The sequence below is a fragment of the Populus trichocarpa genome, chromosome 4 (genome assembly GCF_000002775.5).
Source record: "Populus trichocarpa isolate Nisqually-1 chromosome 4, P.trichocarpa_v4.1, whole genome shotgun sequence".
NCBI lineage: Eukaryota > Viridiplantae > Streptophyta > Magnoliopsida > Malpighiales > Salicaceae > Populus > Populus trichocarpa.
The window spans coordinates 12,660,340-12,948,697 of NC_037288.2; the positions used below are offsets into that span (position 1 = coordinate 12,660,340).

At 35.3% G+C, this 288,358-nt stretch overlaps 4 protein-coding genes, 1 long non-coding RNA gene and 3 pseudogenes across 29 annotated transcripts; 3 read left to right on the plus strand and 5 right to left on the minus strand.

Moving 5' to 3' along the window:
- Positions 1 to 45,372: 45,372 nt before the first annotated feature.
- On the minus strand, positions 45,373 to 49,534 carry LOC112328883 (uncharacterized). Of its 2 annotated transcripts, none has more exons than XR_008058952.1 (5): positions 49,276 to 49,534; positions 48,724 to 48,943; positions 47,888 to 47,996; positions 46,495 to 46,550; positions 45,373 to 45,638 (listed from the first exon to the last, which is right to left on the minus strand). It is a non-coding gene; the product is annotated as an uncharacterized LOC112328883 (long non-coding RNA). The 2 variants fall into 2 exon arrangements; XR_002984126.2 differs by having other exon boundaries at positions 48,724 to 49,059.
- Positions 49,535 to 49,586: 52 nt separating this feature from the next.
- Positions 49,587 to 59,622, plus strand: LOC18097710 (probable galactinol--sucrose galactosyltransferase 6; annotated as a pseudogene).
- A 2,943-nt stretch (positions 59,623 to 62,565) lies between these two features.
- LOC18097711 (uncharacterized) lies at positions 62,566 to 69,661 on the minus strand (annotated as a pseudogene).
- Positions 69,662 to 69,829: 168 nt separating this feature from the next.
- Positions 69,830 to 168,443, minus strand: LOC18097713 (zinc finger BED domain-containing protein DAYSLEEPER). 21 transcript variants are annotated; one of them, XM_052452402.1, is made up of 6 exons: positions 168,066 to 168,439; positions 167,550 to 167,636; positions 167,132 to 167,218; positions 74,077 to 74,163; positions 73,659 to 73,745; positions 69,830 to 72,106 (listed from the first exon to the last, which is right to left on the minus strand). In XM_052452402.1, the coding sequence occupies exons 1-6, from the start codon at positions 168,276 to 168,278 to the stop codon at positions 69,965 to 69,967; spliced, it is 2,703 nt and encodes a 900-aa protein (XP_052308362.1). In that variant the 5' UTR covers positions 168,279 to 168,439; the 3' UTR covers positions 69,830 to 69,964. The 21 variants fall into 21 exon arrangements, with proteins under 21 accessions (XP_052308362.1, XP_052308364.1, XP_052308365.1 ...); XM_052452404.1 differs by lacking the exon at positions 73,659 to 73,745 and having other exon boundaries at positions 168,066 to 168,441; XM_052452405.1 differs by lacking the exon at positions 167,550 to 167,636 and having other exon boundaries at positions 168,066 to 168,440.
- Positions 157,645 to 161,040, minus strand: LOC18097717 (uncharacterized). 3 transcript variants are annotated; one of them, XM_052452420.1, is made up of 6 exons: positions 160,957 to 161,040; positions 160,716 to 160,842; positions 159,894 to 160,092; positions 159,724 to 159,772; positions 159,443 to 159,518; positions 157,645 to 158,283 (listed from the first exon to the last, which is right to left on the minus strand). In XM_052452420.1, exons 1-5 carry the CDS (start codon positions 161,011 to 161,013, stop codon positions 159,510 to 159,512), a joined length of 441 nt encoding a protein of 146 aa, XP_052308380.1. In that variant the 5' UTR covers positions 161,014 to 161,040; the 3' UTR covers positions 157,645 to 158,283; positions 159,443 to 159,509. The 3 variants fall into 3 exon arrangements, with proteins under 3 accessions (XP_052308380.1, XP_052308379.1, XP_052308378.1); XM_052452419.1 differs by having other exon boundaries at positions 159,443 to 159,555; XM_052452418.1 differs by having other exon boundaries at positions 159,443 to 159,555; positions 159,706 to 159,772; positions 160,957 to 161,028.
- Positions 168,444 to 171,434: 2,991 nt separating the features above from the next.
- Positions 171,435 to 172,120, plus strand: LOC18097719 (probable galactinol--sucrose galactosyltransferase 6; annotated as a pseudogene).
- Positions 172,121 to 198,182: 26,062 nt separating this feature from the next.
- LOC127905272 (uncharacterized) lies at positions 198,183 to 199,292 on the minus strand. Its single transcript, XM_052452598.1, has 2 exons — positions 198,554 to 199,292; positions 198,183 to 198,450 (listed from the first exon to the last, which is right to left on the minus strand). The coding sequence occupies exons 1-2, from the start codon at positions 198,859 to 198,861 to the stop codon at positions 198,240 to 198,242; spliced, it is 519 nt and encodes a 172-aa protein (XP_052308558.1). The 5' UTR covers positions 198,862 to 199,292; the 3' UTR covers positions 198,183 to 198,239.
- A 60,453-nt stretch (positions 199,293 to 259,745) lies between these two features.
- On the plus strand, positions 259,746 to 263,893 carry LOC112328826 (uncharacterized). Of its 2 annotated transcripts, XM_024609758.2 has the most exons (5): positions 259,753 to 260,356; positions 260,437 to 261,713; positions 262,577 to 262,990; positions 263,249 to 263,481; positions 263,572 to 263,893. In XM_024609758.2, exons 1-5 carry the CDS (start codon positions 260,238 to 260,240, stop codon positions 263,824 to 263,826), a joined length of 2,298 nt encoding a protein of 765 aa, XP_024465526.1. In that variant the 5' UTR covers positions 259,753 to 260,237; the 3' UTR covers positions 263,827 to 263,893. The 2 variants fall into 2 exon arrangements, with proteins under 2 accessions (XP_024465527.1, XP_024465526.1); XM_024609759.2 differs by lacking the exon at positions 263,572 to 263,893 and having other exon boundaries at positions 259,746 to 260,356; positions 263,149 to 263,296.
- The last annotated feature ends 24,465 nt before the right edge of the window (positions 263,894 to 288,358 follow it).

Genomic DNA, 288,358 nt, shown 5'->3' on the forward strand with positions numbered 1-288,358 from the left:
TCAGTCTCTTTCAATTGGAACTTCCCACTTGAATGAGAAATGGTGTTTCTAGACTCAACATGAAGTGGGAGAGAAGTCTCCCATTGCTTTGTGTTTTCAGCCAATTGATCAAAGAAATCAAAGGCTTCACTTGGTTCTTTGTCATAAAACTCACCATTACACATGGTTGACACTAGCTTTTTAAAATCTGCGGTAAGAGAGTCGTAGAAGAAACTCACTAACCTCCACATCTCAAAACCATGGTGGGGGCATGCATTTAACAAGTCTTTGAACCTTTCCCAAGCTTGGTGAAATGACTCATTTGGACTACAAGAAAAATTCATCATTTGACGTTGTAAGGCTGCCGTCCTATGAGTGGGGAAGTATTTTTTCAAAAATTCAGCTTGCATTTCTCTCCATGTAACTATAGACCTAGGACGCAAGGAGTTTAACCAAAGCTTGGCTTTATCCTTTAGAGAGAATGGGAACAATTTAAGCCGAATGGTTTCCTCGGTACATGTTCTATCAATAAAAGTATTACATACCTCTTCAAAGTCCTTAATATGTATATATGGATTTTCAGAATCCATACCGTGAAATGTGGGAAGAAGTTGAATCATGCCCGGTTTCAAATTGAAAGCTTGTTGGTTAAGAGGCAAGATAATACACGAAGGTGTACTTTGTCTAGCCGGGTGAAGATACTCCCTAAGAGTTCGAAAATTAGGTTGATCATTGAATTGTGGAGGTCCATTACCTTGAACACTCCCTTCACCCTCTACATCTTCAACATTAGCCATGATAAAAATATATATATATATATATAACAATTATATGAATACAAAAAAAAAAAAAAGAAGATTGCAAATAAAAGTAAATGAAACGTAAAAGATAAAGTAATAACACAAAAATAAAAATACAACAAATTAAGAAATTCACTCTCCAACTAATAAGCAATATTAACAACAATAAACATTAAAAGATAATTATAACAAGCATGAATAAAAAGGTGGTAATACCAGCCAAGCACTTCAAACAATAAATATAAGAAAAATAATCACAACAAAACAACAAAATAAAATAAAATAAACAAGAGGCGGTAGAACCGGCCAAGCACTTCAGACAATAAATATAGGAAAAATAATAACAACAAAATAAAATAAAATAAACAAGAGGCGGTAAAACCAGCCTTATAATATATATTAGAAACTAACTAGAATAGACAATAAAAGAAAAATGGTTGAACCAACCAAAATCCAATAATTAATAGTCAGTCCACAGTCCAATATTCGAAAAGTTGAGGTCAATTTTTTTTTTTAGGCGGTAAAACCAGCCATTTGATTTTTTATTTATATGTATTTTTTTTTGTTTTCCAATAATCAAATATAAATTTGTTACCTTTGCTTGCTAGCTCCCCGGCAACGGCGCCAAAATTGCTTGACCGCTTTTTATGTTCGGCTTGTTTTAACTCGCAAGTGCACGAGTGTGCGATGTAGAAATTAACTCGGTAAGATCGAGGTCATATCCACAGAGAGCTAGATCTGGAAATTAAGCTAGGTAACAAAAAAACACAAGAGAAATTAAATTAACAATAACTTGGTTGAAAATGATTGATGGATTTGTTTTCAAAGATGAAAAAGTGTAAATAGATTTTAAATGACAAGAAAAAGTAAGTCTTGGTCCAAATCAATTTTAATGGTGAAGTATTGGTGATTCCTTCAACATATATTAGATAACTCAACCTAATATCAACGATGGTGATATTAGATCGGAAGATATTACAATGAAGTTTAAAAAGATGAAGATTGATTATTGCTTAAGAATGAACAAGTACTTTCATATTAAGTAAGACATTGAATCAAGCAATCTCTATACCAAAACTAAGGTTTGTGCATAAAAATTCAAGATTATAACATTACCTAAATGATTTCTAAAATTTCTTTGCAATAATAAAACATTCATGAAGAAAATAAGAAGATAAACATTAAGATTCATTCATATCTTAAAGAACTCACCTCAATCACCATCATCCTTGATTTGGATCCAAGAAGGAGATTAACCAACCATGATTATATATAAGAACACTTCAATAAACATGAAATAACTTGAATCACACTGAAATAATAAGTTTTACAAGCTAAAGAACCGAAATCTATAAAGAAGAACACAACATAATTTCAGTAAATATTCGGACACAAATCTGACTCTAACTTTGGACAGCAATTCGACCCTCTTAGAAGCCTCCTTTGAAGATGTCTATTAGAGACATATTTATAGACCATTCTGTTAGCTTTCCAGATCATTAAAGAACAGCTCATTTGGACATCTGATTCAAAAGTTATGGGCAAAACACCGAAAGGTGTTCTGGAAAATCAAATCAGGCCAGCTTGGAGAAAACTTTGGTGCACGTTTTTCTTCCTCCTTTGTGAGCTGTCTCTTTCTTCTTTTTGACCCAAAATAATGTGACAATGTCCCCTCCAGCTTTCCATCCATGTGCTTGCCCTCTTGGATCAATGAATTATCCAAAATAAATCAAATGTTATTTGTTGTGTGGACATGTAAGATCATGGATTGTGCTTGGGCTGATTTGGAGGCTGATTTGGGGGCTGATTTGGGGCTGAATTTAAACATCAAATAAGGATACAAATGTACCTATTATTTGGGCTAAGATTGACATTAAAACCTTAAGTGTTTGATGGTTGAAGTTTGCACACAACATAAGGCAAGTTTGGGCTTGAAATAGATCATATGATATTCTTTTCTAGAATTGGAATAGAATTGATTTTTGGAGCAAATTTGGAGCACTTATTTGAACCAAGATTTTCTTCAATCTTCAACTAAATTTCTCTTCAATTCTTTGTTCCGAATTCCGACGTTGAATTTTCTAAAATAATTCATTTAAGCTCCAAAAACCTATCGAAACATTAAAAGAAACTTCATTACTAAAAAGCACATCAATTATTATAAAAAACCCAAATAAAAACAATAAATACATATGTAAAATAAGAGACTTAATGATACTTTTGATGCACAATCACTCATCAACAAACACTTGGACTGTTACTGTCCAACTCTTACTGTCTCGTTTTTTAACTGTTACTGTGTGACCTCTACTCAAAATTTTAACTATATCTGGAGGTATAGAACTCCGATTCAAGCGCGATCAGTCTCGTTGGAAATCTAAGACGTGAGGCTAAAAGTTCAATGATTCAAGAAGAACCCAGTTTTGCCTCTAAAATAGTCAAAATTGCACACCAACAAACACTTGGACTGTTACTGGCCAACTGTTACTGTCTCGTTTTTGAACTGCATGACCTTTTCTCAGAATTTTAACTATATCTGGAGTTATAGAATTGTGATTCAAGCGCGATTAGTCTCGTTGGAAAGCTAAGACATGAGGCTACAAGTTCAATGCATCAAGAAGAACCCAGTTCTGCCTCCAAGATAGTCAAAATTGCTCATCAACAAACACTTGGACTGTTACTGTCCAACTCTTACTGTCTCGTTTTTTAACTGTTAGTGTCTGACCTCTACTCAAAATTTTTACTATATCTGGAGTTATAGAACTGCGATTCAAGCGCGATTAGTCTCGTTGGAAAGCTAAGACATGAGGCTACAAGTTCTATGATCAAGAAGAACCCAGTTCTGCGTCTAAGATAGTCAAAATTGCTCATCAACAAACACTTGGGCTGTTACTGTCCAACTCTTACTGTCTCGTTTTTTAACTGTTACTGTCTGACCTCTACTCAAAATTTTAACTATATCTGGAGTTATAGAACTGCGATTCAAGCGCGATTAGTCTCGTTGGAAAGCTAAGACATGAGGCTACAAGTTCAATGCATCAAGAAGAACCCAGTTCTGCCTCCATGATAGTCAAAATTGCTCATCAACAAACACTTGGACTGTTACTGTCTCATTTTTGAAATGTTACTGTCTGACCTCTACTCAGAATTTTAACTATATATGGAGTTCTAGAACTGCGATTCAAGCACGATTAGTCTCATTGGAAAGCTAAGACATGAGGCTACAAGTTCTATGATCAAGAAGAACCCAGTTCTGCGTCTAAGATAGTCAAAATTGCTCATCAACATACACTTGGACTGTTACTGTGTTGTTTTTTAACTCTTACTGTCTGACCTCTCCTCATATTTTTAACTATATCTGGAGGTATAGAACTCCGATTCAAGCGCGATCAGTCTCGTTGGAAATCTAAGACGTGAGGCTAAAAGTTCAATGATTCAAGAAGAACCCAGTTTTGCCTCTAAAATAGTCAAAATTGCACACCAACAAACACTTGGACTGTTACCGGCCAACTGTTACTGTCTCGATTTTGAACTGCATGACCTTTTCTCAGAATTTTAACTATATCTGGAGTTATAGAACTGCGATTCAAGCGCGATTAGTCTCGTTGGAAAGCTAAGACATGAGGCTACAAGTTCAATGCATCAAGAAGAACCCAGTTCTGCCTCCAAGATAGTCAAAATTGCTCATCAACAAACACTTGGACTGTTACTGTCCAACTCTTACTGTCTCGTTTTTTAACTGTTAGTGTCTGACCTCTACTCAAAATTTTTACTATATCTGGAGTTATAGAACTGTGATTCAAGGGCGATTAGTCTCGTTGGAAAGCTAAGACATGAGGCTACAAGTTCTATGATCAAGAAGAACCCAGTTCTGCGTCTAAGATAGTCAAAATTGCTCATCAACAAACACTTGGACTGTTACTGTCCAACTCTTACTGTCTCGTTTTTTAACTGTTACTGTCTGACCTCTACTCAGAATTTTAACTATATATGGAGTTCTAGAACTGCGATTCAAGCGCGATTAGTCTCGTTGGAAAGCTAAGACATGAGGCTACAAGTTCAATGCATCAAGAAGAACCCAGTTCTGCCTCCATGATAGTCAAAATTGCTCATCAACAAACACTTGGACTGTTACTGTCCACCTGTTACTGTCTCATTTTTGAACTGTTACTGTCTGACCTCTACTCAGAATTTTAACTATATATGGAGTTATAGAACAGCGATTCAAGCACGATTAGTCTCCTTGAAAAGATAAGACATGAGGCTACAAGTTCTATGATCAAGAAGAACCCAGTTCTGCGTCTAAGATAGTCAAAATTGCTCATCAACATACACTTGGACTGTTACTGTGTTGTTTTTTAACTCTTACTGTCTGACCTCACCTCATATTTTTAACTATATCTGGAGGTATAGAACTCCGATTCAAGCGCGATCAGTCTCGTTGGAAATCTAAGACGTGAGGCTAAAAGTTCAATGATTCAAGAAGAACCCAGTTTTGCCTCTAAAATAGTCAAAATTGCACACCAACAAACACTTGGACTGTTACTGGCCAACTGTTACTGTCTCGATTTTGAACTGCATGACCTTTTCTCAGAATTTTAACTATATCTGGAGTTATAGAACTGCGATTCAAGCGCGATTAGTCTCGTTGGAAAGCTAAGACATGAGGCTACAAGTTCAATGCATCAAGAAGAACCCAGTTCTGCCTCCAAGATAGTCAAAATTGCTCATCAACAAACACTTGGACTGTTACTGTCCAACTCTTACTGTCTCGTTTTTTAACTGTTAGTGTCTGACCTCTACTCAAAATTTTTACTATATCTGGAGTTATAGAACTGCGATTCAAGGGCGATTAGTCTCGTTGGAAAGCTAAGACATGAGGCTACAAGTTCTATGATCAAGAAGAACCCAGTTCTGCGTCTAAGATAGTCAAAATTGCTCATCAACATACACTTGGACTGTTACTGTCCAACTCTTACTGTCTCGTTTTTTAACTGTTACTGTCTGACCTCTACTCAAAATTTTAACTATATCTGGAGTTATAGAACTGCGATTCAAGCGCGATTAGTCTCGTTGGAAAGCTAAGACATGAGGCTACAAGTTCAATGCATCAAGAAGAACCCAGTTCTGCCTCCATGATAGTCAAAATTGCTCATCAACAAACACTTGGACTGTTACTGTCTCATTTTTGAACTGTTACTGTCTGACCTCTACTCAGAATTTTAACTATATATGGAGTTATAGAACTGCGATTCAAGCACGATTAGTCTCATTGGAAAGCTAAGACATGAGGCTACAAGTTCTATGATCAAGAAGAACCCAGTTCTGCGTCTAAGATAGTCAAAATTGATCATCAACATACACTTGGACTGTTACTGTCTTGTTTTTTAACTCTTACTGTCTGACCTCTCCTCATATTTTTAACTATATCTGGAGGTATAGAACTCCGATTCAAGCGCGATCAGTCTCGTTGGAAATCTAAGACGTGAGGCTAAAAGTTCAATGATTCAAGAAGAACCCAGTTTTGCCTCTAAAATAGTCAAAATTGCACACCAACAAACACTTGGACTGTTACCGGCCAACTGTTACTGTCTCGATTTTGAACTGCATGACCTTTTCTCAGAATTTTAACTATATCTGGAGTTATAGAACTGCGATTCAAGCGCGATTAGTCTCGTTGGAAAGCTAAGACATGAGGCTACAAGTTCAATGCATCAAGAAGAACCCAGTTCTGCCTCCAAGATAGTCAAAATTGCTCATCAACAAACACTTGGACTGTTACTGTCCAACTCTTACTGTCTCGTTTTTTAACTGTTAGTGTCTGACCTCTACTCAAAATTTTTACTATATCTGGAGTTATAGAACTGTGATTCAAGGGCGATTAGTCTCGTTGGAAAGCTAAGACATGAGGCTACAAGTTCTATGATCAAGAAGAACCCAGTTCTGCGTCTAAGATAGTCAAAATTGCTCATCAACAAACACTTGGACTGTTACTGTCCAACTCTTACTGTCTCGTTTTTTAACTGTTACTGTCTGACCTCTACTCAGAATTTTAACTATATATGGAGTTCTAGAACTGCGATTCAAGCGCGATTAGTCTCGTTGGAAAGCTAAGACATGAGGCTACAAGTTCAATGCATCAAGAAGAACCCAGTTCTGCCTCCAAGATAGTCAAAATTGCTCATCAACAAACACTTGGACTGTTACTGTCCAACTCTTACTGTCTCGTTTTTTAACTGTTAGTGTCTGACCTCTACTCAAAATTTTTACTATATCTGGAGTTATAGAACTGTGATTCAAGGGCGATTAGTCTCGTTGGAAAGCTAAGACATGAGGCTACAAGTTCTATGATCAAGAAGAACCCAGTTCTGCGTCTAAGATAGTCAAAATTGCTCATCAACAAACACTTGGACTGTTACTGTCCAACTCTTACTGTCTCGTTTTTTAACTGTTACTGTCTGACCTCTACTCAGAATTTTAACTATATATGGAGTTCTAGAACTGCGATTCAAGCGCGATTAGTCTCGTTGGAAAGCTAAGACATGAGGCTACAAGTTCAATGCATCAAGAAGAACCCAGTTCTGCCTCCATGATAGTCAAAATTGCTCATCAACAAACACTTGGACTGTTACTGTCCACCTGTTACTGTCTCATTTTTGAACTGTTACTGTCTGACCTCTACTCAGAATTTTAACTATATATGGAGTTATAGAACAGCGATTCAAGCACGATTAGTCTCCTTGAAAAGATAAGACATGAGGCTACAAGTTCTATGATCAAGAAGAACCCAGTTCTGCGTCTAAGATAGTCAAAATTGCTCATCAACATACACTTGGACTGTTACTGTGTTGTTTTTTAACTCTTACTGTCTGACCTCACCTCATATTTTTAACTATATCTGGAGGTATAGAACTCCGATTCAAGCGCGATCAGTCTCGTTGGAAATCTAAGACGTGAGGCTAAAAGTTCAATGATTCAAGAAGAACCCAGTTTTGCCTCTAAAATAGTCAAAATTGCACACCAACAAACACTTGGACTGTTACTGGCCAACTGTTACTGTCTCGATTTTGAACTGCATGACCTTTTCTCAGAATTTTAACTATATCTGGAGTTATAGAACTGCGATTCAAGCGCGATTAGTCTCGTTGGAAAGCTAAGACATGAGGCTACAAGTTCAATGCATCAAGAAGAACCCAGTTCTGCCTCCAAGATAGTCAAAATTGCTCATCAACAAACACTTGGACTGTTACTGTCCAACTCTTACTGTCTCGTTTTTTAACTGTTAGTGTCTGACCTCTACTCAAAATTTTTACTATATCTGGAGTTATAGAACTGCGATTCAAGGGCGATTAGTCTCGTTGGAAAGCTAAGACATGAGGCTACAAGTTCTATGATCAAGAAGAACCCAGTTCTGCGTCTAAGATAGTCAAAATTGCTCATCAACATACACTTGGACTGTTACTGTCCAACTCTTACTGTCTCGTTTTTTAACTGTTACTGTCTGACCTCTACTCAAAATTTTAACTATATCTGGAGTTATAGAACTGCGATTCAAGCGCGATTAGTCTCGTTGGAAAGCTAAGACATGAGGCTACAAGTTCAATGCATCAAGAAGAACCCAGTTCTGCCTCCATGATAGTCAAAATTGCTCATCAACAAACACTTGGACTGTTACTGTCTCATTTTTGAACTGTTACTGTCTGACCTCTACTCAGAATTTTAACTATATGGAGTTATAGAACTGCGATTCAAGCACGATTAGTCTCATTGGAAAGCTAAGACATGAGGCTACAAGTTCTATGATCAAGAAGAACCCAGTTCTGCGTCTAAGATAGTCAAAATTGATCATCAACATACACTTGGACTGTTACTGTCTTGTTTTTTAACTCTTACTGTCTGACCTCTCCTCATATTTTTAACTATATCTGGAGGTATAGAACTCCGATTCAAGCGCGATCAGTCTCGTTGGAAATCTAAGACGTGAGGCTAAAAGTTCAATGATTCAAGAAGAACCCAGTTTTGCCTCTAAAATAGTCAAAATTGCACACCAACAAACACTTGGACTGTTACCGGCCAACTGTTACTGTCTCGATTTTGAACTGCATGACCTTTTCTCAGAATTTTAACTATATCTGGAGTTATAGAACTGCGATTCAAGCGCGATTAGTCTCGTTGGAAAGCTAAGACATGAGGCTACAAGTTCAATGCATCAAGAAGAACCCAGTTCTGCCTCCAAGATAGTCAAAATTGCTCATCAACAAACACTTGGACTGTTACTGTCCAACTCTTACTGTCTCGTTTTTTAACTGTTAGTGTCTGACCTCTACTCAAAATTTTTACTATATCTGGAGTTATAGAACTGTGATTCAAGGGCGATTAGTCTCGTTGGAAAGCTAAGACATGAGGCTACAAGTTCTATGATCAAGAAGAACCCAGTTCTGCGTCTAAGATAGTCAAAATTGCTCATCAACAAACACTTGGACTGTTACTGTCCAACTCTTACTGTCTCGTTTTTTAACTGTTACTGTCTGACCTCTACTCAGAATTTTAACTATATATGGAGTTCTAGAACTGCGATTCAAGCGCGATTAGTCTCGTTGGAAAGCTAAGACATGAGGCTACAAGTTCAATGCATCAAGAAGAACCCAGTTCTGCCTCCAAGATAGTCAAAATTGCTCATCAACAAACACTTGGACTGTTACTGTCCAACTCTTACTGTCTCGTTTTTTAACTGTTAGTGTCTGACCTCTACTCAAAATTTTTACTATATCTGGAGTTATAGAACTGTGATTCAAGGGCGATTAGTCTCGTTGGAAAGCTAAGACATGAGGCTACAAGTTCTATGATCAAGAAGAACCCAGTTCTGCGTCTAAGATAGTCAAAATTGCTCATCAACAAACACTTGGACTGTTACTGTCCAACTCTTACTGTCTCGTTTTTTAACTGTTACTGTCTGACCTCTACTCAGAATTTTAACTATATATGGAGTTCTAGAACTGCGATTCAAGCGCGATTAGTCTCGTTGGAAAGCTAAGACATGAGGCTACAAGTTCAATGCATCAAGAAGAACCCAGTTCTGCCTCCATGATAGTCAAAATTGCTCATCAACAAACACTTGGACTGTTACTGTCCACCTGTTACTGTCTCATTTTTGAACTGTTACTGTCTGACCTCTACTCAGAATTTTAACTATATATGGAGTTATAGAACAGCGATTCAAGCACGATTAGTCTCCTTGAAAAGATAAGACATGAGGCTACAAGTTCTATGATCAAGAAGAACCCAGTTCTGCGTCTAAGATAGTCAAAATTGCTCATCAACATACACTTGGACTGTTACTGTGTTGTTTTTTAACTCTTACTGTCTGACCTCACCTCATATTTTTAACTATATCTGGAGGTATAGAACTCCGATTCAAGCGCGATCAGTCTCGTTGGAAATCTAAGACGTGAGGCTAAAAGTTCAATGATTCAAGAAGAACCCAGTTTTGCCTCTAAAATAGTCAAAATTGCACACCAACAAACACTTGGACTGTTACTGGCCAACTGTTACTGTCTCGATTTTGAACTGCATGACCTTTTCTCAGAATTTTAACTATATCTGGAGTTATAGAACTGCGATTCAAGCGCGATTAGTCTCGTTGGAAAGCTAAGACATGAGGCTACAAGTTCAATGCATCAAGAAGAACCCAGTTCTGCCTCCAAGATAGTCAAAATTGCTCATCAACAAACACTTGGACTGTTACTGTCCAACTCTTACTGTCTCGTTTTTTAACTGTTAGTGTCTGACCTCTACTCAAAATTTTTACTATATCTGGAGTTATAGAACTGCGATTCAAGGGCGATTAGTCTCGTTGGAAAGCTAAGACATGAGGCTACAAGTTCTATGATCAAGAAGAACCCAGTTCTGCGTCTAAGATAGTCAAAATTGCTCATCAACATACACTTGGACTGTTACTGTCCAACTCTTACTGTCTCGTTTTTTAACTGTTACTGTCTGACCTCTACTCAAAATTTTAACTATATCTGGAGTTATAGAACTGCGATTCAAGCGCGATTAGTCTCGTTGGAAAGCTAAGACATGAGGCTACAAGTTCAATGCATCAAGAAGAACCCAGTTCTGCCTCCATGATAGTCAAAATTGCTCATCAACAAACACTTGGACTGTTACTGTCTCATTTTTGAACTGTTACTGTCTGACCTCTACTCAGAATTTTAACTATATATGGAGTTATAGAACTGCGATTCAAGCACGATTAGTCTCATTGGAAAGCTAAGACATGAGGCTACAAGTTCTATGATCAAGAAGAACCCAGTTCTGCGTCTAAGATAGTCAAAATTGCTCATCAACATACACTTGGACTGTTACTGTCTTGTTTTTTAACTCTTACTGTCTGACCTCTCCTCATATTTTTAACTATATCTGGAGGTATAGAACTCCGATTCAAGCGCGATCAGTCTCGTTGGAAATCTAAGACGTGAGGCTAAAAGTTCAATGATTCAAGAAGAACCCAGTTTTGCCTCTAAAATAGTCAAAATTGCACACCAACAAACACTTGGACTGTTACCGGCCAACTGTTACTGTCTCGATTTTGAACTGCATGACCTTTTCTCAGAATTTTAACTATATCTGGAGTTATAGAACTGCGATTCAAGCGCGATTAGTCTCGTTGGAAAGCTAAGACATGAGGCTACAAGTTCAATGCATCAAGAAGAACCCAGTTCTGCCTCCAAGATAGTCAAAATTGCTCATCAACAAACACTTGGACTGTTACTGTCCAACTCTTACTGTCTCGTTTTTTAACTGTTAGTGTCTGACCTCTACTCAAAATTTTTACTATATCTGGAGTTATAGAACTGTGATTCAAGGGCGATTAGTCTCGTTGGAAAGCTAAGACATGAGGCTACAAGTTCTATGATCAAGAAGAACCCAGTTCTGCGTCTAAGATAGTCAAAATTGCTCATCAACAAACACTTGGACTGTTACTGTCCAACTCTTACTGTCTCGTTTTTTAACTGTTACTGTCTGACCTCTACTCAGAATTTTAACTATATATGGAGTTCTAGAACTGCGATTCAAGCGCGATTAGTCTCGTTGGAAAGCTAAGACATGAGGCTACAAGTTCAATGCATCAAGAAGAACCCAGTTCTGCCTCCATGATAGTCAAAATTGCTCATCAACAAACACTTGGACTGTTACTGTCCACCTGTTACTGTCTCATTTTTGAACTGTTACTGTCTGACCTCTACTCAGAATTTTAACTATATATGGAGTTATAGAACAGCGATTCAAGCACGATTAGTCTCCTTGAAAAGATAAGACATGAGGCTACAAGTTCTATGATCAAGAAGAACCCAGTTCTGCGTCTAAGATAGTCAAAATTGCTCATCAACATACACTTGGACTGTTACTGTGTTGTTTTTTAACTCTTACTGTCTGACCTCACCTCATATTTTTAACTATATCTGGAGGTATAGAACTCCGATTCAAGCGCGATCAGTCTCGTTGGAAATCTAAGACGTGAGGCTAAAAGTTCAATGATTCAAGAAGAACCCAGTTTTGCCTCTAAAATAGTCAAAATTGCACACCAACAAACACTTGGACTGTTACTGGCCAACTGTTACTGTCTCGATTTTGAACTGCATGACCTTTTCTCAGAATTTTAACTATATCTGGAGTTATAGAACTGCGATTCAAGCGCGATTAGTCTCGTTGGAAAGCTAAGACATGAGGCTACAAGTTCAATGCATCAAGAAGAACCCAGTTCTGCCTCCAAGATAGTCAAAATTGCTCATCAACAAACACTTGGACTGTTACTGTCCAACTCTTACTGTCTCGTTTTTTAACTGTTAGTGTCTGACCTCTACTCAAAATTTTTACTATATCTGGAGTTATAGAACTGCGATTCAAGGGCGATTAGTCTCGTTGGAAAGCTAAGACATGAGGCTACAAGTTCTATGATCAAGAAGAACCCAGTTCTGCGTCTAAGATAGTCAAAATTGCTCATCAACATACACTTGGACTGTTACTGTGTTGTTTTTTAACTCTTACTGTCTGACCTCTCCTCATATTTTTAACTATATCTGGAGGTATAGAACTCCGATTCAAGCGCGATCAGTCTCGTTGGAAATCTAAGACGTGAGGCTAAAAGTTCAATGATTCAAGAAGAACCCAGTTTTGCCTCTAAAATAGTCAAAATTGCACACCAACAAACACATGGACTGTTACTGGCCAACTGTTACTGTCTCGATTTTGAACTGCATGACCTTTTCTCAGAATTTTAACTATATCTGGAGTTATAGAACTGCGATTCAAGCGCGATTAGTCTCGTTGGAAAGCTAAGACATGAGGCTACAAGTTCAATGCATCAAGAAGAACCCAGTTCTGCCTCCAAGATAGTCAAAATTGCTCATCAACAAACACTTGGACTGTTACTGTCCAACTCTTACTGTCTCGTTTTTTAACTGTTAGTGTCTGACCTCTACTCAAAAATTTTACTATATCTGGAGTTATAGAACTGCGATTCAAGGGCGATTAGTCTCGTTGGAAAGTTAAGACATGAGGCTACAAGTTCTATGATCAAGAAGAACCCAGTTCTGCGTCTAAGATAGTCAAAATTGCTCATCAACAAACACTTGGACTGTTACTGTTCAACTCTTACTGTCTCGTTTTTTAACTGTTACTGTCTGACCTCTACTCAGAATTTTAACTATATATGGAGTTCTAGAACTGCGATTCAAGCGCGATTAGTCTCGTTGGAAAGCTAAGACATGAGGCTACAAGTTCAATGCATCAAGAAGAACCCAGTTCTGCCTCCAAGATAGTCAAAATTGCTCATCAACAAACACTTGGACTATTATTGTCCACCTGTTACTGTCTCCTTTTTTGAACTGTTACTGTCTGACCTCTACTCAGAATTTTTACTATATCTGGAGTTATAGAACTGCGATTCAAGGGCGATTAGTCTCGTTGGAAAGCTAAGACATGAGGCTACAAGTTCTATGATCAAGAAGAACCGAGATCTACGTCTAAGATAGTCAAAATTGCTCATCATCAAACATTTGGACTGTTACTGTACAACTGTTACTGTTTTGTTTTTTAACTCTTATTGTCTGACCTCTACTCATATTTTTAACTATATCTGGTGGTATAGAACTCCGATTCAAGCGCCATTAGACTCGTTGGAAATCTAAGACGTGAGGCTACAAGTTCAATGATTCAAGAAGAACCCAGTTTTGCCTCTAAAATAGTCAAAATTGCACACCAACAAACACTTGGACTGTTACTGTCCACCTGTTACTGTCTCATTTTTTAACTGTTACTGTCTGACCTCTACTCAGAATTTTATCTATATATGAAGTTATAGAACTGCGATTCAAGGACGATTAGTCTCGTTAGAAAGCTAAGACATGAGGATACAAGTGGCACAAGAAGAACCCAGTTCTGCCTCTAAGATAGTCAAAATTGCTCATCAACAAACACTTGGACTGTTACTGTCCAACTCTTACTGTCTCGTTTTTTAACTGTTACTGTCCAACTCTTACTGTCTCGTTTTTGAACTGTTACTGTCTGACCTCTACTCAGAATTTTAACCATATATGGAGTTATGGAACTGCGATTCAAGCACGATTAGTCTCTTTGGAAATATAAGATATGAGGCTACAAGTTCTATGATCAAGAAGAACCCAGTTCTGCCTCTAAGATAGTCAAAATTGCTCATCAACAAACACTTGGACTGTTACTGTCCAACTCTTACTGTCTCGTTTTTGAAATGTTACTGTCTGACCTCTACTCAAAATTTTTACTATATTTGGAGTTATAGAACTGCGATTCAAGCGCGATTAGTCTCGTTGGAAAGCTAAGACATGAGGCTACAAGTTCAATGCATCAAGAAGAACCCAGTTCTGCCTCTAAGATAGTCAAAATTGCACACCAACAAACACTTGGACTGTTACTGGCCAACTGTTACTGTCTCGTTTCTGAACTGTATGACCTTTACTCAGAATTTTAACTATATCTGGAGTTGTAGAACTGCGATTCAAGCGCGATTAGTCTCGTTGGAAAGCTAAGACATGAGGCTACAAGTTCAATGCATCAAGAAGAACCCAGTTCTGCCTCCAAGATAGTCAAAATTGCTCATCAACAAACACTTGGACTGTTACTGTCCACCTGTTACTGTCTCATTTTTTAACTGTTACTGTCTGACCTCTACTCAGAATTTTATCTATATATGAAGTTATAGAACTGCGATTCAAGGACGATTAGTCTCGTTAGAAAGCTAAGACATGAGGATACAAGTGGCACAAGAAGAACCCAGTTCTGCCTCTAAGATAGTCAAAATTGGTCATCAACAAACACTTGGACTGTTACTGTCCAACTCTTACTGTCTCGTTTTTTAACTGTTACTGTCCAACTCTTACTGTCTCGTTTGTTAACTGTTACTGTCTGACCTCTACTCAAAATTTTAAGTATATCTGGAGTTATAGAACTGCGATTCAAGCGCGATTAGTCTCGTTGGAAAGATAAGACATGAGGCTACAAGTTCAATGCATCAAGAAGAACCTATTTCTGCCTCTAAGATAGTCAAAATTACTCATCATCAAACACTTGTACTATTACTGTACACCTGTTACTGTTTTGTTTTTTTAACTTTTACTGTCTGACCTCTCCTCATATTTCTAACTATATTTGGAGGTATAGAACTCTGATTCAAGCGCGATTAGTCTCGTTGGAAATCTAAGACTCACAAGTTCAATGATTCAAGAAGAATCCAGTTTTGCCTCTAAATTAGTCAAAATTGCACACCAACAAACACTTGGACTGTTATTGCCAACTGTAACTGTCTTGTTTTTGAACTGTCTGACCTTTACTCAGAATTTTAACTATATCTGGAGTTGTAGAACTGCGATTCAAGCGCGATTAGTCTCGTTGGAAAGCTAGGCATGAGGCTACAAGTTCAATGCATCAAGAAGAACCCAGTTCTGCCTCTAATAGAGTCAAAATTGCTCATCATCAAACACTTGGACTGTTACTGTCCAACTCTTACTGTCTCGTTTTTTAACTGTTACTGTGTGACCTCTACTCAAAATTTTAACTATATCTGGAGGTATAGAACTCCGATTCAAGCGCGATCAGTCTCGTTGGAAATCTAAGACGTGAGGCTAAAAGTTCAATGATTCAAGAAGAACCCAGTTTTGCCTCTAAAATAGTCAAAATTGCACACCAACAAACACTTGGACTGTTACTGGCTAACTGTTACAGTCTCGTTTTTGAACTGCATGACTTTTACTCAGAATTTTAACTGTCTCTGGAGTTGTAGAACTGCGTTTCAAGCGCGATTAGTCTCGTTGGGAAGCTAGGCATGAGGCTACAAGTTCAATGCATCAAGAAGAACCCAGTTCTGCCTCGAAGATAGTCAAAATTGATCATCATCAAACATTTGGACTGTTACTGTACAACTGTTATTGTTTTGTTTTTTAACTCTTACTGTCTGACCTCTCCTCATATTTCTAACTATATCTGGAGGTATAGAACTCTGATTCAAGCGCGATTAGTCTCGTTGGAAATCTAAGACTCACAAGTTAAATGATTCAAGAAGAACCCAGTTTTGCCTCTAAATTAGTCAAAATTGCACACCAACAAACACTTGGACTGTTACTGGCCAACTGTTACTGTCTCGTTTTTGAACTGCATGACTTTTACTTAGAATTTAACCTGTATCTAGAGTTGTAGAAATGCGTTTCAAGCGCGATTAGTCTCGTTGGAAAGCTAGGCATAAGGCTACAAGTTCAATGCATCAAGAAGAACCCAGTTCTGCCTCTAATACAGTCAAAATTGCTCATCATCAAACACTTGGACTGTTACTGTACAACTGTTACTGTTTTGTTTTTTAACTCTTACTGTCTGACCTTTCCTCTTATTTTTAACTATATCTAGAGGTATAGAACTCCGATTGAAGCGCAATCAGTGTCGTTGGAAATCTAAGACGTGAGGCTACAAGTTCAATGATTCAAGAAGAACCCACTTTTGCCTCTAAAATAGTCAAAATTGCACACCAACAAACACTTGGACTGTTACTGGCCAACTGTTACTATCTCGTTTTTGAACTGTTATTCTCCGACCTCTACTCAAAATTAACTATATCCAGAGTTATAGAACTACGATTCAAGCGCGATTTGTCTCGTTGGAAAGCTAAGACATGAGGCAACAAGTTCAATGCATCAAGCAGAACCCAGTTCAGCCTCGAAGATAGTCAAAATTGCTCATCAACAAACACTTGGACTGTTACTATCCACCTGTTACTGTCTCGTTTTTGAACTGTTACTATCTAACCTCTACTCAGAATTTTAACTATATATGGAGTTATAGAACTACAATTCAAACGCGATTAGTCTCGTTGGAAAGATAAGACTTGAGGCTACAAGTTCTATGATCAAGAAAAACCAGTTCTCCGTCTAAGATAGCCAAAATTGCTCATCAACAAACACTTGGACTGTTACTGGCCACCTGTTACTGTCTCGTTTTTGAACTGCCTGACCTTTACTCAGAATTTTAACTATATCTGGAGTTGTAGAACTACGATTCAAACGCGATTAGTCTCGTTGGAAAGCTAAGACAGGAGGCTACAAGTTCAATGCATCAAGAAGAACCCAGTTCTACCTCTAAGATAGTCAAAATTGCTCATCAACAAACACTTGGACTGTTACTGTCCACCTGTTACTGTTTTGTTTTTTAACTCTTACTGTCTGACCTCTCCTCATATTTTTAACTATATCTGGAGTTATAGAACTCCGATTTAAGCGTGATTAGTCTCGTTGGAAATCTAAGACGTGAGGCTACAAGTTCAATGCATCAAGAAGAACCCAGTTCTGCCTCTAAGATAGTCAAAATTGCTCATCATCAAACAGTTGGACTGTTACTGTACAACTGTTACTGTTTTGTTTTTTAACTCTTATTGTCTGACATCTACTCATATTTTTAACTATATCTGGTGGTATAGAACTCCGATTCAAGCGCCATTAGACTCGTTGGAAATCTAAGACGTGAGGCTACAAGTTCAATGATTCAAGAAGAACCCAGTTTTGCCTCTAAAATAGTCAAAATTGCACACCAATAAACACTTGGACTGTTACTAGCCAACTGTTACTGTCACGTTTTTGAACTGCATGACTTTTACTCAGAATTTTAACTGTATCTGGAGTTGTAGAACTACGTTTCAAGCGCGATTAGTCTCGATGGAAAGCTAAGATAGGAAGCTACAAGTTCTATGATCAAGAAGAACCCAGTTCTGCCTCCAAGATAGTAAAAATTGCTCATCAACGAACACTTGGACTGTTAGTGTCCAACTGTTACTGTCTCGTTTTTGAACTGTTATTCTCCGACCTCTACTCAAAATTAACTATATCCAGAGTTATAGAACTACGATTCAAGCGCGATTTGTCTCGTTGGAAAGCTAAGACATGAGGCTACAAGTTCAATGCATCAAGCAGAACCCAGTTCAGCCTCGAAGATAGTCAAAATTGATCATCAACAAACACTTGGACTGTTACTGTCCACCTGTTACTGTCTCGTTTTTGAACTGTTACTGTCTAACCTCTACTCAAAATTTTAACTATATATGGAGTTATAGAACTCCGATTCAAGCGCGATTAGTCTCGTTGGAAAGATAAGACTTGAGGCTACAAGTTCTATGATCAAGAAGAACCCAGTTCTCCAACTAAGATAGTCAAAATTGCTCATCAACAAACACTTGGACTGTTACTGTCCAACTCTTACTGTCTCGTTTTTTAACTGTTAGTGTTTGACCTCTACTCAAAATTTTTATTATATCTGGAGTTATAGAACTGCGATTCAAGAGCGATTAGTCTCGTTGGAAAGCTAAGACATGAGGCTACAAGTTCAATGATTCAAGAAGAACCCAATTGGGCCTCTAAAATAGTCAAAATTGCACACCACCAAACACTTGCACTGTTACTGGCCAACTGTTACTGTCTTGTTTTTGAAATGCCTGACCTTTACTCAGAATTTTAACTATATCTGGAGTTATAGAACTGCGATTCAAGCGCGAATAGTCTCGTTGGAAAGCTAAGACATGAGGCTACAAGTTCAATGCATCAAGAAGAACCCAGTTCCGCCTCCAAGATAGTCAAAATTGCTCATCAACAAACACTTGGACTGTTACTGTCCACCTGTTACTGTCTCGTTTTTGAACTGTTACTGTCTGACCTCTACTCAGATTTTTTACTATATCTGGAGTTATATAACTGCGATTCAAGCGCGATTAGTCTCGTTAGAAAGCTAAGACATGAGGATACAAGTGGCACAAGAAGAACCCAGTTCTGCCTCTAAGATAGTCAAAATTGCTCATCATCAAACATTTGGACTGTTACTGTACAACTGTTACTGTTTTGTTTTTTAACTCTTACTGTCTGACCTCTCCTGATATTTTTAACTATATCTGGAGGTATAGAACTCCGATTCAAGCGCGATCAGTATCGTTGGAAATCTAAGACGTGAGGCTACAAGTTCAATGATTCAAGAAGAACCCACTTTTGCCTCTAAAATAGTCAAAATTGCCCACAAACAAACACTTGGACTGTTACTGGCCACCTGTTACTGTCTCGTTTTTGAACTGCCTGACCTTTACTCAGAATTTTAACTATATCTGGAGTTGTAGAACTACGATTCAAGCGCGATTAGTCTCGTTGGAAAGCTAAGACGGGAGGCTACAAGTTCAATGCATCAAGAAGAACCCAGTTCTACCTCTAAGATAGTCAAAATTGCTCATCAACAAACACTTGGACTGTTACTGTCCACCTGTTACTGTTTTGTTTTTTAACTCTTACTGTCTGACCTCTCCTCATATTTTTAACTATATCTGGAGTTATAGAACTCCGATTCAAGCGCGATTAGTCTCGTTGGAAATCTAAGACGTGAGGCTACAAGTTCAATGCATCAAGAAGAACCCAGTTCTGCCTCTAAGATAGTCAAAATTGCTCATCATCAAACAGTTGGACTGTTACTGTACAACTGTTACTGTTTTGTTTTTTAACTCTTATTGTCTGACCTCTACTCATACTTTTAACTATATCTGGTGGTATAGAACTCCGATTCAAGCGCGATCAGTCTCGTTGGAAATCTAAGACGTGAGGCTACAAGTTCAATGATTCAAGAAGAACCCAGTTTTGCCTCTAAAATAGTCAAAATTGCACACCAACAAACACTTGGACTGTTACTGGCCAACTGTTACTGTCTCGTTTTTGAACTGCATGACTTTTACTCAGAATTTTAACTGTATCTGGAGTTGTAGAACTACGTTTCAAGCGCGATTAGTCTCGATGGAAAGCTAAGATAGGAAGCTACAAGTTCTATGATCAAGAAGAACCCAGTTCTGCCTCCAAGATAGTAAAAATTGCTCATCAACAAACACTTGGACTGTTAGTGTCCAACTGTTACTGTCTCGTTTTTGAATTGTTATTCTCCGACCTCTACTCAAAATTAACTATATCCAGAGTTATAGAACTACGATTCAAGCGCGATTTGTCTCGTTGGAAAGCTAAGACATGAGGCTACAAGTTCAATGCATCAAGCAGAACCCAGTTCAGCCTCGAAGATAGTCAAAATTGCTCATCAACAAACACTTGGACTGTTACTGTCCACCTGTTACTGTCTCGTTTTTGAACTGTTACTGTCTTACCTCTACTCAAAATTTTAACTATATATGGAGTTATAGAACTCCGATTCAAGCGCGATTAGTCTCGTTGGAAAGATAAGACTTGAGGCTACAAGTTCTATGATCAAGAAGAACCCAGTTCTCCATCTAAGATAGTCAAAATTGCTCATCAACAAACACTTGGACTGTTACTGTCCAACTCTTACTGTCTCGTTTTTTAACTGTTAGTGTTTGACCTCTACTCAAAATTTTTATTATATCTGGAGTTATAGAACTCCGATTCAAGCGCGATTAGTCTCGTTTGAAAGCTAAGACTGGAGGCTACAAGTTCTATGATCAAGAAGAACCCAGTTCTGCCTCTAAGATAGTAAAAATTGCTCATCAACAAACACATGGACTGTTACTGTCCAACTGTTATTGTCTCGTTTTTGAACTGTTACTATCTGACCTCTACTCAGAATTTTAACTATATCTGGAGTTATAGAACTCCGATTGAAGCGCGATTAGTCTCGTTTGAAAGCTAAGACTGGAGGCTACAAGTTCTATGTTCAAGAAGAACCCAGTTCTGCCTCTAAGATAGTAAAAATTGCTCATGAACGAACACTTGGACTGTTACTGTACAACTATTACTGTCTCGTTTTTGAACTGTTATTCTCCGACCTATACTCAAAATTAACTATATCCGGAGTTATAGAACTACGATTCAAGCGCGATTTGTCTCGTTGGAAAGCTAAGACATGAGGCTACAAGTTCAATGCATCAAGCAGAACCCAGTTCAGCCTCGAAGATAGTCAAAATTGCTCATCAACAACCACTTGGACTGTTACTGTCCAACTCTTACTGTCTCGTTTTTTAACTGCATGACTTTTACTCAGAATTTTAACTATATGTGGAGTTGTAGAACTGCGTTTCAAGCGCGATTAGTCTCGTTGGAAAGCTAAGACAGGAGGCTACAAGTTCTATGATCAAGAAGAACCCAGTTCTGCCTCTAAGATAGTAAAAATTGCTCATCAACGAACACTTGGACTGTTACTGTCCAACTCTTACTGTCTCGTTTTTTAACTGTTACTGTCTGACCTCTCCTCATATTTTTAACTATATCTGGAGGTCTAGAACTACGATTCAAGCGCGATTAGTTTCGTTGGAAATCTAAGACGTGAGGCTACAAGTTCAATGATTCGAGAAGAACCCAGTTCTGCGTCTAAGATAGTCAAAATTGCTCATCAACAAACACTTGGACTGTTACTGTCCAACTCTTACTGTCTCATTTTTTAACTGTTACTGTCTGACCTCTTCTCAAAATTTTTACTATATCTGGAGTTATAGAACTGCGATTCAAGCGCGATTAGTCTCGTTGGAAAGCTAAGACATGAGGCTACAAGTTCAATGCATCAAGCAGAACCCAGTTCAGCCTCGAAGATAGTCAAAATTGCTCATCATCAAACAGTTGGATTGTTACTGTACAACTGTTACTGTTTTGTTTTTTAACTCTTACTGTCTGACCTCTCCTCATAGTTTTAACTATATCTGGAGGTATAGAACTCCGATTCAAGCGCGATCAGTCTCGTTGGAAATCTAAGACGTGAGGCTACAAGTTCAATGATTCAAGAAGAACCCAGTTGTGTCTCTAAAATAGTCAAAATTGCACACCAACAAACACTTGGACTGTTACTGGCCAACTGTTACTGTCTCGTTTTTGAACTGAATGACTTTTACTCAGAATTTTAACTATATCTGGAGTTGTAGAACTGCGTTTCAAGCGCGATTAGTCTCGTTGGAAAGTTAAGACAGGAGGCTACAAGTTCTATGATCAAGAAGAACCCAGTTCTGCCTCTAAGATAGTAAAAATTGCTCATCATCAAACATTTGGACTGTTACTGTACAACTGTTACTGTTTTGTTTTTTAACTCTTACTGTCTGACCTCTCCTCATATTTTTAACTATATCTGGAGGTATAGAACTGCGATTCAAGCGCGATTAGTTTCGTTGGAAATCTAAGACGTGAGGCTACAAGTTCAATGAATCAAGAAGAATCCAGTTTTGCCTCTAAAATAGTCAAAATTGCACACCAACAAACACTTGGACTGTTACTGGCCAACTCTTACTGTCTCGTTTTTGAACTGTCTAACCTTTACTCAGAATTTTAACTATATCTGGAGTTGTAGAACTGCGATTCAAGCGCGATTAGTCTCGTTGGAAAGCTAGGCATGAGGCTACAAGTTCAATGCATCAAGAAGAACCCAATTCTGCCTCTAAGATAGTCAAAATTGCTCATCAACAAACACATGGACTGTTACTGTCCAACTGTTATTGTCTCGTTTTTGAACTGTTACTATCTGACCTGTACTCAGAATTTTAACTATATCTGGAGTTATAGAACTCCGATTCAAGCGCGATTAGTCTCGTTGGAAAGCTAAGACTGGAGGCTACAAGTTCTATGATCAAGAAGAACCCAGTTCTGCCTCGAAGATAGTAAAAATTGCTCATCAACGAACACTTGGACTGTTACTGTACAACTGTTACTGTCTGGTTTTTGAACTGTTATTCTCCGACCTTTACTCAAAATTAACTATATCCGGAGTTATAGAACTACGATTCAAGCGCGATTTGTCTCGTTGGAAAGCTGAGACATGAGGCTACAAGTTCAATGCATCAAGCAGAACCCAGTTCAGCCTCGAAGATAGTCAAAATTATTCATCAACAAACACTTGGACTGTTACTGTCCAACTCTTACTGTCTCGTTTTTTAACTGCATGACTTTTACTGTAACATCCCCCATTTCTGAGATAAAACCACAATCTCATGTCAATAGAAAAACAGAGTAGTTAAATTTTTTTTTTTATATATATACATATTCACGGTCTTCGTGTTAACATCTACCAGAAATTTCAACGGAGTCCCCCCTATACCGGAAGGTCCCAATTTACCGACATGTAACCTGTTTATACTTCTAACAGTTCGCATCTCATAACTTAATTTCCGACCCAATCAGCCTGGGTTTCAATTCCACAATTATACTCACACCTATCAACCATAATATTTATGATATGCATGATATAACAAAAATATCATTATGGATGGATAATTTAAATAAATATAAATTCATAGACATGAAATATAGTTATATAAACTACAACGTTAAATTCATCCAATCAAGTTTAAACATTTATTATACAAATTAAGTTATACAACCATTTTCATGTTTACAAAATACAAGGGTATACTCCCTAGAACCTAGACTTCAAAAAGGGAACATAAGCTAGGATCTACTCCTGTCGTGCATGCGATGATCCTGAAACAAAATACATATTATTGCAAGGTGAATATTTCCATAAATATAACAATATGAAAATCTAATAATTTCAACAGGGCAACATGCATTCATATTTCATTTATTTCTCCCTTTTAGTTTTTTTTTTTAAAATCTCTTCCTTATTCAACTATTAATAATCGTTCCCTCTGCCGTTATCAACCTTCATTCCAGACATCAACGTGATTACTTTTGCTTATCTCATTACCGATACCAATTTCACTGGTATCGTCATCACCACCCCATAGGAGTCGATATAAGACGATCCCTTTACCCGGAATCCTAACATACACTAAATGTATGCTGGCCATTCCATGTTGATCCCCTTACCCGGGATCCTAACATACACTGAATGTATGTTAGCCAATACGTGGAGATCCCCTTACCCGGGATCCTAACATACACTCCCGGGATCCTAACATACACTCAATGTATGCTAGACAATACATGGTGATCCCCTTACCCGGGATCCTAACATACACTAAATGTATGCTGGCCATTCCATGGTGATCCCCTTACCCGGGATCCTAACATACACTGAATGTATGTTAGCCAATACGTGGAGATCCCCTTACCCGGGATCCTAACATACACTAAATGTATGGTAGTCCATTCGTGACGATCCCCTTACCCGGGATCCTAACATACACTAAATGTATGCTAGCCAATACAGGGTGATCCCCTTACCCGGGATCCTAACATACACTTAATGTATGCTAGTTTATGCCTCAAATCACACTTATCATATTTTCCTTTTTCAGTAATAATTTCATCACTTGGCAATTCACATAACAACTTTTCACCTTGAATACACATACATTCAGTAATTCACATTTCACATCAAAATATATTAAATCATGGAATTTAACTAGGAAGCATAGGTGTGAATCACCTACCTGCAATAGAAGCTCTACTCGTGCTCCCCTGCTGCTGCTGTTGCACCACGTCTGTGGTCCCTCCTGCAAATCACAGGTTTATCTCATAATTTTCCTCACTCAAGGATATGTTTTATAATAACCATATCAACAACCAATAAGTCTTTCTTTCAGTCATTTCTTAGTACTTTATGTTTTTCTCATTTCACTCATTATTACTGTCGTTCTTTGTCCAATCCTAGTTATCATTCCTTTCTTTATATTTGGACTTTCACTGTCCAACTGTTACTGCTTCCTCTTTGAACTGTTACTGTCTGACCTCTCCTAAGATTTTTAACTATATCTGGAGTTATAGAACTCCGATTCAAGCGAAATTTGTGGCGTTGGAAATGTAAGACATGAGGCTACAAGTTATATGTTTTGGGAAGAACCCAGTTCTGCCTCTAAGGTAGTCAAAATTGCTCATTAACAAACGCTTGGATTGTTACTGTCCAACTGTTACTGTCCATTTTTGAACTGTTACTGTCTGACCTCTCCTCGGATTTTTGACTATATCTGGAGTTATAGAACTCCGATTCAAGCAAAATTTATGGCGTTGGAAAGGTAAGACATGAGGCTAAAATTTCTATGTTTTGGGAAGAACCCAGTTCTGCCTCTAAGGTAGTCAAAATCACTCATTAACAGACGTTTGGACTGTTACTGTCCAACTGTTACTGTCCATTTTTGAACTGTTACTGTCTGACCTCTCCTCAGATTTTTAACTATATCTGGAGTTATAGAACTCCTATTCTAGCGAAATTTGTGGCGTTGGAAAGGTAAGACATGAGGCTACAAGTTCTATGTTTTGGGAAGAACCCAGTTCTGCCTCTAAGGTAGTCAAAATCGCTCATTAACAGACGTTTAGACTGTTACTGTCCAACTGTTACTGTCCATTTTTGAACTGTTACTGTCTGACCTCTCCTCAGATTTTTAACTATATCTGGAGTTATAGAACTCCTATTTAAGCGAAATTTATGGCATTGGAAAGGTAAGACATGAGGCTACAAGTTCTATGTTTTGGGAAGAACCCAATTCTGCCTCTAAGGTAGTCAAAATCGCTCATTAACATACGCTTGGACTGTTACTGTCCAACTGTTACTGTCTCATTTTTGAACTGTTACTGTCTAGACATTGAACTATTACTGTCTTGAACTGTTACTGTCAAGATATTGAACTGTTACTGTCTCATTTTTGAACTGTTACTGTCTAGACATTGAACTGTTACTGTCCGACCTCTCCTCAGATTTTTAACTATATCTAGAGTTATAGAACTCCGTTGCAAGCAAGATTGGTCTCGTTGGAAAACTAAGACATGAGGCTACAAGTCCCCTGAGGAAGGAGAACCCAGTTCTGCCCCTAAGATAGTCATAATTGCTCATAAAAAAAAATCAGACTTACTGCTCTACAGGGTCTGTCATGACCCAGTCTCGGTTGATAACCCATAACTGGAGTTCTACAGCTCTAAATTGAGCAAGACCAATTTCCTTAGTTAGCTAACATCCAAAACTATAATTTCTATGAGGGACACTGGTTCTCCCTCATCCTCCTATCCGAAATCTTACTGAAAGTCAGGAGACGAGTCTGTCCAGATTCGTCACCCCCCCTTCCCTTCACACATAAATTTCCCAAACTATATTTTCTGGGTAAATTATCATGGTTTCACGTCCCCAATCACATACCACACATGAATTAACTTAATTTTTACAACAAATACTTTTCCCCCAAATTTAAGTCTAAGAATCCTAATCTATAATTCACATCAAGGCATCAATTCCTTTTCGAATTTAAAATGACTTATAAGATCATGTTTAGAACACCTTACCCGGTACAAATTAAGGTTTTGATCTTCAACCAGTTGAAGATTTTCAACTTCCTCCTTTCTTATCTAATGATAGCCAGCCCTCCATCTTCTCTTCTTGCTCAATTTCCTTGTTAATCACTTGCCCACCAGTGTTTATTCCATCTATAAACCCTTAATCTTGGATGGGTTCTTGAAATTTTGGTGTTTCTCTCTTGATTTGTAGAAATAGATACCAAAACTCCCTCTCTTCTTTCTTCACAATAGTTGCATATCTATTTTTGGTAAGAAGAGTAGTATTTATGCTCTATAATTATTCCTATTTGCATTTAGACCCCATTTTCTTTAAATGTATTCGTTTTGCCCCCACTTCTTTTTAGTTTATCTTATTTTCTTTAATTTAATCCAACCCTCAACATTTTCGGGTTGATTTATATTGTCTCGAAATATTTCGTCCATAAACTTATATCCAAAAATTTCTAAATTCCCGTTTTTATTTAACCATATGCATGAATTTCTTCACTTTTATTTCTCATGTAGTTAGTTTGTAATCTAAGCAACCTTTATTTTTCCCCGGGGTTTACATTTACTCAGAATTTTAACTATATTTGGAGTTGTAGAACTGCGTTTCAAGCGCGATTAGTCTCGTTGGAAAGCTAAGACAGGAGGCTACAAGTTCTATGATCAAGAAGAACCCAGTTCTGCCTCTAAGATAGTAAAAATTGCTCATCAACGAACACTTGGACTGTTACTGTCCAACTGTTACTGTCTCGTTTTTGAACTGTTATTCTTCGACCTCTACTCAAAATTAACTATATCCGGAGTTATAGAACTACGATTCAAGCGCGATTTGTCTCGTTGGAAAGCTAAGACATGAGGCTACAAGTTCAATGCATCAAGCAGAACCCAGTTCAGCCTCCAAGATAGTCAAAATTGCTCATCAACAAACACTTGGACTGTTACTGTACAACTGTTACTGTTTTGTTTTTTAACTCATACTGTCTGACCTCTCCTCATATTTTTAACTATATCTGGTGGTATAGAACTCCGATTCAAGCGCGATCAGTTTCGTTGGAAATCTAAGACGTGAGGCTACAAGTTCAATGATTCAAGAAGAACCCAGTTTTGCCTCTAAAATAGTCAAAATTGCACACCAACAAACACTTGGACTGTTACTGGCCAACTGTTACTGTCTCGTTTTTGAACTGCATGACGTTTACTCAGAATTTTAACTATATCTGCAGTTGTAGAACTGCGATTCAAGCGTGATTAGTCTCGTTGGAAAGCTAAGACATGAGGCTACAAGTTCAATGCATCAAGAAGAACCCAGTTCCGCCTCCATGATAGTCAAAATTGCTCATCAACAAACACTTGGACTGTTACTGTCCACCTGTTACTGTCTCGTTTTTGCACTGTTACTGTCTGACCTCTACTCAGAATTTTAACTATATATGGAGTTATAGAACTGCGATTCAAGCGCGATTAGTCTCGTTGGAAAGATAAGACATGAGGCTACAAGTTCAATGCATCAAGAAGAACCCAGTTCTGCCTCTAAGATAGTCAAAATTGCTCATCAACAAACACTTGGATTGTTACTGTCCACCTGTTACTGTCTCGTTTTTGAACTATTACTGTCTAACCTCTACTCAGAATTTTAACTATATATGGAGTTATAGAACTGCGATTCAAGCGCGATTAGTCTCGTTGGAAAGATAAGACATGAGGCTACAAGTTCAATGCATCAAGAAGAACCCAGTTCTGCCTCTAAGATAGTCAAAATTGCTCATCAACAAACACTTGGATTGTTACTGTCCACCTGTTACTGTCTCGTTTTTGAACTATTACTGTCTAACCTCTACTCAGAATTTTAACTATATATGGAGTTATAGAACTACGATTCAAGCGCGATTAGTCTCGTTAGAAAGATAAGACTTGAGGCTACAAGTTCTATGATCAAGAAGAACCGAGTTCTACATCTAAGATAGTCAAAATTGCTCATCATCAAACATTTGGACTGTTACTGTACAACTGTTACTGTTTTGTTTTTTAACTCTTACTGTGTGACCTCTCCTGATATTTTTAACTATATCTGGAGGTATAGAACTCCGATTCAAGCGCGATCAGTCTCGCTGGAAATCTAAGACCTGAGGCTACAAGTTCAATGATTCAAGAAGAACCCACTTTTGCCTGCAAAATAGTCAAAATTGCACACCAACAAACACTTGGACTGTTACTGGCCAACTGTTACTGTCTCGTTTTTGAACTGCCTGACCTTTACTCAGAATTTTAACTATATCTGGAGTTGTAGAAGTGCGATTCAAGCTCGATTAGTCTCGTTGGAAAGCTAAGACATGAGGCTACAAGTTCAATGCATCAAGAAGAACCCAATTCTGCCTCCAAGATAGTCAAAATTGCTCATCAACAAACACTTGGACTGTTACTGTCCACCTGTTACTGTTTTGTTTTTTAACTCATACTGTCTGACCTCTCCTCATATTTTTAACTATATCTGGAGGTATAGAACTCCGATTCAAGTGCGATCAATCTCGTTGGAAATCAAAGACGTGAGGCTACAAGTTCAATGATTCAAGAAGAACCCAGTTTTGCCTCTAAAATAGTCAAAATTGCACACCAAGAAACACTTGGACTGTTAATGTCCACCTGTTACTGTCTCGTTTTTGAACTGTTACTGTCTAACCTCTACTCAGAATTTTAACTATATATGGAGTTATAGAACTACGATTCAAGCGCGATTACTCTCGTTAGAAAGATAAGACTTGAGGCTACAAGTTCTATGATCAAGAAGAACCGAGATCTACGTCTAAGATAGTCAAAATTGCTCATCATCAAACATTTGGACTGTTACTGTACAACTGTTACTGTTTTGTTTTTTAACTCTTACTGTCTGACCTCTCCTGATATTTTTAACTATATCTGGAGGTATAGAACTCCGATTCAAGCGCCATCAGTCTCGTTGGAAATCTAAGACGTGAGGCTACAAGTTCAATGATTCAAGAAGAACCCACTTTTGCCTGCAAAATAGTCAAAATTGCACACCAAGAAACACTTGGACTGTAACATGGCCAACTGTTACTGTCTCGTTTTTGAACTGCATGACCTTTACTCAGAATTTTAACTATATCTGCAGTTGTAGAACTGCGATTTAAGCGTGATTAGTCTCGTTGGAAAGCTAAGACATGAGGCTACAAGTTCAATGCATCAAGAAGAACCCAGTTCCGCCTCCATGATAGTCAAAATTGCTCATCAACAAACACTTGGACTGTTACTGTCCACCTGTTACTGTCTCGTTTTTGCACTGTTACTGTCTGACCTCTACTCAGAATTTTAACTATATATGGAGTTATAGAACTGCGATTCAAGCGCGATTAGTCTCGTTGGAAAGATAAGACATGAGGCTACAAGTTCAATGCATCAAGAAGAACCCAGTTCTGCCTCTAAGATAGTCAAAATTGCTCATCAACAAACACTTGGACTGTTACTGTCCACCTGTTACTGTCTCGTTTTTGAACTGTTACTGTCTAACCTCTACTCAGAATTTTAACTATATATGGAGTTATAGAACTACGATTCAAGCGCGATTAGTCTCGTTAGAAAGATAAGACTTGAGGCTACAAGTTCTATGATCAAGAAGAACCGAGATCTACGTCTAAGATAGTCAAAATTGCTCATCATCAAACATTTGGACTGTTACTGTACAACTGTTACTGTTTTGTTTTTTAACTCTTACTGTCTGACCTCTCCTGATATTTTTAACTATATCTGGAGGTATAGAACTCCGATTCAAGCGCGATCAGTCTCGTTGGAAATCCAAGACCTGAGGCTACAAGTTCAATGATTCAAGAAGAACCCACTTTTGCCTGCAAAATAGTCAAAATTGCACACCAAGAAACACTTGGACTGTTACTGGCCAATTGTTACTGTCTCGTTTTTGAACTGCCTGACCTTTACTCAGAATTTTAACTATATCTGGAGTTGTAGAATTGCGATTCAAGCTTGATTAGTCTCGTTGGAAAGCTAAGACATGAGGCTACAAGTTCAATGCATTAAGAAGAACCCAGTTCTGCCTCCAAGATAGTCAAAATTGCTCATCAACAAACACTTGGACTGTTACTGTCCACCTGTTACTGTCTCGTTTTTGAACTGCTTGACCTTTACTCAGAATTTTAACTATATCTGGAGTTATAGAATTGCGATTCAAGCTCGATTAGTCTCGTTGGAAATCTAAGACGTGAGGCTACAAGTTCAATGATTCAAGAAGAACCCACTTTTGCCTGCAAAATAGTCAAAATTGCACACCAACAAACACTTGGACTGTTACTGGCCAACTGTTACTGTCTCGTTTTTGAACTGCCTGACCTTTACTCAGAATTTTAACTATATCTGGAGTTGTAGAACTCCGATTCAAGCGCGATCAGTCTCGTTGGAAATCTAAGACGTGAGGCTATAAGTTCAATGATTCAAGAAGAACCCAGTTTTTCCTTTAAAATAGTCAAAATTGCACACCAACAAACACTTGGACTGTTACTGGCCAACTGTTATTGTCTCGTTTTTGAACTGCTTGACCTTTACTCAGAATTTTAACCATATCTGCAGTTGTAGAACTGCAATTCAAGCGCGATTAGTCTCGTTGGAAAGCTAAGACATGAGGCTACAAGTTCAATGCATCAAGAAGAACCCAGTTCTGCCTCCAAGATAGTCAAAATTGCTCATCAACAAACACTTGGACTGTTACTGTCCACCTGTTACTGTCTCGTTTTTGAACTGCCTGACCTTTACTCCGAATTTTAACTATATCTGGAGTTGTAGAACTCCGATTCAAGCGCGATCAGTCTCGTTGGAAATCTAAGACGTGAGGCTATAAGTTCAATGATTCAAGAAGAACCCAGTTTTGCCTTTAAAATAGTCAAAATTGCACACCAACAAACACTTGGACTGTTAGTGTCCACCTGTTACTGTCTCGTTTTTGAAATGTTACTGTCTGACCTCTACTCAGAATTTTTACTATATCTTGAGTTATAGAACTGCGATTCAAGCGCGATTAGTCTCGTTGGAAAGCTAAGACATGAGGCTACAAGTTCAATGCACAAGAAGAACCCAGTTCTGCCTCTAAGATAGTCAAAATTGCTCATCAACAAACACTTGGACTGTTACTGTCCACCTGTTACTGTGTCGTTTTTTAACTGTTACTGTCTGACCTCTACTCAAAATTTTAACTATATATGGAGTTATAGAACTGCGATTCAAGCGCGATTAGTCTCGTTGGAAAGATAAGACGTGATGCTACAAGTTCAATGAATCAAGAAGAACCTAGTTGTGCCTCTAAAATAGTCAAAATTGCACACCAACAAACACTTGGACTGTTACTGGCCAACTGTTACTGTCTCGTTTTTGAACTGTCTGACCTTTACTCAGAATTTTAACTATATCTTGAGTTGTAGAACTGCTATTCAAGCGCGATTAGTCTCGTTGGAAAGCTAAGACATGAGGGTACAAGTTCAATGCATCAAGAAGAACCCAGTTCTGCCTCCAAGATAGTCAAAATTGCTCATCAACAAACACTTGGACTGTTAGTGTCCACCTGTTACTGTCTCGATTTTGAACTGTTACTGTCTGACCTCTACTCAGAATTTTTAACTATATATGGAGTTATAGAACTGCGATTCAAGCGCGATTAGTCTCGTTGGAAAGATAAGACGTGATGCTACAAGTTCAATGAATCAAGAAGAACCCAGTTGTGCCTCTAAAATAGTCAAAATTGCACACCAACAAACACTTGGACTGTTACTGGCCAACTGTTACTGTCTCGTTTTTGAACTGTCTCACCTTTACTCAGAATTTTAACTATATCTGGAGTTGGGGAACTGCGATTCAAGCGCGATTAGTCTCGTTGGAAAGCTAGGCATGAGGCTACAAGTTCAATGCATCAAGAAGAACCCAGTTCTGCCTCTAAGATAGTCAAAATTGCTCATCAACAAACACATGGACTGTTACTGTCCAACTGTTATTGTCTCGTTTTTGAACTGTTACTATCTGACCTCTACTCAGAATTTTAACTATATCTGGAGTTATAGAACTCCGATTCAAGCGCGATTAGTCTCATTGGAAAGCTAAGACTAGAGGTTACAAGTTCTATGATCAAGAAGAACCCAGTTCTGCCTCTAAGATAGTAAAAATTGCTCATTAACGAACACTTGGACTGTTACTGTACAACTGTTACTGTCTCGTTTTTGAACTATTATTCTTCGACCTTTACTCAAAATAAACTATATCCGGAGTTATAGAACTACGATTCAAGCGCGATTTGTCTCGTTGGAAAGCTAAGACATGAGGCTACAAGTTCTATGATCAAGAAGAACCCAGTTCTGCGTCTAAGATAGTCAAAATTGCTCATCAACAAACACTTAGACTGTTACTGTCCACCTCTTACTGTCTCGTTTTTTAACTGTTACTGTCTGACCTCTACTCAAAATTTTAACTATATCTGGAGTTATAGAACTGCGATTCAAGCGCGATTAGTCTCGTTGGAAAGCTAAGACAGGAGGCTACAAGTTCTATGATCAAGAAGAACCCAGTTCTGCCTCTAAGATAGTAAAAATTGCTCATCAACGAACACTTGGACTGTTATTGTCCAACTGTTTCTGTCTCGTTTTTGAACTGTTATTCTTCGACCTCTACTCAAAATTAACTATATCCGGAGTTATAGAACTATGATTCAAGCGCGATTTGTCTAGTTGGAAAGCTAAGACATGAGGCTACAAGTTCAATGCATCAAGCAGAACCCAGTTCAGCCTCCAAGATAGTCAAAAGTGCTCATCAACAAACACTTAGACTGTTACTGTACAACTGTTACTGTTTTGTTTTTTAACTCATACTGTCTGACCTCTCCTCATATTTTTAACTATATCTGGTGGTATAGAACTCAAATTCAAGCGCGATCAGTCTCGTTGGAAATCTAAGACATGAGGCTACAAGTTCAATGCATCAAGAAGAACCCAGTTCTGCCTCTAAGATAGTCAAAATTGCTCATCATCAAACACTTGGACGGTTACTGTACAACTGTTACTGTTTTGTTTTTTAACTCTTACTGTCTGACCTCTCCTCATATTTTTAACTATATCTGGAGGTATAGAACTCCGATTCAAGCGCGATTAGTCTCGATGGAAATCTAAGACGTGAGGCTACAAGTTCAATGATTCAAGAAGAACCCAGTTTTGCCTCTAAAATAGTCAAAATTGCACACCAACAAACACTTGGACTGTTACTGGACAACTATTACTGTCTCGATTTTAAACTGCTTGAGCTTTACTTAGAATTTTAACTATATATGGAGTTGTAGAACTGCGATTCAAGCGCGATTAGTCTCGTTGGAAAGCTAAGACATGAGGCTATAAGTTCAATGCATCAAGAAGAACCCAGTTCTGCCTCTAAGATTGTAAGATCCCACATCGGAAGCGAGCGTCCAGAGCCAGGGCCTTATAAGTGCATGCTCACCTTGACTAGTAAGACGCGTTTAAAACCTTGAGGGGGACCTGGGTGGAAGCTCGGGGAATGGGTGGACTGGGAGGCCCAGAGGGGACAGTATCTGAAAGGGTGAGTGTGCTGCGCTACTCTGAAAGACGCGTTTTGGGGCCATGCGTGGCTGCCAAGAACAAACCCGTGAGGGGGACCTGGGTGGAAGCCCTGGACATGGGTGGACTGGGAGGCCCAAAGCGGACAATATCTTGCTAGTGAGGTGGGGTGTTACAAAGATAGTCAAAATTGCTCATCAACAAACACATGGACTGTTACTGTCCAACTGTTACTCTCTCGTTTTTGAACTGTTATTCTCCGACCTCTACTCAAAATTAACTATATCTGGAGTTATAGAACTGCGATTCAAGCGCGATTAGTCTCGTTGGAAAGCTAAGACATGAGGCTACAAGTTCTAATGCATCAAGAAGAACCCAGTTCTGCCTCTAAGATAGTCAAAATTGCTCATCAACAAACACATTGGACTGTTACTGTCCACCTGTTACTGTCTCGTTTTTGAACTGTTACTGTCTGACCTCTACTCAAAATTTTAACTATATCTGGAGTTATAGAACTGCGATTCAAGCGCGATTAGTCTCGTTGGAAAGCTAAGACATGAGGCTACAAGTTCAATGCATCAAGAAGAACCCAGTTCTGCCTCTAAGATAGTCAAAATTGCTCATCAACAAACACTTGGACTGTTACTGTCACTGTTACTGTTCGTTTTTGAACTGTCCTGACCTTCTACTCAAATTTTAACTATATCTGGAGTTATAGAACTGCGATTCAAGCGCGATTAGTCTCGTTGGAAAGCTAAGACATGAGGCTACAAGTTCAATGCATCAAGAAGAACCCAGTTCTGCCTCTAAGATAGTCAAAATTGCTCATCAACAAACACATGGACTGTTACTGTCCAACTTGTTACTGTCTCGTTTTTGAACTGTTACTGTCTCGACCTCTACTCAAATTTAACTATATCTTGAGTTATAGAACTGCGATTCAAGCGCGATTAGTCTCGTTAGAAAGCTAAGACATGAGGCTACAAGTTCTATGCATCAAGCAGAACCCTAGTTCTGCCTCTAAGATAGTCTAAATTACTCATCAACAAACACTTGGACTGTTTACTGTCCAAGTGTTACTGTCTTCGTTTTTGAACTGTTACTGTCTGACCTCTACTCAAAATTTTAACTATATCTGGAGTTATAGAACTGCGATTCAAGCGCGATTAGTCTCGTTGGAAAGCTAAGACATGAGGCTACAAGTTCAATGCATCAAGAAGAACCCAGTTCTGCCTCTAAGATAGTCAAAATTGCTCATCATCAAAGACTTGGACGGTTACTGTACAACTGTTACTGTTTTGTTTTTTAACTGCCTGACCTTTACTCAGAATTTTAACTATATCTGGAGTTGTAGAACTGCGATTCAAGCGCGATTAGTCTCGTTGGAAAGCTAAGACATGAGGCTACAAGTTCAATACATCAAGAAGAACCCAGTTCTGCCTCTGAGATAGTCAAAATTGCTCATCAACAAACACATGGACTGTTACTGTCCACTTGTTACTGTCTCGTTTTTGAACTGTTATTCTCCGACCTCTACTCAGAATTAACTATATCCGGAGTTATAGAACTACGATTCAAGCGCGATTTGTCTCCTTTGAAAGCTAAGACATGAGGGTACAAGTTCAATGCATCAAGCAGAACCTAGTTCAGCCTCTAAGATAGTCAAAATTGCTCATCAACAAACACATGGACTGTTACTGTCCAACTGTTACTGTCTCGTTTTTGAACTGTTACTGTCTGACCTCTACTCAAAATTTTAACTATATCTGGAGTTATAGAACTGCGATTCAAGCGAGATTAGTCTCGTTGGAAAGCTAAGACATGAGGCTACAAGTTCAATGCATCAAGCAGAACCCAGTTCAGCCTCTAAGATAATCAAAATTGCTCATCAACAAACACTTGGACTGTTACTGTCCTCCTATTACTGTCTCGTTTTTGAACTGTTACTGTCTGACCTCTACTTGAAATTTTAACTATATCTGGAGTTATAGAACTGCGATTCAAGCGAGATTAGTCTCGTTGGAAAGCTAAGACATGAGGCTACAAGTTCAATACATCAAGAAGAACCCAGTTCTGCCACTAAGATAGTCAAAATTGCTCATCAACGAACACTTGGACTGTTACTGTCTCGTTTTGAACTTTTATTCTCCGACCTCTACTCAGAATTAAGTATATCCGAAGTTATAGAACTACGATTCAAGCGCGATTTATCTCGTTGGAAAGCTAAGACATGAGGCTACAAGTTCAATGCATCAAGTAGAACCCAGTTCTGCCTCTAAGATAGTCAAAATTGCTCATCAACAAACACATGGACTGTTACTATCCAACTGTTACTGTCTCGTTTTTGAACTATTACTATCTGACCTCTACTCAGAATTTTAACTATATCTGGAGTTATAGAACTCCGATTCAAGCGCGATTAGTCTCGTTGGAAATCTAAGACAGGAGGCTACAAGTTCAATGAATCAAGCAGAACCCAGTTCTGCCTCTAAGATAGTCAAAATCGCTGATCAACAAACACTTGGACTGTTACTGTCCGTTTTTTGAACTGTTACTATCTGACCTCTCCTTAGATTTTTAACTATATCTGGAGTTATAGAACTCCGATTCAAGCGAACTTTGTGTCGTTGGAAAGCGAAGACATGAGGCTACAAGTTCTATGATTTGAGGAGAACCCATTTCTACCTCTAAGATAGTCAAAATCGCTCATCAACAAACATTTGGATTGTTACTATCCGTTTTTTTTGAACTGTTACTGTCTGACCTCTCCTCAGATTTTTAACTATATCTGGAGTTATAGAACTCAAATCTATAATTTAACATCCAAGCATCAATTCATAATCGACTTTAAAACAACTCATAAGACCATGTTTAGAATATCTTACCCGATACGAATCAAGATCTCGATCCCTCCTTTTCTTTCTAATGACAGCCTCCCCTCCCCTCCCCTCCCCTCTTCTTGTTCTATTTTTTCTTGTTAATCCCTTGCCAACCAGTGTTTATTTTTACCTATAACCCTAAATCTTGGATGGGTTCTTGAAATTTGGTGTTTCTTTCTTGATCTATAAAAATAATTTTTACCAAAACTCCCTCTCTTCTTTCTTCACGATAGTTGCAGATCTGTTTTTGGTAAGAAGAGTAGTATTTATGCTCTGTAATTATTCTTATTTGCATTTAGACACCATTTTCTTTAAATGTATTCGTTTTACCCCCACTTCTTTTTAGTTTAGTTTATTTTCTTTAATTTAATCCGGCCTTGATTATCTCAGGATTTACAAGTTATCTTATTCGAGTAATGCTAATACTTGTAAATGTTGTCAGGTATTCATGATTATAACTTATGTTAATAACAAATCAAGTTCCTTTCATAGCATAGGTGTCGGTTATACCATACAGTTTGGGCTATGAAAGTGCCAACTATTTGTTGTACCAAGGTTATACAACATAAATCTAGATTAATCATTTAACAAGCAAAGTATTAAGAGTGAATAAGATAACAAATACAAAAGATGTTAGTATCAAACATTAAAGTCCATGTTGAGTTTATACTATACTTATTCTTACACCATTAGTGTAACCTTTTCACCTTGACATAATAAACTTAGCTAAACATAATGAAAGAGAGCAACATAAATAAACTAGATAAGAACATAAATAAGATATAAGTTAACTAAGTAAAGGAAAGGAAATGAAAAGCATAAACAAGAGATTAATATAAACAAAACTTAAGCATTACAAAAATATAAAGAGAGAGCAAGAACATGATCTTGATCTGAAAACCAAGATGCCTAAATGCATGGCAAATACCTCCTTTTATAAGCCAAAATTTTGAACTATTGATTTGATGACTAATTGTTGAGTGGGTGGCCACATCTTGACTTGGTGGCAATCCTTATCTTCTTGTCTGCACAAAACATCATTGCTAACGTCAGAATTTGAACAGATTGTCCTCATGAAAGTTCTAGGAAATTGTCTCAGCTTTCAAAAAAAAATTAATCGGTGCATTTAGACTTCTAGAACTCGAGATATGGGTTGAACACTGAACAGTGTTTGGGCTGCAGCATAAATTCTGACTTCTCCGTTGTTGTTAAGATTTGGACTTCTAAACAGCAGAATTGAGTCTTAGACTCCACATGAATGTTTTAGGCCTATGTTGTAGCTTTCTAGCCATCTAAACCAAATTGAAATCCAAAATCTACAACTTTAGATATGACCCAATGACTGAACAGTGTTCCAGTTTGGACTGAACCAGCATCTCTTTTCTAAGCATAACCCTCTCTTTGTCTTCTTAATTTTAGTAGTTAAATTCATCAATCAATCCCTTGATTTATGTGATAGGCCTGCATTTAAGATGAACATTTACCATAAATTAAAGGTATCTTATATTATTAGACATGTTATTATAAAACAGACTCTAGTTAAGGAGTTATTGATACTTCAAGTGCAAAATGATGATATAAAACCTTGATAAAAATGCACTTTTAAGTACTAATCACACCCCCCAACCAGCTTATAACTAGTCCCTAGTAATTAAAGCGCTAAAATAGAAAAACAATTTGCAAGTTCCACAAAGCAAGGCATTCATCATTCAACTTCCATTAATCTATTTAGATAAACAAACTCTCATTTGATTTATATGTCTGCTCAATACCTCTTTACCAAGTTATTAATAAACCTTTCTTTTATGCTCAATATATCAACACATAGTTATGGGGCTTTACTTGGAAGAAAACAAAATTTTGTTCTAATGTTTAAGGTTAACTTCCTTGGGTTGGGGTGATTATCTTTTTTTTTAAGTAATAATTTATAACACAATGTATTTTGAACCCATGTAGCGAGCTTTAGGCTATGAGCTGGCAAAAATCCTTTCTCCTGAAAACTGAGAGCTGATGTGAATTTTGCAAGAGTATCTTCAAAATCTCCCCGGCAACGACACCAAAAACTTGACACGACCAAAGAGTTGATATATTATCCCAAGTGTAGGAGTGTCGAAGTAATAAATAACCTGGTAAGATCAGGGTCGAACCATAGAGAGGTTAACTGTATAAACTACAAATAAAGAAATAGATAATAACAGAACTGTTGGAGGGTCTACAGAGCAGAAGGGACCAGTATATCCATTCTATCAGAGGTGTGAGCAGCGACACCTTGGAGATTTCTCTGTGATGCCGGGGAGATGTTATATTTGTAGTGGAGAGGGGCAATGATGGAGAGAGTGCCCACATGTAGGTAGAGGTTGTTACTATTGTAGGGACACGGGCACAGGAAAAAGGATTGTTCTCGTAGAACTACCGAGGGAGCCCATGGTCAGAGGATTGAGGTTTAGAGCCAGCAACAATCAATGACAGTCGATCATCCTATCAGGCCTACCCAGTTAGGGATGAGTGCTACTCGTGGGAGGCCTAGAAATCAGGAGGGGAGGACTCAAGGTCGGGTATATCACATGACCTATGAGGATGTGGGAGTTGTACTTGATGTGGTGGCAGGTACTTTACAGTTAGATACAATGCAAGTTTATGCTTTAATTGATCCTGGAGCTAGTCATTCCTTTGTATCTTATAGAATTGTGAATAACTTGCATGTGTTATCTAGTAACTTAGGTGTAGGAGTGACAGTTAGTACACCCCTGGGAGAGAATATACATATTGATGATATTTATAGAGGGGTAAAACTATATATTGGAGGGTTAGAGTTGAGGGTAGATCTTACGCTATTAGAGCTATATGATTTTAACTTGATTCTGGGTATGGATTGGCTAAGTAAACATAAGGCACAAGTGGATTGTTTCACCAAGACGGTGACAATCCAAGGAATAGGTGATAAAAAAGTAGTGTTTAAAGGGGAAAGAAAAGTAATTCCAAGTTGTGTAATCTCAGTCTTGGTGCCTAGAAAATTACTGAGGAAGGGTTGTTCTGCTTGGTTAGTCCATGTAAGAGAGCTGGAAAAGGGTAGCATAGATTTGGCTAGTATTCCTGTTGTGAGGGAGTTTCGAGATGTATTCCTAAAAGAGTTGCCTGGATTACCTCTAGTTAGAGAAATTGAAGTTTCTATAGAAACTATTCCAGGAGTTTCTCTTAAAGCCCAATCTCCTTATAGGATGGCACCTATGGAATTGGCGGAACTGAAGGTCCAGATTTAGGAATTGTTAGATAAAGGCTTCATCCGGCCTAGTAACTAGCCCTGAGAAGCTCCGGTATTGTTTGTAAAGAAGAAGGATGGCACCCTTCGTTTGTGCATTGATTATCGTCAATTGAATAAAGTGACGGTGAAGAATAGGTACCCACTTCCATGAATAGATGACTTGTTTGATCAGTTGAAGGGTGCTAGGGTGTTCTCTAAGATAGATTTGAGATATGGATACCACCAGTTGAGAATCAAGGAACAAGACATACAAAACACTACATTCCGAACCCGTTATGGGCATTACGAGTTTTTTGTGATGCCTTTTGAATTAACCAATGCTCCGGCCATGTTTATGGACTTGATGAATCGGGTGTTTCAGCCTTACTAGGACCAATATATGGTTGTATTTATTGACGATATCTTGGTGTATTCAAACTCTCACTTGGAGCATGAACAACATCTAAGGGTTGTGCTACAGACTTTAAGGGAGAATCAATTATATGCAAAGCTGGATAAGTATGAGTTTTGGCTCAAGGAAGTAGTATTTTTGGGCCATGTAATATCCGTAGAAGGAATATTTGTGGATCCAAGAAAGGTTGAGGCTGTGTTAAAATGGGAAAGGTCTACCAATGTGACAGAAATCCGGAGTTTCTTTGGTCTTGCTGGATATTACCGGAGGTTTATTGAGGGGTTCTCCACCATAAGATCACCTTTAACTAAGCTGGCCTGCAAGGAAGACAGGTTTGTTTGGTCGAAAGAGTGTGAAGCGAGCTTTCGAGAACTAAGGAGAGGCTCACTTCTGCTCCTGTGTTGGCCCTTCCATCGGGGATAGAAGGGTTTATGGTATACAGTTATGCCTCAAAAAGGGGTCTGGGATGTGTATTGATGCAACACGGGCGTGTGATTGCTTATGCATCAAGACAGCTAAAGTCACATGAGGTGAATTACCCGGTTCATGACCTAGAACTTGCAGTGGTGGTGTTTGCCTTAAGAGAATGGAGACATTATTTGTATAGGACACAAGTTCAAATCTTTACAGACCATAAAAGTTTGAAGTATTTGATGTCACAGAAGGAGTTGAACATGCAACAGAGAAGATGGGTAGAGTTAATAAAAGTTTACGATTGTGTTATTGACTACCATCCTGGTAAGGCTAATGTAGTAGTCGATGCCTTGAGTAGGAAGGGAAAAACAGTGATGAATGATATGGAGATTCAAGAACAGGAAAATATAGTGGAATTGAAGAAAATGGGCTTGCGGCTAAGTGTAGGGCCCGAGGGATCACTGTTAGCTCAGTTAAAGATCCGATCTGTGCTTCGAGACAAGGTCTTGGTGGCTCAACAGGCAGATGGGAAAGTAAAAGAGATCAATGAGAGGGTAAACAAGGGTATAGAAAAATCATTTCAAATGTTATTCGATGGACATTGGGTAGATGAATTTATTTGCAAGAGGATAAGACTTTGAAAGATGAAGTATTAAGAGAAGCTCATGAATTTCGATTTGCTACTTATACTAGGAGTACAAAGATGTATAGGGATTTAAAGGAATACTATTGGTGGCCAAATATGAAGAGGGAAATAGCAGAATTTGTGTTGAACTGTGGGATCTGTCAACAAGTAAAGATAGAACACCAAAAACCTGGATGGGAATTACAGTCATTATCAATTCCGAAATGGAAATGGGAGGATATTCTTATGGATTTTGTGACGGGATTACCCAGGGGAAAGAAGGGGAATGATGTCATATGGTGGTCGTGGATTGACTAACAAAATCTGCTTTGTTTTTGCCTATGAAGATGACTGATTCGGTGGATAAGTTGGTAAAATTGTATGTAGATGAAGTAATCATACTTCACGGAGTGCCAGTTTCAATTATATCGGATCGTGATCCAAGGTTCACATCGAGATTGTGGCCTAGCTTGCAACGGACATCTAAGCATAACATTTCATCCTCGAATGGATGGTCAATTTGAAAGGACCATTCAAACTCTTGAGGATCTCCTGAGGTCCTGTGTGCTAGAGTTTGGAGGGAATTGGGTTGATCTCCTGTCATTGGTGGAGTTTACTTATAATAATAGCCATCAAACTATTATTGGTATGTCTCCATATGAAGCATTGTATGAGGAAATATCGTACCCTAATTTGTTGGGAGGAAGTAGGAGAAAGGAAGCTTTTGGGACCTGAAATGGTGCAATTGACAACTCACAAGGTGAGGGTGATCAGAAAGAGGATGAAGGAAGCCTAGGATAAACAAAAAAGTTACGCAGATAGCCGAAGAAGGCCTTTGGAATTCCAAGTGGGGGATAAGGTATTTTTGAAGGTGGCGCCTTGGAAAGGCATCATTTGATTTAGAGTAAAAGGGAAATTAGCCTCGAGATATATTGGCCCTTTTGAGATTAAGGAAAGAATTGGGCCAATTGCTTATCGATTAGAATTGCTTGTATATTTTGATAAAATTCACAATGTGTTTCATGTGTCATTGTTGTGAAAGGCCAAGATAGACCCCTCACGGGTATTGCCACAAGTTCCTATGAAGATTAAAGGGGATCTAACCATGAAAGCTAAACCCGTCAAGATCTTAGATCGAGATGAGAAGTTGTTGAGGAATAAGAGAGTTCCCTTGGTGAGAGTATTGTGAAGAAGCTCTCGAATAGAAGAAGAAACATGGGAAAGAGAATCGAAGATGAAGGAGAAGTTTCTGCACTTATTCTCCAACATAGGTACGTAACTTGAATTTCGAGGACGAAATTTTTACTAAGAGGGGAGAATGTAAATCCCGGGAAAAATCAAGGCTGGATTAAATTAAAAAAAAATAAACTAAACTAAAAAGATGTAAGGAAAAAAAGAATACACTTAAAGAAAATGGGGCCTCAATGCAAATAATAGTTCAATGTCTAGACAATAACAGTTGGACAGTAACAGTTCAATGTCCAGACAGTAACAATTGGACACTAATAGTCCAAGTGATTGTTGAAGAGCAATTTTAACTGTCTTGGAGGGAGAACTGGGTTCTCTTTCCTTCAAAGAACTTGTAGCCTCATGTTTTAGCTTCTGAACGAGACCAATCTCGTTTGAAATGGAGTTCTGTAACTCTAGATATAGTTAAAAATATGAGGAGAGGTCGGACAGTAACGGTTTAAAAACAAGACTGTAATAGTTGGTTAGTAACAGTCCAAATGTTTGTTGATGACCAATTTTGACTGTCTTGGAGGCTGAAATGGGTTCTCCTTCCTTCAGAGAACTTGTAGCCTCATGTCTTAGCTTTCCAACGAGACCAATCTCACTTGAAACGAAGTTCTGTAACTCTAGATATAGTTAAAAATCTGAGGAGAGGTCGGATAGTAACAATTCAATATCTAGACAGTAACAGTTCGAGATTTAAATAGAAACAGTTCAAATATAAAGAAAGGAATGATAACTATGGTTGGACAAAGAACAACAATATTAATGGGTGTAATTAGAAAAACATAAAATATTAAGAAATGACTAAAAGAAAGACTTATTGGCTGTTGATATGGTTATTATAAAACATATCCTTGAGTAAGGAAAATTTATGAGATAAACCTGTGATTTGCAGGAGGGACCACAAGCGTGGTGCAATAGCAGCAGGAGGGGAGCACAAGTAGAGCTTCTATTGCAGGTAGGTGAATCGCACCTATACTTTCTAGTTAAAATCCATGATTTAATATATTACCGATGTGAAATGTGAATTACTGAATATATGTGTATTCAAGGTGAAAGGTTGTTGTGTGAATTGCCAAGTGATGAAATTATCGCTGACAAAGAAAATATGAGAAGTGTGATTTACGGCGTGAACTAGCTAACATTTAGTGTATGTTACGATCCCGGGTAAGGGGATCGCCACGTTTGGACTAACATACATTTAGTGTATGTTAGGATACCGGGTAAGGGGATCAAGCATGTATTGGCTAGCATACATTTAGTGTATGTTAGGATCCCGAGTAAGGGGATCATCTTGCATCGACTCCTACGGGGTGATGATGATGATACCAGTGAAAGTGGTATCGGTAATGCGTTAAGCAAAAATAATCATGATTGATCTTATAAAATCTGAAATGGAGGCTGATAATGAGAGAGGGAATGGTTATTAATAGTTGAACAAGGAAGAGATTCTAATGAAAACCAGAAGGGAGAAGTGAACAAAATATGAATGCATGTTACCCTTTTTAAATTGTTAGATATTCGTGTTGTTATATTTATTATGAAATTCATGTTTCAATAATATGTATTTTCTTTCAGGACCATCATATGCACGACAGGAGTAGATCCTAGCTTATGTTCTCTTCTTGTAATCTAGGTTCTAGGGAGTATACCCTTGTATTTTGTAAACATGAAAATGTTGTATAACTTAATTTGTATAATTAATGTTTAAACTTGATTAAATGAACTTAACTTTGTAGTTCATATAACCATATTTCATGTATATGTATTTATATTTTTATCCATCCATAATGATATTCTGTTAAATAATGTATATCATAAATATTATGTTTGATAGGTGTGATAATATTTGTGGGTTTGAAACCCAGGATGATTGGGTTGGGATTAAGTCAGGAGATGCGAATTATTAGAAGTGTAAACAGGTTACATATCGATAACTTGGGACCTTCCGGTATAGGGGAGACTCCGTCGAAATTTCGGTAAATTTTAATACAAAGACCATGAATATATATATAGAAAAAAAATATTTACTCTGTTTTTCGGACATGAGATTATTGTTTTTATCCCGGAATAGGGGATGTTACAATATCAATGAGAGGACCTATCACTTTGGCATGGCATAGATTTCATTTAAATCCCGACGATTAATTGGGTTTTGAAGTTTGCATGTAATAACTTCATGAAAATCTATACTCTCTATCCTTTTTTATTGTATTCTAGTTTATAATGCATATATTCTTGGACATTGATGGGAGATTAAGAGATTGGTCATGTAACAGCCTGTAATTTAGTACATTCATAAAAGAACTTTGAGCCTTAACTTTTAAAAAAAATGGGTATTTTTTTTTCATCCACCGAACTTATCCGAGACTTGCCGAAATTTCCACTGAAATTTCGACAGAGTTTCCTATATACCTGGAGGTCCCAAGTTATCGACAATCATCCTGTATAGTTATACTCATTTCTCAATCATATCATAATCATGTAGAACCTTAACAACACATCATTCATGGTACATGCCTCACATTTCGCATGCTCATTTCTTTCCCATTAACACACATAATTCATAACAATTGCAAGTAAACAAACTAAGATTACACAAACAGAATAATACATTTTTATGTCCGACACTTTATGTAAAAGGAGTACTATTACATATTAAGTCATTTAGTTCCTTGAAGACAAAATACATTAATGTTCATCTTCTTATTCAATCATACAAAAGGAGACTAGAGGACCTAAAACGCTACTCCTGGCGTGAATCTGAAGGACCTGCAATTTCATAATGTATATAATAAATATAGCATAAAAGGAAAATCACACAATACATGCACAAGTAATTAAACATATATTCAACGATATGCAATCATAGTTCCTTGAAATTCTCATTTATCCTTCCATTATTACGTCTCTATTCATCCTTCCTAGAATCATTCAACATTTTCATTTTGTGTCTTGTTTCACCTCACGACCGCATTTAATTCATTATAATATCTACCATGTGATTTATCTCCCTCTTACTCTATCTCTTTATATCAATTTCAATCCCAACATCTATTATACCCATTATGGCTTTTCCATATAAGTTGTCAAACTCGTCATGATTTCGGTCCAATTTTAGTTTATAAATATATTCAACTTACAAATTTCTTGTGCCCATTTCGACACATTCCAATGTTTCTTTAGATTTTCAGTAAAATCTCTCATTATCATGGAACCTGCCATCATTTTCACAATATTCACATCCGATCCATCTTCAAATAATGTGAATACCATACATACATCATTCTATTTAATTCATCAACCTAATCTCATTTGACCACTATAATTAAGGCCAAATTTAATTATCTATCACTATTATTGGCATTTTATTACACTATTATAATTATCACCAAATTCTTATCATGCCAGCAACAACACGAAACCTTAATACAATATATTTACATTATTAGTCATAATTTCTTTGACATCCTCCATGTGCGCAGGACATGATTCTCAAATTATATCAATTACAATTCATTAATTAATTCAAAATACATCATATATATATATATATATATATATATATATATATATATATATATATATATATATATAGCATTGCATTCCTTAAGTGTATAACACCTACCATGGTTAATGAACTTCTATTCTCACGTCCCAAGCGATACGATATTTGCCTTCATCCTTCACAAGAATTAGATCTTCATCAGTTTCTCTTTTTTTTTTCTTCAATAATCCATAACATAAACACAAATTACCATTTTTGTTTAACAATTAGGTATCGTCCAACATTCCATTTATAATCTGACAAGTCAGTCATCCTGACAATATTAACACCACACAAGTAAGTTTAACTCAAGTTGTATATTCCGGTCATTAGAAAACAAAACTAATGCCACTAGCCCATCACCGGGTAACTAGTTCCTCCGCCCATCTTATTCCATAATTTCCAATCAATATCCGCCTCTTCAAGGCTGAATGAATAATCCTATCAAGATGTCAATCCCCATTTCATTAATATTTTTAATTATTCCCTATCAGAAATATCATTATAATACCTCTCCCCTAAAACTTGGAAGGGTATGTTGACACTAATAAATTTTCATTAGTGTTATTAGTCTCTCATATCAGGATCGGCTAATCAAGTTCATTGTAAACATCAAAATTAATACCACTGATTCATGTTATCGACTATTTCTAACATGAAATAGCCAATCAGATTTTTCTTTCCATAATATCTTGGAATATTTCCGGAAATGTTGATGTTAAGATTCTTGACATCATTAGCTTTCACTTCAGGAATAGCTAGTCAAGTTTCATGTGATTGCCGATATCGACAACACCGGTCGATATCATTAACTATTCTCACCCGAATAGTTAATCAAATTCAGTATCCCTCATTTTCAGGGATGATTATGCCGATGGATGATTATGCCGATGTTAGCAAACCTTATTAACATCATTAGCCTCCGCATTCGGGACCGGCTAATCAAGTTTCGTGTGATTGCCAATATTGACAGCACCGGTCAATATCATTAACTATTCTCACCCGAATAGTTAATCAAGTTCAGCATCCCTCAATTTCAGGGATGATTATGCCGATGTTAGTAAACCTTACTAATATCATTAGCCTCCGCATTCGGGACCGGCTAATCAAGTTTCGTGTGATTGCCGATATTGACAGCTCCGGTCAATATCATTAACTATTCTCACTCGAATAGTTAATCAAGTTCAATATCCCTCGTTTTCAGGGATGATTATGCCGATGTTAGTAAACCTTACTAACATCATTAGCCTCCGCATTCGGGACCGGCTAATCAAGTTCGAGGAATGATCATCAACGAAGTCTATTAGTGTAATTCATATTCTTAACCCAGTCAAGTACTCAAATCCATTTTTAATTTCTCGTTTATTTCACTTTATCCTCTCTCTTTGTGGTTTCACCCATAGACGCAAAGACCAAGAATTTAATAAGTTAGTAAATTAACGCTACGTAAAAAGTGTAGGTATAGAACACCTACCAGCTGCAGAAGCTCAACTCGCTCTTCCTTGTTGTTGTTGTGCCCCTCTTGCAGTCCCTCCTTAAGCTCCTACTATACGAGCTCCTGAGAAGTCGAGTGAATGCTTCTCCTACATTTTTAATATAACATTCTGAATCATTATTGAATCTTCCCGATTTATTCATAATATTCATAAATTCACAAAATCGAATACTTCCGTAAACAATTTCCATGAATGTATTTTATTTTCTTACTTGTCATTTAAATTCATTTACATTAGAATTTATTTACACTAACATTAAACGCCTATTTAATTCAATTTTTCATCAATGATCTTCAATGTCCAAAGGGCATGACTTTTCGTCACCGATTTTCTTTTGTCCCAAGACATTTAATCTATCACCAAACAATGTAATTTAACTTAAATTTCATCAATGACTACACATGCCAAATTTTTCCAAAAGCACACTCAAAATGATTCCTTATATCATAATTCAACTTACAACATGATTTCCCATTCTAACACAACCAAAGTATTAGTCAATCACTATTCTTTATAGAATTTAACTATATCATCACTTATCAACACATCAAACATGACTCAAACATAACACAAACACAACCATCATCATTAAACCCATTGCCATTATCCTTAGTCCCAAAACATACTTTTTATGCTAAACCTCATATTCTGATTCAATATTTCTCAAACCAAACTTAAAACATCATTCTGTAAATTTAGAATTCAATAAATCCAAATGGTGGAATTATACATCATCATCATTAGAATAACATATCCAAAATTAACATACATCCAACGGTTAAACCTCCCGATATCAGAACAATACTGGACTGACCTGAAATTTGGAGACCTGCTGTTCGGGAAGTACAATTTCTGGTAGGAGTGTTCTTTTCCAATCCAAACCGTTCAAAATTTATATAACATCTGGATGAACAACATATCCAAAATCCAGACCAATCCAACGGTGAAACGATGATATAACGGCCGACGAACAAAGCTGTCTTGAAGGGTGATTTTCCAGAAATGTTCCTCCGGTTACAGCCCTCAAATGAAGTCTGATATTTGCAATCCCTCCGGTCAGAATGTAGGTGACATTGAGTATAATAACATATCCAAAACTCAATCTAATCCAACGGTGCAAAGTCAAAATATGGCTGCCGAAGTTCCTGCCCTGTTGCAATCCCAAAACCCATAGTTTCAAATCAATTTATTCCTTCTATTTTTCAGCAAATCAAGCCATTATCATGCAATTAATCTTGAAATTCACATGAACAATTACTCCCCCAAAATATTTACATGAACCCTAGAATTTTAAACTTGGAGGTTTTCTTCTCCTCATGCAAGAACAAGAGAGAAAAACAAAATTACTAAAGGGTATGTTGCTTACCTTTGCTACTTTAACTTATTTCAATGAATTCTTGCAAACATTTACAAAAATCATGTCCTCCTCTTCCAATTTCCAGCTTCTTCTCTTTGTTTCTCTCAAGCTCTATAACTCTCTAAGTTGTCATTTAATTTGTTTTCTTGGATATAATCCTCCTAAGCACACTCCCTTTCGATTTAGCTTGAAGAAATGAAGAGAAAATGAAGAAAATGGGACAAAACAAATGGTCTCCCTCCTGTTTTTCCATTTGCAGAGGACGTGCTCTGTTTTTAAAGAGAGGAGAGGAGAGTATTTGTTTTGATAAAATTACAAAAATGCCCTTATTAATGCCCCTTGTGTCATCTTCTTCAATTTACCCGATTTTCAGTGCTCTTGTAAATCCTTCCCAAACTCCGATTGACACGAAATTCGAACCTAATATAAAATAATATGTCTGGAGATTCCTTATAAAATTTCAGCCCGATCCAACGGTCGGATTGAGATATATCATCGATACCGTAAAACTAGACAATCAATGTCTTTTACGCTAAAATCTGAATTTCATGCATTAATTTATTTACTTAGATCCTCGTGACATTTCCCCTTAATTTATACTCAATAAATTCAATATTACCACATTTATCATTAATTTGTCAAAATACGTGTTTTGACCGGGGTTTACATATCTTCTGGTTTTTTTTTTCTTATTCTTTTATCCATTGAAACTCGTCACTGGTTTCGCTAACGTTACAAGTTTTAAACTAAAAATCATGACTCTCTTTTCGACTTCAACAATACCTTTAAATTTGTTTATGGAGATCATTCTCTCTCTCACATGACACATTTATTGTCATTCCTACTATTTATTTATTTCTTTCATACCGAATATCCATTACTCATCGAAACGTCATTACTTCGATCTTATGTGTTGTTTTTTTTTTCTTTTTATTATTATTATTATTATTTATTTTTATTTACGGGGGTTTACAAGTCATAATTATTTTCAATTTGATTTTATCTATCCTTTCTCGATGACGAGCAAGAGCTAAGTGTGGGGGTATTTAATGCAACCATGTTATTTAATAGTTGCACCCACATTTAACTAGTGTTTTGCCTATGTTTTATATGTAAAATGCCTTGATATTCTTTGTTTTATAATTTGAAAGCACTTTTGGAAGAAAGATGCAAAAAGGAGTAAATTGGATGTAATTAGCAGATTTGAGTTCTAAAGGTTGAATTGAAGTGATTCTAGTGGCATTAAAAATCTTACATCCATACCTTTGTGGACATTTAAGGCAAGAAAATAAAATAAGAAAGAGCATGGAAATCGCAGCCTTCAAAGTCAAATCTTGCAATCTATTAGTGTTGACCTTTGGCCCAACTTGAGTAGCTAGAGCTACAGAAGTTCAATTGACATAAAGTCAATTGTTTTGGATTCCTGACTCAAAGACCTATCCACGCTCCAAATGTCAACAAAAAAAGATCTCATATGAGGGAGATATGATTTTTCAAAGATAACAACTGAATTCTGTCAACAAACAGGTTTCGTGAAGAAACGAGTCCAAATTGCGTTTTGAAGCATCTAAATCGACATCTAAGTTTTTATTTCAGCAATTTAGCTCCTCTAAGTCAAAGCTTGAAGATTTCATGCAAGGCTATTTCTCCTTTTTTAGGACAATAGTTAATGAAGTACTTAAATGTAAACTGTCTACTTAAGGGAGGACTATTTTGTAAAATAGAGACTAGGGTTTCCTAGGGATATATAAAGAAAGAGAGAAGGGATAGAGCATAGAGAAGAGGAGAACGGTCAGCCAAGGGAAAAATTCATGAGAAAGGATTGCCTGGAATTATTGATCATTTTGGTTGGTGTACCTGGGATGCCTTTTATCAAGAAGTGACTCAAGAAGGGTTAGAAGCTGGGCTATAAAGTCTTGCTTCTGGTGGTACCCCGCCAAAATTTGTGATCATTGATGATGGATGGCAATCAGATAGTGGTGACCCAGAAGAGGAAACCAATGGTCAAGATGTGAAGAAACAAGATCAACAAGCTTAGGTTGACTGGGTGATTAGTACTTAAAAGTGTATTTTTATCAAGGTTTTATATCATTATTTTGCACTTGAAGTATCAATATCTCCTTAACTAGAGCATGTTTTATAATAACATATCTAATAATATAAGATATGATTAGTACTTAAAAGTGCATTTTTATCAAGGTTTTATATCATCATTTTGCACTTGAAGTATCAATAACTCCTTAACTAGAGCATGTTTTATAATATCATATCTAATAATATAAAATACCTTTAATTTATGGTAAATATTCATCTTAAATGCAGGCCTATCACATAAATCAAGGGATTGATTGATGAATTTAACTACTGAAATTAAGAAGACAAAGAGAGGGTTAAGATTAGAAAAGAGATGTTGGTTCAGTCCAAACTGGAACACTGTTCAGTCATTGGGTCATATCTGGAGCTGTAGATCTTGGATTTCAATTTTGTTTATATGGCTAGAAATCTAAGACATAGGCATAAAACATTTATGATGAGTCCAAGACTCAATTCTGCTGTTTGGTAGTCCAAATCTTAGCAACAACGAAGAAGTCGAAATCTGTCCTGCAGCCCAGACACTATTCAGTGTTCAGCACATATCTCGAATTCTAGAAGTCCAAATGCATTGATTATTTTTTGTTGGAAAGCTGAGACAATTTCCTAGAACTTTCATGAGGACAATCTGTTCAAATTCTGATGTTAGCAATGACGTTTCGTTCAGATAAGAAGATAAGGATTGTCAGCAAGTCAAGATGTGGCCACCCACTCAACAATTAGTCATCAAATCAATAGTTTCAAATTTTGGCCTATAAAAGGAGGCATTTGCCATGCATTTAGGCATCTTAGTTTTCAAATCAATATCATGTTCTTGCTCTCTCTCTTTATATTTTTGTAATGCTTAAGTTTTGTTTATATTAATATCTTATTTATGCTTTCATTTCCTTTCCTTTACTTAGTTAACTTATATCTTATTTATGTTCTTATCTTGTTTACTTATGTTTCTCTCTTTCATTATGTTTAGCTAAGTTTATTATGTCAAGGTGAAAAGGTTACACTAATGGTGTAAGAATAAGTATAGTATAAACTCAACATGGACTTTAATGTTTGATACTAACATATTTTATATTTTATATTTGTTATCTTGTTCACTTTTAATACTTTGCTTGTTAAATGGTTAATCTAGATTTATGTTGTATAACCCTTGTTACAACAAATACTTGGCACTTTCATAGCCCAACCGTATGGTATAACCGACATTTGTGCTATGAAAGGAACTTGGTTTGTTGTTAACATAAGTTATAATCATGAATACCTGACAACATTTACAAGTATTAGCATTATTCGAATAAGATAACTATTGTAATCATGTTAACAATATATAATCCGATTGGAACCTTCTTTGTGTGTGGTTTCCAGTTGACTAATAAAAAGAGTTTATACTATACTTGTTTGAAATACCATTAGTGGATCCTCTAACCTTGGCAATTATTTTATCCTTGTTTAATCCTTATATCAATATCACATCTCAAAGCTCTCTTCAACTCCTTTTTCGTTATTATCTTTTTTTTTTGTAGTTTATACAGTTACCCTCCCTGTGGTTCGAACCCGGTCTTGCCGGGTTATTTATTACTTCAACACTCCTACACTTGGGAGAAGACATCAACTCTTTGGTCGTGTCAAGATACTTTAATTTATGGTAAATGTTCATCTTAAATGCATGTCTATCACATAAATCAAAGGATTGATTGATGAGTTTAACTACTGAAATTGAGAAGAGAAAGAGAGGGCTAAGCTTAGAAAAGAGATGCTGGTTCAGTCCAAACTAGAACACCATTCGGTTATTAGATAGAACTTGGATTTAGGTATGGTTTATATATGGAAAGCTAAGACATAGGCCTAAACCTTTCATGAAGAGTCCAAGATTCAAAAGAACCATTTTCAAGTTCAAATTGTAGCAACAACAGAGAAGTGAGAATCTGTCTTGCAGCCTAGACACTATTTAGTGTTCAGCCCATATCTCGAGTTCTAGAAGTCCAAATGCATCGATTCTTGTTTTATTGGTAAGCGGAGACAATTTCCCAGAACTTTCATCAGGACTATTTGCTCAAATTCTGATGTTAGTAATGACGTTTTCTGCAGACAATAAGATAATGATTGTTACCAAGTCAAGAGGTGGCCACCCACTCAACAATTAGTCATCAAATCAATTGTTCTGAATTTTATCCTATAAAAGGAGGCATTTTCCATGCATTTAGGCATCTTGGTTTTCAGATCAAGATCATTTCTTTACTTGCTTTCTTTCTTTGTATTTGGTAATGTTTAAGTTTTATTTCATGTTTTATTTTCCTTAATCTCTTGTTTATGCTTTTCATTTCCTTTACTATACTTATCTTCTTATGTTGTTTATTTATGTTTCTCTTTTTCATTATGTTTAGTTAAGTTTATTATGTCAAGGTCAAAAGGTTACACTAATGGTGTAAGAATAAGTATAGTGTAAACTCAATAGGGACTTTAATGTTTGTTACTAACATGTTTTGTATTTGTTATCTTCTTCACTCTTAATACTTTGCTTGTTAAATGGTTAATCTAGATTTATGTTGTATAACCTTTGGTACAACAAATACTTGGCACTTTCATAGCCCAACCGTATGGTATAACCAACATCTGTGCTATGAAAGGAACTTGATTTGTTGTTAACATAAGTTATAATCATGAATACCTGACAATATTTACAAGTATTAGCATTATTCGAATAAGATAACTAATGTAATCATGTTAACAATTTATAATCCGATTGTCTTGGATATACAACCTGTTGAAGCATGTAATTCAATTCCACTTATTTTAGGATGTTTGTTTCTTGCAACTTCTAATGCATTGATTAATTGTAGGAATGGACTAATGAAGCTATCATTTGGAAACATGACATTGGAGATGAATATTTTCAACATTTGCAAGCAACCTGGAGATGATAGTGATTTACAGGAAGTAGATCTTATTGAAGAATTAGTTTATGATCAATTTGAATCTACCTTGAGTAAAACTGAGTTTGATGAATCTGAAGAATTGCAAATGATTTATTCTCAGGAAGAAATCAAGGACAAGAAAGGCACCGACAATGTTGTTGCAAATCATTTGTCAACATTGACAATAGATTCGACATCTGACATCCCACCAATCGATGATTACTTTCCTGACGAATCCATACTTTCTCTTAGTCCAATGCCTTGGTCTGATAATTTTGTCAATTTTCTTGCTTTAGGATATTTTCCAGCTCATTGGAGTACCCAAGATAAAAGAAAGTTTTTGAACGAAGTGAAGAACTTTTATTGGGATGACCCTTACTTATTCAAATATTGTCCTGATCAAATATTTCAAAGATGCATTCCCGACAATGAGGTAAGTAGTGTCATTAAATTTTGTCACTCTGAGGCATGTGGGGGTCATTTCTCATCAAAGAAGACAACTGCGAAAATCTTACAAAATGGATTTTATTAGCCCACCATGTTCAAAGACACGCATGCATACTGCAAAACTTGTGAAAATTGTCAAAAAATTGATACTGGTCAAAAAGTTTTGCTTTATAATTCTTGACTCCATTTATTTCCTAAAAAGCTAAGATCAAGATGGAGCGGTCCATTTATTGTGAAACATGTGTATCCATATAGGGCCTGTGATATCGAGAATCCAAAGAATGACAATGTTTTCAAGTCTCTCTCACCCCGGTCAAATAGCGGATAACGGTACTCCATGACTCTTAAGTCGGTTCTTTCAGTTTCCCATGATAATTGATACATGTGTATATATTTGTGCAATTCTTTGCTCTTTCTCCTTTCTTTGCATCTCTTTTCCACTTCTCATCTAAAAAAATTAACACCACTCTTGAAAAATTAAAAAAGTATTTTCCCGCTTTGCCTCCAAATGTAATTGCAAAAATTTACCGTGCTAGGAGTGAAAGATTAAGGTTGTTAATGAACCATGAAATTCCTGAAGATATTCGCTAGCTAATTGAAGCAAAGGTCTGATTATCAGGTGATTCTTCCAATTCTTTCATTTCATACATGTCTGGAACAGGTAAAAGTTGCGAAGAAACGTCGTGCAAAACGACTGAAAGTTTGTCACCAATGTGCCAGATGGACTTCTAAAGCACAATGTCATTCTTTAGGAATGGTATCTATAAACCGTGAAGATAAAATACAATTCATTAAGTATAGCCTGAGTAAGGGATCTTTAGATAATCTTCTATTGACTCTTGAGACGCACCCTAATGGAGATGTGCATTGTGGAATTCATGATTTATGGCCCCATTTTCGTAAAGAACATGATCGACTTAATCTTGGGAATCTGACTAAAAAAGACCCTGTTTGTCAGTTTTTAAGAAAAATGGATGGGAAGCTTATCCCCGACCCATAGAGAGCGTTTAAGTTGTTCTTGGACATAAAACCAAGGGAAGATGTGAGCCACAATCACAACTACTTGTACATACACATGTTCTAAAACAAATAGAGAAAGAAAGATCTTGTGTCTTTTGGTTTTATTAATAGCATATTATTTTGTTTTGTTATTTCTTATATTTGTTTAAGTGTGTTTCAGGTTTGTCAGTAGTTGCTATTTCAGGTGATGTCTTCTATACTCTATCTTTCTACCTTAGAACATTGAGGACAATGTTTCGTTTTGGTTGAGGGGAGAGGGTAATAGTTGATATTAAAAAAAAATTAACTAACCGTGTTTTGTATTATTAAAACCATTTGCAAAACTGTTGTTACTAGGATGGCAAAGTAAAGAAGGAACTTTAGTGACTCTTGAGACGCATCTTAGTAAACATTCTTAACAAGGTCTATCAGAATACTTCTTGAAATATTCAGGTTTACAAACTCGCATTGTTATCACTTGATTCTGCTCATATACTCATTTAACAAGTATTCTTAAACCTTCATTTTCACACACACACTTTAACATATGATTGTGGGTTACACATTGAATTATTACATTATTTATGTTCTTTTGTTAAAGGTAACAACTAAGGGAAAGGGATATTAAATAATTTGAAAAAAAAAACAAATTGATAATATTGATGATAATAAAAATATAGATAAGTTTGGTTTCGTAGCCTCCCTAACCTAAGCAATTAAGCCCGAAGGGGTGTTTTAACACCTAATACCCTAAAGTCAACTGACTTAGGAGCTATTGGCCCAGTGCTTGTTACATGGGTTAAGGAGAAAAGCTTAAGGGAATCAAACATTGCACTATCTACGTATCAGTATCTGCAACCCGAGTTACTAAGCTCGTAAGGGTGTCTCAACACCTGATGCCTTAAGACCAACTGGTTTGGGAGTCATTAGCCGAAAGATTATTACATGGGTTAAAGATGCATTGTGTTTTAAGTTATATATATATATATATATATATATATATATATATATAATCTCAACCCAGGAAAGTTAACCTTTGAAAAACATTAGAGCAGAATATTGTTTTCTTCCAATAAAAGCCTCATCATCTATGTTTTTATACATTTAGCACATAAAAAGAAGGTTTATTAATATATTGTTTCAACAATATGAAACACATATATAAATTTAATGAGAGTTTGTTTATTTGGATAGATTAATGGAAGTTGAATGATGAATGCCTTGCTTTTTAGAACTTGCAAATTGGTTTTTCTATTTTAACACTTTGATTACTAGTGACTAGTAATAAGCTGGTTGGGGGGTGTGATTAGTACTTAAAAGTGCATTTTTATCAAGGTTTTATATCATTATTTTGCACTTGAAGTATCAATAACTCCTTAACTAAAGCATGTTTTATAATAACAAGTCTGATACCATAAGATACATTTAATTTATGGTAAATGTTCATCTTAAATGCAGGCCTATCACATAAATCAAAGGATTGATTGATGAGTTTAACTACTGAAATTGAGAAGAGACAGAGAGGGCTAAGCTTAGAAAAGAGATGTTGGTTCAGTCCAAACTAGAACACCATTCGGTTATTGGATCATAATTGGAGCTGTAGAACTTGGATTTAGGTATAGTTTATATGTATGGAAAGCTAAGACATAGGCCTAAACCTTTCATGAAGAGTCTAAGATTAAAAAGGACCGTTTTCAAGTTCAAATTGTAGCAACAACAGAGAAGTTGAAATTTGTCCTGCAGCCCAGACACTATTCAGTGTTCAGCCCATAGCTCGAGTTCTAGAAGTCCAAATGCATCGATTCTTGTTTTATTGGAAAGCGAAGACAATTTCCCAGAACTTTCATGAAGACTATCTGTTCAAATTCTAATGTTAGCAATGATGTTTTCTGCAAACAAGAAGATAAGAATTGTTACCAAGTCAAGAGGTGGTCACCCACTCAACAATTAGTCATCAAATCAATAGTTCTGAATTTTGCCCTATAAAAGGAGGCATTTTCCATGCATTTAGGCATCTTGGTTTTCAGATCAAGATCATTTCCTTACTTGCTTTCTTTCTTTGTATTTTGTAATGTTTAAGTTTTATTTCATGTTATATTTTTCTTAATCTCTTGTTTATGCTTTTCATTTCCTTTACTATACTTATCTTCTTATGTTGTTTATTTATGTTTCTCTCTTTCATTATGTTTAGCTAAGTTTATTATGTCAAGGTGAAAAGGTTACACTAATGATGTAAGAATAAGTATAGTATAAACTCAACATGGACTTTAATGTTTGATACTAACATGTTTTGTATTTGTTATCTTGTTCACTTTTAATACTTTACTTGTTAAATGGTTAATCTAGATTTATGTTGTATAACTCTTGGTACAACAAATACTTGGCACTTTCATAGCCCAACCGTATGGTATAACCAACATCTGTGCTATGAAAGGAACTTGATTTGTTGTTAACATAAGTTATAATCATGAATACCTGACAACATTTACAAGTATTAGCATTATTCGAATAAGATAACTAATGTAATCATGTTAATAATTTATAATCCGATTGGAACTTTCTTTGTGTGTGGTTTCTAGTTGAGTAATAAAAAGAGTTTATATTATACTTATTTGAAATACCATTAGTGGATCCTCTAACCTTGACAATTGTTTTATCCTTGTTTAATCTTTTCATCATTATCACATCTCAAAGTTCTCTTCAACATCAATATCATTTTATTATTTGTAATTTATATAGTTCACCTCCTTGTGGTTCGACCCCGGTCTTGCCGAGTTATTTATTACTTTGACAATCCTACACTTAAAAGAAGATATCAATCTTTTGATCGTGTCATTGGGATTAAAGAGAACGCAAAGTTCCAGAAGAAAGATGATCCAGCAGCGGCGATCAAGAGCATAGTAAATATATCTAAAGAAAAACACGAGTTAAAATATATGTATGTGTGGCATGCTATTACTGGTTTATTGGGATGGGGTCCGTACAGGAGTCAAGGAGATGGAGGAATATGGGTCAATGATGAAGTATCCAATGGTGTCAAAGGGGGTGGTGGAGAATGAGCCCACATGGAAAAACGATGCATTGGCATTGCAGGGATTAGGGTTAGTAAATCCAAAAAATGTGTACAAGTTTTATAATGAGTTGCATAGTTATTTGGCAGCAGCTGCTATCGATGGGGTTAAGGTGGATATTCAATGTTTTTTGGAGACACTTGGTGCTGGATTAGGAGGAAGGGTTGAATTGACTAGGCAATATCATCATCAGGCCCTCGATGCTTCTGTTGCTAGGAACTTCCTTGATAATGGCTGCATTGCTTGCATGAGCCACAATACTGATGCCTTGTACTGGTAAGTTTCCTTTTCTTCTTTACCTTGTTTATTTTTTGGTAAGCTTGGGGCTTTTTCTTGATGTGATATGGTGGTCATTGAAATGTTATGGCGCAGCTCCAAACAAACAGCAATAGTGAGAGCATCAGATTATTTCTACCCGCGTGATCCAGTATCACACACCATTCATATAGTAGCAGTGGCATATAACAGTGTTTCTTGGGAGAGTTCATGCTGCCTGATTGGGACATTCCATTCTCTACATGCAGCTGCAGAGTATCATGCTTCTGCTAGGGCTATCAGTGGTGGACCCATCTATGTCAGGTAATAAATCCTAGTCCTTCATCATCAATCAAAATTTCAATGTTAAATTAAGATATCATCAAATATTTTTGTGCTATGTCATTTGCTAAATGTTTGTGGTAACATTTTTGATGAGCAGTGATGCACCTGGGAAGCACAACTTTGAACTACTAAAGAAGGTGGTACTTCCAGATGGGTCTATTCTTCGAGCTTGTTTGCTTGGAAGGCCCACCTCTGACAGCTTGTTCTCTTACCTTGCCTGTGATGGAGTGAGGTAAGTCTTTTTCTTCTTGATAGTTTTGTCATCTAAGCTAACTAGCATGATGAAAATATTTTCATCTGAATTTTAGCTAATTTCTTATCCCAGCAATGTTGCATTATGGAGAATTTTCTTAAACAGTTTTCCTTTTATTGCAGCTTATTGAAAATATTGAGCATGAACACAGGGGTCCTAGGTGTCTACAATTGCCAAGGAGTAGCTTGGAGCAACACTGAAAGAAAGAACGCTTTGCACCAAACCACAACTGAGGCCCTAACAGACACTATTAGGGGTCGTGATGTTCACCTCACCACTGAAGCTGCCACGGATCCCAATTGGGATGGAAATTATGTTTTCTATTGTCACCGGACAGGAGAACTAATCACCCTCCCTTACAATGCAGCCTTGCCAGTGTCATTAAAAGTCCTTGAGCATGACATATTCACTATAACACATATCAAGGTTTTAGCAACCGGTTCAACTTTGCACCCCAGGGGCTAACCAACATGTTTAATGCAGGTGGAGCCATCGAGGGCTAAAGTATAAAATGAAAGGTGGTGCTGAATTATCATAGCTTGATGATGGATACAGGGGTGAAAATAGTAGTGTGACTGAAGAGAGGGTGGGGAACTATAACAATGAATTGGTAGCGAAAGTTTGCATAGAGGTTTAAGGATGTGGCAAGTTTGGTGCTTATTCATCTGCTAAGCCAAGAAAGTTGACACGATCAAAAGATTGATGTCTTATCACAAGTGCAGAAGTGTCGAAGTAATAAATAACTCGGCAAAACCAGGATCGAATCACAGGGAGGTGAACTATATAAAATTATAAACAACAAATGAAAATGAGTTGAAGAGAACTTTTGAGATGTGATATTGATGTGAGTATTAATTAAAGATAAAAACAATTGTCAAGGTTAGAGGATCCACTAATAGTATTAGAAATAAGTATAGTATGAACTCTTTTTATTAATTAACTGGAAACCACACACAAAGGAGGTTCCAATAAGATGATTTATCCTTAATAGTTCATTATAAATTTTTAACATGATCATATTAATTATCTTATTTTAATAACACCATACTTTTAAATATTATCAGGAATTCATGATGTTAACTTATGTTAACAACAAATCAAGTTCCTTTCATAGCACAGATGTCGGTTATACCATACAGTGGCATGCCAAGTATTTGTTGTACCAAGGGTTGTACAACACAAATCTAGATTAATCATTTAACAAGCAAGGTATTAAGAATTAGTAAGATAAAAAGATAAGACATGTTAATAACAAACTTTATTGGATATAAACATTGAAGTCCATCTTGAGTTTATATTATACTCATTCTAACACTATTAGTGAAACCTTTTCACCTTGACATAATAAACTTAGCTAAACATTGTGAGTAAGAGAAACATAAATAAATTAGATAAGAACATAGTTATGATGAAAAGCATAAACAAGAAATTAATGAAAGTAAAACTTAAACATTACAAAAATACAAAGAAAAAAAACAAGAATAATATGATCTTGATCTGAAAACCAAGATGCCTAAATGCATGGCAAATGCCTTCTTTTATAGGCCAAGATTCAGAACAATTGATTTTATGACTAATTGTTGAGTGGGTGGCCACCTCTTGACTTGGTAACAATCTTTATCTTCTTATCTACAGAAAATGTCATTGCTAACATCATAATTTGAAGAGATAGTCTTCATGAAAGTTTTGGGTCATTGTCTCAACTTTCCAACAAAACAAGAATGAGATCATTTGGACTTCTAGAACTCGAGATATGGGCTGAACACAGAACAATGTCTGGGCTGCAAAACATATTCCGACTTCTCTGTTGTTACTACAATTTGGACTTGAAAACGGTACTTTTGAATCTTGGACTCTTCATGAAAGTTTTAGGCCTATGTCTTAACTTTCTATCCATATAAACCAGACCTAAATCCAAGTTCTTCAACTCCAGTTATGATCCAATAACCGAATGGTATTCCAATTTGAATTCAACCAGCATCTCTTTTCTAAGCTTAGCCCTCTCTTTGTCTTCTCAATTTCAATAGTTAAACTCATCAATTAATCATTTGATATATGTGATAGGCCTGCATTTAAAATGAACATTTACCATAAATTAAATGTATCTTATATTATCAGACTTGTTATTATAAAACATACTCTAGTTAAGGAGATATTGATACTTCAAGTGCAAAATGATAATATAAAACCTTGATAAAAATACACTTTTAAGTACTAATCAGAAGTGCATTGTGGACTTAAATGTGGTTGATTTTGTGTATGATTCAAATTCTGGGTTTGTTGGTTTTAGCTTGGATAGCTTGCCTAAGAAGGGCAAACTTCATGTTGAGATTGAGTAATAGAAAAATTCTATTAGAATAGAGTTAAGGGCTACATGGAAGGTTTGGGTATTAGGGTATTTATTGTACTTGCATGTTGTTTACTAGTTTATGTAATCATGTGAGGAATTGAGGGGGAATGGTCACTTAAGAATTCTGCTACCTACCTGTTTAATTAATACTTTGTTCTGGACTAAGCTCAAACAAACTTAAAAGATTCTTACAAAAATCCATCTCCATGCTGTTTGATTAATCTAAATCATTGAAAATGGCAATCAACCCACAACTAAAGTTTCCTCCTCCTTTCATTAATCAAACATAAACGAGAACAGCTGGAAACCATAAAAGAAAAGGGAATGCACTTCAATTGCTTTCTTCAGTAAAGCATGATTCATAGGATATTGATAATGAAACGTATTGAATAATCATGAGATGATTGTTACACTAATATGAATCCAGTGACCAAAATAAACGACAGAAAACCAATCTGAACTTTATCTGCACTTAAAATCAATAATTATTCAATCATCAAAACTAGACATGCATGGCATGAACAGGAAAAAAAAAAATCTTCTTGGTACTGGGAGGGTGGGACAAGGGGCCTAATGGAACTGGAAAAGCTAGGTTTATAGACTTCATGAGGATGCAGACCAATGGCAAAGAAAAAAAATTAAAAATGACTCTAATTGTTTCAAGATGCTATTCTCAACATATACTGACAAACGTTTTCTACGGAGAGATCCTTTTTGTGTTTTGATAATAAATACAGTAACTTGAAAAACCTATCCAGAAAACCCATCAGTTTTCTCTTCCATAAATTGAAAAAGTCCTGGGGATGGTCTTGAAGGGAGGTTCGAATAGCAGCAGTCTAATCACAAAATTCCGCAGATTGGAATGATCACCTTCCTAGGTAATTATGTCCTAAACCATGGGATTCTTATTTGTCCTGGTTTTTGTAGCATAATTCCTCACCATTTTGTTGCTACATTATTAGGGTTGTTTTACAGAAAGTTACAGCTCCAATTCATGATCCTCTTGTTTTTGTTGTAGCTGTTCTTCTTCAATTAGTTGCAGTTCCAGTTGATGACTAAATTCATCACCAAAATCATCATCGTGTTGTACATGTTTTTTGTGTTTGCTGAGCATGACGTTGATTCAGTCCTGTTTGCTGATAAAACACTTGCCTTTGGACGTTCCAGTTCTCTGTGATCCTCTCAACTTCATCTCCAATAAATTCCCTATCATCTGATATATGCTGTATGTTTTGGACATCTACTGCCTTGCTTGCTTCTGAAAAAAAAAAATTGGTAAATTAAATACGTCATTAGATACTGAAACAATTTTGAAAGGGAAATATAAATTGGAGACTCCATGATATCTGGACCAAGCATATCTAACATGTTTAGATAGTATTAATTGATATGTGCTTCAAAGTTTATACAGCACCATAAATGGTGTGGATAAGAATCACAGAGAAATTTTTGGGTTGAGTAACAAATCGACAATAAGAATAAACACAAACTCTTATGGAAATAACTAAGCAATCAAATATATTTAGAAAAACTCTACCACCCCCGCCATTTATCCTAGTAAAAATTGGATAGTATAACAAAAAATTCAACAATTAGATAAATTCAAAAAATCACGGCCAAGTAAATGTAGCTTCTTAGTGTTAAAAAAAAGTGAATTGATAAACTAGTTTCGCATCTGGTAACGGCTAGAATCACTAGCTCTGCTAGGCAGTACAGATACAGGTATATTAAGGAAGAATACACATGTTACTTTCACGATTTGATGCTTATTTAGTCTATAACTTTTAAATAAGGACATGAGATGGATAAAAGAACATACCTCTGATGGCATGTTTCTTCGCCTCTGCATATTCTGTTGACATTTTCTTGAGCATCTCTAAATGAAATTACATACCCTGCAGATGCAATTCAATCCACAAGCTTATTCAGAAAAAAAAAACAGAAAAAAAGGAGGAAAACCATGGCACCAACTATGAGCATCGTACAATCATTATACCTGCAGGTATCTATTTTCAAAACAGGAAAAGAAGGCGGGGCCTATTTGCAACTATTGATCTAATGGAACCTAAGTAAAACCTTTACATGAGTTATGCAACATACCACCATGTCCATATGGAGGAATTGCTCAATCCGAATATCATCAAATAACCTGTTAAAAAGAAAGCAGTGGAGCAATAAGAGGATCCATAGAATGTTTTGAAACCTGAAACCTGACTAATCATGCTATTATATTAGATTGGAATAAATTATATCATTCTTAGAAAACATACTTCTTATATGCAACTTGCACACGGGCATCTTGCAATTCTGTGAGTTGGTTCACTGTCTCACTGACAGAACCTTCATGTAAATCCACAAACCCAAAAAGAAACATGTTCTTTTCTAGCATCCTTTTGACCAAAGCAGGTACTCCTTTTATTCCATGTTCTTTTGCATTTATAACAAGGGTCTTGAGTTTCTTCAACTCTCCTGTCAGATAACATGAAGAAATAAGATGGTGAAAAGGAGAAGGAAAAACAAAACTTCAGTTAATCATAACTTCATTATTACTATCATCACTAAATGCACCTCAACATGATCAAGAGCAATAAAATGCTTCCAAATGAGAGAGAGTTCACACAAAGAAAAACCCTTAAGCATGTTCACTTTAAACCTAAAAGTCCAACCAATGAAAGAAATTAATCACAACGACACTGACAATACAATGCAAAAACCCAGTTTGTTCATGGCTGAATACAAGAGTGGCCCCAGAAAGAAAAGAATGGAAAAGATGAGTCATGACACCAATAATGATAAATTAGAATAAGACCTAGCAGAAGTAGTTTGTCCGAGGTAACTTCCAATTTTAATAAAATATTATTGTGCAAAAATCATTCAAAACAACCAAAAGTCACACAGTAATATGTAATCAATTAGTTCTAGTAAGAAGGATAAAAGAATTAATTTGAAAGCCAATTTGCACATCACCTGCCATTCAGATAAGCAAAGAGAATTAGAGCAAAAGCTTCATAATATGGCATAGCACATAGCACAACCTCATCAAAATAAACTAAACCTCAAAATTAAGTACATTAAAGATAAAGTTCATGCAGAAAGTGCAGATATACCAAGAGAGAAGTACATTTTGAAAGGAGGCTTGAATGGTTGAGTCTCATAAAGACAGTAAAGGCAGTACATGCCTCCTAGCCTTTGTGATAAAGAATAAGTGCTAATCATGTGACCTGCAATTGATTGCATGTTGGTTAGCAAAATTTGCATTAGAAATTGAATTAAAAAAAAATCCTTGATTTACTTTCAAGGAGACAATCATCTAAATTCACTATGAGCATGGTAAGATTAAACAAGCTCTCGCTTACATATGCCTCAAGAAATATGATGAGATGGCAACATGATCCAAAAACTATCCAGCCCCAGATGGGACTTGTCCATTACCAGAAACGGGCTTTATAAAATATAACCAGGGCAACAATTTTTAAACTGAAGAAAAACTCACAACGACAACTGGATTCTAGCACAGACATTATTTGCTTCAATGACAATACAAAAATCAAGTCGGTGAGAGCTTACCAATTGTATGAGCATACAACGACTGCATAAAGAAGGCCAATTTGGTAGGAGACCTAGCTTCAAGATGTAGGTAAACTTCCTGGAAAGCCATACTCTTTTCATATCAGCCAAAGTTGTAAACTCACCCTAACAGTTCCCGAACACCACAACTGTTAAAACAGTCAAAACATAATAACCTTCATGAAAAACAATAGCTAAACAAAGCATAAACAGCCCAACATAACAAATCCAAGTAAACACCTCAACAAACTCATTTATAAGCTCATCAATGTCCAACTTGAATGGAGACAGATCCATAGCGCCAGAGACTCTTCAAATCTTAAAACACAAAGACAGTATTAATTCCAGTAACCCTTTGGAATTACAAAACAATATCAACAAGAAAAACAAGAACCCATGTAACTATTGAGTTCAATTTCATGATTTTAAACGGAGAAAGAAAGCAAGAAAGGGACTAAATTCATATCTCTAATTGAACAAGAATAAACCCATTTTAAGAATTGAATAAGCAATATCCTTGAATGAGTAAGCACTGACATACACCGTAGAAAGGATCAAAAAAGAGGATTTTTTTGCCGTAAAGGTCCTATCTTTATTTGAATAATCTTTCTTTTTATGTTAACCTAAAAAAACAAAATTAAAACAGAGAGAAACCTTAAAAAAGACAGAGAAGAAGAGAAGGTTTTTGTGGTGCTTTGGTTTTAGATTGTTTCAAACGACGGTGCTAATTTTCTCATGTGGAGTGTTTTTAACCTTACAGGTTATGGTCCCTCATTGAATGTTTTTCAATCTCCATCCTCTAAAGTGGTTGGATCCAAGCAGAGTTGAGGCACATCTTAAGCCACAACATAAAACCACGGCTTGCAAGGACAAGAGAAAATAGTCCAGCAAGTAAGTTTGTTTTATTGATTTTAACTTCTTTTTTTTTTGTCTTAGAATATTATTTATCACGTTTAACGTAATACTGGTTCGATTGCCCGCGCGCTGCTGCGGGCAATCCTGCTGCAGCTTTCTTGCCAATTATAAATTCATGAAACCTAAATCACATTGCAAGAGGGAAAATGAAGAACTTTCCTAGCATGCAAGTAGGATCTAGATTCATTAAAAGGCAATGAATGCAGTGGTTAAGCAATAATATCTTTAATTAAAAATATTTGTCATCCAATGATTCTAGAACAAAGAAGCGCTTAATAAATTAAAAAGAGTTGCATATAGCAGTGCTAGCAAGAGTCAAGTTGAATGCTGTTAAAGGAAGAGAGTTTTAGCAAAAGCTGCAAAACAATATCCAGTGCATGCATGGCATGACCGTCCATGGCTACATGTCCTGTAAATGAAAAATGAATCATCAAGCAACTAAAATAAAAAAGTTTGAGCAAAAAAATTAGAAGCTTCGTATTTCTTTGAAAAGATCTCAAGGATAAAAGATTTCAATGTATGTCATCACAAAACAAATATAATTAATTCTATGGCATACAAAAAGAACCGGAAATGAAATTAAATCATCAATGACACCAAAAATATCAAGAGCATGTTGATCCTCTGATTCGTTAAAGCTTAAAAACAATTGTTCGACAGATCAAAACAAAGATTCCACCATGCATTCTATTAATTTCTCATTGCATAATAGAGCAATGAAACCACAAAACACAATTCAAATACAAATCATTTGATATTCAACCAATATCCAAAAACCTAATGCCACCAAACTAAAAGCAGAGACATAAAAAAACATGGTTGACTTAATAGATAAATTATTATTAAATAATACTAATCCAAAGCAGCATAGAGCCTGCAAAAACATACAGAATTGCCAATAAAGCAAGTCTATAGAATGTTTTCTTGTAATATCAGAAATGAGAATACAACATGGAAACAAATATAATTGCAATCATGGTTATCAAGTAAGATAAATGGAAATTTCTTAGAAAGGCTTAAATAACTTATTAGGACTTGAAAGATTTTGAGCAAGAGAAACTGACAGCACAGTCCTAAACCAGCAGAAGCAATGGATAAATTATGCCAGAAAAACAGATATGGTAAAGCATAAACTTGAGAAGCCATAATCCATCAAAGTAATTGATCTAGCTAAAGTGATATGGATTAAAGAAAAAGAATGCTAGGCAAGTTAGTTGTCAAGCCAATAGTTAAGCCTAACCAATTAAAGCTAGGTACAGCATGTTGTAAAAAGTTAGAAGCCTACGCAAAACTTGGTAGTGAGATAGCATATGAAATATGGTTATCTCAACAGCCAAAGACCAGAAAAAAGAGAGCAAGGTGCTGTAGTTGATTTAGTAGTAAATTATTGTGGACCGAAGGTATAAGAAAAATGAAAAGGTAAACAAAAATGAATCAAATATGCAATGGCAGTCAATAGAGTTGAGATCTAGATTATTACCTGTACAGTTGCATTTAACAAAACAGGCTACAGTCAAATCTTAGTTGCCCCGTTTCAATAAAGAAATTTTAATCCTTTAGAAATAATACCAGAAAGGCAACTAAGATAATTTACGTTTCTCACTCTTTTCTTCTTAATTCCAAATTCAAAGGTGTAAAAAGACGAAACTGAAAAACAAACCATTGAAATAACCAACACAAAAAAAAAACTTCAAATGTATGAAAAGAAATAGTCAAGGCCTACATCTTTTATTAATTTCATTAAAACCCCCCCTCCCCCCAATTTTTCTTTTATCAAGTATATATATCTTGTGCATATGGATCTAAAAGTGATGTCATTTTCAAAGGCTAAATTCAAAAGTATAAATTCTGTTGAATTCTCAAAACAGGAGAAAGCAAAACAACATTGCAACATGTGAAAAAAAAAAAAAAAAAAGCGTATCAAACTTATGGAGTATAGGTCCCTATAAGGAGTTGATTAAAACCATGCACAAATAACAGCACACCTAGCACCTCCAGCTATTAGAACAAAAAAACCAAATTGTGAAAAGGCAAGATGAGGACATAAAAAAAAATTTTCATGTAATATATGAAACTTATTCACTCGAATGAAAATACCTAAAGCACTGCACTCTTATAATATAGAGACAGTAGAACACTGAGTCAAATATTTCAACAATATGAACACTCCCACCTGAATACCATCCACTTATGGAAGAAAAAAAACTTTAAAAAAATGGTTGATTAAGAGCCACTGGATAATGCAATAATTTAATCCTGGATGGTTCATTGTAAAATAATTATGGGCACAATAACCAAAAGACATATCAGAGACAAAAAGGGAAAAAACCAATAAATATACCAGTAGTAATTAGAATCAAAGAATATTAAACTAAGGTTATAATTGACAATGACACTAAAAGTTTTGATTCACATTGCCTTCATTATTATCTCAAAAATAATCCATGAAAACTGAAAAAAAATTAAAATTGTGAACGATAAAAAAATCACTCCCCGGAAAGATTCAAAATCATATTTCAAAGTCTATTTAAACTGTAGTCATAGATGTGCTCAAACCCTGGCTTATCTGTCGAATTGAACTTCAATCTAAAATAATTTGTGAATCATTTCTACTTTCAAATGTCTAACTTGAACATTTAGATCCAAATCGGAAATAAGCATATAATGAAAAAGAATCCAATAAAATTGTTAGGAAAGCTTAACAAAATCACATACCTGGCCTCAACAAAGCATCACTAATTTCTCAAGCTTCTTTATAGCATATATATTCGACTTTTCTCTACAGACTCTAACCTGCAATTTATAAAGGAGAAGTTTAAGAAAAATTACTAAATAAATTATGAATTGGTTAAAAAAGCATCACCACTACAAACACTCAAATGTAAATTTCAAGAAATAGATCCTCGCTAACATTCATTTCACTCCAAAAAACAAAAACCCAAGAAACAATATATCTGATATTAATAGATTCAAAGATTCCATTTTCTATTAATTCAAAGAGACCCGGAAGATGAAAAATCAAAATCAGTAGTTTTTCTCACCCGACTTGGCCTTCCTTGCTTCTCTCTCTTCTGTCTTCAATTCCTAAAAAAAGATGCAATGACAAATCAACCATAATTTCAATGAATGTATGATCTAAAAGAAAAAGGATTTGCCTGTAACCTAAAATAGAACAGGAAATTTCCAATTTGTGGTCAAATGAAAAAGAGAGCACCCTCATAGCCTTTGTTTCTCCTGTTACAGGTTTGATTCTCAATTATGTGGTTAGCTGGACATCAATAATTAGTCCCAGCACCTGTTAATATTTAGCCTTGACAATAGATAATTGCTAAGCCACAGCAAACAAAGTACAAGGAACTCATAGAATCAGAAAAGCTACTGTAAAAACTGAAGTTCTCGTGTTCAAGCAATCTAGATCAAAATCTAGCCTAATGTAGAAGTAGAAGATTATAATCGAGACTAACAAGGAACCTATAGTCAGAGACACTGAGCACTAAGATCTAAGATCCTCTACTTTCACAAGAGCATTAGAAACTTCTGTAGCAGATCTGTACTGAAGCCAGTCCTTTGCACATACAAGGGCTTCCACGGTTTCAGGTCTCAAAGAACTCCGATACTCATCCAGCTCTTTGATCTCGGTATCAAATACAGAGTCAGGATCAGCAGTAGACACCTGCATGGTCAATATATCACGAGCCATTGTTGAAAGAACTGGATACTGGAGCTTGTTCTCTTCCCACCATTTCAGTACATCCATCTCTTGGAAGCGAGGCAACAAAGACTCTTCTAAATACTGCTCCAGCTCCGACTTCTTATTTTGGCTAGTAGTCTCCACATACGCATCAAAATCTGTGAGCTCATTGTATGAAATTTCTTCAGTCTTCATGTTCTCAAAATTTCCATCTTCAGCGTGAGCTGGCGTAAGAGGGAAAGGAAGCGCCGCATATTCGAGAAAAAGCTCATGGAGCGCATCATCAACAATCTTAATGTATTTGCTAGCTTCTTTACCATAGAATTTCACAAAACTGAACTCGATCAACTTCATCCTAAACCGAGGATCCAAGACTACAGCAATTGCCAAAGATAGGATGCACTCCTTCAAATATTTGTCTATCTTTTCTTGCATTATTTCAGCAAGACTGATGACAAAGGGATCCCCATGACTTGTAATAGAATGATACAGCTCATGCATCTTCCAGACTTCGTGGAAGAATGTCTTCTGGTTTGGGTTAGTTCTAGAGGCAAGGAAGTTGGCTGCATCAAAAAGAGGTTTCAAGTACGTGCATAGAATGTCAACCCGCTTCCAGTCTTCCATGGATGGAGCCTCTTTGTAATCAGGATCGGAAGTATCTAGGCAAGAAAATACTTCCTTCAACTCTGAAGCAGCAACCAGCATCTGATACGTTGTGTTCCATTGAGCTTGGTTGTCAAGAGATAGGTCTTTTTCACTGGGGACTTGAAGCTGTTCCTTGAGCTCAAGGAACTTTTGCTCATGAAATTCTGAGGTCTTCACATACTTTACACTGTAACGGACTTTCTTAATGATCTCTCGCCCTGCCCATAGCACTTCTTTTGCAAAGTTGCTTAAAGTACGAGCACTGCAGTTCCCAAGGATTAACTGACCATTGATGATAAGGGGATTTTTTACAGAGAGTAGAGATCTGAGGTTTTGAAGCCCAGGTTCACCCACTGGATGATTGAAAGTGATAGAAAATAGCTTGCCTTCCAAACTCCAATCAGATAGGCAAGTAGCAACAGCATGGCTAAGAGCTGCATCTGAGTTAGGGTTCGGTTCCATCACAACATTGAGAATCCGCCTCTGTGGCTTCCAATAACCATCAATGAAGTGTCCTGTTATAAACACATAACCTAAGCTTTGGCTAGATGTCCATACATCCAGTGTAAGGCAAACACGTCCGGGCAAACCCTCAATGAACTTCATAACATTTTGCTTTTCCCTCAAGTAACTTGAGACACAATCTCCTTGGACAATATTAAAGCTCACCATGTCAAATCTGGGTTCAAGAGTCTTGAGAAAAGTTACAAATCCAGAATGTTCGACCATGTGAAGAGGGTAATCATGGATTATCATCATTCTGGCAATTTCAGGGCGGCAACGGTCTGAATCAAATGAAATGTAGGCTGAGCTATGGGATCTGTAGTGACGTCTTGGTGGATCAGACATACTGCCATTTCCATTCATCCCTGGTGTACCAGGTGTTTGTTGATTCCCCTGATTGCGTAGTAGTGCTAGACAAGTTCCCTTGGCAATGTGACGTTTAAGATGGCTGGTACCAGCTACTTTTGAACCTGTGCTGTATGCAAAGCTTTGCTTGCACTGCTTACAGAAAGCCCTTCTACTATCAGCACTTACAGTTTCTATGGTGAAGTGTTCCCAAACCATGGACTTCCTTTTCCTCCTCTTGTTAGGCTGTGTTTCAGGAGCAGGCATAGAATGATTGTTTTCTTCAAATGTTTCCATCTGGTATTCTGGAGTAGTAATCAGCTGGTTATTCTCTTCAAGGGTTGCCAGCTGGTATTCTGGAGTAGTAATCAAGTGATTATTGTCTTCAAGGGTTGCCATCTGGTTTTCTGGAGGTGTCATCAGCTGATTATTCTCTTCAAGTGTTGCAATCTGGTTAAAAAAAAAAGAATTCCTACTTTATACAGCAAAATGAAACGTGACTGCACATTTATTATAAGATTTGAACACGGCATAAAATACTAATTTCAATGTGGTGATATCACAAATGGATTTCATGCAGGAAGCATGGACAATTTAAATTGCAAGGAGATATACTCATACAGAATATTTTCAACATGCTATGCAGACAACCACTGATACGAATGAATGGAGGCAAACAAACTAGAGAGAGATCGATTTTGGGCTTGGAAGCAAACCCAAAACCCTAATTGGACCTAAAAGGCAAACACTTTGTTTAAGGATTCGAAACTTTTAAGGAGATAGGCAAGCACGATAGTTTTTTTTTTTTTTCTTATGAGTATATATATATGGACTTTAGCCTTTAGGATCCATGGTTGATGTTAAATACTATACTAGAATTAAAATTATTGTGACTCGGCCCACCGTCCCTTCAATTGGTACGTGTGACTTTAGGACTTTTTCTTCTTTCGGAAACAGGCATTTAGCCCACATTTGGACTCCCCCCCCCCCTTTTATTATCATTGTGATTCTTTTCACAATATGGCAAACCCTAAAAATAACAAAGCAAAATTCTAAATAAATAAAATATTGAGGGGTGAAATTGAATAAAAAAAGTATCCAAAACAAAAGAAATAACAATTAAAAGAATGTAGATTGAATTTGATAGAAAAAAAATTGAAATTGAATATTAAGGGACGAAGAAGAGGGAGGTATCAAAAAATGAAATGGGTTGGAATGGATTTCTTTTAGTATCATACCAGCTCACAGAAAATTCCAAACACAGCATAGTAGGGAAAACATCCAGGTGGTACATTGTTAATAGATTGAAGCAGATACCTAAATGGGTATTATGAGATGGTAATTCATTCCCAAAATAATCTATTTATACATTGATGCAAACATGATTAGGATTCAAGTAAGCAATTCCAGGATCATTTTCAATGGCATAAAAATACAATCTAGTAAATACATTACTGAGTTAACAGCTTTCCAACTTACATATGGCAGGATAGAAGACCATATCTAGCTCAAGAAATCAACAGAAACAAACAATGACAGTATGATACTAATACAAGACTGAAATGACAGACCAAATTACTCCATTGAATTTCAATACAATAAAATATGCACACGTAAATTATCAAAGAAATAACTATCATATAAAACTATCCAATGCCCACAACTCCAAGTGTGTCTCAGAGATGACCTCTGCAATGCTGAACACTTGTTATACACGTAAATTATACCCGTGATTGCTACTGTGAAAGCAGGAGCAGATTCTTATGACTGTACATAGCATCCTTCCACAATGAACTAAATGTATAGACTGCAGCACCACTAGAAATCTCTTGCTCTCAAAATCTAACATGTAAAATTCAATTCAGCAACATAATTTTTCCCTTCGAAATCACTATCCTCTGATAATTAAAGAACAAACCCATCTTCACACAGAGCCAAAACCAAACTAATAGCACTGCCTCCCTCCAGCCAATATTACAAAAACATAACAAAAATAACATACCTCAATGTTATTAAGCACTTCAAGCAACTTCTTTGGATCTGGATAACCATCTCTACTATACTCCGCAATAGCAATATTATGAAGCACCTAATAAAGCATAACCCAGAGATTACAAACTTAAAAGGAACGAGAAAAAACGAAAAGAAGAGAAAATTCTCATATCAATTACATATTCCAAATACCCTAATACATTGCATAACTTCAGCATTCGTGTGCCCGCCTAGATACTGTCCTTACATATTCCAAATACCCTAATGCATTGCATGTAAAATTCAATTCAGCAACATAATTTTTCCCTTTGAAATCTCTATCCTCTGATAATTAAAGAACAAACCCATCTTCACACAGAGCCAAAACCAAACTAATAGCACTGCCTCCCTCCAGCCAATATTACAAAAACATAACAAAAATAACATACCTCAATGTTATTAAGCACTTCAAGCAACTTCTTTGGATCTGGATAACCATCTCTACTATACTCCGCAATAGCAATATTACGAAGTACCTAATAAAGCATAACCCAGAGATTACAAACTTAAAAGGAACGAGAAAAAACGAAAAGAAGAGAAAATTCTCACATCAATTACATATTCCAAATACCCTAATACATTGCATAACTTCAGCATTCGCGTGCCCGCCTAGATACTGTCCTTAAATTTGAACTAACTAAATAAAGTGCAAAATTAAGCTTTTCAAGTTAATTAACTAACTTAATCTAAAAAAATACTAAGAAATAAAAAGTAGCAACTAAATTAAGTGAGTGAATAATTAACTAACTTAATCAAAATTCATTAAAATTAAAAGGCAGCAACTCAATTAAGTGAGTTAAATCACAAAATTAACAGTCCATTACAACATTTTACTCGAAGTAAACTTAATTTCTAATCAGATAAAATCCGACAAAAAAAAAGTGACTTTATATTATTTGTGTAATTATCACCTTTGGATCGTCTTCCTTTTTCTGCTTTAGCTGATACAAAACCTCGAGGCACTCATTGAACCGGCGAGAGTTAAAGTGTAACCAAGCGTCTTTGGCAAGCGTGGCAGTGACGGAAAGGATAGGATCCTCTTCTCCTCCTCCGACGCCGGTGGTGGTGCCGCTGCCGCCGCTCGACGAGACGTCTCGGTTCGATGTCGAATCTCGTGCGTCCATGATCAGATCCAAAAAAAACCTAACGGTCACGATTTGCGTCTTTCTTTCGGTTTATTTGAACTCTCGCTATCTAATCCTAATCTATCAATGTGTAATTGTGACTGAACCGTATGGAAATGTAAAAACCCCTAACTTATGGAAATTGAGATTTAAAAAAAAAAAAAATGAGGAAGTTTTTTTTAGTTTTTGGGAGTGTTGAAAATACAGAAAGGGCCCTAGGGTTTTTGGGATTTTGCAGAGAAGGACAGTTAGCGAAGAGGGAGAGAACTTAAATGTGAGATAAGGATAGAAAGAGGAAAGTACTTAATTTTTATTTTTATTTTTTCTAGATTGAGGTTAGAAAATGAGCTTTTGAGTAAAGGAGTTTTAATTGGGTATTTTAGTGGAGTAAGTGTGGAAGCATGATTGATTTTATTTTTGATTTTGTCTTTTTTATTTTACTTACAAGCTTTGAATTTTTCAATAATAATAACAACAAATTTGTTAACAAACAATGAGTTAACATGAAAATATAAAGTTTTATGAATTGAAGAATATATTTTCTTGAAAAACATGGTAAATTAAGAGAATATTTAAATTATAGGAGACTTAGTGAAATTAACCTTATTTTTTAAATATATTTTTTTGTTTGTCTTAATTTCTCTTTTTCCTATTTCTTTCGCTTCTCTTGTAAAAGCTCAAGTGGGAAAATCCAAAAAAATGGTCTTTCGCTTCTCTTACTAATTTAACAACCATGATTATAATGAAATTTTTTTAGAATTATGAGATTGATATGAAAGGGCTTTAAACTATATTCATTAAAGTTGAACATTTTAGAATCTATAAGGATTAAAATAAAGTTTACCATTTTTTTTTTGTAAATAACTGTTAAATAAGAAATGAGGTATGTGCAAGATTGGCTTCATGGTATGGGCTATTTTAGGGTTGGATTAGACTAGTTTTTTGAGGTATGGTTCAAACTTCAAAGGCATATAAACTTTTAATAGGCAAGGGAGAGAGTAATTGATGATTTTGACAGGTATGTTCTCTCAACTTTAGACTAGTACTGTTATTTTGAGACTGTTTTCAAAAGAAGTAAAAGTCTTAATAATTTGTTGAGGGAAATTTGTAATGTGTGCTAATCTTTTATATTATATGCTATTGTAGTTTTCTTGGCAGATGAGAAACGAGGGGAAGCAATTTTGCATATCCAAAAACAAACTATGTTTTTGTGCGTATTTAGTATTTTAGTGCGAATTGTTTTTTACTTGAAAGCACTAAAAAAATACAAATTTAATTTTTTTTCAAGTTAAATATTTTAAACGTAATTCCAAATTCAAAAATAAAGGTGTCGAAGTAGCAAAATCCAAGATTTGATGTGGTTTTGAAAACGACAGAATTTGCAATGAAAAAGATGGAGCTGCTTAATTTGGAGATTTCATGCTCGCATTTAGGGTAGGAAAAAAAATATTAAACATCAAGAAAAAAAAATTTACATGAAACTTTAGACTAATACTGTTATTTTGAGACTGTTTTCAAAAGAAGTAAAAGTCTTAATAATTTGTTTAGGGGAATTTGTCATGTGTGCTAATCTTTTATATCATATGCTATTGTAGTTTTCTTGACAGATGAGAAACGAGGGGAAGCAATTTTGCATATCCAAAAACAAACTATGTTTTTGTGCGTATTTAGTATTTTAGTGCGAAGTGTTTTTTACTTGAAAGCACTAAAAAAATACAAATTTAATGTTTTTTCAAGTTAAATATTTTAAACGTAATTCCAAATTCAAAAATAAAGGTGTCGAAGTAGCAAAATTCAAGATTTGATGTGGTTTTGAAAACGACAGAATTTGCAATGAAAAAGATGGAGCTGCTTAATTTGGAGATTCCATGCTCGCATTTAGGGTAGGAAAAAAAATATTAAACATCAAGAAAAAAAATTTACATGAAACTTTAGACTAGTACTGTTATTTTGAGACTGTTTTCAAAAGAAGTAAAAGTCTTAATAATTTGTTGAGGGGAATTTGTCATGTGTGCTAATCTTTTATATCATATGCTATTGTAGTTTTCTTGGCTGATGAGAAACGAGGGGAAGCAATTTTGCATATCCAAAAACAAACTATGTTTTTGTGCGTATTTAGTATTTAGTATTTTAGTGCGAAGTGTTTTTTACTTGAAAACACTAAAAAAATACAAATTTAATGTTTTTTCAAGTTAAATATTTTAAACGTAATTCCAAATTCAAAAATAAAGGTGTTGAAATAGCAAAATTCAAGATTTGATGTGGTTTTGAAAACGACTGAATTTGCAATGAAAAAGATGGAGCTGCTTAATTTGGAGATTCCATGCTCGCATTTAGGGTAGGAAAAAAAATATTAAACATCAAGAAAAATTTTTTTACATGAATTGTTAAGTCCGAAGTTGTCAAAAATGTTTTTTTTGACATGACACGGAATATACAATATAAACTTGAATAGTAAAATCGTAGGTAAAATATTTTAACTAATTATATATTGATAATTTCAGTCAAATAATAAATAATAATATAGCATAATTAAAATAAAAAGTTAAATAAACAATATAGAAGTCCTAACACCTTAAAATACATAATTCAAATAAAAATTCATACATAGTTTAAATAACTTAAAAATACAATACAATTGTGTCCATAAAATTTCATTAACTAAAAATTAACAAACTTAAAACATGTAAAAACAACTAATCTAAGGAATATCTCTCTTTTAGATGAGATTTTAAATACCAATGCAACTACATCACAATCACAATCCAAGTAAAAAAACTCACCTCAACTCCCCTACTCTTTTAAATATACTATGACACAATGACAATTCCATTGGGTGTTGCTTGTGCTTTAGCAAGGATGGCTTCAACTTTATCTGAGCTATAATAGTTAGTATGACTGTATGAGTGGAAAAAAAAATAACATTGTTACTCTCTATTTGGCTACCCATTCTAACACTATGAACAGTACTCGCTATATGAAGCGAGTATTGTAGCACTCTTCGGTTGGTAGCGAGAAAGAAGGTGATCACGGGAAAGGAAAGAGTGGAGGATGGGGTTGTGCTTCTAGTTTTTGTTTATGTTGTTGCTTAGTCTATGGTGGTGGTTGAAATGTTATGGTGTTGTGTGGGATGAGTTGGAGCTATTTTTTAAAATGATTTTTTTCAAAATAATCTTTGTCGATTTTATTTTTTTAATATTGAGTTGGTTGAGAATTTAGCTTTGTAGTTTTTTTCCTTTAAAACATTGTGGATTGCTACAGTGTTTCCCTACATGGTTTTTTTTTTTTTTTTTTGCTTTGTTTTTTTCATGATTTTTTTTGTTTTTTTTTATGATTTTTTCCAAAATTATCTTTGTTGATTTTATTTTTTTAATATTGAGTTGGTTGAAAATTTAACATTGTAGTTTTTTTTCTTTAAAACATTATGAATTGCTGACACAATCAAAAGATTGATGTCTTCTTCCAAGTGTAGAAGTGTCGAAGTAATAAATAACCCGGCAAGACCGAGGTTGAACCATAGGGAGATTAACTATATAAATTATAAATGATGATGATGATGATGGTGGTGGTGGTGGTGATGATGAGTTAAAGAGGACTTTGAGATGTAAGATTAATGTGAAGATTAAACAATGATAAAAACAGTTGTCAAGGTTAGAGGATCCACTAATGTTATTTCAAATAAGTATAATATAAACTCTTTTTATTACTCAACTAGAAACCACACACAAAGGAGGTTCCAATCAGATGATTTGTCATTAATAGCTCATTATAAATTATTAACATGATCATATTAATTATCTTATTTAAGTAACACCAAACTTTTAAATATTGTCAGGAATTCATGATGCTAACTTATGTTAATAACAAATCAAGTTCCTTTCATAGCATAGGTGTAGGTTATACCATACGGTTGGCTATGAAAGTGCCAAGTATTTGTTGTGCCAAGTGTCATACAACACAAATTTAGATTAACTATTTAACAAGCAAGGTATTAAGAATTAATAAGATAAAAATAATAAGACATGTTAATAGTAGGTTGTTTAGGATATAATCATTGAAGTCCATATTGAGTTTATATTATACTTATCCTAACACCATTAATGAAACATTTTCACCTTGACATAATAAACTTAACTAAACATATTGAAGAAGAGAAACATAAATAAACAAGAGGAGAACATGATTATATAAGTATAGTAAAGGAAATGAAAGGCATAAACAAGATATTAATGAAACTATAACATGAAATAAAACTAGAACATTAAAACTACAAAGAAAAAATGCAAGTAAGGAAATGATCTTGATATGAAAACCAAGATGCCTAAATGCATGACAAATGCCTCCTTTTATAGGCCAGAATTTGGAACTATTGATTTGATGACTAATTGTTGAGTGGGTGGCCACATCTTGACTTGGTGACAATCATTATCTTCTTGTCTGAACAAAACGTCATTGCTAACGTAAGAATTTGAACAGACTGTCTTCATGAAAGTTCTAGGAAATTATCTCAGCTTTCCAACAGAAAAAGAAACAGTGCATTTGAACTTCTAGAACTTGAGATATGGGCTGAACACTGAACAATATTTGGGCTGCAGGACAGATTCAGACTTCTCTTTTGATGCTAAGATTTGAACTTCCAAATAGCATAATTGAGTCTTGGACTGTTCCTAAATCTTTTAGGCCTATGTCTTAGCTTTCTAGCCATATAAACCAAACTGAAATCCAAGATCTACATCTCCGGATATGACCTAATGACTGAACATTGTTTTAGTTTGGAATGAACCAGCATCTCTTTTCTACGTTTAGCCCTCTCCTTGTCTTCTCAATTTCAGTAGTTAAACTCATCAATCAATCCCTTCATTTATGTGATAGGCCTGTATTTAAGATGAACATTTACCATAAATTAAAGGTATCTTATAGTATTAGACATGATATTATAAAACATGCTCTAGTTAATGAGTTATTGATACTTCAAGTGCAAAATAATGATATAAAACCTTGATAAAAATGCACTTTTAAGTACTAATCGCACCCCCCAACTAGCTTATTACTAGTCCCTAGTAATTAAAGTGTTAAAATAGAAAAACAATTTGCAAGTTCCACAAAGCAAGGCATTCATCATTCAACTTCCATTAATCTATTCAAATAAACAAACTCTCATTAAATTTATATATCTGCTCAATACCTCTTAAACAAAATATTAATAAACCTTCCTTTTTATGTGCCCAATGTATGAAAACATAGATGATGAGGCTTTTATTGGAAGAAAACAATATTATGTTCTAATGTTTAAGGTTAACTTCCTTGGGTTAAGATTATTATCTTTTTTTTTTCTCTCTTTTTTTAAATATATATATATATAACTTAAAACATAATGCATCTTTAACCCATATAACGAGCTTTCGGCTAATGACTCCCAGACCAGTTAGTCTTAGGGCATTAGGTGTTGAGACACCCCTACGAGCTTAGTAACTCGGGTTGTAGATACTGATACGTAGATAGTGCAATGTTTCATTCCCTTAAGCTTTTCTCCTTAACCCATGTAACAAACTTTGGGCCAATAGCTCCCAAATCAGTTGACTTTAGGGTATTAGGTGTTAAAACACCCATTCGGGCTTAATTGTTTTAAGTTAGGGAGGCTACGAAACCAAACTTATCTACGTTTTTATTATCATCAATATTATCAATTTGTTTGTGTTTTTTTTTTTTGCAAATTATATACTATCCCTTTCCCTTAGTTGTTACCTTTAACAAAAGAACATAAATAATATAATAATCCAATGTGCAACCCACAATCATATGTTAAAGTGTGTGTGTGAAAATGAAGGTTTAAGAATACTTGTTAAATGAGTATATGAGCATAATCAAGTGATAACAATACGAGAGTTTGTAAACCTGAATATTTTAATAAGTATTCTGATAGACCTTGATAAGAATATTTATTAAGATGCATTTCAAGAGTTAATAAAATTCCTCCTTACTCTGCCATCCTAATAACAGTTCTGTCAAATGGTTTTAATAATAGTAAAAATAGTTAGTAAGTTAGTTTTTTTTTATGTCAACTACTACCCTCTCCCCCCAACCAAAACGTGACATTGTCTTCAATGTCATAAGGTAGAAAGATAGAGTATAGAAGACATCACCTGAAACATCGAACACTAACAAACCTGAAACACACTTAAACAAATATAAGAAATAACAAAACAAAATAATATGCTATTAATAAAACCAAAGGACACAAGGTTTCACAAACGAAAGCTCAAATCCAATCTAAGCTTTTTACGGCTTTCCTTAATTGACCAATTTATACGACTCATGTAGGGATCAATTACAGGGATGAAAAAATTGTAGTTGGTCAATCAATTGTTCAGTAGTAACAATAGAGATTATGATTTATCGTGCCGAAGATGTTAGAAATTGTTGTTCCACAGCTTGATAAAGAAAAGACAACAAATTATCATAAAAACCATTAACATTTAACAAACCTATAAGTTTATGGTGAATGTGTAGTTGGGCCCAAGAGGAAATATGAAAGATCTCTTCTAATGTTCCCAGACCACCTGGTAAAGCAATGAAGGCATCAGCATGGTTAAACATCGCATTCATTCGATCAGACATTGTGGAGACCTGCAGTTCCTCTCCAATTGTTTTTCCAATTATGTCCCCTTTTGCTAAAGCTTTGGGGACAACCCCCAAAACTTGATTGTCTCCTAAAAATGCAGCTATTGACACCCCCCATTAACCTAAGGCTGCCTCCCCCATACACTAAATGAATCTTTCTTTGAGCTAGTACCTAATCAAGATGATTTATTGATTCTAAAAACTCTTTTTCTTTCCCAAGGCTGGATCTACCGAAAACATAAATATTTCTTATGTGATGACTTGAAGAACCTGCCATTTCTACACACTTCTATATCTATTGATGTATTGGTTGAGTAGAAATGAAGGGAAGGAAGAGAAGATTTTATAGATGAGAAATTGAAAATGCAATCATACCACCTATATGTAGGCTAGCTGGAGTCTCACTCTCTCTCTCTCTCTCTCTCTCTTATTATTATTATTATTATTTGAAAAAAAAGCATGTGTATGTACAGGTAGTTGTGATTGTGGCTCACATCTTCCTTTGGTTTTACGTCCAAGAACGACTTAAATGCCCTCTATGGGTTAGGGATAGGCTTCCCATCCAGTTTTCTTAAAAACTGGCAAACATGGTCTTTTTTAGTCAGATTCCCAAGACTATGTCGAGCATGTTCTTTATGGAATTGTGGCCATAAATCATGAATTGCACGATGCACATCTCCACTAGGATGCGTCTCAAGAGTCAATAGAAGATTATCTAAAGACCCCTTACTTAGGTCATCCTTAATGAATTGTATTTTATCTTAACGGTTTACAAATACCATTTCTAAAGAACGACATGTTGCATTACAAGTCCATCTGACACATTTGTGACAGACTTTCAGTCGTTTTGCATAACGTTTCTTTGCAAAAGCACTTTTACCTGTTCCAGGTATGTATGAAATGAAAGAATTGGAGGACTCACCTGATAATCAGACCTTTGCTTCAATTAGCCAGTGAATATCTTCAAGAATTCCATGATTCATTAACAACCTTAATCTTGCACACCTAGCACGGTAAATTTTTGCAATCGCATTTGGAGGCAAAACGAGAAAATACTTTTTCAATTTTCAAGAGTGGTGTCCATTTTCAAATGAGAATTGGAGAAGAGATGCAAATAAAGGAGAAAGAGCAAAGAATTGCACAAATATATACACAAATATAAGTTATTATGGGAAACTGAAAGAACCGACTTAAGAGTCACGGAGTGCCGTTATCCGCCATTTGACCAGGGTGAGAGAGACTAGCAAAACAAAATTCACACCAAAAAGAAACATAAAAACAATGTGAGAAAAAGAATCAATCTTTATATACAGGATCACTCAATTGAATAGAGTCATTTTCAACTGAAAAATTGTCAAAGTAAACTTTCAAACAATGCCCATTTACCTTGAAAACATTGTCATTCTTTGGATTCTCGATATTACAGGCCCCATATGGATACACATGTTTCACAATAAAAGGACCGCTCCATCTTGACCTTAGTTTTCCAAGAAATAAATGGAGTCGAGAATTATAAAGCAAGACTTTTTGACCAATATTGAATGTTTTTCTCAGTAATTTCTTGTCACGAAACTCTTTGATTCTTGCTTTATGAATTCTTGAATTTTCATATGCATCATTTCTTATTTCCTCAAGCTCATTTATTTGTAATTTTCACAGCTGACTAGCATCATCAAGGTTTGAATTAAAAGCTTTAATAGCCCAATAAGCTTTATATTGAAGTTCCACAGGCAAGTGACAAGGTTTTCCATAGACTAATCTATAAGGTGACATATCTAATGATGTTTTATAAGCAGTTCGATAAACCCAAAGTGTATAATTAAAAAGACCAGTCTTTCCTATTAGGGTTCACTGTTTTCTCCAAGATCTGTTTGATCTCCTTATTAGCAAGTTCTACTTGTCCACTTGTCTGAGGATGATAAGGGGTGGCAACTTTGTGTGTGATTCCATATTTCTTCATTAAAGACTCAAATGACTTGTTGCAGAAATGTGTTCCACCATCACTTATCATGGCTCGAGGGATTCCAAATCGACTCAAAATATTTTCTTTCAAAAACTTTATCACTGTTTTGTGATCATTGTTTCGACTTGGAATTGCCTCTATCCATTTTGAAACATAATCTACTACGACTAATATGTACAAGAAACCAAATGATGGAGGAAATGGACCCATGAAATCTATACCCCAACAATCAAAGATCTCAATGACAAGAATAGGATTTAAAGGCATTATGTGACCTTTTGAAATAGATCTCAGCTTTTGACAATTTTCACAAGTCTTGCATAATGCATGTGAGTCCTTGAACATGGTGGGCCCGTAAAATCCACTTTGTAAGATTTTTGGAGTTGTCTTTCTTGATGAGAAATGACCCTCACATGCTCAGAATGATAAAATTTAATGACACTACTTACCTCATTGTCAGGAATGCATCTTCGAAATATTTGATCAGGACAATATTTGAATAAATAAAGGTCATCCCAATAAAAGTTCTTCACTTTGTTCAAGAACTTTCTTTTGTCTTGGGTACTCCAATGAGCTGGCAAATGTCTTGAAACAAGAAAATTAACAATATTAGCAAACAAGGCATTGTAGAGACGGAAAGTAAAGATTCATCAGGAAAGTAGTCATCGATTGGTGTGATGTCAGATCTCGAATCTGTTATCAATCTTGACAAATGACCTGCGACAATATTTTCGGTGCCTTTCTTGTCTTTGATTGTGATATCAAATTCTTGAAGTAACAAAATCCACCGCACCAATCTAGTCTTAGAATCTTTCTTAGAAAGAAGATATTTCAATGCTGCATGATCACTAAAAACAACAACAGGTGAGTCGACAAGATAAGACCTGAATTTTTCACATGCAAATACTACTACAAGTAATTCTTTTTCAGTGGTGGTGTAATTCATTTGAGCACTATTTAAAGTTTTTACTTGCATAGTAAATCACATAAGATTTCTTATCTTTTCTATGTCCCAAGACAGCACCCACGACATAATCACTAGCGTCACACATTATTTCAAAAGGTAATGGCCAATAAGGAGGTTGAATGACATGAGCATGAGTAAGCAAGTTTTTAAGTTTAACAAATGCTTCTTCACAATGTTTAGTCCATTCAAAAATATTATCCTTTGTTAGGAAGGTTACTCAAGGGCTTAGATATTACACTAAAATCTTTGATGAACCTTCTATAAAAACCAGCATGTCCTAAGAACGATCTAACATCTTTAATATATTTTGGTGTTAGCAAGTTAGCAATTAACTCGATTTTAGATTTGTCAACCTCAATTCCTTTCGATGAAACAATGTGAACAAGTACAATGCCGTTTGTTACCATAAAGTGATATTTTTTCCCATTCAGTACAAGATTCTTCTCTTCACACCTGCTCAAAACCTTTTCTAAGTTAGTCAAACAATCATCAAATGAATCGCCAAAAACAGAAAAATCATCCATAAAAATTTCAAGAAAACGTTCAACCATATCACTAAATATACTGAGCATGCATCTTTGAAATGTGGCTGGTGTATTACATAATCCAAAAGGCATTCTTCGATATGCAAAAGTACCAAATGGACATGTGAAAGTAGTCTTCTCTTGATCTTTCAATGCAATTTCAATTTGGTTGTAGCCTGAATAACCATCTAGGAAACAATAAAATTCATGACCTGCAACTCTTCCTGGGATTTGATCCATGAAAGGTAAAGGAAAATGAACTTTTCTAGTCATTGAATTAAGTTTCCTATAGTCAATGCGCATGCGCCAACTAGTAATAGTCCTAGTTGGAATTAACTCATTTTTCTCATTTGTTATCACAATGACTCCAGACTTCTTGGGTACAACTTGGGTAAGACTTACCCATTTGCTGTCAGAAATAGGATAAATGATTCCATTATCTAGAAGCTTAATGACTTCATTTTTCACTACTTCTTTCATATTAGAATTAAGCCTTCGTTGCATTTCTCTAGAGGATTTAGCATTTTCCTCCAAATAAATCCTGTGTGTGCAAATCAAAGGACTAATTCCTTTTATGTTAGTTATGGTGCATCCTAATGCATTTTTGTGCATTTTCAGAGTTTGTAATAACTTACCTTCGTGATGTGCATTAAGTTTGGAAGAGATTATTACCGGAAAAGTTTCATTTTCTCCCAAAAATGAGTATTTGAGATTGAATGGTAACGACTTCAAATCAGGTTTTGGTGGTTGAACACTTGAAGGTATGGACTCAATTGATCGTGGTGGCAATTCCTTAATTTTTGGTCTCCAACTATTTGCCTTTAATTCTTCCTAAAAATAAACCATTTGCAAATCGTCAGATTCATCAATCTCAGTTTCACTGGAAGTGGTTTGAAATTGATCATAAACTAATTTTTCAATAAAGTCCACTTCCTGTAAATCATTATCATCTCCAGGTTGCTTGCAAATGTTGAAAATATTCATCTCCAATGTCAATTTTCCAAATGATAGTTTCATCAGTCCATTCCTATAATTAATCAATGCATTAGAAGTTGCAAGAAATGGACGTCCTAAAATAATAGGAAATGAATTACATGCTTCAACAAGTTGTGTATCGAAGACAATGAAATCCACAGGATAAATGAATTTATCAACTTGTACTAACACATCTTCAACTATTCCTCTAGGCACTTTTACAGATCTATTAGCAAGTAAGAGAGTTACATAAGTTGGTTTTAATTCACCTAGATTGAGACTTTGAAAAACTGAATATGGAAGTAAATTCACACAAGCGAAATTTAATGGTATTCGCGACCCCAAGATCAATCTAACACAAGTTTGTTGAGATTTGAATGAGCTTATCATAATGGAAGACTTACTCCAAGGCAACAAGACTATAAACCAACTCGATCACAACGCCTACACTTGAAGACGAGTAAAGGAAGTATAAATTCACAACAAAGAATTGTCAATTCTTTGAAGAGTTGAAAGTTCAATCAAGAACCAAGATTGAGCAACCAAAAGTCGGCTACAAGGCTGAAAATATCATCAAAAGTCTAACCTAAAATTATTCCTAAAGAGTATTTAAACTCCAAGCCAAAACCCTAGTTTCCCTAATGGGTCTCACATAAACCCAATTTAAATAATAATCAACCCAAGCTAAAACTAACCCAAAATAATTAAAATAAAAAAGTCTAAAACCCAAACAAATTGTCTCCTCTCAAAATAATTAAAGTTTGATAGCCCAACTAATTAAATAAGACAAGTTCGTTGTTTCCGCATTCTGTCTGGCAGCAGCAAAACCCAACTTAAAATGGATGGTTCTCTCTCGTCTTAATGAATTAGAAAGCATGCCATATATCGTTGGAAAGGTATGGAAGTCTAACTGTGGATAAAAGAGTAACGAAAGGTCAAACTGTCTAAATCTAGTCTTCTTCTCCCAATCCTTGTGTAATGGTCTTGGTTCCACCAACAAGCCCCTCTTGAACATGAATCGGATTAATCAAGGCTTGCTCTTTATTATTACAAATCCTCTTGAAGTCCACCTTAGCCCATGTATCTTGAAAAAGTCCATTGAAAGCTTATTTGAACTTCTTAGCCCTAAGCCTAGTAACTAGACCAATTGGAACCTCCAATAGATCCTTTGATGGTTGGATCGCATCAAGGGGGCAGCCAGCAAAGAAGATAAAAACGCCCCTTCCTCTAAGAAACCCAAAATCATGCATTCCTTCTTTTTGATAGGTGTTCAACAAACATGCAAGGCTAAACTCTTTTTCTTGGTTGCAAGGACATATAAACCTTCGGATTTCAAGAACTGTGAGATTTATTTTACCTTTTCTTTTCAGTTTATATGATGAATATGTTTGTTCTCCTATGCTTATTTTTCCTATGATTGTTTATTTTAATTGTTAGAGCGGACTCTAAGTTATTATTGTAGACAATCTATTGCTAAGTTTGATATCAAAACCGGAGTTGTGGTATATGAACTTGTGAAGCAACTAAGTTTAATAATTGTGGCAGATCTACGTTATTAATCTTAGGGAGAACATTCAATCAAATCAAACATAAACTGTGGACTTTTCTTGATTAATCAACTTATCTAGTTTTTAAGGCTGCCATTGAATTAAATTACTAGTGTGGACACTGTGGTTGTTTGATGGTTATGGTTAGTTATACGGCGGATCCGTTAACTAACCAATGTTAAGAAGAGATAAATATTTAGAAGGATTTGTGGTACACCACTAGCCCCACCCTATCGAGGTCAAATTCCTTTGTTTTCTAGGGTTTTTAGGCAGTTTTAGTTTTCTAGCATAGGATTTTCGTACAATTTGCATTGTTTTCGATTTCTTGCGTGGTTGGTTTCTTTTGAGTTTTCTTGACGATTTATGATTGTAACCCGTTCTACTAACCAGATTCAAGTGCAGGTGGATCTCGAAATAGAAAACACTTTACGCAGGTTACGAAAGGAACCTCGCGTCAACACCATGGCACCATGGCTGTTGAACGACAACAAACACTCAAGGAGCTTGCTACTCCTAACGTGGAAAATCAACCATTGTGCATCAACATCGACAATAATGTAAACTTTGAGCTCAAATTTGGTTTTATACATTTGCTACCAACATTCAATGGTCTTGCAGGTGACGATCCTCATACTCATCTCAAGGAGTTCCATATGGTTTGCGTTGGCATGAAACCAAATGGAGTTGATGAAGAATAGGTTAAGTTGAAAGCTTTCCCTTTCTCTTTAAAAGGGGCAGCAAATGCATGGTTTTTCTCTATTCTCCCGGGTTCCATTGGAACTTGGCATGCCATGAAGAAGATTTTCCTTGAAAAGTATTTCCTAGCATCTCGAGTTGCCAACATAAGGAAAGAAATATGTGGGATTCGAAAATCTCATGGAGAGACATTTTCCGAGTATTGGGAAAGATTTGAGCAACTGTGCATTCAATGCCCTCATCATCAAATACCCGATCAGCTGCTCATTCAATATTTCTATGAAGGATTCATGCCTCTGACCATACTATCATTGATGCTGCAAGTGGAGGGGCATTGATAGATAAGACACCCGAGGCTGCACGCCAATTGATCTCAAACATGGCAGCTAGCCAACTCGAAACAATTTGGCACGCGTGGAGACTTCGCAAACAAACGAGTAAATGAGGTAAGTATTTCTAACCTTGAAAATAAAGTTAATGATCTTACTTCTCTTGTGCGTTCTTTGGCTTGTGGAAATGTACAGCAGGTGAAAGTTTGTAGCATATGTTCCTTATAAGGATATACCTCAGATATGTGCCCAACAATGCAAGAAGATTACATTGAACAGGTTCATGTAGTTGATAGAGGATTTAACGGACAGCCCCAACGTAAACATGATCCCTTTTCCAACACGTACAATCCCGGATGGAGAGATCATCCAAACTTATGCTATGGGAACCCACCTCAACAAGGCAATCAAGGCCGATAATTCCATCCCCATGGATTTCATTCCCAACAAAATTATCAAGCGAGACAGCCCCTTCCATTCACAAACTCCAATGTTATGGGGTCGTCATCCAGTGATGATCTTCATGAGATGATAAAAACTTTGGCTTCTAACACTGTGACCTTGCAACAAAATGTCATGTCTTTTCAACAGGAAACAAGGTCAAGTATTCACAACTTGGAGAAGCAAATGGGGCAAGTAGCTTCAAGTGTGGGGAAATTGGAAGCACAAATGAATGGAAAATTGTCCTTCCAAGCATTGAATCCAAAAGAGAATGTTAGTGCGATCATGCTGCGAAGTGAGAATGAACTTGAAGCAAAAACGTCGAAACAAATTAAGATGGAGAAAGAAGAAGAGATAGAAACTGAATTGAGTACAAAGAAAGAACATCCTCCCCCTCCACAAACTGAAACATCGACCAACACTCCAAAGGTAACTCCTCACTCAATGAATTCCAGTTTTAAAACAATTCCACCCTTTCCTGTGAGTTCTTCTAGGTCAAAGAAAGAGGACAAAGAAAAAGAGATTTTAGAGGTTTTCAAGAAAGTAGAACTCAACATTCCTTTGCTTGATGCTATCAAGCAAATTCCTAAGTATGCCAAATTCTTGAAGGAGTTGTGTACTACCAAGAGAGCTTTCAAACTAAAAGGTCATGAAATGGTAAGTATGGGTGAAGTTGTATCTGCTGTTGTTCAAAAGAATATGTCTTTGAAGCAAAAAGACCCAGGTGTGTTTACTATCCCATGTGTTATTGGTAATACTAGTTTCAAAAGGGCCTTGTGCGATTTAGGTGCATCCATTAGTGTTATGCCTAAACATGTTTATGATTCTCTTAGTCTAGAGCCTTTGAATAAAACTAGCATTGTAATACAACTTGCGGATCGTAGTTTTGTTTACCCACTTGGTGTGATAGAAGATGTCCTAGTCAAGATTGATAGTTTGGTCATTCCATGTGACTTTTATATTCTTGATATGAAACATGATTCTTGTGATTCATCAAACAACACTCCTATATTGTTTGGGAGACCATTCTTGAAAACTGCAAATATAAAAATTGATTGTGGTAAAGTGATGCAATTATTCGATAGTTTCACCCACATTTAACTAGTGTTTTGCCTATGTTTTATATATAAAATGCCTTCATATTCTTTATTTTATGTTTTGAAGGCACTTTTGGATGAAAGATGCAAAAATGAGTAAATTAGAGGTAATTGACAAATTTGACCTTCAGTCGATCTTTTGTGCAGAGCATGAGCTCTAGAGGTCGAAATGAAATGATTCTAGTGGGATTAAAAGACTAACATCCATAACTTTCTGGACATCTAAGGAAAGAAAATAAAATAAGGAAGAGCATGGAAATCATAGCCTTCAAAGTCAAATCTCGCAATCTGCCAGTGTTGACCTTTGGCCATTCCGAGTTGAATATCTAAAGTTAAAGAAGTCCAATTGATTCAAACTCAATTATATTGGATTCTTGACTCAAATGCCTATCAATGCTCCAAAGTTCAGCAAAAAAAGATGTCATATGAGGGAGATATGATTTTTCAAAGATGACAACTGAATTCTGCCAGCAAACAGGTTTCGTGAAGAAACGAGTCCAAATTGCGTTCTGAAGCATCTAAACCAATATCCAAGTTTTTATTTCAGCAATTTAGCTCCTCTAAGTCAAAGCTTGAAGATTTCATGCAAGGTTATTCCTCCTTTTTTAGGAAAATAGTTATTGAAGTACTTAAATGTAAACTGTCTACTTAAGGGAGGACTATTTTGTAAAATAGAGACTAGGGTTTCCTAGGATATAAAAACAATGAGAGAAACGAAGGGGGGGCAGCCAGCACAGAAGAGAAAAACGCCCCCTTCCTCTAAGAAACCCAAAATCATGCATTCCTCCTTTTTTATTAGCTGTTCAACAAACATGCAAGGCTAAACTCTTTTTTCTTGGTTGCAAGGACACAGAAAACTTTGGATTTCAAGAACTATGAGATTTATTTTACCTTTTCTTTTCAGTTTATATGATGAATATGTTTGTTCTTCTATGCTTATTTTTCCTATGATTGTTTATTTTAATTGCTAGAGCGGACTCTAAGTTATTATTGTAGACAATCTATTGCTAAGTTTGATATCAAAACCAGAGTTGTGGTATATGAACTTGTGAAGCAATTGAGTTTAATAATTGTGGCGGATCTACGTTATTAATCTTAGGGAGAACATTCAATCAAATCAAACTTAAACTATAGACTTTTCTTGATTAATCAACTTATCTAGTTCTTAAGGCTGTCATTGAATTAAATTACTAGTGCGCACACTGTGGTTGTTTGATGGTTAGGGTTAGTTATACGGTGGATCCGTTAACTAACCAATGTTAAAAAGAGATAAATATTCAGAATATAAATTGAAGTTTCGTTTCCATGATCAGTTCTGATTTCTATAAGTGGATGTGTGCTTGCGACCAAGGTTTGTTCTCTTGATAATTTTCTCATTTTATTTAATTTCACTTGATAGTTTTCTATTTTTTTTTGCTTTAGCCTAGATAACGTCCAACCCCCCCTAAATTGCATATCATCTAGCATAAAAATCTGACTTGAACCTTCCTCGTGGGATCGACCCCTTGCTTGCTCTATATTATCTTGTGTGTTGTGTTTGAAGCTAGGGTAAGGAATTTGTGCGACTGCGACATCGCAACATTGACCACTCTTTTTCAATTCTAGTGCCTCGACTTTTCTAGCTAAAGATGCAAACATGGCTTGGAGGTCATGATCTTCCCTAAGGTTGTACATTCCTCCACTAGATGTATGAGGTTGAGTTTTATTTGGTGCCTCATAAGTGCCTGTAGTGTCTTAATTTTGAGCATTTTTAGCTAGCAAGTCTAGGTACTCCATTGCTTCATTAGGGTCTTAATCTTCAAAAGTTCCATTGCACATTAATTCCACCATTTGTCTATCTTTAGGTGTTAACCCTTCATAAAAATATGAAACTAATCTCCATGTTTCAAAACCATGATTAGGGCTGACACGACCAAAAGCTTGATGTCTTCTCCCAAGTGTAGGAGCGTCAAAGTAATAAATAACCCGGCAAGACAGGGGTTGAACCACAAGAAGGTTAACTATAAAAATTATAAATAACAACAATACAACAACAACAATAACGACAACGACAACAACAACAACAACAACAACAACAACAATAATAATAACAAGAAGAAGAAGAGAGCTTTGAGATGTGATATTGTTATAAGTATTAAACAATGATAAAAACAATTGTCAAGGTTAGAGGATCCACTAATGGTATTTCAAACAAGTATAGTATAAACTGTTATTATTCAACTGGAAACCACACACAAAGAAGGTTCCAATCAGATTATAAATTGTTAACATGATTACATTAGTTATCTCATTCGAATAATGCTAATACTTGTAAATGTTATCAGGCATTCATGATTATAACTTATGTTAACAACACATCAAGTTCCTTTCATAGCACAGGTGTCGGTTATACCATACGGTTTGGGCTATGAAAGTGCCAAGTATTTGTTGTACCAAGGATTATACAACATAAATGTAGATTAATCATTTAACAAGCAAAATATTAAAAGTGAACAAGATAACAAATACAAAACATGTTAGTATCAAACATTAAAGTCTGCCATCCTAATAACAGTTTTGTCAAATGGTTTTAATAATAGCAAAAACTGTTAGAAGTTAGTTTTTTTTATGTCAACTACTACCCTCTCCCCCCCAACTAGAACGAGACATTGTCCTCAATGTCCTAAGGTAGAAAGATAGAGTATAGAAGACATCACCTGAAACAACGAACACTAGCAAACCTGAAACACACTTAAACAAATATAAGAAATAACAAAACAAAATAAAATGCTATTAATAAAACCAAAGGACACAAGGTTTCACAAACGAAGGCTCAAATCCAATCTAAGCTTTTTACGGTTTTCCTTAGTTGACCAATTTATACGACTCATGGAGAGATCAATTACAGGGATGAAAGATTGTAGTTAGTCAATCAATTGTTTAGTAGTAACAGCAGAGATTATGATTTGTCGTGCTGAAGATGTTAGAAATTGTTATTCCACAGCTTGATAAAGAAAAGACAACAAATTATCATAAAAACCATTAACATTTAACAGATCTATGGGTTTATGGTGAATGTGTAGTTGGGCCCAAAAGGAAATATGAAAGATCTCTTCCAATATGCCCAGCCCACCTGGTAAAGCAATGAAGGCATCAGCATAAGCTTTGTGTTGAAGTTCCACAGGCAAGTGACAAGGTTTTCCATAGACTAATCTATAAGGTGACATACCTAATGATGTTTTATAAGCAGTTCAATAAGTCCAAAGTGCATCATTAAGTCTTAAAGACTAGTCTTTCCTATTAGGGTTTACTGTTTTCTCCAAGATCTGTTTGATCTCCCTTTTAGCAAGCTCTACTTGTCCACTTGTCTGAGGGTGATAAGGGGTGACAACTTTGTGTGTGATTCCATATTTCTTCATTAAAGACTCAAATGACTTGTTGCAGAAATGTGTTCCACCATCACTTATCATGGCTCGAGAGATTCCAAATGGACTCAAAATATTTTTTTTCAAAAACTTTATCACTGTTTTGTGGTTATTGTTTCGACTTGGAATTGCCTGTATCCATTTTGAAACATAATCTACTGCGACTAATATGTACAAGAAACCAAATGATGGAGGAAATGGACCCATGAAATCTATACCCCAACAGTCAAAGATCTCAATGACAAGAATTGGATTTAAAGGCATCATGTGACGTTTTGAAATAGATCCCAACTTTTGACAATTTTCACAAGTCTTGCAGAATGCATGTGAGTCCTTGAACATGGTGGGCCCGTAAAATTCACTTTGTAAGATTTTTGGAGTTGTCTTTCTTGATGAGAAATGGCCCCCATATGCCTCAGAATGACAAAATTTAATGACACTACTTACCTCATTGTCAGGAATGGATCTTTGAAATATTTGATCAGGACAATATTTGAATAAATAAAGGTCATCCCAATAAAAGTTATTCACTTCGTTCAAGAACTTTCTTTTATCTTGGGTTCTCCAATGAGCTGGCAATTGTCCTGAAACAAGAAAATTGACAATATTAGAAAACCAAGGCATTGTAGAGACAGATAGTAAAGATTCATCAGGAAAGTAGTCATTGATTGGTGTGATGTCAAATTTCAAATCTGTTGTCAATCTTGACAAATGATCTGCGACAACATTTTTGGTGCCTTTCTTGTCTTTAATTGTGATAATCAAATTCTTGAAGTAACAAAATCCACCGCACCAATCTAGCCTTAGAATCTTTCTTAGAAAAAAGATATTTCAGTGCAGCATGATCACTAAAAACAACAACAGGTAAGCCAACAAGATAAGACCTGAATTTTTCACAAACAAATACTATTGCAAGTAATTCTTTTTCAATGGTGGTGTAATTCATTTAAGCACTATTTAAAGTTTTACTTGCATAGTAAATCATATAAGGTTTCTTATCTTTTCTTTGTCCCAAGACAGCACCCACGACATAATCACAAGCATCACACGTTATTTCAAAAGGTAGTGACCAATAAAGAGGTTGAATGACAAGAGCAGAAGTACGTAAGTTTTTAAGTTTTGTCGCACCCTCACGAGCAGAGTGCGGCGATCCTCAATTGATTTCGGGGTGTTATGTTTTTTGAATAATGGAGTCGCCACCTAGTATTATGGTCACTAGGAAACCTAACTAGTCTTTTAGAGATTCTAAGGCAAGGGACTAGTTGCATAGAGGGAAGGTATTAGCACCCCTAGTACGCCCTATTTAAGGTAAGCTGCTTGGTGTTTGGTTTGCTTTATAATTGCTATGGTGTTGGTGTTTCCTAGGATACATTTTGCTATGACGAACAAACTTGGATTGAAAGTTTTAAAAAAGAAATAACCCTTGGTCAATCTGGATCACACCCTTAGATATGTCTACAAAGTACCAAGGAGAACCGATGCAGATCTCTTGAAATCTATGTTTGATTCAGACTAAATTTATTAAGATAGAAATCCAAGGAGATTCCATGTGTTTTAAAAGCTTATTTTTCCCTTAGTATTTCAAGAGTTTTGCGACTCGTAAATCGCAATGAGGAGAGACAAAAATTTAGAAATTTAAGGAAATTCAGAGCGCTTTAAAAGCCTCTTTTTGCCTTGTTTCATATTTTTATGGCTTGTAAACCATGGAGTCAAAAATTAAAATGTCCTAAATTATAATCGAGGCTTCTTTCAACGATGTGCGATGACTTATTATTCCTAGAAAAATATTTTGGATATTAACCACTTGGGGTTTTTTTATCCAAACATTAACAGCGAATAATAACAAGTTATTCCCAATAATATTTTGGATATTCGTCCTTTAAGGATTTTTTTATCCAAACATTAGCGGTGAATAATAGATGAATTTCCTCCAAAATAAGATTTTTATATTTTTTGGAATATTGACCAATACCCTTTGGAGTTTTACAAACATGTTGTAAAATCTAGAAATGCAAGAAAATAATTTTTGTTGTGTTTAAGAAATCCATGCGAAAACGCATTTTTGAAACTTCCAATATTTTTTTTATATATAAAAAAAACATTCAAAACATTTAGAGTATTGGTCGTATGCATGAAAACATTTTATATATATATATATATATATATATATATATATATATATATATACATATATATATTTGTCACATTGCGTTGAAAACCAGGTATTTTAAATACAAGATTTATGTTTTTACAATATAAAAATATAAAAAAACCACAAATTAAATAAAAAAATGATATTACTCGTTTTTTTAGGGGCTGGGTCCAGCTCGGCCCATGTGGCTGGGCTGAACCCAGCAGGCATAGCCGGGTCACTGACCCAAACCAGTGACCCGACTGGGCACAAAGGCATGCGTGAGTTTCCTCACGCATGCCTTGGCTGGTTACTGTTCAAGTGAATTAAATTTCACTTGAACAGTAACAATGCAACCAAGAATGCATGCAAAGCTGGTAAGAAAAGAGAGACAGCTTACCTGGTCTGCTGGCGAACCCGGTTTCTCCAGTCCTCACTGTCTGCGCTCGCTTGCTTTTCTCTTGCGTCTCTGTTCTTTCCGGTTTGTTTTGCTTTCGTTTCTCTTCTCTCCCTCTCCTCCGTTCTGTTTTCCTTTCTCACAGTAACGAAAGGATGAAGGAAAGAAACTCCCTCTGTTCTCGGCTGTGGAGGAGGCTACAACTGGGCGAGTGGCTCAGCTCGTTCCTGGTTGCTGTTGGTGCTGGCCATGGTTCAGCAGAGGTGGTGCTGCTAGCTGCTGGGATTTTTCAAGGGAGGCCAGTCTGAGGTTCTGGTGTTGCTTCTCTGTTACTGTCGGGGGAAGGGCTGGCTGTGGCTTCTGGTTTTGAATGTTTATCAGGCGGGGCTGAGCTGAGGGAGAGATGGGATGAATGGAGAGTCTTTTCCTGGGGTTGTGTTGACAGAGAGTGAAGGCCTGTAAGTGGTGTTCATAGTTGTTGCAAGCTAGGGAAGTGAGGTCTGGCGAAGGGAGAAGAGAAGCTTGTGTGCAGAGGGAAAGTCTTGATTGAGAAAGGGGGAGGAGCAGTGACGGCTGTTGTGGAGAGGGAGAGCGGCGCCGGCTGCCTCTTGGTTGGGAGAGAAGACCGTGAGTTTGTCTTTAGCTGAAAAGGGAAGGTCGTGCATGTGGGAGCTGAGGGAGGAGAAGAAGATAGCTGGGGGGGGGGAGACTGCAAACCAAAAAAACAACAGGGGAGAGGGGGCGATGGCTTGGTTTCGGCCAGGAGAAAAAAATTAGGTTTAGGTTTTTTTATGGTTGCCCTAAATTTCTCTCTTTAAAAAAAATTTGTCCTCTGTAAATTTTTTCCCCTCCTCTGTATATGGCTGGATGTTCATTTATATAGAAAATCTCTATACGTGCTATTTAAAGAAATATTATAATAATTATTACAAAGATTGTCTTCTATAACCAGCACCAACAAATCCTATATATATTGTATTTTTCTATTGCAGTGATTATTTTCTCTAAACAGCACGAATCAAATCATATATCTATGGTATTTTATATTGCAGTAATTATATATTATTCACTAATTATTTCCTTGACATATTGCTTCCTTAACCCTGATGCTCTATGTTATCGCCACATGTAAATTCTTATTTTTTATTTATTAAAATTTTTTTATCAAAACATGAGTCAAAAATTAGGTAGCAACAGATACCCCCTCTTTACAATGCTTACGAAGCAAAACTCCTTAATGTTTTGCATAGTAAGCTTGTAAAGAAAAAAAAAGTCTTCCTTGCTTTTTGAATGATCTACTCATCCAAGGACTTCACTTTTTAAAAGAAAATGGTCTAGTTATCATGGGTGACCTGTCTTTTTTAAAAAAGAAAATTGGTCTATTTTCACGAGCGACCTTGCCCACACACACTCAAACCTGGTCTATTTTCAGGGGCGACCTACCCACATACTCATGCTGGTCTATTTTCACGGTCGACCTACCCTTTTGATTGGGTTAACCTGAGATCCCATCTGACAATCTCCTTTAATCTGAAGTAAAGTCGGTGTGTAGCTCGGTTAACCTGAAATCCATCTGGCGATTCCCTTTAACCAAAGCTAAACTATGTGTGTGGTTGGGTTAATATGAGATCCCATCTGGCGATCTCCTTTAATCCGAAGCAATGTCGGTGTGTAGCTCGGTTAACCTGAAATCCCATCTGGCGATTCCCTTTAACCAAAGCTAAACTCTGTGTGGTTGGGTTAACCTGAGATCCCATCTGGCGATCTCCTTTAATCCGAAGCAAAGTCGGTGTGTAGCTCGGTCAACCTGAAATCCCATCTGGCGATTCCCTTTAACCAAAGGTAAACTCTGTGTGTGGTTGGGTTAACCTGAGATCCCATCTGGTGATCTCCTTTAACCACAACCAATACAAAAATGTGTGTGTGGTCTCATTATGACGGGTGACCTACCCAAAATGAAAGATGGTCACATTATGACGGGTGACCTACCCAAATTAAAATTCTTAGAAAACTCCACGCTTTCCTAAGAAATGGTCTCAATATCGCGTGACAGGCCCGTCTTAAAATTCTTAGAAAACTCAACGCTTTTCTAAGGGATGGTTTCAATATCGGGTGACCTGCCCACCTCAAAATATTTTTTTAGAAAACTCCATGCTTTTCTAAAAAATTGTCTCAATATCGGGTGACCGGCCCATCTTAAAAATTCTTAAAAAACTCCACGCTTTTCTAAGAAACGGTTTCAATATTAGGTAACCGACCCCTCTTAAAATTCTTAGAAAACTCCATGCTTTTCTAAGGAATGGTCTCAATATCGGGTGACCTGCCCATCTTAAAATTCTTAGAAAACTCCACGCTTTTCTAAGGAATGGTCTCAATATCAAGTGACCGGTCCATCTTAAAATTCTTAGAAAACTCCACGCTTTTCTAAGAAATGGTTTCAATATCAGGTGGCCGGCTCCTCTTAAAATTATTAGAAAAGTCCACGTTTTCCTAAGAAATGGTCTCAATATCGGGTGACAGGCCCCTCCTAAAATTCTTAGCAAACTCCACGCTTTTCTAAGGAACGGTCTCAATATCGGGTGACCTGCCCACCTTAAACTTTTTTTTAAAGAAAACTCCACGCTTATTTAAAAAAAAACGGTCTCAAAATCAGGTGACCGGGCCCCTCTTAAAATTCTTAGAAAACCCCATGCTTTTCTAAGAAACGGTTTCAACATCAGGTGACCGGCCCCTCTTAAAATTCTTAGAAAACTCCACGCTTTTCTAAGAAATGGTCTCAATATCGGGTGACAGGCCCCTCCTAAAATTCTTAGAAAACTCCACGCTTTTCTAAGGAATGGTCTCAATATCGGGTGACCTGCCCACCTTAAACTTTTTTTTTAAGAAAACTCCACGCTTTTCTAAAAAAACAGTCTCAAAATCAGGTGACCGACCTCTCTTAAAATTCTTAGAAAACTCCATGCTTTTCTAAGAAACGGTTTCAATATTAGGTGACCGACCCCTCTTAAAATTCTTAGAAAACTCCACGCTTTTCTAAGAAACAGTCTTAATATCGGGTGACAGGCCCCTCCAAAAATTCTTAGAAAACTCCACGTTTTTCTAAGAAACGGTCTCAATATCAGGTAACCTGCCCATCTTAAAATTCTTAGAAAACTCCACGCTTTTCTAAGAAACGGTCTCAATATCAGGTGACCGGCCCATCTTAAAAATTCTTAGAAAACTCCACGCTTTTCTAAGAAACGGTTTCAATATTAGGTAACCGGCCCCTCTTAAAATTCTTAGAAAACTCCATGCTTTTCTAAGGAATGGTCTCAATATCGGGTGACCTGCCCATCTTAAAATTCTTAGAAAACTCTACGCTTTTCTAAGAAACAGTCTCAATATCACGTGACCGGTCCATCTTAAAATTCTTAGAAAACTCCACGCTTTTCTAAGAAACGGTTTCAATATCAGGTAACCGGCCCCTCTTAAAATTCTTAGAAAACTCAATGTTTTTCTAAGAAATGGTCTCAATATCGGGCGACCTGCCCATCTTAAAATTCTTAAAAAACTCCACGCTTTTCTAAGAAACAGTCTCAATATCAGGTGACCGGCCCATCTTAAAATTCTTAGAAAACTCCACGTTTTTCTAAGAAATGGTCTCAATATTGGGTGACCTGCCCATCTCAAACTTTAAAAGAAAACATCTTACCTCGAGGAAATGAAGTAGTGCTGGTTCACAATTCCTATCCTTTTCCGTAGTTCCGTTGACATGAGATTTTGTACCTCAACGGTTTTCCCAAAAACTTGGAACTATTTTGGCTTTCGTCACACCTTCTCCTGCCAGGTTAGTGTTATGACAATATAGCATGCATGCTTTTTTTTTTGTTACCTATTTTGGAAACATAGGTCCCTCTTTCTGTTGTAGACTTATTGAGCTCCTGTTTTCATTTGTTTGTCCGACTCGTCCTCTTGAAATGGAATATACTCCACGTGCTATACTTCCTATCCTCTTGGTGAAGAGATCTTTGGTTCCTTATGGGGCCCTTTCTTGCTCCATTGAGTATTGTCTTTTATTATTATTTTAAAAGGAAAACTCAAAAGATTTGGTTTTGTTCATGAAAACTGAAACTTTCAATACAATTAGCAATTCTCATAAAAGATGTTTTTTAGAAGTTTTTATGATGATACCCCTTTGGGCTTTGGTTCACTATGGACCCCTATGTGTACTTCGTGCACTTCTTGCCCCCAGTGTGGTGTGCAAAAATATGTCAAGTTTAGATTTGATTTGGTTCTCTCCAATTGATGGAGTCATCTCCTTAGTCATGCGTTAAAAAAAAACAGTTCTTTTAAGTAAAAGATTTCAAATGCTATGAGATCATACGTTTTATGAAAAAAAGGGTTCTTTACAAAGAGCATGGCCAGACTTTCTTTTATTGACTGGGAAGCATAGTATTTCTTTATAGAGTCAGCATTCATAGGTTTAACTAGATCTTCTCTATCCATTCTAGATAACAATAAAGCTCCTCCTGAGAATGCTTTCTTTACCACGAAAAGGCCCTCATTGTTTGACGCCCATTTACTCTGATCTTCTCCTGGTAAAAGGCAATATTTTCTTCAGTTTAAGATCTCCTTAGTGGAATCCTCGAGGTCGAACCTTCTTGTCGTATAATTTGGCCATCCTTCTTTGATGACAGATTGTGGCTATCCTCTTTCCACTGATCAGATTCAACTATTCATCTCTAACTTTTACTCACTCTACCTCTTCTAGCTCGGAGTCTATCAATACTCTTAATGAGGGGATTTCAACTTCTAAAGGCATCACTGCCTCCATTCCATACACCAATATATACGGGGTGGCTCCTATTGAGGTTCGGATTGCAGTGCAGTACGCGTGAAGGGCGAATGGCAACATCGCATGCCAATCCTTGTAGGTGACTATCATCTTCTAAACAATCTTCTTGACATTTTCGTTAGCAGCTTCTACAACACCATTCATCTTTGGCCTATATAGCAAGGAATTGGAATGCTTGATTTTCCATTTAGCATAGAGTTCTATTATCATCTTGTTATTGAAGTTCTGGGCATTATTAATCTTTTCTAGTGGACCATATTGACAGATCAAATCTCTTTCCATAAATTTCTTCACCACTTTTTACCTCCATGTCATCCAAACATCTCTACAAAGTTCCGTCAAATGATTTCTTATTCAAAGTTTCCCCATCAAGATAGAAATCCATTGCCAACCTCCTCAAAGTCCTTTTGTTGATTTTGGATGCCCCAATGTGATATGTCTGGTTTTGGATGAGATTCTTGATATCATAGTACCAAGGGTTTCCAGCTTTTTCTCTTTCAACTAAGCAACAATGAGCTGGGTTATTTCTGATATTAATGTGTACCGACTGTACCTTATGCCCAAAGTCTATTCTAGCCATATAAGTTAATGTGACCAAAGCGTCAGCAAAATGGTTTCCTTCCCTTCCTAGATGGGTGAACTTTATTTCCTCAAATTCTCTAGCCAATTTAGACAGGTATTCTTGGTAAGGTCTCAACTTCTCGTCCTTGGTTTGTCATTTTCCTTTCTCTTGGAAAATAATCAAAATTGAGTCTCCATACATATCTATCTTTCTAATATTCTGCTCCAATGTCACCTCTAAAACGAAAATGCAAGCTTCATACTCTTATGTTGTTATTGCACCCAAACTGCAACTTAACTAAAACCGAATATTGCTTTTTATTAGGAGAGATTATCATTGCATCAGCTCTGTTACCACATACATTTACATCACCATCAAAGTACATAGTCCACCAATCTAATTTCCCTTCCTCAACTGAAAGCACATCTTCATCAGGAAAGTCAAATTTTAATGACTCAATATCTTCCCTAGCATGGTCGGTAAGGTGATCGACAATAACACTCCCTTTCATGGCTTTCCATGTCATATATACTATGTCGTACTCAGCCAGTAGAACTTGCCATTTTGCAATTCGGCTTGATAGATAGGGGTGGATTCAATACGTATTACTTGATTTTCTTGAAAGCTTCTTCACACTCTTATTCCAAATTCCGAGATTCTTCTTCCTTAACAATCGAAGATTGAGTCACAAGTTGTGGTTAATTGGGATATAAACCGAGCAATGTAATTCAACCTTCCCAAGAACCTTCTTACATCCTTCTCAGTCTTGGGAGTTGGCATAGATTGAATAGCCTTTACTTAACCGGGGTCCATTTCTATCCTTTTGTCACTCATCATAAATCCCAACAACTTTCATAGATTTCACCTCGAATGAACACCTTGCATGGTTAAGCCTCAACTTGTACTTTCTTAATCTTTCAAATAATTCCTTCAATATTTGGACATGGTTCTCTCCCTCTCTAGATTTAGCAATCATGTCATCCACGTATACTTCAATCTCTTTGTGCATCATGTCGTGAAATAGAGTCAACATGGCCCTTTGGTAGGTGCCCCCAACGTTCTTTAACCCAAATGGCATGACTTTGTAGCAAAAGGTTCCCCATAGTGTTACAAAGGTTTCTTCTCATTATCCTCTTGCGCCATTTTTATCTTATTGTAGCCCGAAAACCCGTCCATAAAGGAATATATGGGGCTACGAGCTGCATTGTCAACTAACATATCTATGTGTGATAGAAAAAAATTGTCTTTAGGGCTAGTCCGGTTTAAGTCCTTAAAGTCCACACAAACTCTGATTTTCTCTTCCTCTTCGGGTACTACCACTATGTTAGACACACATTGCGGATACTTGACTATTTCTAGAAAACCAGCATTCCACTACTTTTCAATTTATGTCTTTACCTTGATCAAGACATTCAAATTGGTCCTTCTCAACCTTTGCTTAACCGATTTGCATCCTTCTACTAGTGGTACCTTATACAAACCAGGCATATCCTTGTAGGACCAGGAAAAAAAAAATCTACATAATCTTGGAGTAGTATAATCAACTCTTCTCTTTCTTTAGGGGTGATCAAAGTCCCTATCTTCAACTCTCTCTTGATTTTTTCATTGCCCACATCTATGGTTTCAAATTCCTCTTTAGCGGGTTTCCAAGCTTGTTCATGTTGTTCTTATTAATTTTTGTGAATCCCCTAATGTTAATTTCCTCTCATTCTTCTTCTTCTACAACTAATATGTATTCTTTAAAGTCCAGCCATTCAATCTCAGTGTAAAGTGTAGATGTTATTATGGAAGATCCAGTTTGAAAACGGAAAGTGATGTGTAAAAACACCAAGATGAACTTTTGGAAATGCATGATCTCATTAAAAGGAAAAAGTTGTCTCAAAACATTTGCATGAGAAAACCGATTAGGTGCGCAACATCATTCCAAACTCCTTCAATCTCTTTTTGGTACTGAGCTTTTTGGTGTGACCTTTCTTTATTTTCCATCCTTTTTCTTAGTTAAGTGTTGTGGATTCTAGAAGGGGGACCTATATTTCTAGGTCTGCATATGCGTGCATAGATGTATAAGAAAATGCATGATATAATGCATGATTGTGATAAGAATGCATTTGTACATTGGGTATGGATGCAGCCTTCTTGTGAACGAATAATAGCCACCACATTATAAACATAGGTTCTCTTGTCACATTGCTTTGATAGGAGTACTGCCTTTCAGGTCGTTTGCTTGAATCATATTCACCAAGAGACAGATTTTGCATAAGAAGATGGGTCAACGCCCTTTTCATTAATGTTTGATAAGTTTATTACATTTAGAAATAAAAAGGAAATACAACATGTTAATCCCTTTCCTCCACAAACTCTCTAGCCAAAGGTAATAAGGCAAAGTCGTGGTTCTCAATCTTCCCTAGAAAGGCATCGGTTTCAGCTAGACTTCGGCGATAGCGAATGATGTCCCCTCCCACATTCCGCGTATTGATTCTAATAATTCGAGCATGTGCAGCAGCTTCGTCCATTTGCTCATCTGTCTTGGTCATCTTTTCTATGAGCAACATATTGGTTCTGTTCAAAGCAGTGTTATTGGCGTCGATTTGATCCTTGTGTTTTTCCATTGCTGCTAGCTTCTCGTTCAAATACTTCACCTTTTCACGTTCCTTGTCAAGTTTTATCCTCATAACTTTTATCTCATTCTTCTTAACCGCTAATTCTATTTCAACCACCTCAAAACCTTTCCTTTTACTTTCTTTTTTTGCAATCCCCATCGAACGGCTTTCTAACTCCATATATTTCTTGTTCAAATCCTCATACTTCCCAATCCTATCCATCAGTTCGAACTGGACTTGTGCAAATTTTTCTTGGTAATATTATGCACTTGCTTAGCAATCGTTAAAGTCAATCTCTATTGCTTCAAGTTTAGAGCAACTTTGCATCCAATCCAAACTCATCCTTCTTAGCTTCTTCTCACTTCTTTCCCTAGCAATCTTCTCCTCACCCAGCTTTAACTCAAGCTTTGTTATTCGCGCATCTCTAGATTGTATTTGCTCATCTAGAAATGCTCTCCTTTTATCTTCTTTTAGCATCATTTCTTCCAACATTGCCTTGTCTTCTCTGCTTTTGCTCAACTCTATCCGAAGTTTTTCCACTTGTCTTCTCAACTCCTCTTCATTATTGACCCTTTTCCTCTTAATAGGCTCTTCTACAGTTTGGGGAGATTTGACTCCTACACAAGGCATGGCTGAAGCTGCTAAGTCTCTCCATCTTGCATATCCTTCACTTGCACTTGGATCCTTTAAACCTTCTATCTCAACCAAAACCAGATGCTTTCAATCTTGTTTAATGATCTCCAAAACTTCTTGTGCAACAGGATCTTTGAACAAACCAAAGAACTGAGCAATTCCCATAGTCCTTGGAACAAACTGCATGCCCCCAAGTTGCCTTACCACTAGGGCAGGAGCATAACTCACATAACCTGTAATCCCTACCAATGGCACCCAACGTCTTTGTCCACAACTCATTAGGACTTTCACTGTCGTTACCCATAGGGCTTTCCACTTAAAATCACTATTAGGCAAACCTTCTAATTTTTCAACCCAACCTTGGTTGTCTAGATCTCCCCATTCTTCTTCTTCTACTACCTTCAGGGGTCTTTGGGTGAACCACCAAAAATTATTGAAGACAGACTTTTTTATTTCGATATGGCTAACCATCCAGATATACAACAATTACGTGCAGCATCTCATTGCTCCTTTTCCGGTCCTCCTACAATGGTTAAGTGTCAAGATGGTTTCGGCTAAAATAGCAGCCATTGGATTGATTTGTGTATTCTCATACTCTACATAAGCAGCAGCGGCCTTCAAACTCACTACACCCATCTGGCTTGGGAACAACACAAGGCCAAATACGCCCAAGGCAATCAATCTCTCTTTTTCTAATCCTGACTTCTTTTCAAGTTCAATTTCTAGCATCCTCCATTTCAAACCGATAGCATTCTTTTCCAAAAACTTTTCTAAGTTGGAGATTCTGAGCAGTTTTGACAGTTCGGGGATGATCTTGTCAGATCTCAAAGGCAAATAAATCTGATACAGATTGTTTGGAAACTCAGTCAATATCCCATATGCCTCAATAGTGTGACATAGGTCTATGTTTCCAAAAGAAAAACACCGGTAGTCTGGATCCCAAAAATGAACTAAAGCTCGCACAGCTGGGCTTAAAACTTCTACCTTTGCAATTTCCACCAAACGTCCGTATTTCCTAAAAAATGCATCTTTATCAACATTCTGAAAATGAGTCGTTAACTTGTTCACCTCATTCATAATGCAATTCAGGTTCTTGATTGGTGACATCTTCTTAGCATCGCTTCTAAGGCAGTCTCCTTCAGTCAATTGTGACAGTTCAGAATTTTTCCCATACTCTATGATGGAAGATTTAGTGATGGTGGCCATTTCGTTCACAAGTCCTGGAATTCAAGATGCCTTGGGGTTAGACTAGTTTTGATGCAAAAGATATTATGGAGCATACAACCTAAGGATAGGTTCTAGTTCTTTTACGTGAGACATATGGTAGGTTTACTACGTGGTCTCTAAAAAAGGGTCTCTTGCTGTCCCAGTGATCGCCCTCGTAAAGGTAATATGGGGGTTTAGCAGATAGTGGGATGACACATGTATCAATCAATATCAATCTAAACACTCAGCAAAGAGTTGGGGTTTACACAAACTTAAACCTTGACTCAAGTCATAAGGCAAGTTGCTAGTTCCCCACTTAACTTAAAGTTAAATGTGTGTGCCCTAAAAAAGATAATAATAATAAAGTGATGCATGACTATACCATGTATGACAGAATGTAAAGATGCATGCTAAAGCTTTTAAACAAAGTATCATTCATATAAGAAAATAAACAACACATAGCATAATAAAAAAAACAATTACCAAGCTTAGTCCTAGGGTCCCGAGTGGAGTCGCCATCCTGTCGCACCCTCGCGAGCGGAGCGCGGTGTCGCGGCGATCCTCGATTGATTTCGGGGTCTTTTGTTTTGTGAATAATAGAGTCGCCACCTAGTATTATGGTCACTAGGAAACCTAACTGGTCTTTCAGAGATTTTAAGGCAAGGGACTGGTTGCGTAAAGGAAATGTATTAGCACCCCTAGCACGCCCTACCTAAGGTAAGCTGCTTGGTGTTTGGTTTGCTTTATAATTGTTATGGTGTTGGTGTTTTCCTAGGATACATTTTGCTATGACGAACAAACTTGGACTGAAAGTTTTAAAAAAGAAATAACCCTTGGTCAATGTGGATCACACCCTTAGATATGTCTACAAAGTACCAAGGAGAACCGATGCAGATCTCTTGAAATCTGTGTTTGATTCAGACTAAATTTATTAAGATAGAAATCCAAAGAGATTCCATGTGCTTTAAAAGCTCATTTTTCCCTTAGTATTTCAAGAGTTTTGCGACTCGTAAATCGCAAGGAGGAGAGACAAAAATTTAGAAATCTAAGGAAATTCAGAGCGCTTTAAAAGCCTCTTTTTGCGTAAAGGGAAGGTCATGCGTGTGGGAGCTGAGGGAGGAGAAGAAGATAGCTGGGGGGGAGACTGCAAACCAAAAAAACAACAGGGGAGAGGGGGCGATGGCTTGTTTTCGGCCGAGAGAAAAAAATTAGGTTTAGGTTTTTTTATGGTTGCCCTAAATTTCTCTCTTTAAAAAAAATTTGTCCTCTGTAAATTTTCTTCCCCCCCTCTGTATATGGCTGGATGTTCATTTATATAGAAAATCTCTATACGTGTTATTTAAAGAAATATTATAATAATTATTACAGAGATTGTCTTCTATAACCAGCACCAACAAATCCTATATATATGGTATTTTTCTATTGCAGTGATTATTTTCCCTAAACAGCACGAATCAAATCATATATCTATGGTATTTTATATTGCAGTAGTTATATATGATTCAGTAATTATCTCCTTGACATATTGTTTCCTTAACCCTGATGCTCTATGTTATCGCCACATGTAAATCCTTTTATTTTTATTTTTTATTTTTTAAAAAATTTTATCAAAACATGGGTAAAAAATTAGGTAGCAACAAGTTTAACAAAAGCTTCTTCACAATGTTCAGTCCATTAAAAAATATTATCCTTTGTTAGAAGGTTACTCAAGGGCTTAGATATTACACTAAAATCTTTGATGAACTGATTAGTACTTAAAAGTGCATTTTTATTAAGGCTTTATATCATCATATTGCACTAAAGTATCATTAAATTCCCTAACTAAAGCATGTTTTATAATAACAAATCTGATAATATAATATATCTTTAATTTATGGTAAATGCTTATTTTGAATGCAGGTATATCTCACAATTCAAAGGATTGATTGATGTGATTAACTATTGAAAGTGAAGAGACAAAAGAAGGACTAGGCTAAGAGAAGAGATGCTGGTTCAATTCCAAACTGGAACACTATTCGGTTATTGGATCATAACTGGAGTTGTAGAACTCTGATTTAGGTCTACTTTATATGGATGGAAAGTTAAGACATAGACCTAAAACTTTCATGAAGAGTCCAAGACTCAATTCTACCGTTTTCAAGTTCAAATCTTAGCAACAATGGAGAAGTCCGAACCTGTCCTGCAGCTCAAACACTGTTCGATTTTCAGCTCATATCTTGAGTTCTAGAAGTCCAAATGAGCTCTGGTTTTTTTTGTTGGAAAGCTAAGACAATTGCCCACAGATTTCATGGAACAAATGGCTCAATTTATGATGTTAGAAATGACGTTTTGGCCAGCCAACAATATCAATAACCAGCCAACAATGTCAATAACCAGCAGCCAATAATGTCAAAAACCAGCCACCAAATCAGTGGTTGGCCACCATCCAAATAGTTTGTCAACCAATCAATAGTTCCACATCTTAGCCTATAAAAGGAGGCATTTGCCATGTATTTAGTCATCTTGGTTTTTAGATCAAGATCATGTTCTTACTTTCTTTTTTTATATTTTGTAATGCTTAAGTTTTGCTTTCATTAATTTCTTGTTTATGCTTTTCATCATAACTATGTTCTTATCTAGTTTATTTATGTTCTTCTTCTTCATTATGTTTAGCTAAGTTTATTATGTCAAGGTAAAAAGGTTTCTCTAATGGTGTTAGAATATGTATAATATAAACTCAACATGGACTTCAATGTTTATATCCAAGAAAGTTTGCTATTAACATGTCTTATCTTTTTATCTTACTAATTCTTAATACCTTGCTTGTTAAATGGTTAATCTAGATTTGTGTTATATAACACTTGGTATATCAAATGCTTGATTCTTCATAGTTTTCGACCGACATCGTTGTTATGAGAGGAACTTGATTTGTTGTTAACATAAGCTAGCAACATGAATGCCTGATGATATTTATAAGTATGGTGTTACTTAGACAAGATGATTAATATGATCATGTTAATAATTTATAATGAGCTAATAACAATAAATCATCTGATTGGAACCTCCTTTGTGTGTGGTTTCCAGTTGAGTAATAAAAAGAGTTTATATTATATTTATTTGAAATACCATTAGTGAATCATCTAACCTTGACATCTGTTTTATCATTGTTTAATCCTTACATCAATATCACATCCCAAAACTCTCTTCAACTCCTTTTCTGTTATTATTCTCTTCAAATCTTTATCTTTATTTGTAATTTATATAGTTGACCTCCCTGTGGTTCGACCCCAGTCTTGCCTGGTTATTTATTACTTTGACACTCCTGCACTTGGGATAAGACATCAACTCTTTGATCGTGTCATGAACCTTCTATAAAAACCAGCATGTTCTAAGAATGATCTAACATCTTTAATTTTGGTGTTGGCAAGTTAACAATTAACTCGATTTTAGATTTGTCAACCTCAATTCATTTCGATGAAACAATGTGACCAAGCACAATTCCGTTTGTTACCATAAAGTGATATTTTTCCCAATTCAATACAAGATTCTTCTCTTCACACCTGCTCAAAACCTTTTCTAAGTTAGTCAAATAATCATCAAATGAATCGCCAAAAACAGAAAAATCATCCATAAAAATTTCAAGAAAACGTTCAACCATATCACTAAATATACTGAGCATGCATCTTTGAAATGTGGCTGGTGCATTACATAATCCAAAAGGCATCTTTCGATATGCAAAAGTACCAAATGGACATGTAAAAGTAGTCTTCTCTTGATCTTCCAATGCAATTTCAATTTGGTTGTAACCTGAATAGCCATTTAGGAAACAATAAAATTCATGACCTGCAACTCTTTCTAGGATTTGATCCATGAAAGGTAAAGGAAAATGATCTTTTCTAGTCATTTAATTAAGTTTCCTACAGTCAATGCACATGCGCCAATCAGTCATAGGCCTAGTTGGAATTAACTCATTTTCTTATTTGTTATCACAGTGACTCCAGACTTCTTGGGTACAACTTGGGTAGGACTTACCCATTTGCTGTCAGAAATAGGATAAATGATTCCATTATCTAGAAGCTTAATGAATTTTTTTTTCACTACTTCTTTCATATTAGGATTAAGCCTTCGTTGCATTTCTCTAGAGGGTTTAGCATTTTCCTCCAAATAAATCTTGTGTGTGTGCAAATCAAAGGACTAATTCCTTTTATGTCAGCTATGGTCCATCCTAATGCATTTTTGTGCATTTTCAGAGTTTGTAATAACTTACCTTCTTGATGTGCATTAAGTTTGGAAGAGATTATTTCAGGAAAAGTTTCATTTTCTCCCAATAATGAGTATTTGAGATTGAATGGTAGCGGCTTCAAATCAGGTTTTGGTGGTTGAACACTTGAAGGTATGGACTCAATTGATCGTGGTGGCAATTCCTCAATTTTTGGTCTCCAACTATTTACCTTTGATTCTTCCTGAAAATAAACCATTTGCAAATCATCAGATTCATCAATCTCACTTTCACTAGAAATGGTTTGAAATTGATGATGAACTAATTTTTCAGTAAAGTCCACTTCCTGTAAATCATTATCATCTCCAGGTTGCTTGTAAATTTTGAAAATATTCATCTCCAATGTCATGTTTCCAAAAGATAGCTTCATCAGTCCATTCCTACAATTGATCAATCCATTAGAAGTTGCAAGAAACAGACGTCCTAAAATAACAGGAAATGAATTACATGCTTCAACAGGTTGTGTGTCCAAGATAATAAAATCCACAGGATAAATGAATTTATTGACTTGTACTAACACATCTTTAATTATTCCTCCAGGCACTTTTACAGATCTATCGGCAAGTAAAAGAGTTACAGAAGTTGGTTTTAACTCACCTAGATTGAGACTTTGATAAACTAAATATGGAAGTAAATTCACACTAGCTCCAAGATCAAGTAAAGCTCTTTCAATTTTATGTTCTCCAATAAAGCAAGAAATTGTAGGACAACCAGGGTCTTTATATTTCAAATCATTATTGTTCTGAAGAATGACACTTACTTGTTCGGCTAAAAAGGCTTTCTTTTTCACATTCAGTTTTCTCTTCATAGTGCACAAATCTTTCAAAAATTTAGCATAAGAAGGTACCTGTTTAATAGTATCCAGCAAAGGTATATTGATCCTTACCTGTTTGAAAGTTTTAAAGATTTCAGAGTTGTGATTGACTTTCCTTTGTTTGGTCATGGCATGAGGAAATGAAAGTGCTGGCGAAGAATCAGTCTTTTCTTTGCAATGTTCAGATTTAACCTCTTCCTTACCCTCAAAGATTAACTCATCATCTTTCTCACAAGGTTCAAGAATGGGTTTTTCAATAACCTTACCACTACGAAGAGTGATGACTAATTTGGCTTGATCCATGTGTTGGCTTCCCGAACTACTTGCATTTGCATTGTATTGCCCCTTTGGATTTTTCTGTGTTGAGATGGAAACTTACCTTTCTCTTGAAAACTGATAGCAGATGTCAATTTTGCAAGAGTATCTTTAAAATCTGTCATGCTTTGAGCAAGTTGAGTGTTGATTGTCTCCTGCTTTTCAATGAATGGATGCAATGTTTCCTCAAGATTTCTTCTAGGAGGTGGAGCATAAAGAGGTGCATATCCATGAGAATTTTAGAAATTATGATGTGTTTGAAATGGTGGCTGTGAAGTTTGTGCATTATTGTTATCACTCTTCCAACTGAAATTTTGGTGATTTCTCCAACCAGGGTTGTATGTTTGCAAGTATGAGTTATGATTGGGCCTTTGGAAACTGTTTAAAGCATGGGCTTGTTCATGGAGGCATTCCTTGAAAGAAGGCAAAGTTGGACAGTTATTGGTTGAGTGTTCATTGGTTTCACATATTTGACACACAATGTCTTGAACAGATTTTAATTGACCACTCTTTTTCAATTCTAGTGCCTCGACTTTTCTAGCTAAAGATGCAAACTTGGCTTGGAGGTCATGATCTTCCATAAGGTTGTACATACCTCCACTAGATGTATGTGGTTGGGTTTTACTTGGTGCCTCATAAGTGCCTGTAATGTCCCAATTTTGAGCATTTTCAGCTAGCAAGTCTAGGTACTCCATTGCTTCATTAGGGTCTTTATCTTTAAAAGTTTCATTGTACATCAATTCCACCATTTGTCTATCTCTAGGAGTTAACCCTTCATAAAAACGTGAAACCAATCTCCAAGTTTCAAAACCATGATGAGGGCAAGTATTAAGCAAGTCTCGATACCTATCCCAATATTGGTAAAATGTTTCTCCTGGTTTTTGAGTGAAAGTGATGATTTGTCTTTTGAAAGAGTTTGTTCTGTGGGACGGAAAAAACTTCTTTAAAAATTGTTGTTGCATTTCATCCCAAGCACGAATGGATCCTGACCTAAGATTTTGTTGCCATGTTTTGGCTTTATCTTTTAATGAAAAAGGAAAAAGCTTTAATCTGATGGTTTTCATGCTACAATTTGAGTCATTATAGGTGTTACAGACTTCTTCAAATTCCCTTAAATGCAAGTATGGATTTTCTAGATCTAAGCCATGAAAAGAAGGTAAAAGTTGAATAATGTCTGGCTTAAAATTAAAATGAGATGTATCAGGGAGGAAAACTATACATGAGGGTGCACTTGTTCTTGTGAGATTCATGTGGTCTCTAAGTGTTCTAACACAGTTATTCTCATTATTCTCATTATGAAGCGACTGGTTATCTTCTTTAGCCATATTTTCTGAAAATGATGAGGATACCCTACAAAGTCTACCACTTAAACTCTCATGCACGTGTAGGAAGAGAATAAAATGGAAGAAGAAAACAAAACAAAAAGAAACAAAACAAAAAGAAACAAAGTTAGATACAAGAAAAGTGAAAAGAGAAAATAAAATAAATATTATAATTTATACAGGAATTTACCTCCCTGGCAACGGTGCCAAAAACTTGACACGACCAAAAGATTAATGTCTTCTCCCAAGTGTAGGAGTGTCGAAGTAATAAATAACCCGGTAAGACCGGGATCGAACAACAAAGAGGTTAACTTTATAAATAATAATAATAATAATGATGATGATGATGATGATGATGATGATGATGATGATGATGATGAGTTAAAGAAGACTTTGAGATGTAAGATTAATGTGAAGATTAAACAATGATAAAAACAGTTGTCAAGGTTAGAGGATCCACTAATGGTATTTCAAATAAGTATAATATAAACTCTTTTTATTACTCAACTAGAAACCACACACAAAGGAGGTTCCAATCGGATGATTTGTCATTAATAGCTCATTATAAATTATTAACATGATCATATTAATTATCTTATTTAAGTAACACCAAACTTTTAAATATTGTCAGGAATTCATGATGCTAACTTATGTTAACAACAAATCAAGTTCCTTTCATAGCATAGGTGTAGGTTATACCATACGGTTGGCTATGAAAGTGCCAAGCATTTGTTGTACTAAGTGTCATACAACACAAATTTAGATCAACCATTTAACAAGCAAGGTATTAAGAATTAATAAGATAAAAATGATAAGACATGTTAATACTAGGTTGTTTAGGATATAATCATTAAAGTCCATATTGAGTTTATATTATACTTATCCTAACACCATTAGTGAAACCTTTTTACCTTGACATAATAAACTTAGCTAACCATATTGAAGAAGAGAAACATAAATAAAATAGAGGAGAACATGATTATATAAGTATAGTAAAGGAAATGAAAGGCATAAACAAGATATTAATGAAACTATAACATGAAATAAAACTAGAACATTAAAACTACAAAGAAAGAAAGCAAGTAAGGAAATGATCTTGATCTAAAAACCAAGATACCTAAATGCATGAAAAATGCCTTTTTTTATAGGCTAAAATTTGGAACTATTGATTTGATGACTACTTGTTGAGTGGGTGGTCACATCTTGACTTGGTGACAATCCTTATCTTCTTGTCTGAACAAAACATCATTGCTAACATCAGAATTTGAATAGATTGTCTCATGAAAGTTCTAGGATATTGTCTCCGCTTTCCAACAGAAAAAGAATCAGTGCATTTGGACTTCTAGAACTTGAGATATGGGCTGAACACTAAACAGTGTCTGGGCTGCTGGACAGATTCAGACTTCTCTTTTGATGCTAAGATTTGGACTTCCAAATAGCATAATTGAGTCTGGGATTGTTCCTGAATGTTTTAGGCCTATGTCTTAGCTTTCTAGCCATATAAACCAAACTGAAATCCAAGATCTACAGCTCCAGATATGACCCAATGACTGAATAGTGTTCCAGTTTGGATTTAACCAGCATCTCTTTTCTATGCTTAGCCCTCTCTTTGTCTTCTCAATTTCAGTAGTTAAACTCATCAATCAATCCCTTCATTTATGTGATAGGCCTGCATTTAAGATGAACATTTACCATAAATTAAAGGTTTCTTATAGTATTAGACAAGATATTATAAAACATGCTCTAGTTAAGGAGTTATTGATACTTTAAGTGCAAAATGATGATATAAAACCTTGATAAAAATGCACTTTTAAGTACTAATTAATTGCTACAGTGTTTCCTAGGGGTGAGCAAAAAAACTGAAATACCGATTAAACCGAGAAAACCGAAAAACAATAACCGAAAAAACCGAACCATGAAAAAAAACCGATTAGAATTTTCAAAAAACTAACCAGTTTGGTTTCGGTTTTATAAGCTTGAAACCGAAAAAACCAAAAAAATGAACCGAACAGAAACCAAGCCAAACCGAACCAAACCAATTTGAACCGGTTTTTTCTCTAAAATAACCGAACCGAACCGAAAACGGTTAGTTTGAACCAGTTTTGGTTTTTAAAAAAAAAACAAATTTGGCTACTGTAAAAAAAAAACCGAACCGAACCGAAAATGATCACCCCTAGTGTTTCCCTACATGTTTTTTTTTTATGATTTTTTCTAAAATTGTCTTTGTCGATTTTATTTTCTTGATATTGAGTTGGGTTAGAATTACAACTGTAGCTTTCTTCACAAAACACTATGGATTGCTACAATGTTTCCCTACATGATTTTTTTATGATTTTTTCCAAAATTGTCTTTATCAATTTTATTTTTTTTAATATTGAGTTGATTGAGAATTTAGCTTTGTATTTTTTTCTATTTTATTAACAGAAAAGCTAAATCATGTAGCAAAAAACTAAATCATGTGGGGAAAGCACTGTAGTTTTCCTCATAAAACACTGTGATTGCTACAACTCATTCTATTTGGTCTCTAAGTTTTTTTATCACTAATGTCACACCCGGACATCGTGGTGACCTATTAAAAAATTAATCTCTCGATTGGAAAAAGAACCGATATTTGGCATCGTGTTTTTTTAGGGGAAAAGTTCTTGTTCAAGGAGTCGCCACCTAATATTATGGTCACTAGGAACCCTAACTGGTCAACAGAGATTCTATGGTACGAGACTGGTTACGCGAAAGGAAATATATTATCACCCCTTAAGCGTCCTACCTTAGACAAGCTATATTGCTGGTTTTGTCTTAAATTGCTAAAGGTTTGTTTGTGTTCCGTTCTTATGGTCATCCTATAATATTTCTGACTCTAGCGTTAGTGAATATTCACCTATGAATATTTCCAACTCTGACGTTGGTAAATATTGTGCAACCCACAATGTACGGTATTCCTGACTCTGACGCCAGTGAATAAATCCGCAAAATATATATTACAAGAAATAGAAACTATTTTTGTTTATATATATATATATATATATTGTTGTTTTTATTTTTATTTTTGTGGTCCAGTAAAAAAAAAAAAGCATTGTTGCATGCATGCTTGAGTAATTCACGCATGCATGTAACAATAACAAACTAATTAATCTAGGAAAATAGAAAAAAGAAGAAGTTACCTGGTTGTTGTAAGCCGAGGGCGATGGTGATCCAGGCGTAAGGCTGCTGGCCGGAAAGGAACTCTCTCCTCTATTTCTTCTCATCTTGTGCCACCCCTACTCTCATTTGCATTTCTGTGTATTCGTCCTCTCTCTACTAAGAAAAGAAGGTTGTTGCTGCTATGGTTAGTACATGCTCAAGGTGCACGATGTTGGTTGCTAGATGTTGATGGAGCTGCAATGCTGTTTGCTGGAAGAGGCGCGCAATGTTGTTTGCTGGATGTTGATGGAGCTGGAATGTTGTTTGCTGGAAAAGGCGCGCAATGTTGTTTGCTGGATGTTGTTGGACTACTGCTGGAGCTGGTAATGGTGCCATGACAGTAAGGGAGCTGCTGTTTTCATCCGGGATGATAAAGACTCCACCGTTCCCGTGATTGTAAGTAACCAAGCCTTACTGCTGCTACTAAGAGGGGCTGCTGTTGTTGCCGGTTTGGTTGGTCTTGAGGGAGAGGAAAAGAAAAGCAATGGAGGGCTTGCTTTGTTTGTTCTTAGTGACTGGGGAAGAAGAGGAAGAAAGAAAATCGATGAAGGGGGGGTGGCGGTAGAGAGTAGAGAGTGGAATGCCAGCCCCCCCTCCCTTTCGAGTTGTTTCTTTTTTTTCTTTTAGGCTTTTCTTGTAATGACCTCCTCTTGGGGTTTTTTGTGTTTATCCCCCCTCTAGGGTTTCCTTTGTTTTTTCTATATCCTCCTCCTTTTTGTACATACACTGAGATCTGTATTTATAGTGTTAGAGTTCCTTTGCGTGTGAGAAACAAAGTTTCAATCAAACTTATTCTCTTCTTTGAAGTTTGAATTTGATTAAGAATCAAATTTGAAAGCGGATAACTATCATTATCTTGAAGACAAAGATTATCTTGAAGATAAGGTTAAAATGACAAAAGCATATTGTAGTCCCTAGTTTTCACGCAAGTTGACAAATCACACTTTTCATTGAAATAAATCTCCGATCTTTTAATTTTACATTTTAAACCCTGTAAAATTAAGTTAAAAAGCCAATGGGCCAAAATTGGGTTACAACAACCAACATAATTTTTTTCTCTCATAGAATATTGGCTCCATCACACATTCAGTTTCTATTACTTATCTATAAATTTTACATTAAAAAATATTAATCATTAAGAAAAAATAAATTTTACGTGAATTATTGGATCAAAATCTTATAATGTGTCTCATAGATCAGTTATCATGCTCCCTGTCTTGGATGAGCAAGAAAACATATTTATTAGAAGAGAAAAATAAACAAACTGAAGTAAAAGTTTTTTTATTTTTCCTGTAAGAGTTTTTGTTGTTAGAAGCAACCTGATTTGTTTCACAACCATGGTTTTGTTTCTTGATGCGATCCAATCTCTCTTAGACATGGACCAACTTGGATCTGAGTAATGATTTGGTTATGGTATCAATGTCTGAACAATAAAGCCCTGCTATGATTGGGCTACAGTGTTTCAGCCCGCATATGCTTCAGCTTTCCAGTCCTGAATTTGAAGGATAGATTTTTTACAAAAATGGGGTTCATTGTTCCTTTCAAGAAAGAGACGCCAAAAAGCGAGTACATGTACACATATCAGCACTAATAATGGTTTTGGTGCACTAAAAGAAACAAAAATCAACCCACACACGATACATTGTATTCTCCATGCACCCAAACCCTAACCACCACCTGTACATGCTCAAAACATTACACGTCAAGCTAAGAGCCATAAATTCATAGAAAAAACATGAACCTTGCTGTGAAGGAATGATAGTCAATGTTCTTATAACCGAGTAAAAGGACTAGTATTTTGTGGATTCGACGTGGCATATAAATTTACCGTTAGAATCTTAATAAGGTCTTATCTATACCGTTGGTAATAATTAAAGCTGTTTTTTGGCATTAAGAAATCCAAGAAAGAAGGATCCTAATCTCATAGAGACAATAAACCACAACAAAGAATTTTAGCTAATTTCTTATCCTAGAAATGTTGCATTATGAGGAATTTCTTAACCAGTTTTTCTTTGATTGCAACCAATGGAAAATATATAGCATGAACAAGTTCACAGGGGTCCTAGGTGTCTACAATTACCAAGGAGCAGCACTGAAAGAAAGAACGCTTTCCACCAAACCACATTTGAGGCCCTAACAGGCACTATTAGGGGTCGTGATGTTCACCTCATCACTGAAGTTGCCACGGACCCTAACTGGGATGATAATTGTGCTTTCTATTATCACCAGACAGGAGAACTAATCACCCTCCCTTACAATGCAGCATTGTCAGTGTCACTCAAAGTCCTTGAGCATGATATTTTCACTGTAACACCCAATCAAGGTTTTAGCACCTGGGTTCAGCTTTGTACCCCTGGGGCTAATTAACATGTTCAATGTAGGTGGAGCCATTGAGGGGCTAAAGTTTGAAGTGAAAGGTGGTGCTGAATTATTAGAGCTTGATGATGGATACAGGGGTGAAAGTAGTGGTGTGACTGAAGAGAGGGTGGGGAACTATAGCGATGAATTGGTTGCGAAAGTTTGCATAGAGGTTAAAAGGTGTGGCAAGTTTGATGTTTATTTATTTGCTAAGCCAAGGAAGTGCATTGTGGACTCAAATGTGGTTGATTTTGTGTATAATTTGAATTCTGGGTTGGTTGGTTTTAGCTTGGATAGCTTGTCTGAGGAGGGCAAACTTCATGTTGTTGAGATTGAGTCATAGGAAAATTCTGTTTGAATAGAGTTAAGGGCTATATGGAAGGTTTGGGTATTGGGGTATTTATTGTACTTGCATGTTTCCCCTCAAATTTTCTTCCCTCTGTAGTTTACTAGTTCATGTAATCATGTGAGGAATTGAGGGGGAATGGTCAAATAATAATTTTGCTATCTACCTGTTTAATCAATACTCTGTTCTAGGCTAAGCTCAAATAACTTACTCTTGCAAAAATCCATCTCCATGCCATTTCATATAATTTGAATCATTGAAAATGGTGATGATCAAGAAGAAACTAATGTTTCCTCCTTTCATTAATTAAACATAAATGAGAACAGCTGGAAACCATAAAAGAAAAAGAAATACACTTCAATTGCTTCCTTCAGTGAAACATGATTCACGAGGTATTGATAATGAAACACATTGAATAATCCAAAGATGATTGTGACACAGTAACTTGAATCCAGTGGACTAAAATAAATGAGAGAAAACCAATCTGAACTTTTATTAGCAGGAAAACAATCTTCTTGGTGCTAAGAGGGTGGGACAAAGGGCCTAATGGAACTGGAAAAGCTAGGTTTATAGACTTCATGAGGATGCAGACCAATGACAAAGAAGAACAGTAAAAATTATCCAACTGTTTCAAGATGCCATTCTGAACATATATTGACAAATGTTTTACAGAGATATCTTTTTTGTGTTTTGATAATAAATTCAGTAACTTGAAAAACCTATCCAGAAAACCCAACAGCTTTCTCTTTCATAAACTGAAAAGGTTCTGGGATGGTCTTAAATGGAGGTTAGAATTGCAGCAGTCTAATCACAAAATTCCGCAGCATCCTCGATTGGAATGATCACCTTGCTAGATAATTATGTCCTAAACCATAGGATTCCTACTTGTCCTAGTTTTTGTAACATAATTCCTCACCATTTTGTTGCTACATTATTAGGGTTGTTTTATAGAAAGTTACAGCTCCAATTCATGATCCTCTTGTTTTTGTTGTAGCTGTTCTTCTTCAATTAGTTGCAGTTCCAGTTGATGACTAAATTCATCACCAAAATCATCATCTTGTTGTTCATGTTTTTTGTGTTGTGGTTGATGTTGTTGTTCATCGTTTTGAGCATGGGTTTGATTTAGTCCTATTTGCTGGTAAAACACTTGCCTTTAGACATTTCAATTCTCTGTGATCATCTCAACTTCATCTCCAATAAATTCCCTATCATCTGATATATGCTGTATGTTTTGGACATCTACTACCTTGATTGCTTTTGTTGAAAAAACACAAAAACAAGTAAAAGTGTGGTAAATAAATTACGTTATTAGATACTGAATGAATTTTGAAAGGGAAATTTAAACTATAAATGATATGTGCTTCAAAATTTATACAACTCCATAAATGATATAGATAAGAAATCACAGAGAAATTTTTAGGTTGAGTAACAAATCAATAGTAAGAATAAACACAAACTGTTAAGGAAATAACTAGGCAATCAAATATATTTAGAAAAACTCTACCACCCCGGCCATTTATCTTAGAAAAAATTGGAGAGTATAACAAAAAAATCAATAATTAGATAAATTCAAAAAATCACTGACAAGTAAATGTAGCTTCTTAGTGTTAAAAAAAAGTGAATTGATAAACTAGTTTTGCATTTGGTAACAACTAAAATCACTAGCTCTGCTAGGCAATACAGATACAAGTTATTGAGGAAGAATACACATGTTACTTTCACGATTTGATGCTTATTCAATCTCTAACCTATAAATAAGGATATGAGACAGATAAAAGAACATATCTCTTGACACGATCAAAAGATTGATGTCTTATCCCAAGTGCAGGAGTATCGAAGTAATAAATAACTCGACAAAACTGGGGTTGAACATAGGGAGGTGAATTATATAAAATTATAAACAACAAATGAAAAGGAGTTGAAGAGAACTTTTGAGATGTGATATTGATGTAAGGATTAAACAAGGATAAAATAATTGTCAAGGTTAGAGGATCCACTAATGGTATTTCAAATAAGTATAGTATAAACTCTTTTTATTACTCAACTGAAAACCACACACAAAGGAGGTTCCAATCGGATTATAAATTATTAACATGATTATATTAATTATCTTATTTGAGTAATACCAATACTTGTAAATGTGGTCAGGTATTCATGGTGATAACTTATGTTAACAACAAATCAAGTTCCTTTCATAGCACAAGTGTCGGTTATACCATATATAGGCTATGAAAGTGCCAAGTATTTGTTGTACCAAGGGTTGTACAACATAAATCTAGATTAACCATTTAACAAGCAAGGTATTAAGAGTGAGTAAGATAACAAATACAAAACATGTTAGTATCAAACATTAAAGTTCATGTTGAGTTTATATTATACTTATTCTTACACTATTAGTGTACCCTTCTCACATTGACAAAATTAACTTAGCTAAACATAATGAAGAAGAAAAACATAAATAAACAATATAAGAACATAAACATGATATAAGTTAACTAAGTATAGTAAAGGAATGAAAAACATAAACAAGAGATTAATATAACTTAAAATAAAACTTGAACATTACAAAATACAAAGAGAGAGAGAGTGATCTTGATCTGAACACCAAGATGTCTAAATATATGGCAAAATCCTCCTTTTATAGGCTAAAATTTGGAACTATTGATTTGATGACTAATTATTGAGTGGGTGACCACTTCTTGACTTGGTAACAACCATTATCTTATTGTCTGAACAAAACATCATTGCTAACATCATAATTTGAACAGATAATCTCATGAAAGTTCTGGGCATTTGTCTCAGCTTTCCAACAAAACAAGAATGAGCTCATTTGAACTTTTAGAACTCGAGATATGGGCTGAACACTGAAGAGTGTCTGGGCTGCAGGACAGATTCTGAATTCTCTTTTGTTGCTACTATTTGAACTTGAAAACGACCGTTTTGAATCTTGGACTCTTCATGAAAGTTTTAGGCCTATGTCTTAGCTTTCCATCCATATAAACCAAACCTAAATCCATATTCTACAACTCCAGTTATGATCCAATAACCAAATGATGTTCCAGTTTGAATTGAACCAACATCTCTTCTTTAAGCTTAGCCTTCTCTTTGTCTTTTCACTTTCAATAATTAAACACATCAATCAATCCTTTAAATTGTGAGATATGTCTGCATTCAAAATGAATATTTACCATAAATTAAAGATATCTTATGTATCTGACTTGTTATTATAAAACATGCTCAAGTTAGGGAATTTAATGATACCTTAAGTGCAATATGATTATATAAAACCTTAATGAAAATGCACTTTTAAGTACTAATCACCTATGATGCCATGTTTCTTCGCCTCTACATATTCTGTTGACATTTTCTTGAGCATGTCTAAATCAAATTCCATACCCTGCACATGCAGTTCAATCCACAAGCTTATTCAGAAGAAAAAAGAAGAAGAGAGAAAGACTATGGCACCAACTGTGAGCATCGTAAAATCATTATACCTATAAGAAACTATTTTCAAAACATGAAAAGAAGGCAGGTCCTATTTGCAACTACTAAAGTAATAGAACCCGAGTAAAACCTTCACATGAGGAGTTATGCAACATACCATGTCCATATGGAAGAACTGCTCAATCCGAGTATCATCAAATAACCTGTTATAAAGAAAGCAGTGGAGCAATAAGAGGATCCATAAAATATTTTGAAACCTGAAACCTGACTAATCATGCTATTAGGTTGGAATAAATTATATCATTTTTAGGAAACATACTTCTTATATGCAACTTGCACATGGGCATCTTGCAATTCTGTGAGTTGTTTCACTGTCTCACTGACAGAACCTTTATACAAGTCCACAAACCCAAAGAGAAACAAGTGTCTTGAGTTTTATTCCATGTGCAACTTGCACATGGGCATCTTGCAATTCTTTTCTAGCATCCTTTTGACCAATGCAGGTACTACTTTTATTCCATGTTTTTTTGCATTTATAACAAGTGTCTTGAGTTTCTTTAACTCTCCTGTCAGATAACAAGAAGAAATAAGATGGTAAAAAAGAAAAGGAAAAACAAAACTTCAGTTAATCATAACTTCATTATTACTATCATCACTAAATTCACCTCAACATGATCAAGCATGAATAAGAGCAATAAAATGCTTTTAAATATGAGAGAGTTAACACAAAGAAAAACCCTTAACCATGTTCACTTTAAACCAAAAAGTCCAACCAATAAAAGAAATTAATCACCAGGACACTGACAATATAGTGTAAAAACCATGTTTGTTCATGGTTGAATACAAGAGTGCCCCATAAAGAAAGGAATGGAAAAGATGATTCATGACACCAATAATGATGAGTAAGAATAAGACCTTGTAGAAGTAGTTTGTCTGGGGTAACTTTCAATTTTAATTAAATATTATTCTACCAGAATCATTCAAAACAACCAAATATCACACAATAATATATAATCAATTAGTTATAGTAAGAAGAATAAAAGAATTATTTTGAAAGGTAATTTTCACATCACCTGCCATTCAGATAAGCAACAAGGAAAATTAGAGAAAAAAGTTCATAATATGGCATGACACATAGTACAACCTCATCAAAATGAACTAAACCTCAAAATTAAGTACATTAAAGATAAAGTTCATGCAGAAAATGCAAATATACTAAGAGAGAAGTAGATTTTGAAAGGAGGCTTGAATGGTTGAGTCTCATAAAGACAGTAAAGGCATTACAGGCCTCCTAGCCTTTGTGATAAAGAAGAAGTGCTAATCATGTGACCTATAATTGATTGCATGGTTGTTAGCAAAATTTGCATTAGAAATTGAATTAAAAAAATCCTTGATTTACTTTTAAGGAGACAATCATCTAAATTCACTATGAGCATGGTAAGATTAAACAAGCTCTTGCTTACATATGTCTTAAGAAATCTGCTGAGAAAGCAACATGATCCAAAAACTATCCAGCCCAGATGGGACTTGTCCATTATCATAAACGGGCTTTATAAAATATAACCAGGGCAACAATTTTTAAACTGAAGAAAAACTCACAGCGACAACTGGATTCTAGCAAGGACATTATTTGCTTCAATGAAAATAAAAAAATCAAGTCGGTGAGTGATTAGTACTTAAAAGTGCATTCTCATTAAGGATTTATATCATCATATTGCACTTAAAGTATCATTAAATTCCCTAACTTAAGCATGTTTTATAATAACAAGTCTGATAAGATAAGATAGCTTTAATTTATGGTAAATGCTCATTTTAAATGCAGGTATATCTCACAATTCAAAGGATTGTTTGATGTGATTAACTATTGAAAGTGAAAGGACAAAGAAGGGCTAAGCTTAGAAAAGAGATGCTAGTTCAATTCAAACTAGAACACCATTTAATCATTGGGTCATATCTGGAGATGTAGATCTTGGATTTCAGTTTGGTTTATATGGATAGAAAGCTAAGACATAGACCTAAAACATTCATGAAGAGTCTAAGACTCAATTTTTCTGTTTTGGAGTCCAAATCGTAGCATCCAAAGAGAAGTCCGAATCTGCCATGCAGCCCAGACACTATTTAGTTCATATCTCAGGTTCTAGAAGTCCAAATGAGATCATTCTTCTTGGTGGAAAGCTAATACAGATACCTACAACTTGTATGAAACCACTTTGCCAAATTTGGATTGTGGAAATGTCATTTCGTCCAGAAAACAAATCCATACCTAAACCACCAAGTCCACTAAGTCATTAGTTGGCCACTAATTCAATAGTTAATTACCAAATGAATAATTTTTTTTGGCCTATAAAAAGAGGTATTTGTCATACATTTAGGCATCTTGGTGTTCATATCAAGATCATTTTCTTTCTTTCTCTCTTTGTAATGTTGAAGTTTTCTTTCATGTTATATTAATCTCTTGTCTATGCTTTTCATTTCCTTTCCTATACTTAGTTAACTTGTATCATAACTATGTTCTTAACTTGTTTATTTATGTTTCTCTTCTTCATAATGTTTAGCTAAGTTTAATTTGTCAAGGTGAAAATGTTTTACTAATGATGTTAGAATATGTATAATATAAACTCAACATGAACTTCAATGTTTATATCCAAGAAAGTTTGTTATTAATATGTATTATCTTTTTATCTTACTAATTCTTAATACCTTACTTGTTAAATAATTAATCTAGATTTGTCTTGTATAACACTTGGTACAATAAATGCTTGATCCTTCATAGTCTTCGGCCGACATTGTTGTTATGAGAGGAACTTGATTTGTTGTTAACATAAGTTAACATCAAGAATTCCTGATAATATTTAAAAGTATGGTGTTACTAAAATAAGATAATTAATATGATCATGTTAAAAATTTATAATGAACTATTAAGGATAAATCATCCGATTGGAACCTTCTTTGTGTATGGTTTTCAGTTGAGTAATAAAAAGAGTTTATATTATATTTATTTCTAATACCATTAGTGGATCCTTTAACCTTGACAATTGTTTTTATCATTGTTTAATCCTCACATTAATCTCACATCTCAAAGATCTCTTTAACTCTTTGTTAAATTATATATATTATTTATAATTTATACAGTTGATATCCCTGTGGATCGAGCCCGGTCTTGCCGGGTTATTTATTACATTGATACTCCTGCACTTGGGATAAGACATCAACTCTTTGATCGTGTTAAGTTTTTGGCGCCGTTGCCGGGGAGGTAAATTATTGTATAAATTTTATTTTATTTGATTTTCTTTTCACTTTTCTCTTATCTAACTTCTGTTTCTTTTTCTTTTTTATTTATCTTATCTAACCCTTTGGAACAACAAAACAACATCAACAAGAAAAATAAGAACCTAAGTAACTATTGAGTTCAATTTCAAGATTTTAAATGGAGAAAGAGAGCGAGGGACTAAATTCATATCTCTAATTGAACAAGAACAAACCCATGTTAAGAATTGAATAAGCAATATCTTTGAATGAGCAAGAATTGAAATACACTTTTAGAAAGGATCCAAAAGAGGATCGCCTTTAAATTTGAGATACCTATGAAAGGAATGTTTTATGTAATTGGTGTAAAGGATTAAAATATGTAATGTATAATGCAATTTAGAAGCGAAGAAAGCAGGAAACCCACAAACTTAGTAGGAATGGTGAGACAACGACTTGCGATTCTGTCTGCTGGCTTGTTTAATTTAAGAAGAGGATCGTTAATGTTACCTCAATTTTCAAGAAAGGTGCTTCCTGCTATCGGTGTTTTGATTTTGTCTGCTAGGAGGGCTAAGAATCACTAATTCAAGAGCATGCAGCTAAAAAAGAGAAAAACCTAAACTCAGACATAGAGCTAAGTCCGTTGGATAGTTTTGATCACCCCGAATTCGATTTCTCATGCGAGATGGAGGTAGACGATATAAAGGTCAATCGTAGGTTAACTACTTTTTTGGGGCCGAGATAGAAATACGGCAAGCCATCTCCATAAGGTGTTGTTAATCTTCTTTTCTTTGTCGACTACTTCACTTAATTTCCTCTGCAGTATTGGGCTTTGGCGGTATAGGCCCAATGGTAGAGATTAACTAGGCTACAGAGCGAGACTCCTCATACGTCCTATACACTCATCCTTTGAAGAAAGCGTAATAGCTCAGTGGTCCAGCTCCATGGCACCGAAAATGTACCAGGGCTCAAGTGATTCACTGAAGCAATGAGACCTTAAAAGCTAAGCTGCTTTTTCAAGTATCAGTAGCTGGATGTTCTGTCAATCGGGGAAGGTTAACGGAATCAGCCAATGCCAAGACATTTTTCATTTAACGCGGATTCGATTTTACACCTTTTGTGATTTCGATAGGCATCGCACCCTCACCTCAGGATCAGAGGGCTTGTTTGAGCGCTGCGCTAGGGGCACTACAGAACGGAGAGTGTATGAGCGCCCCTTTGCTTTGTTTGAGCTTTTTTTTCTTTGTTCGCCATATAGGCTACACATACGTCACGGAACTCTTTTTTAAGGAGTAAAAAAAGTAGCGATAGCGGCATTCTGACCTAAAGGTAAAGGGCGGACCTTACTTCAGTAAATTAGTTTTTAGGGGATAGGCAGGGCGAGACTTGCTCTTAAAAAAAAAAGTAGGCCCGATTTCGCGCCCCTCAGTCCAAGACGGATGTTAACGCCGTGACGAGGGTGCGATGGGTTGCCAAAGGTCTATGACCGATATAGGTGAGTTTATGCCACTTTGAATCCACTTAATGGGATCTTTGCTTCTGTCATTATCTCATTAGATGGGCCCTTTTCCATTAATATGAAATAGGTGTTGGCAAGAATGTCCGAGCATATCTTTTAAAGATCAGGATGCTAACCATCTAGGTGGTAGCCTAGTGGTAAGAGTTTGGGACCAAGAGGTTTGCTCCCTCTGTGGTCTCAGGTTCAAGCCCTGTGGTTGCTCATATGATGGCCACTGGAGGCTTACATGGTCGTTAACTTCAGGGCCAGTGGGATTAGTCGAGGTGCGCGCAAGCTGGCCCGGACACCCACGTTAAACTAAAAAAAAAAAAAAGATCAGGATGCTTCGGTCAATTTTTAAATTAAAAATAAAAATAAAATTTATCAATATTTTATTATAGATTGTGCATAATATAATAATGATAAGTTATATATAGTGACAAAAAAAAAAAACACATGCTGAGATCTAAAATTGTATTTTGAACACTATATAATTATTCTCATGCCCTTGAAAAAAAAAACATAGTTAATGTTTAAGGGATATTTTTAGATTTTCACTTTTTTATACAGTATAATTACCATATAACCCTAGGGGTTAATTGTTTTGTCTAAGGTCAAGGGATATTTTAGGTTTTTAACCTTAGTTTCTTGAAATCATCCTGATATCAAGGGTGTTATGATTTTTCTATGATTAAACTAGAGAGAGATCGATTTTGGGCTTGGAAGCAAACCCAACACCCTAATTAGACCTAAAAGGGAAACATTTTGTTTAAGGATTTGAAATTTTTAAGGAGATAGGAAAGCACGATAGCTTCTTTCTTCTTTTTTCTTCTTCTTATGAGTGTGTGTGTATATATATGGACTTTAGCCTTTAGGATCCATGTTGCTGTTAAATACTATTTTTTTTGGATATTTTCTCTTTTTTATTATTATTATCATTGTGATTCTTTTCAATCCAATTACGGTTGGATCTAATTTATTATAACTTAGTATTTCTAATTTATATAAATTAATTAATTAATTCTTATAATGTAAGATAATATTTTTTTTATTGGTGTTTATTATGTTTAATTAAGTAATATTTTTTTTAAAAAACTAATTTTCTTTTCAAGAAATCTCTTCAAAAAAAAAAACAAAAAACAAAGAGAGAGTTGACCTGGTCAATAACTTGTATTTGTTAATGTCACTTAAAACTTTGACCTATGCTTTCTCGTTATATCTTCGTGGAGAAACTTATGAGTTCATCTAGCAGAAAGAACTCAATCTTGATATGTTACAACGTAACTTAATAACATATTTGTGAATATTTTGACTTAAAATCATGATTTATAATTTTGCTAAAAATAAGTCAAATTTTTTTAAAAAAATTAATTTAATGTACAAAAATTATTATAAGATAATTGTTTTTTTAAAAAATTATTTTTACTAAGTATGAAGAATGAAAAGAACCTCTGATTATTACGATATTTTAATATAATGACACTATAATTACACTTTTTTTAGAAAACAAAGTTATTGTTATTATCTGTACCACTATAATTACGCTACTCTATTGTATTATCTATTAATACTCATCATTTGTTTTCATATTGGAGTTGCTTTAGGATAATTTAAAAGTGAGCTAATAAAAAAAATTTCATTATCAGTATACTATATAATGCAAGAAACAATACAATCTGGTATTACTAATTATTGTTTTGATGAGTATATTAGTTTTCTAATTAATATTTTTAAAAAAATTACTTAAGAAAAAAATTAATAAATTAAGAAATCCTTAATTAATGCATAATGTTTTTTTTAAAAAACAACTCAACTAAAAATATATATTAGAGAATTACATATTATATAAGGGACATAATAGATACAATTAAAAACATATGGACATATCTCCAATGATCACGAGTTCAAGTCCTCTCAAGACCACTAGAGATTTATATGGTCGTTAACTTCAGGGCTTGAGGGATTAGTTGAGGTGCGTGCAACCTGGCCTAGACACCTACGTTAATAAAAAAAAACTATTTTTGAAAATCATAATAGTATTTTAATAAATGTAATTATTATCACTATTACTTTGTGCATTGGAATGTTTGTTAAGACTTAAATTATATAATTTCATGTCTCACAATATGAATTTCAATCCTCTCGTATTCTTAAAATATAATCAGTCATATTTCAAGTGTGCCATTTTTTTAATTCATTGATGAATTAAATGAGATAAATAAAATATTTAAAAGGTAAATTATTATTATTATTATTATTATTATTATCATAAACTAGATCATGATCATTCAATTTAAACTTAATGATTCCAATTAAATAAATAAAAAAACTAATTGGGGTAGTGAATTCACTACGCACCTAGACTTAATGCATTGTGTACAAGAATAGTGTAATTACTTTATTAACCTTAAAATAATTTCATTAGGACCAATCAATCATTATTATATTGATTGAGATTAAAGAATTACTTTTTACTCTTTTTTATACAATGTAATGACTAGAATATCCTTGAAATCAAAATAAATCTAACTTAGATTTAGGGGCAAATTCATCTTTTTGCTTAAAAATGCAAGATGAATTTAATTAGTTACCATTGGAATTAGAGTTTTTTAAACTGGATCTAAGGGCTTATTTATCTTTTCATTGTGGTTTTTTTGTGATTATCAAGTCAAGTCAAGTGCAATTTTGTATTTTCAAAAGACTAAATAATATTTTAAAAGAAAAGTTGTTGGTGATGCACGCGCAGACATGTGATGCCACTTTGCACACTTTAAGTGATGTGTGCTGATTTGACCATCTTATTCGATAGTTTCACCTATATTTAACTAGTGTTTTTCCTATGTTTTATATATAAAATATCTTGATATTATTTGTTTTATGTTTTGAAGGTACTTTTGGATGAAAGATGCAAAAAGGAGTAAATTGAAGGTAATTGACAGATTTGACCTTCAGTTGATGTTTTGTACAGAGCGTGAGCTCTAGAGGTTGAAATAAAGTGATTCCAGTGGCATTAAAAAGCTAACATCCATACCTTTCTGGACATCTAAGGCAAGAAAATAAAATAATGAAGAGCATGGAAATCACAGCCTTCAAAGTCAAATCTCGCAATCTGTCAATATTGACCTTTGGCCATTCCAACTTGAGTAGGTGTAGCTACAAAAGTTCAATTGATGCAAACTTAATTGTTTTGGATTCCTGATGCAAATAGCTATCCACGCTCCAAATTTCAGCCAAAAATAATATCATATGAGGGAGATATGAATTTTCAAAGATGAAAACTGAATTCTGCTAACAAATAGGTTTCGTGAATAAACGATTCCAAATTGCGTTCCGAAGCATCTAAACCGACATCCAAGTTTTTATTTCAGCAATTTAGCTCCTCTAAGTCAAAGCTTGAACATTTCATGTGAGGTAATTTCTTCTATTTTAGGAAAATAGTTAGTGAAGTACTTAAAAGTAAACTGTCTACTTAAGGGAGGACTATTTTGTAAAATAGAGACTAGGGTTTCCTAGGATATAAAAAGAAAGAGAGAAGGGAGAAGAGGAGATGGCCAGAAGAGAGAAAAACACCCCCTTCCTCTAACAAATCCGAATTCATGTTTTCTTTCTTCTTTTTGATTAATTGTTTAATAGACATACAAGACTAAACTCTTTTCTTGGTTGCAAGGACACAGAAACCTTTAGATTTCAAGAACTGTGAGATCTATTTTACCTTTTCTTTTCAGTGTCTATGATGAATGAATATGTTTGTTTCTCCTATGCTTATTTCCTATGATTGTTTATTTTAATTGCTAGAGTGGGGTCTAAGTTATTATTGTGAATAATCTATTGCTAAGTTTGCTATCAAAACTGGAGTTGTCGTATAAATACTTGTGAAGCAACTGAGATTAATAATTGTGGCGGATCCAAATTAGTAATCTTAGGGAGAACATTCGATTTTATTTAATTTTCGCTTGATAGATTTTTGTTTTCTTTTGCTTTAGCCTAGATAACTTTCAACCCCCGCCCCCCCCCAAATTGCATATCATATAGCATAAAACTCTGACTTGAACCTTCCTCATGGGATCGACCCCTTGCTTGCTCTATACTATCTTGTGTGTTGTGTTTTAAGCTAGTGTAATTAATTTGTGCAACTGCAACATCGCAACAAATTTTGGTGCTGTTGTCGGGGAAGTAATTTTAGTTGATTCTTGTGCTATTATTTTTATTTGTTGTGATTGTTATTTATTTTTTAGAGAAAAAAAAAAGAGAAACAGAATTTTTGCTTGCTGCGGTATTGTTCATTTACGGCAGCGGTACTATTCAAAACAATTTTTTTAGTGGAATTAGGACCTAGCCTTTTGTTTCCTAAAGAAAAACAACATTTTGAACAGGACTAGTGGCTGTTAGCCACTAGCTCCACCCTATCGAGGCCAAATTCTGTTGTTTTCTAGGCTTTTTAGGTAGTTTTAGTTTTCTAGCATAGGATTTTTGTTCAAATTACATTGTTTCAATCTCTTGTGTGGCCGCTTTCTTTTGAGTTTTCTTTACGATTTATGCTTGTAACCTGTTCTACTAACCAAAGACAAGTGCAGGTAAATCTTGAAATTCAAAACACTTTACGCAGGTTACAAAAAGAAGCTCGTGTCAACACCATGGTTGTTGCACAACAGGAAACACTCAAGGAGCTTGCTGCTCCTAAAGTGGAAAATCAACCATTGTGCATAAACATCGACAATAATGTCAACTTCGAGCACAAATCTGGTTTTATACATTTGCCACCAATATTCAATGGTCTTGTAGGAGAAGATCCTCATACTCATCTCAAGGAGTTCTATATAGTTTACATTGGCATGAAACCGAATGGAGTTGACGAAGAACATGTTAAGTTGAAAGCTTTCCCTTTCTCTTTAAAAGAGGCAGCAAAGGCATGACTTGTCTCTATTCTCCCAGATTCTATTGGAACTTGGAATGGCATGAAGAAGATATTCCTTGAAAAATATATCCCAGCATCTCGAGTTGCCAACATAAGAAAAGAAATATGTGGGATTCGGCAATCTCATTGAGAGACACTCTCCAAATATTGAGAAAGATTTGAGCAACTCTGCATTCAATGTCCTCATCATCAAATACCCGATTAGCTACTCATTCAATATTTCTATGAAGGATTGATGCTTACTGACTGTAGTATCATTGATGCTGCAAGTGGAGGGGCATAGGTAGATAAGACACCCGAGGCTGCACGCCAATTGATCTCAAACATGGTAGCCAACTCGAAACAATTTGGCACCCGTGGAGACTTCTCAAACAAACGAGTAAATGAGGTAAGTATTTCTAACGTTGAAAATAAAGTCAATGGTCTTACTTTTCTTATGCATTCTTTGGCTTGTGGAAATGTACAGCAGGTGAAAGTTTGTAGCATATGTTCCTTACAAGGACATACCTCAGATATGTGCTCAACAATGCAATAAGATTATATTGAATAGGCTCGTGCAGTTGATGGAGCATTTAACGGACAACCCCAATGTAAATATGATCCCTTTTCCAACATGTACAAACCTAGATGGAGAGATCATCCCAACTTACACTATGGGAACCCGCCTCAACAAGGCAGTCAAGGTCGACAGTTCCATCCCCATGGATTTCAATCCCAACAGAATTATCAAGCAAGACAACCCCAACAGAATTATCAAGCAAGACAACCCCCTCCATTCACAAACTCCAATGTTATGGGGTCGTCATCCAATGATGATCTTCGTGAGATGATGAAAACTTTGGCTTCTAACACAGTGACCTTACAACAAAATATCATGTCTTTTCAACAGGAAATAAGGTCAAGTATTCACAAATTAGAGAAGCAAATGGGGCAAATAGCTTCAAGTGTAGGGAAATTGAAAGCACAAATAATGGAAAATTGTCCTCCCAAACATTGAATCCAAAGGAGAATGTTAGTGTGATCATGTTGCGAAGTGGGAAAGAACTTGAAAGGCAAAGGTCGAAACAAATTGAGATGGAGGAAGAAGAAGAGATAGAAACCGAGTTGAGTACAAAGAAGAAACATCCTCCTCCTCCACAAATTGAAACAATGACCAACACTGCAAAGGTAAGCCCTCATTGAATTCCAGTTTTAAAACAATTCCTCCCTTTCCTACGAGTTCTTCTAGGTCTAAGAAAGAGGATAAAGAAAAATAGATTTTAGAGGTTTTGAAGAAAGTGGAACTCAACATTCCTTTGATTGATGTTATCAAGCAAATTCCCAAGCATGTCAGATTCTTGAAGGAGTTGTGTACTACCAAGAGAGCCTTCAAGCTAAAAGGCCATGAAATGGTAAGTACGGGTGAAGTTGTATTTGTTGTTATTCAAAAGAATATGCCTTTGAAGCAAAAAGACTCAGGTGCATTTACTATCCCATGTGTTATTGGTAATGCTAGTTTTAAAAGGGCCTTATGCGATTTAGGTGCATCCATCAGTGTTATACCTAAACATGTTTGTGATTCTCTTAGTCTTGAACCTTTGAATAAAACTAGTATTGTAATACAACTTTCGGATCGTAGTTTTGTTTATCCACTTGGTGTGATAGAAGATGTCCTACTCAAGATTGATAGTTTGGTTATTCCATGTGATTTTTATATTCTTGATATGGAACGTGATTCTTGTGATTCATCAAACAACACTCCTATATTGTTTGGGAGACCATTCTTGAAAACAACCAATACCAAAATTGATTATGTAAGGATACTTTGTCCATGGAGGTAGGAGATGAAAATATTAAATTTAATTTTTATGATGCAATGAAATATCCTTATAGCAATGTTTATTTTATCACATGCTATGACCAAGTTGATAAGTGTGTGCAACAAGTTTTTGATTTCGATTGTGAGGATGGATTAAGCGTGGCTTTGAGCTATGACTATGATTTAACCGAGATAAAAAAGATGGAGAGGAATATATGTGTTCCCCAAAACATGCAGGAATCAGCATTGGCTTTGCAAGTTTTGCAAACTATCCTCTATGATGCAGGAGTCATTTATCCCATCACGGATAGTAAATGGGTGGCGCCTATCCTTTTGGTGCCCAAAAAGACTGGAATCATATTGGAAGAGATATGGAATGATGCTTACAAGAATGCAAGGATTTACATAGGAAAGATCAAAAGTCTTCATGACCGAATGATTACTTTATCATTCGCGTTTGAAAATGCTTCCCAGAAAGTTACGCTCTCGATGGATTGGATCTTTTATTGTTTCTAATGTTTTTCCTTATGGTGCAGTTGAAATTATGAGTTTATGAAGGTTGGACGACAGAAATCACCGCTTCAATGGAGTTAACTGAACCAATCTATGAAGCATGAGCATGCGATGTGTCGAGCCAATGACATAAAGCAAAAACGCTTATTGGGAGTTAACCCAGCACACAAAAACAAAAAAAATCAGATTTCCTTTCTTTTTCCTTTATCTTTTATTTTTCACATTTTACTTTATTTTTGTCATTCTCTTCTATTCCTTTTCTTCTATTTCAACATTAAGGACAATGTTGCGTTTAAAGTGTGGGGGTATTGAGAGAATTTTGGTTTTCTTTGTTGCGTAAAAAAAAAAAAAAATTCTATGTTTGATCTTTTTGAACTCCCATTGGTTTATAAGAATATGAGAATTAATTGAGATAGATGAAGATATAAATCGAATGAATGAGTGTGCATGCAAGTTTTAACGTTTAATTGGTTTAGGGATTGACTTTGAAAATATGTCATGTTGACTTTATAGTGTTATCCAATGCAAGATTTTGAGCCTTCAACATTATATTCTTTGATTGTGCATTCTTTCAATGATGTGTATCTTTAGAACTTGCTTCATATCTTGTTGAGATTACATTTGCATTACATATATACATGAAGATGATAAAGGCATTAAGAATTTTAACCACTTGAGCTAAAAAGTCAACCTAAAGCATATTATCCTTAGTGAGCCCCTTTTGAGCTTATTTATCTTTTCTTTGCTTTATCCATGTATAAGCCTTAACTTTTTATATGTTTTCCTTTTCCCCTAGCCAAGGATTAGTAGAGCATATACTTGTGATATCTCATGGAATTATGGTTGGAAATTATATGAAAAGAAAGAAGAAGTGATGCTTGATGAAAAGATGGGCAAAGTTGCCGAAGGTGAAAAAGAAAAAAAAGTGTTCCTTTATGTTCTTAAGATTTTATATTGAAAGAGCTTGAAATCAAAAGAAGTTAAGCATTGGTGATTAAAGATGGAAAATTTATGTGCATTGATGGAATATCTTGTTTGAAATATCATTTTTCAGAATGCTCTACTTTTTTTGGTTTGAACGTTTTCTTTTACTCTCTTTTACCTCACCTTAACCTTAACCCCATTACAACCGGAAAATAAAACATTTTGATTCATGCATTGCTTGTAATATGTTGGCAATGAAGATGAGATTGAAGAGCAAGCTTATGGTAGAACATATTCATTGATTGAATTTGAGAGATTTAACACATAAGCCCTCAACACGTGAGTGTTGGAGTGTATATCAATGAGAGGACCTATCACTTTGGCATGACATATATTTCATTTAAATCCTGACGATTAATTGAGTTTTGAAATTTGCATGTAAATAAATTCATGAAAATCTATACTCTCTATCCTTCTTGATTGTATTCTAGTTTATATGCATATATTCTTGGAGATTGATGAGAGATTAAGAGATTGGTCATAGTTATTTTCAATTTGATTTTATCTATCCTTTCTCGAGGACAAACAAGAGCTAAATGTGGGGGTATTTGATGCAACTATATTATTCGATAGTTTCACCTACATTTAACTAGTGTTTTGCTTATGTTTTATATATAAAATATCTTGATATTCTTTGTTTTATGTTTTGAAGGCACTTTTGGATGAAAAATGCAAAAAAGAGTAAATTTGAGGTAATTGGCAGATTTAACCTTCAGTCGATGTTTTGTGCAGAGCGTGAGCTCTAGAGGTCGAAATGAAGTGATTCTAATACAGTGAAGTAAATAAAATAAGGAAGAGCATGGAAATCACAGCCTTCAAAGTAAAATCTCGCAATCTGTCAGTGTTGACCTTTAGTCATTCGAACTTGAGTAGCTGGAGCTACAGAAGTCCAATTGATGCACACTCAATTGTTTTAGATTCCTGACTCAAAGAGCTATCCATGCTCCAAATTTTAGCCAAAACAGATGTCATATGAGGGAGATATGAATTTTCAAAGATGAAAACTGAATTCTGCCAACAAATAGGTTTCGTGAAGAAACGAGTCCAAATTGCGTTCCGAAGTATCTAAACCGACATCCAAGTTTTTATTTCAGCAATTTAGCTCCTCTAAGTCAAAGCTTGAAGATTTCATGCAAGGCTATTTCTCCTTCTTTACGAAAATAGTTAGTGAAGTACTTAAATGAAAACTGTTTACTTAAGGGAGGATTATTTTGTAAAATAGAGATTAGGATTTCCTAGGATATAATTAAAAAAAAAAAAAGAGAAGGTAGAGAGCATAGAGAAGAGGAGAACGGCTAGTCAAGGGAAAAAAACGCATGAGAAAGGATTGCCTGGAATTATTGATCATTTTGGTTGGTGTACCTGGGATGCCTTTTATCAAGAAGTGACTCAAGAAGGGGTAGAAGCTGGGCTACAAAGTCTAGCTTCTGGTGGTACCCCGCCGAAATTTGTGATCATTGATGATGGATGGCAATCAGTTGGTGGTGACCCAGAAGAGGAAACCAATGGTCAAGATGTGAAGAAATAAGATCAGCAACTGTTGCTTAGGTTGACTGGGATTAAAGAGAACGCAAAGTTCCAGAAGAAAGATGATCCAGCAGCGGGGATCAAGAGCATAGTGAATACAGCTAAAGAAAAACACGGGTTGAAATATGTGTATGTGTGGCATGCTATTACTGGTTATTGGGGTGGGGTCCGTCCAGGAGTCAAGGTCATGGAGGAATATGGGTCAATGATGAAGTATCCAAAGGTGTCAAAGGGGGTGGTGGAGAATGAGCCCACATGGAAAAACAATGCATTGGCGTTGTAGGGATTAGGGTTAGTAAATCCAAAAAATATGTACAAGTTTTATAATGAGTTGCATAGTTATTTCGCAGCAGCTGGTATCGATGGGGTTAAGGTGGATGTTCAATGTATTTTGGAGACACTTGGTGCTGGATTAGGATGAAGGGTTGAATTGACTAGGCAATATCATCAGGCCCTCGATGCTTCTGTTGCTAATAACTTCCTTGATAATGGTTGCATTGCTTGCATGAACCACAATATTGATGCCTTGTACTGGTAAGTTTCCTTTTTCTTCTTTACCTTGTTTATTTTTTTGGTAAGTGCTTGACCGCTTTTTATGTTCGGCTTGTTTTAACTCGCAAGTGCACGAGTGTGCGATGTAGCAATTAACTCGGTAAGATCGAGGTCATATCCACAGAGAGCTAGATCTGGAAATTAAGCTAGGTAACAAAAAAACTCAAGAGAAATTAAATTAACAATAACTTGGTTGAAAATGATTGATGGATTTGTTTTCAAAGATGAAAAAGTGTAAATAGATTTTAAATGACAAGAAAAAGTAAGTCTTGGTCCAAATCAATTCTAATGGTGATGTATTGGTGATTCCTTCAACATATATAAGATAACTCAACCTAATATCAACGATGGTGATATTAGATCGGAAGATATTACAATGAAGTTTAAAAAGATGAAGATTGATTATTGCTTAAGAATGAACAAGTACTTTCATATTAAGTAAGACATTGAATCAAGCAATCTCTATACCAAAACTAAGGTTTGTGCATAAAAATTCAAGATTATAACATTACCTAAATGATTTCTAAAATTTCTTTGCAATAATAAAACATTCATGAAGAAAATAAGAAGATAAACATTAAGATTCATTCATATCTTAAAGAACTCACCTCAATCACCATCATCCTTGATTTGGATCCAAGAAGGAGATTAGCCAACCATGATTATATATAAGAACACTTCAATAAACATGAAATAACTTGAATCACACTGAAATAATAAGTTTTACAAGCTAAAGAACTGAAATCTATAAAGAAGAATACAACACAATTTCAGTAAATATTCGGACACAAATCTGACTCTAACTTTGGACAGCAATTCGACCCTCTTAGAAGCCTCTTTTGAAGATGGCTATTAGAGACATATTTATAGGCCATTCTGTTAGCTTTCCAGATAATTAAAGAACAGCTCATTTAAACATCTGAGTCAAAAGTTATGGGCAAAACACCGAAAGGTGTTCTGGAAAATCAAATCAGGCCAGCTTGGAGAAAACTTTGGTGCACGTTTTTCTTCCTCCTTTGTGAGCTGTCTCTTTCTTCTTTTTGACCCAAAATAATGTGACAATGTCCCCTCCAGCTTTCCATCCATGTGCTTGCCCTCTTGGATCAATGAATTATCCAAAATAAATCAAATGTTATTTGTTGTGTGGACATGTAAGATCATGGATTGTGCTTGGGCTGATTTGGGGGCTGATTTGGGGCTGAATTTAAGCATCAAATAAGGATACAAATGTACCTATTATTTGGGCTAAGATTGACATTAAAACCTTAAGTGTTTGATGGTTGAAGTTTGCACACAACATAAGGCAAGTTTGGGCTTGAAATAGATCATATGATATTCTTTTCTAGAATTGGAATAGAATTGGTTTTTGGAGCAAATTTGGAGCACTTATTTGAACCAAGATTTTCTTCAATCTTCAACTAAATTTCTCTTCAATTCTTTGTTCCGAATTCCGACGTTGAATTTTCTGAAATAATTCATTTAAGCTCCAAAAACCTATCGAAACATTAAAAGAAACTTCATTACTAAAAAGCACATCAATTATTATAAAAAAACCCAAATAAAAACAATAAATACATATGTAAAATAAGAGACTTAATGATACTTTTGATGCACAATCACACCCCCCAACTTAGATTTTGCTAGTCCTCAAGCAAAACAAAACATAAAACCTTTGAAATAAAAAGAATAATAATAACATAATTAGGCTCGACTCATCACACTTAAAGGACCTATCATGCAAACATTGGTATCTTTAACTTAGTGTACACAATAGCAAATAAAGAAAAATAAGCATACTCACATTCTCTAAATCAAACATCCATACAAAATTCCAAATTCAATCGTATTTATCATGCAACCAACATAATTGATTCACGCGAAAACTCAACTTGTAATCTTCCCTTCTCACTACTACAAACAAGGTAGCAAACTAGAGAAGTATCTATATATTTCTTTTTCTTTTCTTTTTTTTTTCTTTTTTTTTTGATATTATTTATTCTTTTTATTTAAGTGGTCACTTCCCTTTTGACGCGAATACAAACATTTGTGATGAATGCACCCGGTTACTCACAAAGTCACAAACTTAAAGTGCTTTGCATACTCATATTTCAAGCTGCCGTTTGACGTAAAGATAAACATTTGTGATGAATACCCCTAGTTACTGAGCAACTCAAAACATTGGAGTAGATAGAACTTTGTACACATTTGTGTAATAATGATTACTCTATTTACTTAAACCTTGTTTAGGACTAGATCAAAAGGGATGATCACAAGTAAAGCATCACACTCATCTTTCATGCAAAATCACACAACTCACACAACTTTTACAAGGAAAGATGTACTTCAATAATCTTAAGAAAAAAGTATGCTATATCTTGCTTTATAAGATATTATCTATCCCAAATTAAAGCATGCAATGTTCAACACAATAATGAATCCAAAAATGTAATGCTGATCCTAAACAAGTCTCATTCACATACGAATGCAAGTTTTTTTTTTTTTAACAAGCATGGTTATCTCAAGCATTCAACATAATCAAATATCTAAAATTAAGTTTTTCATTATCCTCAATGTAAAAAAAAAAAGAGAAGAAAAGTATAAAGATTAGAAAACTGTTACTCCCCTTTTGTTCTCAAGGATGAATGTCTGATTGAATTGGACATGAGCTGATTTCTTGCTTGATTTTTTTTTTTTACCTGCATATCACAACTAAAAGAAAACATTGATGTTTTTTTTTTTTTTTTGAAAATAAAGAACCTCACACCCCCCAACTTAAAATAATGCATTGTCCCTAATGCATGAATAAGAAAATATAAGAGATGGAAGAACGAAAAATAAATAAATTAATAAAAATGAAATAAAAATAAAAATAAAAATAAAAACTCATTACTTCTGATACTACAATGGTATTGGATCTTCAAGATCCAATGTCTCAACTTCAGCCACAACGTTTTCAAGATAAGGTTTCAATCGATGACCATTTACTTTGAAAACATTTTCATTCTTAGGATTTTCTACCTCAAATGCACCATGCTCAGAGATGGATTTAATCACAAATGGACCAATCCATTTTGTCCTCAACTTCCCAGGAAAGAGATATAATCGTGAATTATACAAGAGAACCTTTTGACCAACATGAAAGGATTTTCTAAAAATATGTTTATCATGCAAAGCTTTCATCTTATGTTTTGAAATTTTTGCATTTTCAAATGCATCATTTCTCAGCTCCTCTAATTCATCCAATTGAAGCTTTCTATTTTTGCCAACCTCATTTTCATTGTCATTGAATTGTCGGATGGCCCAATATGCACGGTGCTCAATCTCAACAGGGAGATGACAAGGCTTTCCATAAACTAGCCTATAAGGAGACATTCCTAAAGAGGTCTTATAAGCAGTGCGATATGCCCACAAAGCATTAACTAGTCGTAGGGACCAATCTTTACGGTTTGGATTGACTGTTTTCTCTAAAATGTTCTTGATCTCCCTATTTGCCAACTCAGCTTGGCCACTAGTCTGTGGGTGATAGGGGGTACTGACCTTGTGAATTACACCATATTTTCTCATCAAAATCCCAACGGGCTTGTTACAAAAATGTTTTCCCCCATCACTAATCATAGCCCGGGGCATGCCAAAACGAGAGAAAATGTTTTCTTTCAAGAATTTGACCACAACTCGATGGTCATTAGTTCGAGATGCAATGGCCTCCACCCATTTAGACACATAATCAACAGCTACAAGGATGAATTGGTAACCAAATGAACTTGGAAAAGGTCCCATGAAATCAATCCCCCAACAATCAAATATTTCCAAAACAAAAATGGGGTTCAGGGGCATCATGTTACGCCTAGTGAGGTTACCTAGTCGTTGGCATCGGTCATATGCAACACAGAAGGCATGGACATCTTTGAACATGGTGGGCCAATAAAAACCACACTGCAAGATCTTGGCAGTGGTTTTCTTGGAAGAGAAATGCCCACCACAGGCTAATGCATGACAAAAATTAATTACACTTGGAATTTCATGATCAGGGATGCACCGCCTAACAATTTGGTCAGGGCAGTATTTAAATAGGTAGGGGTCATCCCAAAAAAAGGTACGCACATTGCGCAAGAATTTTTGTTTGTCAAGTTTAGACCAATGAGAAGGAATCTGACTTGTGGCTAGGTAATTTGCTATGTCAGCATACCATGGAGAGCCAATGTAGAAAACAGTACCTGCACAAAATAAATTTTCATCAGCAAAGAATTCATTTATTGGAGATTCATCAATTGTGGTCTCATAGCTTGAAAGACGGGACAAATGATCAGCCACTATATTCTCTACTCCCTTTTTATCTCGAATTTCAAGGTTAAACTCTTGGAGTAGGAGGATCCATCGAATCAAACGTGGCTTGGCATCTTGTTTTGTGAGCAAGTATTTCAACGCTGCATGATCAGTGAAAACAATAACAAGAGATCCAACCAAATAAGACCGAAACTTGTCCAATGCAAAGACCACAACTAAAAGTTCTTTTTCAGTTGTAGTGTAATTCAATTGAGCATCATTCAAAGTCTTGCTAGCATAATAAATGACATGAGGCTTCTTATCTTTTCTTTGCCCTAAAACAGCCCCTACCGCAAAATCACTAGCATCACACATCAGTTCAAATGGTAAAGACCAATCAGGAGCTTGCATGATTGGTGCAGTGGTCAACAACCCTTTAAGCTTTTCAAAAGCTTCTTGACATTTTGATGTCCAATCAAATTGAACATCTTGTGACAACAAGTTACACAATGGTTTGGCAATGGTACTAAAAGAATGAATGAATCTTCGGTAAAAACCAGCGTGTCCTAAAAAGGATCTCACATCTTTCACAGTCCGAGGGGTAGGTAATTTTTGAATGACTTCAACCTTTGACTTATCTACCTCTATCCCTTTTGAAGAGACAATGTGACCTAAAACAATGCCATGTGTCACCATAAAATGACACTTCTCCCAATTGAGTACAAGATTGCTCTTCTCACACCTTTCAAGAACTTTTTCCAAATGCATTAGACACAACTCATAAGAATCCCCATAAACTGAAAAATCATCCATGAAAACTTCCAAAAAAATTTCCACCATGTCACTAAAGATACTCATCATACACCTTTGAAAAGTGGCTGGTGCATTACACAAGCCAAAAGGCATTCTTCTATAAGCATAGGTACCAAAAGGACAAGTGAAAGTGGTTTTTTCTTGGTCTTCTAAAGAAATTTCAATTTGGTTGTAACCTGAGTATCCATCAAGAAAACAATAGAAAGCTCTTCCGGCTACTCTTTCAAGCACTTGGTCTAAAAATGGAAGTGGAAAATGGTCCTTCCTAGTCACCATGTTCAACTTACGATAATCAATGCACATACGCCATCCAGTTTGGATTCTAGTTGGTACTAGCTCATTATTTTCATTCTTCACTACCGTGACTCCAGATTTCTTAGGGACAACTTGGGTTGGACTAACCCATTTTGAGTTTGCAATGGGGTAAATGATACCTGCATCAAGTAGCTTAAGCACTTCACCTCTCACTACTTCCTTCATGTTTGGGTTCAATCGTCTTTGCATTTGCCTCACAGATTTAGCCTCTTCTTCAAGATAGATTCTATGTGTACATAAAAGAGGGCTAATTCCTTTCAAGTCAGTAATAGTCCACCCAATTGCTTTCTTGTGTTTTCTCACCACTCTCAAAAGTTCTTGTTCCTGCTCTATGCTAAGTTTTGATGAAATCACAATAGGATATGATTCATCTTCCCCTAGAAAAGCATATTTAAGATCACTTGGTAAAGGCTTCCTTTCTGGTTTATAAGGTTGGACAAGAGATGCCTCAACTTTCACTTGGGGTGAAATCAAAGGCTCAAACGATGGGGTCCATTGACCTATTGACATAATAGGCATTGGATCTAGATAAGTCTCGAGTTCTCTTACTTCCTCATCAACACATTCCAAAGAACAAAATCTTTCATCATGAATTAAAGTTCTCTCCAATGGATCCTTGATCCACTCTCTCTCAAAGTGTTCTTGACAAACTGTTTGGATCAAATCTACCTCTCTAATGTCCTCATGTTCACCAATTTGTTTGGAGACATTAAATATGTTCATCTCCACAGTCATATTCCCAAAAGACAATTTCATCACCCCATTCCTACAGTTGATTAAAGCATTGGATGTAGCTAGGAAAGGTCTACCTAAGATGACTGGGATGGGAGCATTAGAACCTTGAATAGGTGCGGTGTCCAACACTACAAAATCAACAGGAAAGTAGAATTTATCTACTTGGACCAACACATCCTCAACAATACCCCTGGGAATCTTGATTGACCTATCAGCTAATTGAAGGGTGATTCGAGTAGGCTTGATTTCTCCTAAACCTAACTGTTCGTAAACAGTGTAGGGTATCAAATTCACACTTGCTCCTAAATCCAACAAAGCTTGGTCTATCTTATGACTTCCAATAATGCATGAAACAGTAGGACAACCAGGATCTTTGTATTTGGGAGGGGTCTTAAACTGGATGATGACACTAGCATGTTCAGTTAGAAAGGCTCTTTCTTTCACATTCAATCTCCTTTTAACTGTGCATAAGTCCTCGAGGAACTTTGCATAAGATGGGACTTGTTTAATTGTATCAAGGAGTGGAATGTTGACTTTCACTTGTTTGAACAATTCATAGATTTCCGAGTTCATAAGATCATGTTTAGGTTTCCCTAACCTTTGTGGAAATGGTGCTCTAGGAACAAATTCTAAATCACTCACTTTGGCTCCAATTTTTCTTGAATCATCTCCTTTCTCACTCATCTCTTTCTCATTTATCTCACCTTCTTTGTCACTCAAGCTCTCATTTGTCACTTGTGTTTTGATTTCCTCTTCACTTTCCTTAGATTTCTCCTCCACAATACCTCTAGGAATCTCAAAACCTATAGCTTTGTCAACAATCTTTCCACTTCTAAGGGTAGTGATGGCTTGGACTTGTTCATGGTTTGAAGGTTCACTAGATGAGGATTCACTCATGTGTACCTGACCTCTAGGATTTGGCATTGGTTGAGCTGGAATCTTTCCCTTCTCTTGAATGCTTAGTGATTGAGTCAACTTGGTTAGTTGACTTCGAATGTCATCTAAAGTCCTATTGGTCTGGTCTTGAAATTTGTAAGCTTGGTTGTTGATTCCTCCTTGTGTTTGCATGAATTGTTGAAGAGTATCCTCTAGGGATCTCTTATGAGGTGGTTGGTATGTGTTATATGTGGGAGCATGAAATGGTTGGGGTGGAGGTTGAAATGTTTGAGGTACTGAAGAGCCCTCATTTCTCCATCCAAAATTTGGGTGGTTCCTCCATCCAGGATTATAGGTCTCAGAGTAGGGATTGCCTACTTGGTTTGAAAATGGCTTTCTAACATTACTTGAATCAGAAGTTTGGCCATATAGCACTTCCTTGAAGGCTGGAATGGTAGGACACTCAGTTGTCCTATGCCCTTTACTCTCACAAACAACACAACTTTCCTCTTGTTGTTCACTCATGACATGCACTTTTTTAATCTCAAGAGACTCTACTTTCCTAGCCAATGAGGCTAATCTAGCATTGAGGTCATCAGTCTCTTTCAATTGAAACTTCCCACTTGAATGAGAAATGGTGTTTCTAGACTCAACATGAAGTGGGAGAGAAGTCTCCCATTGCTTTGTGTTTTCAGCCAATTGATCAAAGAAATCAAAGGCTTCACTTGGTTCTTTGTCATAAAACTCACCATTACACATGGTTGACACTAGCTTTTTAAAATCTGCGGTAAGAGAGTCGTAGAAGAAACTCACTAACCTCCACATCTCAAAACCATGGTGGGGACATGCATTTAACAAGTCTTTGAACCTTTCCCAAACTTGGTGAAATGACTCATTTGGACTACAAGAAAAATTCATCATTTGACGTTGTAAGGCTGCCGTCCTATGAGTGGGGAAGTATTTTTTCAAAAATTCAGCTTGCATTTCTCTCCATGTACCTATAGACCTAGGACGCAAGGAGTTTAGCCAAAGCTTGGCTTTATCCTTTAGAGAGAATGGGAACAATTTAAGCCGAATGGTTTCCTCGGTGCATGTTCTATCAATAAAAGTATTACATACCTCTTCAAAGTCCTTAATATGTATGTATGGATTTTCAGAATCCATACTGTGAAATGTGGGAAGAAGTTGAATCATGCCCGGTTTCAAATTGAAAGCTTGTTGGTTAAGAGGCAAGATAATACATGAAGGTGTACTTTGTCTAGCCGGGTGAAGATACTCCCTAAGAGTTCGAAAATTAGGTTGATCATTGAATTGTGGAGGTCCATTACCTTGAACACTCCCTTCACCCTCTACATCTTCAACATTAGCCATGATGAAAAATAATATAACAATTATATGAATATGAAAGGAAAGGAAAGAAAAAAAAATTTGCAAATAAAAGTAAATGAAACGTAAAAGATAAAGTAATAGCTCAAAAATAAAAATACAGCAAATTAAGAAATTCACTCTCCAACTAATAAGCAATATTAACAACAATAAACATTAAAAGATAATTATAACAAGCATGAATAAAAAGGCGGTAATAGCAGCCAAGCACTTCAAACAATAACTATAAGAAAAATAATCACAACAAAATAAAATAAAATAAACAAGAGGCGGTAAAACCGGCCAAGCACTTCAGACAATAAATATAGGAAAAATAATAACAACAAAATAAAATAAAATAAACAAGAGGCGGTAAAACCAGCCTTATAATATAAAAAATAAATATTAGAAACTAACTAGAATAGACAATAAAAGAAAAATGGTTGAACCAACCAAAATCCAATAATTAATAGTCCAGTCCACAGTCCAATATCCGAAAAAATGAGGTCAATTTTTTTTTTTTAGGCGGTAAAACCAGCCATTTGATTTTTTATTTATATGAATTTTTTTTTGGTTTTCCAATAATCAAATATAAATTTGTTACCTTTGCTTGCTAGCTCCCCGGCAACGGCGCCAAAATTGCTTGACCGCTTTTTATGTTCGGCTTGTTTTAACTCGCAAGTGCACGAGTGTGCGATGTAGCAATTAACTCGGTAAGATCGAGGTCATATCCACAGAGAGCTAGATCTGGAAATTAAGCTAGGTAACAAAAAAACTCAAGAGAAATTAAATTAACAATAACTTGGTTGAAAATGATTGATGGATTTGTTTTCAAAGATGAAAAAGTGTAAATAGATTTTAAATGACAAGAAAAAGTAAGTCTTGGTCCAAATCAATTCTAATGGTGATGTATTGGTGATTCCTTCAACATATATAAGATAACTCAACCTAATATCAACGATGGTGATATTAGATCGGAAGATATTACAATGAAGTTTAAAAAGATGAAGATTGATTATTGCTTAAGAATGAACAAGTACTTTCATATTAAGTAAGACATTGAATCAAGCAATCTCTATACCAAAACTAAGGTTTGTGCATAAAAATTCAAGATTATAACATTACCTAAATGATTTCTAAAATTTCTTTGCAATAATAAAACATTCATGAAGAAAATAAGAAGATAAACATTAAGATTCATTCATATCTTAAAGAACTCACCTCAATCACCATCATCCTTGATTTGGATCCAAGAAGGAGATTAGCCAACCATGATTATATATAAGAACACTTCAATAAACATGAAATAACTTGAATCACACTGAAATAATAAGTTTTACAAGCTAAAGAACTGAAATCTATAAAGAAGAATACAACACAATTTCAGTAAATATTCGGACACAAATCTGACTCTAACTTTGGACAGCAATTCGACCCTCTTAGAAGCCTCTTTTGAAGATGGCTATTAGAGACATATTTATAGGCCATTCTGTTAGCTTTCCAGATAATTAAAGAACAGCTCATTTAAACATCTGAGTCAAAAGTTATGGGCAAAACACCGAAAGGTGTTCTGGAAAATCAAATCAGGCCAGCTTGGAGAAAACTTTGGTGCACGTTTTTCTTCCTCCTTTGTGAGCTGTCTCTTTCTTCTTTTTGACCCAAAATAATGTGACAATGTCCCCTCCAGCTTTCCATCCATGTGCTTGCCCTCTTGGATCAATGAATTATCCAAAATAAATCAAATGTTATTTGTTGTGTGGACATGTAAGATCATGGATTGTGCTTGGGCTGATTTGGGGGCTGATTTGGGGCTGAATTTAAGCATCAAATAAGGATACAAATGTACCTATTATTTGGGCTAAGATTGACATTAAAACCTTAAGTGTTTGATGGTTGAAGTTTGCACACAACATAAGGCAAGTTTGGGCTTGAAATAGATCATATGATATTCTTTTCTAGAATTGGAATAGAATTGGTTTTTGGAGCAAATTTGGAGCACTTATTTGAACCAAGATTTTCTTCAATCTTCAACTAAATTTCTCTTCAATTCTTTGTTCCGAATTCCGACGTTGAATTTTCTGAAATAATTCATTTAAGCTCCAAAAACCTATCGAAACATTAAAAGAAACTTCATTACTAAAAAGCACATCAATTATTATAAAAAACCCAAATAAAAACAATAAATACATATGTAAAATAAGAGACTTAATGATACTTTTGATGCACAATCAGTAAGCTTGGGGCTTTTTCCTTATGTGATATGGTGCGCATTGAAATGTTATGTGTTGCGATGTCGCGGTCGCACAAATTAATTACCTAGCTTAAAACACACAAGATAGTATAGAGCAAGCAAGGGGTCGATCCCATGAGGAAGTTTCAAGTCAGATTTTTATGTTGTACGTTATGTAATTGGGGGGGATTTGGTTTGTGATTATCTAAACTATGGCAGCAATTAAACTAGCAAACAAAATCAATTAAAACCGAAACTTATCAAGAAAACAAATCTTGGTCGCAAGCACACATCCACCAACGGAAATTAGAACCGATCCTTGAAACGAAAATTGCAGTTATGTTCTGAAATTTTATCTTTTCTTAACGTTGATTAATTAACGGATCCGCCGTATAACTAATCCTAACCAACAAACAATCAAAGTGTCCGCACTAATGATTCAATTTAATGGTAGCTTTAAGAACTAGATAATTTCATCAAGATTAACATACAAGCTGTCCGCAGCTTGTGTCACTTTGTTCAAATGTTCTCCCTAAATTCAATAACGTAGTTCCGCCACAATTATCAAGCTTAGTTGCTTCACAAGTTCATATATCACAACTCCGGTTTTGATATTAAACTTAGCAATAGATTGTTCACAACAATAACTTAGAGTCCGCTCTAGCAATCATCAATAACAATCATAGGAAATATGCATAGGAAAACAATCATACTCATTCATAACATAAACTGAAAATAAAAGGAAGAATAAATCTCACGGTTCTTGAAATCCGAAGGTTTGTTGTGTCCTTGCAACCAAGAAAAGAGCTTAGTCTTGCATAACTATTGAACAACTACTTCTAAAGAATGAAAAAAGCATGATTTTTGGGTTTGTAGAGGAGAGAATTTGTGTTTATTCTCTGCTGGCTGCTGTCTCCTTCTGCTCTCCCTCTTTTCTGCTTATATCTTAGGAAACCCTAGGTCTCTATTTTACAAAATAGTCCTCCATTAAGTAGACTGTTTACATTTAAGTACTTCAATAACTATTTTCCTAAAAAAGAAGAAATAGCCTTGCATGAAATCTTCAAGCTTTGACTTAGAGGAGCTAAATTGCTGAAATAAAAACTTGGATATCGGTTTATAAAGGAAATCCCCACAGATTCAGCAAATAATCCCTTGCCCCCTGCACAGGATTGTGCAACCATCACTCAAGCCTAATATCAAGCTTGTAACGGCAAATAAATCTTCACTGTAAATGCATTGTAAATGCTAAGACGCAACCTTAGCTTTGTTTCTAAATTCAAACCTGCAATCCTGTGTATATATATGTTAACAGTTGTATTATTCAAAATAACGAAATACATACTATTCTGAAGTTTATCAATTAGCTCAATTCTCTAAAAACTTCCTATCTTCATCATGGTATCAGAGCAAGAAATCTCCAACGAGAATTTGATCCCTCACAATCATAATCCAATCTCAACTCCACCCTCTCCAACTGAAACACCCCTGATTGCCCTCAACATCACATCCCAGATAAATGATAAACTTACCCCCTCTACATTTCTTCAATGGCGCGCTCAATTTGAAGCCTTACTCATCGGGTATGATCTTCTTGACTATGTCACTGGAGAAAAAATCTGTCCCATACCCACCAGCACATCAATTTGTGCTGTCCAACGAACTCAATGGATAAGGCAAGATAAGCTTATCCTCAGTGCCATTTTGACATCTACATCTACCGTCATCACTCCTCTCATTTCAATGGCCAAGACATCAAAGGATGCATGGCATAAATTACATACTCTGTATGCAAGCAAGTCCAGAACCAGAGCAATGCAACTTAAAGAAGAACTCACAATGATAAAGAAGGGCAACCAGTCAATTCAAACATACCTTCACTCTGTAAAATCGTTGGCAGATGAAATCTCCCTCATAGATCACCCAATCTTTGAAGATGATCTAACGCTCTATATCCTAAATGGCCTGGGAACTGATTTTCGTGAAATTGCAGGTCCTATTCGCGCCCGAGAACGACCACTCACTTTTGAGGAACTTCATGATCTCCTTGTCAGTCATGATGCATATCTTCGTCGCCTTGAAGTCTCCTCCCATCCACTAATTGCTTCTGCAAACTACATGCACCGACGGGCTTCTTATGGTCAAGACAATCAGTCTTTTAAATCTGCCCCAAAGCCCCACTTCGTTGACAGGTCATATGGCCAAAGAAACAAACCTCCAGCTCACTATCGCCAGCCTAGCAACCCGAGAGACAGCAACAAAAATTATGGACCACGTCGTTTTTCTCCCAAGTGCCAACTGTGTGACCGCATGGGTCATACTGCAAAACACTACAGTCGTTTTCAGTACAACACACCAACAACAAACTGTACTTCCACCTCACCAGCACAGGATACAAAATGGCTTATAGACTCAGCCGCGTCTCATAATATTACTGGTGATCTTGCTAATCTATCTATTCATTCAGAATACGATGGCACTGACGAAGTTATTATTGGTGATGGTTCAGGTTTGCCTGTTTCTCACATTGGCTCCTTACTTTTTCAATCTCCCAACCGTACCTTTCATTTAAATGATACCCTTTGTGTTCCTAATATACAAAAAAATCTCATATCTGCTCATCAATTTACTCGTCAAAATCATGTTTTTATTGAGCTTCACCCCTCTTTCTTTCTTGTTAAGGACCAAATTACGGGAGCGGTTCTGTTCCGAGGAGCGTGTGACAATGGTGTATACACCCTTCCGAAGTCAATGGTGCAGTCTTCTCCTACCATTGTTGCTAACGTGCATGAAAGAATCTCTATTGACGGATGGCACAAACGTCTTGGGCATCCATCTCCTAAATTGGTTACTCACCTTATCAACTCTTTTTCCCTTCCAACAATCAACAAAAAAAATATTTCTCTTTGTTCATCATGTTCTATTAATAAAGCTCACCGTCAACCATTTCGTCAAAATAGTCTCTTGAGTCATGCTCCTCTTGACTTACTTTATATTGATGTGTGGGGTCCCTCAAGTACAATTGGCATCACTGGGGCTCGTTACTATCTAATTTTTGTTGATCATTTCACGAAATACATTTGGTTTTATCCTATGGAAACAAAATCAAGTGTTCGCATCATCTTTCCCCAGTTCAAAAATCTTGTTGAAAACCGGTTTCAATTAAAAATTAAATCTGTCTACTCTGATAATGGTGGTGAATTTGTTGCCTTAAAACACTATTTTACAACAAATGGAATCAGTCATTACACCACAGCTCCTCATACACCGCAACAAAACGGTGTTTCTGAGCGACATCATCGTCACTTGGTTGAAACCGGTCTCACATTACTACATGATGCGTCCCTTCCACTACAGTATTGGCCCTATGCCTTTTCCACCGCTGCATACCTTATTAACCATCAGCCCACACCTCTCCTCCAACATAAATCACCGTTTGAAATTTTATTTACACAATCTCCAAATTATAAAAAGCTAAAAAAATTTGGTTGTCTTTGTTTTCCTCTTATCCGGCCATATAACACAAACAAGTTACAACCAAAATCCATTCCTTGTATTTTCGTAGGATACTCCTTAACACAAAATGCATACAGTTGTCTTGATCCCCTGACAAACCGCCTATATCAATCACGCCATGTCATCTTTCATGAAAATGAAAATGGTATCCCCTCCAGCCAATTTTTCACACCTAGCCCGACAAGTGCCTCCCCTGTTCATGGAAATTCTTCATCTCCTCCTACGCCTCCACCAGTGACTTCGGCAAGGGTACCCATTCTCACTGCTCACTCAGGTAATGAATCCCCCACTCTGTCTTTTACTTAACATGAACTCACATCTTCATCTTCTCCTTCAGCATGTTCTGCCCCCAGTATTTTTCAACCTGCCTCATCTCCCCTGCCAGATCTCTGTAACCCATCCTCATCAGTTCTTTGTGCAGTTTCGCCCACCTCACCTCCTCATCCCTCACATCCTGCACCCAACCGGGCTTACTTAATGGTCACCCGTTCCATGAATAACATTTACAAACCCAAACAAGTTAACACCACCACAAAACACCCCCTCCCAAGTACTGCAGAGCCAACTTGTGTGGGACAGGCTCTCCGTGAGCCACACTGGAGATTAGCAATGTCTGAGGAACTCACAACCCTCATGAGGCATGGTACATGGGAGTTGGTACCGCCTCCTCCTGACTGCCAACCAGTTGGGTGCAAATGGGTTTTTTGGGTCAAACAACATCCTAATGGTTCCATAGCTCCGTTTAAAGCCCGCTTGATTGCAAAAGGATATCATCAACGGTCTGGCCTGGACTACAGTGAAACGTTCAGCCCTGTTGTGAAACCTGCCACCATAAGAACAGTTCTCACCATGGCTGTCATGCACGGCTGGTCATTGCGGCAACTAGATGTAAACAACACCTTTCTGCATGGGAACCTGCATGAAACAGTTTATATGTCACAGCCACCAGGGTTCCAAGATACCACCACTCCACATCATGTCTGTCGGTTAAACAAGGCAATTTATGGCCTCAAACAGGCCCCTCGTGCCTGGTATTCTGCTCTACAACAGGCCATTCTGAAACTGGGATTCCACAACTCCAAAGCCGATCCTTCTCTATTCATCTATCACAGTGCAGCTGTTCTGTGTTATCTGCTGGTCTACGTGGATGATCTAGTCATCACTGGTAACACTCCATCCTTCCTGACTCATGTGATTCATCAACTTTGCATCCAATTCTCATTAAAAGATTTGGGCACACTTCATTATTTTTTGGGGCTGGATGTTATACCCACCAAAAACGGGTTGTTCTTATCGCAACATCAATACATATGGGACCTTCTCTTCAAAACCAACATGCAGGGTGCTAAGGATGTCTCTTCTCCTATGTCCACGTCAGTCCAGCTCAAGCTTCTTGACAGCACAGCACCCTGCAACAGCACTGAATTTCGAAGTATCATCGGTGGTTTACAATATTTGTCCCTTACTTGTCCTGACATTTGCTTCGCCGTTAATAAGTTGTCACAATTCATGCATCAACCCACAGTCACTCACTGGTCTGCTGCCAAATGTTTGCTCCGCTATCTGAAGAAAACCATTTTCCTTGGCATTCACATAAATCGTCAGTCTTCATTTGATGTTACCACCTTTGCTAATGCTGACTGGGCTGGAAATTATGATGATCGCACCTCTACTTCAGCTTACATTACATTTCTGGGGATCAATCCCATCTCGTGGAGCTCTAAGAAACAACGGGCTGTCGTCAGGTCCTCAACTGAAGCTGAGTATCGTTCACTAGCCACTACTACGTCTGAAACAGTTTGGTTGATGTCCCTGTTCAAAGAACTCTGTCTCCCAATTCCCTCTCCACCAAGACTGCTGTGTGACAACCTGGGCGCTACACACCTCAGCTTCAATCCAGTTCAGCATTCCCGGATGAAACACATTCAGATAGACCTCCACTTTGTCCGTGATATGGTTCAGAGGAAGATTCTCAATGTTCAGCATGTCAACACTCATGACCAACTGGCAGATTTTCTAACAAAGCCTCTGTCTTCCCAACATCTGCATTCTTTACTGCTCAAGATTGGCTTAGCTGATGGCTCATCCATCTTGCGGGAGCGTATAAAGGAAATCCCCACAGATTCAGCAAATAATCCCTTGCCCCCTGCACAGGATTGTGCAACCATCACTCAAGCCTAATATCAAGCTTGTAACGACAAATAAATCTTCACTGTAAATGCAGTGTAAATGCTAAGACGCAACCTTAGCTTTGTTTCTAAATTCAAACCTGCAATCCTGTGTATATATATGTTAACAGTTGTATTATTCAAAATAACGAAATACATACTATTCTGAAGTTTATCAATTAGCTCAATTCTCTAAAAACTTCCTATCTTCATCACGGTTTAGATGCTTCGGAACGTAATTTGGACTCGTTTTGTTCACGAAACCTGTTTGCTGGCAGAATTCAGATGTCATCTTTGAAAAATCATATCTCCCTCATATGACATCGGTTTTGGCTGAAATTTGGAGCGTTTATATACATTTGAGTCATGAATCCAAAAAAATTGAGTTTGCATCAATTGGACTTCTGTAGCTCCAGATATTCAAGTTGGAATGGCCGAAGGTCAACACTGGCAGATTGCGAGATTTGACTTTGAAGGCTGCGATTTTCATGCTCTTCCTTATTTTATTTTCTTGACTTAGATTTCCAGAAAGGTATGGATGTTATCCTTTTTAATTCCACTAGAATCACTTCATTTCAACCTCTAGAGCTTACGCTCTGCACAAAACATCGACTGAAGGTCAAATCTGCCAATTATCTCCAATTTACTCCTTTTTGCATCTTTCATCCAAAAGTGCCTTCAAAACATAAAACAAAGAATATCAAGGCATTTTATATATAAAACATAGGCAAAACACTAGTTAAATGTGGGTGAAACTATTGAATAATATGGTTGCATCATTATGGCGCATCTCCAAACAAACAGCAGTGGTGAGAGCATCAGATTATTTCTACCCGCGTGATCCAGTATCACACACCATTCATATAGTAGCAGTGACATATAACAGTGTTTTCTTAGGAGAGTTCATGCTGCCTGATTGGGACATGTTCCATTCTTTACATACAGCTGCAGAGTATCATGCTTCTGCTAGGGCTATTAGTGGTGGACCCATCTATGTCAGGTAGTAAATCCTAGTCCTTCATCATCAATCAAAATTTCAATGTTAAATTAAGATATCATCAAATATTTTTGTGCTATGTCATTTGCTAAATGTTTGTGGTAACATTTTTTATGAGCAGTGATGCACCTGGGAAGCACAACTTTGAGCTACTAAAGAAGGTGGTACTTCCCGATGGGTCTATTCTTCGAGCTTGTTTGCTTGGAAGGCCCACCTCTGACTACTTGTTCTCTGACCCTTCTCGTGATGGAGTGCGATAAATCTTTTTTTTCTTGATAGTTTCGTCATCTAAGCTAGCTAGCATGATGAAAATATTTTCATCTGAATTTTAGCTAATTTCTTATCCTAGAAATGTTGCATTATGGAGAATTTTCTTAAACAGTTTTTCTTTGATTGCAGCTTATTGAAAATATTGAGCATGAACAAGTTCACAGGGGTCTTAGGTGTCTACAATTGCCAAGGAGCAGCTTGGAGCAGCACGGAAATAAAGAACGCTTTCCACCAAACCACAACTGATACCCTAACAGGCACTATTAGGGGTCGTGATGTTCACCTCATCATTGAAGCTGCCACGGACTCCAATTGGTGTTGCACGTCGCCCGCGTGGCGTCCGTTTGGTGATTTTTGATTCATTTGCTTGTTGGTTCTTGGGAGTCGCCACCTAGTATTTACTTGAGGGTTACTAGGAAACCCGGATATACTGGTCTTTATTAGAGATTCACGGGTAAGGAACTGGTTGTGGTTAGAGAAGGTATTAACACCCTTAACGCACCCTACCTGAGGTAAGCTGCTTCGCGATTTGATGTAATTTAAAAGGTTTTGAAAGTTGTCTTGCCAATGATTTCTTAAAAAGAGAAGAAAAGTTCTCCTCGGTAAGGAGATCCTTATCTTATCGGATAAAAAAACCTAATTGCTCTAGCATCAATAAAAACAAAACAAACTTTTCTATTTAATATAAAAAATGCATCTTACATATAAGATTATAATCTAGTTACCAAAAGAAAAAATATTTTTTGATATTTTTTGAAATATGAACCAAATTCAATGCAAATTAAAATTTCTTTTTAGTTTTAACATAAACAAGACATACATAAAAAATAATAACAAAACACCCACTCCAACACTTTCCTTTTACTATGTTTAAGCACACACCCATTACATGATTACAAATCAATCAAAAATTCAAAATAAACAAAACAACACATTAAACAATTTTAAATTTATGAAATGAACCCTAAAAAATTCAGGAACAGTGCTGGGAAGCCCTCTGAAACTGCAGAAACAGTAGCGGCGTGTTGCTCCACGCGCCACCACCACTGGTGGCGCATGGGTTCACACGCCACCGCCGATAAAGGCAATAAAACCGTGGATCGGGAACGTCTTCTTCTTCTTTGTCTTCCTACGCTGTCTGTGAAGGTCACCGCCACTTGCAACAAGGAGAAAAACGCACAAACAGTTGATTTTAGGTTTTTATTTCTTTGTTTTTCAGATTTGTCTCTCTCCTTTCAGATCCATTTCACCACAGATCCTTCTTTGGTTTCCGTCTTCCTCCCTTTCGCTTCGGGTGGTAGGCGGCTCCCAGGCTGAACGGCCGAGAGGGGGGTGTTGCAGTTGGGTTGGCTTCGGGCTGTTGTTTTGGTCGTTTACTGTTGAGAAGACCGAAGAAGAAGATGCTGCCAAGGAGGGAGCTTCTGTGTTGTTGGGTCTGTGGGCGCTGGAGGAACGGCTGGAGGAGGGGAGCTTGTCCGATGTGGGAGATGGAGGTGTAGCGGCGGCTGACTTCTATGGGTGAAGAAGAAGAGCAAGCCGGGGGAGAGGAGAGGATAAAGGGAATGCTGGCTGTTGTGGAGGAAAATGGGGTTGTTGTGCTATAGGTTGAAGATGAGAGGAAATGGGGGGAAGGAAATGGAGAGCGGCCTGTGGGGCTGCTTTCCTTTGGCTGGTTTTGGGAGAGAAACCAAAGGAAGGGGGCAGAGGCCTGCACTGTGAAGGTTTAGGTTTAGGGTTTTTTTTTTTGTTTTTTCAAAATTGCCCCCTTCCCTTTTGTATGTGTTGGAAACTCCTATTTATAGGCAAAAATGTTGCTAGGTCACCAAACTTAGTCCCTCAACTTTTTTTTTTGTAAATTTGATTTTTTTTATTTTTTTAGATTTTTCTTATCAACATCGACTCGAAATGAGGAAAATTATTGATTTTTTAAAAATAACGCGTTAAAAGTTGAACGCGCTTTAAAGACCTTTGAAAAATTAAATTCTTTTAAGACGATGCTGAAAATGCTAAAAATGATGCAAATATATTAAAAAACGTATTTTTTTTATTTTCATTGTTTTTCGCTATTTTTGAATTTTTCTGAAAAATTTATCAAAACATGGATCAAAAATTGGGTAGCAACAACTGGGATGACAATTGTGTTTTCTATTGTCACCGGACGGGATAACTAATCACCCTCCTTTACAATGCAGCCTTGCCAGTGTCACTCAAAGTCCTTGAGCATGGCATATTCACTGTAACACACATCAAGGTTTTAGCAACTGGGTTCAGCTTTGCACCCCTGGGGCTAACCAACATGTTCAATGCAGGTGGAGCCATTAAGGGGCTAAAGTTTGAAGTGAAAGGTGGTGTTGAATTATCAGAGCTTGATGATGGATACAGGGGTGAAAGTAGTGGTGTGACTGAAGAGGGTAGGGAACTATAGCGATGAATTAGTTGTGAAAGTTTGCATAGAGGTTAAAGGATGTGGCAAGTTTGGTGCTTATTCATCTGCTAAGCCAAGGAAGTGCATTGTGGACTCAAATGTGGTTGATTTTGTGTATAATTTGAATTCTAGGTTGGTTGGTTTTAGCTTGGATAGCTTGCGTGAGAAGGGCAAATTTCATGTTGTTGAGATTGAGTCATAGGAAAATTCATTTAGAAAAGAGTTAAGGGCTACTTGGAAGGTTTGGGTATTGGGATATTTATTATACTTACATGTTTCCCCTCTAATTTTATTGCTTTTGTAGTTTACTAGTTCATGTAATCATGTGAGGAATTGAGGGGGAATGGTCAATTAAGAATTCTGCTACCTAACAGTTTAATTAATACTCTGCTCTGAACTAAGCTCAAACAACTTAAAAGACTCTTGCAAAAATCCATCTCCATGCCGTTTGATATAATCTGAATCATTGAAAATGGTGATAGTCAACACACAACTAATGTTTCCTCTTTTTATTAATCAACATAAAAGAGAACAGCTGGAAACCATAAAAGAAAAGGGAATACACTTCAATTGCTTCCTTCAGTAAAGCATGATTCATGAGGTATTGTAATGAAACGTATTGAATAATCCTGAGATGATTGTGACACTAACAAGAATCCAGTGGACCAAAATAAACGACAGAAACCCAATCTGAACTTTATCTGCACTTAAAATCAACAATAGACATGTATGGCATGAACAGGAAAACAAAATTCTTGGTACTGGAAGGGTGGGACAAGGGGCCTAACAGAACTGGAAAAGCTAGGTTTATAGACTTCATGGGGATGCAGACCAATGGCAAAGAATAACATTAAAAATGACTCTAGTTGTTTCAAGATGCCATTCTCAACATATACTGACAAACGTTTTATACAGAGAGATCCTTTTTGTGTTTTGATAATAAATACAGTAGCTTGAGAAACCTATCCAGAAAACCAATCAGTTTTCTCTTTCATAAACTGAAAAAGTCCTGGGGATAGTCTTGAAGGGAGGTTCAAATTGCAGCAGTCTAATCACAAAATTCCGCAGATTGGAATGATCACCTTGCTAGATAATTATGTCCTAAACCATGGGATTCCTATTTGTCCTGGTTTTTGTAGCATAATTCCTCACCATTTTGTTGCTACATTATTAGAGTTGTTTTACAGAAAGTTACAGCTCCAATTCATGATTACATTCATCATCCTCTTGTTTTTGTTGTAGCTGTTCTTCTTCAGTTAGTTGCAGTTCCAGTTGATGACAAAATTCATCACCAAAATCATCATCGTGTTGTTCATGTTTTTTGTGCTGTGGTTGATGTTGTTGCTCATCTTTCTGAGCATGACGTTGATTCAGTCCTGTTTGCTGATAAAACACTTGCCTTTGGACGTTCCAGTTCTCTGTGATCCTCTCAACTTCATCTCAAATAAATTCCCTATCATATGATATATGCTGTATGTTTTGGACATCTACTGCCTTGCTTGCTTCTGAAAAAAAAAAGTGGTAAATTAAATACGTCATTAGATACTGAAAGAATTTTAAAAGGGAAATATAAATTGGAGACTCCATGATATCTGGACCAAGCATATTTAACATGTTTAGATAGTATTAATTGATATGTGCTTCAAAGTTTATACAGCACCATAAATGATGTGGATAAGAATCAGAGAGAAATTTTTGGGTTGAGTAACAAATCGACAATAAGAATAAACACAAACTCTTATGGATTCGAGGCCATTTGGTAATGAGGTTGCGTCTGCGTTTTGTTTAAAACGCAGATGCAACCTGTTTGGTTAAGGAAAAAACCCAGTTTACTGTTTATGGGTCCCACAGTGTTTTGCGTCCGAAACGCAGGGGAAAGAAAAGCAAGCAATTGCTGCTTCTTGCGCACTGTTCATGCTAATTAATTAGCATAAACAGTGTAGCCAGCTCCACTGTTCCGGTTGGACCGGTTCCGGTTCAAAGCTCAAAATGCATTGAACCAGGTCCGACCCAGTAAAAAATAATAAAATTATTTTTTATTTTTTAATTGTGTTATATTCGAAACACTAGTGTTTAACATTATTCAATGACACTACATAAATTAGACAGAGATCACTTGATGACGTAGCATTTGCAGAATTTGATCGCAATCCCAATTTTGTTCCTGATTATATTTTACCTGATGTTGCGCGCTTAAGATACCAAAAAAACTGTAATCCTTGTCGGATGTATTTCATACGTGATGGAATTGTAGATAGTTTAATGAAACAATAAAAAATATTTTATATAAAGTATTATTTATTTCATGATGTAATAACAATAGTTAAATCTACAATATTTAAATTAAAAATCATCAATATTAATATATATTTTTTAAAATTATTTTATAACCTCAATTTCAAAAGCATTATTAACCAAATACATTAAACTATTTTTTATTCAACCTCATTTTCAACCACAGTTTTAACCAAACATTCATAAATACCAAATCAACCTCAATCAAAATTACTTTTTATAAAACAACTTTTTCAAACCACAACCACAACAGCTACCACAATATCAAACAGCTATATTAAGGAAAAATACACATGTTACTTTCACTATTTGATGCTTATTCAGTCTATAACTTTTAAATAAGGACATGAGATGGATAAAAGAACATACCTCTGTTGACATGTTTCTTCGCCTCTGCATATTCTGTTAACATTTTCTTGAGCATCTCTAAATCAAATTACATACCCTGCAGATGCAGATGCAATTCAATCCACAAGCTTATTCTGAAGAAAGAAAAAAAAAAAGAGGAAAACCATGGCACCAACTGTGAGCATCGTACAATCATTATACCTACAGGTATCTATTTTCAAAATAGGAAAAGGCGGGGCCTATTTGCAACTATTGATCTAGTGGAACCTGAGTAAAACCTTTACATGAGTTATGCAACATACCACCATGTCCATATGGAGGAATTGCTCAATCCGAATATCATCAAACAACCTGTTATAAAGAAAGCAGTGGAGCAATAAGAGGATCCATAGAATGTTTTGAAACCTGAAACCTGCCTAATCATGCTATTATATTAGATTGGAATAAATTATATCATTCTTAGAAAACATACTTCTTATATGCAACTTGCACACGGGCATCTTGCAATTCTGTGAGTTGGTTCCCTGTCTCACTGACAGAACCTTCATGTAAATCCACGAACCCAAAAAGAAACATGTTCTTTTCTAGCATCCTTTTGACCAAAGCAGGTACTCCTTTTATTCCATGTTCTTTTGCATTTATAACAAGGGTCTTGAGTTTCTTCAACTCTCCTGTCAGATAACATGAAGAAATAAGATGGTGAAAAGGAGAAGGAAAAACAAAACTTCAGTTAATCATAACTTCATTATTACTATCATCACTAAATTCACCTCAACATGATCAAGCATGATCAAGCATGATCAAAAGCAATAAAATGCTTCCAAATGAGAGAGAGTTCACACAAAGAAAAACCCTTAAGCATGTTCACTTTAAACCTAAAAGTCAAACCAATGAAAGAAATTAATCACAACGACACTGACAATACAATGCAAAAACCCAGTTTGTTCATGGCTGAATACAAGAGTGACCCCATAAAGAAGGGACTTGTCCATTACCAGAAAAAAATCCTTGATTTACTTTCAAGGAGACAATCATCTAAATTCACTATGAGCATGGTAAGATTAAACAAGCTCTCGCTTACATATGTCTCAAGAAATATGATGAGATGGCAACATGATCCAAAAACTATCCAGCCCCAGATGGGACTTGTCCATTACCAGAAACGGGCTTTATAAAATATAACCAGGGCAACAATTTTTTAACTGAAGACAAACTCACGACGACAAACTGGATTCTAGCACAGAACATTATTTGATTCAATGACAATACAAAAATCATGTCGGTGAGAGCTCACCAATTGTATGAGCATACAGCGACTGCATTATGAAGGCCAATTTGGTAGGAGAACTAGCCTCAAAGATGTAGGTAAACTTCCTGGAAAGCCATACTCTTTTCATATCAGCCAAAGTTGTAAACTCACCCTAACAGTTCCCGAACACCACAACTGTTAAAACAATCAAAACAAAATAACCTTCCTGAAAAACAATAGCTAAACAAAGCAAAAACAGCCCAAGATAACAAATCCAAGTAAACACCTCAACAAACTCATTTATAAGCTCATCAATGTCCAACTTGAATGGAGACAGATCCATAATGCCAGAGACTCTTCAAATCTTAAAACACAGACAGTATTAATTCCAGTAACCCTTTGGAATTACAAAACAATATCAACAAGAAGAATAAGAGCCCAAGTAACTATTGAGTTCAATTTCAAGATTTTAAACGGAGAAAGAAAGAAAGAAAGGGACTAAATTCATATCTCTAATTGAACAAGAATCAACCCATTTTAAGAATTGAATACACAATATCCTCGAATGAGTAAGCACTGACATACACCATAGAAAGGATCAAAAAAGAGGATTTTTTGGCCATCAAGGTCCTATCTTTATTTGAATAATCTTTCTTTTTATGTTAACCTAAAAAAACAAAATTAAAACTGAGAGAAACCTTAAAAAAGACAGAAAAGAAGAGAAGGTTTTTGTGTTGCTTTGGTTTTAGATTGTTTCAAACGATGGTGCTAATTTTCTCATGTGGAGTGTTTTTTACCTTACAGGTTATGGTCCCTCATTGAATGTTTTTCAATCTCCATCCTCTAAAGTGGTTGGATCCAAGCAGAGTTGAGGCGCATCTTAAGCCACAATATAAAGTCGTGGCTTGCAAGGACAAGAGAAAATAGTCCAGCAAGTTTATTTTATTGATTTTAACTATTTTTTTTTGTCTTAGAATATAATTATCTTATGTATTGAAAGAAATAGTCAAGGCATACGTCTTTTATTTATTTCATTAACACCCCCCCCCCCCCCCCATTTTTCTTTTATCAGGTATACATAAGTTGTGGGATGCAAAGTGCGTATGGATCTAAAAGTGATGTCATTTTCAAAGGCTAAATTCAAAAGTATAAATTCTGTTGAATTCTCAAAACAGGAGAAAGCAAAACAACCTTGCAACATGTGAAAAAAAAAGGCGTATCAAACTTATGGAGTATGGTCCCTATAAGGAGTTGATTAAAACCATGCACAAATAACTGCACACCTAGCACCTCCAACTATTAGAACAAAAAAACCAAATTGTGAAAAGGCAAGATGAGGACATAAAAAATATTTTTCATGTAATTTATGAAACTTGTTCATTCGAATGAAAATACCTAAAGCACTGCACTCTTATAATATAGAGACAGTAGCACACTGAGTCAAATATTTCAACAATATGAACACCCCACCTGAATACCATCCACTTATGGAAGAAAAAAAAACTTTAAAAAAATGGTTGATTAAGAGCCACTAGATAATGCAATAATTTAATCCTGGATGGTTCATTGTAAAATAATTATGGGCACAATAACCAAATAACCAAAAGACATGTCAGAGACAAAAAGGAAAAAAACCAATAAATATATCAGTAGTAATTAGAATCATAGAAGATTAAACTAAGGTTATAATTGACAATGACACTAAAAATTTTGATTCACCTTGCCTTCATTATTATCTCAAAAACAATCCACGAAAACTTAAAAGAAATTAAAATTGTGAACGATAAAAAAATCACTCCACGGAAAGATTCAAAATCATATTTCAAAGTCTATTTAAATTGTAGTCATAGATGTGCTCAAAACCCTGGCTTATCCGTCGAATTGAGAACTTCAATCTAAAATAATTTGTGAATCATTTCTACTTTCAAATGTTTAACTTGAACATTTAGATCCAAATCGGAAATAAGCATATAATGAAAAAGAAATCCAATAAAATTGTTAGGAAAGCTTAACAAAATCACATACCTGGCCTCAACAAGGCATCTATAATTTCTCAAGCTTCTTTATAGCATATATATGATCTGTCGACTTTTCTCTACAGACTCTAACCTGCAATTTATAAAGGAGAAGTTTAAAAAAAATTACTAAATAAATTATGAATTGGTTAAAAAAGCATCACCACTACAAACACCCAAATGTAAATGAAAAAAAAATAGATCCTGGTTAATGTTCACTTCACTCCAAAAAACAAAAACCCAAGAAACAATATATCTGATATTAATAGATTCAAAGATTCCATTTTCTATTAATTCAAAGATACCCGACTTGGCCTTCCTTGCTTCTCTCTCTTCTGTCTTTAACTCCTAAAAAAAGATGCAAAGACAAATCAACCATAATTTCAATGAATGTATGATCTAAAAGAAAAAGGATTTGCCTGTAACCTAAAATAAAACAGGAAATTTCCAATTTGTGGTCAAATGAAAAAGAGAGCACCCTCAGAGCCTTTGTTTCTCCTGTTACAGGTTTGATTCTCAATTATGTGGTTGGTTGGACATCAATAATTAGTCCCAGCACCTTGACAATAGATAATTGCAAAGCCACAGCAAACAAAGTAGAAGGAACTCGTAGAATCAGAAAAGCTACTGTAAAAACTGAAGTTCTCGTGTTCAAACAATCTAGATCAAAATCTAGCCTAATGTAGAAGTAGAAGATTATAATCGAGACTAACAAGGAACCTATAGTCAGACACTAAGCACTAAGATCTAAGATCCTCTACTTTCACAAGAGCATTAGAAACTTGTGTAGAAGATCTGTACTGAAGCCAGTCCTTCGCACACACAAGGGCTTCCACGGCTTCAGGTCTCAAAGAACTCCGATACTCATCCAGCTCTTTGATCTCGGTATCAAATATAGAGTCAGGATCAGCAGTAGACACCTGCATGGTCAATATATCACGAGCCATTTTTGAAAGAACTGGATATTGGAGCTTGTTCTCTTCCCACCATTTCAGTACATCCATCTCTTGGAAGCGAGGCAACAAAGACTCTTCTAAATACTGCTCCAGCTCCGACTTCATATTTTGGCTAGTAGTCTCCACATACGCATCAAAATCTGTGAGCTCATTGTATGAAATTTCTTCAGTCTTCATGTTCTCAAAATTTCCATCTTCAGCATGAGCTGGCGTAAGAGGGAGAGGAAGCGCCGCATATTCGAGAAAAAGCTCATGGAGCGCATCATCAACAATCTTAATGTATTTGCCAGCTTCTTTACCATAGAATTTCACAAAACTGAACTCGATCAACTTCATCCTAAACCGAGGATCCAAGACTACAGCAATTGCCAAAGCTAGGATGCAATCCTTCAAATATTTGTCTATCTTTTCTTGCATTATTTCAGCAAGACTGATGACAAAGGGATCCCCATGACTTGTAATAGAATGATACAGCTCATGCATCTTCCAGACTTCGTGGAAGAATGTCTTCTGGTTTGGGTTAGTTCTAGAGGCAAGGAAGTTGGCTGCATCAAAAAGAGGTTTCAAGTACGTGCATATAATGTCAACCCGCTTCCAGTCTTCCATGGATGGAGCCTCTTTGTAATCAGGATCGGAAGTATCTAGGCAAGAAAATACTTCCTTCAACTCTGAAGCAGCAACCAGCATCTGATACGTTGTGTTCCATTGAGCTTGGTTGTCAAGAGATAGGTCTTTTTCACTGGGGACTTGAAGCTGTTCCTTGAGCTCAAGGAACTTTTGCTCATGAAATTCTGAGGTCTTCACATACTTTACACTGTAACGGACTTTCTTAATGATCTCTCGCCCTGCCCATAGCACTTCTTTTGCAAAGTTGCTTAAAGTACGAGCACTGCAGTTCCCAAGGATTAACTGACCATTGATGATAAGGGGATTTTTTACAGAGAGTAGAGATCTGAGGTTTTGAAGCCCAGGTTCACCCACTGGATGATTGAAAGTGATAGAAAATAGCTTGCCTTCCAAACTCCAATCAGATAGGCAAGTAGCAACAGCATGGCTAAGAGCTGCATCTGAGTTAGGGTTCGGTTCCATCACAACATTGAGAATCCGCCTCTGTGGCTTCCAATAACCATCAATGAAGTGTCCTGTTATAAACACATAACCTAAGCTTTGGCTAGATGTCCATACATCCAGTGTAAGGCAAACACGTCCGGGCAAACCCTCAATGAACTTCATAACATTTTGCTTTTCCCTCAAGTAACTTGAGACACAATCTCCTTGGACAATATTAAAGCTCACCATGTCAAATCTGGGTTCAAGAGTCTTGAGAAAAGTTACAAATCCAGAATGTTCGACCATGTGAAGAGGGTAATCATGGATTATCATCATTCTGGCAATTTCAGGGCGGCAACGGTCTGAATCAAATGAAATGTAGGCTGAGCTATGGGATCTGTAGTGACGTCTTGGTGGATCAGACATACTGCCATTTCCATTCATCCCTGGTGTACCAGGTGTTTGTTGATTCCCCTGATTGCGTAGTAGTGCTAGACAAGTTCCCTTGGCAATGTGACGTTTAAGATGGCTGGTACCAGCTACTTTTGAACCTGTGCTGTATGCAAAGCCTTGCTTGCACTGCTTACAGAATGCCCTTCTACTTTCAGCGCTTACAGTTTCTATGGTGAAGTGTTCCCAAACCATGGACTTCCTTTTCCTCCTCTTGTTAGGCTGTGTTTCAGGAGCAGGCATGGAATGATTGTTTTCTTCAAATCTTTCCATCTGGTATTCTGGAGTAGTAATCAGCTGATTATTCTCTTCAAGGGTTGCCAGCTGGTATTCTGGAGTAGTAATCAAGTGATTATTGTCTTCAAGGGTTGCCATCTGGTTTTCTGGAGGTGTCATCAGCTGATTATTCTCTTCAAGTGTTGCAATCTGGTTAAAGAAAAAAGAATTCTTACTTTATGCAGCAAAATGAAACATGACTGCACATTTATTATAAGATTTGACCACGGCATAAAATACTGATTTCAATGTGGTGATATCACAAATGGATTTCATGCAGGAAGCATCGACAATTTAAATTGCAAGGAGATATACTCATGCAGAATATTTTCAACATGCTATGCAGACAACCACTGATACGAATGAACGGAGGCAAACAAACTAGAGAGAGATCGATTTTGGGCTTGGAAGCAAACCCAAAACCCTAATTGGACCTAAAAGGGAAACACTTTGTTTAAGGATTCGAAACTTTTAAGGAGAAAGGCAAGCACGATAGTTTTTTTTTTTTTTTCTTATGAGTATATATATATATGGCCTTTAGCCTTTAGGATCCATGGTTGATGTTAAATACTATACTAGAATTAAAATTATTGTGACTCGGCCCACCGTCCCTTCAATTGGTACGTGTGACTTTAGGACTTTTTCTTCTTTCGGAAACAGGCATTTAGCCCACATTTGGACTCCCCCACCCCCCCTTTTTATTACCCCTTTTTATTATCATTGTGATTCTTTTCACAATATGGCAAACCCTGAAAATAACAAAGCAAAATTCTAAATAAATAAAATATTGAGGGGTGAAATTGAATAAAAAAAGTATCCAAAACAAAAGAAATAACAATTAAAAGAATGTAGATTAAATTTGATAGAAAAAAAAATTGAAATTGAATATTAAGGGACTAAGAAGAGGGAGGTATCAAAAAATGAAATGGGTCGGAATGGATTTCTTTTAGTATCATACCAGCTCACAGAAAATTCCAAACACAGCATAGTAGGGAAAACATCCAGGTGGTACATTGTTAATAGATTGAAACAGATACCTAAATGGGTATTATGAGATGGTAATTCATTCCCAAAATAATCTATTTATACATTGATGCAAACATGATTAGGATTCAAGTAAGCAATTCCAGGATCATTTTCAATGGCATAAAAATACAATCTAGTAAATACATTACTGAGTTAACAGCTTTCCAACTTACATATGGCAGGATAGAAGACCAAATCTAGCTCAAGAAATCAACAGCAACAAACAAAGACAGTATGATACTAATACAAGACTGAAATGACAGACCAAATTACTCCATTGAATTTCAATACAATAAAATATGCACACGTAAATTATCAAAGAAATAACTATCATATAAAACTATCCAATGCCCACAACTCCAAGTGTGTCTCAGAGATGACCTCTGCAATGCTGAACACTTGTGGTATTATACCCGTGATTGCTACTGTGAAAGCAGGAGCAGATTCTTATGACTGTACATAGCATCCTTTCACAATGAACTAAATGTATAGACTGCAGCACCACTAGAAATCTCTAGCTCTCAAAATCTAACATGTAAAATTCAATTCAGCAACATAATTTTTCCCTTCGAAATCACTATCCTCTGATAATTAAAGAACAAACCCATCTTCACACAGAGCCAAAACCAAACTAATAGCACTGCCTCCCTCCAGCCAATATTACAAAAACATAACAAAAATAACATACCTCAATGTTATTAAGCACTTCAAGCAACTTCTTTGGATCTGGATAACCATCTCTACTATACTCCGCAATAGCAATATTATGAAGCACCTAATAAAGCATAACCCAGAGATTACAAACTTAAAAGGAACGAGAAAAAACAAAAAGAAGAGAAAATTCTCACATCAATTACATATTCCAAATACCCTAATACATTGCATAACTTCAGCATTCGCGTGCCCGCCTAGATACTGTCCTTACATATTCCAAATACCCTAATGCATTGCATGTAAAATTCAATTCAGCAACATAATTTTTCCCTTCGAAATCACTATCCTCTGATAATTAAAGAACAAACCCATCTTCACACAGAGCCAAAACCAAACTAATAGCACTGCCTCCCTCCAGCCAATATTACAAAAACATAACAAAAATAACATACCTCAATGTTATTAAGCACTTCAAGCAACTTCTTTGGATCTGGATAACCATCTCTACTATACTCCGCAATAGCAATATTATGAAGCACCTAATAAAGCATAACCCAGCGATTACAAACTTAAAAGGAACGAGAAAAAACGAAAAGAAGAGAAAATTCTCACATCAATTACATATTCCAAATACCCTAATACATTGCATAACTTCAGCATTCGCGTGCCCGCCTAGATACTGTCCTTAAATTTGAACTAACTAAATAAAGTGCAAAATTAAGGTTTTCAAGTTAATTAACTAACTTAATCTAAAAAAATACTACGAAATTAGAAGTAGCAACTAAATTTAATTAACTAACTTAATCAAAAATTCATTAAAATTAAAAGGCAGCAACTCAATTAAGTGAGTTAAATCACAAAATTAACAGTCCATTACAACATTTTACTCGAAGTTAACCTAATTTCTAATATATAAAAATCCGACAAAAAAAAAATAAGTGACTTTATATTATTTGTGTAATTATCACCTTTGGATCGTCTTCCTTTTTCTGCTTTAGCTGATACAAAACCTCGAGGCACTCATTGAACCGGCGAGAGTTAAAGTGTAACCAAGCGTCTTTGGCAAGCGTGGCAGTGACGGAAAGGATAGGATCCTCTTCTCCTCCTCCAACGCCGGTGGTGGTACCGCTGCCGCCGCTCGACGAGACGTCTCGGTTCGATGTCGAATCTCGTGCGTCCATGATCAGATCCAAAAAAAACCTAACGTTCACGATTTGCGTCTTTCTTTTGGTTTATTTGAACTCTCGCTATCTAATCCTAATCTATCAATGTGTAATTGTGACTGAACCGTATGGAAATGTAAAAACCCCTAACTTATGGAAAATTGAGATTTAAAAAAAAAAAAAGAGGAAGTTTTTTTTAGTTTTTGGGAGTGTTGGAAATACAGAAAGGGCCCTAGGGTTTTTGGGATTTTGCAGAGAAGGACAGTTAGCGAAGAGAGAGAGAACTCAAATGTGAGATAAGGATAGAAAGAGGAAAGTACTTCATTTTTATTTTTATTTTTTCTAGATTGATTTTGTTTTTGATTTTGTGTTTTTGTTGTTTTGAATGATTTTTTTTGTTAAGTTATGTTTTAGTCCCTCTTGATTCAACAATGCTTCATTTTAGCTCTTACAAGCTTTGAATTTTTCAATAATAATAACTACAAATTTGTTAATAAACAGCAAGTTAATATAAAAATATAAAATATTATGAATTGAAGAATATCTTTCCTTAAAAACATGGTAAACTAAGAGAATATTTAAGTTGTAGGAGACTTAGTGAAATTAACCTTATTTTTTAAATATTATATTTGTTTGTCTTAATTTCTCTTTTTCCTATTTCTCTCGTAAAAACTTAAGTGGGAAAATCCAAAAAAATGATCTTGCCAGCTGCTTGCTAATTTAACAACCATGATTATAATGCTACTTTTTGAGAATTATGAGATTGATATGAAAGGCTTTAAACTATATTAATTAAAGTTGAACATTTTAGAATCTATAAGGATTAAAATAAAGTTTACTATTTTTTATAATGACATATGGGCCAGATTGACTTTCAGCCCGTATGGAAACGCGGATCAACCCGCGTTTCTTAAAAATTCAATTATTTTTGCTTAAAATTATTTTTTTTTTATGTTTTGGATCGTTTTGATACGTTGATTTCAAAAATAATTTTTAAAAATAAAAAAACATCATTTTGATGCATTTCGGCACGAAAAACACTTTGAAAAGCAACCGCAACCACACTTCCAAACAGGTTCAAATGGTATGGGCTATTTTAAGGTTGGATTTGACTAGTTTTTAGAGGGATGGTTCAAACTTCAAAGGCATATAAACTTTTAATGGGCAAGGGAGAGAGTAATGGATGATTTTGGCAGGGCATGTTCTTCCAACTTTAGACTAGTACTGTTATTTTGAGGCTGTTTTCAAAAGAAGTAAAAGTCTTAACAATTTGTTGAGGGAAATTTGTCATGTGTGCTAATCTTTTATATCATATGTTATTGTAGTTTCCTTGGTTGATGAGAAAGGGGGGGAAGCAATTTTGCATATCCAAACACAAACTATTTTTTTGTGTGTATTTAGTATTCTAGTGCGAAGTGTTTTTTACTTGAAAATATATCAAAGTGATTTTTTTAACTTTTAATATCAGCATATTAAAATTATTGAAAGCACTAAAAAAATACAAATTTAATGTTTTTTCAAGTTAAACATTTTAAACGTAATTCCAAATCCAAAAATAAAGGTGTCGAAATAGCAAAATTCAAGATTTGATGTGATTTTGAAAACGACAAAATTTGCAATGAAAAAAGTGGAGCTGCTTAATTTGGAGATTCCTTGCTCGCATTTAGGGTGGGAAAAAAATATTAAACATCAAGAAAAAAAATAAAATTTTACATGAATTGTTGGATCCAAAGATGTCAAAAATATTTTTTTGACATGACACGGAATATATAATATAAAATCGAATCGTAAACTCAAATTGTAAAATCACAAAATCATAGGTAAAATAATTTAACTAATTATATATTAATAATTTATGTCAAGTAATAAATAATAATATAGCATAATTAAAATAAAAAGTGAAATAAACAATACAGAAGTCCTAACACCTTAAAATACATTGTTTAAATAACTTTAAAATACAATACAATTGTATCCATAAAATTTCATTAACTAAAAATTAACAAACTTAAAACATGTAAAAATAACTAATCTAAGGAATATCTCTCTTTTAGATGAGATTTTAAACACCAATGCAATTACATCAAAATCTAAGTAAAGAAACTCACCTCAACTCCCCCACTATTTTTAATGTACTATGACACAATGACAATTCCATTTGTTGTTGCTTATGCTTTAGCAAGGATGGCTTCAACTTCACGTGAGCTATAATAGCTATTATGACTGTATGAGTGAAAAAAAGAATAACATTGTTAGATTTGGCTACCCATTCTAACACTATGAACAGTACTCACTAAATGAAGCAAGTATTGTAGCACTCCTCAAATGGTAGCGAGAAAGAAGGTGATCACGAGAAAGGAAAGAATGGAGGATGGGGTTGTGCTTCTAGTTTCTGTTTCAGTTGCTGCTCAGTCTATGGTGTTGGTTGAAATGTTATGGTGTTGTATGGGATGAGTTGGAGCTATTTGTTTTTTTTTATGATTTTTTTTTGTTTTTTTAATGATTTTTTTCAAAATTATCTTTGTCGATTTTATTTTTTAAATATTGAGCTAGTTGAGAATTTAGCTTTTTAGTTTTTTTCCTTTAAAACATTATGGATTGCTACAGTGTTTTCCTTCATAGTTTATTTTATTTTGTTTTTTTTTTTTGCTTTGTTTTTTTGCATGATTTTTTTCAAAATTGTCTTTGTTGATTTTATTTTTTTAATATTGAGTTGATTTCTTTAAAACATTGTGGGTTGCTATAATGTTTCTTAAGGGCAAGCAAAAAAATTGAAAAACCGATTAAACCGAGAAAACCGGAAAAAAAAATAACCGAAAAACCGAATCGTGAAAAAAAACCGGTTAAACCAATTAGAATTTTCTAAAACCCGACCGGTTCGGTTTCGGTTTTATAAGCTTGAAATAAAAAAAACCGAACCGAATCGAAACCAAGCCAAACCGAACCAAACTGGTTTGAACTGGTTTTTGCTCTAAAATAACCGAACCAAACCGAAAATGAGCTGGTTGATTTTTTCCCCACATGTTTTTTTTATGATTTTTTTCAAAATTATCTTTGTCGATTTTATTTTCTTGATATTAAGCTGGTTGAGAATTACAATTGTAGCTTTCCTCACAAAACACCATGTATTGCTATAGTGTTTCCCTACATTGTTTTTTTTGCTTTGATTGCAACCTATTGAAAATCTGGAGCATGAATAAGTTCACAAGGGGTCCTAGGTGTCTACAATTGCCAAGGAGCAGCACTGAAAGAAAGAACGCTTTCCACCAAACCACAACTGAGGCCCTAACAGGCACTATTAGGGGTCGTGATGTTCACCTCATCATTGAAGGTGCTACAGACCCTAATTGGGATGACAATTGTGCTTTCTATTATCACCGGACAGGAGAACTAATCACCCTCCCTTGTGTCACTCTCAAAGTCCTTGAGCATGACATTTTCACTGTAACACCCGTCAAGGTTTTAACACCTGGGTTCAGCTTTGCACCCCTGGGGCTAACCAACATGCAGGTGGAGCCATTGAAAAGCTAAAGTTTGAAGTGAAAGGTGGTGCTGAATTATCAGAGCTTGATGATGGATACAGGGGTGAAAGTAGTGGTGTGATTGAAGAGAGGGTGGGGAACTATAGCGATGAATTGGTTGCGAAATTTTGCATAGAGGTTAAAGGGTGTGGCAAGTTTGCTGCTTATTTATCTGCTAAGCCAAGGAAGTGCATTGTGGACTCAAACATGGTTGATTTTGTGTATGATTTGAATTCTGGGTTGGTTGGTTTTAGCTTGGATAGCTTGCCTGAGGAGGGCAAACTTCATGTTGTTGAGATTGAGTCATAGGAAAATTCTGTTTGAATAGAGTAAAGGGTTACATGGAAAGTTTGGGTATTGGGGTATTTATTGTACTTGCATGTTTCCCCTTAAATTTTCTTCCCTCTGTAGTTTACTAGTTTATGTAATCATGTAAAGGAATTGAGAGGGAATGGTCAAATAAGAATTCTGCTATCTACTTGTTTAATCAATACTCTGTTCTGGGCTAAGCTCAAATAACTTACTCTTGCAAAAATCCATCTCCATGCCATTTCATATAATCTGAATCATAAAAAATGGTGATGATCAACAAAAAACTAATGTTTCCTCCTTTCATTAATCAAACATAAACGAGAAGAGCTGGAAACCAGAAAAGAAAAAGGAATACACTTCAATTGCTTCCTTCAATGAAACATGATTCATGGGGTATTGATAATGAAATGCATTGAATAATCCAAAGATGATTGTGACAATAACTTGAATCCAATGGATTAAAATAAACGAGAGAAAACCAATTTGAACCTTTATCTGCACTTAAAATCAATAATTATTCAATCATCAAAACTAGACATAGATGGCATGAACAGAAACAAAAAATCTTCTTGGTACTGGGAGGGTGGGACAAAGGGCCTAATGGAACTGGAAAAGCTAGGTTTATAGACTGATTTCTTGCATCAGCTGTAAATTCATTTTCACTGATGAATTTTGAGTCGACAATCACTCTGTTTCCGTTGATGATTTCTGAACCAGTAATGAATTGTGTTTGCTGACGATCTCTAATTCGAAAGCAATTGAGTTTTTCTTGATGATTTTTGAACCAGCAGTGAATTGTGTTCAATGACGATTCCAGGCATCACTCGTGAATTGATTTTCACTGACAGATTTTGAGTCGACAACAACTCAATTTTCATTGATGATTTCTAAATCAGTAGTCAATTGTGTCTGTTGACGATTCCTTGCATCAACCGTCTATTCATTTTTGCTAACGAGTTTGGATTGGATAGTGACTCAGTTTTCAATGATGATTTCTGATTCAATAGTGAATTGTGTTTGCTGATGATTCCATATTTCAGCCGTTAATTCGTTTTCGCTGATGATTTTTGATTCAACAGTGACTGATGATTTTTGACCAAACAGAGAATTGTGTTAGCTGACAATTCCATCCGTCAACCATGATTCGTTTTCTCTGATGAATTTTGAGTATGCAACGACTTAGTTTCCGTCGACGATTTCTAAACCAGTAGTGAATTGTGTTTGCTGACGATTCCATGTGTTAACCGTGAATTCATTATCGCTGATGATTTCTGATTTGGCTGCGACGTAGTTTCCGGTTATGATTTTTGAACTTGTAGTGGATTCGCTCGGTGACGATTCCTTGCGTCAGCGATGAATTCGTTATTGATGATGAATTTTGAGTTGACAACGACTCAGTTTGCGTGACGATTTCTAAACCAGCAATGAATTTTGTTTGCTGACGATTCCATGTGCCAGCCGTAAATTTGTTGTCGGTGATAATTTATGACTCGACAACAACTTAGTTTTCATTGATGATGTTTGAACTAGCAGTGAATTGTGTTCGCTGATGATTCCATGTATTGCCTTAAATTCATTTTCACTGACACATTTTGAGTCCATAGTGACTCAGTTTCTGTCGACGATTTCTAAACCAGTAGTGAATTGTGTTTGCTGATGATTCCACGCGTCAGCCGTGAATTCCTTGTCGCTGCCTATTTCTAAGTCGGCTGCAACTCAATTTCTGTTTATGATTTCTGAACCTTGAGTGGATTGTTCTCGCTGACGATTCCTTGTGTTAGTGGTGAATTTTGTTTCTGATGATTAATTTTGAGTCGACAACGACTCAGTTACCGTCGAGGATTTCTGAACCAGTAGTGAATTGTGTTTACTACGATTCCATGCATCCGTCGTGAATTCATTGTTGTTGATGATTTCTTAGTCGGTTGCGACTCAGTTTCCATTGACGATTATGAAACCTGTAGTGGATTATGTTCGGTGATGATTTCATGCGTCAGCCGTGAATTCGTTTTCGCTGATGATTTCAGATTCGATTGTGATGATTTGTGAACCAATAGGGAATTTTGTTAGCTGACAATTCCATCTGTTAGCTATGCATTCGTTTTCACTGATGAATTTTGAGTAGGTAGTGACTTAGTTTTTGTCGATAATTTCTTAACCAGTAGTGAATTGTGTCTGCTGATTGATTAGTACTTAAAAGTGCATTTTTATCAAGGTTTTATATCATCATTTTGCACTTGAAGTATCAATAACTCTTTAACTAAAACATGTTTTATTAATAACAAGTCTAATACTATAAAATACCTTTAATTTATGGTAAATGTTCATCTTAAATGCAGGCCTATCACATAAATCAAAGGATTGATTGATGAGTTTAACTACTGAAATTGAGAAGACAAAGAGAGGGCTAAGCTTAGAAAAGAGATGTTGGTTCAGTCCAAACTGGAACACCATTCGGTTATTAGATCATAACTGGAGTTGTAGAACTTGGATTTAGGTCTGGTTTATATTTATGGAAAGCTAAGACATAGGCCTAAAACTTTCATGAAAAGTCCAAGATTTAAAAGTGTCATTTTTGAGTTCAAATGGTAGCAACAATGGAGAAGTCGAAGTCTGTCCTGCAGCCCAGACATTGTTCAGTGTTCAGCCCATATCTCGAGTTCTAGAAGTCCAAATGCGCCGATTCTTGTTTTGTTGGAAAGCTGAGACAATTTCCCAGAACTTACATGTGGACTATCTGTTCAAATTCTGATATTAACAATGATGTTTTATTCAGACAAGTTGTCACCAAGTCAAGATGTGGCCAGCCACTCAAAAATTAGTCATCAAATCAATAGTTTCGAATTTTGGCCTATAAAAGGAGGCATTTGCCATGCATTTAGACATCTTGGTTTTCATATCAAGATCATGTTCTTGCGCTCTTTCTTTATATTTTTGTAATGCTTAAGTTTTGCTCTCATTAATCTCTTGTTTATGCCTTTCATTTCCTTTACTATACTTATATAATCATGTTCTCCTCTTGTTTATTTATGTTTCTCTTCTTCATTATGTTTAACTAAGTTTATCATGTCGATGTGAAAAAGGTACACTAATGGTGTAAGAATAAGTAAAATATAAAATCAACATGGACTTTAATGTTTGATACTAACATGTTTTGTATTTGTTATCTTATTCACTTTTAATACTTTGCTTGTTAAATGGTTAATCTAGATTTATGTTGTATAACCCTTGGTACAACAAATACTTGACACTTTCATAGCCCAACTGTATGGTATAACCGACACCTGTGCTATGAAAGGAACTTGATTTGTTGTTAACATAAATTAACATCATGAATATTTGACAACATTTACAAGTATTAGCATTATTCGAATAAGATAACTAATGTAATCATGTTAACAATTTATAAACCGATTGGAACCTCCTTTGTGTGTGGTTTCCAATTGAGTAATAAAAAGAGTTTATACTATACTTATTTGAAATACCATTAGTGGATCCTCTAACATTGACAATTATTTTATCTTTGTTTAATCTTTACATCAATATCACATCTCAAAAGTTCTCTTTAACTCCTTTTCATTTATTCTTTATAATTTTATATAGTTCACCTCTCTGTGGTTCGACCCCGATTTTGCTGAGTTATTTATTACTTCGACACTCCTACACTTGGGATAAGACATCAACTCTTTGATCGTGTCAAGTTTTTGGCGCCGTTGCCGGGGAGGTAAATTCTTGTATAAATTATAATATTTATTTTGTTTTCTCTTTTCACTTTTCATTTTATCTAACTTTTGTTTGTTTTGTTTCGTTTTTCTTCTCTTTTCTTCCTTTTATTCTCTTTCTACACATGCATGAGAGTTTGGACACGCACATTAAGTGGTAGAATTTCTAGGAAATCCTCATCATTTTCAAAAAATATGGCCGAAGAAGATAACCAGTCGCTTCATAATGAGAATAATCGAGTTAGAATACTTAGAGACCACATGAATCCTACAAGAACAAGTGCACCCTCATGCATAGTTTCCCCCCCTGATGCATCTCATTTTAATTTTAAGCCAGACATTATTCAACTTTTACCTTCTTTTCATGGCTTAGATCTAGAAAATTCATACTTGCATTTAAGAGAATTTAAAGAAATTTGTAACACCTATAATGACTTAAATTGTAGCATGAACACCATCAGATTAAAGCTTTTTCCTTTTTCTTTAAAAGATAAAGCTAAAACATGGCTATAAAATCTTAGGTCAGGATCCATTCGTGCTCGGGATGAAATGCAACAACAATTTTTGAAGAAGTTTTTTCCATCTCAAAGAACAAACTTTTTTAAAAGACAAATCACCACATTCAATCAAAAGCCAGGAGAAATATTTTTACCAGTGTTGGGATAGGTATCGAGGCTTGTTTAATACTTGCCCTCGTCATGGTTTTGAAATATGGAGATTGGTTTCACATTTTTATGAAGGGTTAACACATAAAGATAGATAAATGGTGGAATTGATGTGCAATGAAACTTTTGAAGATAAAGACCTTAATGAAGCAATGGAGTACCTAGACTTGCTAGCTGAAAATGCTCAAAATTACGACACTACAAGCACTTATGAGGCACCAAGTAAAACTCAACCTCATACATCTAGTGGAGGAATGTACAACTTTAGGGAAGATCATGACCTCCAAGCCAAATTTGCATCTTTAGCTAGAAAAGTCGAGGCAATAGAATTGAAAAAGAGTGGTTAATTAAAATCTGTTCAAGAAATTGTATGTTAAATCTATGAAACCAATGAACACTCAACAAATGATTGTTCAACTTTGCCTTCTTTTAGGGAATGCCTCCATGAACAAGCTCATGCTTTAAACAGTTTCCAAAGGCCCAATCATAACCCATACTCACAAACGCATAACCCTGGTTGGAGAAATCACCCAAATTTCAGTTGGAAGAGTGATGCACAAACTTCACAGCCACCGTTTCAAGCACACCATAATTTCAAAATTCTCATGGATATGCACTTCCTTATGCTCCACCTCCAAGAAGAAATCTTGAGGAAATATTGTATGCATTCCTTGAAAAGCAAGAGACAATCAACACTCAACTTGCTCAAAGTATGACATATTTTAAAGATACTCTTGCAAAATTCACATCTGCTCTCACTTTTTAAGAGAAAGGTAAGTTTCCATCTCAACCACAACAAAATCCAAAAGGGCAATACAATGCAAATGCAAGTAGATCCAAAAGCCAACACATAGATCAAGTCAAATCGGTCATCACTCTTCGCAGTGGTAATGTTATTGAAAAACCCACTCTTGAACCTTATGAGAAAGATGATGAGTCAATCTCTGAGGGTAAGGAAGGGGTTGAATCTGAACATTGCAAACAAAAGACTGATTCCCCGCCAGCACTTCCATTTCCTCATGCCATGACCAAACAAAGGAAAGTCAATCACAACTCTGAAATCTTTGAAACTTTCAAGTAGGGAAGGATCAATTTAGTATTAAGAGTATTAAGAAGAACATACCTTCGTGATAAGGCATCGACGACCACATTTTCATGACCTTGCTTGTATTTAATCACATATGGAAAAGTTTTAATAAACTCAACCCATTTAGCATGTCTCCTACTTAACTTACCTTGATCCTTCAAATGTTTCAATGATTGGTGATCAGTATGTATGACAAACTTTCGGGGCCACAAATAATGTTGCCAAGTCTCCAAAACCCGCACTACTGCATACAACTCTTTATCATAAGTGGGATAGTTAAGAGTTGCACCATTGAGTTTCTCACTAAAATAAGTGATGGGCCGTTTTTCTTGCATTAAAACAGCTCCAATACCTATTCCTGAAGCATCACATTCAATCTCAAAAGCTTTATTAAAATCAGGTAAAGATAGTAAAGGTGCCGAAATCAACTTTGATTTTAACAAGTGAAAATCATTTTCTTGTTCTTCTCCCCCCTTGAAACCCATGGCTTTCTTAACAATTTCAGTTAATGGAGAGGCTATCATACTTTAGTCTTTAACAAATCTCCTATAAAAACTAGCCAAATCATGAAAACTCCTAACGTCTGTTATGGATTTTGGTGTAGGTCATTCTTGTGTAGGTCATTCTTGAATAGCCTTAACCTTAGTCTCATCCATTTCTATACCTTTTGCACTAACCACATATCCAAGAAAAACAATCATATCCATGCAAAAGTCACACTTTTTCAAATTAACATATAAGAACCCTAGTGGAATTTAATGGTATTCGCGACCCCAAGATCAATCTAACCCAAGTTTGTTGAGATTTGAATGAGTTTATCACAATGGAAGACTTGCTCCAAGGCAACAAGACTATAAACCAACTCGATCACAACGCCTATACCTCGAGACGAGCGAAGGAAGTATAAATTCACAACAAATAATGGTTAATTCTTTGAAGAGTTGAAAGTTCAATCAAGAACCAAGATTGAGCAACCAAAAGCCGGCTACCATGCTAAAAATATCATCAAAAGTCTGACATAAAATTATTCCTAAAGATTATTTAAACTCCAAGCCAAAACCCTAGTTTCCCTAATGAGTTTTACATAAACCCAATTTAAATAATAATCAAACCAAGCTAAAACTAGCCTAAACTAATTAAAATAAACAAAATAAACAAGTCTAAAACCCAAACAAATTGTCTCCTCTCAAAATAATTAAAGTTTGATAGCTCAACAAATTAAATAAGACAAGTTCGTTGTTTCCGCATTCTGTCTGGCAGCAGTAAGGTCCAACTTAAAACGGATGGTTCTCTCTCGTCTTAATGAATTAGAAGGCGTGCCATATACCGTTGGAAAGGTATGGAAGTATAGTTCTAGAAAACTAATCTGAATCCATTCAAACTAAAGGTAACTCATGTTATGACCAAAAGAGTAACTAAAGGTCAAACTATCTGAATCCAGTCTTCTTCTCCCAATCCTTGTGTAATGGTCTTGGTTCCACCAACAAGCCCCTCTTGAACATGAATCAGATTAATCAAGACTTGCTCTTTATTATTACAAATTCTCTTGAAGTCCACCTTAGACCATGTATCTTGAAGAAGTCCATTGAAAGCTTCTTTGAACTTCTTAGCCCTAAGCCTAGTAACTGGACCAACTAGAACCTCCAATGGATCCTTTGATGGTTGGATCACATCACTATTCCATAATTGTCAAAGCAAGTTAAAAATAATAATATATATCAAAATAATGTGTTTATAATAAATGTGATAAAATCTTGTCACGAATCTATTTAAAAATTTTAAAAGTAAAAAATTGATTTTAAATAAACATTCATGAACAATTTATTATTACTATTTTTTCTTTTCATGTTAGGTACATAATAATAATAAAATAATTGTTTATATTCTAATAAAAACCTATAATATTATTTAAGAATCATGTCAAAAATAGAAAAGTAGGTGAATTATCATGCTAAATAATTTAATTTAGAAGAAAAAAACAAAGAAAGAAAGGGTCAAGCCTAGCGCCTGGTCCAAGCAGAAAAAGTTCATATGTATTTGGGTCTGTAGGTCAGCCCTACATGTCTAGCCTTAGTTATTTTATTTATTTTTAAAAGGTTTTTTTCCTTTAAATAAGTGCAAAAGATGTGTTGTCTACTAGCATAAATTTTGGTCACTCGGGGGTGACTAGAAAATCAGGCTGGGTGTTTTTTGATTCATTAACAATTTGATTTTTAACATGTTTTAACCCAAAAACACCTAAGAAACTCTCAAGAAACCTCAATAAACTAATCTCTCAACTAAAAAATGCTTAAATTTATTTGCAAACATAAAATCAAACAAAAACAAATTCTCCCTTGAGCCCGATCTAGTTTTTTCAAGCAAGAATACGGCAAAAACCATCATCATCGAACTCTTCTCGTCGAATGAAACCCTTTAACACCAAACTTGACCATTTTGGTTGTCGAAATCATAGCAACCAACATCTTTCTCTTTTTTTTTTAATGTTTTTTAATGACTTTCTCTCTCCTCTCTCAACTTAGGGATTGAAAATAAACAAAATAGATTTTTGGACCAAAATAATTTTTTTCAATTTGGAATTAACCAAGTATTTTCTCTGTGTTTTATAATTCAATTATTTTTCTTTTAATTTGGTATTTTTATCATAATTACAGATCTAATTTCATTTAATTAGGTTATAAAAGGATTTAATTGAAATAGAAAAAAAGTTTGAAAAAATATATAAAAAAGTTTAAGTGATTTAATGGTCTTGTAAGATTTCCTCTTTATATATTATATAATTTTCCACCAAATTTGTACATTAATTCAAATTTAGAAAACTTATCATATTTAACTACGATATCTTTTCCAAAAAACCGATTATAACACTTCGACCCCAGATCCTTATTCTTACCACCTAACCAATCTCGGGAGCAACAAATTGAAGCTAGCTGCCGTGTATCATAATTTTACAACCACCCTTGCTGGTAGTATAAGCCAAGGGTGATTCCGCGGGTGGACGAGCATCCCCGAATCTAATTTTTAATCCCATACAGAATTACTTCCTTTTGCCAAGTGAAGTTAAACAATTTCTAGCATGTGAGCTTCCTTCCAAGATCAGATGTAAATATACATTACGCATGCAGCTATTATTTATGCATAAAGTGGTAGACTTTGTTCTACAAAATGAAAAAATCGTAAAGTATTTTGGCATGATAATAAATTGCAATCATGTCCATCTGCCGTACTAATAAATTGCAAAAAATTAAATAAACAAAAACAAAATATGTAACAATCTCCTACCTCAACTATAAGACCAGTAAAGGTGCGGTTCATAAATAAGATACGTTTGCTAGAAAAAATCATAAATAAGATACGATATGGCGCAATTGATTTGAGCTTTTGAAGCTTTGATATATTTTTTTTCTTCTCTATGGCAATTTTTTCAATGCTGATTTGCATGCCTTGTACGTGTAAATTTGGTATGGAAAGGAGCAAGTTGAGGACTGCTCGTATTTATGGAAGATGCAGCAGCCATTGAAGTTGGAAAAGAACTCAAATTAAGGTTTGTGTGTTACAGAACTCGAGACTTTGTAATTTTAGATTAAGATAAAGAAATATATATCTGACATCTTGTTATTAGAGAGGAAAAAGTCTGGTTTTAAGGAATTGTCACTTAGTATTATGATTACTAGGAATCCTATCACTTCAATCCTTGAGAGAAATTAGATCCTTATCTTCCTGGAATCGTGATCTTATATGAAGATAAAATTTGCTCCATGTTTGGTGGGATTAGTGTTGCGATGTCGCAGTCGCACAAATTAATTACCCTAACTTCAAACACAACACACAAGATAGTATAGAGCAAGCAAGGGTCGATCCCACGAGGAAGATTCAAATCAGATTTTTATGCTAGATGATATGCAATTTGGAGGGGGGGTTGGACGTTATCTAGGCTAAAGCAAAAGAAAACAGAAAACTATCAAACAAAATTTAATAAAATCAGAAAATTATCAAGAGAACAAACCTTGGTTGTAAGCACACATCCACCTACAAAAATCAGAACTGATTATGGAAAAGAAACATCAATTTATATTCTGAATATTTATCTCTTCTTAACATTGGTTAATTAACGGATCCGCCGTATAACACTATAACTAACCCTAACCATCAAACAACCACAGTGTCCGCACTAGCAATTTAATTCAATGAAAGCCTTAAGAACTAGATAAGTTGATTAATGAAGAAAACATAACTGTCTGTAGTCTATGTTTGATTTGATTGAATGTTCTCCCTAAGATTAATAACGTAGATCCGCCACAATTATTAAACTCAGTTGCTTCACAAGTTTACATACCACAACTCCGGTTTTGATATCAAACTTAGCAATAGATTGTCTACAATAATAACTTAGAGTCCCCTCTAGCAATTAAAATAAACAATCATAGGAAAAATAAGCATAGGAGAACAAACATATTCATCATATAAACTGAAAAGAAAAGGTAAAATAAATGTCACAGTTCTTGAAATCCGAAGGTTTCCGTGTCCTTGCAATCAAGAAAAAGAGTTTAGCCTTGCATGTTTGGTGAACAACTAATCAAAAAGAAGGAAGAATGCATAATTTCGAGTTTCTTAGATGAGGGGGGTGTTTTTCTCCTCTTGGCTGGCTCCCCCCCTTCTCTTCTCTCATTCTTTTTATATCCTAGGAAACCCTAGTCTCTATTTTACAAAATAGTCCTCCCTTAAGTAGACTGTTTACATTTAAGTACTTCAATAACTATTTTCCTAAAAAAGGAGAAATAGCCTTGCATGAAATCTTCAAGCTTTGACTTAGAGGAGCTAAATTGCTGAAATAAAAACTTGGATATCGGTTTAGACGCTTCGGAACGTAATTTGGACTCGTTTCTTCACGAAACCTGTTTGCTGACAGAATTCAGTTGTCATCTTTGAAAAATCATATCTCCCTTATATGACATTATGTTTTGCTGAAATTTGGAGCGTTTATAGAAATTTGAGTTAGGAATCCAATAAAATTGAGTTTGCATCAATTGGACTTCTGTAGCTCCAGATATTCAAGTCGGAATGGCCGAAAGTCAACACTGGCAGATTGCAAAATTTGACTTTGAAGGCTGCGATTTCTATGCTCTTCCTTATTTTATTTTATTTTCTTTCCTTAGATTTCCAGAAAGGTATGGATGTTATCTTTTTAATGCCATTAGAAACACTTCATTTCAATCTCTAGAGCTCACGCTCTGCACAAAACATCAATTGAAGGTCAAATCTGCCAATTATCTCCAATTTACTCCTTTTTGCATCTTTCATCCAAAAGTGCCTTCAAAACATAAAACAAAGAATATCAAGGCATTTTATATATAAAACATAGGCAAAACACTATTTAAATATGGGTGAAACTATCGAATAATATGGTTGCATTAATTAGAATACCAACAGTTCTGTCATCGTTGGACTTTTGGTGATGGGTTTCCTTGATGTTATTGGCGCATCCACGAAGGAGGGGGGGGCCAAATTGGGATTTGTAGCAGACCATTTGATCTACATTCTGGCTTGGATTTGGTGTGAATTTGGTGGGTGGGGTCTAGGCGATACCATTTTTTGAAATTTTCTCGCGCAAATTTTTCTTTATTTTAGAGGAAGGGGAGAATGAACAATTGATTAAACAACATCGTTTTAGGCTAAGATGACCATTCTTCAATTTAGCCCCTGAAGTTCTGACATCATACAATCAAGACTTTATTTTTAATTTCACCCCTGAATCAAATGCTATTGGACCCCTGGATTTCTCTGTCATTTACAAAATATTCCTTAGTTTTAAAATTAATCAATTCAGTCCTTAATTGACTACTCACACTATTAATTCTTTCAAAATTACCCAGGTAATATCAATTAATAATATCAGCACCAATTCACTTCGGTCACTGGAATTTAATTTCTTGCAATTTTGACCCAAATTGACCTTGGACTTTGATATTTCTCCAATTAAGCCCCTGATTATGTATAAGAAAGATATTATTTTAGTGCATTCTATTTAAGGTAAGCTATGTTATTTATTGATTGTTTTTTTCAAGTCATATTTCTATTTGTTGGTCTGTCTAAGGTTCACTCAAAAAGATTTTGTACTTGTTGTCATTTTATATAGCGATTAGCTCGAAGTGATTCTAAAAAAACAGTAATTTTATAGAGTGACAATCTCGAAGTAATTTTAAACTTTTAATTATTTTATAGAATAATCTTATTTCTATTTGTTGGTCTGTCTAAGGTTCACTCAAAGTGATATTTTACTTATCGTCATTTTATATACTGATTAGCTCGAAGTGATTTTAAAAAACAGTCATTTTAAAGAGTGACAACCTCGAAGTGATTTTAAACTAGTAATTATTTTATAGAACAACACAATTTCTATTTATTGGTCTATCTAAGGTTCACTCAAAGTGATTTTTTACTTGTTGTCATTTTATATGGCAATTAGCTCGAAGTGATTTTAAAAAAAAGTCATTATATAGAGTGACAACCTCGAAGTGATTTTAAACTTGTAATTATTTTATATAACAAAGAGCACTAAGTGATTTTGAAAAATATTTTTTTTTATAGAGTAACAAACTCAAAGTGATTTTCAACAACTTAGAAGAATTTTTTTTGTTACAATAACAAATTCTAATTTTATTTCTAAATGATGAAAACTCTTAGAGCCAAGAGGAAGAGCAAATTGCATATTTTGAATGTTCTATCCGTATCATCTGCATTTTTGAAAATCTTTGTCTTTGGATGCATCACAAATTGTCATTAGCTTGCCTAAAATATTCAAGTAAAATAAGTGCTTTTTAGGCTCGCTATGATTTTGTTTTCCCATGATTTTTAATGTGATCATTAGATGGGTATAGTTCATCCATCCTTCTAGCCGATGCCATTTATTTATTTTATTTTCTCTTTTCACTTTTCATTTTATCTAACTTTTGTTTCATTTGTTTTGTTTCTTTTCTTTTATTCTTTCCTACACGTGCATGAGAGTTTGGTCACGTACATTAAGTGGTAGACTTTGTAGGGTATCCTCATTATTTTCAGAAAATATGGATGAAGAAGATAATCAATCGCTTCATAATGAGAATAACCGAGTTAGAACACTTAGAGACCACATGAATCCTACAAGAACAAGTGCACCCTCATGCATAGTTTTCCCCCCTGATGCATCTCATTTTAATTTTAAGCCAGACATTATTCAACTTTTACTTTCTTTTCATGGCTTAGATCTAGAAAATCCATACTTATATTTGAGAGAATTTGAGGAGGTCTATAACACCTATAATGACTTAAATTGTAGCATGAACACCATCAGATTAAAGCTTTTTCCTTTTTCTTTAAAAGATAAAGCTAAAACATGGCTACAAAATTTGAGACCGGGATCCATTCATGCTTGGGATGAAATGCAACAACAATTTTTAAAGAAGTTTTTTACATCTCACAGAACAAACTCTTTCAAAAGACAAATCACCATTTTCACTAAAAAACCAGGAGAAACATTTTACCAATGTTGGGATAGGTATCGAGACTTGCTTAATACTTGCCCTCATCATGGTTTTGAAATATGAAAATTGGTTTCACATTTTTATGAATGGTTAACACCTAGAGATAATAGACAAATGGTTGAATTGATGTGCAATGAAACTTTTAAAGATAAAGACCCTAATGAAGCAATGGAGTACCTAGACTTGCTAGTTGAAAATGCTCAAAATTTGGACACTACAGGCACTTATGAGACACCAAGTAAAAGTTAACCTTATATATCTAATGGAGGAATGTACAACCTTAGGGAAGATCAAGACCTCCAAGCCAAATTTGCATCTTTAGCTAGAAAAGTCGAGGCACTAGAATTAAAAAAGAGTGGTCAATTAAAATCTGTTCAAGACATTGTGTGTCAAATCTGTGAAACCAATGAACACTCAACCAATGACTGTCCAACTTTGTCTTCTTTTAAAGAATGCCTCCATGAACAATCCCATGCTTTAAACAGTTTTAAAGGCCCAATCATAACCCATACTCGCAAACATACAACCCTGGTTGGAAAAAGCACTCAAATTTCAGCTGGAAGAGTGATAACAATAACGCACAAACTTTACAGCCATTGTTTCAAGCACATCATAATTTCCAAAATTCTCATGGATATGCTCCTCTTTATGCTCCACCTCCTAGAAGAAATCTTGAGGAAACATTGCATGCATTCATTGAAAAGCATGAGACAATCAACACTCAACTTGCTCAAAACATGACAGATTTTAAAGATACTCTTGCAAAATTGACATCTGCTCTCAGTTTTCAAGAGAAAGGTAAGTTTCCATCTCAACCACAGCAAAATCCAAAGGGCAATACAATGCAAATACAAGTAGTTTTGGAAGCCAACACATGGATCAAGTCAAATCAGTCATCACTCTTCGCAGTGGTAAGGTTATTGAAAAACCCATTCTTGAACCTTGTGAGAAAGATGATGAGTCAATCTCTGAGGGCAAGGAAGAGGTTGAATCTGAATATTGCAAAGAAAAGACTGATTTCCCGCCAGCACTTCCATTTCCTCATGCCATGACCAAACAAAGAAAAGTCAATCACAACTCTGAAATCTTTGAAACTTTCAAGCAGGTAAGGATAAATATACCTTTGTTGGATGCTATTAAATATGTACCTTCTTATGCTAAATTTTTGAAAGATCTGTGCACCGTGAAGAAAAAACTGAATGTGAAAAAGAAAGCCTTTTTAGCTGAACAAGTAAGTGCTATTCTTCAAAACAATAATGCTTTGAAATATAAAGACCCTGGTTGTCCTACAATTTCATGCTTTATTGGAGAACATAAAATTGAAAAAGCTTTACTTGATCTTGGAGCTAGTGTGAATTTACTTCCATATTCGGTTTTTCAAAGTCTCAATCTAGGTGAGTTAAAACCAACTACTGTAACTCTTTTACTTGTTGATAGATTTGTAAAAGTGCCTAAAGGAATAGTTGAAGATGTGTTAGTACAAGTTGATAAATTCATTTATCCTGTGGATTTTATTGTCTTGGATACATAACCTGCGAAGCATGTAATTCATTTCTTGTTATTTTAGGACGTCCGTTTCTTGCAACTTCTAATGCATTGATTAATTATAGGAATGGACTGATGAAGCTATCATTTGGAAACATGACATTGGAGGTGAATATTTTCAACATTTGATAGCAACCTGAAGATGATAATGATTCACAAGAAGTAGATGTTATTGAAGAATTAGTTTATGATCAATTTGAATCTACCGTGAGTAAAACAGAATTTGATGAATATGCAGATTTGCAAATGATTTATTCTCAGGAAGAAATCGAGGACAAGAAAGGCACCAAAAATGTTGATACGGATCTTTTGTCAAGATTGACAATATATTCGACATCCGACATCACTCCAATCGATAATTACTTTCCTGACGAATCCTTACTTCCTCTTAGTCCAATGTCTTAGTTTGCTAATGATATCAATTTTCTTGCTTCAGGATTTTTGCTAGCTCATTTTGATACCCAAGACAAAAGAAAGTTTTTGAGCGACGTGCAAAACTTTTATTGGGATGACCCTTACTTATATTGTCCTGATCAAATATTTCAAAGATGCATTCCCGACAATGAGGTAAGTAGTGTCATTAAATTTTATCATTCTAAGGCATGTGGGGATCATTTCTCGTCAAAAAAGACGACTGCAAAAATCTTACAAAGTGGATTTTACTGGCCCACCATGTTCAAAGACTCACATGCATTCTGCAAAACCTATGAAAATTGTCAAAAGGTGGGATTTATTTCAAAACATAGAGAGTCTTTAGATAATCTTCTATTGACTCCTAAGTCTCATCATAGTGGAGATGTGCATTGTGCAATTCATGATTTGTAACCCAATTTTCATAAAGAACATGCTTGTCATAGTCTTGGGAATCTAACTAAAAAAGACCATGTTTGCCAGTTTTTAAGTAAACTGGGTGGGAAGCCTATCCCCAACCCATAGAGGGCATTTAAGCCGTTCTTGGACGTAAAACCAAGGGAAGATGTGAGCCATAATTACAACTACGATTTGAGTCTTAGTTTGTAAAAAATTGTGTCTTTTGGTTTTATTAATAGCATAATATTTGTGTTTTGTTGTTTCTTATATTTGTTTAATTGTGCTTCAGGTGATGTCTTCTATACTCTATCTTTCTACCTTAAGACATTGAGAACAATGTCTCGTTTTGGTTGGGGGGAGAGGGTAGTAGTTGACATTAAAAAAAAAAAACTAACCAACCAACTGTTTTTGTTTTTAATAAAACCATTTGGCAAAACTGTTATTACTAGGATAATAGAGTAAGGGGGAATTTTATTGACTCTTGAGACGCATCTTAGTAAATATTTTCTAATGGTTATTTGCAATATTCATAACAAGGTCTATCAGAATACTTTTTGAAATATTCAGGTTTACAAACTCTCGCATTCTTATCAATTGATTATGCTCATATACTCATTTAACAAGTATTCTTACCTTTATTTTCACACACATACTTTAACATATGATTGTGGGTTGCACATTGGATTATTATATTATTTATGTTCTTTTGTTAAAGGTAACAGCTAAGGGAAAGGGATAGTATATAATTTGCAAAACAAAAAAAAACAAAAAAAATGATTATAATAAAAACGTAGATAAGTTTGATTTCGTAGCCTCCCTAACCTAAGCAATTAAGCCCGAAGGGGTGTTTTAACACCTAATACCCTAAGGTCAACTGACTTGGGAGTTATTGGCCCAAAGCTTGTTACATGGGTTAAGGAGAAAAGCTTAAGGGAATCAAACATTGCACTATCTACGTATCAGTATCTGCAACTCGAGTTACTAAGCTCGTAGGGGTGTCTCAACACCTAATGCCCTAAGACCAAGATGAGTTCAACTATTGAAATTGAGACGACAAAGAGAGGGTTAAGTTTAGAAAAGAGATGCTGGTTCAGTCCAAACTGGAACACTGTTCAGTCATTGGGTCATATCTGGAGATGTAGATCTTGGATTTCAATTTGGTTTATATGGATATAAAGCTAAGACATAGGCCTAAAACATTTATAGGGAGTCTAAGACTCAATTATACTGTTTGGAAGTCCAAATCTTAGCAACAACGGAGAAGTCAAAATATGTCCTATAGCCCAGACACTGTTCGGTGTTCAGCCCATATCTCGAGTTCTAGAAGTCCAAATACACCAATTTTTTTTTGTTGGAAAGATGAGACAATTTCCTAAAACTTGGTTGAGTGTTCATTAGTTTCACAGATTTGACACACAATGTCTTAAATAGATTTTAATTGACCATTTTTTTTCAATTCTAGTGCCTCGACTTTTCTAGCTAAAGATGCAAAGTTGGCTTGGAGGTCATGATCTTCCCTAAGGTTGTACATACCTCCACTAGATGTATGTGGTTGGGTTTTACTTGGTGCTTCATAAGTGCCTGTAGTGTCCCAATTTTGAGCATTTTCAGCTAGCAAGTCTAGGTACTCCATTGCTTTATTAGGGTCTTTATCTTCAAAAGTTCCATTGCACATCAATTCAACCATTTGCCTATCTCTAGGTGTTAACCCTTCATAAAAATGTGAAACCAATTTCCATGTTTCAAAACCATGATGAGGGCAAGTATTAAGCAAGTCTCGATACCTATCCCAACATTGGTAAAATGTTTCTCCTGGTTTTTGAGTGAATGTGGTGATTTGTCTTTTGAAAGAGTTTGTTCTGTGAGATGGAAAAAACTTTTTTAAAAATTGTTGTTGCATTTCATCCCAGGCACGAATAAATCCTGGTCTCAAATTTTGTAGCCATGTTTTAGCTTTATCTTTTAATGAAAAAGAAAAAAGCTTTAATATGATGCTGTTCATGCTACAATTTGAGTCATTATAGGTTAACTATATAAATTATAAATAACAACAATACAACTACAACAACAATAACAACAACAACAACAACAATAATAGTAATAATAATAATAATAGTAATAATAACAAGAAGAAGAAGAAGTTGATGAGAACTTTGAGATGGAAGATTAATGTGAGGATTAAACAATGATAAAAGCAATTGTCAAGGTTAGAGGATCTACTAATGATATTTCAAACAAGTATAGTATAAACTCTTATTATTCAACTGGAAACCACACACAAATGAGGTTCCAATCGGATTATAAATTGTTAACATGATTACATTAGTTATCTTATTTGAATAATGCTAATACTTGTAAATGTTGCTAGGCATTCATGATTATAACTTATGTTAACAACAAATCAAGTTCCTTTCATAGCTCAGGTGTCGGTTATACCATATGGTTTGGGCTATGAAAGTGCCAAGTATTTGTTGTACCAAGGGTTATATAACATAAATCTAGATTAACCATTTAACAAGCAAAGTATTAAAAGTGAACAAGATAACAAATATAAAACATGTTAGTATCAAACATTAAGGTTCATGTTGAGTTTATACTATACTTATTCTTACACCATTAGTGTAACCTTTTCACATTGACATAACTAACATAGCTAAACATAATGAAGAAGAGAAACATAAATAAAAAAGATAAGAACATAAATAAGATATAAGTTAACTAAGTAAAGGAAAGGAAATGAAAAGCATAAACAAGAGATTAATATAAACAAAACTTAAGCATTACAACAATATAAAGAGAGAGCAAGAACATGATCTTGATTTGAAAACCAAGATGCCTAAATGCATGGCAAATGCCTCCATTTATAGGCCAAAATTTGGAACTATTGATTTGATGACTAATTATTGAGTGGGTGGCCACATCTTGACTGGATGACAATCCTTATCTTCTTGTCTGAACAAAACGTCATTGATAACGTCAGAATTTGAACCGATTGTCCTCATGAAAGTTCTAGGAAATTATCTCAGCTTTCTAGGAAAAAACAATTGAGGTCATTTGGACTCCTCATGAAAGTTTCAGGCCTATGTCTTAGCTTTCCATCCATATAAAGTAGACCTAAATCCAAGATCTACAGCTTCAAATATGACCCGATGACCGAAAGTGTTCTAGTTCGGACTGAACCGGCATCTATTTTCTAAGTTTGGCCCTCTCTTTGTCCTTTCAATTTCAGTACTTAAACTCATCAATCAATCCTTTGATTTATGTGATAGGTCTGCATTTAAGATGAACATTTACCATAAATTAAAGGTATCTTATGGTATCAGACTTGTTATTATAAAACATGCTTTAGTTAAGGAGTTATTGATACTTCAAGTGCAAAATAATGATATAAAACCTTGATAAAAATGCACTTTTAAGTACTAATCAGTATTTCAAATAAGTATAATATAAACTCTTTTATTATTCAACTGGAAACCACACACAAAGGAGGTTCCAATCGGATTATAATTTATTAACATGATTGTATTAATTATCTTATTTGAGTAATGCTAATACTTGTAAATCTTGTCAGGTATTCATAGTGATAACTTATATTAACAACAATCAAGTTCCTTTCATAGCACAGGTGTCGGTTATACCATACAGTTGGGCTATGAAAGTGCCAAGTATTTGTTGTACCAAGGGTTGTTCAACACAAATCTAGATTAACCATTTAACAAGCAAGGTATTAAGAGTAAGTAAGATAATAAATACAAAATAAGTTAGTATCAAACATTAAAGTTCATGTTGAGTTTATACTATACTTATTCTTACACCATTAGTTTAACCTTTTCACATTGACATAATAAACTTAGCTGAACATTATGAATAAGAGAAACATAGATAAACAAGATAAGAACATAATTATATAAGTATAGTAAAGGAAATGAAAAGCATAAACAAGAGTGGAATAAAACTTGAACATTATAAAATACAAAGAAAGAGAGCAAGAGCAAGATCTTGATATGAAAACCAAGATGCCTAAATGCATGACATGCATGACAAATGCCTCCTTTTATAGGTCAAAATTCAGAACTATTGATTTGATGACTAATTGTTGAGTGGGTGGCCACCTCTTGACTTGGTGACAATCCTTATCTTCTTGTCTGCAGAAAACGTCATTGCTAACATCAGAATTTGAACAGATAGTCTTCATGAAAGTTCTGGGAAATTATCTCAGCTTTCCAACAAAACAAGAATGAGGTCATTTGGACTTTTAGAACTTGCGATATGGGTTGAACACTAAACAATGTCTGGGCTGTAGGACAGATTCTGACTTCTCTGTTGTTGCTACAATTTGAACTTGAAAACGGTCCTTTTGAATCTTGGACTCTTCATGAAAGTTTTAAGCCTATGTCTTAACTTTCTATCCATATAAACCAGACCTAAATCCAAGTTCTACAGCTCTAGTTATGATCCAATAACCATATGGTGTTCCAATTTGAATTCAACCAGCATCTCTTTTCTAAGCTTAGCCCTCTCTTTGTCTTCTCAATTTCAGTAGTTAAACTCATCAATCAATCCTTTGATTTATGTGATAGGCCTGCATTTAAAATGAACATTTATCATTAATTAAAGGTATCTTATATTATCAGACTTGTTATTATAAAACATGCTCTAGCTAAGGAGTTATCGATACTTCAAGTGCAAAATGATGATATAAAACCTTCATAAAAATACACTTTTAAGTACTAATCAATCCCCTTACCCAGGATCCTAGTATACACTAAATGTATGCTAGTTCATGCCCTATATCACACTTCTTATATTTTCTATGTCAGCGATACTTTCATCACTTGGAAAATCACATGCAAGACTATTCACCTTGAACACATATACATTCGGGATACTATCCGAAATAACAATATCATTACACAAACTTTCATATAATATCTAACATTCATCAATTCATGTTTTGCATCAACAACATATTAAATCATGGAATTTAACTAGAAAGGATAGGTGCATATCATCTACCTGCAGTAGAAGCTCTACTCATGCTTCCCTGCTGCTGCACCACACCTATGGTCCCTCCTGTAATCACAAATATATCTCATAAATTATCCTCATTCAAGGATAGATTTCATAATAACCATATTAACAACCAATATAGGTCTTTCTTTCAATTGTTTCTTTCTTTATATTTTATTTTTTTTCTCATTTCACCCATTAATATCATCATTATTTGTTCGACCATAGTTATCATTACACATTTCCATTTAGAACATGGCTCATTTCTTTTGGAAGTTAAAAAGTAATATCATATGTTTCGCTGAACAAAAAAGACCCAATTTTCACCCTTAAAGCGTCTAGATAGTACCTTTAGCGACTTTTCAAATCTGCCAGCAGAGGTCGCATTCCGATCTCTCTTGTTTGACTATATCTAAAGTCCTAGGACTCCGTTTTAAGTGAGGTTGGTCTCGTTGAAAAGCTAAGACATGAGGATACAAATCCTTTAAAGGTATGAGAACCCAGTTCTACCTCTAAGACACTTGAAATTACTCGTCAACGAATCAGACAACTGGCCTATAAGGTTTCACTACAAGATTTCATAGTTTTACCGACGGAAATATTCCGTCGGTGTGTGATTAGAATTTCATCGGTGATTTATTGACCGACGTCTTCACCGACGGATTCAGTCCGTCGGCTTTCCCTTAGTCGGTGATTCCCCATTCCGTTGCTATATCGGTCGGAAAAACAAAAAAACTATTTGCCGATGGTTTTCCAGACGGCATTTGCTCGCCAAAAAAAAAGTTCCCCGCTTGAAATATACTGACGGATTTTTATTCCATCGATGATATCGTGATGTACCGACGGCTAAATATCGTCGGTAAATCTGTCAGTGAGTGTTTGAAATACCGACCGAAATATCCATCGGTAATTGCGTCGGTGAATGCTACTGTCAGATACCGACATATTCATTCCGTCGGTACAACCCTTGGTAATAGTTTTTTCTAAATTTGTTTTTTAAAAATTATTTAGAATATATAATATAAAACTATATAAATTAATGGTAATAAAAACCAATTATGCAAATAAAATTTATATTAAACATCAAAAACAAAAAATCAAAGTTAAATAATATTCATTACAAACTGAATATGTTTCAAAAAAAAATATTAAATGAAGTTTTAAAGGTAAATAATGTTTATTACAAATTAATATAAAGGTGGAGCTGGAGGAGGAGGAGGAGATCCTGGAGGAGGCTAGTGGTTATACGGCCAAAAAGGATTAGGCGCACATGTTCCACTATGTGTTGCCATGTTCATGACCATTTCGCGAAACTATTCATAAGCCGCTTTTTGTTGTTCAGACTCCGCTTTTTGTTGTGCTTGAGACGCTTTGATTTGTTCAGACTCCGCTCTTTGTTGTGCTTGAGACGCTTTGAGTTGTGCGTACTCCGCTGATAGGTGGTTGTATTTGTCGGTGAGCTGAGCCGTGTATTGCTGCAAGGCCATGAACTCCTTAGATTGGGAGCTCGATATTGATTGGGAGCTCCTAACGGTTGAAACACTACGGGTCGACCGCAAGTTGTCGGCCGTAGTGTTGGAGAGCTCGTAAACCTGATTTTTATCGGGTCCACCTGACGATCCAACCTCCATCCATAAATCCGGATCGAATTCCGGATGGGTCAAAATATCATCCCCGCATCTCTCCCTCAACCGATTATTACAGGTCTCCTGAAAATAAAAAAAGTAATCATCATATTCAATTCAATAAACATAATAACTTACAAAATAAAATGGTTGAACAAACATACCACGAAATGTTGAGCACGGTTATCAACAAACTGTTGCGCCTCCTTTTGGCGGTCTTGACTCCGCACGTGCGTCTCCACAAACAGCTCCATCGGGCTCGGCTCACGTCCAAGAGACGTAGCCTATAATGAAAAAAGATTTATTAACAACAACTTAATTTAACGATATATTTCATTTAAATTAATCTTACCATCTGTTTCGCATGTGCAGCAAACGCAACGGAGCTGCCAGTGTGCGTTGTCACCGAGCCATGAATTGGCCGATTCTGGTTGCCAACACCGGACTGTGAGCGTCGTGTGAACCGCTCAGACGTCACGTGCTCAAGATAGTGCGGCCATATATCTTCCGGGATGTATATCGGTTTGAAATCCCTCCAAACCGCATCGTTCCAGCCTTGGAAACCCCTATCTCTCGTGGTTTTTTTTGCCTTTTTTTGTGCTTCATACCAAAAATCACGCAACCTACTTCACGCAACCAAAAATTACATTTCGAAACATAAATTTTTGTCTAAAAAAAATCTTGTATTGTTTTTGATGTTAACTAGTTGCCGCGTGATTTTCCCACACCCTCCTCACAACAGTGTTATGCTCATTGTCCCAGCAGAATTTGTTCTATGTATAAATAATTAATTTTAAATAAAAATAATAATTTATTTATAATTATATTAATAATTTATTAGAAATAAGCTGAAAATTATAAATTAACACCAACCTCAAACCTGTTAAACCATGCATTGATTTGAGGCATCCATTCAGGATGCTTGGATATCTAACTCCATTGAAACAATGGAATCTCCATCGACGATTTAAACACCGATGATATTACTCGGGCGGCTTCAATGTTTGTGAACCTGAAAATAAATGAAATAAATTCAATAGTGATTACTTCATAAATTATGTTGTAATGTTTTTTTTTTAAAAAAACTAAAACCTTAACAAACTTACATTGAAAGGTCATCCTTCCACTGTGCCTCGTACTTGCGGGTAAATTGATTCTGTTGTGAAGACACGCCACCTCTGCACTGTGAAGTAGTGCTGGAAGAGGCAACATCAGTTGACGGTGCAGGTGGTGTAGGTGCCTCTTCTTGAGAGGCACCTAAGGAAATATCATCCTCGCTGCTAGACGAACTAACTGCGACCATACGTGAGCGATCAGCTCTGGTTTTCGTTCTACGCATCCACACAATTTTATACAAATAACTATATAATTAAATTTAAATGTTAAAAAAAAATTCGACAGCACCTCCCCTATACTGGATACTACCTAAATCCACAAACCTGCACATATTAACAATAACCACAACCAATTGACCCAATCTATACTAATTATTCCAACATATTCAATTACTAATCCTAAGGTAAATTCAACATTAAGAATTACAATTCAACAAATTATTCAATAATTATGCCAATACAACAATAAAATATATTCAATAAAAAAAAACTCTAGACTAACAATTAAAATTAATGGAAAAAATTAAACATAAATCATGCAATAATAGAGTAAAATTAACAATTTTTCCAAAATATTCAATTACTAATACTAAGGTAAATTCAACATTAACAATTACAATTCAAAAAATTATTCAATAATTATGCCAATACAACAAAACAATAAATTCAAAAAAAACTCTAGAATAACAATCAAAATAAATGGAAAAAATTAAACACAAATCATGCAATAATAGAGTAAAATTAATAATTATTCCAACATATTCAATTACTAATTCTATGGTAAATTCAACATTAACAATAAATATTCAACAAATTAACTAATAATAATTATGCCAATACAACAATAAAAAATATTCAATAAATTCAAAAAAAAAACTATAGGCTTTAGTAATGAATTATGCTTACTTTAATAATGTGTTGAATTCAATACTTTATTACAAAAAATACACCAAAACAAAAAACATAACAAAAAAAAAATAGCAAAAAAAAAACCCTTAAAGTAAAATGAAATAGAAGAAACACATACCTTTTAAACTGATGAAGATTCACAAGAAAACTTGCTAGAGATTGCAGGTGAAAGCTTTGAAGAATGGAGAGGAAAAGAATCGGTGAAACACTGAGGAGAAGAAAAAATGAACTGAAGAGGCGGTCGCTGGAACTTATATGGCAGTTTTCCCGACGAATTCACCGACGGATATAAAATTAATTATTATTTTAATTTATTCCGTCGGTGAATTGTCAAAAATCCGTCTATAATTTTTGAATTTCGCACCAAAATTTTTAATGACCCTCCATATTTTTCGTGGTCCGTCGGTAAGATGACGCGGTCAGAGATGCATTTAATGCACAACCCTTTGGAATTCGCGCAGTCCGTTGGTAATTGTGTCGGTAAAATTGACCCGCTGACTCGGTATTGACGTCGGTGATCGTGGCATTTCAAGTAATTATTTTTGAACTCTCTGTAAAATGCCGACGGACTTAATCCGTCGGTATTAGGGTCGGTGATTGTGACATTTCAAGTAATTATTTTCGAACTCTCTGTGAAATGCCGACGGACGTAATCCGTCGGTGTGAGGGTCAGTGATTGTGGCATTTCAAGTAATTATTTTCGAACACTTTGTGGAATGCCGACGGACTTATTCCGTCGGTATGGACGTCGGTGATTGTGGCATTTCAAGTAATTATTTCGTGTTACAAAATATATCATCCATGATCTATAATTATTTCAAGTAATTATTTCGTGATTCTGGCATTTCAAGTAATTATTTCAAGTAATAAATATTTCGTGTTACAAAATATATCATCCATAATCTAAATTACATGAAAGAAAGGGTTTTACATAGGGCTTCATTTTGATTGTTAGTCAGAATTTTATTCTTCTTCGTCATCAATTGAATTGTCATCACCTTCATCGCAATCTTCAATATGGATATCATCTTCTTCATCGATATTTGCTTATCCGCTAGAGCTCAAAACAACATTCAACTCCTCTACGTCAACATCAACATCAACAAGACTATCATTGAAAACCCGAAAATTTGAATTTTCTTCCAATTCAATCGAAGGAGCAACTCGATATGGTTCAACTAACTCACTAACTTGAAAGACTTCATCTCGCACACTTGTGTCTTCGTTCTCATCATGAACAACCTCGACACGACCCCGGGGTTTCGTTTTTAAAATGGACAACCAATCAACTCTTGATCGATCCTTTCTAAATGAAGGGGTGTATGTGTAATAAACTTGTTGACATTGCTTTGCGAAAACAAAGACATCGTTTATGTTGCGGAGTCTAGCTTTTGAGTTGATTTCGACCAGACCATATTGCGGATCAACTCTGATTCCTCTGTCAGTCGTGTCATACCAATAACATTTGAATGAAAGCATTATATTCTGCTCGTTATGATATTACAGTTCGACAACCTCTTCTAATCTACCGTAGTAGTTAACTTCTAACTCACTACTAGTGGATCCCTTAACACAAACACCGTTGTTGTATGTCTTTCTTCCTTGCCCGTATTCTTCAGTATAGAAAACATTTCTATTGACAAAATACCCGTTGTAGCACTTACATTTTCTTTCAGGCCCCAGGCTTAGTGAAGACAATGACTTAGGTGCACTCCTTCCCATTTGATAAACCTTGTATGTAATGTACATCAATAAATAGTAAATGAACAAGAATCTCGTAATGACATGTATACGTACAGTAATTTTGCAAGTTAGAATGAGTTTGTGATAGTGCTTACATGTGTTCTGAACCACGTGGCAAATTGTTCATCTTGTAATTGAAAGATCTGGGATTCGGTCAGCTGTGAGTTATTGGAGAGCAAATATTGTCGATGTTGCCTGCAAGTGATAATGAGTGTATGATATTACAATATATAATTAACAGTATATTGCTCACAAAGTTTAATTAGTATTACACATGTATTAACTTACTGAATAAAAGGTCTCAGCTCATCACAGTTAAATAGAACATAGTTGTGTGATTGTTTGAACTCTATTTCCGACAAATATCTTCCTTTTACGACATTTTTTGGTGTGGGTCATCCAGTATTGGAGAATATTGACAAGTTCCCACTGGAAGGCACTTCACCGCCATCATCATGCCGTGGAACGCGATTGATTCTCGTTCTCAGATGAGGTTCGAAATAGTACGAGATAAATGTTGAGATCTCCTCAACAATATAGGCCTCACATATCGAAGCCTCAACATGCGCCTTGTTCTTAACCTTTTTTTTGAGATTAAACAAGTACCTAGATTGAATTAATCAAGTATTTTCAATTAATAAAAACATAGAAAATACTTTTATATACGAATAAAAGTATTTTTAATTACATTGCAACTGTAATATCTAACCGTTCGAATGAGTACATCCATCTATATTGGACCGGTCCTCCAGCTTTTGCCTCGAACGGTAGATGTATAGGGAGATGCTCCATTGAGTCAAAAAATGATGGAGGGAATATCATCTCAAGTTTGCATAGTGTCTCGACGATATTCGTTTGAAGTCTCTCAATGTGATCAACATTCAACTTGCTGGAGCATATATCTCTGAAGAAATGACTGATCTCCGTGAGTGCATCCCATATTCCCTTTGGCAACAAATCACGAAAAGCTAATGGGATGAGTGTTTGTATAAACACGTGGCAGTCATGACTCTTCATTCCATACAATCTGCAGTCCTCTATATTAACCAGCCTTGATATGTTCAATGCATGTCCATCCGGAAAACGCAGACTCTTAAGCTATTTGTAGACTAGCAGTTGTGCGTTTTTCTCTAACACGAAGCTTGCTCTTGGTTTTGCGACCCATGACTCATCATAAACCAACTCCATATTTTTACGGTTACAGTATAAAGCTATATCCAATCTAGCCTTGATGTTGTCCTTTGTCTTCCCCTTCACATCCATGACAGTGTTGAAAATGTTCTCAAACATGTTCTTTTCGATGTGCATGACGTCAAGGTTATGGCGGAGCAAATTGGTCTTCCAATAAGGAAGCTCCTAAAAGATACTTCGCTTTACCCAATTATGGGTCAAACCAAAACCATGAAACTTTTGCTTACCTGATTGAAGGCTAAACACAATGTCACCGTACTCTGATACAACATCATGCAATTCTTCACCAGAAAGACGCGGGGATGCAAAATCTTTTTCAACTCTGCCAATAAAGAAATATTTTCTGTTCTTTCTGTACCTGTGATTAAGTGGCAAGAAGCGACGGTGACAGTAAAAAAAAGAAGCTTTACCTACGTTTGCTAGCGTGAATGCCTTGTTGTTTTCCATGCAGTATGGACATGTGAGTTTCCCATGTGTGCTCCAACCAGAAAGCATTCCATAAGCTGGAAAATCATTGATAGTCCACATCAAAGCTGCCCTAATAAGGAAATTTTGTTTCCTCGATATATCATAAGTCAGAGCTCCGGAGGACCACAACTGCGTCAACTCATCAATCAACGGTCAAAGACAAATATCTATATTCCACCCCGGGCTGCTTGGACCGGGTATGACAGTAGATAAAAACATGAACTCCGGCCTCATACACATTCCCGGTGGCAAGTTATAAACTGTGAGTATGACTGGCCAACAAGAATAAGGAGCAACAAATGACCTAAATGGGTTGAATCCGTTTGTACACCACCCAAGACGCACATTCCTTGATTCAGCTGAAAAGTGAGGATGCACACTGTTAAAGAGTTTCCACGCTTCACCATCAGAAGGATGAACCATCACTCCATCAACCGCATCATGTGCTTGGTGCCATGTCATGTGCTCAACAGTCCTTGGTGACATGAATAACCTCTGCAGTCTAGGTGTGATCGGGAAGTATCTAAGTTTTTTATATGCCACTAGAGTCTTTCCCCTGCCAGTTCTAGGTTTGTAACGGGAATGCCCGTATGTCATGCACTCGGTCATCTCAGCATTTTCAAGGTAGTATAACATGCAGAAGTTAGGGCACATGTCAATTTTCTGGTATCCTAAACCGAGGGGTTTCATCATGGACTTCGCAGCATAGAAGTTCTCTTTCAGCCTGTTCCCTTCAGGTAAAATGCTTCTCGCCCATTCAATAATCTTGTCATACCGGCCTCACTCAACCCGTGATCTGACTTGATGGTGAACACCTATGCTACGGCCGATAATTTATTGTGGTTCGTGCAGCCGTCCCATAATGGTTCGTTAGAATCTTTCAACAAATCAAAAAACCTAGCTGCATCTGCATTAGGTTCTTCTTCTATGATTGGACATTGACTGACATTACTTTAATTCATTCTCATTGCATCCATAACCATATTTCTGTAAGGATTAGTGTTGTCATTTGCCGCTTCATGCACGTTGCTAGCACTAGAAGTAGACCCAACCACCGTTTCTCCCATTCTCCTCTTACTAACAAATACTTATCCATGTGCATACCAACACTGGTAATTCTCCATAAACCCTTTGTGTAGAAGATTCATTACAACATCTGGATGCAAATATTTTTTATTTTGACACTTCCTGCATGGACACTTAATACCGCCTCCAGTAAAATTTCTGGGAATAGATGTTGCGAAATTAATAAAACCTTGAACCCCGTTACAATAATCAATCATCCACAATCCTTGGGGTGAATCTCGATACATCCATGAACGATCATCCATGACTTATATCGAACCTCTATAAAATTATGATGACATCATGTATTAATTAACTAAGTTAGGTAAATAAACTTGCAAAAATATTACTTTACCACTCCAACAAACCAATCACAACTTCTCATAAATATTAAATATTCATTATCATTTATCAACGTCCACACTAATTAATATATATAAATTTACGGAAATTACCACTCCGCAATACCATTAATAAAACTTTAAACGGACCCATTAAGCAAACTATTAATTATTTCAAAACAGCACATGTAATTTGGTAGTTCCATAAAGTTTTAACAATTTACAAACAAATACAATCTTACAAAATCTAAAACAAACCATAACAGGTATAGAATTATACATTCATATACTACAAGTTTGTTTGAGAAATAACAATAAAACATATACATCTACTAACAAAATACTTATACTAAAAAAACAATAAAATTGACATTTAATTAAATGTTAAAATTTAAAAAGATAGAATTACTTACAAAAATTGATAAAATCCGTCGGTAAATCAGAACACGGATGTTGTGACCACAAAACTTCAAGAAATATAACTTGTTGTGCTGAGATGAGGGAGATTTTTGTTTGGGGGGGCGGGGGGGGCTGGTTGTTTGCAGATGGGGAGAGTTGGGATTATGAAGAAGAAGGAGAGTTGTCGACAAAGAGGACATATATTAACTTTTTCCGACGGTTTCACCGATGGAAACTTCGTCGGTGATTCTGACGGAAAAATCGACACGTCACCGTACGGATCTGGCATTTCGAATCCCTCGGTGATTCCGTTGGCATTTTAAACGGCAAACCAGTCACGTCACTCTGCGAGCTGTCTTTTTGAATCCGTCGGTAAAAATAACCCCGCCAAAACCTCCACGTCAGCGACCCGCCTTTTTTTAAATTCGAAAACTGTTCCGTCGGTAACTACCGATGGAAAATGTCCGTCGGTAGTTGCCGACTGAATTACGGACGGAATAGTTTTTGTCGGTAAGTTCGACCTCAAATTATCGACAGAAATACTTCGTCGGTAAATCCGTTGCTATTTAGCGAATTTTTGGTAGTGTTTGTCATGACCCAGTCTCGTTTGGTGACCCATAATTGGAGTTATATAACTCCAAATTGAGTAAGACCAATTTTCTTAGTTAGTAAACATCCAAAGCTACAATTCCTATGAAAGAATCTGATCTTAATTCCCTCATCCTCCTACTCGAATTCTCTCTAAAAGTCAGGAGACGAACCTGTCCAGATTTGTCAACCTTTCCATTTACACACAACATCCACAATTCAACTTTTCCTCTTTTATCTCAACCCCTAGCCATATCACATACCATATAAGGATGTCAAAAATATCTTTTAAGAGTCAATTTACTCTATTTATTTCAATATTTCCTCTTAATGTCAAAATATGATATTTTATTGGTTTTATTAACTTTTCGAACAATATTCTTCTAAACACAATCCTTGCTATTTCAACCTGTATTTTTCTTCATTTCAACACAATTAAACACATGTCATCAAGCTAAATATGTCAAATTAAACATCCTCCCCCTTTTATGCATAATTGGCTGAAAGCATGGCCTTAAGGACCAAGAGTTCCCTCATTCCTTTCATGCTAATTTCATTCAATTCACACATATTCACATACAAAACAACATATAATAATAAACTCAATAAGAAAAACCACAATTTTCCCCTTTCCCTATTTGCTCTACATATGGTCGGCCACCCCTAACTCAATTACCCATGCATTTTCTTTTATGAATCATCATGATTTCATGCCCCCAATCACATATAACACATGAATTAACTTATTTTTAACAATTTATATATTTTTCCCAATTCAAATCTAAGAACCCTAATCAAAATTCAACACTAAGGCATCAATTCGTAATCAAATTCGAAACAACTTATAGAACCATGTTTAGAACTCCTTACCTGGTAAAAATCAAGGTTTCGATCCTCAACCAGTCGAAAATTTTTGGCTCCCCCTTTTCTATTGACAGCTGACCCTCCCTTCTCTCTTGACCTTCAAAATTTCTTGTTAATCCCTTGCCACAAGTGTTTATTCTACCTATAAACTCGTAATCTTGGATGGGTTCTTGGGATTTTTGGTTTTTCTCTCTTGATTTGGCAAGGATAAAATAAAAAACTCCCTCCCTCTCTTTTAAATTGCTACTACTGGTTTTGGATGGGTATGGGAGAAGGGTATTTATACCCTATAATTTCTCTTATCTGCACTTAGGCTCCATTTTCTTTAAATGTATTATTTTTGCCCCCGCATCATTTCTTTTTATAATGAAGCTATACCTCTTTACATTTCTTATAATTTCACCCCTCAACTCTTTACTTTAGTTCATTTTCTTTAATTTAGTCCAACCCTCAATATTTCCGAGTTAAATTTATAATATCTCAAAATATTTTGTCTAGAAATTCATATCCGAAAATTTCCAAATTCCTGTTTTATTTAAATCTGCACATGAATTTCTTCACTTTTATTTTCTATTTATTTAGTTTGCAATTTACGCAAACATTTATTTCTCAGGGTTTACATATAAGGTTCAGGAGTATCCACCTAGTGTTATGGTCACTAGAAAACCTAATAGTCTGTGAGAGTCCAGGTAAGGGACTAGTAGTACAAGAGAAAGACGCATCACCCCAAGTGCATCTTACCTAAGGTAAGTTGCATTGTTGTTTGATTGTTTTTCCAGGTCGTGTTTTTATCTGTTGGTCTTTTTCTAATGTCTAAGGCAGATCTCTCTTTGTGAGGAAGTCTCTACCTTACCAAGTTTAATCATAACTGTTCTAAAGTCTAAATTTTAGCATTGCATTTATTTTACACTTTGTTTCTTTAATACATGAGGGTATACTTTATAGTGTAATTTTATACCTCCAACTATTAAAGTCTACAGCTAAATTCTAACACTCCAAATATTAATGAAACAAAATAATTGTTGAAGGATTTTTTATATTTTGGTCAAACCCTAACAAATAATCATAAACTTGTTACGATATCCATTTTGCATCTTTTTTTAAATATGATAAAAATGATTTGCATGTATGCATGAAAAACTATTAGGATTTGGTTGTATGCACGAAAACCAAACATTTTTTCTTGAAATGAAAGTTTGTTTATAAATTTTCATATTTTTTTTAAGTTTCGGAGAAAATCGGGTATTTTTTATCTTATAGTGTAAGTCTATAGCTCGATATTATGCAAAATTGTTGGAAAAACATGCAAGGAACCCATAAATATTTTTAAAATGACTTTCAAAAAATTTGAAAATTTGAATATTATTATTAAATATATGATGTTGGACTCGACCTGACCATCTAGGCTGGACCTGGCTTGGCCATTTGGGTTGGGCTAAAAGGGGTCCAACTTGACTCAGTTGGGTTGGGTCGACTAGCTACCCAAAACCTTCTCCCTATTTTCTTTTAATGTTAGGCTGGGCCTGGAGCCCAATCTCTATTCGATTAGGTTGGGCCAGCAAAAGGCCCAACCTCTTTTTTTTTAATGTTGCTGGCATAACCTCTCTTTTTTTTATGTTAGGTTAGACCTGACCCAATCATCTAGGTTGGGCTGAAACGGATCCAGCCCAAGCCCACATGGTCACTAGCCCAACCCAGCAATCATGTTAATTATTTTAGCCACTACATGCAGAATGAATTCTATATGCAACGGTCACATAGGGAAGAAGAAGATAAGGATACATGGGTTGGGGGTGTTGCTGGTTGTACACGGTGGTGGAGATGGTTGGTGGTCGTTCAGGGAGGTTCGACATTGTCGCACCCGACATCATAATGACTTTAATGTTTTAAAGGAAAATGAACATATATCTGACATCTTGTTATTAGAGGGGAAAATGTCTGGCGCCACCTAGTATTATGGTCACTAGGAACTCAATCACTTCGATCTTTGTCTTTGTAGGATCATGATTTTATATAAAGATAACATTTGCTCCGTGTTTGGTGGGATTAGAATACCAACAATCCTGCCATTGTTGGACTGTTGGTGACGGGTTATCCGAGAGGGAGGGGGAGAGGGAGGGTGGACTATTGGTGACGGGTTATCCGAGAGGGAGGGGGAGAGGGAGGGGGGGTGCAAAGTGAGCTGAACCAATTTGGGATTTGTGGTAGATCATTTGGTCTACATTTTGGCTTGGATTTAATGGGGAATTGGGGTCTGGCCGATGCCATTTTTGGCAATTTTTCTCATGCAAATGTTTCTCTATTTCAAAGGAAGGGGAAAATGAGTAGTTGATTGAACAATGTCGTTTTAGGTTGAGATGATCATTTTTCAATTTGGCCCCTGAAGTTCTGACATCTTATAATCAAGTCTTTATTTTTGATTTTTTTTTAATCTCACCCCTGGATCAAATGCAATTGGACATCTAGATTTCTATGTCAATTACAAAATAGTCCTTGGTTTCAAATTTAATGAATTCAGTCTTTAATTGACTCCTTAAACTTTTAATTCTTTTAAAATTACCCTTGGTAATATCAATTAATAATATCATCTCTTACTCACTCTAGTCCCTGAAATTTAATTTCTTGCAATTTTGACCCAAATTGACCCTGGACTTTGATATTTCTCCAATTAAGCCCCTGATTGCATTTATTAACCTAATTCAAGGTTAATTAAGTCCCTAAACTTATCAATTCTTCCTATTTTTGACCAAATTAACTTCTAACTTTATAATTTCATCTTTATTATTTTTTATATTATTATTTTGTTGGAAATTTAAAATTGGGTTATGACAATTGCCCCTTCTTTATAATATTTATGACGCAAAGACATTGGAAAATTTCATTTTCTTTTGGCCTATATAGGTCTTTTCCAAAATATTTACAATTTTACCTAGCTTAGCTTTTTTGGTGCCCATCACGATCCATTTACTTGCTGGAAATTCTCTGTCTTGTTGATCATTTTGAGAGGATCATTCATTACTCTTTTTTTTTTACTAACAACCTTTAGTGTTACTAGTTATCTTGAAATGATCAAACTACCTTTTGTAAACAAAAATGCCCCCTTATCTCGTTGTAGGAAATGTTCCTTCCTTTTTTTATCGTTACCCTAAAGAGATCAAATCTCCTTCTAAGCATAATATTGCCCTCTTATACTGGCCATTACCCCTAAGTGTGCTCTGTCAGCGACTCAGATAAATAATGGTTTTGAGTAACCCTTCTCTCATTTCTCGTTTTTTTAGTTTCAGTGAAGGAATCTTTATCCGGAATGACTTTTGAAATCTTGACCTTGCATTTTGAAAATAAAAATTGTTTTAATGTAAGTTTAAAACATTTTGCTTTTGAAATCTTGCAACTTCCTGGTACTTTTTTAGAAAGGGGATGATCTGTTCTTGTGTCGGCGATATTGCAATTGGTGAAGGTATATGATTAGGTTACCTTCTGCTTTTTATGGGTTTCAAAACGAAAGGCTCAAGTAAAAGCTCGAGATTTTGTTTAAGAAACATTTGTCCCTTTTTGAACACATATTTTATTAGCATGAATAATAATAAGTAGCTTGTTCCCGATATCATGCCTCTTATGAAAATGTATTTTTGTATTTTGAGAGCATTGTTTATTGTTCTAGGTTGCTTGCTTATTTAATTAGAAAGGACTGTTAAAGGCATGTAATGTAGGCTGTGGTTCTTGGTTATGAAAGAAAAGGATTCATAAAACTCAAAAAGTGTTTCAAGGTTTCAAAGACTTAGGATTACTATCATAAGTTTGACTTTTTCGGTTTTTAAATTTTTCTTTTGTTGTTTTTCTATGATTTGCCTTTTTTTTTCATTATTTTAGTTGGGCATCTTCATTCTGTTTTGGCTATCACCTTTTTTTTTTATTTGAGTATGCCCCCTAACATTTGAATCTCTTGGGCTTTCTTACCTTTTGGCTTTCTCACAGCTTTTTCATCAATTATTGATCATTGAGATGTCACTTGCCCCTAGTGTAGGGTGTGATCCTGGTCAGGGTTTTTTTGTGAAAAAAAGTTTATTCATGCTAAAAAAGGGACACCACAAGGGATAAGTGCATTTTAGAATGTGAAAGGGATAACAAAGATGACCTTTCCTCATTTCAAGCGCAAGTAATTAAAATCAATAAACTTTAACCTCATTAAGTGTTATGGTTTGGATTTTGCAAAAAGATGCACTTCATGAGTCTATAAATAACAAATCCACTACGTACCATTATACATACATTTAAAACACCTGGCTTAAGAATCATGGTGTGATGGTGACAATTCATTTTTTCTATTCATATTTTCTAGTTTAGAATTTAGTCACGTTGATGAAGAAGTTGCTTGATTCATTTGTCATTCTATAAATAGAAAGTCAAAATGTTGTTTTTAAATAAACATCAAACTATTTCTGAAATAAAAAAGCAAGTTCAATTTTTCAAAATTCCACTAGAGGAAAAGATAATGGTAAAAGAAGTGAATTGAATTTATGAGATCATGCGAGGCTTCAAAGATGTATTTGTGGGTTCTTTGGTATCAACAAACATTCATGAGAGAAATGGAATATATGCAAAGAGAATTTCTTGGCCAAAACTTCATTTTATTGATTTGATTTGATGAGAAATGAAAGATCATCATGGATAGTATTTCTTTATAGAATCAGAGTTCATAGGCCTAATCAAATCTTCTCCATCCATTCCTGTCAGTGTCAATGCTCATCTTAAGAATGCCATCTTCACTAGATAGGGATCTTCATAATTGGGCACCCATTTACTACAGTCTTTGCCAGTTAGTGGTATATTTTTTCTTAACATGAGATCTCCTTCCTTAAACTCTCTCAGTTGAACTTTTTTGTCATACATTTTAGCCATCCTTCTTTGGTATATCTGGTGATGACAAATTACAGCTAATCTATTCTCACTAATCATGTTTAGTTGCTCATATTGTATTTTAGCCCATTTGGCCTCCTCAAGCTTAGATTCCATAAGGACCTTTAGAGAGGGAATCTCCACTTCCAACGACATCACTACCTCCATCCTGTAAACTAGTGAGTAAGGTGTAGCTCCAATTAATGTCCTTACTGTTATTTGATATGCATAAAGAGCACAAGAAAGCCATTCATGCCAATCTTTGTAGGTAACCAACATTTTCTAGACAATCTTTTTTATGTTTTTATTAACAGCTTAAATGGCGTCGTTCATCTTTGGTCTGTAGGGGGATGAATTAGAATGCTTGATTTTCCACTTAACACATAATTCTACGATCATCTTCCCATTAAAGTTCTGGGCATTATTGGTTACCAGGTAAACGATTTGCGTGGGATAAGGTGGACCCTATAAGAGAAATGCACGGCTTTTCAGGTAAATCATACCTAGAAATTAGGTCTCTCTCAATAAATCGTTTGACCACCTTCTGAGTCATATGGGCATATGAGGTGCATTGATTTTGTCACTATACACATGACATTTATGATATTTTCGGACAAATTGTATGCAATCTTTCTCTATAGTCATCAAAAAATACCCATTTGTTTGCATTTGCCTAGTCATCATGTGCCCATTTGTATATGTGGTGCAGATCCCTCCATTTATCTTATCGAAATCTTCCGCCAGTTTGGAGAGATATTCTTGGTATGGTCTCAGTTTCTCATCTTTGATTTTCCATTCACCTTTTACCTGGTAGATTATCAATATTGAGTCCCCAAATACTTCTAACTTCCTTATCTTCATCTCCAATGCATCTTCCAATTCGTGAATACAAGCCTCATACTCATTCATATTGTTTGTGCAATTAAATTGTAGCTTGATTGAAATAAGATATTGCTTTCCCTTGGGGGATGTAATATCCCAATTTTTTCAAAGCCAAAATTGATGGTAATTTTATTTTTTTTATAAGCTATTACATTCTCGATGCTTCTCATAATAGCATTCTGGAAATTAGTAGATAGGCTCCATTCATTAGTATAGTACAATACACATATGATTGTGTAAATCAACATCTCCATAAAAGTACTCAATACACATACCCACAACATTATTTACATATCCATAAGTTTACATTATATCATAATATTTACATATTGCAATCATTACAAGTTTATACAAAAGTGTCGAACGACAATTACATAATAAATACATTCGTTCATACAAAATACATAATAACTTAAACATGTGAATACATATTTCTTTTCAAAATATATGGACCCGTGGAATGGGATTCCTTATGCACCTTGTTAGTGTGACGTCCCTGCTACAATACAAAATAAATACAAGAATTAAAAATAATTAAAAACGTGACAATAGATAACTAAAAGAACATTATCGTTACTTTTCGTTTATAGCCTAAATGAATATGATCCTTTCATTACTCCTTCCATATATAATACAACCATTATTATTTCATCAACTATCGAAACTAATTATAATATTCAAACTTGGTCATCTATCTCGGATGCCATTAACCAAAGCTAATCATCGAACTCAACCCGGCTATCACTTTAAGATGTCATTAGCCGAAGCTAATCATAATGCTAATCTCGGCCATCCTTCTAGGATGAAATTAGCCGAAACTAATCATAATACTCATTCAAATATTCCATGAACAGTTTAGTATTCATTACAACACAATAATAAATCTTTCGTAATGAATTCACTTAGGAGAATTAACATTATGCTAGAAAGGGGTGGAAACCACCTACTTGTTCCTTCGTGTCCTCATCCGGTCGAAGGTTCAATCCCGATCATACCCCCTGACACATCAAATGATCATTAATCAGCATATTCGCATCTAGAAATCACATAAGCCATCATCATACATATTCCAAGAATACACATGTTCACATTCAAGTGTTCCACACATCATACAATCATATAATGAAAGTCATCATATCAAGACGCTTCTCTTTATTTTAAACGTGGGTCACCCACATATGTCCTAGTGTTTAGTTCTTGAGTTTTGTAGTGAATTAGGTCAGGCTGATGATGAAATCGTCACAAGAATTAAATCATTTCTGATATAGAATTCATCAACGAAACTAAGCCGCTGCTATTGCAAAAAGTCGTCAATGAAAACTAGATTGCTGGCAACACATAAATCATCAGCAAAAATTGGGTCGCTGTGACACACAGAGATCGTCAACGAAATAAGTTTACGGTTGACGCGTGGAACTCAGAATTTGTCAGTGACAACTAGGACACTGGTGAAATAGAAATTATCAACGAAACAAGTTTACGGCTGATGCGTGGAACTCAAAATTTGTCAGTGACAACTAGGACTCTGGTGAAATAGAAATTGTCAGCGAAACAAGTTTACGGCTGACGCGTGGAATTCATAATTCATCTGCGACAACTAGGTCACTGGTGACACATAAATCGTCATCGAAATAGGTTCACGACTAACGCGTGGAACTCAGAATTCGTCAGCAACAATTGGGTCACTAGTGACACAAAAATCATAAGCAAAACTGGTTCATAGATGACGCACGAAAGTAAGAATTCATCAGCGACAACTTGGTCACTGGTGATATAGAATCATTAGCAAAATAGGTTTACAACTAATGTATGGAACTCGAAATTCATCAACGACAACTGGGTCGCTGGTGGCACATAAATCATCAGCGAAACTAGTTCACGGCTGATGCATGGAACTCAGAATTCATCAGCGAATAATTTACAGTTGACTCAGAAATCATTGATGAAATCTGAATCATTGCCGACCTAGAAATCATCAACACAATCAAGTTCTACAGCTGACACATGGAATCATCAGCGCATACAATCTACTATTGACTCAGAAATTGTTGATGAAAACTGAGTCACTGCTGACCCAGAAATCATCAATAAAATCTATATCGCTGCCGATTCAGAAATTGTCAGCGATGATTGAGTTATTTTTGGTTTTATTCTTTCCCTCGACAAAGTGTAAGGTTTACGCTAGGCTTTCCCCCTTTATAACACACCCCAAACGAATTTGAACATATACTGTAACCAATCACATTCAAATTTATCATAAGGCTATCAAACAATACCATCATTTCAAGGTCGAAACCTAATGTTGCCATAATCTTGCATTCTATGTTTTTAATTTTATCATGCCAAATCATCAACATAATTTAATATTCAATTCACATCATACAAGAGTTACATTTCTAACCTATATCTTGTTTCTCTAAGGGTGCTCATCTTACAAGGCTCCCTCCATGTTCACCTTCTTGGCCGAACATGGTAGCCCATTCCTTTCAAGTTTTCACATGTATTTTATCACTTCTAATATAATTATATTCCCAATAACAAGTCATACTTATACATTCAATCATGTGATATAATTATACAATTTGATCCATCACATAAATAAAAATCAAGGCATTAACATGGTATGATTTCCGTTTCAGCTCTAGCATGCCTCTAAGGGCTTAACAACATCACAATTATGAACATACAATCATTTCATCTCATTTTCACATAATTTCTTCAATCATATATGTAAAAATCAGACATTAACATACATATGAATTCTGTTTTGGTTCAAACATGTTCTATTTCATCACCTCAATTTGCATTTTGTCCAATCCCCTTCAATCTGGCTGACCCTTCCTCTAGGTTTGTGTATTCAAAATTATTCATTTCTTTTGTTAAAGATTCTGGAGTTATGTCCCCCATTCAGCCTTATTCTCATTAATCTTTCTATCTAGTCCTCTTTAGTAATTGGTGTAAGAACCCTAAGTCATTCAAATGAGGTTTCCTTCTCCCTTTCGTCCTAAAGTCTCAATGAAACAAATAAGAAGGTGATGTTTTTCTTAGCTTACAATTTTAAGTAGTCTTAGGAAAAGTTTTAGAAGTTTCTTCTTCCTCTTTACTTTCGGTTTCTTCTTGCTTTTTTCTGTCTATTCCAGCCGGCCTTCTAGGCTCCTTCTTCTTCCATGTTTTTGGTTTTCTCTCTTTTTTCTAACTCACCTCTTACTCAACACTCAAGGAAGTTGGCAAGCAAGCTAGTTGGGTTCAGTTTTCTCCTTGGAAAGAAGTGTGTGCTACAGTAATGGCTGTTGCTGATTCAGGGGGAGAGGAAGAGTCATCTTTCCCCCCTTTATATTTATATCAATCATAAATGTAATGGAGTGTTTGGGGGGCTGGTTTACCTTGTTCTTATTCCTCTTTTGGTTAATCTAGAATCGGTTTCCCCCTTCCCAAATCCTCCCTAGAATAGGCCGGTTTGTTCCTTTTAATTCTTGTTTAGCATAGGCCGGCCTTTTACCTAAAATTTTATCAGGTTTTACAAGGGAAATTATTACAGCACGAGCTCCATCACCAGACACATTTACTATACCGTCAAAGCATATGGTCCATTATTCACTTTCTTGTTCTTTTTTCTACCATTAATACATCTTCATTAGAGAAGTCAAAGTTTAATGGCTCATAATCCTTAATGGTGTTATCGGTTAAATGATTCGCAATTGCACTTTTTTTCACATATTTTCTTGTCATGTAGATGATATCATATTCACCTAACAAGATTTTCCATCTGGCTATTCTACTTGACGTGTAAGGCTTTTCAAAGATATATTTCAGAGGATTCATCTTTGAAATTAACCAAGTGGTGTAGTACAAAATGTATTGTCGAAGCCTCTTTGCACTAAATACCAAACTATAACACAACTTATCTATCATGTTGTAGCGAGATTCACACTCAGTGAATTTCTTACTAAGGTAATAGATTGCTTTCTCCTTTCTTCCAGACTTATCATGTTGTCCAAGCACACAACCCATGGCTTATTTATTCACTATTAAATACAAAATGAGAGGTTTTCCAGATACAGGTAGTACCAATAGAGGTGGCTTGTGCAAATATTGTTTAATCTTATCAAAAGTTTCTTGACAATCTTCATCCCATACCTCATGATTCTTCTTTCAAAGTATTCAGAAGATTGGTTCATAAGTGTCTGTAAGTTGTGAAATGAATTGAGCAATATAGTTTAAGCATCCCGAAAAGCTTCAAACTTTTTTTTCAATCTTAAGAGCTGGAATAACTTGTATGACGTCCCCAAGGGGCGTAACGTGATGGCAAAGGGCTTGAGATCTACACAGCAGGTCTTGAGTTCGAGTCAGGGCGTGCACCTCTTGTAAGAGCCTGGGACAGCCGAGGTTTTACTCACTCACCTGGGCCCACAAAGTGCGCTTTCCGGGGGGTGGGGTTTCCTCGAATCTAAAAAAAAAACTTGTATGGCCTTCACTTTATCAGGGTCTACTTCTATGCCATTATTACTTACCACAAACCCTAATAATTTCCCAGATTTCACTCCAAATGTGCACTTTCAGGGTTCAACTTCAACTAATATGTCCTCAACCTTTCAAAAACTTTCTTCAGAGCCAGGATATGACTCTTTTCTTTTTTGGATTTAGCGATCATATCATCTATATACACCTCAATTTCTTTATGCATCATGTCATGGAAAAGTTTCACCATCGCTCTTTGATAAGTTGCTCCAGCATTCTTTAACTCGAATGACATCACTTTATAACAGAAAGTTCCCTAGGGAGTGATAAACGTAGTCTTCTCCTTATCCTACTCTTCCATTTTAATCTTATTATACCTAGAGAAACCATCCATGAAAGAGTAGGTAGAACTCTTAGTAGCATTATCCACAAGTACATCTATATAGGATAAATGAAAGTCATCTTTCGGTCTTGCCTTATTCAAATCTCTAAAGTCCACACATACCCTAATCTTATAGTCTTTTTTAGGTACTGCTACAATGTTAGACACCTATTGAGGGTAGTTAACTACTTCAAGGAATTGTTTCCTTACTTCTTCTTTAACCTGGATCAATATATCAAGGCTTGTCCTCCTTAACTTTTGTTTGATCGGAATACAACCTTCCATCAAGGGTAACTTATGTACCATAATTTCAGTATGCAAACTAGATATGTTAGCATATGACCAGGCAAAAACATTAGCATATTCCTGTAAAATTAGCATCTTGATTTTCAATTCTCTTTTATCCTGCTTAGTACTTACATTTATCAATTCTACTCTTCTTTTGCAGGCTCCCATGTGTACTCAAATTATTCCACCAATTTTGTAAACTATTTGATGTATTCATTATCACATCATTTCGTATCCATTGCAATTATGGTTTTCTAAAAGTTAGGTCAATTATTCTCAATGCAGTGGGTTTGTGAGTTTATCGACGATCTGCTTTCAGATTTCCTGAAAGTAGAAAGTGTTTTGGTTATGAGTGTATAATTCGAGGAAAATAAATAGGCAAAGATAAAAAGGCACAATTGAAAGAAACATGCATGATCTTATTAAAATTTGAAAGGATAAAAGGGCTCAACAACAAAACCTTATTGCCAATATATTGAGCCATTATTATTAGCAAGGTACAATTATTCAAAAAATAAAAACACATGGATAAAGTATATCATTACTTTTTGAAATCAATGGGACTTCCTAAATCTCCTAACTGTTCAACTCTTCCCCATCAACCAACTTTCTCACAAATTCAGATAAGCCATCTTCTAAAGTGCTAATGGTTAGTTGAGGTAATAGTTCATGAAGGTTCTCTCCACCTTCTAAGCCTACTTTATGGTCTTCTTCACTAAAGCTTTCAAGATAGTTGATAGTAGCATCATTGAATTCCTTTCTTAGCCTTTTCATTTCACCCTTAGCGCTTATCATATGTGCAAGTCATGTAACTATTACGTGAATAGGTGAGATCTTCATCTAGTCTTCATTGGGCTCCCTCCCTTCAATCCAGGCTACTTTCTTTTCTTTTCTAGCCTTAGCTACTCTTTTGAATCTGCCTTTCCTGGCTTAAAACCTAAGTCAAACCTCTGATCAGCAAACTTCATTTTTATCACATTAATCCTCTCGTGCATTCCAGTGGTTGGATCATATTAGAATAGCAATCCATGTTTCACAAAGTATTTAGCAACCATTTTTACTGCCTCATAAATCTTCAATTTCCTTCATACTGTATTTTCAAGTACCCATTTGGCATTTACAACCTTAAATGCATGCAGATTTCCGTCCTTACTTTCCTCAACTTCTATATAAAGGATTGACACATTTCTCACCATAGACAATGCCTCCTCAACTTTTATTGTTATCAAATTCCCGTTGATGATAAACTTGACCCACTAATGCAAAGAAGATGTGACAGCTTGAGCTATATATATTCAAGGCCTTCTTAACAACATGTTATATGAGGGATGAATATCCATCACCTACAATGTCACTTGGAATGGTTGAGGGCCAATAATCAGTTCAACATCAATATTCCTAATAATTGGCCTTGGTGACCCATCATATGCTCCGACAGTCATATGAGAAGAACCATTATCTATGAGCACCTTAACAATCACGCAATCCTTGCATTTTACTATGATATACAATGGTTTGTTATTTTCGATCCCTTCAGAATGAAGCTCATCATCAGTAAAGTATAGGTAGTTGGTGGCTTAAATCCTTCTTACCAAATATTCTATGGAATTTTGTGTGATGTCTTAAGTAACATACACCTCATTAAAAACCTTCTGCAGAGCGTTCCTATGCAATTCTAAACTTAGAACTAATGACAATAAAGAAATCCCAGTGGGTCTCTTTTTCAATTAATCCACCACGTTATATTCACTATGCTTTATTAACTTCAAAAACTCATTAGCCTCTTCATCGCTTATTGGCTTTTTAACCTCATCCATCTTTGCCAACTCCATCACATTCTTTTCTTTGGCTTTTCTATGATCCTCCAGCTCTTCAGGAGTAAAGCATCTCCCACTCCAAGTTAGCCCTCCTGTTTCAGCATGAAAAATAGGGGTAGGACTTGTGCTGTGAAAGGAATACTTATAATTATGAAGTAGGGCATTATAGCTTCGCTAGCTGTATTTGCAAGCTTGGTCAGAATCATTTTTAGAGGTCTCCCCTCAGTTTATTGATACCTATAAACTTTAACCTTCTTATTAAAACCACTCACCATCCTTACTAAGTCATTTACCTTTAGACCAACTAATCTCAAAACTCCTAATGGTATTATGCCTTCCACCTTAAAATGAAACTCTTCACAAGAGTTAATATCATGTCCATAATACTAGTGATATTTATAGCATTCATTTAGCTTTGCATTTTGCATGGTACTTTGAGATATCCAACTTATTTCAACATCACATATAACCTTTCCATTGTTACCCTTAAAATTATTTCATCTTCCCTTCCTATCTCCAAGGCATTAACCCCTCCACTTCCAAAATCATGGCTTGGTAGTGGGTTTGAATTCATATTCAGGAATTCATCAAAGGTAATCCACTTAGCCTTGGTGAGTTGGAGAATTTTTCTCTTGAATGCAACACAACCATCAATGTTATGACCGATGATACTAGCATGATATTCATATTTTTTATCAGGTTTGTACCAATGAGGGAATGATAGTTGTAAAGGTGTTAAAGGAACAGGCGCAACCTAGCCAATACTGAGCAACCTTTGGTACATTTCACTAAGAGGTATGGGTAGTGGTGGAAGTTGTTCTTAGTTTCCTGGGAAATTGTTTCATGGGTGAGAGGTATTCTTTGTCTAGTTATTTGTTAGGTTTATTTGAGTGTTTGTTTGGCTTTCAGGAAAAGACAGTGTAAAATTTATATTGAATATGGCAGGAGTAGTGCAAATGTTTTGAAGCCATAGTTATCTTGGTAAGTTTTCTTCTTCCCTTTACCTTCTATTTTGACATTATGAATTTCAGTTTCTTTTCTTTGTCCAAAAAAACTCGTTTTCTCATTGGGGTCTGCAATCTTACCCATCTGAATGGCTTGTTTGATTTTTTTAACTATAACAACTAGGTCAGAAAAATATTATGCAGAGCTTCCAACCAAGTATTCAAAGTACAGGGCCTTAAAAGTGTTGGAAAATATACCAATTATCTCTTTTTCCAACAATGGAGGGTAACATGTGCAACTGATTCACATCACCTTTGGGCGTATTCCCTTATGGACTTTTTGTTGCTCTTCTCCATTGCTTGTAAGCTTGATTTATCTGGGGCCACGTCCAATTTGAACTTATATTAGCTAATACAGGCATCAACCATGTCCTTCCATCATTTTACCTTGGTATTGTCCAATCGTATATGCCAAGTGAGAGTAGCATCACTCGAATTGTCTTGAAAAAAGTGAATCGATAACTTCTCATCATGAACCACCTTAGCCATTTTATTGCAATGTGCTCTAAGATAGGTTATTAGGCATTGAGTTCTAATATATTTGACAAACTCTGGCACTCTAAACTTTTTACAAATAACCACGTTGGGCACTAAATCTGAACAGCCTTTATAGGATCATACAAATTATTTCCTTCAATTGCCCTTATTCTTTCCTCTAGGGTAGCCAATTTTTCAAGATCATCTTCTTCCACTACCTTATCTTTTAGATATTCCTTTATTGTCAAGTCAACAGTAGGGGGCATCCTTATCGAATATGTTGGTTGAGGAGATGAGAAATATACAGCATGTTGAGATTTAGGTGACATCCTATTTGCCCCCGTATTTGGTGAATTGAAGGAAGCTGTAGGCATCAGTGGAGGCTGAGTTGTATGTAAACACAAAAAAAAAAGTAAAGCCAGAAACGACTCAACCGTCAATGTCAATTTCTAAATCGGCAACGACTTAATCTAAGTAAAAGTTTAGGGAAACAAACCAGACTGCCTTAGGGAGTTAAGAGAAGGGGGAAAATCGATCTTGGGATAACCAAAAGAAGGAGAAAGAATAAATTTAAACCAACACCCAAACACTCCACTCTTTAAGAGGGGGTATAAATACAAGGGGGAGAGAGAAGACGACCCTACTTGTAAATCCCGAGATAATCAAGGCTGGATTAAATTAAAGAAAATAAACTAAACTAAAAAGAAGTGGGGGCAAAACGAATACATTTAAAGAAAATAGGGTCTAAATGCAAATAAGAATAATTATAGAGCATAAATACTACTCTTCTTACCAAAAACAGATCTGCAACTATCGTGAAGAAAGAAAAGAGGGAGTTTTGGTATCTATTTTTACAGATCAAGAGAGAAACACCAAATTTCAAGAACCCATCCAAGATTTAGGGTTATAGGTAAAAATAAACACTGGTAGGCAAGGGATTAACAAGAAAAAAATTGAACAAGAAGAGAAGAGGGGAGGGTCGGCTATCATTAGAAAGAAAAGGAGGGATCGAGACCTTGATTCGTATCGGGTAAGATATTCTAAACATGGTCTTATGAGTTGTTTTAAAGTCGATTATGAATTGATGCTTGGATGTTAAATTATAAATTTGAGTTCTATAACTCCAGATATAGTTAAAAATCTGAGGAGAGGTCAGACAGTAACAGTTCAAAAATGAACAGTAACAGTTGGACAGTAACAGTTCAAGTGTTTGTTGATGAGCGATTTTGACAATCTTAGAGGTAGAACTGGGTTCTCCTCAAACCATAGAATTGTAGCCTCATGTCTTATCTTTTCAACGATACAAATTTTGCTTGAATCGGAGTTCTATAACTCTAGATATAGTTAAAAATCTGAGGAGAGGTCAGACAGTAACAGTTCAAAAAAAACGGACAGTAACAATCCAAGTGTTTGTAAATGAGCAATTTTGACTATTTTAGAGGCAGAACTGGGTTCTCCTCAAATCATGGAACTTATAGCCTCATGTCTTATCTTTCCAACGACACAAATTGTGATTGAATCGGAGTTCTATAACTCCAGATATAGTTAAAACTCTGAGGAGAGGTCAGACAGTAACAGTTCAAAAACGGACAGTAACAGTTGGACAGTAGCAGTCCAAGTGTTTGTTGATGAGCGATTTTGACTATCTTAGAGGCAGAACTGGGTTCTCCTCAAATCATGGAACTTGTAGCATCATGTCTTATCTTTCCAACGACATACATTTCGCTTCAATCGGAGTTCTATAACTCCAGATATAGTTAAAAATATAAGGAGAGGTCAGATAGTAACAGTTCAAAAAAAACAGACAGTAACAGTCCACGTGTTTGTTGATGAGCGATTTTGACTATCTTAAAGGTAGAACTAGGTTCTTCTCAAATCATAAAACTTGTAGCCTCATGTATTATCTTTCCAACTACATAAATTTCGCTTGAATCAGAGTTCTATAACTCCAAATATAGTTAAAAATGTAAGGAGAGGTCAGACAGTAACAGTTCAAAAACGGACAGTAACAGTTGGACAGTAACAGTCCAATTGTTTGTTGATGAGCAATTTTGACTATCTTAGAGGCAGAACTGGGTTCTCCTCAAATCATAGAACTTGTAGCCTAATGTCTTATCTTTCCAAGGACACAAATGTTGCTTGAATCAAAGTTCTATAACTCCAGATATAGTTAAAAATCTGAGGAGAGGTCAGACAGTAACAGTTCAAAAAAAAGGACAGTAACAGTCCAAGTGTTTGTTGATGAGCGATTTTGACTATCTTAGAGCAAAACTAGGTTCTCCTCAAATCATGGAACTTGTAGCCTCATGTCTTATCTTTTCAACGACATAAATTTCATTTGAATCGGATTTCTATAACTCTAGATATAGTTAAAAATCTGAGGAGAGGTCAGATAGTAACAGTTAAAAAAAACGGATAGTAACAGTCCAAGTGTTTGTTGATGAGCGATTTTGACTATCTTAGAGTCAGAACTGGGTTCTCCTCAAACATCGAACTTTTAACCTCATGTCTTATCTTTCCAACGACATAAATTTTGCTTGAATCGGAGTTCTATAACTCCAGATATAGTTAAAAATCTGAGGAGAGGTCAGACAGTAACAGTTCAAAAACGGACAGTAACAGTTGGACAGTAACAGTCCAAGTGTTTGTTGATGAGCAATTTTGACTATTTTAGAGGCAGAACTGGGTTCTCCTCAAATCATGGAACTTGTAGCCTCATGTCTTATCTTTCCAACGACACAAATTGTGCTTGAATCGGAGTTCTATAACTCCAGATATAGTTAAAACTCTGAGGAGAGGTCAGACAGTAACAGTTCAAAAACGGACAGTAACAGTTGGACAGTAGCAGTCCAAGTGTTTGTTGATGAGCGATTTTGACTATCTTAGAGGCAGAACTGGGTTCTCCTCAAATCATGGAACTTGTAGCATCATGTCTTATCTTTCCAACGACATACATTTCGCTTCAATCGGAGTTCTATAACTCCAGATATAGTTAAAAATATAAGGAGAGGTCAGATAGTAACAGTTCAAAAAAAAACAGACAGTAACAGTCTAAGTGTTTGTTGATGAGCGATTTTGACTATCTTAAAGGTAGAACTAGGTTCTTCTCAAATCATAAAACTTGTAGCCTCATGTATTATCTTTCCAACTACATAAATTTCGCTTGAATCAGAGTTCTATAACTCCAAATATAGTTAAAAATGTAAGGAGAGGTCAGACAGTAACAGTTCAAAAACGGACAGTAACAGTTGGACAGTAACAGTCCAATTGTTTGTTGATGAGCAATTTTGACTATCTTAGAGGCAGAACTGGGTTCTCCTCAAATCATAGAACTTGTAGCCTAATGTCTTATCTTTCCAAGGACACAAATGTTGCTTGAATCAAAGTTCTATAACTCCAGATATAGTTAAAAATCTGAGGAGAGGTCAGACAGTAACAGTTCAAAAAAAAGGACAGTAACAGTCCAAGTGTTTGTTGATGAGCGATTTTGACTATCTTAGAGCAAAACTAGGTTCTCCTCAAATCATGGAACTTGTAGCCTCATGTCTTATCTTTTCAACGACATAAATTTCATTTGAATCGGATTTCTATAACTCTAGATATAGTTAAAAATCTGAGGAGAGGTCAGATAGTAACAGTTAAAAAAAACGGATAGTAACAGTCCAAGTGTTTGTTGATGAGCGATTTTGACTATCTTAGAGTCAGAACTGGGTTCTCCTCAAACATCGAACTTTTAACCTCATGTCTTATCTTTCCAACGACATAAATTTTGCTTGAATCGGAGTTCTATAACTCCAGATATAGTTAAAAATCTGAGGAGAGGTCAGACAGTAACAGTTCAAAAACGGACAGTAACAGTTGGACAGTAACAGTCCAAGTGTTTGTTGATGAGCAATTTTGACTATTTTATAGGCAGAACTGGGTTCTCCTCAAATCATGGAACTTGTAGCCTCATGTCTTATCTTTCCAACGACACAAATTGTGCTTGAATCGGAGTTCTATAACTCCAGATATAGTTAAAACTCTGAGGAGAGGTCAGACAGTAACAGTTCAAAAACGGACAGTAACAGTTGGACAGTAGCAGTCCAAGTGTTTGTTGATGAGCGATTTTGACTATCTTAGAGGCAGAACTGGGTTCTCCTCAAATCATGGAACTTGTAGCATCATGTCTTATCTTTCCAACGACATACATTTCGCTTCAATCGGAGTTCTATAACTCCAGATATAGTTAAAAATATAAGGAGAGGTCAGATAGTAACAGTTCAAAAAAAACAGACAGTAACAGTCCAAGTGTTTGTTGATGAGCGATTTTGACTATCTTAAAGGTAGAACTAGGTTCTTCTCAAATCATAAAACTTGTAGCCTCATGTATTATCTTTCCAACTACATAAATTTCGCTTGAATCAGAGTTCTATAACTCCAAATATAGTTAAAAATCTAAGGAGAGGTCAGACAGTAACAGTTCAAAAACGGACAGTAACAGTTGGACAGTAACAGTCCAATTGTTTGTTGATGAGCAATTTTGACTATCTTAGAGTCAGAACTGGGTTCTCCTCAAACATCGAACTTTTAACCTCATGTCTTATCTTTCCAACGACATAAATTGTGCTTGAATCGGAGTTCTATAACTCCAGATATAGTTAAAACTCTGAGGAGAGGTCAGACAGTAACAGTTCAAAAACGGACAGTAACAGTTGGACAGTAGCAGTCCAAGTGTTTGTTGATGAGCGATTTTGACTATCTTAGAGGCAGAACTGGGTTCTCCTCAAATCATGGAACTTGTAGCATCATGTCTTATCTTTCCAACGACATACATTTCGCTTCAATCGGAGTTCTATAACTCCAGATATAGTTAAAAATATAAGGAGAGGTCAGATAGTAACAGTTCAAAAAAAACAGACAGTAACAGTCCAAGTGTTTGTTGATGAGCGATTTTGACTATCTTAAAGGTAGAACTAGGTTCTTCTCAAATCATAAAACTTGTAGCCTCATGTATTATCTTTCCAACTACATAAATTTCGCTTGAATCAGAGTTCTATAACTCCAAATATAGTTAAAAATGTAAGGAGAGGTCAGACAGTAACAGTTCAAAAACGGACAGTAACAGTTGGACAGTAACAGTCCAATTGTTTGTTGATGAGCAATTTTGACTATCTTAGAGGCAGAACTGGGTTCTCCTCAAATCATAGAACTTGTAGCCTAATGTCTTATCTTTCCAAGGACACAAATGTTGCTTGAATCAAAGTTCTATAACTCCAGATATAGTTAAAAATCTGAGGAGAGGTCAGACAGTAACAGTTCAAAAAAAAGGACAGTAACAGTCCAAGTGTTTGTTGATGAGCGATTTTGACTATCTTAGAGCAAAACTAGGTTCTCCTCAAATCATGGAACTTGTAGCCTCATGTCTTATCTTTTCAACGACATAAATTTCATTTGAATCGGATTTCTATAACTCTAGATATAGTTAAAAATCTGAGGAGAGGTCAGATAGTAACAGTTAAAAAAAACGGATAGTAACAGTCCAAGTGTTTGTTGATGAGCGATTTTGACTATCTTAGAGTCAGAACTGGGTTCTCCTCAAACATCGAACTTTTAACCTCATGTCTTATCTTTCCAACGACATAAATTTTGCTTGAATCGGAGTTCTATAACTCCAGATATAGTTAAAAATCTGAGGAGAGGTCAGACAGTAACAGTTCAAAAACGGACAGTAACAGTTGGACAGTAACAGTCCAAGTGTTTGTTGATGAGCAATTTTGACTATTTTAGAGGCAGAACTGGGTTCTCCTCAAATCATGGAACTTGTAGCCTCATGTCTTATCTTTCCAACGACACAAATTGTGCTTGAATCGGAGTTCTATAACTCCAGATATAGTTAAAACTCTGAGGAGAGGTCAGACAGTAACAGTTCAAAAACGGACAGTAACAGTTGGACAGTAGCAGTCCAAGTGTTTGTTGATGAGCGATTTTGACTATCTTAGAGGCAGAACTGGGTTCTCCTCAAATCATGGAACTTGTAGCATCATGTCTTATCTTTCCAACGACATACATTTCGCTTCAATCGGAGTTCTATAACTCCAGATATAGTTAAAAATATAAGGAGAGGTCAGATAGTAACAGTTCAAAAAAAACAGACAGTAACAGTCCAAGTGTTTGTTGATGAGCGATTTTGACTATCTTAAACGTAGAACTAGGTTCTTCTCAAATCATAAAACTTGTAGCCTCATGTATTATCTTTCCAACTACATAAATTTCGCTTGAATCAGAGTTCTATAACTCCAAATATAGTTAAAAATCTAAGGAGAGGTCAGACAGTAACAGTTCAAAAACGGACAGTAACAGTTGGACAGTAACAGTCCAATTGTTTGTTGATGAGCAATTTTGACTATCTTAGAGTCAGAACTGGGTTCTCCTCAAACATCGAACTTTTAACCTCATGTCTTATCTTTCCAACGACATAAATTTTGCTTGAATCGGAGTTCTATAACTCCAGATATAGTTAAAAATCTGAGGAGAGGTCAGACAGTAACAGTTCAAAAAAAAGGACAGTAACAGTCCAAGTGTTTGTTGATGAGCGATTTTGACTATCTTAGAGCAAAACTAGGTTCTCCTCAAATCATGGAACTTGTAGCCTCATGTCTTATCTTTTCAACGACATAAATTTCATTTGAATCGGATTTCTATAACTCTAGATATAGTTAAAAATCTGAGGAGAGGTCAGATAGTAACAGTTAAAAAAAACGGATAGTAACAGTCCAAGTGTTTGTTGATGAGCGATTTTGACTATCTTAGAGTCAGAACTGGGTTCTCCTCAAACATCGAACTTTTAACCTCATGTCTTATCTTTCCAACGACATAAATTTTGCTTGAATCGGAGTTCTATAACTCCAGATATAGTTAAAAATCTGAGGAGAGGTCAGACAGTAACAGTTCAAAAACGGACAGTAACAGTTGGACAGTAACAGTCCAAGTGTTTGTTGATGAGCAATTTTGACTATTTTAGAGGCAGAACTGGGTTCTCCTCAAATCATGGAACTTGTAGCCTCATGTCTTATCTTTCCAACGACACAAATTGTGCTTGAATCGGAGTTCTATAACTCCAGATATAGTTAAAACTCTGAGGAGAGGTCAGACAGTAACAGTTCAAAAACGGACAGTAACAGTTGGACAGTAGCAGTCCAAGTGTTTGTTGATGAGCGATTTTGACTATCTTAGAGGCAGAACTGGGTTCTCCTCAAATCATGGAACTTGTAGCATCATGTCTTATCTTTCCAACGACATACATTTCGCTTCAATCGGAGTTCTATAACTCCAGATATAGTTAAAAATATAAGGAGAGGTCAGATAGTAACAGTTCAAAAAAAACAGACAGTAACAGTCCAAGTGTTTGTTGATGAGCGATTTTGACTATCTTAAACGTAGAACTAGGTTCTTCTCAAATCATAAAACTTGTAGCCTCATGTATTATCTTTCCAACTACATAAATTTCGCTTGAATCAGAGTTCTATAACTCCAAATATAGTTAAAAATGTAAGGAGAGGTCAGACAGTAACAGTTCAAAAACGGACAGTAACAGTTGGACAGTAACAGTCCAATTGTTTGTTGATGAGCAATTTTGACTATCTTAGAGTCAGAACTGGGTTCTCCTCAAACATCGAACTTTTAACCTCATGTCTTATCTTTCCAACGACATAAATTTTGCTTGAATCGGAGTTCTATAACTCCAGATATAGTTAAAAATCTGAGGAGAGGTCAGACAGTAACAGTTCAAAAACGGACAGTAACAGTTGGACAGTAACAGTCCAAGTGTTTGTTGATGAGCAATTTTGACTATTTTAGAGGCAGAACTGGGTTCTCCTCAAATCATGGAACTTGTAGCCTCATGTATTATCTTTCCAACGACACAAATTGTGCTTGAATCGGAGTTCTATAACTCCAGATATAGTTAAAATTCTGAGGAGAGGTCAGACAGTAACAGTTCAAAAACGGACAGTAACAGTTGGACAGTAACAGTCCAAATGTTTGTTGATGAGCGATTTTGACTATCCTAGAGGAAAAACTGGGTTCTCCTCAAATCATGGAACTTGTAGCCTCATGTCTTATCTTTCCAACGACATAAATTTCGCTTGAATCGGAGTTCTATAACTCCAGATATAGTTAAAACTCTGAGGAGAGGTCAGACAGTAACAATTCAAAAATGAGGCAGTAACAGTTGGACAGTAACAATCCAAATATAAAGAAAGGAATGATAACTAGGATTGGACAAAGAATGATAATAATAATGAGTGAAATGAGAAAAACATAAAGTACTAAGAAATGACTGAAAGAAAGACTTATTGGTTGTTGATATGGTTATTATAAAACATATCCTTTAGTGAGGAAAATTTATGAGATAAACCTGTGATTTGCAGGAGGAACCATAGGCATGGTGCAACAGCAACAGCAGGGGAGCACGAGTAGAGCTTCTATTGCAGGTAGGTGAATCACACTTTTACCTTCTACGCAAATTCCATGTTTTAATATATATTACTGATGTGAAATGTGAATTACCGAATGTATGTGTACTCAAGGGGAAAGGTTGTTGTGTGAATTGCTAAGTGATGAAATTATCACTAACAAATGAAATATGAGAAGTGTGATTTGAGGCGTAAACTAGTATACATTTAGTGTATGTTAGGATCCCGGATAAGGGGATCGCCATGTTTGGACTAGCATACATTCAGTGTATGTTAGGATCCCGGGTAAGGGGATCGCCATGTTTCGGCTAGCATACATTCAGTGTATGTTAATAACCGTTCCCTGCATCGACTCCTATGGGATGATGATGATGATACCAGTGAAAGGGGTATCGGAAATGGGTTAAACGAAGATAATCATGTTTGATCTTATAAAGTCTGGAATGGAGGTTAATAGTGAAAGGAACGGTTATTAATAGTTTGAATAAGGAAGAGATTCTAATGAAAACCAGAAAGGAGAAGGGAACAAAATATGAATGCATGTTACCTTTTTAAAATTGCTTGATTTCGTGTTGTTATTTTTTTTATGTGATAGTCACCTTTCAATAATATGTATTTTGTTTCAGGAACATCACATGCACGACAGGAGTAGATCCTAGCTTATGTTTCCCTTCTTGTAATTTAGGTTATAAGGGGTATACCCTTATATTTTGTAAACTTGAAAATGTTTGTATAACTTAATTTGTATAATTAATGTTTAAACTTGATTGAATGAACTTAATCTCTATAGTTCATGTAACCATCTTTCATGTCTAAGTACTTACTTTTATTTTCATCCATAATGATATTTTGTTATATAATGTATATCATGAATATCGTGGGTAATAGGTGTGAGAATATTGTGGAAATTGAAACAAAAGATGATTGGGTCGGGATTAAGTTATGAAATACGAGTTATTAGAAGTGTAAACAGGCTACATATCAATAACTTGGGACCTTCCGGTATAGGGGGGCTCCGTCGAAATTTTGGTAAATTTAATATGAAAACCATGAATATATATATATATATATGTAAAAAAAATTTTCTCTATTTTCGGTTAACATAAGAGTGTTGTTTTTTATCTCCAAGTAGGGGATGTTACACTTCCTCTTCCCGAAGATCTGTCTGCAGCAGCTGCATGTCCAGCTTCTTCCTCTTTCCCAATATAAATTAAACCCAAGTCCCAACTGTAGTTGTCTCCTTAGGCGTGAGAAAGAGAAGTGACAAAACTTGGAAGAGGAAAGTGCCTAGACCTCCTCTCAGGACCGGCTGCAGCCATTGTTGCAGCATAACCACTCCTTCTCGAGGAGAAAAACTGAACACGACCACCCTGCATGCAGTCTTTCTTGAGTGTTGAGTGAGACATGAGCTAAGTGAAGAAAAGAAAAACCAAAAACAATGGAGAAGGGAGAACCTAGAGGGCCGATTGGACAGCAGGTGAGAGAAGGAAGAAACTGGACTAAGAGAGAAGAACAGACCACCAAACCTTTCCTAAAACTGTTGTGAACCGTGAGGTATGAACCACAACCCTTCTCCATCATTCTTGTAATTTTGAGACCAAAAAGGAATATGAAAACCCTAACTAAATGACCTAGGAATTTCCAGCAGTTGCTAAGAAAAATTGACTAGGCAGAAGGATCAAATTGGGGCTGGGTATGGGTCCTAATTCCAAAACAATTAACAAAGTAATTGGACAATTTTGGATACACAAACTGAAGGGGAGGGCCGGCTATAGGAAGGGTTAAATTGAATGCAAAATAAAGTGATGAAAAAACATGGATTGTGACTATATGGAACCTTAGACCCTGCTGGAATCAAAACTGGAAGTATGTTGGTGTTAATGATGTGAAATTTTGCTTGTGTTTGATGAAATGGCATGATAATATGTTAGGATGATGTTATGTGTAGAATTAACTTGTCTTTGAACCTTGAAGAGCATGCTAGAACAAAAATAAAATAAAAGTAGAAACCATGTTATATTGATCCCCAATTCCATTATGTGATTGATGAAATTGCATATCTATGTGCCATGTGAATCAAATTGTAACCACACCAGAAACGGGACTCCCTCTAGTAATGTTTCAATTCATTGATGTGTTGAATGGGTGTGTGTGATTGTGAATCAAGAAAGTGAGCATGTAATTATAAATTATATTGGTATACAACCACAATGCAATTGAGAATGCATGAATATATGTAGTAGCTATGCTAGATGTCAATGTTGGAGTGAATGAATGAATTGAGAAAACCTTGCTAAATGAACTTGTGTTGATGTTGCATTGTTTAATGATAATTGATGAGTGAAGTGTGATTTGTGATTTGTGGAGTCTTATGTCCACCTCGGGCGAGAAGCATGAGAAAAGGGAAGGCTAGCGTAAGCCTTATGTTGGGAAGCCAAAAAGAGCGCCTAGCGCGAGCTTTATTGAAAGAGGCCTCATCACTATAGATGGGGCGCCCCTTATTTTCTTGAAAACTTGGCCGAAAGAAAGTAATGAAACCAGAAAAGATTCCATCGCCGCAATCGATTTCTAAATCGGCAGCGATAGGGGTCGCGTTGATGATTTCTGAGTTAGCAGCGACCTAGTTTTCATCAATAATTTTTGCTGTTGAAATTGTGTTGCATGCAGTGAATCAACGTACGCTGTTGAAATTGTGTTGTCTAAATGAACTAGCTTTTGCTGTTGAATTGTGTTGTCTGCAGCGAATCAGCGTTTGCTGCTGAAACTATGTTGCCTGCAGTGAATCAGTGTTCGCTGTCGCAACTATGTTGCCTACAACAAATCAGTGTTCGCTTTTGAAATTGTGTTGTCTACAACAAATCAGCATTCGTTGCTGAAATTGTGTTGTCTGCAGCGAGACATTAGCTTTCACTGTCGAATTGTGTAGGCTGCAGTGAATTAGTTTCGCTGTTGAATTCTGTATGTCACCAGTGAATCAGTTTTCGCTGACAAATTCTATATGTAACCAGTGAATCGGTTTTCACTGACAAATTGTATGTCACCAGCGACCCAGTTTTCGCTGACGACTTTCTATGGTAGCAACAACTTAGCCATTGATGAATTTCACGTCATAAATGACTTAATGCTTGTAATGATTTCATTGTATAATTGTATAATGTGTGGAACACTAGAATGTGAACATGTGCATTTTGAAATAAGTATGGCGATGAGTTATGTGTTTGTCAAATGCAAATGTGTTAATTTATGATCATTTGATGTATCAGGTGGTGCGACTGGAATCGAACCTTTGACCAGACAAGTACACTGCGGGAGGAAGAGGTAGGTGATTTCCACCCCCTACTAGCATAATGTTAGTTTCTGAAGTGAATTTATTATGAAGGATCTACTGTTGTGTTATACTGAATGTTAAACTATCATGAATGGTTGTATGAGTATTATGAAGGATTTGGTGTTGCATGATATTGAATGTTAATTGTTACGAATGGTTGTATGAGCATTATGAAGAATCTACCATTGTATTATACTGAATGTTAATTGTCACGAATGGTTGTATGACTATTACGAAGGATCTACTATTGCATTATACTGAATGTTAATTGTTGTAAATGGTTGTATGAGTATTACGAAGGATCTATCATTGTATTATGTTAAAGGTTATTTATCACGAATGTTTATACGAGTATTATGAAGAATCTATTATTCTGCTATATATAGTGCTAAATTGTTATAAATGTTTGTATGAGTATTACGAGGGATCTATTGTTGTATTGTATTGAACATTAACTTTCATGAATGGTTGGATGACTAATACGAAGGGTCTACTGTTGTGTTATACTGAATGCTAAACTGTTATGGAATGTTTGTTTATGCATTACAAAGGATCTATTATCGTGTTTATTAAACGTTAAACTATTATGGAACTTTTATATGAGTATTATCTAGGGTCTACTATTATGTTATAGTGAATGTCAAATTATTATGAATTGTTTGAATGAGCATTTTGATTAGTACTTAAAAGTGCATTTTTATCAAGGTTTTATATCATTATATTGCACTTAAAGTATCATTAAATTCCCTAACTTAAGCATGTTTTATAATAACAAGTTTGATAATGTAAGATATCTTTAATTTATGGTAAATGCTCATTTCGAATGCAAACATATCTCACAATTTAAAGGATTGATTGATGTGTTGAACTATTGAAAGTGAAAAGACAAAGAGAGAGCTAAGCTTAAAGAAGAGATGCTGGTTCAATTCAAACTGGAACACCATTCGTATATTGGATCATAACTAGAGCTATAGAACTTGGATTTAGGTTTGGTTTATGTAGATGGAAAGCTAAGACATAGGCCTAAAACTTTCATGAGAGTCCAAGATTCAAAACGATCGTTTTCAAGTTCAAATTGTGGCAACAAAAGAGAAGTCAGAATCTGTCCTGTAGCCCAGACACTATTCAGTGTTCAACCCATATCTCGAGTTATAGAAGTCCAATCAAGCTCATTCTTGTTTTGTTGGAAAGTGGAGACAAATGCCCAGAACTTTCAAGCAGACTATCTGTTCAAATTCTGATGTTAGCAATGACGTTTTGTTCAGATAAGAAGATAATGGTTGTCACCTGTAATGATTTAGATTCAAGCCCATACTTAACAGTTGTGATCTCACAATTAGCGGCCATTATGTCACCCACAAGTCCTATAATCAAGATGCTACACGTTAAGTTTGCCTAAGTGAAATTTTTATATGGCACAACCTAACAGGTAGGTTCTAGCCATTAAGTGCATGGGGTAAGTCACTATGTAGTCTCAAAGGGTCTTTCGCATGCTTAGTGATCGTCGTCAAAAGGTCGATATAAGGCTTACAAGAAGTGTGAAGATAAAAGAACCTGACTAATATTAGATTGGTGTATCAACCATTATCGAGTAAACAATCAAGCGAGAGTTTGATAGTTTCACGAGTCTTACCCAAGCTAAAGTCATTGGGGTCCCATTACTTCTCCACTTAACCTAAATCTAATATCATGTATATTCAAAGTGAAATGAGTAGTGTGTGAAGGCACAAATTCATATCCAATATATGCATGATGACATGAATAAATATGCATGCTAAAGCTGTAAAATAAATTGATTACCAAATGTACACAACATAACAAACATTTTACCAATTAGCAAACAAAAGGCAAAGCTTCGTCCAAGAAAAGTCTCTAGTGGAGTCGTCATTCTATCGCACCCGACATTGCTGCAACCTTAATGTTTTAAAGTTATCTGGCATATTGTTCTTAGAGGGGAATAGGTCTAGTTTTAAGGAGTTGTCACCTAGTATTATGGTCATTAGGAACCCTAACTAATCAACAAAGATTCTATGGTACATGACTGATTAAGCAAAATGAAAGATATTATCACTCCTTAAGCGTCCTACCTGATGTAGGTTGTATTACTGATTTTGTCTTAAATTCTAAGGATTCGTTGTATTATGCTTTTGATGGTTTTCTTATAATATTCCTAACTTTAGCGCCAATAAATATTCAACTACAAATACTTCCAACTCTAGCATTGATAAATATTACATCAAAAAAGGTATGATATTCCTGACTTTGGCGTTGGTAAATACTGGGGTTCAAAATAATTTTTAACTCTAGTGTCTAATATTTCTAACTCTTTTTTTTTTTATCAGAATGTAAGTATAAAGATCAAAACTAACCATGTTAGTAAACTAGCAAGTCAAAATACATGAATATACAACCAGATTAGAAAAGACCAAAGTGTCTAATATTTCTAACTCTGATGTTAATGAATATGAAGAGTATTTCCAATTATGGCATTAGTGAATACGAATATTCCTGACTCTGGCGCCAATGAACAAAAAAGTAAAATTTGAATTAAAAGCAAAACATAATTTTTTGTATTTTTTGTAATAAGGGAGGCTTTTTTATTTTTTTAAAAAGGACAAGTATATATTTTATACCAGATTCACATTTTTATAGTATAAGTTTACAACCCAATACTAAGTAAAGTCATCGAAAACAATATGCAAGGGACCCACAAATAAATTCAAAAGGGTCCCAGAATTTTTTCAAATTTTTTTGATATCTTTAAAGGCTTGTTTGGCTAGATATTAAAATAAAAAAGAGTTAAAAAAAACAAAGGTAAAAGTCATAAATTGTGTGTTTGCCAAACATACGCTTAGCACAAAGATTGGGTTGGCTAGGCCTGAAGCCCAGACCTAACCCGGTATCAACAGTTCTTTTTTTTTTTTTATGGGCTGTTTCTAGGTTAGCCATATGAGCTGGGCTTGATCCAGCCTTCCCGACTTGGTCATTGGTTAACCTAGTGACCAACCTGACAATAGTCAGCATGCGTGAATTATTCATGCATGCTTGCTACAGGAAGAAAGTAATTAAAATGCAAAGATGTGGGTAAGAGAAGCTTACTTGGTGCGGGACGTCAATTGCTGGAATTCTGAAGGAAGGTAAAAGTCCTCTATTTTGATTATGGTGCCCCTCTTCTCTACTCTTTGGTTTTCCTTTTCTTTGTCTTTTTTATGCTTTGCTTTCTTTTGGCTCTCTAGTTTTCCTCTATTTTCTCATCCTTTTGGGTTTTTTTTGTTTCTAGGTTCCTCTGCTTTTATAGGCCACTATGAGAGAAATTTGATCCTTATCTTCTTGGGATCTTTGCTCCGTGTTTGGTGGGATTAGAATACCAACAGTCCTACCATTGTTGGACTGTTGGTGGGGGGGAGCTGAGCCAATTTAGGATTTGTGGTAGACCATTTGGTTTACAATCTGGTTTGGATTTGGTGGGGAATTGGGGTCTGGTCGTTGCCATTTTTGGCAATTTTCTCGCGTAGATTTTCCTCTATTTTAAAGGAAGGGGAGAATGAGTAGTTAACTGAATGACATTGTTTTAGGCTAAGATGGTCATTCTTTAATTTGGTTGCTGAAGTTCTGACATCTTACAATCGAGTCTTTATTTTTCAACATTTTTTTTAATTTTGCCCCTAGATCAAATGCAATTGGACCCCTAGATTTATGCATCATTTAAAAAATAGTCCTTGGTTTCAAATTTATTCAATTCAGTCCTTAACTAACTCCTCAAGCTTTTAATTATTTCAAAATTACCTCAGGTAAAATAAATGAACTTCCTATAGTATCAACGCCTATTAACTTCAGTCCCTGGAATTTATTTTCTTGTAATTTTGACCTAAATTGACCCTGAACTTTGATATTCTCAAATTAAGCCCCTGATTGCATTAATTAATCTAATTCAAAGTTTAATTAAGTCTTTAAACTTATCAATTCTTCCTATTTTTGGCCAAATTGACTTCCAACTTTATAATTTTATCATTATTAGTTCCTTAAACTTTCAATTTATGTTGTCTTGATCCAATTCTCAAATTATTTATTATTTTTTTATAAATTCAAAATTGGGTTATGACAAGCATGATGTTGTTGGCGGCGATGGTGACAGAGAAAGATGGAGAAGGCTAGGAGAGAGGAGAAAAAAAATTCAAGGGGAGGGGAAGAGCTGATTCCCCCCCCCCAACTTTGGCCTCAAATTTCTTGTTCTTTAATGCTGGGAATCCATCCTTATTTATAAAGGGTGGAAGATGAACATTTTATCTTTATTAGGGATAAATCTTAGCCCTTGATTCAAGCTAGAAGGATCCCAACTGTTGGATCAAAGGTATCATTATAGTTTGTCAAAATGGGTTGCTATGTATAACAACATTATTTAAAACACTAAAGCTTACAAAAATTCCACCAATTTTCATACTTTCATTTTCCTACATTTAAAAAATATAAACCAATATCCAAAAATGGCTTCCACCAAATACCAAAACACTCGAGCATAAACACACTGCCATTATTATACTAATTGAATTTAACCATAACAACATCATTTAAAATACCAAAACTTACATAATTTCATCAAATTTCATATTTTCATCATTCTAAAATATACCAATAATAACTAAATTCTTAGCAATCCACATTACAATATTCATAACCAATTTTAAGCATCTCTAACATTGTTAAAACATAAAAAATTAACCAAATTTAGTCAAATTTTTAAATTCCCTAAAATTTCTAAACCATGGTTGGCCACTTAATGTCTTAATTTTTCATAATTAGTTTTCAATTTAATCCTCAATCATGTCATCTAAATCACAATTAACCCTTAAGTACACAAATTTACATTTTCATTCACAAACACACATAAAACCTAGAATTTAGAATTGAGGATTTTCAATCCCTTATCAAAATTCAAGAAGAAAATTGCATTTAATATAAAAGGGATACCTTACCACAACCAATTAACCAAATTTAATAAGTCTTTTATAATAATTCCCAAGAATTTCTTCTTTCTCGTCCAATTCGTAACCTTTCTTTCTCTATCCCCTAAACTCACAACCTCTCTCTCTCTCTCTCTCTCTCTCTGGTTTGTTAATTTGATTTGATTTTCTTGGTGTAGAAATTACTTGCTCACACTCTCCATGCCATGTTATTTGAGAGGAAATGGAGGAGATGCAGAAATTTCAAGTCTTTCTTTCTCTTCCAAAACCGTCAGTTGTTCTTAAAAAGAGGGAAGACCAATTTTTCATCTATTTATAATAATGCCACTTGTTTAAATGTCATATTTGTTAAATTCTATCAAATCTCTAAGCGTTAGTATTTTCATGTACAAATTGTTTTTTCATTTCATCAAAGGTTTTACGCTAATTACTGAGAATTTTCACCCCTAATCACAAAAATTTTCCTTTTACTTTATTATTTTCTAGTTGGGAATTATACTATTTAGCATATGGTTTATAATTAGCAACTTGCATTTACTCTTGAGATTTCATATTGATCAAAATCATAAGTTTGAAATTTATGTAGAATCCAAATTGAATAAGGCATCTTCCTATTCCATAGCCAAAAGAAATGAGCCTCTAGATTTAATTAACACTAATACATATGATTTAAAGATTGTGCAAACTAGAGAAGGTAAAAAAATATTTTTTTTTTTTTATTAATGACTGTACAGGATATTGTTACATCTATTTGCTAAGAAACAAAGGTGAGACCTTAAAAGTGTTTAAATATTACAAAAGTGAGGTTGAAAATGATTCATTTTTTGATGAATTTTGTTTCAAGCATAGCATTATCCATCAAACCATGACTCCTTATTCATTGTAACAAAATGATATTGTTGAATACAAGAATTGGACTTTGAAAGAAATGATGAATGCTATATTAATAAGTTTAGGATTACATTAGAACTTATAAAGAAGGATATTTTATTTGGAAATTATATTTTAAATAAAATACTCCATGAAAAATTGGACGAGACACCATATGAGTTATGAAAGGTGAGAAGGCCATCATATAAATACATGAAAGTGTAGGGTGTCTAGATAAAGTTATTGTTCCTCTATTATATAAGAAAGTCAAAATAGGACCTAAAATATCAATTACATATTCATAGGATATGATAACGATAATGTCAATCATCAATTTCTTATGCATAAGTTAAATATTTCTGATATCTGTGTCAGTACAATAATTAAATATAGGAATGCTTCATTTTTAAAAAATATTTCTCTTATAAAAATATATATGAAAAAAAGACTAATAAGAGAACTAATGAGTCAATTAGCAGTGATCCTCAAGAAGTTGAGAATGGAAAAGAACTTAGAAGTATCGGGGCTAAAATATCTTAAATGTTTAGTCCTCACTTACTAACTTATCTATTAGAAAATAATCCTTAAAGCTTAGAGAAGAAATGTGATGCGATCTAGACTATACCAAAGGATCCATTAGAAATGGGCCAATTATAATATTAAAGGAAAACAATATCAAATATGTATTCATTGGGCTTATTCCAAGTATTTCGATCAATGTGAATTTCAAGGAGGCTACAACTTCAACAAGTAATGATTAGATTTATAGGAGGATTCCTTAATTAATTTCAACAACTATACACTTATTTGTTTCCATATGTGATGCGATTCAACCATCAAAGGATCCATTGGAGGTTCCAGTTGGTTCAGTTACTAGGCTTAGGGCTAAGGAGTTCAAAAAAGCTTTCAGTGGACTTCTTCAAGATATATGGGCTACGGTGGACTTCAAAAGGATTTGTAATAATAAAAAGCAAGCCTTGATTAATTTGATTCCTATTCAAGAGGGGCTTGTTGGTGGAACCAAGACCATTACACAAGGATTGAGAGAAGAAGACTAGAATCGGATAGTTTGACATTTCGTTACTCTTTTGGTCATAATTGAAGCTACAGATTGAATGTTGATATGATTCTAGTTGGGATGGAAACTAGACTTCCATACCTCTCCAATGGTATATGGCATGTCTTCTAATTCATTAGGATGAGAGAGAACCATCCATTTTAAGTTGGGCTTTGCTGCTGCCAGACAGAATGCGAAAACAACGAACTTGTCTTATTTAATTAGTTGGGCTATCAAACTTTATTTATTTTGAGAGGAGACATTTTGTTTGGGTTTTAGACTTGTTTATTTTAATTAGTTTGGGCTAGATTTAGCTTGGGTTGATTATTATTAAATTGGGCTTATGTGAGACCCATTAGGGAAACTAGGGTTTTGGCTTGGAGTTTAAATACTCTTTAGGAATAATTTCAAGGGAGACTTTTGATGATAATTTCAGCATTGTAGCTGACTTTTTGGTTGCTTAATCTTGGTTTTTGATTGAACTTTCAACTCTTCAAAGAATTGACCATTCTTTGTTGTGAATTTAAACTTCTTTTGCTCGTCTCCATGTGTAAGTGTTGTGATCGAGTTGGTTTATAGTCTTGTTGCCTTTGAGCAAGTCTTCCATTGTGATAAGCTCTTCAAATCTCAACAAACTTGGACTAGATTGATCTTGGGGTCGCGAATTCCATTAAATTCCGCTAGGGCTCGCATCAATGTGTTTTATGGATTCCAAGATATGGGAGGATTCCTTGTTATATGAGGAAACATAGGTGATTAAGGAAGAATTAATTGCAAGTTTTTTTCTTATTTGTTTTGTATTATCTGGGGCAACACTTCAACCAAGGGTCCTTCTCAATCAAGGATTCCATTTAACAATTGTTTCTTCTAGTCTATCATATGTGGCAACTTAACATTATTTTTCAAAATTATTACTATTATTATTATTACTATCATTATTATTATTCATGTTTTCGGCCTTCTTTGAGATACGTTGAGCCTTATTTTAATTTGGGTTGATCTTAGACAATAGGTCAACTAGGGTTTACTTTATTCTAAGTATAAATATTATCTTGTAAAACATTATTTTTTTAGGTTGAATAATACATCATTGTCGTATCTATTATGTGTGAGTAAGAGGAATTCTCTTATTTTGGTTCTTCATTGAACAACTCTAACTTATAAATGATTTAACCAAGTTTCATGGCGTCTTCCATATCACTCATTCGTATTTCTTCATAGGTGTTGGGTAGGAGTTTGGTTTTTATAGTCTTGATGTCATGGTACCAATTATCGTTGTGTCAAGCTCAATCACAAGCCCGAATTTAGCTATCTTGGGAAGGTTCAATTTTACTATGGGTTTTTTTTTCATCTTTTTATCCACGAGGTTTTCATAAGTTATTATCGGAGCATGGCTAAAAATCAAATTATATCTATTTATCTTTTAGTTTTATCATTGTCTTATTCTAAAACCTACTTGCAAAAAAAGTTTTTTTTAAAAAAGAAGAAGATTATTTATGATCTAGTTGTTTTCAATTAAAAAAAGATGAAGATCAATCAAAGAAATCACAAGAAGGGAAAAGGTAGGGTTTAGGCTGCAAATTAGGTTTTTCATCAAATCTTAGAAATTAAACAACTCAAATCTACAAATTCTTGATTCTTGAGATATCTGATTAGTACTTAAAAGTGTATTTTTATCAAAGTTTTATATCATCATTTTGCACTTAAAGCATCAATAATCCTTAACTTAAGCATTTTTTATAATAACAAGTCTGATAATATAAAATAACCTTAATTTATGGTAAATGCTCATTTTAAATGCAGGCCTACCACACAAATCAAAGGATTGAGTGATGAGTTCAACTACTGAAATTGAGAAGACAAAGAGAGGGTTAAACTTAGAAAAGAGATGCTGGTTCAGTCCAAACTGGAACACTATTCAGTCATTGGGTCATATCTAGAGCTGTAGATCTTGGATTTCAATTTGGTTTATATGGCTAGAAAGCTAAGACATGGGCCTAAAACATTCATGCGGAGTCCAAGACTCAATTCTGCTGTTTGGAAATCCAAATCTTAGCAACAACGGAGAAGTCGGAATCTGTCCTGCAGCCCAGACACTGTTCAGTGTTCAGCCCATATCTCGAGTTTTAGAAGTCCAAATACACTGATTCTTTTTTTGTTGGAAAGCTGAGACAATTTCCTATAACTTTCATGTGGACAATCGGTTCAAATTCTGATGTTAGGAATGACGTTTTGTTCATACAAGAAGATAAGGCTTGTCACCAAGTCAAGATGTGGTCACCCACTCAACAATTAGTCATCAAATCAATAGTTCCAAATTTTGGCCTATAAAAGGAGGCATTGGCCACCTATTTAGGCATCTTGGTTTTCAGATCAAGATCATTTTCTTGCTCTCTCTTTATATTTTTGTAATGCTTAAGTTTTGTTTATATTAATCTCTTGTTTATGCTTTTCATTTCTTTTCCTTTACTTAGTTAACTTATATCTTATTTATGTTCTTATCTTGTTTATTTATGTTTCTCTCTTTCATTATGTTTAGCTAAATTTATTATGCCAAGGTGAAAAGGTTACACTAATGGTGTAAGAATAAGTATAGTATAAATTCAACATGGACTTTAATGTTTGATACTAACATGTTTTGTATTTGTTATCTTATTCACTCTTAATACTTTGCTTGTTAAATGGTTAATCTAGATTTATATTGTATAAACTTGGTACAACAAATACTTGACACTTTCATAGCCCAAAACCGACACTTGTTGATTAGTACTTAAAAGTGCATTTTTATCAAGGTTTTATATCATCATTTTGCACTTGAAGTACCAATAACTCCTTAACTAAAACATGTTTTATAATAACATATCTAATAATATAAGATACCTTTAATTTATGGTAAATGTTCATCTTAAATGCAGGCCTATCACATAAATGAAAGAATTGATTGATGAGTTGAAGTACTGAAATTGAAAGGACAAAGAGATGGCTAAACTTAGAAAAGAGATGTTGGTGTAGTCCAAACTAGAACATTGTTCGGTAATCGGGTCATATCTGGAGCTGTAGATCTCGGATTTAGGTCTACTTTATATGGATGGAAAGGTAAAACATAGGCCTACAACTTTCATAGGAGTCCAAGATTTAACATGGCCTTTTTCAAGTCCAAATTGTAGCAACAACGAAGAAGTCCGAATCTGCCCTGCAGCCCAGACACTGTTCAGTGTTCAGCCCATATCTCGAGTTCTAGAAGTCCAAATGATCTCAATTGTTTACCCTGGAAAGCTGATATAATTTCCTAGAACTTTCATGATTTAAGTCTGTTCAAATTATGACATTATCAATGACGTTTTTGGTAGACAAGAAGATAAGAATTGTCACCAAGTCAAGATGTGGCCACTCACTCATCAATTAGTCAACAAATCAATAGTTCCGAATTTTGGCCTATAAAAGAAGGCATTTGTCATGTATTTAGGCATCATGGTGTTCAGATCAAGATCATGCTCTTGCTCTCTCTTTTGTAATACTTAAGTTTTGTTTATATTAATCTCTTGTTTATGCCTTTCATTTCCTTTTCTTTACTTAGTTAACTTCTTTCTCATTTATGTTCTTATCTTGTTTATTTATGTTTCTTTCTTTCATTATGTTTAGCTAAGTTAATTATGTCAAGGTGAAAAGGGTACACTAATGGTGTAAGAATAAGTATAATATAAACTTAACATGGACCTTAATGTTAGATACTAGCATGCTTTATATTTGTTATCTTGTTCACTTTTAATATTTTGCTTGTTAAATGGTTAATCTAGATTTATGTTGTATAACACTTGGTACAACAAATACTTGGCACTTTCATAGCCTATACTGTATGGTATAACCGACACCTGAGCTATGAAAGGAACTTGATTTGTTGTTAACATAAGTTATAATCATCAATGCCTGACAACATTTACAAGTATTAGCATTATTCGAATAAGATAACTAATGTAATCATGTTAACAATTTATAATCTGATTGGAACCTCCTTTGTGTGTGGTTTCCAATTGAATAAAAAGAGTTTATACTATACTTGTTTAAAATACCATTAGTGGATCCTCTAACCTTGACATTTGTTGTTATCATTGTTTAATCCTTACGTTAATCTTCCATCTCAAAGTTCTCATCAACTTCTTCTTCTTCTTCATCTTTATTATTAGCATTATTAATAGTATTATTGGTATTATTATTATTACTACTACTATTACTATTACTATTACTATTATTATTATTACTACTACTGCTAGTATTATTATTATTATTGTTATTGTTGTTACTATTGTTGTTGTATTATTGTTGTTTATAATTTATACAATTAACCTCCTTGTGGTTCGACCCCGGTCTTGCCGGGTTATTTATTACTTCGACACTCCTGCACTTGGGAGAAGACATCAATCTTTTGGTCATGTCAAGTTTTTGGCGCCGTTGCCGGGGAGGTAAATTCTTGTACAAATTATAGTATCTATTTTATTTTCTCTTTTCACTTTTCATGTATCTAACTTTGTTTCTTTTACTTTTGCTTTCTTCTTCCTTTTATTCTCTTCCTACACGTGCATGAGAGTTTGGTCACGTACATTAAGTGGTAGACTTTGTAGGGTATCCTCATCATTTTCAGAAAATATGGCCGAAGAAGATAACCAATCGCTTCATAATGAGAATAATGAGAATATTCGGGTTAGAACACTTAGAGACCACATGAATCCCAAAAGAACAAGTGCACCCTCATGCATAGTTTTTCCTCCTAATGCATCTCATTTTAATTTTAAGCCAGGCATTATTCAACTTTTACCTTCTTTTCATTGCTTAGATTTAGAAAATTCATCCTTGCATTTAAGGGAATTTGAGGAGGTCTGTAACACCTATAATGACTCAAATTGTAGCATGAACACCATCAGGTTAAAGCTTTTTCCTTTTTCATTAAAAGATAAAGCTAAAACATGGCTACAAAATTTGAGACCTGGATCCATTCGTGCTTGGGATGAAATGCAACAACAATTTTTAAAGAAGTTTTTTCCATCTCACAGAACAAACTTTTTCAAAAGACAAATAATCACTTTCACTCAAAAACCAGGAGAAACATTTTACCAATGTTGGGATAGGTATCGAGACTTGCTTGATACTTGCCCTCATCATGGTTTTGAAACATAGAGATTTGTGTCACATTTTTATGAAGGGTTAACTCCTAGAGATAGGCAAATGGTTGAATTGATGTGCAATGGAACTTTTGAGGATAAAGACCCTAATGAAGCAATGGAATACCTAGACTTGCTAGCTGAAAATGCGCAAAATTGGGACACTACAGGAACTTATGAGGCACCAAGTAAAACCCAACCTCATACATCTAGTGGAGGTATGTACAAACTTAGGGAAGATCATGACCTCCAAGCCAAGTTTGCATCTTTAGCTAGAAAAGTCGAGGCACTAGAATTAAAAAAGAGTGGTCAACTAAAATCTGTTCAAGACATTGTGTGTCAAATCTGTGAAACCAATGAACATTCAACCAATGACTGTCCAACTTTACCTTCTTTTAAGGAATGTCTCCATGAACAAGCCCATGCTTTAAACAGTTTTCAAAGGCCTAATCATAACCCATACTCGCAAACATACAACCTTGGTTGGAGAAATCACCCAAATTTCAATTGGAAGAGTGATAACAATAATGCACAAACCTCATAGCCACCGTTTCAAGCACACTATAATTTCCAAAATTCTCATGGATATGCACCTCCTTATGCTCCACCTCTTAGAAGAAATCTTGAGGAAACATTGCATGTATTCATTGAAAAGCAAGAGACAATCAACACTCAACTTGCTCAAAGCATGACAGATTTTAAAGATACTCTTGCAAAATTGACATCTGCTCTCAGTTTCCAAGAGAAAGGTAAGTTTCCATCTCAACCACATCAAAATCCAAAGGGGCAATACAATGCAAATGCAAGTAGTTATGGAAGCCAACACATGGATCAAGCCAAATCAGTCATCACTCTTCGTAGTGGTAAGGTTATTGAAAAACCCATTCTTGAACCTTATGAGAAAGATGACGAGTCAATCTCTGAGGGTAAAGAAGGGGTTGAATCTGAATATTGCAAAGAAAAGACTGATTCCTCGCCAACACTTCCATTTTCTCATGCCATGACCAGACAAAGGAAAGTCAATCACAACTCTAAAATCTTGAAACTTTCAAACAGGTAAGGATCAATATACCTTTGTTGGATGCTATTAAATAGGTTCCTTCTTATGCTAATTTTTTGAAAGATCTGTGCATTGTGAAGAGAAAACTGAATGTGAAAAAGAAAGCCTTTTTAGCCGAACAAGTAAGTGTCATTCTTCAGAACAATAATGCTTTGAAATATAAAGACCCTGGTTGTCCTACAATTTCATGCTTTATTGGAGAACATAAAATTGAAAGAGCTTTACTTGATCTTGGAGCTAGTATGAATTTACTTCCATATTCAGTTTTTCAAAGTCTCAATCTAGGTGAGTTAAAACCAACTTCTGTAACTCTTTTACTTGCCGATAGATCTGTAAAAGTGCCTAGAGGAATAATTGAAGATGTGTTAGTACAAGTCGATAAATTCATTTACCTTGTGGATGTTATTGTCTTGGACACACAACCTGTTGAAGCATGTAATTCATTTTCTGTTATTTTAGGACGTCCGTTTCTTGCAACTTCTAATGCATTGATTAATTGTAGGAATGGACTGATGAAGCTATCTTTTGGAAACATGACATTGGAGATGAATATTTTCAACATTTGCAAGCAACATGGAGATGATAATGATTTACAAGAAGTAGATTTTATTGAAGAATTAGTTTGTGATCAACTTGAATCTACTTTGAGTAAAATTGAGTTGGATGAATCTGAAGATTTGCAAATGATTTATTCTCAGGAAGAAATTACGGATGAAAAAGACACCGAAAATGTTGATGCGGATCTTTTATCAAGAGTGACAACAGATTCGACATCCGACATCACACTAATCGATGATTACTTTCCTAATGAATCCTTACTTTCTCTTACTTCAATGCCTTGGTTTGCTAAAAATATTAATTTTCTTGCAACAGGAGATTTGCCAACTCACTAGAGTACCGAAGACAAAGGAAAGTTTTTGAACGAAGTAAAGAACTTTTATTGGGATGACCCTAACTTATTCAAATATTGTCCTGATCAAATATTTCAAAGATACATTCCTAACAATAAGGTAAGTAGTGTCATTAAACTTTGTCATTCTGAAGCATGTGGGAATCATTTCTCGTCACAAAAGACAGTTGCGAAAATCTTTCAAAATGGATTTTATTGGCCCACCATGTTTAAGGACACACATGCATTCTGCAAAACTTGTGGAAATTGTGAAAAAGTTGATACTGGTCAAAAAGTTTTGCTTTATAATTCTTGACTCCATTTATTTCCTGAAAAGCTAAGATCAAGATGGAGCAGTCCTTTTATTGTGAAACATGTGTATCCATATGGGGCCTGTGATAACGAGAATCCAAATAATGGCAATGTTTTCAAGGTAAATGGACATCGTTTGAAAGCTTACTTTGATAATTTTCCTAGTGAAAATGAATCCATTGGTTTGAATGATCCTGTAGATAAAGGTTGATTATTTTGTTTTTCTCATATTGTTTTTCTTTTTGGTGTGACTCTTGTTTTGCTAGTCTCTCTCACCCCGGTCAAATGGCGGATAACGGTACTCCGTGACTCTTAAGTCGGTTCTTTCAGTTTCCCATGATAACTGATATCTGTGTATATATTTGTTCAATTTCTTGTTCTTTCTCTTTGCATTTTTTTCCACTTCTCATCTAAAAAATGGACACCACTCTTGAAAAATTGAAAAAGTATTTTCCCGCTTTGCCTCAAAATGCGATTACTAAAATTTACCTAGCTAGGTGTGCAAGATTGAGGTTGTTAATGAATCATGGAATTCCTAAAGATATTCGTTGGCTGATTGAAGCAAAGGTTCGATTATCAAGTGAGTCCTAAAATTCTTGCATTTCATACATGCCTGGAATAGGTAAAAGCACTTTTGCAAAGAAACGTCGTGCAAAACGACTGAAAGTCTGTCACAGATGTGCTAGATGGACTTGTAATGCAACATGTCGTTCTTTAGGAATGGTATCTATAAACCATGAAGATAAGATACAATTCATTAAGGATGGCCTGAGTAAGGGGTCTTTAGATAATCTTCTATTAACCTTTGAGACGCATCCTAGTAGAGATGTGCATAGTGCAATTCATGATTTATGGCCACAATTCCATAAAGAACATGATCGACTTAGTCTTGGGAATCTAACTATAAAAGACCCTGTTTGCTAGTTTTTAAGAAAACTGGATGGGAAGCTTATCCCCGACCCATAGAGGGCATTTAAGCCGTTATTGGACGTAAAACCAAGGGAAGATGTGAGCCACAATCACAACTACCTGTACATACACATGCTTCTTCAAAATAAATAAATAAAGAGAGAGAGTGTGTGAGACTCCAGCTGGCCTACATATAGGTGGTATGATTGCATCTTCAATTTCTCATCTATAAAATCTTCTCTTCCTTCCCTTCATTTCTACTCAACCCATACATTTAACAAATATAGAAGTGTGTAGAAATGGCAGGTTCCTCAAGTCATCACATCAGAAATATTTGTGTTTTCGGTGGATCCAGTCCTGGGAAAGAAAAAGAGTTTTTAGAATCAGCAAATCATCTTGGTCAAGTATTAGCTGAGAGAAAGATTCATTTAGTGTATGGAGGAGGCAGCCTTAGGTTAATGGGGGGTGTCAATAGCTGCATTTTTAGGAGGTAGTCAAGTTTTGGGGGTCGTCCCCAAAGCTTTAGCAAAAGGGGACATCATTGGAAAAACAATTGGAGAGGAACTACAGGTCTCCACAATGTCTGATCGATTGAATGCAATGTTTAACCATGTTGAAGCCTTCATTGCCTTACCAGGTGGTCTAGGCATATTGGAAGAAATCTTTCATATTTCCTCTTGGGCCCAACTGCACATTCACCATAAACCCATAGGTCTGTTAAATGTTAATGGTTTTTATGATAATTTGTTGTCTTTTCTTGATCAAGTTGTGGAACAGGAATTTCTAACATCTTCGGCACGACAAATCATAATCTCTGCTGCTACTGCTAAACAATTGATTGACCAACTACAATCTTTCATCCCTGTAATTGATCCTTCCATGAGTCCCATAAATTGGTCAACTAAGGGAAGCCGTAAAAAGCTTAGATTGGATTTGAGCCTTCGTTTGTGAAACCTTATGTCTTTTGATTTTATTAATAGCATAGTATTTTGTTTTGTTATTTCTTATATTTGTTTAAGTGTGTTTCAGGTTTGTCAGTATTCGTTGTTTTAGGTGATGTCTTCTATACTCTATCTTTCTACCTAATGACATTGAAGACAATGTCTCGTTTTGGTTGGGGGTAGAGGGTAGTAGTAGTTGAAAAAAAAAAAAACTAAACAACTAACTGTTTTTGTTTTTAAAACCATTTGACAAAACTATTATTACTAGGATGGCAAAGTAAGGAGGAATTTTAGTGACTCTTGAGACGCATCTTAGTAAACATTTTCCAATGGTTATTTGCAATATTCATAACAAGGCCTATTAGAATACTTCTTGAAATATTCAGGTTTACAAACTCTCGCATTGTTATCACTTGATTCTGCTCACATACTCATTTAACAAGTATTCTTAAACCTTCATTTTCACACACACACTTTAACATATGATTATGGGTTGCACATTGGATTATTACATTATTTATATTCTTTTGTTAAAGGTAACAACTAAGGGAAATGGATAGTATATAATTTTTTTAAAAAAAAAACAAATTGATAATATTGATGATAATAAAAACATAGATAAGTTGGTTTCGTAGCCTCCCTAACCTAAGCAATTAAGCCCGAATGGGTGTTTTAACACCTAATACCCTAAAGTCAACTGACTTGGGAGCTATTGGCCCAAAGCTTGTTACATGGGTTAAGAAGAAAAGCTTAAGGGAATCAAGCATTGCACTATCTACGTATCAGTATCTGCAACCCGAGTTACTAAGCTCATAGGAGTGTCTCAACACCTAATGCCCTAAGACCAACTGGTCTGGAAGTCATTAGCCGAAAGCTCGTTACATGGGTTAAATATGCATTGTATTTTAAGTTATATGTATATATATTGAAAAAAAAAAGAAAAAAAGAGAAAAAAAAAAAAGATAATAATCCCAACCCAAGGAAGTTAACCTTAAACATTAGAACAAAATATTGTTTTCTTCCAATAAAAGCCCCATCATCTATGTTTTCATACATTAAGCACATAAAAAGGAAGGTTTATTAATATCTTGTTTAAGAGGTATTGAGTAGATATATAAACTTAATGAGAGTTTGTTTATCTGGATAGATTAATGGAAGTTGAATGATGAATGTCTTGCTTTGTGGAATTTACAAATTGTTTTTCTATTTTAACTCTTTGATTACTAGGAACTAGTAATAAGCTGGTTGGAGGGTGTGATTAGTACTTAAAAGTGCATCTCATTTTAATTTTAAGTCGGACATTATTCAACTTTTACCTTCTTTTCATGGCTTAGACCTAGAAAATCTATACTTGCATTTGAGAGAATTTGAGAAGGTCTGTAACACCTATAATGACTTAAATTGTAGCATGAACACCATCAGATTAAAGCTTTTTCCTTTTTCATTAAAAGATAAAGCTAAAACATGGCTACAAAATTTGAGACCAGGATCCATTTGTGCTTGGGATGAAATACAACAACTTTTAAAGAAGTTCTTTCCGTCTCACAAAACAAACTCTTTCAAAAGACAAATCATCACTTTCATTCAAAAACAAGGAGAAACATTTTACCAATATTGGGATAGGTATCGAGACTTGCTTAATACTTGCCCTCATCATGGTTTTGAAACATGGAGATTGGTTTCACATTTTTATGAAGGGTTAACACCTAAAGATAGACAAATGGCGGAATTGATGTGCAATGGAACTTTTGAAGATAGAGACCCTAATAAAGCAATGGAGTACCTAGACTTGCTAGCTGAAAATGCTTAAAATTGGGACACTACAGGCACTTATGAGGCACCAAGTAAAAGTCAACCTCATATGTCTAGTGGAGGAATGTACAACCTCAGGGAAGATCATGACCTCCAAGCCAAGTTTGCATCTTTAGCTAGAAAAGTCAAGGCACTAAAATTCAAAAAGAGTGGTCAATTAAAATTTGTTCAAGACATTGTGTGTCAAATCTGTGAAATCAATGAACACTCAACCAATGACTGTCTAACTTTGCCTTCTTTTAAAGAATGCCTCCATGAACAAGCCTATGCTTTAAACAGTTTCCAAAGGCCCAATCAGAATCCATACTCGCAAACATACAACCTTGGTTGGAGAAATCACCCAAATTTCAGTTGGAAGAGTGATAACAATAATGCACAAACTTCACAACCACCGTTTCAAGCACACCATAATTTCCAAAATTCTTATGGATATGCACCTCCTTATGCTCCACCTCCTAGAAGAAATCTTGAGAAAACATTGCATGCATTCATTGAAAAGCCGGAGACAATCAACACTCAACTTGCTCAAAGCATGATAGATTTTAAAGATACTCTTGCAAAATTGACATCTGCTCTCAGTTTTCAAGAGAAAGGTAAGTTTCCATCTCAACCACAGCAAAATCCCAAGGGGCAATATAATGTAAATTCAAGTAGTTCTAGAAGCCATCACATGAATCAAGTCAAATCAGTCATTACTCTCCGCAGTGGTAAGGTTATGGAAAAACTCATTCTTGAACCTTGTGAGAAAGATGATGAGTTAATCTCTGAGGGTAAGGAAGGGGTTGAATCTAAGCATTGCAAAGAAAAGACTAATTTCCCGCCAACACTTCCATTTCCTCATGACATGACCAAACAAAGGAAAGTCAATCACAACTCTGAAATCTTTGAAACTTTCAAACATGTAAGGATCAATATACCTTTGTTGGATGCTATTAAATAGGTACCTTCTTATGCTAAATTTTTGAAAGATATGTGCACTGTGAAGAGAAAACTGAATGTGAAAAAGAAAGCCTTTTTAGCTAAACAAGTAAGTGCCTTTCTTTAGAACAATAATGCTTTGAAATATAAAGACCCTGGTTGTCCTACAATTTCATGCTTTATTGGAGAACATAAAATTGAAAGAGCTTTACTTGATCTTGGAGCTAGTGTGAATTTACTTCCATATTCAATTTTTCAGAGTCTCAATCTAGGTGAGTTAAAACCAACTTCTGTAACTCTCTTACTTGCTGATAGATCTGTAAAACTGCCTAGAGGAATAGTTGAGGATGTGTTAGTACAAGTTGATAAATTCATTTACCCTGTGGATTTTATTGTCTTGGATACACAACCTGTTGAAGCATGTAATTCATTTCCTGTTATTTTAGGATGTCCGTTTCTTGCAACTTCTAATGCATTGATTAATTGTAGGAATGGACTGATGAAGCTATCATTTGAAAACATGACATTGGAGATGAATATTTGTAACATTTGCAAGCAACCTGGAGATGATAATTATTTACAAGAAAGTAGACTTTATTGAAAAATTAGTTCATGATCAATTTCAAACCACTTCCAGTGAAACTTAGATTGATGAATCTGACGATTTGCAAATGGTTTATTTTTAGGAAGAATCAAAGGCAAATAGTTGGAGACCAAAAATTGAGGAATTGTCATCACGAGCAATTGAGTCCATACCTTTAAGTGTTCAACCACTTAAACCTGATTTGAAGCCGTTACCATTCAATCTCAAGTACTCATTTTTGGGAGAAAATAAAACTTTTCCGGTAATAATCTCTTCCAAACTTAATGCACATCAAGAAGGTAAGTTATTACAAACTCTGAAAATGCACAAAAATGCATTAGGATGGATCATAGCTGACATAAAAGGAATTAGTCCTTTGATTTGCACACACAGGATCTATTTGGAGGAAAATGCTAAACCCTCTAGAGAAATGCAACGAAGGCTTAATCCTAATATGAAAGAAGTAGTGAAAAATGAAGTCATTAAGCTTCTAGATAATGGAATCATTTATCCTATTTCTGACAGCAAATGGGTAAGTCCTACCCAAGTTGTACCCAAGAAGTCTGGAGTCACTGTGATAACAAATGAGAAAAATGAGTTAATTCTAACTAGGACTATTACTGGTTAGCGCATGTGCATTGACTATAGGAAACTTAATTCAATGACTAGAAAAGATCATTTTCCTTTACCTTTCATGGATCAAATCCTAGAAAGAGTTGCAGGTCATGAATTTTATTGTTTCCTAGATGGCTATTCAGACTACAACCAAATTGAAATTGCATTGGAAGATCAAGAGAAGACTATTTTCACATGTCCAATTGGTATTTTTACATATCGAAAGATGCCTTTTGAATTATGTAATGCACCAGCCACATTTCAAAGATGCATGCTCAGTATATCTAGTGATATGGTTGAACGTTTTCTTGAAATTTTTATGGATGATTTTTCTGTTTTTGGCGATTCATTTGATGATAGTTTGATTAACTTAGAAAAGGTTTTGAGCAGCTGTGAAGAGAAAAATCTTGTACTGAATGGGAAAAATGTCACTTTATGGTAACAAATGGCATTGTACTTGGTCACATTGTTTCATTGAAAGGAATTGAGGTTGACAAATCTAAAATCGAGTTAATTGCTAACTAGCCAACACCAAAATCTATTAAAGATGTTAGATCATTCTTAGGACATGCTGGTTTTTATAAAAGGTTCATTAAAGATTTTAGTGTAATATCTAAGCCCTTGAGTAACCTTCTAATAAAGGATAATATTTTTGAATGGACTGAACATTGTGAAGAAGCCTTTGTTAAACTTAAAAACTTGCTTACTTTTGCTCCTGTCATTCAACCTCCTGATTGGTCATTACCTTTCGAAATAATGTGTGACGCTAGTGATTATGCCGTGGGTGTTATCTTGGGACAAAGAAAAGATAAGAAACCTTATGTGATTTACTATGCAAGTAAAACTTTAAATAGTGTTCAAATGAATTACACCACCACTGAAAAAGAATTACTTGCAATAGTATTTGCATGTGAAAAATTCAGGTCTTATCTTGTTGGCTCACCTCTTGTTGTTTTTAGTGATCATGCAACATTGAAATATCTTCTTTCTAAGAAAGATTTTAAGGCTAGATTGGTGCGGTGAATTTTGTTACTTCAATAATTTGATATCACAATCAAAGACAAGAAAGGCACCGAAAATGTTGTTGCAGATCATTTGTCAAGATTGACAACAGATTCAAAATCTGAATCACACCAATCGATTACTACTTTCCTGATGAATCTTTACTTTCTCTTAGTTCAGTGCCTTGGTTTGCTAATTTTGTCAATTTTCTTGCAATAGGAGATTTGCCAACTCATTGGAGTACCCAAGACAAAAGTAAGTTTTTGAACGAAGTGAAGAACTTTTATTGGGATGATCCTTACTTATTCAAATATTGTCCTGATCAAATATTTCGAAGATGCATTCCCGAAAATGAGGTAAGTAGTGTCATTAAATTTTGTCATTCTGAGGCATGTGGGGGTCATTTCTCATCAAAGAAGACAACTGCAAAATTCTTACAATGTGGATTTTATTGGCCTACCATGTTCAAGGACACGCATGTTGTAACATCCCATATCATGTTAACTGATAAACAGAGTGACTAATTTTTTTATTTTTTTTATATATCTATTCATGGTATTTGTATTAAAGTCTACCGAAATTTCGACGGAGTCTCCCCTATACCGGGAGGTCCCAAGTTATCGACATACGACCTGTTTACACTTTTAATAAACCACATCTCCTAACTCAATTCAACGGAATTATCCTAGGTCTCAATCTCACATACATCATCATTCATATCAAACACAATGTTTATGATATACATTGTACAACAATTATTATTATGGATGGATAAAGATATAAACATGCATACATAGAATATAGTTATACAAACTACAAAATTAAATTCATCTATTCAAGTTTAAACATCAATTATATTACCAAATACACTCCCTAGAACCTAAATTACAAAAAGTGAACCTAAGCTAGAATCTACTCCTGTCGTGCATGCGATGATCCTAAAAACAAAATACATATTATTGAAATATGAATATCACAATAATATAGCAATACAAATATCCAGCAATTTAAAAAGGCAAACATGCATTCATATTTTATTCACTTCTCCCTTTTGGTTTTCATTGGAGACTTTTTCTCCTTAAACTACTACAAACCACTTTCTCTTCCATTATTAACCTCCATTCAAGATCTCATAAAACCACCCATGATTATTTCCGCTTAACACATTACCGATACCAATTTCACTGTTATCATCATCACCCCGTAGGAGTCGATGCAAGGTGATCCACTTACCCGGGATCCTAACATACACTAAATGTATGCTAGCCAATATATGATTGATCCCCTTATCCGGGATCCTATTATACACTAAATGTATGCTAGGCAATATATCTTGATCCCCTTACCTGGGATCCTAACATACACTAAATGTATGCTAGTCAATACATCTTGATCCCCTTACCCGGGATCCTAACATACACTAAATGTATGTTAGCCAATACATAATTGATCCCCTTATTCGGGATCCTAACATACACTAAATGTATGTTAGTCCAAACATGGCGATCCCCTTACCCGGAATCCTAACATACACTAAATGTATGCTAGTTCACGCCCCAAATCACACTTCTCATATTTCTTTGTCAACAATAATTTCATCACTTGGCAATTCACACAACAACCGTTCACCTTGAATACACATACATTCAGAATACTATCCAAAATATCGGCATCATTACGCAAACTCTTCCTCCTTTCTTCTAATATCCAACGTTCGATAATTCACATCTCACATCAATAACATATTGAATTATAGAATTTAACTAGAAAGTATAGGTGCGGATCACCTACCTGCAATAGAAGCTCTACTCGTGCTCCCCTGCTACTGCTGTTGCACCACGCCTGTGGTCCCTCCTGCAAATCACAGGTTTATCTCATAATTTTTCCTCACTCAAGGATATGTTTTATAATAACCATATCAACAACTAATAAGTCTTTCTTTCAGTCATTTCTTAATATTTTACGTTTTTCTCATTTCACCCATTAATATTGTCGTTCTTTGTCAAACCCCAGTTATCATTCCTTTCTTTATATTTGGACTATTACTATCCAACTGTTAATGCCTCGTTTTTGAACTGTTACTGTCTCACCTCTCCTCAGATTTTTAACTATATATGGAGTTATAGAACTCCAATTCAAGCGAGATTAGTCTCGTTGAAAAGCTAAGACATGAGGCTACAAGTTCTATGAATTAAAAAAAAAACCCAGTTATAATTCCCTCATCCTCCTATCTGAAATCTTACTGAAAGTCAGGAGACGAGTTTGTCCAGAGTCGTCACCCCCCTTCCCTTCACACATAACTTTCACAAACTACATTTTCTTGGTAAATTATCATGGTTTCACGTCCCCAATCACATACCACACATAAATTAACTTAATTTTAACAACATATACTTTTTCCTAATTCAAGTCTAAGAACCTTAATCTATAATTCACATCAAGGCATCAATTCATTATCGAATTTGAAATGACTTATAAGATCATGTTTAGAACACCTTAACTAGTTGAAGATTTTTCAACTCTCTCCTTTCATATCTAATGATAGCCAGCCCTCTATCTTCTCTTCTTGTTCAATTTCCTTGTTAATCCCTTGCCCACAGGTGTTTATTCCATCTATAAACCCTTAATTTTGGATGGTTTTCTTGAAATTTTAGTGTTTCTCTCTTGATTTTGCAAGAATGAATACAAAAACTCCCTCTTTTCTTTCCTTGTCATTTCTGCAGATTTTGGTGAGAATAGGAGTATTTATGCCCTATAATTTTTCTTATTTGCATTTAGGCCCCTACATCTTTTTTTTTCTTCTTATAATTAAGTTATACCTCTTTTCATTTCTTATAATTTCACCCCACAACTTTTAGTTTAGTTTATTTTCTTTAATTTAATCCAACCCTCAACATTTTCGGGTTGATTTATAATGTCTCGAAATATTTCGTCCAGAAACTTATATCTAAAAATTTTTGAATTCCCGTTTTTATTTAACCATATGCATGAATTTCTTCACTTTTATTTCTCATGTAGTTAGTTTGCAATCTACGCAACCTTTATTTTTCCCCGGGGTTTACACATGCATTCTGCAAAACTTGTGAAAATTGTCAAAAAGTTGATATTGGTCAAAACATTTTGCTTTATAATTCTCGACTCCATTTATTTCCTGGAAAGCTAAGATCAAGATGGAGCGGTCCATTTATTGAGAAACATGTGTATCCTTATGAGGCCTTTGATATTGAGAATCAAAAGAATGACAATGTTTTCAAGGTAAATGGACATTGTTTGAAAGTTTACTTTGACAATTTTTCAGTTGAAAATGACTCTATTGAATTGAGTGATCCTGTATATAAAGATTGATTCTTTTTCTCATATTTTTTTTGTGTTTATTTTTTGTGTGACTTTTGTTTTGCTTGTCTCTCTCACCCCGGTCAAATGGCGGATAACGGTACTCCGTGACTCTTAAGTCGGTTCTTTTAGTTTCCCATAATAACTGATATCTGTGTATATATTTGTGCAATTCTTTGCTCTTTCTCCTTTCTTTGCATCTCTTCTCCAATTCTCAATTGAAAATGGACACCACTCTTGGAAAATTAAAATAGTATTTTCCCGCTTTGCCTCCAAATGTGATTGCAAAATTTACCATGTTAGGTGTGAAAGATTGAGGTATTTAATGAATCATGGAATTCCTGAAGATATTCGTTGGCTAATTGAAGCAAAGGTCTAATTATTAGGTGAGTCCTCCAATTCTTTCATTTCATACATGCCTGGAACAGGTAAAAGCACTTTTACAAAGAAACGTCATGCAAAACGACTGAAAGTCTGTCACCGATGTGCCAGATAGACTTGTAATGCACAATGTCGTTCTTTAGGAATGATATCTATAAACCGTGAAGATAAAATACAATTCATTAAGGATGGCCTGAGTAAGGGGTCTTTAGATAATCTTCTATTGACCCTTGAGATGCATCCTAGTGGAGATGTGCATCGTGCAATTCATGATTTATGGCCACAATTCCATAAAAAACATGCTCGACATAGTCTTGGGAATCTGACTAAAAAAGACCTTGTTTGCCAGTTTTTAAGAAAACTGGATGGGAAGCCTATCCCCGACCCATAGAGGGCGTTTAAGCCGTTCTTGGACGTAAAACCAAGGGAAGATGTGAGCCACAATCATAACTACCTGTACATACCCATGCCTTTTCAAAATAAATAAATAAAGAGAGAGTGAGACTCCAGCTAGCTTACATATAGGTGGTATGATTGCATTTTTAATTTCTCATCTATAAAACCTTATCTTCCTTCCCTTCATTTCTACTCAACCCATGCATTCAACGGATATAGAAGTGTGTACAAATGGCAGGTTCCTCAAGTCATCACATAAGAAATATTTGTGTTTTCGGTGGATCCAGTCCTGGGAAGGAAATAGAGTTTTTAGAATCAGCAAATCATCTTGGTCAGATACTAGCTGAGAGAAAGATTCATTTAGTGTAGGCAGCCTTGGGTTAATGGGAGGTGGTTCAATAGCTGTATTTTTAGGAGGCAGTCAAGTTTTGGGGGTCGTACCCAAAACTTTAGCAAAAGAGGACATCATTGGAAAAACAATTGGAGAGGAACTACAGGTCTCCACAATGTCTAATCGAATGAATGCGATGTTTAACCATGTTAATGCCTGCATTGCTTGACCAGGTGGTCTGGGAACATTGGAAGAGATCTTTCATATTTCCTCTTGGGCCCAACTGCACATTCACCATAAATCCATAGGTCTGTTAAATGTTAATGGTTTTTATGATAATTTGTTGTCTTTTCTTGATCATGCTGTGGAACAAAAATTTCTAACATCTTCGGCACGACAAATCATAATCTCTGCTACTACTGCTAAACAATTGATTGACCAACTACAATCTTTCATCTCTGTAATTGATCCCTCCATGAGTCTCATAAATTGGTCAACTAAGGAAAGCCGTAAAAAGCTTAGATTGGATTTAAGCCTTCGTTTGTGAAACCTTGTGTCTTTTGGTTTTATTAATAGCATTTTATTTTATTTTGTTATTTCTTATATTTGTTTAAGTGTGTTTTAGGTTTGTTAGTGTTCGCTGTTTCAGGTGATGTCTTCTATACTATATCTTTCTACCTTAGGACATTGAGGACAATGTCTCGTTTTGGTTGGGGAGAGAGGGTAGTAGTTGACATTAAAAAAAAAAACTTACTAACTCTTTTTGCTATTTTTAAAACCATTTGACAAAACTGTTATTAGGATGGTAGAGTAAGGAGGAATTTTATTGACTCTTAAGACACATCTTAGTAAATATTTTTATCAAGGTCTATCAGAATACTTCTTGAAATATTTAGGTTTACAAACTCTCGCATTGTTATCACTTGATTCTGCTCATATACTCATTTAACAAGTATTCTTAAATCTTCATTTTCACACACACACTTTAACATATGATTGTGGGTTGCACATTGGATTATTACATTATTTATGTTCTTTTGTTAAAGGTAACAACTAAGGGAAAGGGATAGTATATAATTTGCAAAAGAAAAAAAAATTAATGATAATAAAAACATAGATAAGTTTGGTTTCGTAGCCTCCCTAACCTTAGCAATTAAGCCCGAAGGGGTGTTTTAACACCTTATACCCTAAAGTCAACTGACTTGGGAGCTATTGGCCCAACGTTTACATGGGTTAAGGAGAAAAGCTTAAGGGAATCAAGCATTGCACTATCTACGTATTAGTATCTGCAACCCGAGTTACTAAGCTCGTAGGGGTGTCTCAACACCTAATACCCTAAGACCAACTGGTATGGGAGTCATTAGCCGAAAGCTCGTTACATGAGTTAAAGATGCATTGTGTTTTAAGTTATATGTATATATATTAAAAAAATAAAAAGAAAAAAAAATATAATAATCCCAACCCAAGGAAGTTAACCTTAAACATTAGAACAAAAATTCTGTTTTCTTCCAAGTAAAGCCTCATAACTATATATTGATATATTGAGCACAAAAGGAAGGTTTATTAATATCTTGTTTAAGAAGTATGAAGCAGATATATAAATTTAATGAGAGTTTGTTTACTTGGATAGATTAATGGAAGTTGAATAATGAATGCCTTGCTTTGTGGAACTTGCAAATTGTTTTTCTATTTTAACACTTTGATTACTAGGGACTAGTAATAAGCTGGTTGGGGGGGTGATTAGTACTTAAAAGTGTATTTTTATCAAGGTTTTATATCATCATTTGCACTTAAAGCATCAATAACTTCTTAACTTAAGCATGCTTTATAATAACAAGTCTAATAATATAAGATAGCCTTAATTTATGGTAAATGCTCATTTTAAATGCAGGCCTATCACACCAATCAAAAGATTGATTGATGAGTTCAACTACTGAAATTGAGAAGACAAAGAAAGGGTTAAGCTTAGAAAAGAGATGCTGGTACAGTCCAAACTGGAACACTATTCAGTCATTTGGTCATATCTAGAGCTGTAGATCTTGGATTTCAATTTGGTTTATATGGCTAGAAAGCTAAGACATGGGCCTAAAACATTTATGCGGAGTCCAAGACTCATTTCTGCTATTTGGAAGTCCAAATCTTAGCAACAACGGAGAAGTCGAAATCTGTCCTGCAGCCTAGACACTGTTAAGTGTCCTGCCCATATCTCGAGTTCTAGAAGTCCAAATACACTAATTCTTTTTTTGTTGGAAAGCTGAGACAATTTCCTAGAACTTTCATAAGGACAATTGGTTCAAATTCTGACATTAGCAATGACGTTTTGTTCAGACAAGAAGATAAGGATTGTCACCAAGTCAAGATGTGGCCACCCACTCAACAATTAGTCATCAAATCAATAGTTCCAAATTTTGGCCTATAAAAGGAGGCATTTGCCACCTATTTAAGCATCTTGGTTTTCAGATCAAGATCATGTTCTTGCTCTATCTTTATATTTTTGTAATGCTTAAGTTTTGTTTATATTAATATCTTGTTTATGCTTTTCATTTCCTTTCCTTTACTTAGTTAACTTATATATTATTTATGTTCTTATCTTGTTTATTTATGTTTCTCTCTTTCATTATGTTTAGCTAAGTTTATTATGCCAAGGTGAAAAGGTTACACTAATGGTGTAAGAATAAGTATAGTATAAACTCAACATGGACTTTAATGTTTGATACTAACATGTTTTGTATTTGTTATCTTATTTACTCTTAATACTTTGCTTGTTAAATGGTTAATCTAGATTTATGTTGTATAGCCTTGGTACAACAAATACTTGGCACTTTCATAGCCCAAACCGTATGGTATAACCGACACCTGTGCTATGAAAGGAACTTGATTTGTTGTTAACATAAGTTATAATCATGAATACCTGACAACATTTACAAGTATTAGCATTACTCGAATAAGATAACTAATGTAATCATGTTAACAATTTATAATCCGATTGGAACCTCTTTTGTGTGTGGTTTCTAGTTGAGTAGTAAGAGTTTATACTATACTTGTTTGAAATACCATTAGTGGATCCTCTAACATTGACAATTATTTTTATCATTGTTTAATCCTTAAATCAATATCACATCTCAAAGCTCTCTTCAACTTATTATTATTATTATTATATAGTTGACCTCCCTATGGTTCGATCCCGATCTTGCCGGGTTATTTATTACTTCGACACTCCTACACTTAGGAGAAGACATCAATCTTTTGGTCGTGTCAATATCTTAGTGTTATATCTTGATTTTGAAATTATTTAGACATAATTTGTTAGGTTATTTCTGAAAATTACAAAACAAATTCATAATGGGTAGTTTGGCGTCAATATCTTTCTTTATTTGATAGTTTTGGCTAAGTAAAAAAATAGTTTCTTTGCTTAGTTTGAGGTATTTGAGTCTTATTTCATTAGTTTTATTATTCTCTAAATTTTTTATATGTCTTCACATCATTTATATTTTGCACAAATTCATTTTGTTATTCGTATTTTCTATTTATAGTTTTGTATTGACAATTTTTAATTTTTATTGCTTTTTGAGTCTATATATTATTTTGGATTGCACAACTGGACCTGTTTGGGAGTGTGGTTGCAGTTGCTTTTCAAAGTACTTTTCATTCCGAAATGTATCAAAATGATGTTGTTTTTATTTTTTAAAAATTATTTTTGAGATCAGCGCATCAAAACGATCCAAAACATACAAAAAAATTAAAATTTTTGGAAACAAGGGTTGGCCGGCGTTTCCAAACGCTCTTTAAGTTGTTGATTGTTTTTTGAATTGTTGTGATATAGTACCTTTAAGAATCAAATTTTTGGAGATTGAGTGAAAAAAAGCGAAAATTTGAGCATATTATTGTGAAAAGCCAAGAATTTGAATGAAACACGAGAGGAGTGACATCTATTGAATGTAAACATTGGAGGAAGTGTGTGAGGATATATTTCTATTACTACTAACATGATTTTCAGTTCTTGACGATGTCAACTATAAGTGGGTTATCACCTCCACAGAATAAGAACAATCCAGAATGGGGGGTTATTTGGATATGCAACAACAATTGGAGGTGATGAACTTAAGGTTTGGAGAGGCTATGAATGAGATGGATATATTGAGAATCGAAGTAGCTAGTCTTCGAGATGGGCCAGTTTGTAGATATCCCAAGGGTAGAGGCCTGCGAGATGAGCTATTTCACCTTTAGAGGAGTTTATAGCTGAGAATACAGGTAAAGAGATCAATGATTTTGATCATGAACATAGTGTTAGGATTCGACAACCTAGAACCCACAAACATGGGTGAGTTCGACCACATGATTAATTCCTCTATAGGAGAGCAAATATGAATGATGATTTTTGTGATGGTTTGAACAAAAAATTGAGAAGTATTAAGATGAAGATTTCAACTTTTTAAAGCAAAACTGATCGTGTGACATATTTGAAGTGGGAGAAGGAAGTAGAATTGATCTTTGATGACAGGAAAATAAGGTTAAACTTGTTGTTATTGAATTTATTAACTATATATTTCAAAATTTTCAAGTTATAATTCAATGTATATTTTGTTTAGTTTTATTAATTTGATGATAAAAAAGTATTACAAGGAAGTTATATATCAATTAAATTAAATTAAATCATATCCTAAGCAATTTTAAAAATGTTCTACATCGATATGATATATTAAAAAGAATTTATCAAATTTTCTTAGTGCAAACCTAATATTTAAATTCATAAAATAAAAGAAAGGATTGTATGTACATAACTCTTTGTTTTTAATAAATTTATAGCTAAGAACAAAATTATGTTCAAAAAAATTGGTATGGATTTCTTAACAGATTTTCGAATTTGTAGAATTGTAGATAGATCTTTTTCTTTTAAGGAATCGCTATGCCTAATCTAAATTAATTATTCATTTTTCTCTTAGATGTCTGTATAAAGCCCGTTCTTTTTTGTGGGATATATTATATGTTGGATTAGTTTCGGTAAGAAGTTTTATTTGTAACACATGGGATTCCAATTGAAATTTTAATGAGAAAGGGATAACACATGTCTATTGGTTAATCTTATACGAATCCAATATCTCCAAGAAATCTACTTTTATTCTAAAGAAAATTTCGGACCATGCATATTTCTTAATATATAAAAGAAAACATTATACTCCTAATTTTCCCTTCTTCTTTGACCTAATAATGGACTCTCCGAAACTTTCTAAACCCCAAAAGGAAAATAAAACAAAACATGTAAAAGCTTAATTGATATTTTGAGAACTGCTTCGTTGCTTTCTTTTGGTGTTGGCCTAACTCCCCTTGTTTTGGTTTTCACCATCTAATTTTTGTCACAACTTCCAAGCCATATGCGATTTATTTCTTACCGATCTAAGTGCCACTGCATCCCATTCCCATTCCATATTTGAGTTTGGTATGTTTTTCCCACTCTAAAACCTGTCACAAAGCGTGTACTTTCAATTTAACCCAACTCCCTCTCTCTCCCTCTCTCTCTCCTTAGAGTTAAGAAGAGACCTCTGTTCAGGAAATAATAGAAAGATAAAACAAGGACCCTTCAACTGAAGAGTTCTTCTCTAAAAATCTAAATCAAATAACGGTCTTGAGAATTCCAAGGCTCTAAGCAACCGAAGATTAGCTCCAAAACCCTAGTTGCTGACATGTTCTTTTCTTCCCTCAACCCTCTCCTCTCAGCTAAACAATCCCTTCTTATTAGGTCAGACTTCAACTTCTCTAAATTTTACCATGCAAAAATTTTTGCTTTTCTATTTTCTATAGGTGAAAAGTCCATTCTTTTTTCAAGAATTCAAACTAGAAATCAGTGCTTCAAGGACTCCTCTGTTTTTGCTTCAGGATGAAAAAAAAAAAGACAGATTAATAGAGTTATATTGATGGGTTCCTAAAATAAATTTTTGCCCACCTCTCAATTCCGATTGCTGAATATGGGTTCTGTTAATGCGTTTCTTAATAAGAAATTACTTCCTTTTGCAGCCTCTTTCTGGCTTTCTGTCTCCACTCTGTTCCTTTCTCTGTTTGGTTTCTTCGATAGAACCATGTTCAGGTACTCAGTTTTATTTCTTTAGTTACCTTGTTAGAAGTGCTCTAATTTTGCGTCTATTAATTTAAATTCCTTTTTTTCAGAGTGAAGAGCGATAAAAGTTTGGAGGCCAAGGAACCAGAAGTTGAAGTTTCTGAATTTAAGGGAGCAAAAGAAATGAATGAATTAGAAGAAAAGGAAAGGCCAAGTAAAAAAGAAGCCAAGGAACCAGAAGTTGGAGTTTCTGAATTTATGGAGACGAAAGAAGTTGATGAATTAGAAGAAAAAGAAACACCAAAGTTCTTCTTCAAATTCCAGTTTCAAACTTATAGAGAGGAAGATGAGCCTGTTCTCTTGAGTTCGGTACCTCCTACAAGCACTAACAAGTACGAGTTCTTGTCAGAGAGGGATTTCAGTCATTACTTGGAGAAGCCGGAGGTTGTTAGTCTTACAGTGAAAGAGTTGTATGCGGGTTCTAATGGTGAATTTTTTGCCAATAAAAAGATTATGGAGGATGGGGTTTTATCTGATAAGGACTTTGCAGAAAAAGAATCAGAATCAGAAGCAGAATCTGTTCGTGAAGAAATAAAAGAGATTTCTGCAGATAGTGTGCGTGATGAATATGATGCTTCGAGAGATGATGATGCTCCGTTGCTAACAGAGAAGGACTTTATTCTTTCAGATTCTATTGTTTCAAGCCATGAGTTTATGAGTCGTTATGTAGCTTCAACCAGCGATGGGTTCTTGTCACATAAAGATTTTGAAGATGTATTTGGACTTGATATTTTGAAGGAAATTGATGGGCAGACGGAAGAATCAACCGACGAAAATTTGGAGTTAGAGTATTTAGATTTGAAGAATTTGAATGCCGGTTACGAGGCCGATGATTTTGATGAGGAAGATAGTAACATAATGGAAGAGATTGAAAAGAAAGAAGAGGCTGTGCAGAATCCAGCTAAAGTAGAAGAAGACACAGAAATGCTGTCTGGCAAAGATTTTGAAGACAACAACAATTCCAGTAAAAAGGAACATGGCTGCAAAGAAAATGAAGCCAAGGATATTTTAGATATGCCAAAGTCCAATTCTCAGAATTCTTCGGCTGCCGATTCCGAGGATTCAAATGGCTTGGAAACCTTATGGGAGCATCAAGATTTGATAGAACAGCTCAAAATGGAACTGAAAAAGGTCAGAGCTACAGGTCTGCCAACCATTTTAGAAGAAGACGAATCACCGAAAATAATGGAAGATTTGAAGCCATGGAAAATTGATGAGAAGTTCCAGCATGAAGATAGAATGGGTGAGCTTCACAAGTTCTACAAGAGTTACAGAGAAAGAATGCGGAAATTTGATATCTTGAATTACCAGAAGATGTATGCAATGAGTAAGTTACATGTCACTAGCCTTTTCTTCATTCAACTTTTCTTTCTGCAGATGTTCTATCTTTTCCTTTCTAGTTCTTTTGCAATTTGCAATTAAAAAGAAGCATTCAATTTTTTTTTTCTATTGATACTATCAATATTAACCTGCTAATTAAGTTCTTTTAATCAGTGTTAGCTATAGCACAACCTACCTTTGCAGTCTTTTAGAAGTTAGGGGCAACTACAAGGACCCACTAAATCTAGTTTGTTTGGTTCCTGCTCATATCACAGGCATTTAGAGTAGTAATTACACAAAACTAGGAGGTTGAACCGAATTGTGTCGACCTTTTCCACTACCCAAACATGCATACACAACATGGTATCTGATGTTAACATGGCTAGTAAAATCCTTCTACGAGTTCCATTCTCTTGCACCGTCAAGAATGCTTCTGTTGCTTTCCTCCTTTAAAGCTATTTATCCATCCACGTTAAAAGATAAACCTATCTTTATTCATTTGGGGCCACCTCATTTTATAGCTAGTTGAAGATGCAGATGGCTAATCTTTAATGTCATTCTACCAACCTTTATCTTTCATTCACTGGAATGGCTTTACCTAAATCTCAATTCTCTGCTACATTTCAAATAATCTTGCACTGACTTCAATGCTCCACGTAATCTATTTTCTAAGTATGATTTCTTTTGCAAACAATCTTCTTCTAATAGTGGAATTGGAAAAGAAACGTGCATGATTTAAAATGACCTTTAACCTATAATTATATATATTATCTATGTATTATATGCACAAGTGGTCAATTACATCTCCTGCTTTATTACATTTCAAGTTTCATAAGTGCCTTGTTCCTCGTGCTTCATCACAATCTATAGGCTTTCTTCAATCGAAGGACCCACTTAAATCGATTACAAGGCGTGAAGCTTCAGCTCCAGCATTGACATCCCTTCTTTCGCAGAAATTCCTGCTAAGCAAGCGCAAAAAGTCCAGTTCTGACCCGATGGTGAACTTTATTAGGGAATTGCATAACGATTTGGAAGTGGTGTATGTTGGGCAACTGTGCCTCTCATGGGAAATCCTTCTTTGGCAGTATGAAAAAGCGCTAGAGCTATGGGATTCTGACCCTTATGGGATGCGACTCTACAATGAAGTCGCTGGTGAATTTCAACAGTTTCAAGTGCTGTTGCAGAGATTTATAGAGAATGAACCTTTTGAAGGTCCAAGGGTACAAAATTACATCAAGAATCGATGTGTGCTGCGTAATCTCCTTCAAGTTCCAGTAATAAGAGGTAAGCTATTGAACTATCATGAATGTGCATATCCATTGATAGTGACGTGCTCTATGGTTGTTTTATGCCCTCAACTGACTATACCAATGAATAACACATTAAGCTAGATGGGACTACAAATAACAATAGATAAACCAGCTCATTTCTTGATTTGTTAGGCAAAAAGAATGAAAGCAGCATTAAAAGCTATCCAGTCTGGCCCTTCGGGAGAGTTTTTTGCATACCAATTAAAAGAAGAAAAGCTTAATTGTTTTGCAGAGGACAGTATGAAGGATAAAAAGGCAAGAGGAAAAGGAAAAGATGGTGATTCAATTACAAGTGATATGCTAGTAGAGATCATGGAAGAATCAATAAGAATTTTTTGGCAATTTGTTCGATCTGATAAAGATGCAGAAAATGTGATATCAAAGGGTCGCAAGGGAACTCAAATAGAACCCCAAGATCCCACTGAGCTAGAGCTATTGACAGAAGTTCGAACAAGTCTTCAAAAGGTTAGCTTCATAATTCTTCTCCATCTATTGCTTTAGGTACTAACCATGTAATCTTGTTTACTAATTTTTGGTATCTCAACGGGAAAACAGAAGGAGAAAAGGCTTAAAGACATTTGGAGAAGTGGAAACTGCATATTGAAGAAGTTCCAAAAACATCAAGGGGACAACTCTGATCAAGTTCTTTGCTTCTTCTCTCAAGTGGATATAAATTTAGTATCAAGGGTTCTGAACATGTCCAAAGTAACAACGGATCAGCTACTGTGGTGTCACAATAAATTGAGCAAGATAAATTTTATTAACCGGAAGATCCATGTAGAACATTCATTTTTGCTTTTTCCATGTTGATAATAGCATGCCCACTGCATATAAGATATCTTAAGAGAAAAGGAAAAGGAATTTTGCATTTTTTCTAGTTTGCATCCTTTGTATTTTGCAAGAGTTCATTAGAAGATTTATCACACAAGCTCTTTTTGCTTGTGACAATGAAAATATTTCAATATTAATGAAAAAAAAAACACCCCTATGAACTATGAAGGTATCTTCACGGACCAGAATCAACAAGATCGCCCTTTTTCATTCTTGAGCGATGGAAGGATCATGCCATTCCAGTGATTATCTACTGTGAAAAGCTTCATTTAAGGGAACGCTTTTTCCAAAATAAAGGGTATGCATGTTGGCCATGAAATGTTACATCAAGGAATCTTAACTCCTTGATCACGAGAGTGTTTGCAGTACTTTTTAAATTTTACTTAAAAAAACATATTAAATCATTTTTTTTTTTCAAGAGAAATTTTATGATATTCAAAATAATTAGCAACATTTTATTAGTTATGTTATGAGTTTGTTTTTTTTGTTTCTATTTTTCTATTCAAAGAGGTATAAAAAATAACTAATAATACATTACTAATCACTTTTAAATATCATAATTTTTTTCAATTGTTTTAATACGTTAGATGTTCAAAAAATATTTTAATGTAATTTTATTTAAAAAATGATTATTCATCGTAAACATACATCTAATAAATGTCTGAATAATGTTAGGAAAATGCATCTCTAATGAATGTGTGAATAATGTTAGGGGAATATTGAACATACTAATTGTTTGCTTCTTAGTTTTCTCCCTCCATCTTTCCAACGTCTAAGACATTGTAGAGTATTTTTTTTTAATTATTATTATTCTTATCAATCCTTCTACTCTATTAGAAATAAACCCATAGATTATACCGGCCAGAAGCCCAGTTACAACAAACAGTATGGTCCATCACAGGAAAGGAAGGAAACCCTCTATAAAACCAATCTTTTCTTTCACTATCTTTTTCGCACATACATTATGCACTAATAAAAGTTATATTAAACATTCAAATACTATTTGTTAAGTTTTGCAATAAATATAATTTCAATGAAATCCTAGAGGGGGGGTTTTGGGCATGGTTTTTTATTTTCTATTTTGAATTTCAAAAGTTATTTTTTCTAGCCTTTTCAATATTAGTTTTTAATATTTTTTAGGTTTTTCATAAATTAAAGTTTTCCTTTTGTTGTTTGAATTGCAAGTTTTATCATAAAAGTGGCAAATGATGTATCATAGATAAGATAAAAAAAACTTCAATTGATTGATTTTTTTTCTTATACAAACATTTTTGTTTATATATATATATATATAAACAGCTGAATCATTAATCTTGAAATCTCGTATTATTCAATGAGGGTAAAATAGTCCTATACATAATGCAGTCATGTTAACATTTCGTGCTAGAAATTATTTTCAAAATGTTTTGGACATAATTACATTTGTAAAATAATAATTGATCATTAACATGTAAAATTTTTAGAAGAATTTACAAGAATAAAAGCAATAGTTATGGATTAAAGTGGGATGCCCTATTCTCCCTTGTTGAATTGTTACTCTCACTTAGTAATTCAGAAAATAACAAAACTAACTTTCTTTTTATTCCACATAAAGCCGAGAGCTATTCTCAAAGTTTATTTTTATTTAATTTAACATTTATTAAATAAAATATTTTAAAGAATTTCAATGATTTAAATTCTAAAGTAAAAAAATATATTTATTCAATCAAAATCTTGTCATTTTATTCATGCATTTCCTTTTTTTATTTGACATAGTTATGACTTTTGTTTATTAACAACATGATTTTTCAATACAAACTTAAAACAATTAAAAATAGAAATCAACAAGAATTCAAATGATTTAAATTTAGGAGGAAAAAACATAGTTATTGTAACAACCCGGCTTTTTCATAGCAAAAAATCAGTGGAATTTTTTTTTTTGTAAGTCGTTAGGTTCTCGCTACTTTTCACAATATCATTATGTGAATTTATAAATGCATTCCATTCATTAGCAAGGCACAACCCACATAGGATAATGTAAATCAACATCCCATAAAAGTGACAATACAGATTCTCGCCATGGTATTTAGGGTTTATCGTAACAAAATTCATCTCTTAGAGTAGTGCAATATTCATATGATTTCATAATACAACATTCTCAAAAAGGAAATATCACATACATACATCCACCACAACATGTTTACAAGATTGTATTTTCGTATCCGTATTTCATTACAATTTTCGATACAAATCTTTACAAAAGTGTTGAATGTCAAATATTCAATTAGTTCGTTCGTTCTTATCAAATACACAACACCTAAAACATACTATTACATAGCACCTTTCAAAATAAGTGAACCCATGGAACAGACTTTCCTACGCACCTTGATTGTGTGATGTACCTGTTACAAAACAACATGGATACAAGAATTGTAAATAATCTCAACATGATAATAAACAACTAGAAGAACATTACCGTTACTTTTCTTATCAACTTAGAATGGGTACATTTCTTCTTTTACTTCTCATATGCATTGTACAATCCTTATTATTTCGTTAAGTGTATTATTCTCACTCATACGCCCCAATCTACATAGGAGTTGTGGAGCCGAAGTTTAAACATCGGTCGGGGTTAATTACTTCACTTTAATCCGGTCATCCACCTTGGATACTTTTAACCATATCTAATCGCAACATTCAAACTCGGGTATCCGTCTTGGATGCTATTAACAAAAACTAATCACAAAATCAAACTTGTCATCTCTTACGAATACCATTAGTCGATGCGAATCATTATAATTAACTCAACCATCTATCTAGGATGCCCTTAGCCAGAGCTAGACATCATATTCGACCCGACCATCCCTCTAGGATGCCATTAACCGAAACTAATCACCAACGCAACCCGACCATCCATCTAGGGATGTCATTAGCCGAAGCTAATCACCAACGCAACCCGACCATCCATCTAGGGATGTCATTAGCCGAAGTTAATCACCAACACAACCCGACCATCCATCTAGGATGCCATTAGCCAAAGTTAATCATCAATTTATCTCGATCATCCCCTTAAGATGCCATTAGCCAAAACTAATCATCAAACACAACCCGACTATCCATCGCGGATGCCATTAGCCGAAGTTAATCATCAATTCATCCCAGCCATCCTTTTAGGATGCTATTAGCCGAAGCTAATCATAATATTCATTCAACATTCTATAACAGTTTAACACTCATTTTATCACAATAGTAGATCATTCATATTACTCGTACAAACGTTTCATATTAATTTAGCATTCCTTATAACACAATAGTAGATCTTTCATAATGCTCGTACAAACATTCCAAAATAGATTTGCATACATTATAACACAATGAACTCTTTCATAGTACTCGTACAAATGTTTCGAAACCATTTAACATTCATTATATCACAATAGTAGATCCTTCATGATATCCGTACAAACATTCCATAACAGTTTAGTACAAGTTATAACGTAATAAAAAAAACACTTCATAATAAGTTCACTTTGGGGAATTAGCGTTATGGTAAAAGGGATGGAAGCCACCTACCTATTCCTCCTGTGGAGTGTCCGTGCCCAATCAAAGATTTGATCCCGATCGTACCGCCTAATCACATCAATTGTCACAAATCAGCACATTTGCATTCTAACATCACATACTCACCACCATACATATTTCAAGAATCCACATGTTCACATTCAAGTTTTCCACATATTACACAATCATACAATGAATTCATTACAGGCATTTATGTCAATTCTGATATGGAAGTCTGTCACAGAACATCGGCAGCAAAAGCTGATTCGCTGGTGACATAGAATTCGACAGCGAAAACTGATTCGCTGGTGACACAAAATTAGATAGCAAAAACTGGTTCACTGGTGCTGGTGACATAGAAATCGGCAGCGAAAATTAGTTCAGTTTGCTGGTGACACAGAAATCGACAACGAAAACTAATTCACTGGTGACATAAAATTTGGCAGCAAAAACTAATTCGCTGGTGACACATAATTTGTCAACGCAATCCAGTCCTATGGTTGACGTATGAAATCATCTGTATACCTAGTTTTTCGTTACTTAGAAATCGTTGATGAAAACTGAGTCGTTGTCAACATCGGCAGCAAAAGCTGATTCACTGGTGACATAGAATTCGACAGCGAAAACTGATTCGCTGGTGACACAAAATTAGATAGCAAAAACTGGTTCACTGGTGCTGGTGACATAGAAATCGGCAGCGAATATTAGTTCGGTTTGCTGGTGACACAGAAATCGACAACGAAAACTAATTCACTGGTGACATAAAATTTGGCAGCAAAAACTAATTCGCTGGTGACACATAATTTTTCAACGCAATCCAGTCCTATAGTTGACGTATGAAATCATCTGCATACCTAGTTTTTCGTTACTTAGAAATCGTTGATGAAAACTGAGTCGTTGTCGACTCAAAAATTATCAACGTAACACAGTTTCACAACTGACGCTGAAATTATCAGCACGTATAGTTCACGATTGACTAAAACATCATTGATGAAAACTGAGTCGCTACCGACTCGGAAATCGTCAACTCAGTCAGTTCTACGATTGATGCTGAAATAATCAGCTTATATATTCTACAATTGACATAGATATAATTGATGAAAACTGAGTCACTGCCAACCCAGAAATCATCAACGCAATCCATGTCACTGCCGATTCAAAAATCAGCAGCGGCGATGGAGTTGTTTCTGGTTCTACTTCTTTCTTTTGGCTAAGCGTAAGGTTTACTTTAGGCTTTCCCCCTACCAACGTTTCTCAATCTATTTGGACATAGAACCTCGCCGAACCACACTTCATTCATCATACATTATCAAACAACACAAAAATGTCTCCGTATGTTCATCTACCAAGGTTTTTCTCAAATCATCACTTCCAATACCAGTACCTAACATTGCTACTACCATATATTCTTGCATTCATATTTGTATCATGGCAATGTATCAACACAACTAATAACAATTCTACAACATATACGAGTTCTATTCCATTTTTATGACAAGTATAATTACAAAAATCATGCCACAACATATTTTCATTTACTTGAACCATTCTCATGTAAACCCATCAATCTCATAACAAAATTCAAGCATGAACATCAAGATAAATTTCAGTTCCAGCACACAAAATGTTCCTAGGAATTTAACAGAATCACACTCAATGCATCTCCTCATTTCTTTACACATTTCATGTAAGTTCATCAATCATATGTGAAAAATCAAGGCATTAATCATCAACATACATTATATTTAAGTTTGAATATGTAAGGATCCTAATTTTTCTGGAACAAAACACCTCACACATAAGCAAACATGGCATTTTTTATATATATACACATGGCATTCATATAAAAGTCTACTTAAATTGAACTGTTATTGTCTAACTATTACTGTTTAAATCTTGAATTGTTACTGTCTTACGATTACTGTCTAATTGTTACTGTTTAAATCTTGAACTGTTACTGTCTTGCGGTTACTATCTAAACCTTCAACTGTTATTGTCTAACTGTTACTGTTTAAATCTCGAACTGTTACTGTCTTGCGGTTACTGTCTAAACCTTGAACTATTATATAAGGTATTCATATGAAAATCTACCAAAATTTCAGCAGAGTCTCCCCTATACCGGGGGCTCCCAAGTTATCGATATATAACTTGTTTACACTTCTAATATCCCACATCTCATAACTCAATCACGACCCAATCATCCTAGGTCTTAATCCCATAAACATCATCACATCTCAACCACAATATTTATTACATACATTGAACAACAAATATCATTATAGAGGGATAAACGACATAAACAAGCATTCATGGAACATGATTATATGAATTACGGAGTTAAGTTCATCTATTCAAGTTTAAACATTAATTATGCAAATTAAGTTATACAAATGTTTCAATGTTTATAAAATACAAGGTAAACCTCCCTAAACTACATAACAAAAGTGAACAAAAGCTAAAATCTACTCCTATCGTGCATGCGATGGTCCTTAAAAAAATACATATTATTGAAACATGAATACCGCAATAAACATAGCAACACAATTATCCAATAATTTAAAAAGGCAGGCATATATTCTTATTCTATTCACTTCTTTCTTTTTGTTTCTATTGGAACTTCTCCTCATTCAACTACTAAATTATTTCGTCTTCCATTTCCAACTTCCATTCAAGATTTCATAAAATCAACCACTTCTATTTCCACCTATCACATTATCGATATCGATTTTATTGGTATCATCATCACCCCATAGGCGTCAATGCATAATGATTTCTTTACCCGGGACCCTAACATTGTGCTAGTCGATGCATGGTGATCGCTATACCCGAGATCCTAACATACACTAAATGTATGCTAACCGATACGTGGTGATCCCCTTACCCGGGATCCTAACATATACTAAATGTTTGCTAGTCCATGCCTCATAGGCATCGATGCATGGTGATCCCCTTACCCGAGATTCTAATATATACTAAATGTATGTTAGTTCATGCCTCATAGGCATCGATGCATGGTGATCCCCTTACACGGGATCCTAACATACACTAAATGTATGCTAGTCCATACCATGTATCACACTTCTTATATTTAATATGTCGACAATAATTTCATCACTTGACGATTCACACAAGGGCCATTCACCTTGAACATATATACATTCGGGATACTATACGAACTAACAACATCATTACACAAACTTTCATCTTTTCACATAATATCCAACATTCGCTAATTCACATCTCATATTAATAACATATTAAATCATTAAATTTAATTAGGTGGCTTAGGTGTGGATCACCTACCTGCAGTAGAAGCTTTACTCGTGCTCCGTTGCTGCTACTGCTACTACTTCACCACGCTTGTGGTTCCTCCTGTAATCATAGGCATATCTCATAAATTATCCTCATTCAAGATAATTTTCATAATAACCATATTAATAGTTAATATAAGTCTTTCTTTCAATTATTCCTTTCACTACAAGATTTCACAGTTTTACCGACGAAACTATTCCGTCGGTCTGTGATTTAGAGTTCGTTGGTAATTTTTTTACCGACAACATCCCCGATGAAAACCATCTGTCAGCTTTCCTTTCGTCAGTAATACCTAATTCCGTTGCTACATCGGTCGGTAAAAAAAACAATTGTCGATGGTTTTACAAATGGAAATTGCGTGCCAAAAAAATTTCCTGCTTGAAATATACCGACGAATTGATTCCATCGGTGATTAGTTAAAATGCTGACGGACTATAGCCCTCAGTAACTTTATCGGTGAGTGTGTGAAATATCGACAAAAGATATTCGTTTGTAAATTCATCGGTGATTGTGGCATTTGCACCAACCTACTGTGAAATGTCGACAGACTCATTCTGTCTATAAATTCATCGGTACGATTGACATTTCCCGCTCTCTGTCAAATGCTGACGGATACAGTCTGTCGGTAAAACCCTTTGTAATTATTTTTAAATATGTTTTAAAAAATTATTTAGAATACATAATATACAATTATATAAATTAATAGTAAAAAAAAACCAATTATGCAAATAAATTTTTTATTAAACATCAAAAACAAAAAAATAAAGTTAAATAATATTCATTACAAATTGAATGTGTTTCAAAAAAAAAATTAAATTAACTATTAAAGTTAAATAATATTCATTACAAATTAACATAATGGTGGAGCTGGAGGAGGAGAAGGAGGAGGCTGATTGTTATACAGCCAAAAAGGAGGAGGCGCACATGTATCACCACTCTGTAATGCCATGTTTATGACCATTTGGCAAAGCTGTTCATAATTCGCCGAGAGTTATGTATACCCTGCCAATAGGTGGTCGTATTTTTCGGTGAGTTGAGTCGTGTGTTGCTGCAAGGCCACGAACTCCTTAGATTGGGTGCTCGATACTAATTGGGAGTTCCCAACGGTTGAGACACTACGATATAAATTAATAGTAAAAAAAACCAATTATGAAAATAAATATTTTATTAAACATCAAAAACAAAAAATAAAGTTAAATAATATTCATTACAAATTGAATGTGTTTCAAAAAAAATATTAAATTAATTATTAAAGTTAAATAATTTTCATTACAAATTAACATAATGGTGGAGCTGGAGGAGGAGGAGGAGGAGGCTGGTTGTTATACGGCCAAAAAGGAGGATGCGCACATGTATCACCACTCTGTAATGCCATGTTTATGACCATTTGGCAAAGCTGTTCATAATTCACTGAGAGTTGTGTATACCCCGCCAATAGGTGGTCGTATTTTTCGGTGAGCTGAGCCGTGTGTTGCTGCAAGGCCACGAACTTCTTAGATTTGGTGCTCGATACTGATTGGGAGCTCCCAACGGTTGAGACACTACGGTATAAATTAATAGTAAAAAAAACCAATTATGCAAATAAATTTTTTTATTAAACATCAAAAACAAAAAAATAAAGTTAAATAATATTCATTACAAATTGAATGTGTTTCAAAAAAAATATTAAATTAACTATTAAAGTTAAATAATATTCATTACAAATTAACATAATGGTGTAGCTGGAGGAGAAGGAGGAGGAGGCTGGTTGTTATACGACCAAAAAGGAGGAGGCGCACATGTATCACCACTGTGTAATGCCATGTTTATGACCATTTGGCTGTTCATAATTCACCGAGAGTTGTGTATACCCCGCCAATAAGTGGTCATATTTTTCGATGAGCTGAGTCGTGTGTTGCTGCAAGGCCACGAACTCCTTAGATTGGGTGCTCGATACTGATTGGGAGCTCCTAACGGTTGAGACACTACGGGCCGCCCGCAAGTTCTTGGGCGTGGTGTTGGATAGCCCATACACCCGATTTTTATCGGGTCCCCCGGACGATCCAACCTCCATCCACAAATCCAGATCGAAATCCGGATGGGTCGAAAGATCGTCCCTATATCTCTCCCTCAACCGGCTATTATAGGTCTCCTGAAAATGAAAAAAAAGTAATCATCATATTCAATTCAATAAAAATAATAACTTACGAAATAAAATGGTTGAACAAACATACCACAAAGTGTTGAGCACGGTTGTCAACGAACTGTTGCGCCCCCTTTTGGTGGTCTTGACTTCGCACGTGCGTCTCAACAAACAGCTCTATTGGGATCGGCTCACATCTAAGAGACATAGCCTATAATGAAAAAAATTAATTAACAACAAATTAATTTAACGATATATTTCATTTAAATTAATCTTACCATCCGTTTCGTATGTGCAGCAAACGGAACTGAGCCGCCGGTGTGTGTTGTCACCGAGCCATGAATTGGCCGATTCCAGTTGCCAGCACCGAACTATGAGCGTCGTATGAACTGCTCAGACGTCACGTGCTCAAGATAGTGCGGCCATATATTTGCCGGGATGTATATCAGATTGAAATCCATCCAAACCGCCACGTCGTTCCAGCCTTGGAGACCCTTATCTCTCGTGGTTTTTTTTGCCTTTTTTTGTGCTTCATACCAAAAATCACGCAACCTACTTCCATAGCGAGAAATTAGATTTTGAAACATAAATTTTTTTCTAAAAACATCTTGTATTGTTTTCGATGTTACCTAGTTGCGGCGTGATTTTCCCACACCCTCCTCACAACAATGTCATGCGCACTGTCCCAGTCGAATTTGTCCTGTGTATAAATAATTAATTTTAAATAAAAATAATAATATATTAGAAATAAGCTGGAAATTAGAAATTAACACCAACCTCAAATCTGTCAAACCATGCACCGATTTGAGGTATCCATTCAGGATGTCTGGATACCTGACTCCATTGAAATAATGGAATCTCCATCGATGATTTAAACGCCGATGATATTACTCGGGCGGCCTCAATGTTTGTGAACCTGAAAAAAAATTAAATTAATGAAATATGGATTAGTTGTTCATAAATTATGTTATAATTAAAAAAAAACTAAAACCTTAACAAACTTACATTGAAAGGTTGTCCTTCCACTGTGTCTCGTACTTGCAGGTGAATTGATTTCGCTGTGAAGGCACGCCGCCTCTGCGTTGTGAAACCGCGCTGAAAGAGGCAGCATCGGTTGACAGCGCAGGTGCCTCTTCTTGACAGGCACCTAAGGATATGTCATCCTCGCTGCTAGAAGAACAAGCTGCGACCATAAGTGAGCGACGAGCTGTGGATTTCGTTCTACGCATCTACACAATTTTATATGAATAATTATATAATTAAATTTGAATGTTAAACAAAATTCGACAGCACCTCTCCTATATTGAAAACTACCCAAACTTTTCAAACCTGCAAATATTAACAATAACCACAACCAATTGACCTCATCTATACTAATATTGTATATAACATAACATCTATACAAATAACATCCATACTAATTACAAGGTAAATTCAACATTAACAATTACAATTCAACAAATTATTTAATTATTATGGAAATACAAACAATAAAATATATTCAATAAATTCAAAAAAAAACTCTAGACTAACAATTAAAATTAATGAAAATAATTAAACACAAATCATGCAATAATAGAGTAAAATTACTAATTATTCCAACATATTCAATTACTAATTCTAAGGTAAATTCAACATTAACAATTACAATTCAACAAATTATTCAATTATTATGGAAATACAAACAATAAAATATATTCAATAAATTAAAAAAAAAACTCTAGATTAACAATTAAAATTAATGGAAATAATTAAACACAAATCATGCAATAATAGAGTAAAATTACTAATTATTCCAACATATTCAATTACTAATTCTAAGGTAAATTCAACATTAATAATTATAATTCAACAAATTATTCAATTATTGTGGCAATACAACAATAAAATATATTCAATAAATTAAAAAAAATATAGACTTTAGGAATGAAATATGCTTACCTTAATGTAGTGTTTACTTCAAGACTTTATCTACATTATAAAAATACACCAAAACAAAAAACATAACAAAAATAAAAATAGCTAAAACAAAGAAAAAATCCTTAAAGTAAAATGAAATAGAGGAAACACATACCTTTTAATTTGATGAAGATTCAAGTAGATATTACAAGCAAAACAAACAAAAGTATTGAAGGAAATGAGAGGAAAAAATAGAAAATGAAAGGGGAATAACGAAGCAGATGAAAAAATAAACTGAAGGGGCGGTCGCTGAGATTTATAGCGAAGTTTTACCGATGGATTCACCGCGGCAATAAAAAAAATATTATTTTAAATTATTCTGTCGGTGACGTTTTGAAAATCCGTTAGTACATTTTGAATTTCGCACCATCATTTTTAATTACCCTCCATATTTTTCGCAGTCCGTCGGTAATTCCGTCGGCAAACTGACGCGGTTAGAGATGCATTTAATGCCCCGCCCTTTAGAATTTGCACTGTCCGTCGGTGATTTTGTCGATAATTTTGACCCGCCAACAACATACTAATGGACTAGAATCCGTCCGCCACATCGTCGATGATTATGGCATTTCCAGTAATATTTTTTCAACTATCTGTGAAATGCTGACGGACGGTAGTCCGTCTGCAAAGTCGTCGGTGATTGTGGCATTTCCAGTAATATTTTTTCAACTCTCTGTGAAATGCCGACGGACAATAGTCCATCTGCAAAGTCGTCGGTGATTGTGGCATTTCCAATAAATATTTTTCAACTCTCTGTGAAATATCGACGGATGTGAAATACTGACGGACGCGAGTCGGTCGGTAAGGACGACGGTGATAGTGCATTGTACAAGAAAGATGATGTTTGTATTGCCTATTTACCTTCCTGCAAACACTTAAATGATAAACTGTCCATCGCACAAAACAATAACAACAATGCTTAAACAATACATAAACTTATAAAATAAATATTTCATGTTACAAAATATATCATCCATAATATATAAATGAAAAAAATGTTTTACACAGGGCTTTATTCTGATAATTAGTCAAAAAAATTTTCTTCTTCGTCGTCGATTGAATAGTCATCACCTTCATCGCAATCTTCAATTTGGATATCATCATCTTCATCGACATTTGCTTATCCGCTAGAGCTCAAAACAACATTCAACTCCTCTGCATCAACATTAACAAGACTATCATCGAAAACACGCAAATTTGAATTTTCTTCCAAGTCAATCGAAGGAGCAACTCAATATGGTTCAACCAACTCACTAACTTGAAAGACCTCATCTCGCACACTTGTGTCTTCGTTCTCATCCTGAACAAGCTCCACACGACCCCTGGGTTTCGTTTTTAAAACTGACAACCAATCCACTCTTGATCGATCCTTTCTAAAGGAAGGGGTGTATGTGTAATAAACTTGTTGACATTGCTTTGCGAAAATAAAGACATCGTTTACGTTGCAGAGTCTAGCTTTTGAGTTGATTTCGACCAGACCATAGTGCAGATCAACTCTGATTCCTCTGTCAGTCGTGTCATACCAATAGCATTTGAATAAAAACACTTTATTCTGCTCGCTATGATATTGCAGTTCGACGACCTCTTCTAATCTACCATAGTAGTCAACTTCTAACTCACTACTAGTCGATCTCTTAACACAAACACCGTTGTTGTATGTCTTTCTTCCATACCCGTATTCTTCAGTATGGAACACATATCCATTGACAAAATACCCGTTGTAGCACTTAACTTTTCTTTCAAGGCCTAGGCTTAGTAAAGACAATGACTTAGCAGCACTCCTTCCCATTTGATAAACCTTGTATGTAATGTACATCAATGAATAGTAAATGAGAATCTCGTAATGACATGCATACAGTAATTTTGCAAGTGAGAATGAGTTTGTGATAGTACTTACATGTGTTCTGAACCACGTGGCAAATTGTTCATCTTGTAATTGAAAGATTTGGGATTCGGTCAGCTGTGAGTTTTTGGACAACAAATATTGTCGATGTTGCCTGCAAGTGATAATGAGTGTGTATATATATTACAATATATAAACAGTATATTATTAACAAAGTTTAATTAGTATTACACATATATATACTTACTGAATAAAAGGTCTCAACTTATCACAGTTAAATAGAACATAGTTGTGTGCTTATTTGAACTCTATTTCCGACAAATATCTTCCTCTTATGACATTTTTAGGTGTGGGTCGTCCAGGATTGGAGAATATTGACAAGTTCCCACTAGAAGGCACTTCACCGCCATCATCATGCCGTGGAATGCGATTGATTCTCGTTCTCAGATGAGGTTCGAAATAGTACGAGATAAATGTTGAGATCTCCTCAACAATATAGGCCTCACATATCGAAGCTTTAACATGCGCCTTGTTCTTAACCTTTTTCTTGAGATTGAACAAGTACCTGCATTGAATTAATCAAATATTTTCAATTAAGACAAACAAAGAAAATACTTTTATATATGAATTACATTGCAACTGTAATATCTAACCGTTCGAATGGGTACATCCATCTATACTGGACCGGTCCTCCAACTTTTGCCTCGAACGGTAGATGTATGGGGAGATGCTTCATTGAGTCAAAAAATGATGGAGGGAATATCATCTTAAGTTTGCATAGTGTCTTGACGATATTTGTTTCAAGCCTCTCAATGTGATCAACATTCAACTTGCTATAACATATATCTCTAAAGAAATGACTGATCTCTATGAATGCCCATATCCCCTTCGACAACAAATCACGAAAAGCTAATGGGATGAGTGTTTGCATAAACACGTGGCAGTCATGACTCTTAATTCCATACAATCTGCATTCCTCCGTATTAACCAGTCTTGATATGTTCGAGCATGTCCATCGGAAAAATGCAGACTCTTAAGCCATTTGTAGACTAGTAGTTGTGCGTTTTTCTCTAACACGAAGCTGGCTCTTGGTTTTGCGACCCGTGACTCATCACAAACCAACTCCATATTTTTACGGTTACAGAACAAAGCTATATCCAATCTAGCCTTGATGTTGTCCTTTGTCTTCCCCTTCACATCAATGACGGTGTTGAAAATGTTCTCAAACACATTTTTTTCAATGTGCATGACGTCAAGGTTATGGCGGAGCAGATTGGTCTTCCAAATAAGAAAGCTCCCAAAAGATACTTCGCTTTACCCAATTATGGGTCAAACCAAAACCAGGAAACTTCTGCTTACCTGATTGAAGACCAAACACAATGTCACCATACTCTGATACAACATCATGCAATTCTTCACCAGAAAGATGTGGGGATGCAACATCCTTTTCAACTCTACCAACAAAGAAATCTTTTCTGTTCTTTTTGTACCTGTGATTATGTGGCAAGAAACGACGGTGACAGTAAAAAAAAAAAGCTTTACCTCCGTTTGTTAGTGTGAATGCCTTGTTGTTTTACATGCAGTATGAACATGCTAGTTTCCCATGCGTACTCCAACCAGAAAGCATTCCATAAGCTGGAAAATCATTGATAGTCCACATCAAAGCCGTCCTCATAACAAAATTTTGTTTCCTCGATATATCATAAGTCAAAGCTCCGGAGGACCACAACTATGCCAACTCATCAATCAATGGTTGAAGACAAACATCTATATTCTGGCCCGGGCTGCTTAGACCGGGTATGACGGTAGATAAAAACATGAACTCCGGCCTCATACACATTCCTGGTGGCAAGTTATAAACCGTGAGTATGACTGACCAACAAGAATAAGGAGCAGCAAATGACTCGAATAGGTTGAATCTGTCTGTACACAACCTAAGACGTACATTCCTTGATTCAGCTGAAAAGTGAGGATGCACACTGTTAAAGAGTTTCCACGCTTCGCCGTCAGAAGGATGCACCATCACTCCATCAACCGCATCATGTGATTGGTGCCATGTCATGTGCTCAGCAGTCCTTGGTGACATGAATAACCTCTGCAATCTAGGTGTGATTGGGAAGTATCTAAGTTTTTTATATGCCACTAGAGTCTTTCCCCTGCCAGTTCTGGGTTTGTAATGGGAATGCCCACATGTCATGCACTCGGTCAGCTCAACATTTTCAAGGTAGTATAACATGCAGAAGTTAGGGCACATGTCAATTTTCTAGTATCCTAAACCGAGGGGTTTCATTATGGACTTCGCAGCATAGAAGTTCTCTTTCAGCCTGTTCCCTTTAAGTAAAATGCTTCTCGCCCATTCAATAATTTTGTCATACTCGGCCTCACTCAACCCATGATCTGACTTGATGGTGAACACCTATGCTACGGCCGATAATTTACTATGGTTCGTGCAGCCATCTCATAATGGTTCGTCAGAATCTTTCAACAAATCAAAAAACCTAGCTACATCTGCATTAGGTTCTTCTTCTACGATTGGACATTGACTGACATTACCTTGATTCATTCTCATTGCATCCATAACCATATTCCTGTAATGATTATTGTTGTTATTTGCCGCTTCATGCATGTTGCTAGCACTAGAAGTTGACCCAACCACCATTTCTCACATTCTCTTCTTATGAATAAATAATTCTCCGTGTGCATACCAACACCCGTAATTCTCCATAAACCCTTTGTGTAGAAGATGCATCATTACAACATCTGGATACAAATACTTTTTATTTTGACACTTCCTGCATGGACACCTAATACCGGCTCCAGTAAAATTTCTAGGAATAGATGTTGTGAAATTAATAAAACCCTGAACCCCGTTACAATAATCCAACCTCCGCAATCCTTGGGGTGAATCTCGATACATCCATGAACGATCATCCATGACTTCTATCGAACCTCTATAAAATTATGATGACAACATGTATTAATTAACTATATTAAGTAAATAAATTTGCAAAAATATTGGTTTACCTCGAGATTATCCAACAAACTAATTACAACTTCTCATAAATATTAAATATTCATTATCAATTATCAACGTCCATACAAATTAATACATATAAATTTACGAAAATTACAACTCCGCAATACCATTAATAAAAATTAAAACGGACCCGTTAAACAAGTTATTAATTATTTCAAAACAACACGTAATTCGGTAATTCAATAAAGTTTCAACAATTTACAAACCAATGTAATTTTACAAAATCTAAAACAAACCATAACAAGTATAAAATTATACATTCATATACTACAAGTTTGTTTGAGAAATAACAATAAAACATGTACATATACTAACAAAATACATATACTAAAAAAACAATAAAATTAACATTTAAATGTTAAAATTTAAAAAGATAGAATTACTTACAAAAACTGATAAAAGTTTGTCAGTAAATCAGAACACGGATGCTGTGACCACAAAACTTCAACAAATATGACTTGTTATACTGAGAAGAGGGAGATTTTTTTTTTAGGGGGGGTGGTTGTTTGCAGTAGGCGAGAGTTGGGATGGGGAAGAAGAAGGAGAAATAGAGGAGGAGAGGGTCGGTAGAGCGGTCATATATTAACTTTTGCCGACAGACGTATTCCGTCGGTAATTCTGACGGTAAATAGGTCACGTCACTGCATAGAGATTCCGGTTTGAATCCCTCGGTGAGTTCGTCAGCAATTCAAACGGAGAATCGATCACGTCACCGTACGGAGCTGCCATTTTGAATCCCTCGGTGATTCCGTCGGTAAAATCACCTGCAAAAACTGCCACGTCAGCGAACCACCCCTTTTTTTTAATCTGAATATTTCGTCTGTCATTCCATCAATAAATACCGACGAAAGTAGTTCGCCGGTATATACCGATGGAATGACAGATGTAAAAAATTCCGTAGATAATGGTGACCGTAAATTATCGATAGAAGTTTTCTGTCGATAAGTCCATTGGTATTAAGCGAATTTCTGGTAGTGTTTCTTCATATCTTACGGTTTTTTCATTTCACCCATTAATATCGTCATTCTTTGTCCGACCATAGTTATCATTACAAATTTCTATTTTTAACTTGGCTCATTTCTTTTTGAAACTAAAATGTAATATTACATGTTCCCTGAAGGGAAGGGACTCAATCCCCACCTTTACCGCGTCTAGATGGTCGCTTTAGCGAATTTCCAAATCTGCCAGCAGAGGTCGCACTCCGACCTTTCCTTAGATTTTTAACTATATCTAGAGTTCTATTACTCCGTTTCAAGCGAGGTTGGTCTTATTGGAAAGCTAAGACACATAGCTACAAGTCTTGTAAAGGGAGAAGAGCCTAGTTTTATCCCCAAGACACTCAAAATTACTTATCAACAAACCAGATATGTTGTCCTACAGGGTATGTCATAACCTGGTCTTGGTTGGTGACCCATAACAAGAGTTCTATAGCTCCAAATTGAGCAAGACCAATTTTCTTAGTTAGTCAACATCCAAAACTATAATTTCTATGAAAGAACCAGATCCTAATTCCTTTATCCTCCTACTCGAATTCTCTCTGAGAGTCAAGAGACGAATCTGTCCACATTCGTCAACGTTTCCATTTACACACCACATCCGCATAAAAAACAACCTTTTATCATAAATCTAATAAGGAGAACCACAATTTCCTCTTTTTTCCCTCTTTTCTCTTTATATGGTCAGCTACCCCTTACTTAGTTACCCACATTTCCTTCGATAAATCTGCATGATTTCATGCCCTCAATCACATATAACACATGAATTAACTCAATTCTAACAATTAATACATTTCCCCCAATTCAAGTCTAAGAACCTTAATCTAGAATTCAACATTAAAGCATCAATTCATAATAGAATTTGAAACGACTTATAGGACCATGTTTAGAACTCTTTACCTGGTGAGAATCAAGGCTTCGATCTTCAACAAGTCAAAAATTTTCGACTCCCTCTTTTCTAATGATAGTCGGCTCTCCCTTTTCTCTCATTGTTCAAATATTCTTGTTAATCCCTTGCCCACAAGTGTTTATTCTACCTATAAACCCTTAATCTTGGATGGGTTCTTGAAATTTTGGTGTTTCTCTCTTGATTTGGCAAGAACAAATTCAAAAACTCCCTTCTTTTTTCCTTATGGTTGCTGCAAAGTTTTGGTGAGGAGAGGAGTATTTATACTCCATAATTTCTCTTATTTGTACTTAGGCCCCATTTCTTTTAAGTGTATTATTTTTGCCCCCACATCTTTTTCTTCTTATAATTAAGTTATACCTCTTTTCATTTCTTATAATTCCACCCCTCAACTTTTGGTTTAGTTCATTTTCTTTAATTTAATCCAACCCTCAATATTTTCAGGTTAATTTATAATGTCTCAAAATATTTCGTTCGAAAATTCATATCCGAATATTTCTAAATTCCCATTTTTATTTAAATTTGTACATAAATTTCTTCACTTTTATTTTCCATTTATTTAGTTTGCAATTTATGCAATCTTTATTTCCCAGGGTTTACAAAATATGTTCTTAGGAGTCCAACAAGGTCATTGTCATGGATTTCATCACATAATTACATGTTGTCTAGCCCTTCAACTATGGCCGGCCTTTTTTAAAGTTTGTTTATTCAAATTTGTTCATTCCTCTTGTTGAATTTTCTGGAGTTAGGTCCCCTATTCAGCCCCATTTTCATCCCTTTTCCTAGTCTAGATTTCCTTAGCAGCTGGTGTAAGAATCCTAGGCCATTTACTTGGGGTTTTCTTTTTCTTTTTGGTCCTAAAGTCACAAGAACAGGTGGAGAAGGGTTTTGGTTCATACCTCATAGTTTTCAACAGCTTTAGGAAGGGATTTAACAATTTTTATTCCCTTCCACTTTCAGTTTTCTTCGTCCCTTCTCTAGCTGCACCAGCCAACCTCCTACACCCCTCTTCCTTCCATAGTTTCAGCCATTTATGTTTTTCTCTAACTCTCATTTCCTCTCTAACACTCAAAGAATGTACATGCAACTGTTTGCTAGGTTTTCTTCTTAGGAGAGTGGTTGCTGTAGTGGTGTTTGCTGGCCAGATTTTGAGGAGAGGTCTAGACTCCTTCTTCCATGGCTTCGACCACATCTATTTTTCTCTAATTCTCCCTTCTTCTCCAACATTTCAAGGAGGTGTATGTAGTTTGGTTTGCTGGTTTTGCTTTAAAAAGAGAGGTTGTTGTAGCCAAGGCTGCTGCCTAAATATTTTTGGGGAGAGCAAAGGTCATTCTCTCACCTTTGCTATATTTATACCCCTCTTAAATGTGAAGGGGTGTTTGGAAGGCTTTTTACCCTTGTTCTTATCCCTATTTGGTTCATCCTAGGGCTGGTCAAATCCTTCATTGTTCCCATTTAGAGCAGGTCGGTTCTACTCCCTCACACTTCCCCTTAGAGTAGGTCGATCCATACCCCTTAATTTTTCCTAACATAGGTTGACCCAAGACTAAATTTTCATCAGGTTTTTCATGGGTGTTACAAAAACTTTTGTTGGGCGTTACACACTACCGACTTAGAAATTGTCAATGAAACTGTTTCCATACCTGACGCATGGATTCGTCAACGTACACAGCTCCTGCTGACTCAAAAATCATCAACGAAAATTATGCCACTGCATGAAAACTATGTTGTTGCCGATTTAGAAATCGACAACGAAAATTGTGTCACTACCGATTCAGAAATCAGCAGCGACGGTAGAGTTGTTTTTGGCTTTGCTCTTTTTTTTGTTAGGTGTTTACATTCTCCACTCCTAGTATAAACTTCGTCCTCGAAATTATAGTGCCTCTAAATTCTCAGAGCAAATACCACAGTAACCAACTTCAGGTCGTGTATCGATTAATTCTCTACGTGAGTCTTTAACTGTCGTGACACATAAATGATCACTTCCCCATGTTATATCAATCACACCCAAGTCCTTTCTTTGAGGCATCATTACTAACTACAAAACCCTTGGTATTTGAAACATACTAGTTTTAGTATAACAGTCTATGTGGCCTTGTACTTACTCAGCTAATCATGCCTAGGATTATATCGAAATCATGTAATTCTAAGGGCATCAGATTTACTTTTATTTCAGACCCCGTTTCCTGTCGAAGTTCCAATTATGAATTCCCTTTTCTATTATTTTCACCCCTTCCCTATTTTCGGTGACAATTCTCCTAGTAAAAATGAGTGGGTAACACCCAGTTCAAACAACACAAGCACATTAAAGTTATTCATCGGTAGTGTACATACTACCACATCGGATGTAGCCCTAACTTCTTCTTGTGTCAGGTGGAAGACCCTTCCTAGACTTCGATCATTTTGTGCCCCTGGCCTCCCTCGGCTGGAGTTTGCTCATGATTGGGAAGACCTCACCGGCCTATTCACTATGATGGACTGTTGGTAACTTTGACTTGGCTGCCACATACTCTATACTTGCCCAATGTTTCTGTTGTGGCTTTCTTTCTTATAATGGCCTCTTTCACCGCAGTAATGACATCCTTGCCCCAAACACTGACAGTTTCTCCATCTATGACCCTCTCCTTTGCATATAAAACATTGTTCTAGTGAAACAGAGTAGTCTCCCAGATGCATTTGTTCACACTTCATATAGTGAGGGTAATGCACATTCTTCTAGTCACTAGTCCCCCCTGAAGGGTTTGATCTTGGGTGAGTTTGTTCGCCCATCACTCTTCCACTTGACAGTTGGTGAAACGACACCACTACTATCCTCTTCTTTCTGATTGCCTCAAACATTCCATTTTTTCCCTTCTTCGAAAGTGATGGTCTAATGGTAAAATTATCGTTATTCCTCTTTTTACATGTTCCCTGATGTCCTTGTGGACCCTCTCCAATATAACTTTTAAAGCTTGTGCCGCCTCAATCAATTATCTCACTGATTTAAGCCATAAGGCAATCAACCCTTGCCTTAATTCCTGTCGAAGCTCGTCTCACAACTTCTCAATCATATGTTATTTGGTGGGGATGTAATGCAGAGCAAAAAAGTGAAAGGTCATTGAATCTCCGCTCATATTCTAAAACCGACATTTCCCCTTGTCTCAATGATAAGAATTTTTGTTCCTTCACTTTGCAATGGTACCTGGAATAAAACTAATTTTCAAACTCTAATTTGAAGTCGCTCCAGGTTAGTGTTTCGATTGCCTGCCACAGTTGAATAGTTTCCCACCATGTAATGGTCCGGTCGGATAACAATTGAGTAGTACAGTTTACCCATAAGCACTCGAGTATATTAATCTGGATCATAGTCTTCTCCACTTTCCTAACCCACCTCCCAGCTATCTCAGCATCTTGTTCCCCCAAATATGGTTTTCAACCCATTTCTCTCATGCTTTTAACCAATCATACGACTAACACCATGTTGTGGTTACGACACTCCTAGGGGCTACCTGCAGAATCTGTATGGCTGGAACTGCTTGTGTCGTAGAGCTAGCCATGCCTTCCATCGCTGCTTTAACTGTCTGAACTAGGAGTCTTGGGTCTACATACGATGGGGGTACCTTCGTTGGTACGGTCAATGGGTATGCCTCCACTCTTTCTTGCTGCCCCATCTCTGCTGGGGGTATTTTCTCCATTCGATTAGGTATTCGGTCTTCTCCTGCTTCCACGGTTCTTTCCCGTAAAGGCTCAGATGATATTATTAGGGTATGAGAAGCCGTGTCATCCAAGGTATCTTTGTTTAGCCAATCTTGGGTATTTCGACCTTTCTTCCTCCTTTCCAAGGAGGCGGTTTAGTTCGTGTCACCTGTCGAGTACGTACCATCCTCAAATTGATCACAACAACACTATTATTAATGATCCTCAGGATCCAAACTAGGTGCTCTAATACCAACTGTAACAACCCGACTTTTTCATAGAAAAAAATCGGTGGAATTTTTTTTTGTAAGTCGTTAGGTTCTTGTTGCTTTTCACATTATCATTTTGTGAAGTTATAAATGCATTCCATTCATTAGCAAGGTACAAACCACATAGGTTAATGTAAATCAACATCCCATAAAAGTAACACTACACGTTCTCGCAATGGTATTTAGGGTTAATCGTAACAAATTCATCTCGTAGTGTAGTGCAATACTTATATGATTTCACAATACAACATTCTCAAAAAGAAAATATCACATACATACATCCACCACAACATGTTTACAAGATCGTACTTTCTTAGTCTTTACAAAAGTGTCGAATGACAAATATTCAATTAGTTCTTTGTTCTTAATATGAACCCGTGAATGGGCTTTTCTACGCACCTTGATTGTGTGATGTCCCTGTTACAAAAACAACATGAATATAAGAATTCAGAAATTTTTTGATATAAATTTCCAGATGAAATATTTTGAGATATTATGAATTTAACTTAGAAATATTGAGGGTTGGATTAAATTAAAGAAAATGAACTAAAATAAAAAGTTGAGGGTGAAATTATAAGAAATGAAAAGAGGTATAGCTTAATTATAAGAATAAAAGATGCGGGGAAAAAAATAATACACTTAAAGGAAATGGGGACTAAGTGCAAATAAGAGAAATTATGGGGTATAAATACCCCTTTCCCTTGCATATCAAAACCGACAATAACTATTAAGAGAGAGGGAGGGAGTTTTTTATTTTGTTCTTGCCAAATCAAGAGAGAAAAACCAAAAAAATCCCATGAACCCATCTAAGGTTAAGGGTTTATAGGTAGAATAAACACTTGTGGGCAAGAGATTAACAAGAAATTTTAAAGGTAGAGAGAGAAGGGAGGGCTCACTATCATTAGAAAAGGGAAAGTTGAAATTTTTTGACTGGTTGAGGATTGAGACCTTGATTCTTACCAGTTAAGGAGTTCTAAACATGGTTCTATAAGTCATTTCAAATTCTATTACGAATTGATGCCTTAGTGTTGAATTTTCATTAGGGTTCTTAGACTTAAATTGAGGGGGAATGTATTAATTGTTAAAATTAAGTTAATTCATGTGTTATATGTGATTGGGGAGACGAAATCATAATTGAGTTAGGGGTGGCCATATATATGAAGAGCAAAGAGGGAAAGGAGGAGATTGTGGTTTTTCCTTATTGAATTTATTATAATAGGTTGTTTTTTTTTATGTAAATGTGTGTGTGTGAATTGAGTGAAATTAGCATGAAAGGAATGAGGGAACTCTTGGTTCCTTAAGGCCATGCTTTCAACCAATTATGCATCACAGGGGGAGGATGTTTAATTTAACATGTGAAAACCCTGGAAATTTATAATTTAAATATGTAGATGTGTAAACCCTCATGTAAACGTAAGACTGAAAGTGGTAATATTTCAATGAGTGATGGAAACCAAGATTAGAAATAATAGATAAATAATGATATATAATGGAAGAGATGACCTCTATAAAATGAATTTTGGTTTATAATTCATAAGGACATAGAAACTGATAACGTGTTTTGATGGATAAAATAATGAGAAAAATGACAATATTTTTAGGAAATAAGTGAGGTAATAAAGAATGCATTATAATAAAAGATAGTGCAATGAAAAGGGTAGGACTGAAGATGCAAGCACCGATTAAAAATCAGTGACGTTATTTTTGAAACGGTAATAAGCCCGATAAATAAATAAAGGTGGAAATCCTAAAATGAATACATTCCAAAATAATAAAATGACCTTAAAGGTTTATAAGGATAATTGATATGATTTTTGTAAATATTGAACAAGAAAAATCTAGATTATTTATGAAAAGTCATGAACTAAACAAGTTTACATTAGGAAATAGAGCTCTCAATCCAATCGTTGGATCGAGATGAAATTTTGCATGAAGTCTATTAATATGTTTTCCTACTTTGGTTAAATATCTCATCCCAATCGGAGTTTGGTAAAGACTAGCAATTTAAGCAGAAATAAACCAGATAGTTTACATGAAAAATAAAATAAAATACATAAAGGCATGAATGAGGGACAAATTTGTAATTATGGAAAAAGGTGCCTATAAAACTGCAAAGAGGCCACCAGTTAAAAAAAAAGGAAAAAAAAATAAAAAGAAAAATAAATAGAGAAAAGCGGATAGAGAGAGAGCTGAAGATTTTCGAGAAAAACCAATAATGCTCCGGTGACCATATCTCTGGAATGCACCGTTGGAGCATGCTATGTTTTGGATATGTTGTTCTTATTACACTCCTCTACTAATTGACTAGAGGGATTAGAAGGAACAACATCTGTTTGACAGAAATCAACATCGGAAATTTCTGGAAAACAAAAAGGAAATGCACCTGCAGGGTAGTTTGGTCGCCGGCTTATTTATCTCTCTTCCACCGTTGGATCATGCTCATTCTTGGATATGTGGTGTGTCTAGATGTTTTCTTCATTCTGGATGGTGGTGATCGGAAAACATTTTTCCGGCAAGGTTTTGTGCATGTTGAACAATAGCTTGTCCATTTTCAGGTAAGCTCGGTTTTATGCAGATCTAGGGAGATCTAACCGTTGGATCATTGTGATTTTGAGATATATTATGCACAACTCTATGATATGTAGTCTGACCGTTGGGTTTAAAACAATAATTAGAGGTTGATGACGTATTGCCTTAAATACATGTTTTGATGAAATTAGAATTGTGTGGGTGTAGGTTTTATGGAAGATGTAATGGTAAAATATGTTGTTATTAGTATTAGTATAGATTAATTGTGTATTATGAGGGGAAGAATGATTATTGTGTAAGAATAACAAGGAACATTGCTATATGAA

Bases quoted from the DNA above. Each gene is read 5' to 3' on its own strand.
- LOC18097713 (XM_052452402.1), bottom strand. From the start codon at position 168,278: ATGGACGCACGAGATTCGACATCGAACCGAGACGTCTCGTCGAGCGGC. The intron at 73,746-74,076 runs GTATGTTATTTT...ATGCTTTATTAG, and splicing joins AAGTGCTTAATAACATTGAG to GTGCTTCATAATATTGCTAT. The intron at 72,107-73,658 runs GTATGTTATTTT...TTTTTTAACCAG, and splicing joins AAGTGCTTAATAACATTGAG to ATTGCAACACTTGAAGAGAA.
- LOC127905272 (XM_052452598.1), bottom strand. From the start codon at position 198,861: ATGAAGAGTCATGACTGCCACGTGTTTATACAAACACTCATCCCATTA. The intron at 198,451-198,553 runs GTTAGATATTAC...AATTCAATCTAG, and splicing joins TGGATGTACTCATTCGAACG to GTACTTGTTTAATCTCAAAA.
- LOC18097717 (XM_052452418.1), bottom strand. From the start codon at position 161,013: ATGGATCTGTCTCCATTCAAGTTGGACATTGATGAGCTTATAAATGAG. The intron at 160,843-160,956 runs GTGTTTACTTGG...GGGAACTGTTAG, and splicing joins TTATAAATGAGTTTGTTGAG to GGTGAGTTTACAACTTTGGC. The intron at 159,773-159,893 runs GTATGTTTTCTA...TCTTTATAACAG, and splicing joins GTGCAAGTTGCATATAAGAA to GTTGTTTGATGATATTCGGA.
- LOC112328826 (XM_024609758.2), top strand. From the start codon at position 260,238: ATGGGTTCTGTTAATGCGTTTCTTAATAAGAAATTACTTCCTTTTGCA. The intron at 262,991-263,248 runs GTAAGCTATTGA...ATTGTTTTGCAG, and splicing joins TCAAGTTCCAGTAATAAGAG to AGGACAGTATGAAGGATAAA. The intron at 263,482-263,571 runs GTTAGCTTCATA...ACGGGAAAACAG, and splicing joins TTCGAACAAGTCTTCAAAAG to AAGGAGAAAAGGCTTAAAGA.